The sequence below is a fragment of the Nerophis ophidion genome, unplaced genomic scaffold (assembly GCF_033978795.1).
Source record: "Nerophis ophidion isolate RoL-2023_Sa unplaced genomic scaffold, RoL_Noph_v1.0 HiC_scaffold_44, whole genome shotgun sequence".
Lineage (NCBI taxonomy): Eukaryota > Metazoa > Chordata > Actinopteri > Syngnathiformes > Syngnathidae > Nerophis > Nerophis ophidion.
Window position 1 is genome coordinate 394,971 of NW_026906966.1, and position 288,358 is coordinate 683,328.

General features: G+C 32.8%; 4 protein-coding genes across 6 annotated transcripts in view; 3 read left to right on the top strand and 1 right to left on the bottom strand.

Annotated features, from left to right (window-relative positions):
- LOC133546821 (oocyte zinc finger protein XlCOF8.4-like) overlaps positions 1–4,290 on the top strand; it is a 5,187-nt gene extending 897 nt beyond the window's left edge. The window contains exon 2 of the mRNA XM_061892649.1: positions 2,096–4,290. Coding sequence (XP_061748633.1) covers positions 2,146–3,024 — 879 coding nt within the window. The 5' untranslated portion in view covers positions 2,096–2,145 and the 3' untranslated portion in view covers positions 3,025–4,290. The remainder of the gene's footprint in view (positions 1–2,095) is intronic.
- Positions 4,291–28,916: 24,626 nt separating this feature from the next.
- On the top strand, positions 28,917–92,464 carry LOC133546814 (zinc finger protein 184-like). The gene is made up of 4 exons (XM_061892640.1): positions 28,917–29,420; positions 44,669–47,151; positions 72,601–72,754; positions 85,528–92,464. Exons 1-4 carry the CDS (start codon positions 29,246–29,248, stop codon positions 86,463–86,465), a joined length of 3,750 nt encoding a protein of 1,249 aa, XP_061748624.1. The 5' UTR covers positions 28,917–29,245; the 3' UTR covers positions 86,466–92,464.
- Positions 92,465–107,457: 14,993 nt separating this feature from the next.
- LOC133546818 (gastrula zinc finger protein XlCGF57.1-like) lies at positions 107,458–158,773 on the top strand. 3 transcript variants are annotated; one of them, XM_061892643.1, is made up of 3 exons: positions 107,458–107,877; positions 116,166–116,384; positions 145,277–147,013. In XM_061892643.1, the coding sequence occupies exons 1-3, from the start codon at positions 107,775–107,777 to the stop codon at positions 146,836–146,838; spliced, it is 1,884 nt and encodes a 627-aa protein (XP_061748627.1). In that variant the 5' UTR covers positions 107,458–107,774; the 3' UTR covers positions 146,839–147,013. The 3 variants fall into 3 exon arrangements, with proteins under 3 accessions (XP_061748627.1, XP_061748629.1, XP_061748628.1); XM_061892645.1 differs by lacking the exons at positions 107,458–107,877; positions 145,277–147,013 and adding an exon at positions 156,561–158,773 and having other exon boundaries at positions 116,251–116,384; XM_061892644.1 differs by lacking the exons at positions 107,458–107,877; positions 116,166–116,384; positions 145,277–147,013 and adding exons at positions 154,797–156,447; positions 156,561–158,773.
- Positions 153,457–162,378, bottom strand: LOC133546819 (gastrula zinc finger protein XlCGF28.1-like). The gene is made up of 2 exons (XM_061892646.1): positions 161,883–162,378; positions 153,457–154,837 (listed from the first exon to the last, which is right to left on the bottom strand). The coding sequence occupies exons 1-2, from the start codon at positions 162,067–162,069 to the stop codon at positions 153,732–153,734; spliced, it is 1,293 nt and encodes a 430-aa protein (XP_061748630.1). The 5' UTR covers positions 162,070–162,378; the 3' UTR covers positions 153,457–153,731.
- Between the last annotated feature and the right edge of the window lie 125,980 nt (positions 162,379–288,358).

A 288,358-nucleotide genomic window follows, 5' to 3' on the forward strand; every position in this document is an offset into this window, starting at 1 on the left:
GGAAGGAGGTGACAACCAGGGCAGGACTGCGGTTTACAAGGTTTATTTAAAACCTTTGATGAATACGTGGCGTGTGTATGCTACTCAAAGTGAATGAGTGTTGACTATGTGTAATATTAAATATGTAAATGTTACCAAGGGTTGTTGTCTGTATATATATATATAAAGGTATATACAGTCTAGGCGTAACATGATCAAACTTTCTTGTTCTTGTCAAAAGTCTAGCAGCCGCATTTTGTACCAACTGTAATCGTTTAATGCTAGACATGGGGAGACCCGAAAATAATACGTTGCAGTAATCGAAGTGAGAGGTAACAAACGCATGGTTAATGATCTCGGGGTCTTTAGTGGACAACATAGAGCAAATTTTAGCGATATTACAGAGATGAAAGAAGGCCGTTTTAGTAACGCTTTTAATGTGTGACTCAAAGGAGAGAGTTGGGTGGAAGATAATACCCAGATTCTTTACCGTGTCGCCTTGTTTAATTGTTTGGTTGTCAAATGTTAAAGTTGTATTATTAAATAGAGGTCGGTGTCTAGCAGGACCGATAATCAGCATTTCCGTTTTTTTGGCGTTGAATTGCAAAAAGTTAGCGGACATCCATTGTTTAATTTCATTAAGACACGCCTCCAGCTGACTACAATCTGGCATGTTGGTCAGCTTTAGGGGCATGTAGAGTTGGGTGTCATCAGCATAACAGTGAAAGCTAACACCGTGTTTGCGTATGATGTCACCTAGTGGCAGCATGTAGATGCTGAAGAGTGCAGGGCCAAGGACCGAACCCTGGGGAACTCCACACGTTACCTTAACGTAGTCCGAGGTCACATTGTTATGGGAGACACACTGCATCCTATCAGTAAGATAAGAGTTAAACCAAGACAGGGCTAAGTCTGACATACCAATTTGTGTTTTGATACCTTCTAATAAAATATTATGATCGACGGTATCGAAAGCAGCGCTAAGATCGAGGAGCAGCAACATAGATGACGCATCAGAATCCACCGTGAAGTGGGTCAAAATGTAGTTTTTAATGCAATGTGGTCTTAAATCTGCTGCTATAAAAACACCAACAGCATTTGTTATTGCTTTAGCCCTGCCTGACTCGCCAAGGAGAAGCTGCTTGAATGCGATCGGAGCTGTGTTTGTTTGTCTTTCTCTTCGTTGAAGCGATGTTATCCATTGTTGTATCGCACTGCGAAGCCTTAGTGTTCCCAAACGGGAGATCTTAACGAGGCAGGAGGGTCTTCCAGCTCTGGCTTTTACATGTTGTAGTAGCCCGGTCATTGTTAGCATGCTGTGTGTTGTGCCTCAGTGTGCATTGTTGACACAACGTGTGGTGCGCTACTTAATATGTCCGTGTGGAAACTTGTTCGCTACACCTCCGAACCGAACCGTAACCCCCGTATCGAAACGGTTCAATACAAATACACGTACCGTTACACCCTTAATACACACACATCTGAAGATTATAAAAAAATAAATATATTTGGTGAACTAAATAAAATGACTCGGCGAACCAATGTTTGGTATGAGCGATATGACCTCAAATCTATATCCTAATAACAATATATGTCACGATATATAATTTGGTATATGATTGATGATAGAACAATTTCAAAACTGTTTACAAAGGCTCTTAATTTGGCAGCTGACATATGCAGTAACATATTGTGTCTTTTCTAATTGTATTATTTTGTCGAAACAATTATTACTAATGTACTTGTTTATTTACTGTTAATATCTGGTTACTTTATTTCAGAAAATAATACTGGAATTGATGTAATATTTAGTGCATATTTCAGCAACTAAATAGGATCCTGTGTAGCCTGTTTTAAAATGGTTCTATCAGTAATTCTTTATGAATTAATGTATCGCAAAATCAATTTTGAACCATATCATCCATCCATAGTAAAAAGTCCTGTCGTCCTGGTTTGTTTTTTTCTTTTCCTGTGAATAATGTTGTAAAGAGCAGCATGTTTGTGTGTCACTGAGATTTCAAGACAGTTCATACGATAACTTGTTTTTCCTAAGTGCATGTAAAAGTACTGAATGCAGTGTGTGACTGAGCAGACATGGTGTGTGTTTGTCTTGCAGACGTCTGTGAAGAACATCTTCACCCTGAGCAACAGAAGTGGAGCTTCAGGATGCGAACGGAGGAGCCACAGCCCTCCCACATTAAGAAGGAAGAGGAATACCCACTTATTCCCCATTTTAAAGACAAAGAGAAGGACACGCTGACACCCCGATATAAAGAGGAAGAGGAGGATCCACTGAGCCCTCAGATTAAAGAGAAAGAGGAAGAGCACAGCATCAGTCAGCAGGGAGAGCATCTTGAAAGACTGGAGGCGGTTGATGTCACCAAGATGCCAGTGACTGGTGTCCCTGTGAAGAGTGAAGGAGATGAGGTGAAAGGTGAAAGTGAGGAGAGGGGAGGGGGGGAGCCTCCAAGCAGCAGCTCAACACAACACATGACAACAGAAGCTGATGGAGACCACTGTGGAGGATCACAAGCAGACAAGCTCTTAGCTCCACTATCAGATAGTGAGGACACAACGTCACACTCTCCTGACACTGATGATGAAGACTCTAAAGATGATAAGACATGTCACACTGACAACACTCACTTCACATCTTCTCACTCTCACAAAACATTTAAATTCCATTGTCATCTGAAAAGACACATGAGAATACACACTGGAGAAAAACCTTTTCCTTGCTCAGAATGTGGTAGAGATTTTAGACTAAAACAAATGCTGAAAGAACACATGAGAACACACACTGGAGAAAAACATTTTTCATGTTCAATCTGCGGTAAAGATTTTACTCAAAGGCCCCATTTCAAAGGACACATGAAAATACACACTGGAGAAAAAACTTTTTCCTGCTCGGAATGTGGTAAAAGTTTTGAAAGAAATCAAAGTTTGAAAGTACGCATGAGAACACACACACTGGTGAAAAACCTTTTTCATGTTCAATCTGCAGTAAAGATTTTAATCGAAGGGACAATCTCACAGCGCACATGAGAATACACACTTGAGAAAAAACTATTTCATGTTCAATATGCGTTAAAGGTTTTACTCAAAGATCCCAATTCAAAACACACATGAGAATACACACTGGAGAAAAACCTTTTTCATGTTCAATCTGCGGTAAAGATTTTACTCAAAGATCCCATTTCAAAGTACACATGAGAATACACACTGGAGAAAAACCTTTTTCCTGCTCAGAATGTGGTAAAAGCTTTGTTATAAATCATAGATTTAAAGTACACATGCTAACACACACTGGAGAAAAACCTTTTATATGTTCAGTATGTGGTAAAAGTTATATAGAAAGACGACACTTAAAATTACACATGATAAAGCACTCTGGTGAAAAACCATACTCTCGTTCAAACTGCAACAAAAGCTTTCATAAACGACAAGCTTGTACAGTACACATGACAAGACACACAGGTGAGAAAGTGTTGAGTTGCAGTGTGTGTGGTGAAAGATTGTCTTCTAAGTACCAGTGTAAGAAACACAAGTGTGCTGGTGAGAACAGCAGCAGCAAATGAAACTGCAGGATTTGAAATAAATTGTCAAGACTTTCATTTTGATTTTCTAACAACATCAGCACATATAACATGTGTGACATCATTGTTGTGTGTGTAACACAATCTTGTTTATATGATTCTAACGTTTATAGATTAGACACTTCAGATTAGTGTGTTTATTTCAGTCAAGTACATGAGTTAATATACACGTTTGTGTACTTTGAAATGAACAGAACAATTTGACTGAAAAGGTGAGAATAAACAGTACATACAATATGTTGCACATAATAAATATTTTAAGTGTAGATATTCACAATTCACTTTAATACTTATTCATAATAGTGTTTTATATGTTTTTTGAAATAATCACGTGTTACATATTTTGTTTTCTAATTGTAGATGATTCCATAGATGAACTCCTTTATATGATGTACATATTTGTTTTACATGTGTTCATACCTTTGCTTTTGAGTACACATAAATCCCTCTTAGTTCATATTTACTGGTTCACATCTGAAACATCTTCTGGACCACTTCTGGAAGCATATTATTATTTACTTTATACATCATTTGAACAGTTGTCTTTTATACAATTTTAAAATGTGTGACTTTATGAATCATTTGTTGGGTATCTGTAATCCATTTTATGAATAGTCTTTACTACTCTCTTGTGTAATATGATGATTGTTGTGTGATTGTTTTATATGTATGTCCCCAGACCGTTATGCAATAAACAATGTATGCTTCCACTAAAGTTGTGTACAATAAATGTAGTTAATATTTGCGGGTATGTATTTTGTTCTATTTGTTATCGCAGTCAATTTTGTAAATGTTTTCTTTGTATGACTTACATGTAGTTTCCAGCTTACTTCATCATGTAGACTAACTCAGCCTGGAGGATGTGTGTAATGTTGAGATGTTTTGGAGATGACTTGGTTTGTTTGGATGTTGTCAACCTGTCAATTGTTCTATTTAAACTATTAATGTTGTCAGATCTCGTGAGAGAAACAAGCAACCAGCTCTATTACTTCTTCTTCTTACTGGCAGTTTGCAGCCACGACTTGAAAGGTTCATACTGTCACCTACCGGACTGTAGAGTATAGTGTGGGCCATAGGACAGAAGAAGGAAATCCTATTAAGAACCTGTGGAGGGCAGCAATACACCTAAGATGTTCTACTAGTCTGCTGGAAATAGAAAGAAGAACAAGAAGAAGAAAGAGGGGAAAGCAAAATGGCGTTTGATGGAGAAAGTCTAAACGTGGGCATTATAGTTCTGTATTTGTAATCAGTGCATACATGTTGTCGAAATAAGTAGAAACCCCCCCTTAGAGGATCTATTTCCCCGCGTATTTCCCCCCGTTAGCAAGGCTGGACCGTAGGGCCCCGGGTATACCTGGTGTATAATGAAGGCCAGGAATGTAATCGCTTATGTAAACCATATCTGTGATAGTACTCACGAAATGTGATGGTGTATAAATAATCAGATGTGTAAATCAACATGTGAAAAGGATAGGTGACCTTTGACCGACATTCAGGTATGGCAGAGTGGAAGGCTACTCTAGACAACCATCTGCGCTAGTTAAAACCTTCCCAGTACGAGTGTAATGGTTTCATCAACAGGACACTGATGAGGAACTTGTTATTTGGAGCCTTAGACATCATGCGCTTGCGAATGTGGACACAGCGCGTGCTGATGTGGGGGAATAACGGGATGTGGGGTAAGAATCCAAAAAAGTCCGTATGCAGCCGGTTTTAGGATAGCAAGAAGTATACTGGGCCAATTGAGAGTTGGTACAAAGGTCACATGTGTAACAACCAATGTATTGTTGAGAATAACGTCATGTGTTGTATCTCCATAGCAATGCTATAGCAACGGGGTAACCACCCCGAAACCGAGGGTATATAGCAATGTTGAATTCGCTATTATACGGGATTTCGTACTTCTACGTTGCATCGGATGGACAACAGGAAAGACCTCTGAACTGTTTGGACTGAAAAGAACATTCCCAGCTCTCCAAACAGAACTCAATTCGACAAAGAAGAGACTTTTCTCCATTTCCGATCTCCCCCTGCGACCAAGGCAAAAGGGGAACAAGACTTTCCTTCTGTCCAGCCGAGGAGTCAGGGCGTTGGCCGCTCGGCCTTTGGCTCTCGGCCACCACCACTTCTCCTTTTTGGCCTCCCCACTTCTGCCTCGCAGCCGAAAGCTGGATGTGATCGCCGGGCCGGGCGACCCATCTGGCTTCCTCCAAATTGCATTTTTGGACACTTTTAGCTTTTTCCTTTTTTGGAAAGCTCGCCTCGATTCCTTCACTTTTAGGGGCACTTTTCGGGTTTTAACTCGTTTGATTAATGGACACTTCAGTATTCCAATTTGTACTTTTTCCCATTTTGGGGTTTTTGTAGTTTTCGGTTTACCGTGTTTTAATTCTTGATTTTTCCCTTTTTTGGGATAGTCTCCTTTTAGGCTGCATTTGATACAGCCTCCCAATTTAAGTACTTTTCGTAGTTTTCGGTATACCGACTTGATTTTGATTTTTCCAATTTATGGGAATCGATGGGAGCTCTCCTCTTTTTGGGAACATTTCCGACATCCCCTGAAGAACCTGGCACAGTAAGACCCATCTCAACTTTTATTATGACAGATTTACTGCAATGATTTTAACCATGATTTTTTGATTATTGATGATTATTGGGAATGATTTATTGACGCTGTGCAAGGCTTACGCTATCGAACCTGTATTAAAAAGCATCATATAAAAACAGAAGAATGTCATGTCCCTGTTTACCACCTCGTCCTAGACGTAATGTTTTAGGGCTTTCATGTGTCCACCACCTTGCTCTGAAGGGTCACTCTAACGCAGTCCACTTACAATATGTCCTGTAAGGGCTTTTACATATCCGAGCCCCCAAATTTAACCTAGTCAGTGACAAGAGCCAAGATTCATTAGAGGTGAGCTACCCATAAATGGCGGGATCCGTGATTTAGACCTGGCCTTAGGAGATAGGTTTCTCTGCTGGGCAGACCACGGAAGGAAGTAGGACAGACGCCGGACCACCGGGACCATCCCAAGGTAGTAGAACTAGACTCATCGCCTCGCCATCCAGCTGAGTAGGACCCACGTCGGTGGAGCGGCCGGTAAGACCGGTTGACCCGAGGGGACATTACCCGTAGGACGGAGTGCTGGATTTTGACTAGCAATAGGTATTGTGCGTCAATCACCGGAATCTAACAATGTGCACATATATGTCCTTTTATAAAGACTACCTTTTATTTTGTTTCCAGAGTATCCTGGTTCCTTGATTTTTGTAAATAAAAATAGTCTTCAGTCGCGCTGATGGATCAGTTTGAATTATTGGGTGGATAGCGGTGTTCTGTCTTGTTTGTTGAATTTATAGATAATATACGTAAAAGCAGAGGGCTCAGTATTTTTCACTGACTGTCTTAAAGAGTAGACGGCCACTGCGGGAGAGTGAGGTTGAAGCAACATACTATCACACGCCCACACTCGCTGGCACTTCTTACACGTGCTTCGCTGCACTTCTCTTTGCTTTCTGTTGGGCTAAAAATGTTGCTTTCGCAGAAGGAAGAACAAGGAGAGGATATTGCGTGTAAAAGTAAACCAATACCACTTGGGAATTCATTAGTGAGGTGCACTTCCTCCTTCAGACAGCGGGAGGCAGCATTGCCTAGTTTACAGTAATGTCCATGTTAACAGGAGACAACAAGGAGTTCCTTTCAAGTCTACTTTAAGCTAGTTCGGTGACGATTGCAAACATGTTCATCTGCTGGAATCTCATGCCAAACAAAGTATCATCGCTATGTATCGTTGAGTAGTATGTTAATATTTGATTGAGCTGTATTATTTGTTGGCTGTGATGTAATTTGGGACGTTTTATGGCCAAAAGTCAGTCATGCTCATTTTCATAAATCATACAGTGAAGTGAATGTTAGCATAATAAGCTAGTTTGCTGTCGAGCACTTAGATCACATCTTTTGTGGCATTTATTTATCCATTTAAGTTCAATACACAGCATGATTTATGGTTTATTGTAGCATGTTTGTGTGTGTAAGTGGCTGTGTGTGCATGTCTGTAATGTAAGCATCCTTTCTGCTTGTATGCTTTCAGTTGGACCCTTTTTACGGTCAATAAACCTGTGGACTAGAAGACGTTTTTCAGAGTGTTTGATCAAGAAAAGGTGTTTGGGCAAAGCCAAGATATTTCTACATATCGAGGGCGGCACAGTAAAACGATGTTTTGAACGCTGAAGATAAGACAGCATACACAAGAACAAATGATGGATTGCACCGTTTGCTCGATACGGACAAAATCTACCACTTCACGTGCTTCAACGAGGTCACAAGCTTGCTCCACCCAGGCTGCAGCTGCCAGAGCACGTGCAAAAGCAGAGGCAGCCAAAGTACGTCTGTCTTTTGCACAAAAAGAAATGGCTCTCAAAGTGGAAAAAGCACAACTAGAAGCTAAGATGGACATGCTCTTACTGGAGCAGGACGCTGCAGCTGCACTCGCCAAAGTGGAGGTCTTGGGACCCACTGTGGAAGGAAGTGATCGAAGCAGCTCCTATCTTCACATCAAGCAGTTGTTTGAACATTCAGTGGACACATTAGAGCGCACAAAGGAATACATAGACACTCAAAGTCAAACAAAAATGGAATGACCACACCAACAGCCATCATCATGGAATGAAACACAACATTATAAACCACCAGATGCTAACTCCGTTCAACACCCACATCTCCAGACAGAGCACAGGGAACACAGAGTTGGCTTTGTTTCTACCATACAACAAAGGATGACACCTTCACAGCCAGAAGTCACATCAGTCACCAGTCCATCTTCAAACGAGACAATCACCAAGGTTACAAGTGACATGGCCAGATTCAAAGCCCTGAATACTCAAAGGTAACCCTCCCAAAGAAATGTAAGCAAGATGACATGGGCTCTACAGTGTTTCAGCAGACCAAAGATGACAACAAAGTCGGTCCATCCATTGATAACATCGCTTTCCTGCAAATCATGGAGAGGGGTTTGAAAAAGGACATAACAAACAGCCATGAAGCTCCGCTGCCATTTAAGACTCCAAGGCCCAAGCTTCCTGAGAAAAAAGTTCAAACCTTGAATCGTTTTTCCTCTCTGAGACGCAACTTTGAAAGAAAACCAGTGATGAAAGAGCACTTTTTTAGCTTCATGGAAAAGATCTTTCAAAATGAACATGCTGAAATAGCTCCCCCACTCACATCTGATGAAGAACGATGGTATTTAGCAGCCTTTGACGTCTACCATCCGAAGAAACCTGGAAACATCCGTGAGGTATTTTACTCCAGCACCCAGTACAATGGTGTGTCATTTAACAACGTGCTGTTAACTGGACCCAACCTCAACAACACCCTTATAGGCGTACTCCTCAGGTTTCGCAAAGAAGCTGTAGCCATAACAGCAGACATTCAGCAGATGTACCATTGTTTCTTAGTCAGAAAAGAGGACCTCAATTATCTCAGGTTTTTATGTTTCAAAAACAACAACTCATCTGAAGATATCATAGAATACAGAATGAGGGTCCATGTCTTTGGAAACTGTCCCTCTCCCGCAGTGGCCATCTACTGTTTAAGACAGTCAATGAAAAATGCTGAGGCCGTTGTAAAGCAGTTTGTCAACCGTGACTTTTATTCCGTCAAAGCTGCAGTGAAGCTGCTCAAGAGGACGCAAAAGGTTCTGTCAGACTCAAACTTGAGGCTTCACAAAATCGCCTCAAATAAAGCAGAAGTTATGAATGCATTCCCATTTCAGGACCATGCCATCAACTTAAAGGACCTGGACTTCACTTCAGATACCCTGCCCATGCAACGTAGTCTGGGACTTAACTGGGATTTAATGTCAGACACATATACCTTTCAAGTAGCTGATGAGCAAAAGCCTTTCAACCGCAGAGGTGTCTTGTCAACTGGCAACAGCATCTATGATCCCCTAGGATCAACACAGCCCCCTCGCGGCTGTGTTGGAGCCACTATGGATTGAACTTTCACAGTATCATGTTAGACCCGCTCGACATCCATTGCTTTTGGTCCCCTAGAGTGGGGGGGTGCCCACATTTGAGGTCCTCTCCAAGGTTTCTCATCGTCATCATTGTCACTGGCGTCCCACTGGGTGTGAATTCTCCTTGCCCACTGGGTGTGAGTTTTCCTTGCCCTTATGTGGGTTCTTCCGAGGATGTCATAGTCGTAGTGGTTTGTACAGTCCTTTGAGACATTTGTGATTTAGGGCTATACAAATAAACATTGATTGATTGATTGATTGATTTCTTGCCCATGTCACCATACAAGGCAAACTGATCCTGCGTGAGCTCATGCAGAACAACGGACATTGGGATGCACCTCTTCCTCAAGAAATGGAAGAGACCTGGTCAACGTGGCGACGCTCATTGAAAGATCTCAGCGACCTCCAGATCCCAGGTGTTTACACACAAGCCTCTCCTACAGCAGTGTCAAAAAGAGAGATAGTCATCTTTTGTGATGCTTCCACAAAGGCACTTGCAGTAGTTGCATACTTAAAACTAACAGAGAAAAATGGAACCAACCACGTGGGCTTTCTCATCCGAAAGGACAAGCTCACACCCTCGTCAGAACAAACTGTCCCTAGACTTGAGCTATGTTCTGCAGTATTAGCGGTGGATCTTGCTGAGCTCATCACCTCAGAGATGGACATGGAGATTGACATCACATTCTACAGCGACAGCAAGGTCGTTCTTGGTTACATCATCAATTCCAGACCTCTTGTACCAGTGTCTACCGACCCAGATGACCCCCAAATCCTCTCACCAGCCACACTCCTCACACAAAAGGTCAGTCCCTCAACTGCTCCTGTAAGCGACTGGGTAAAAGATCTCCACGAGCAACCGTGGCTTCAAGTCCAGCATTTGGCTCAAACCTTTTGGGAGCGATGGAAGAAGAAATACCTATCTACACTTCAGCCACAAAGGGAGTGGCATTCACCCCACCCTAACCTACTGCCTGGAAGAGTAGTGCTCCTCAAAGGTGACCAACTGAAGAGAAACCATTGGCCTTTAGGACTAATTACACAAGTCTTCCCAAGCAAAGACGGCAGAGTTCTCAAAGTGGAGATAAAAGTCTCCAGAAAGGATGGCACCAAAGTGTTCCTGCGGCCAGTAACAGAGACAATCTTGCTTATGGCACCAGAGAAGCCATAGATTGTATCCTTTGGGACAGTTTGGTAGTGGCGGCTTAATCCGCCAGGCGGGGAATATTCTGTCTTGTTTGTTGAATTTATAGATAGTATATGTAAAACCAGTGTTTAAGTTCACTTTGGAATTCATTAGTGAGGTGCACTTCCTCCTTTAGACAGCGGGAGGGAGCATTGCCTACTTTACAGTAATGTCCATGTTAACAGGGGACAACAAGGAGTTCCTTTCAAGTCTACTTTAAGCTAGTTCGGTGACGATTGCAAACATGTTCATCTGCTGGAATCTCATGCCAAACAAAGTACCATCGCTATGTATCGTTGAGTAGTATGTTAATATTTGATTGAGTTGCATTATTTGTTGGTTGTGATGTAATTTGGGACGTTTTATGGCCAAAAGTCAGTCATGTTCATTTTCGCAATTTATACAGTGAAGTGAATGTTAGCATAGTAAGCTAGTTTGCTGTAGAGCACTTAGATTACATCTTTTGTTGCGTTTATCTATCCTTTCAAGTCCGCAAACAGGAACAATTCACAGTCGCATGCTGATGACTTGTGGTTTACATATATTAGGAACAGTTAAGGCCCTAATATACTGCCTTGGGGGACTCCACTGCTTACATGTTTCCTCCCCTCCAAGTAAGATTGCATCTAAATCAATGACGTTTTATCAAATCTGATTGCTTTAAGCTTATCCAACAGTATAGCATGGTTTACAGTGTCAAAGGCCTTCTGAATGTCCAGCATGACCATGCCGCAGTATTTGCCCGCGTCCACCTCATGTTTGATGTGCTCGCTCTGATAGAGAAGGCATGTGTCAGTGGAGTGCTTAGTTCTGAAGCCGGATTGGAATTTGTACATTAGTTTATTAGTAGCAAGGTATCCATCAGCCTGTTCATAAACTATTTTTTCCATTACTTTCAAAATGGAACTGAGCATAGAAACAGGTCGGTAGTTACCAGGTTCTAATTTGCTTCCTTTTTTTATAAAGGGGGGTTACTCTTGCTATCTTGAAATCCTTGGGTAACTGGCCTTGTTTGATTGAGAAGTTTATTATATGTGTGATTATTGGGGCAATGGTGGTGGCAGAGTCCCCTCTGAAACCCCTCCACTTGTGACTTTTCCTCCCACCCTGTCTACCTCTTTCAGTTCCTACCCCCACTCACCCCTAGAGGTAGTTTTAAACCGTAGAGAGAGCGTCTGGCATCCGCTTGTGGAAGGGGGGGCTCGTGCTGGAGGTAGCACAGCGGCGTTCAGCCGAGTCTCTTCTCCTAGTTTGTATGGTTGACAGGTATTCTTGTTTCCATCGCTTCCAGAATCTATCAGAGAGAGATTGGACTTTCCGCCATTGTTGTGAGTGGATGTCTTTCACGTTGAAGTCTCCTGGCGGTGCAGATATGACGTCTCTCTTCAGTGTCAGCAAGGTTGCAGGTGTTAGTATTGCTGGCATCTCTGGGTCAGTTGAAACTGGAATGAGAGGTCTTGCGTTTATAATTGCCATGACCTCAGCCATGAGAGTGGTGAGCACCTCATGAGAAAGGTGAGAGCCTCCCTCCTTAAGGAGCAATGCATCCAGGATACGGCGAGTGATGCCAATTAGTCTTTCCCACACTCCTCCCATGTGGGAAGAGTTTGGCGGATTGAAGATCCAAGTGCACACTTCGTCCTGCAGGTAAGTTTTCAACTCTTTTTCCAACGACTCTTCCTCTTTTTCCGACCACTTGTCCCTCGCCGTCAACTTCTCTTCCTCGCCATGCTTCTCGTCGTCTGTGCTGGAGTCCATGACGATGGCCTTGGACTTGCTCCCCGCTCTGGACTTCTTGGGGCTGGACGAGGAGCGTCCTGCTTGGGCGTCGCTCTTCTTGCCCTTGGCGGCGGACTTGTCGGCCGACACTTTTTTCTTGGCCCTCTTCTTTTACTTGGCGGGAAGCTGTTTGCCGCTGTTCTGTCTCTGAGGATCTCATCAGTCCCCACATTGACTTTCAAGATGTCAAAACCATACGGTACATCAGCGAAGCAATACAAAAACTCATGAAAAAAATAAACACAGCAGTAAAACACTTACATACAAACAAGACAGCTGCTTGTACACCCGAAAGAGAACAAAGAACAGTGTCTAAGAGGAGCATCAACATTTGCATTTAAATTGTAAAATCCTGTTTATGATTTATTTACTCTAATTATTTAAATATGAACATTTTCCTTTAGGAAACTTTTATGATTTGTGTGTTGTTGTAGCTGGTATGCTGCAATTTTTTTTTTTTCCCCCCAAGATGGCGACCCTGTAGTGGCTGCTGTTGGCAGGAACTCTGTGCTCTTGTGTCATCCTTTTGTGTTTCCCTCTTCTTTTCATGTTTATATATATATATACATATATATATATATATGTGTATTATTATTTTTATTTTTTTTGCCTTTTGGTCCGGACCTTTTTGGACTGTGTGACAAGGGGTGGCACTTTCGTGACTTCTGCGGTGCTTTTTTGTGAACTTCTGGATCTGCCTCCTGAGAGCCTTTTGGCCATGGAGACCAGCTGCTGGGTTTCTGCCACACCAGAGTCCGTTTGGAGAGACTGGAGGAGATGCAGATGAAGAGACAGGACTGCGGAGCTAGCACTGAGCGCCGGGACGGAAAAGCTTCACAGTGTCTTGGCTGAATGAGCAGGTATCGGACACCTCGGTCTCTTTGGACATATCCTCACTCATCCATGCGGACTGGACACTGGCCGAGACTTGGTTTGGCGGCCAAGAGTGGAGTCGGCTCTCTTGGTTGCTTTGTTGGGTCTGCTCCCGTCTCTGGCCAAGCTCCCTTCACCCCAGCAGACGATGGCGTGGGACACCGCAAAAGCCACCACATTGTATATGTTTCTTTTACTTTTTATTCATGTATGTATGTAGAAGTGGCTGGTTGCATCAGCTCTGCTCTTTTAATGTCCTTTGTCCTCTTTGATGTTTCCCTCTTACACACATGAAAGAGGAATGTGTGCTATGGCAATGAGTTGTTTTCTTCCCTTGGCCTCAGTCTGGACCCCCTCTCCAGGGGCCCAGGCTTGGACCGATTTTTTTTTTTTTCTCTCATTGCCCCCACTTGTTTACCTGTATGTATCTCACCTTTTTTGCAAGGGGCGCCGCAAGTTGGCAGACCCGTCAGCGATCCTGTTCTGTCTCCCTAGAATGTTTGTCTGACCTTGAATGGGATTCTGCTGAACATTTTAATTTCCCCTCGGGGGTTAATAAAAATGTGTCTGATTCTGATGTTTAACATCAACAAAACATAGCTAATTAGTAAAAATAAACTACATTAATTCATCTCTCAACGGTGTTGAGACATTGCTGGACACCGGAGTAGTAACTAAATCCAAATAAAAAATGATTTTATTTTTTTAAGATATCTGGCTTGTATTTTCAGTAGGGATGTAAATTTATAGATTCATGGATATGATACCCTAATAAATATTCCTTATCGATACCAGTATTTATCAGTACTCTTGTCGGTACTACATGTCATTTGTGGAAATAAAAACCTGGAAAAAAGGCATTTTAAATAGCATTTCTATTAGCACAAGAGTTTGAACACCTCCAACATGATGTTCTGTAACATTTTAAAGCAGGGAAGTCTTTTATCAGCAGCTGTTTATTTGAAGTCTTAAATAGATAGATAGATAGTACTTCATTGATTCCTTCAGGAGAGTTCCTTCAGGAAAATTTAAAGAAGTCAACTATGTGTGCAGTGCAAGGTGAAATGCAGTTATGTCATCTTCTTCTCAATAACACACACATCAAACTTTGGTTGCTTCCTTATTTGTCATCATTCAAAGCTGATTGTAATGTGTAGCAGCGGCAGCTGAACTCAATGTGACAACGTGTCATAGTTACGTCAGTCAGCTGGAATTAAAAATACAAATAGTTGTGCCGTTAGTCTAGAATCTTCACGGTCCTCATGGACAACATAATTAGGAACCAGTACTAAAAAAATGGTACTTTGTGTACATCTCTTATCTTCACCACTAAACCTTTGAAATATGCTGACATATGTGCTGCTAAAGGTAAATAAACAGTAGCCATATTGAATGTTTGCCTTCATTTGACCACGTGAGGTAAGGAGGACGGCCTCTAAGTCACATGGTTACACCCCAGCAATTACACTGTTGATGATTGATGAGTATGTTCATCTCCATCTTTAGTCCTAAATGTGGCCCCCAGTTGAACATGTGTCACAAACATTGTATTAGATGATATGTGGATGTTGTGCTTACTTGGACTGTGATGAAGCTGTGAGGACTCAGGTGGTTTGTCTTCATGCTCTTCAGTCTTCACAGAGACAACAGTCAGTGGAAACTTGCTGACATCAGCCTCCTCCTGCCCTAGAAGACACTCTCCCTCCTCTTCCTCTTTGAAATAAGAGGGCTGTGGCTCATCTTTGTCCCCTTTAAAATGTGAGGGCTGTGGATACCCTAAAGTGAAACTGTCCCCCTGCAGATGAGGGAGACATTCTTCTTGGTGTTCAATCAGCTGATGGATGTCTACAGGACACAAACAAAACACATTTTAACTCCTACATGCTGAATATTAAATTGTACATGAAATATAGGGCTGTGGCTATTGAAAATTTTATTAATCAAGTGTTCTACTGGAAATTTTCTGATTAGTTGAGTAACTGAATAAAACAGTGTTGCTTGGTTAAAGACAAATTTAAGCGACTATAAAACATTTCACTTAATAATGAACAGTCAATTGGTTTGAGATGGTATGAGATCAAAATGTTATCTTTAGATCAGGCTTTGTTTTTTTGACAAACACAGCCACATTAAAAAGTCAAAGTACCAATGATTGTCATACACACACTGGGTGTGGGGAGATTATTCCCTGCATTTAGCCCATCACCCTTGATCACACCCTGGGAGGTGAGGGGAGCAGTGAGCAGCAGCGGTGGCCATGCCCGGGAATAACTTTTATGGTGATTAAACCCCAATTACAACCCTTGATGCTGAGTGCAAGGCAGAGAAGTAATGGGTCCCATTTTTATAGTATTTGGTATGACTGGGTTGGGGTTTGAACTCACAACCTACCGATCTCAGGGAGGGTGCACCGACATGAAGGAAATAACAGGTCAGTATGCTTTGACACACATATATAACTTGTCAAACCTGCCAGCTAGCAGGCTAGGTTAACAGAGTCAGTCACCATGGTAACTGACTCTGACTTTGTCTTACCTCTCTTATTTTTGGAGGTAAAACTCTTAAGCTTTACATACTCAGGACTTTGCACTTAACCTGCTCTCTGGAATATTCCCCCGGTGACTGTGTGAGTTTTGTGTAAACATGTTGATACACATTGTTACAAACATCAACCTCTCATAAATATTGTGTGTCTGACAATGTCTCCTTCTTGTCAACAATGTAAAACAATCAGTGCATCATCCTCAAATGACAATTAATCTTCCTGTAGACAATCTATTTAAGTATAGTGTTATTAATGAAATATAAAGTTAGTAAAGATGTGAGAGTAAGAAGTAAACAAACCTGTTCTGTGTAACACAACTTGATGTTTTTCATGTTGTCGCTCCTTCTCCTCTTTTGTTGGACAAAGTTCCTCCTCGTACTCTGCTGTGGTTCTTTGGCACATTTTCACACAATCACAACACTTTACACTCACACTTGATCTCTACTTAGTGATGTGTTTTGATCACTTCCGCCTCTCTTTGTTAGCAGCTAACAAGCTAAGCTAACTAGCAGGCTAAGCTAGCTCGAGAAGCTTCAAAGAGCTCTCACACTAATATAACCAGATGCAAACAGTTATTAACGATGTTTACTCTATTTACTAGAGTGTAATAAAGGACATATATGTGTACATGGAGGCACAGATTAAGAACACTGAACTGTGACGACTGCAATAACGTCTTCACCGTCAGACGCCATCTTGCTTTATCCTCGCCGTGTTTGGTTCGCGCGCAGTGTTGTCAGATCTCGCGAGAGAAATAAGTAAGCAGCTATTTTCCAAATCTCGCGAGAGAAATAAGTAAAACCAGCTTTCCGCCACCGGTAAAAATATTTTATTATATACTATTGTCACAACCACTGGCTTGTTAGTGGCTGTAACATTAAGGGAGACCACACCGATTTGTACATTTTAGCCAACAGATCTTTTATTTACAACATGTATCAGTGATCAGTAATGTGAATTAACCAAGGAATGTATCAGTAAATGAGTGTTGTCCCAAAAGGGTGCAAGTGTGGTGCTAATCCCGGCCGTCGTTGCCGTGACCATACGGTCACCAAACGAATGTGCCTGTGGGACGAGAGAGAGAGAGAGAGAGAGAGAGAGCATGAGAGAGAGAGCATGCTGATGGTAGGCCTTTTATAGGCCGCCCAATCAGCAGCCCTCTGAGATGTTGCACGTCTTCACAGACCAGCTCCACCTGCGGGTCGGAGGACCAAAGTGCCCCAAACACTAACCGGCAGCAACCGACAGCTCCACCTGCGGGTCGGAGGACCAAAGTGCCCCAAACACTAACCGGCAGAGCCGGGCATGACATCCCCCCCCTTAAAAACAGAGACCCGTGTTAACTGGGTCTCTGAAGCACCATCAAAAAATAGAAAACCAAAACCTACAGTAGCCCCAGTAGCTATATTCTAGTCCCACTGACGCACCTCCCCTCCACCCCAGACCAACCAGAACCCAAACCATCCCAAACACCCTCCTTACCCTCCGACCTTCCCTGCACCCAGCAAATCCTGGTACCCGGACAGCGACCTTTAAGGGAAACAGAGAAAAACCGCAGGTTAGGAGTGAGTGGAGATGATTAGACCTCCTGGTCCAGAGCCCGAGAGAGCGCATCAGCCATTACATTTTCCACCCCGCGAATATGGCGGATCAACAGGTGGAATGGCTGCAGAAACAGTGCCCAGCGCAACAGGCGCTGGTTGGTGGACCCTTTGAAAGACTGTAGAAAAGTGAGAGGGTTGTGATCTGAGTAGACCACAATTGGATGGAGACCCCCTCCCACATAGACTTCAAAGTGTTGCAATGCCCAAATCAATGCTAATGCTTCCTTTTCAATCACTGAATAATTAAATTGGTATTTGTTGAATTTTTTTGAAAAATAGCAAACCGGTCTGGCTACTCCATCATCATCAGCCTGCAGGAGGACCGCACCTGCTCCCACCTGGCTTGCATCCACCTCCAGCTGGAATGGCAGATCCAGTTTGGGTGCAGCCAGGACCGGAGCTGATGTTAACAAAAGCTTTGCATTCTGGAAAGCCTGCTGACACTCCTCCGACCAAATGAATTTGGCGCCACCCTTCAACAAATTGGTCAGAGGAGATACAACAGTTGAAAAATTGCAGCAAAAATTGCGGTAGTACCCGATCATACCCAAAAAGCGCATAAGTTCTTTCTTCGTCGCCGGCACAGGGAAATTATCAATAGCTGCCACCTTTGCGTTAACGGGCCGCACCATCCCCTGGCCGACTACTTTACCCAAATAGACGACTGTGGCACGCGCAAACTCGCATTTCGCTAAATTTACTGTGAGGTTTGCTGCCACCAACCTCTGGAAAAGCGCTCGAATGCGAGCCAAATGTTCGTCCCAACTGTCTGAATGACAAACGGCGTCGTCCAAATAAACCGCGCACCCCTGCAGCCCCCCAACGACCCTATTCATGAGCCGTTGGAAGGTTGCAGGAGCATTCCGCAAACCGAAGCTCATTCGAGTATACGAGTACAAACCGGAAGAGGTAATGAATGCAGATATCTCCTGCGCTCTCTGCGTCAAAGGCACTTGATAGTAACCTTTCAATAAATCAAATTTGCTGACATAACGAGCACTCCCAACCTGATCCACACAGTCCTCGATACGTGGCAATGGAAAAGAATCTGGTCTAGTCACAGCATTTACTTTCCTATAATCCGTACAGAATCTATAGGTGTTATCTGACTTTTTCACCAGTAGACATGGCGATGCCCAACTGGAGTAAGATGGCTTGGCGAGACCATGATCAAGCAGATACTGCACACTGTCCTCCATACTCTTCTGTTTATCGGGAGCCACTCGATAAAATCTTTGTCGTATTGGGCGGGCCCCCTGTGTGTCAATGTCATGTTCAATTAGTGTGGTACAGGTTGGAGTGTCGGAAAACAAAGGCAAAAACTCAAAAATCAAATCCGACAACTGTTTACGCTGTACCTCACTTAAATGACCGAGGAGACTATCTAGCTCCTTTAACTGCTGAGTATTATCTAAGCGCCCGTGTAACACTGAATCATCAGGTGCGCGCACGTCATCCCAAGCTGCCACCTCCGGCCAGTTGAGCGGTTCCCCAACCCCAACGGCTAGACCCACTGGACTCGCAGCAATCCCACCCGCCTTGTCGGAACCTGCAGAGTGGTAAGGCTTGAGTAAATTCACATGACACAGTTGCTGTGATCGTTTACGATCAGGAGTTGACAGTAAATAATTGAGATCTGACACTTGGCTCATAACCGTAAATGGACCAGAGTATTTTGCTGTAAATGGTGACCCCGGAATGGGCAGCAAAGCTAAAACTTGATCACCTGGATTGAAAACTCTGATCTTCGCTTTACGGTCATAACGCAGCTTCATTTTCACCTGAGCTTTAGTCAAATGCTCGGTTGCTTCTTTCCATGCAAGCAACAGCCTACGACGAAAACCATCTACATACTCAGTGAAACTGACGGGAGTGTTCTGCAGATCCAGATTGGCATTTAAAACAGACAGTGAGGTCCGGACTTTGTGGCCAAAGACTAGGTCATTTGGACTAAAACCAGTGCTTTCTTGAACTACACCACGCGCAGACAACAAGAGCCATGGCAACGCCTCCTCCCAATCTCTCCGCATCTCAACACAGTAAGCGCGCAAGAGAGACTTCAACGTGGCATGCCAGCGCTCCAATGCCCCCTGACTCTGTGCGTGATACGCGCTGCTCAAATTGTGCTTCACCTGCATCGACTTCAACGCTGCAGCAAATGTTCTGGAGGTAAAGTTAGACCCTCTGTCGCTCTGAATTACCTTCGGAATGCCAAAGACAGAAATGAATTTAGACAAACATTTCAATATTGACCTTGTGGTAATTGTTCTCAAGGCATACGCTGCTGGATACCGAGTGGCCTGGCACATGATGGTAAAGAGGTACACACAACCAGATTTCGAAGGGGGTAGTGGACCTACACAATCAATAATGAGATGCTCAAATGGTGTGCCAACAGACGGAATAGGTTGAAGTGGTGCAGGTTTAATGGGAGTACTCTGTTTCGCAACCTGGCAAACATGACATGCTTTGACAAATCTAGATACATGGCGTTTCATCCGTGGCCAGTAAAAATGTTCCAAAAGACGTCGGTAGGTTTTCTTAACTCCAAAATGCCCAGACTCTGCTCCATGGGCTGTTCTCAAAATCAAATCACGGTATTTGTCAGGTACCATCACTTGAATCACCTGACCTGCCACTTCAGGATCAACACCTGGCAACCACGTATGCAGCAAAACGCCATTCTGAATGAAGTAACCCATCGTTGGATCAGTAGAAGCTAAGGCAAAATATTTCTCAAAGCTCTGATCATTCTTTTGTGCCTCAATTAAATCTTGACATGACAGAGGTTCGGGCAGCTCAGGAACAAAAATAGGCACAGATTTGGACACATCCGACGATTGCGCCTGCGTGCGAGACATTACTTTACTTTACCATGCTATCCATACTTGACCCGGACAGATTTCCACTAATCTTACCTTCTGACATTAGTTTCAAACGATCCTGTTCAATTTTAATTTTCTCAAGCTGTACTGTAAGGTCCATTTCACCTTTTTTCAAATCCATTTCTTTTTCAAATTTGAGTCTCTCCATATCTGCTTGCTGTTGCAATCCTCGTTCTAATTTGATTTTTTCCAGTTCAAAAAGACGTTCTTTCTCCTTAGCCTGTTGCGCCCACTCAAATTCAAGTGCCTTCATCTCTCTTTGTTGCTCAAAAGTCAGTATGCCTACCCTCTCTGACTGCATAGGCTCTGACATACCCTTCACATGAGCGTCACCACCTTTTCCTGAAGGCAAAATGCTCTGCTCACACAAAAACTCGTGAATGGAGTCACGCAAGGGTCCCTTCTTACCAGCTCTAATGGCTGATGACAATTCCATGCCATACTTTTCTGCCAATTGCAACAACTGTTCCTTATTAAGGGCAAACAACAATTTTTCAGATGGTGCTTCCACAAAAGCCTCCATCCTGCTCAACCCAGGCCGTCAGTACCAATCTGGCTACTGTACCAAACCAACAATGAAACTACTGAAAAAACAACCCAACCAAAAACTAGCTCTAATTACGCTAGGCTCTCTCTCTCCAACCAATCTAACCAGGTCTCTAAAACATTACAGTTATGTTAACACAGCAAACTAACCTCGGAGCATCCCCCTAAACATTTTCCCCCCACTAGACTAATCTATTTTCACACAGAGCCCGAGGACGAGGATCATTTACTCACCAATACCTGTGGAGACGTACCATCCCGACAAAGCCGATTCAGCCGTTTCTCCAAGGCGGTGCCCTCGCCCAGGCTCTGTGACAGCAGGAACCTAGAACCCGTACTAGATGGGGATAAAGGCGACAGCTCCTAAGAGGCTGAATGCAATGCTACAAACTGCAATGAAACTCAACCAAGATGGCTGGAACAAACAATTCAGTGTCTACCTACACTTGCACGGTCAAACAAAGCCTCAAAAGTACAAATCAGCAGATCCCCCAATTAACTAACTGATAACAGGCCCCAACTGACTATCAGCAGTACACAATTAGTAACTCAGCTCTACTCACCTTCCTACGCTCCAAAAGCCAGTAGAAGGAATACTCAATACAAAGAGCTCTACGCACCTTCCTACGCTGCCATAGCCAGTAGAAGGAATTACCATAGCCTAAAGTTACTACCAAAGATCGGACAAGCCCCCATATGTCACAACCACTGGCTCGTTAGTGGCTGTAACATTAAGGGAGACCACACCGATTTGTACATTTTAGCCAACAGATCTTTTATTTACAACATGTATCAGTGATCAGTAATGTGAATTAACCAAGGAATGTATCAGTAAATGAGTGTTGTCCCAAAAGGGTGCAAGTGTGGTGCTAATCCCGGCCGTCGTTGCCGTGACCATACGGTCACCAAACGAATGTGCCTGTGGGACGAGAGAGAGAGAGAGAAAGAGAGAGAGCATGAGAGGGAGAGCATGCTGATGGGAGGCCTTTTATAGGCCGCCCAATCAGCAGCCCTCTGAGATGTTGCACGTCTTCACAGACCAGCTCCACCTGCGGGTCGGAGGACCAAAGTGCCCCAAACACTAACCGGCAGCAACCGACAGCTCCACCTGCGGGTCGGAGGACCAAAGTGCCCCAAACACTAACCGGCAGAGCCGGGCATGACACTATTTACTTATTATGAAAATAAAAGTAAAATTGTCCATTTCAAATTTTCATAGTAAAGACATAAAACTTATTTCTGTAAAAAAAATTCAATATTTAAAAATGTATTCAAACAACAGTAGCATAAGGAATGACAAAAAAGAAACAAAATTAATATTACATTAATGATATTATTTTTGTTTTTGATGTTAATCGTTTTTATAATGTAATTTAGAATGTGGGAGGTTTTCATGTTCTTTTCAAATTTCCTTTGAATAGAATAGAATAGAATAGAGTTTTATTGTCATTATTGCAGTGAACAGGTTCAAAGAACAACGAAATTGGAGCAGATCCCCAAAGGTGCATGTACAATATGGTAATATAAATAGTACAAAAAAAAGGTAGATAGAAATAAGAGATGTATCTATATATGTATATATATCCACACAGATGCATACATGCATGCATATGAATATATATACACACATGCATATAACATTATTGCTTATTACAGTCCGAAAAAATTGAAAGAAATTAAAAACATGACACATGAGGACATGAAGGACATATTGTGCTACTATGGCTCTTGGGTAAAAGCTGATTTTTAGTGAATTTGTACCAGCTTTTAGCACCCTATACCGCCTGCCCGAGGGTGGCATTATATATATTATATCCATCTATCGATCGATCGATAGATAGATAGATGGATCTATCTCTCTTTCCATTTTCTACCGCTTATTCCCTTTTGGGGTTGCGGGGGGTGGGGCTGGGAGGGGGGGTGCTGGTGCCTATCTCAGCTACAATTGGGCGGAAGGCGGCGTACACCCTGGACAAGTCCCCACCTTATCGCAGGACCAACACAGATAGACAGACAACATTCACACTCACACTCACACACACACTAGGGCCAATTTAGTGTTGCCAATCAACCTATCGCCAGGTGCATGTCTTTGGAGGTGGGAGGGGCCTATCCCCAGGTGCATGTCTTTGGAGGTGGGAGGAAGCCGGAGTACCTGGAGGGAACCCACGCATTCACGGGGAGGACATGCAAACTCCACACAGAAAAATCCCGAGCCCGGGATTGAACCCTGACTACTCAGGACTTTCGTATTGTGACACAGACGCACTAACCCCTCTTCCACCGTGCTGCCAGATATAGATGTATAGATATAATATATGTAATGCCAATTGAAATTTAAAGAGGACATGAAAACCTCCCACATTCTAAAATACATTATGAAAACAAATGATCATCATCATCATCATCATCATCATCATCATCTTCCGCTTATCCGAGGTCGGGTCGCGGGGGCAGCAGCCTAAGCAGGGAAGCCCAGACTTCCCTATCTCCAGCCACTTCGTCTAGCTCTTCCCGGGGGATCCCGAGGCGTTCCCAGGCCAGCCGGGAGACATAGTCTTCCCAACGTGTCCTGGGTCTTCCCCGTGGCCTCCTACCAGCTGGACGTGCCCTAAACACATCCCTAGGGAGGCGTTCGGGTGGCATCCTGACCAGATGCCCGAACCACCTCATCTGGCTCCTCTCGATGTGGAGGAGCAGCGGCTTTACGTTGAGCTCCCCCCGGATGGCAGAGCTTCTCACCCTATCTCTAAGGGAGAGACCCACCACCCGGCGGAGGAAACTCATTTCGGCCGCTTGTACCCGTGATCTTATCCTTTCGGTCATGACCCAAAGCTCATGACCATAGGTGAGGATGGGAACGTAGATCGACCGGTAAATTGAGATCATCAAAAACAAAAATAATATCATAAGTGTAATATTTATTTTGTTTCTTTTTTTCTTTCCTTATGCTACTGTTGTTTCAATACATTGTTAAATATCTGAATATTTTTACGAAAATAAGTTGTATGTCTTTGTTTTGAAAATTTAAAATGGAAAATGTAGATCATTTGGTGAAATGACAGTTTTGTTGTTGTTTGTGGTTACCCGTAGGAAGAACTGTGCCGAGCTGCATGAATAAGTTGGCTTTAATTAAGACTTCAGCAGGACAGTAATTGTACATACGCACTGCATGAGAGGGTGGTAGTAACTGACTCCTCGATGTGCACACCCTGGTGGTGTGTTCGAGAATTACAACATGAAAACAGCTGCAAGAAACAAAATCTCTACAAAAAATGCTGCAAGTCAAAGCCACAGAGTCAGTCCAAGTTTACCACAAACAAGTGCTATGGACAGTCTGTGCATGATGTGACAGTGGATCAACACAGCCAAAGTGAAAATGACACATTCTACGTGGATGGCTTGGAAATAGAAAATTGCATTGACTCTGTAAATCCACAACAAAGAGACCAAGATGAAGGATTTGTCACAGTGTGCATAAACGACATGCCAACCGAAATGAAAGTGGATACAGGTGCTAAATGCAATGTAATGTCACTGAAGACTTTCAATAGAGTAAACAGCGGCGTGAAACTCACCAAACAACACAGAAGTACAAATTTGGTTGCTTACGGAGGAGCCAAAATCGAGACACAAGGTGAAGCTACGCTGACATGCTTTTTAAAGGGACAGCGCCACTTACTGCCATTTTTCACAGTGGATAGAATGTGACATCACTGTTGGGCTTCCGTGCATGCCTGCGTACGGGGCTAGTCGAGTTGAGTCCCGATGTGCACCATGTCACCACAGAGAACACTGGAGAGTTCAGCGCACGGATCCTCACACAATACCAAGATATTTTCAGTGAAGAGCTCGGAGAACTACCAGTTGTTTACACAATGACAGTGGACCCCAATGTGCCGCCAGTTGGTAGGCCGGCCCACCGCATCCCAGTAGCGATGCAAGACTGTGTGAAAGCTGAACTTAAACGCATGGAAAGCATAGACGTTATTACTTCAGTCACCGAACCAACAGCTTGGGTGTCATCCATGGTCGCTTGGCACACAAAAGTCAAATCAGAAATCAGATTGTGCATCAACCCCAAAGATTTAAAGGCCTACTGAAATGAGATTTTCTTATTTAAACGGGGATAGCAGGTCCAATCTATGTGTCATACTTGATCATTTCGCGATACTGCCATATTTTTGCTGAAAGGATTTAGTAGAGAACATCCACGATAAATTTCGCAACTGTCGGTGCTAAGAGAAAAGCCAGAAGTCGCAGACGATGACGTCACATGTTTGATGGCTCCTCACATCTTCACATTGTTTTTAATGGGAGCCTCCAACAAAAAGTGCTATTCGGACCGAGAAAACAACAATTTCCCCATTAATTTGAGCGAGGATGAAAGATTTGTGTTTGAGGATATTGATAGCGACGGACTAGAAAAAATAATTTTAAAAAAAGTTTTAAAAAAAAAACGTGATTGCATTGGGACGGATTCCGAAGTTTTTTGACATATTTACTAGGTTAATTCTAGGAAATCCCTTATCTTTCTATTGTGTTGCTAGTGTTTTAGTGAGTTAAATAGTACCTGATAGTCGGAAGTGTGTCTCCACGACTGTCTTGACGCGCAGTGTCTCAGGGGAGTTGACGGCATCTATGGATGGCACAAGCTCAGCTTTTTTCCGGTAAGAACTATCTTTTTAACCACAATTTTCTCACCGAAACCTGCTGGTTGACGTGTGGTCGGGATCCATGTTCTCTTGACCGCGCTCTGATCCACAGGAAAGTTTCAGCTCCAGGAATTTTAAACAAGGAATCACCGTGTGTTTGTGTGGCTAAAGGCTAAAGCTTCCCAACTCCATCTTTCTACTGTGACTTCTCCAATATTAATTGAACAAATTGCAAAAGATTCAGCAACACAGATGTCCAAAAAAACTGTATAATTATGCCGTAAAAGCAGACGACTTTTAGCTGTGTGTGTGTGCAGCGCTCATACTTCCTAAAAACCTGTGACGTGTTGCGTACACGTCATCATTACACAACGTTTCGAAGACGAAACTCCCGGGAAATTTAAAATTGCAATTTAGTAAACCAAAAAGGCCGTATTGGCATGTGTTGCAATGTTAATATTTCATCATTGATATATAAACTATCAGACTGCGTGGTGGGTAGTAGTGGCTTTCAGTAGGCCTTTAAATGAAGCACTAAAACGGCCCCACCACCCCATGAGAAGTGTGGAGGAGGTAGCAGCACAAATGTTTTCAGTGCTAGATGCAAAAAATTCATTCTGGCAGATCCGCCTGGACAAGAAGTCCTCAATGAAGACAACATTCAGTACTCCTTTTGGACGTTACTGATTCCTTCGCATGCCTTTCGGCATTAACTCAGCAAGCAAAGTATTCCAACGCACAATGGATCAGCTCTTTGCTGGATATCCATTCTCAGTCATTGTCGATGACATCATCATCGGAAGCCAAAAAAGGTGCTAGAACGTGTGAAGGAAATAAACCTCAAACTCAACATGCAGAAATGCAAATTTCGACTTGACCAAGTAAACTACGTTGGTCATATCTTCAGAAGTAAAGGTTTGAAAGCTGACCCCTCCAAAACTGCTGCCATCACAGACATGCCAGTCCCCACAGATGTCACTTCACTTCAACGTTTCCTGGGAATGGTTAACTATCTTGGCAAGCACATTCCAAACCTCAGTGACATCGCAACGCCACTGAGGAAGCTGACTCACAAAGAGACCGCATGGTGCTGGTTCCAGCAACACCAAGATGCTTTCGACCGCCTGAAAGCATGTCTCTCCTTTCCACCAGTATTGGCCTACTAAGATGTCAAAGAGCCAGTCAGGCTGACCTGTGAGGCGTCATGCTTTGGACTAGGAGCTGCCTCATGCAAAATGGAAGGCCAGTAGCCTTTGCATCCCGCGCCCTTACAGAAACAGAAAGTCAATACCCTCAAATTGAGAAGGAGCTTCTAGCTGTTGTGTTTGCATGCACCAAGTTCAGAGACTATGTGTATGGCAAGGCCACCACAGTAGAAACTGACCACCAATCGTTGGGGACTATCTTGAAGAAACCAATTCACAATGCCCCGGCCCGTCTTCAGCGGATGCTGCTACGCTTGCAAAGCTATGACATAAGCCTAATCTACAAAAAAGGAAAGCACATGTACTTGGCTGACACTCTTTCAAGAGCCCCTAATGCAACAGACAGTGAGAGCCCATCTGATAGTAGTTCTTTCGACGTCATGTCTGTGAGCTACATTTCTACAGCCCGCCTGGAAGAGCTCAAGAAGCACATGGAGGAGGTTGAAGTAATGCAGACTCAGTGTAGTTATCCAGCGTGGATGGCCTGCCAGAAAGACTCAGCTGCAGCCTGCCATTGAAGTTTTCTTCCCCTACAGAGACAAACTCACTGTGGAAGATGGAATTGTCATGAAAGGGCAGAAAGCAGTCATTCCAACGTCACTACAAAAGAGTACATTAAGATTGTACACAAAGGTCACCCAGGCATTGAAGCAACCAAACGCAGAGCAAGAGGTATCATCTTTTGGCCATCAATGTCACGAGACATCACTAAAGAACTACTTTTTTGCACAGTGTGCAGCAGCACAAAACCACATCAGCAGAAAGAACCACTTCATCTCCATCCAGTTCCAGACCTTCCGTGGTCACAGTTGCTACAGACATTTTTGAATGGCGTGGACAACACTACCAGGTGATAGTTAATTCCTATTCTAGATGTTTGAAATTGACCTTCTACAAAACATCACAGCGACAGTTGTAATTTCCAAAATGAAATAACATTTTTCATTGCACGGTACACCACACACACTGCTATCTGACAATGCAAGACAGTACAAGTGTGAGCAATTCAGGAAATTTGCTGAGGAGCGGGACTTCATCCACACCACCAGTAGCCCAGAGTTTCCCAAGTCGAATGGACATGCGGAAAGAGCTGTCAGGAGTGACAAGCAACTGATGGAGAAATCCCACCGGGACAAACCTTTTTTTTTTCTTTTTTTTTTTTTCTTCTTTGTCATGAAAAAGGGACGTTTTGTCATGAAAAAGGGAGTTTTTTGTGGTTGGTGCACTAGTTGTAAGTGTATATTGTGTTTTTATGTTGATTTAATAAAAAAAAACAAAAAAACATTATTATTATTATTTTTTTTTTTAATAAAAAATTCTTCCGCGGCCCGGTGGTTGGGGACCACTGTTCTAATGTACATACTTGTTCTTATGCTATCTGAACTCACTATGTTCTCTGCTGTCTGTACATATCCTACTTAGTAAGACCTACACTGTTTCAATGTCCACATTTCTCTGTTGATGCAATTGTTGATGACTGAAGTACTGATATCAACCAAAGCTCCTCATCCCACCCCCCGGATTGTAAATAATGTAAATAATTAATTGTATATACTATGAGTATTAACCTGTGTGATGACTGTATTATGCTGATAGTATATATTTGTACCATGAATTGATTAACATGGACCCCGACTTAAACAAGTTGAAAACTTATTGGGGTGTTACCATTTAGTGGTCAATTGTACGGAATATGTACTGTACTGTGCAATCTACTAATAAAAGTATCAATCAATCAATCAATCAAAAATTATATTTCAAATATATAAACCGTATTTTACTTTAAATCATATATGTATGAAAATAATTAACTTGTACTGTTTTCAATGCATTTATTGTATTGTCTGTCTAATTGTAATAAATGCAGACGAGGCGTGTTCAACGTTGACTCACACAGCGTGCTCATAACCACATTCTAGCTGTCTGCATGGTGACATACGACACCACTTCACGGGGCTACCGCGCATGCTCGTCACTACTGTTGCATGCTGGGTAGTGTAGTTCTTATACTCCCTAGCTCAAAACATCACAACTATGACTCTTTGGCCCCGCCCCTACGGACGCATGCTTGGAAGACATGCGCTTTGCGGCAAAGTCCTCCTTTTCTCCACACACGCTTCTAAGCCTCGGCACATCTCCTCACATCGCTACTAACTACACTTTATTCATCCTCCGTGTCAGGGTAAACTCCACTCGTCTCAGCCAAATTTGGAGATTATTAGGCCCGTTTAGCTTGATAGTTGTTTGAGCGCGCCAATTAGCTTAGCATGCTAGTTAGCTTAGCTTGTTAGCCGCTAACAAAGAGACGCGGATTTGATCAACACATCGCTTAGTTAAGCTCAAGTGTGAGTGTAAAGTGTTGTGATTGTGTGAAAATGTGCGAAAGAACGATAGCAAAGTATGAGGAAGAACTTTGTTGTGTGAAAATGTGTGAAAGAACGATAGCAGAGTACAAAGAGGAACTTTCTCGTACAAAAGAAGAGAACGAGAGACTACGTCAACTATTGGAGGCTGTTTTCAAGAAACCTCAAGTTGTGTTACACAGAACAGGTTTGTTGACTTCTTACTCTCACATTTTTACTAACTTTATATTTCATCATGAACATGACGTGTTTGCAGCAGTCATTTCCATTAGATCAGGGGTGTCCAAACTTTTTCCACAGAGGGCCGAACACGGAAAAATGTAAGCATGCAGGGGCCATTTTTATATTTTTGATTTTCAAACCATAACAAAATATATGAATTTTTTTTTTAATCCTTAGGGCTCCTGGGGAGCATAAAGGGTCTCAGTCACTAAAATGTTAAAAAAAAGGTCAAAGTATTATTATTTTTTTTAATTTAATGCTTACAGTAAATCTCTATATCAACTTGAGGTTGATATAAAGTAAAACAAATAAGGTTTTGTGCCTTTTCAGTCAAAGACAACTTGTTTTTTCATCGTAAAACTGAAATATGCAGTATTTAGATAGATAGATAGTACTTTATTGATTCCTTCAGGAGAGTTCCTTTATTTAGCAATTCAAGCCCTCAAAGATCAATAATGCAGGACATCATTGATTTTAATTATTTAATATTTTTGAGTAATCACAGTGAAAAGTTAAATAAAATCCTACTAACGGTGGCAGAGGGGTTAGTGCGTCTGCCTCACAATACGAAGGTCCTGCAGTCCTGGGTTCAAATCCAGGCTCGGGATCTTTCTGTGTGGAGTTTGCATGTTCTCCCCGTGAATGCGTGGGTTCCCTGCGGGTACTCCGGCTTCCTCCCACTTCCAAAGACATGCACCTGGGGATAGGTTGATTGGCAACACTAAATGGGCCCTAGTGTGTGAATGTGAGTGTGAATGTTGTCTGTCTATCTGTGTTGGCCCTGCGATGAGGTGGCGACTTGTCCAGGGTGTACCCCGCCTTCCGCCCGATTGTAGCTGAGATAGGCGCCAGCGCCCCCCGCGACCCCGAACGGGAATAAGCGGCAGAAAATGGATGGATGGATGGATAAATATATTTGAGATCCGAAAGGTTCCCCACTCATAAAGTGATTCATTTTTATTAGATTTTTTTTTTTTTACTTTTAACACTTAAATTTAAAGATAAACTTCGGATATATCTGTCGATTTTAAGTTTGAACTATTATTTTGTGTATTTTATGTTCTTTTGTCCAAATTTTGATCTTTTTATATGGCAACCACACAACATATGCAATATTTTTCTACATAAAACATGGAAAAAAAAAAAAAATAAAGACACAAGGAAAAAAAAACTGCCTGCATGGCAGCTTTGTGTCAACATTGCCACGTTTTCTCATTATATTTCACCTCATTCCACTTTTTTTAAATGTGTTTTTGAATTTTTGCAATACTATCAATTTTGCAATTTTTGCAGAATGTGTGGCGGGTGGGTAAACGATTAGCTGCGGGCCGCAAATGGCCCCCAGGCCGCACTTTGGACACCCCTGCATTAGATAATGTCCAAATAGAGGTGATTTGGCACACTTATAATTAAAAAAACAAAAATAATGTTGTTTTTCATCAGATATGTAGTAGTATTGTATACGTCAGTGGTTCTCAAACTTTTTTTGTCATCCCCCACTTTGGACAAGGGGGAGTTTTCAAGCCCCACCTGCCCCCATCGCCACAACAGAACGCTAATGGGGCGGCATAGCTCGGTTGGTAGAGCAGCCGTGCCAGCAACTTGAGGGTTGCAGGTTCGATTCCCGCTTCCGCCATCCTAGTCACTGCCGTTGTGTCCTTGGGCAAGACACTTTACCCACCTGCTCCCAGTGCCACCCACACTGGTTTAAATGTAACTTAGATATTGGGTTTCACTATGTGTGTCACTAGAGAAAAGCGCTATATAAATATAATTCACTAATGCCAAGCTTAACATTTTCAAATGTATTGAACATCAAGTAACATTCATGTCAGGGTTTCCCACACATTCATTTATTTGTGGCGGCTCGCCACGAAAGAATTACGGCCGCCACAAATAAAAAATAAAAAAACATTTTCGGCTTTTGACTCGCTTGACCGCTCATAAAAGCAGTGGGACTCTGTCTGTGAATGGAGCTTGTAGTTACATATTATGTAAATATGATATAAATATGTACATAAAGTGATGTAATTATATTCCAACTCCGCGCTCTTCTTGGTCATTGCCGCCGCAAGAATATAATAATGAAAAAATGTTTTTAAGTGAAATTCCCTCCCGTTCCTCGCGCCCCACCTGTCATGTCTCTATTCCCCACAGGTGGGGCCCGCCCCACACTTTGAGAAACGCTGGTATATGTGGACGGGGGCCCTGCTTTGGTAATAATGTGTACCCCTCTCAGAGATCATATTTAGTTCCACTTCCAACATTCACATGATGGAAAATAAGATGAGATGGTAAAACGTGAACAGTTGTGGAACCTTTTTACTCGGGGGGTGACGGGATCTCGTTGGAAGCGCGATGTATGAGCAGACGCCGTTTAGGTAAAACAAAAAGGTGTCTGCCAATTTAGTTTACAATGTCATTACGTCAGTAGTTGTCAAACTTTTTTAACCAAGTACCACCTCAGAAAATACTTGGATTTCCAAGTACCACCATCATGAACAGCATTAAAATACAGTAGCATAGTAGGCCTTAATTATTCATTAAAAACAAGGAGGACACATTATTTAACGAGTATATTCAATAATTTTAAATACTGTTGCATTACACACAGTTTGAACAGTAACACTGTGTTTGCATGTAGGAATTGATTGAATGATTGATTGATACTTTTATTAGTAGATTGCACAGTTCGGTACATATTCCGTACAATTGAACACCCGAATAAGTTTTTCAACTTGTTTAAGTCGGGGTCCACGTTAATCAATTCATGTTACAAAATGAATTGATTGGAAAATAAAAGACTGTACTTAAATATTACATAGTGCACACTAGATAGATTCTGGTGCGCACCAGATAGTTTCTAGGATGCAGCTTCCTCAGTTGACCTCTGACCTGGTCCACAAAGATGACTAATGTCTGGTGGAGGAGTAGGGGGTTGCAACCATGGCTGGGGGGGAGAAGACGAGGGGGTGGCTGCGATGAGGAAAGGGCTAAAAAGGCAGTAAAAACTTTTTAAACAAAGTGTTTGCTCGTGACGTTTTTTTGAAATTTGTAGGTATATTCTTGCTATCGTTTTCAGAAGGTATAATATTGTGTTTCAGAGATATGCTTTGACATTTTTGCCGATGACATCTATTAAACAAGACAAGGAGCAAAGAAATCAAACACAGACAGGATTCAATTTAGCTCATGAGGAGAAACGTCTGGGCTGCAACTTCGTACAGTTTCCCACCACGCTCTGACGAGGGAGTTCCACGCGTCCTCTTTCCTTTGGGGCTTTTCTGATTACATAGCTTCAGATGTTTCTAAAGGGAGGGGGGTCGTAAATGGCTGTCGCACTCGATCATAAACAGTTCAAAGAAAAGGTGCCTTGTGCTGCGTCAGGTCTGCTCCCTCTCCGCTTTGTAGCTCTCGGGTCAAGAAAAGGTCTCCTGTGGCTGTCAATAGATCAAAGAAACCGACACCTTCATGTTGCATCCCATCGCAGATAGTGGAGTTTTACAAGCCTTTTGTTTGATAAGATGAAAGACAGCTTTGGGTGTTCTCGCAGGGGACCTGAATTCAATGGAAAACAAAGTTGTTTTATAACTTATATACAATTATTCTGACAATTTTGTTATTATTGTTGATATTATCTGGAATCGATTATTGGTCGCAGTAAAGTAGCAAATTGGGTAGTTTTTAGCTCTAAATGGGGTATTTCAACAAGTAAACAGTACAGTAGGTACTAGGTTTATACATGTGTAATGCCCATAAGGGTATTCCAGTACAATATGCCGAGATGAGATGTGTAAATATCAAAATATTACTTGAAATCAATTTTTGGCAGCAGTAAAGTGGTTGTTTTGGTATATATTAGCTTTGTAAAGGGTATTTCTACAAGTATACAGTAGGTAATTGATTTATATATATGTCATGCCCATAAGAGTATTTAGTAAAATATGCAGAGATGAGATGTGTCAGTATCAAAATATCACTTAAAATACATTTTTGGCAGCAGTAAAGTGGCCATTTGGGTAGATATTTGCTCTAAAAATGGTATTTCAACAAGTAAACGGTACAGTAGGTACTTGATTTTGATACATGTAATGCTCATAAGGGTATTTTAGTAAACTATGCAGAGATGAGATTTGTCAGTATCAAAATATTACTTGAAATCAAATTTTGGCAGCAGCAGAGTGGTTGTTTTGGTATATTTTAGCTTTGTAAAGGGTATTTCTACAAGTATACAGTACAGTAGGTACTTTATTTATATATATATGTAATGTCCATAAGAGTATTCTAGTAAAATATGCAGAGATGAGATGTGTCAATATCAAAATATTACTTAAAATACATTTTTGGCAGCAACAAAGTGGCCATTTGGGCAGATATTTGCTCTAAAAAGGGTATTTCAACAAGTAAACAGTACAGTAGGTACTTGATATTGATATATGTAATGCTCATAAGGGTATTCTAGTAAAATGCGTGTGTGTAAATATGCGATGTGTAAATATCAAAATATTACATCAGATCACTTTTTGATTGAAGATTCAAGATAGTTTATTGTCATATGTACAGTTAAACAGACAGTTTGCCGTACAATGAAAATCTTACTTTGCTAGTCCACCCTTCAACAAGTCACACTGTACTTAGCTAAAAATAAAAAATAAAAATGTATATACAAGGCACAGTAAGTAACATAACATTATTGCACATTCTGATTGACAGTCAACAGTATAAATATGGAGGTGACCTTGGGTCACAGCAGCAGTTAAAGTGTCTTTAGTGATCAACGGTGAAACGTGTCTACAGTGATGGTTCACAGTTAGGGGGTGGTCAAGGTAGCTGTCTTTTGTTCAAAAAGACAAAAGTAAAAACGGGGAGTTGGAGGGCGCTAGCATTCACAAGCCTGATGGCCTGTGGGAAGAAACTGTTTGTCAGTCTGGTAGTCCTGGATTTCAGGCTCCTGTATGGTCTGCCTGATGGTAGGAGGCTGAAGAGACTGTGTACTGTCCTTGATGATGTTGTGTGCTCTCCTGGTGGCCCTGGTAGACTACATGTCCTGTAGTGAGGGGAAGGCTGCTCCTGATATGTACTGAGCAGTTTTAATCACTCGCTGGAGTGCCTTCCTGTCCTTAGCAGTGCAGTTTCCATACCAGACCGTGATTGAGCTGGTAAGGACACTCTCAACCGTACTTCTATAGAAGTTGCTGAGAATTTTGGGTGGCATGCCAAATTTTCTCAGCCTTCTTAGGAAGTACAGTCGCTGCTGGGCTTTCTTTATTGTTTGTTGGGTGTTGTGATCCCAGGTGAGGTCCTCGCTGATGTGGGTCCCGGGGAATTTACAGGTTTTCACCCTGTCCACCTTTGTCCCCCCTATGTACAGAGGTGTGTACTGTGCACTCCTTCTCCATGGGTCAATAATCATCTCCTTGGTCTTGTCTGTGTTCAAGAAGAGATTATTATCCTGACACCAGGCCACCAGTTCCGCTACCTCCCTTCTGTACACTGCCTCAGATCCCCCGGTGATCAGTCCGACGACCGTAGTATCCTCTGCTAACTTGATGATAGTGGTCTTGTTCTGGGAGGCCACACAGTCGTGTGTGAAGAGGGTGTACAATAGGGGGCTCAGCACGCAGCCTTGGGGGGTCCCAATGCTTAGAACTTTTGTGCCTGATGTCTGGTTGCTGATTCTGACTGACTGGGGCCGGTTTGTGAGAAAGTTCAGGACCCAGTCACAGAGAGTTGGTGTCAGACAAACAGTGAGGAGTTTAGCAGTGAGTTTTTGTGGGATGACCGTGTTAAAAGTAGAGCTGTAGTCGATGAATAATAGCCTGGCATAGGTGTCCTTGCCCTCTACGTGGGTGAGGGTGGTGTGGATGACAGGGTTGACTTCATCCTCAGTGGACCGGTTCTGCCGGTAGGCAAACTGTAGAGCAGGGGTCACCAACGCGGTGACCGCGGGCACCGGTCACCTGTAAGGACCAGATAAGTCGCCCGCTGGCCTTTTCGAAAAATAGCTCAAATAGCAGCACTTACCAGTGAGCCGCCTCTATTTTCTAAATTGTATTTATTTAATAGCAAGCTGGTCTCGCTTTGCTTGACCTTTTTAATTCTAAGAGAGACAAAACTCAAATAGAATTTAAAAAATCCAAGAAAATATTTTAAAGACTTGGTCTTCACTTGTTTAAATACATTCATTTTTATTTTTTATTTGCTTCCTATAACTTTCAGAAAGACAATTCTAGAGAAAATATACAACCTTAAAATTGATTTTAGGATTTTTAAACACATTCACCTTTTTACCTTTTAAATTCCTTCCTCTTCTTTCCTGACAATTTAAATAAATGTTCAAGTTTTTTTTTTTATTGTAAATAATTTTTATTGTCTGTATTGTATTGTGTTGTAAATATTCATGTTTGAAATAAACTAAAGAAAGAAAGAAAGAAAATAGGAATAATAAATACTTTTTAATTTAATTCTTCATTTTAGCTTCTGTTTTTTCGACGAAGAATATTTGTGAAATATTTCTTCAAACTTATTATGATTAAAATTCAAAAAAATTATTCTGGCAAATCTAGAAAATCTGTAGAATCAATTTTAAATCTTATTTCAAATTCTTTCGAATTTCTTTTAAAATGTTTGATCTAGAAAATCTAGAAGAAATAACGATTTGTCTTTGTTAGAAATATAGCTTGGTCCAATTTGTTATATATTCTAACAAAGTGCAGATTGGATTTTAACCTATTCAAAACATGTCATCAAAACTCTAAAATTAATATTAATCAGGAAAAATGACTAATGATGTAACATAAATAATTTTTTTAATTTTTTCAAAAAGATTTAAATTAGCTAGTTTTTCTCTTCCTTTTTTTTTGTTTGAATTTTGAATTTCAAAGAGTCGAAATTGAAGATAAACTATGTTTCAAAGTTTAATTTTCATTTTTTTCGTATTTTCTCTTCTTTTAAACCGTTCAATTAAGTGTTTTTTCACAATTTATTCTCTACAAAAAAACTTTCCGTGAAAGGAAAAAAAAGTTAGGACGGAATGACTGACAGAAATACCCATTTATATATATATTTATATATATATATATATATATATATAGATTTATATATTAAAGGTAAATTGAGCAAATTGTCTATTTGTGGCAATTTATTTAAGTGTGTATCAAACTGGTAGCCCTTCGCATTGATCAGTACCCAAGAAGTAGCTCTTGGTTTCAAAAAGGTTGGTGACCCCTGCTGTAGAGGGTCCAGTGTGTCTGGGATGGTCTTCTTGATGTGTGACATGACTATCCTCTGGAAGCACTTCATCACTATTGGGGTGAGTGCAACAGACAGGTCACAGTGTTTTTCTTTGGCAGGGGCACGATGGTGGTGGTCTTGAAGCAGGTGGGCACAACAGCTTGTGTTAGTGACAAGTTGTATATGTCAGCAAGTACGTCAGCCAGCTCTGATGAACACACCCTGAGGGCCTGGCCAGGGGTGTTGTCTGGGCCGGCTGTCTTCCGTGGGTTTGTTTTCTTCAGAACTGTACGTACCTCTGCTGTTGTCATAGTGAGCGGTGGGTCCTGCGTGGGCTCCGTGGTCAGAACCCCTCTCTGTTAGTTGGTGTTGAGGATCTCGAAGCGGGCGTAGAACTCATTCAGCTCATCTGGCAGTGATTGTTGGCTGTTTGTGACCCCCCTGCTCCCCTGCTTGTAGTCTGTGATGTGTTGCAGGCCTTGCCACATGCGCCGGGAATCTGTGTTGAAGTGGAATCCCTCCAGCTTTTGTCTGCATTGTCCCTTGGCCTCGCTGATGGATTTACACATGTCATGTCTGGCCTTCTTGTAGTCCTCAGCATTGCCTGAGACAAATGCAGTGGAGCGGGCATGTAGCTTGGACCGAACATTAATCCAGGGTTTTTGGTTTGGGTATATCTTGTATTGTTTTTGGGGAACAATGTTTTCCACACACGTACTGATGTAGCCAGTTACACCGGAAGCATGTTCCTCTATGTCAGGGGTCGGGAACCTTTTTGGCTGAGAGAGCCATTTAAGCAAAATATTTTAAAATGTATTTCCGTGAGAGCCATATAATATTTTTTAACACTGAATACAACAAAATGTCTGCATTATTAAGTAAGATCAACATTTATAGAGTATAATATGTGACAAACTCGCATGGCAGCAGTAGTAGTGGCACCAAGATGCAGGAACCAGGAGAGCGAAGAACAGGTAAGATGAGGAACGCGCAAGACAAGCAGAAATAGAAACATGCTGATTGGCAGCAGGTGTGGACCGGCGGCCAACCAACAGCAGGTAAGGGGAAAAAACACAGCGCTCAGCGGTACAAACAGGAAATGGAAACAAAATAAGAGCACTGATGGAAAGTAAATACAAAACAAAGAAGCACGAACAGAAATGAAGTGACAGATCTTCACACAATAAGTCTCTTATTCTTTTTTAATAAAAGTTTCATTCGGAAGCTCACCGATGATAAATAAAATGCTTCTTACCATTAATGCGACTTCTTGAACAGGTGCGGTAGAAAACAGATGGATGGATTAAAATGTATGAAGTGAAGTGAAGAGAATTATATTTATTTAGCGCTTTTCTCTAGTGACTCAAAGCGCTTTACATAGTGAAACTCATTATCTAAGTTACATTTAAACCAGTGTGGGCGGGCACTGCGAGCAGGTGGGTAAAGTGTCTTGCCCAAGGACACAATGACAGTGACTAGGATGGCGGAAGCGGGGATCAAACCTGCAACCCTCAAGTTGCTGGCACAGCCACTGTATCAACCGAGCCATGCCGCCCCTAATACTGATTTTAAAAGATTCACAGCACAAGACAGAGAAAAAAAGACAAGTAAAATCGTTAAACGTTGACAATCCCTTATATTCCTTAGAACTGACCCATATATTCAAATGCAAATGACAGGTATGATTATTTTGTTGATTTTAAATTCTTAAAATCTGCCTGGAATATTTGTCCTCTATTCTGTTTACAATCATACGGAGCCCCTAAAGGGAGATGGATGTTTTGCGAGATCTTGCAATACTTTGGTATGAGAATGTTTTATATTTTGAACGTTATTTTTAACACTGTGATTACCAGCGGAATTATTCATTACTTATCATGCTAAGCAATGTCAGCTAAGATTTATCTAAGAGCCAGATGCAGTCATCAAAATAGCCACATCTGGCTCTAGAGCCATAGGTTCCCTACCCCTGCTCTAAATACACAGTACCATCATCCCTCTGAGCAGCAGTTTTGAACATGTCCCAGTCTGTACTCCCAAAGCAGTCCTGAAGCACTAGTTCAGTGTCTTCATTCCAAACTTGAACAGTTTTACTCACTGGGGGGGCTTGCTTGAGACGCTGTCTGTACGCTGGATATAGAAAAGCTGAGATGTGATCAGATAGTCCAAAGTGTGGTCTGGGTACAGCCTTGTAGGCTCCCCTCACGTTGCAGTACACCTGGTCCAGGGTGTTTATCTCCCTCGTAGTAAAGTTCACATATTGATGGTATTTTGGGAGGACACTCTTTAGGTGGTTAAAATCCCCAGCTGCCGTGAACGCAGCATCAGGGTGTGCGGTCTCTTGTTTACTGATGACGTCATGCAGCAGCTTCTGGGATGCTGTCCAAAAGCCAGGTTTCCGTGTAAATAAGAGCACAGCATTCTCTCAGTTCACGTTGGGATGTAGTCCTGGTTCTCAGCTCATCCAGCTTGTTGTCGAGTGAGCGCACGTTAGCTAGCAGCAAGCTAGGTAGTGGTGGTTGTGTAGCTCTAGCCTTTAGCCTAGCATGTAGCCCCGCCGTCTTGTTGTTGTTGTTTTGTGGTTAGCTGGCTCTCGTCGTAGCAGAAAGTTGAAGTCCGTCAGACTATAAGTGACCTCTCAGTGAGCTTTTCCAATGTCCAGAAGTGCATCTCTGTTTTATCTCAGTGTTGCGTGCAAAAACTTTGCATTTAGGATGCAAATTAGTACTACAAACCCCGTTTCCATATGAGTTGGGAAATGGTGTTAGATGTAAATATAAACGGAATACAATGATTTGCAAATCATTTTCAAGCCATATTCAGTTGAATATGCTACAAAGACAACATATTTGATGTTCAAACTGATAAACTTTTTTTTTTATGCACATAATCATTACCTTTAGAATTTGATGCCAGCAACACATGACAAAGAAGTTGGGAAAGGTGGTAATGAATACGGATTAAGTTGAGGAATGCTCATCAAACACTTATTTGGAACATCCCACAGGTGTGCAGGCTCATTGGGAACAGGTGGGTGCCATGATTGGGTATAAAAGCTGTTTCCGTGAAATGTTAAGTAATTCACAAACAAGGATTGGTAGAGTGTCATCATTTTGTAAGCAAATTGTCGAACAGTTTTAGAACAACATTTCTCAACAAGCTATTGCAAGGAATTTAGGGTTTTACCATCTACGGTCCGTAAAATCATCAAAAGGTTCAGAGAATCTGGGGAAATCACTGCACATAAGCGATGATATTACGGACCTTCGATCCCTTAGGCCAGGGGTCGGGAACCTTTTTAGCTGAGAGAGCCATACAAGCCAAATATTTTAAAAGTATTTCTGTGAGAGCCATATAATATTTTTTTTAAGACTGAATACAACTATTATTCTATCTTATTTCAATTATTGTGCAGAAATATTGGGAAATACATATCATATCAACATAATGCTTTTATTTCACAGAAACGAGCAATTTGTATAATTTTTAAAGTACGATATAGCGACCACACAAAACCACTTCATTAGGTCACAATTACTAAAACTAAAAGACATTGTAGAATTGAATAGTCTATTAATGATGTTCAAAGCGAGAAATACAATTCTTCCAAAGGACGTACAAAAGTTGTGTGTTCACATCTGGAGATGAGAACCACAGAAGGCCGTATGACTTTAAACATCCAAGAGTGCCAACAAATTTGAAACAAATGTGCTTGTCTGTTGTTGCTGTGAAAGCATGATATTCTCTAAACAAAGACTTAAAAAGCTGTGAGAATACCTTTGTTTTTAAAAAGTTATAAAAAGAGAAAACTGGAATTATATCAAACTGAATTTTGATTTAGATTGGACGTGTCATTGTGAAAATACTTAAAGGAAAATTGAAAAGTATGTTGGAGTTCGGGTGTTGTTGGAGGGAACAGTTATAAAGTCATCGAAAATAATTGGTGTTAAAAAGGGGGGCAGATAAATATAAGAATATTATTCTTCCATCTGCTCCTTTCTGATCATGGAAATGTATAAGAAACAAAAAAAACAATGAAAGTGTCAATTGTACGTGGCTTGTATATATGCATTTTAATGAAAGGAATAACAATAAATGATGATGATGCATTCATTTTTAAGTAAGTCCAACATTTTTTTGAGTATAATAAGTCTCTTATTATTTTTAATAACATTGTTATTCTGAAGCTAACCAACAATAAATAAAATACTTCTTACCATTAATGCGACTTCTTGAACAGGTGCGGTAGAAACCGGATGGATGGATTAAAATGCATGAAAATATTTTATATTTTGAACGTTATTTTTGACACTATGATTACCGGCAGAATTATTCATTACTTACCATGTTTAGCAATGTCAGCTAAGATTTATCTGAGAGCCAGGTGCAGTCATCAAAAGAGCCACATCTGGCTCTAGAGCCATAGGTTCCCTACCCCTGCCTTAGGCGGTACTGCATAAAAAACTGACATCAGTGTGTAAAGGATATCACCACAGGGGCTCAGGAACACTTCATAAAACCACAGTCAGTAACTACAGTTGGTCGCTACATCTGTAAGTGCAAGTTAAAACTCTACTATGCAAAGCCAAACCCATTTACCAACAACACCCTGAAACACCGCCGGCTTGGCTGGGCCCGAGCTCATCTAAGATGGACTGATGCAAAGTGGAAAAGTGTTCTGTGGTCTGACGAGTCTTCATTTCAGATTATATTTGGAAACTGTGGATGTGGTGTACTCCGGAACAAAGAGGAAAATAACCATCCGGATTGTTATTGGCGCAAAGTTGAAAAGCCAGCATGTGTGATGGTATGGGGGTGTATTAGTGTCCAATGCATGGGTAACTTACACATGTGTGATGGTATGGGGGTGTATTAGTGTCCAATGCATGGGTAACTTACACATGTGTGATGGTATGGGGGTGTATTAGTGCCCAAGGCATGGGTAACTTACACATCTGTGAAGGCACCATTAATGCTGAATGGTCCATACAGGTTTTGGAGCAACATATGTTGTCATCCAAGCAACGTTATCATGGATGCCCCTGCTTATTTCAGCAAAACAATGCCAAGCCACGTGTTACAACAGCGTGGCTTTGTAGTGAAATAGTGCATGTACTAGACTGGCCTGCCTGCAGTCCAGACATGTCTCCCATGGAAAATGTGTGGCGCATTATGAAGTGTAAATTCTCCCTGCCCACTGGGTGTGAGTTTTCCTTGCCCTTTTGTGGGTTCTTCCGAGGATGTTGTAGTCGTAATGATTTGTGCAGTCCTTTGAGACATTTGTGATTTGGGGCTATATAAATAAACATTGATTGATTGATTGATAAAATACGACAACAAGACCCCGGACTGGGCTTCACGGTGGAAGAAGGGTTAGTGCGTCTGCCTCACAATACGAAGGTCCTGTAGTCTTGGGTTCAATCCCAGGCTCTGGATCTTTCTGTGTGGAGTTTGCATGTTCTCCCCGTGAATGCGTGGTTTCCCTCCGGGTACTCCGGCTTCCTCCTACTTCCAAAGACATGCACCTGGGGATAGGTTGATTGGCAACACTAAATGGTCCCTAGTGTGTGAATGTGAGTGTGAATGTTGTCTGTCTATCTGTGTTGGCCCTGCCATGAGGTGGAGACTTGTCCGGGATGTCCCACGCCTTCCACCCGATTGTGGCTGAGATGGGTGCCGGCGACCCCAAAAGGGAATAAGCGGTGGGAAATGGATGGATGGAAGACCCCGGACTGTTGAACGACTGAAGCTCTACATAAAACTAGAATGGGAAAGAATTCCACTTTCAAAGCTTCAACAATTAGTTTCCTCAGTTCCCAAACGTTTATTGAGTGTTGTTAAAAGAAAAGGTGATGTAACACAGTGGTGAACATGCCCTTTCCCAACTACTTTGGCACGTGTTGCAGCCATGAAATTCTAAGTTAATTATTATTTGCAACAAAAAAAAAAAGTTTATGAGTTTGAACATCAAATATTTTGTCTTTGTAGCATATTCAACTGAATATGGCTTGAAAAGGATTTGCAAATCATTGTATTCTGTTTATATTTACATCTAACACAATTTCCCAACTCATATGGAAACGGGGTTTGCATAATAAATAAAAAACGTAAATGTTGTCAGGAGGACGACGTAAAGACGTCAGTCACGGGGGGGGCGCCATCTTGAAAAAAAGTCATTGTTGATATAATATGCCTTATTTTTTTGTGAAGTTCAGTGATTATTGACTAGATTATTACTTTGGGAATGTGAGAGAAGAGTTGTGGTCTTGTGAGAATTGTCTGCATTCACACACAATTCCTTGAACAATTGCCTCATCTACTTATTATTATTATTATTATTATTATTATTAAATGTAGCTTACCATATTGCTGAAAGTTTTAACTTCCCCTTGGGGATTAATAAAGTACCGTATTTCCTTGAATTGCCGCCGGGGCGCTAATTAATGTAAAACCTCTTCTCACTCCGGCACTTACCAAAGGCATGCGGTGTATTTAGGCCTGCGCTTAAAAATTTGAGTGTGATGTAAGGATACATCATGAAAAGCACATTTAATAAAAAAAAGTTATTATGGTCTTACCTTTACTTATAAATGATGTCTATGCGCAGCTCCTTCTGATCAAAAGCATCGATAACTTGTTTATAGAAGTCTTCCTTATCTTTCTTCAGTTTTAAAAGTCTCTCTGTCTCGATGGAGATCTTCCATTATTACCTCCTGCTTCGATTGAAAGTCCAGTTTAGAAAACTGTTTTATTTTAGATATATGTAATCCTCCATGTTAAAAGTGCAAGCGAGAGGAAAAAATAAACACACGCTGCTCACTCTTGCTGCTTGTTGTCACTTCTTCTGCAGCCAAGTAGTCGCAAGAAGGATCACTAGCGCCCTCTACCACCAGGAGGCGGGAGTCATTTAATGACTCATATTTGACACACGCAGCTACGGTATATTAATAAAACATAGCTGCTTACTGTTCTTTTTAGCATCTTCAACAGCTTGGACCTTAAACCCTACTGAATAGCTCTTAATCGTCTTCCCTTTATGCGATTTCAAATGATTGAAATCAGCCTCCTCCATTTTGAAAATGATGACAGGTGAAGTGTCACTCGTGACGTGACAAGTTTGACCCGACGGGAATTGTAGGCATATGCTAATTATTTGGCGAAACGAGTTTGACCCGGCTTTAATCCTGAGCCGGCGGTAATGCTAAGCATGCGCTAATTAGTTTGCGAAACGTGTTTGACCCGGCAGTAATTCTAGGCAGGTGCATACTATATACCCGGCGGCAATTCAAGGAAATACGGTCTGTCTGATACTGATTCTGATTGAATGTGTGGACTGCATGAATGATGCCTTCTCAGTTCTCACTCTAACGCAATTTGAATGTCTAGAAACACACTAAATTAATATAATCCATTATTACTAATATTAATAAGGTTAAAAAGTTATCTTTTGAAGGTGTAGTCAGTAATCTGATTACTTCTTCCCAGTTTAACTGTGGTGACACTATCTAAATGAAAGCAAAACAGATGTCTTCTTTCTTGGCCAACATGTTGACTGTGCTCATGGTTCTTTTATAACAGACATGTCTCTTAAGATGAATAGGAAAATGACTAATTATTGTCCACCAGCAGGGGGAGCTCATCACTAGTACTACTGTGTGGAAGCTGGCATGTGGTACATTATTTCCTGTGTGTGTATGACTTATTCAGAGGGAGAACAGCACACTTTTACGTATGGCGTCTACCATTAAGGATTGCAGGAATGACTTTTAGGATGTTTTTATATGAATAAGGAGGATTGGATGTTGGCCTGGGAAGGTATTCCCCTGAAGGTCTTCTGCATGTGTCAGCTGGAAGTACCCTGACTGCTGTGAGGGGAAACTGATGAGATTGTGAAATCATTTCTTGGTGTAGGACAATGTCTCATGTGATTGAGCAAAGCTGGACTTTTCTGAAGAATGTTTGTTTTCTCCTGTTCCACAGACCTCAATAAAGAACATCTTCCTCATGAGCAGGAAGAAGAGCCACAGCCCCACCACATTAAAGAGGAAAAAGAGGTACCACATTCCCAACACATTAAAGACGGAGGAGAGGACCCACAGCCCCCCCACAATAAAGCGAAACATGAGACGCCACAGACCCATAATGTTAAACTGACCCTTCACAATAAAAGGCAAGCGGAGGACCCACTGATCTTACACATCAAAAATGAAGAGGAGGACCCACTGACCCCTCACTTTAAGGAGCAAGAGAACCTGCTGACCCCTCACATTAAAAAGGAAGAGGAGGACCCACTGACACCCTACTTTAAAGAGGAAGAGGAGGACCAAGAGCCGCCGCACATTAGAGAGGAAGAGGAGGAAGAGGGCATCAGTCAGCCTAAATGGTTGGAGGAGTTCCCAGTGACTGGTGTCCCTGTGAAGAGTGAAGATGATGAGGTGAAAGGTGAAAGTGAGGAGAGGGGAGGGGGGGAGCCTCCAAGCAGCAGCTCAACACAACACATGACAACAGAAGCTGATGGAGACCACTGTGGAGGATCACAAGCAGACAAGCTCTTAGCTCCACTATCAGATAGTGAGGACACAACGTCACACTCTCCTGACACTGATGATGAAGACTCTAAAGATGATAAGACATGTCACACTGACAACACTCACTTCACATCTTCTCACTCTCACAAAACTTTTAAATACCATTGTAGTCTGAAAAGACACATGAGAACACACACTGGAGAAAAACCTTTTTCTTGCTCAGAATGTAGTAAAGGTTTTACACGAAGTCAACATTTGAAAGTACACATGAGAACACACACCAGTGAAAAACCTTTTTCTTGTTCAACCTGTGGTAAAGGTTTTACACAAAGTCAACATTTGAAAGTACACATGAGAACACACACTGGTGAAAAACCTTTTTCCTGTTCAATCTGTAGTAAAGGTTTTACACGAAGTCAGAGTTTGAAAGAACACATGAGAACACACACTGGTGAAAAACCTTTTTCCTGTTCAAACTGTGGTAGAGGTTTTACACGAAGTCAGAGTTTGAAAGAACACATGAGAATACACACTGGTGAAAAACCTTTTTCCTGTTCAATCTGTGGTAAAGGTTTTACACATACTAACAAATGGAAAAGACACATGAGAATACACACTGAGGAAAAACCTTTTTCCTGTTCAACCTGTGGTAAAGGTTTTACACGAAGTCAGGGTTTGAAAGAACACATGAGAATACACACTGGTGAAAAACCTTTTTCCTGTTCAACCTGTGGTAGAGGTTTTACACGAAGTCAGAGTTTGAAAGAACACATGAGAATACACACTGGTGAAAAACCTTTTTCCTGTTCAATCTGTAGTAAAGGTTTTACACGAAGTCAGAGTTTGAAAGAACACATGAGAACACACACTGGTGAAAAACCTTTTTCCTGTTCAAACTGTGGTAGAGGTTTTACACGAAGTCAGAGTTTGAAAGAACACATGAGAATACACACTGGTGAAAAACCTTTTTCCTGTTCAATCTGTGGTAAAGGTTTTACACATACTAACAAATGGAAAAGACACATGAGAATACACACTGAGGAAAAACCTTTTTCCTGTTCAACCTGTGGTAAAGGTTTTACACGAAGTCAGGGTTTGAAAGAACACATGAGAATACACACTGGTGAAAAACCTTTTTCCTGTTCAACCTGTGGTAAAGGTTTTACAGTAGGTCAGAGTTTGAAAGTACACATGAGAACACACACTGGTGAAAAACCTTTTTCCTGTTCAACCTGTGGTAAAGGTTTTACACACAGTAGCAAATTGAAAAGACACATGAGAATACACACTGGTGAAAAACCTTTTTCCTGTTCAATCTGTAGTAAAGGTTTTACACGAAGTCAGAGTTTGAAAGAACACATGAGAACACACACTGGTGAAAAACCTTTTTCCTGTTCAAACTGTGGTAGAGGTTTTACACGAAGTCAGAGTTTGAAAGAACACATGAGAATACACACTGGTGAAAAACCTTTTTCCTGTTCAATCTGTGGTAAAGGTTTTACACATACTAACAAATGGAAAAGACACATGAGAATACACACTGAGGAAAAACCTTTTTCCTGTTCAACCTGTGGTAAAGGTTTTACAGAAAGTCAGAGTTTGAAAGTACACATGAGAACACACACTGGTGAAACACCTTTTTCCTGTTCAACCTGTGGTAAAGGTTTTACAGTAGGTCAGAGTTTGAAAGTACACATGAGAACACACACTGGTGAAAAACCTTTTTCCTGTTCAACCTGTGGTAAAGGTTTTAGACACAGTCAGAGTTTGAAAGTACACATGAGAACACACACTGGTGAAAAATCACATTCCTGTTCAATCTGCAACAGAAGCTTTTGTGAGCGATCAACCCTTGTAAGACACATGAGAAAACACCCAGGAGAGAAAGTGTTGAGTTGCAGTGTGTGTGGTGAAAGATTGTCTTCTAAGTACCAGTGTAAGAAACACAAGTGTGCTGGTGAGAACAGCAGCAGCAAATGAAACTGCAGGATTTGAAATAAACTGTCCAGACTTTCATTTTGACTTTCTAACAACATCAGCACATATAACATGTGTGACATTGTTGTTTGTCTAACAATCTGTTTAATATGATCTTTACATTTATAGATTACATAGTTTGAAATATAAAAGTATTACATATTTGTACTTGTAATTGTTGATAACCCCATAGATTATCACCTTTATATGATATACATATGTACTGGTTCACATCTGAAACATCTTCTGGACCACTTCAGGAAGCATATTATTATTTACTTTATACATCATCTGAACAGTTGTCTTTTATACAATTTTAAAATGTGTGACTTTATGAATCATTTGTTGGGTCTCTGTAATCCATGTTATTAATAATCTTCATTACTCTCTTTTGTAATAAGATGATTGTGTTGTGATTATTTTATATGTATGTCCCCAGACCTTTATGCAATATAAAAGTGAGAGAAAATGGCTGAATTGTTTGAGGAAGGATTTATTTTGTTTTTGTTTTTTTTACAAACTGACATTTGTGGATAAAACAAAAATTCCCATTAATGGGTTTCAATTTTTTTTTAATGTATGTATTCTTTTTAAACATCCACAAAACTATATCGACATGAATCAAAGTTCAGAGTGTCAGTAAAAAGCTAATATTGTACATCATCCCACAGATATTTACTTTGCATTCTGTTGGAGCCAAATTTCTTTATTTGTTTATTTAGTTTTTATTTAGTTTTCTGTAATTGATTGCTGGCCTCAGTTGATGCTGAATTTCCTTTTCGGCAGATTGCTCCGCCCACTTCCTCTTGAGAACCAGGAGATGTTGACAGGGATGGGACCGTTGCTATGGTGCGGTTGCTATGGTAACGTCATTTAATTGGGTTCAGGTGGGAACACTGGAGGGGCGACTGCATGGAGGACACAAACTGTTTACAAGCTTGCTGTGTGTGGTCAGGTCTCACTGCTGTGACAATGTTGCATCCAAGTCAAGGTCAGTGTGATGACTCTTCTTCGGCATTGTAATGCCGGTGTGGTTTTCCCGTGGATGCGTCGAAGCGATGAACACAACAAGGTAAGTTATAAATGGATTTATTAAATAATAAAAGGCTAGGAACAAAAACACTGCTGTAAAGAGAAGGCAAACCAAAAACAGAAAAACAATTCCTCAGCATGTGAGCTGGAATAAACAAATGGCTTAGCGTAAAAGCTAGCGAGAATATACATACAAAGATGAAGGTCGAGAGTCGTCACTGTTGCGCGTGGGCAAATTAGGATCCGAGGAAGACTGAACAGAAAAAGGCTGGCTTATAAAGGAGGGTGATTAGCTGAAGCAGGTGTGCGGTACGAGTGTAGCAGGTGAACTAATGAGTAACCAGAGTGATGGGCAAAACAGGAAATAAACGGGTCAGACTGAGAATGAAAACAAAAATGGAAATAACAAACATGTGAAGATCTGAGCAGCAGATCGCAACAGTATTCCCCCCCAACAAAAGACAGATACCAGATGTCTCAAAAACACAAACAAAAACTTGAACCCCCTCCCCAAAACCAGAAAGTCCACAAACGAAGGGAGGGCGGAGGGAGGCCACGGTGGAGGGTCGCCAGATCGCATGTCCCCGAATCCACCGAGGACACATCATGTGGCGGCGGCGGGTGGAACGCTGCTGCCGAAAAAGTTTTGGCGGGCGACCTCGAAAAGGCCACATTAGTGGCCGCCTCGCAGGATGAGGTGCCCGGCGAGGCGGACGACCCGGGCACGGCCACATCCGTGGCCGACATGGAGGAGGGAGTATCTGGCGAGGAGGATGACCTCGCAGAGGCCACGCCCGTGGTCGACGTGGTGGACGACGCCTCAGCACCGAAATCCCAGCAGGCTTGGAAGCAGCAGACGAGGGTGCGGGGACTGCAGCCAAAGCAGGCCCGAGTGCAGCTGGCGAGGATGATGCGGGTGCTGCAGCCGAAGAAGGCGTCGGAGGCGGCCTGGGAGCCGCAGGAGTCGTCGGAGGCGGCCTGGGAGCCGCAGGAGTCGTCGGAGGCGGCCTGGGAGCCGCAGGAGTCGTCGGAGGCGGCCTGGGAGCCGCAGGAGTCGTCGGAGGCGGCCTGGGAGCCGCAGGAGTCGTCGGAGGCGGCCTGGGAGCCGCAGGAGTCATCAGCGTAGAAGCAAACGGCGACGTAGTAGAGGCAGGCGTATTAGTCGTCGGCAGTGCTTGGCGGCGTAGAGCTGGTACCGGCGCTTGGCGGCGTGGAGCTGGTACCGGCGCTTGGCGGCGTGGAGCTGGTACCGGCGCTTGGCGGCGTGGAGCTGGTACTGGAGTAGGCTCCAGCCCTGTCGACACAGTTGTAGGCTCCAGCCCTGTTGTCGACGTTGGTGTGGGCTCCAGCCCCGTCGTCGACACTGGTGCTGGAGTAGGCTCCAGCTCTGGAGCTGGTACTGGAGTGGGCTCCAGCTCTGGAGCTGGTACTGGAGTGGGCTCCAGCTTTGGAGCTGGTACTGGAGTGGGCTCCAGCTTTGGAGCTGTTGCTGGAGTGAGATCCAGGCTAAAGTCTGTAACTGGTATGAGAACCAGTTCTGGGTCGGAGGCTGGTGTGAGAACCAGGTGGGAGTCTAGTGCTGGCTTGAGAACCAGGCTAACATCAGTTTCTGGTGCGAGAACCAGACTACAGTTAAGTGCTGGTGTGAGAACCAAACTGGGAGAAATGCAGAACACCGGTGGTGGAGGATGTGCTTGAGGTAATGACCTCGCGAGTCTGAACACCGGTGGAGGAGGTCTACTTGGTCGTTGGGATTTGACCGGGGGCAACACAGGTGGAGGAGGTCTACAAGGCCGTTGAGACTTGGCCGGGGGAAAAACAGGTGGAGGAGGTCTACAAGGCCGTTGAGACTTGGCCGGGGGAAACACAGGTGGAGGAGGTCTACGAGGAAGAGCTAAGCGGAATACAGGTGGCGGCGGCCTAGGAGGAGCTAGCGGTTTAACGGGCCGAAAAACAGGTAAGGGTGGCCTCATAGGAGGTTGCGGTTTGACAGTTTTAAGAAATGGTAGCGTCTGCGCTACCTCCGCAACACAGCTATAGGCCATAGCCCCCCCCTCCAGACGGGAATCCCAGACCCGTTCCCTGTGGTCAGGGACTGACCATAAGGGAGGGTGGTGGGAGGTTTGGAGGCGGGCAGACTCCTCCCCTCTAACTTGTACACAATTATTAGAAGGCGAAAAAACACTATACTTGGGCGGTGAAAGAGGTTTAAATGGTGGGGTAGAAGAAAAACTAGGTGACTGAGGTTGACTAGAATAATGAGAAAAAATATCCTGATAATTACGTATTTTATCATAAATGTTATTGGTATTCGAAAAAGGTTGGGAATGAAAAGTACTGTCCACAATATAAAAATCTTCTGAAAAAATGTCAACAACAGGGGGCGGTGTTGCGTCACCGGTGGGCGTACCCCAAATGTCGTGACTGCTAGAGTCAGGGGAAAAAAAACAAGCTGGATTACCGGTAGTGGAAGGTGAATCCTGGTCGGGGTGAATTTTGCTGTGTTCGTAGGAAGGATGAAGTGGTGCTGGATAATTACTGCCGTGCGGGGGACCTCTCCACTGGACCCCCCGCCTCTTCGGGGCAGCGCGAACGGCTTCGGAGGGGACTTCAGGCCCACAGTCAAGTCTTTCCTGCTCCCAAGCCACGAGCTCCAACCACAAACCCAAGTCGAAGGGTTCCTCCCGTGGTTTCGACGCGGAAAAACATTTTGATGCTCGGATCCTACTGTGATGACTCTTCTTCGGCATTGTAATGCCGGTGTGGTTTTCCCGTGGATGCGTCGAAGCGATGAACACAACAAGGTAAGTTATAAATGGATTTATTAAATAATAAAAGGCTAGGAACAAAAACACTGCTGTAAAGAGAAGGCAAACCAAAAACAGAAAAACAATTCCTCAGCATGTGAGCTGGAATAAACAAATGGCTTAGCGTAAAAGCTAGCGAGAATATACATACAAAGATGAAGGTCGAGAGTCGTCACTGTTGCGCGTGGGCAAATTAGGATCCGAGGAAGACTGAACAGAAAAAGGCTGGCTTATAAAGGAGGGTGATTAGCTGAAGCAGGTGTGCGGTACGAGTGTAGCAGGTGAACTAATGAGTAACCAGAGTGATGGGCAAAACAGGAAATAAACGGGTCAGACTGAGAATGAAAACAAAAATGGAAATAACAAACATGTGAAGATCTGAGCAGCAGATCGCAACAGTCAGCATACTTTATGTTCTACAGCCTACATGTCATTTCAGTTTGATAGCCAAAAATAAACAGATTGTCATATCCAAACATATTTCCACAGTACTGGACATTGAATCATTTGCACGCTACTACAACTCAACATGTACTACTATCATAAGTCAACTTAACTACTACCATAACTCAACCTGTACTACTATCATAAGTCAACTTAACTACTACCATAACTCAACCTGTACTACTATCATAAGTCAACTTAACTACTACCATAACTCAACCTGTACTACTATCATAAGTCAACTTAACTACTACCATAACTCAACCTGTACTACTATCATAAGTCAACTTAACTACTACCACAACCTGTACTACTATCATAAGTCAACTTAACTACGACCATAACTCAACCTGTACTACTATCATAAGTCAACTTAACGACTACCATAACTCAACCTGTACTACTATCATAAGTCAACTTAACTACTACCATAACTCAACCTGTACTACTATCATAAGTCAACTTAACTACTACCATAACTCAACCTGTACTACTATCATAAGTCAACTTAACTACTACCACAACCTGTACTACTATCATAAGTCAACTTAACTACGACCATAACTCAACCTGTACTACTATCATAAGTCAACTTAACTACTACCATAACTCAACCTGTACTACTATCATAAGTCAACTTAACTACTACCATAACTCAACCTGTACTACTATCATAAGTCAACTTAACTACTACCATAACTCAACCTGTACTACTATCATAAGTCAACTTAACTACTACCATAACTCAACCTGTACTACTATCATAAGTCAACTTAACTACTACCATAACTCAACCTGTACTACTATCATAAGTCAACTTAACTACTACCATAACTCAACCTGTACTACTATCATAAGTCAACTTAACTACTACCATAACTCAACCTGTACTACTATCATAAGTCAACTTAACTACTACCATAACTCAACCTGTACTACTATCATAAGTCAACTTAACTACTACCATAACTCAACATGTACTACTATCATAAGTCAACTTAACTACTACCATAACTCAACCTGTACTACTATCATAAGTCAACTTAACTACTACCATAACTCAACCTGTACTACTATCATAAGTCAACTTAACTACTACCATAACTCAACATGTACTACTATCATAAGTCAACTTAACTACTACCATAACTCAACCTGTACTACTATCATAAGTCAACTTAACTACTACCATAACTCAACCTGTACTACTATCATAAGTCAACTTAACTACTACCATAACTCAACCTGTACTACTATCATAAGTCAACTTAACTACTACCATAACTCAACCTGTACTACTATCATAAGTCAACTTAACTACTACCACAACCTGTACTACTATCATAAGTCAACTTAACTACGACCATAACTCAACCTGTACTACTATCATAAGTCAACTTAACTACTACCATAACTCAACCTGTACTACTATCATAAGTCAACTTAACTACGACCATAACTCAACCTGTACTACTATCATAAGTCAACTTAACTACGACCATAACTCAACCTGTACTACTATCATAAGTCAACTTAACTACTACCATAACTCAACCTGTACTACTATCATAAGTCAACTTAACGACTACCATAACTCAACATGTACTACTATCATAAGTCAACTTAACTACTACCATAACTCAACCTGTACTACTATCATAAGTCAACTTAACTACTACCATAACTCAACCTGTACTACTATCATAAGTCAACTTAACTACTACCATAACTCAACCTGTACTACTATCATAAGTCAACTTAACTACTACCATAACTCAACCTGTACTACTATCATAAGTCAACTTAACTACTACCATAACTCAACCTGTACTACTATCATAAGTCAACTTAACTACTACCATAACTCAACCTGTACTACTATCATAAGTCAACTTAACTACGACCATAACTCAACCTGTACTACTATCATAAGTCAACTTAACTACTACCATAACTCAACCTGTACTACTATCATAAGTCAACTTAACTACTACCATAACTCAACCTGTACTACTATCATAAGTCAACTTAACTACTACCATAACTCAACCTGTACTACTATCATAAGTCAACTTAACTACTACCATAACTCAACCTGTACTACTATCATAAGTCAACTTAACTACGACCATAACTCAACCTGTACTACTATCATAAGTCAACTTAACTACTACCATAACTCAACCTGTACTACTATCATAAGTCAACTTAACTACTACCATAACTCAACCTGTACTACTATCATAAGTCAACTTAACTACTACCATAACTCAACCTGTACTACTATCATAAGTCAACTTAACTACTACCATAACTCAACCTGTACTACTATCATAAGTCAACTTAACTACTACCATAACTCAACATGTACTACTATCATAAGTCAACTTAACTACTACCATAACTCAACCTGTACTACTATCATAAGTAAACTTAACTACGACCATAACTCAACCTGTACTACTATCATAAGTCAACTTAACTACTACCATAACTCAACCTGTACTACTATCATAAGTCAACTTAACTACTACCATAACTCAACCTGTACTACTATCATAAGTCAACATAACTACTACCATAACTCAACCTGTACTACTATCATAAGTCAACTTAACTACGACCATAACTCAACCTGTACTACTATCATAAGTCAACTTAACTACTACCATAACTCAACCTGTACTACTATCATAAGTCAACTTAACTACGACCATAACTCAACCTGTACTACTATCATAAGTCAACTTAACTACTACCATAACTCAACCTGTACTACTATCATAAGTCAACTTAACTACTACCATAACTCAACCTGTACTACTATCATAAGTCAACTTAACTACTACCATAACTCAACCTGTACTACTATCATAAGTCAACTTAACTACGACCATAACTCAACCTGTACTACTATCATAAGTCAACTTAACTACGACCATAACTCAACCTGTACTACTATCATAAGTCAACTTAACTACTACCATAACTCAACCTGTACTACTATCATAAGTCAACTTAACTACTACCATAACTCAACCTGTACTACTATCATAAGTCAACTTAACTACTACCACAACCTGTACTACTATCATAAGTCAACTTAACTACTACCATAACTCAACCTGTACTACTATCATAAGTCAACTTAACTACTACCATAACTCAACCTGTACTACTATCATTAGTCAACTTAACTACTACCATAACTCAACCTGTACTACTATCATAAGTCAACTTAACTACTACCATAACTCAACCTGTACTACTATCATAAGTCAACTTAACTACTACCATAACTCAACCTGCACTACTATCATAAGTCAACTTAACTACTACCATAACTCAACCTGTACTACTATCATAAGTCAACTTAACTACGACCATAACTCAACCTGTACTACTATCATAAGTCAACTTAACTACGACCATAACTCAACCTGTACTACTATCATAAGTCAACTTAACTACTACCATAACTCAACCTGTACTACTATCATAAGTCAACTTAACGACTACCATAACTCAACATGTACTACTATCATAAGTCAACTTAACTACTACCATAACTCAACCTGTACTACTATCATAAGTCAACTTAACTACTACCATAACTCAACCTGTACTACTATCATAAGTCAACTTAACTACTACCATAACTCAACCTGTACTACTATCATAAGTCAACTTAACTACTACCATAACTCAACCTGTACTACTATCATAAGTCAACTTAACTACTACCATAACTCAACCTGTACTACTATCATAAGTCAACTTAACTACTACCATAACTCAACCTGTACTACTATCATAAGTCAACTTAACTACGACCATAACTCAACCTGTACTACTATCATAAGTCAACTTAACTACTACCATAACTCAACCTGTACTACTATCATAAGTCAACTTAACTACTACCATAACTCAACCTGTACTACTATCATAAGTCAACTTAACTACCACCATAACTCAACCTGTACTACTATCATAAGTCAACTTAACTACGACCATAACTCAACCTGTACTACTATCATAAGTCAACTTAACTACGACCATAACTCAACATGTACTACTATCATAAGTCAACTTAACTACTACCATAACTCAACCTGTACTACTATCATAAGTCAACTTAACTACTACCATAACTCAACCTGTACTACTATCATAAGTCAACTTAACGACTACCATAACTCAACCTGTACTACTATCATAAGTCAACTTAACGACTACCATAACTCAACCTGTACTACTATCATAAGTCAACTTAACTACTACCATAACTCAACCTGTACTACTATCATAAGTCAACTTAACACCTACCATAACTCAACCTGTACTACTATCATAAGTCAACTTAACTACTACCACAACTCAACCTGTACTACTATCATAAGTCAACTTAACGACTACCATAACTCAACCTGTACTACTATCATAAGTCAACTTAACTACTACCACAACTCAACCTGTACTACTATCATAAGTCAACTTAACTACGACCAAAACTCAACCTGTACTACTATCATAAGTCAACTTAACGACTACCATAACTCAACCTGTACTACTATCATAAGTCAACTTAACTACGACCATAACTCAACCTGTACTACTATCATAAGTCAACTTAACTACGACCATAACTCAACCTGTACTACTATCATAAGTCAACTTAACTACTACCATAACTCAACCTGTACTACTATCATAAGTGAACTTAACTACTACCATAACTCAACCTGTACTACTATCATAAGTCAACTTAACTACTACCACAACCTGTACTACTATCATAAGTCAACTTAACTACTACCATAACTCAACCTGTACTACTATCATAAGTCAACTTAACTACTACCATAACTCAACCTGTACTACTATCATAAGTCAACTTAACTACTACCATAACTCAACCTGCACTACTATCATAAGTCAACTTAACTACTACCATAACTCAACCTGTACTACTATCATAAGTCAACTTAACTACGACCATAACTCAACCTGTACTACTATCATAAGTCAACTTAACTACGACCATAACTCAACCTGTACTACTATCATAAGTCAACTTAACTACTACCATAACTCAACCTGTACTACTATCATAAGTCAACTTAACGACTACCATAACTCAACATGTACTACTATCATAAGTCAACTTAACTACTACCATAACTCAACCTGTACTACTATCATAAGTCAACTTAACTACTACCATAACTCAACCTGTACTACTATCATAAGTCAACTTAACTACGACCATAACTCAACCTGTACTACTATCATAAGTCAACTTAACTACTACCATAACTCAACCTGTACTACTATCATAAGTCAACTTAACTACTACCACAACCTGTACTACTATCATAAGTCAACTTAACTACTACCATAACTCAACCTGTACTACTATCATAAGTCAACTTAACTACTACCACAACCTGTACTACTATCATAAGTCAACTTAACTACTACCATAACTCAACCTGTACTACTATCATAAGTCAACTTAACTACTACCATAACTCAACCTGTACTACTATCATAAGTCAACTTAACTACTACCATAACTCAACCTGCACTACTATCATAAGTCAACTTAACTACTACCATAACTCAACCTGTACTACTATCATAAGTCAACTTAACTACGACCATAACTCAACCTGTACTACTATCATAAGTCAACTTAACTACGACCATAACTCAACCTGTACTACTATCATAAGTCAACTTAACGACTACCATAACTCAACCTGTACTACTATCATAAGTCAACTTAACTACTACCATAACTCAACCTGTACTACTATCATAAGTCAACTTAACTACGACCATAACTCAACTTGTACTGCTATCATAAGTCAACTTAACTACTACCATAACTCAACCTGTACTACTATCATAAGTCAACTTAACTACTACCATAACTCAACCTGTAATACTATCATAAGTCAACTTAACTACTACCATAACTCAACATGTACTACTATCATAAGTCAACTTAACTACTACCATAACTCAACCTGTACTACTATCATAAGTCAACTTAACTACGACCATAACTCAACCTGTACTACTATCATAAGTCAACTTAACTACTACCATAACTCAACCTGTACTACTATCATAAGTCAACTTAACTACTACCATAACTCAACCTGTACTACTATCATAAGTCAACATAACTACTACCATAACTCAACCTGTACTACTATCATAAGTCAACTTAACTACGACCATAACTCAACCTGTACTACTATCATAAGTCAACTTAACTACTACCATAACTCAACCTGTACTACTATCATAAGTCAACTTAACTACGACCATAACTCAACCTGTACTACTATCATAAGTCAACTTAACTACTACCATAACTCAACCTGTACTACTATCATAAGTCAACTTAACTACTACCATAACTCAACCTGTACTACTATCATAAGTCAACTTAACTACGACCATAACTCAACCTGTACTACTATCATAAGTCAACTTAACTACGACCATAACTCAACCTGTACTACTATCATAAGTCAACTTAACTACTACCATAACTCAACCTGTACTACTATCATAAGTCAACTTAACTACTACCATAACTCAACCTGTACTACTATCATAAGTCAACTTAACTACTACCACAACCTGTACTACTATCATAAGTCAACTTAACTACTACCATAACTCAACCTGTACTACTATCATAAGTCAACTTAACTACTACCATAACTCAACCTGTACTACTATCATAAGTCAACTTAACTACTACCATAACTCAACCTGCACTACTATCATAAGTCAACTTAACTACTACCATAACTCAACCTGTACTACTATCATAAGTCAACTTAACTACGACCATAACTCAACCTGTACTACTATCATAAGTCAACTTAACTACGACCATAACTCAACCTGTACTACTATCATAAGTCAACTTAACTACTACCATAACTCAACCTGTACTACTATCATAAGTCAACTTAACGACTACCATAACTCAACATGTACTACTATCATAAGTCAACTTAACTACTACCATAACTCAACCTGTACTACTATCATAAGTCAACTTAACTACTACCATAACTCAACCTGTACTACTATCATAAGTCAACTTAACTACGACCATAACTCAACCTGTACTACTATCATAAGTCAACTTAACTACTACCATAACTCAACCTGTACTACTATCATAAGTCAACTTAACTACTACCACAACCTGTACTACTATCATAAGTCAACTTAACTACTACCATAACTCAACCTGTACTACTATCATAAGTCAACTTAACTACTACCACAACCTGTACTACTATCATAAGTCAACTTAACTACTACCATAACTCAACCTGTACTACTATCATAAGTCAACTTAACTACTACCACAACCTGTACTACTATCATAAGTCAACTTAACTACTACCATAACTCAACCTGTACTACTATCATAAGTCAACTTAACTACTACCATAACTCAACCTGTACTACTATCATAAGTCAACTTAACTACTACCATAACTCAACCTGTACTACTATCATAAGTCAACTTAACTACTACCATAACTCAACCTGTACTACTATCATAAGTCAACTTAACTACGACCATAACTCAACCTGTACTACTATCATAAGTCAACTTAACTACTACCATAACTCAACCTGTACTACTATCATAAGTCAACTTAACTACTACCATAACTCAACCTGTACTACTATCATAAGTCAACTTAACTACTACCATAACTCAACATGTACTACTATCATAAGTCAACTTAACTACTACCATAACTCAACCTGTACTACTATCATAAGTCAACTTAACTACGACCATAACTCAACCTGTACTACTATCATAAGTCAACTTAACTACTACCATAACTCAACCTGTACTACTATCATAAGTCAACTTAACTACTACCATAACTCAACCTGTACTACTATCATAAGTCAACATAACTACTACCATAACTCAACCTGTACTACTATCATAAGTCAACTTAACTACGACCATAACTCAACCTGTACTACTATCATAAGTCAACTTAACTACTACCATAACTCAACCTGTACTACTATCATAAGTCAACTTAACTACGACCATAACTCAACCTGTACTACTATCATAAGTCAACTTAACTACTACCATAACTCAACCTGTACTGCTATCATAAGTCAACTTAACTACTACCATAACTCAACCTGTACTACTATCATAAGTCAACTTAACTACTACCATAACTCAACCTGTACTACTATCATAAGTCAACTTAACTACGACCATAACTCAACCTGTACTACTATCATAAGTCAACTTAACTACGACCATAACTCAACCTGTACTACTATCATAAGTCAACTTAACTACTACCATAACTCAACCTGTACTACTATCATAAGTCAACTTAACTACTACCATAACTCAACCTGTACTACTATCATAAGTCAACTTAACTACTACCACAACCTGTACTACTATCATAAGTCAACTTAACTACTACCATAACTCAACCTGTACTACTATCATAAGTCAACTTAACTACTACCATAACTCAACCTGTACTACTATCATTAGTCAACTTAACTACTACCATAACTCAACCTGTACTACTATCATAAGTCAACTTAACTACTACCATAACTCAACCTGTACTACTATCATAAGTCAACTTAACTACTACCATAACTCAACCTGCACTACTATCATAAGTCAACTTAACTACTACCATAACTCAACCTGTACTACTATCATAAGTCAACTTAACTACGACCATAACTCAACCTGTACTACTATCATAAGTCAACTTAACTACTACCATAACTCAACCAGTACTACTATCATAAGTCAACTTAACTACGACCATAACTCAACCTGTACTACTATCATAAGTCAACTTAACTACTACCATAACTCAACCTGTACTACTATCATAAGTCAACTTAACGACTACCATAACTCAACATGTACTACTATCATAAGTCAACTTAACTACTACCATAACTCAACCTGTACTACTATCATAAGTCAACTTAACTACTACCATAACTCAACCTGTACTACTATCATAAGTCAACTTAACTACTACCATAACTCAACCTGTACTACTATCATAAGTCAACTTAACTACTACCATAACTCAACCTCTACTACTATCATAAGTCAACTTAACTACTACCATAACTCAACCTGTACTACTATCATAAGTCAACTTAACTACTACCATAACTCAACCTGTACTACTATCATAAGTCAACTTAACTACGACCATAACTCAACCTGTACTACTATCATAAGTCAACTTAACTACTACCATAACTCAACCTGTACTACTATCATAAGTCAACTTAACTACTACCATAACTCAACCTGTAATACTATCATAAGTCAACTTAACTACTACCATAACTCAACATGTACTACTATCATAAGTCAACTTAACTACTACCATAACTCAACCTGTACTACTATCATAAGTCAACTTAACTACGACCATAACTCAACCTGTACTACTATCATAAGTCAACTTAACTACTACCATAACTCAACCTGTACTACTATCATAAGTCAACTTAACTACTACCATAACTCAACCTGTACTACTATCATAAGTCAACTTAACTACTACCATAACTCAACCTGTACTACTATCATAAGTCAACTTAACTACTACCACAACCTGTACTACTATCATAAGTCAACTTAACTACTACCATAACTCAACCTGTACTACTATCATAAGTCAACTTAACTACTACCATAACTCAACCTGTACTACTATCATAAGTCAACTTAACTACTACCATAACTCAACCTGCACTACTATCATAAGTCAACTTAACTACTACCATAACTCAACCTGTACTACTATCATAAGTCAACTTAACTACGACCATAACTCAACCTGTACTACTATCATAAGTCAACTTAACTACGACCATAACTCAACCTGTACTACTATCATAAGTCAACTTAACTACTACCATAACTCAACCTGTACTACTATCATAAGTCAACTTAACGACTACCATAACTCAACATGTACTACTATCATAAGTCAACTTAACTACTACCATAACTCAACCTGTACTACTATCATAAGTCAACTTAACTACTACCATAACTCAACCTGTACTACTATCATAAGTCAACTTAACTACGACCATAACTCAACCTGTACTACTATCATAAGTCAACTTAACTACTACCATAACTCAACCTGTACTACTATCATAAGTCAACTTAACTACTACCACAACCTGTACTACTATCATAAGTCAACTTAACTACTACCATAACTCAACCTGTACTACTATCATAAGTCAACTTAACTACTACCATAACTCAACCTGTACTACTATCATAAGTCAACTTAACTACTACCATAACTCAACCTGTACTACTATCATAAGTCAACTTAACTACTACCATAACTCAACCTGTACTACTATCATAAGTCAACTTAACTACTACCATAACTCAACCTGCACTACTATCATAAGTCAACTTAACTACGACCATAACTCAACCTGTACTACTATCATAAGTCAACTTAACTACGACCATAACTCAACCTGTACTACTATCATAAGTCAACTTAACTACTACCATAACTCAACCTGTACTACTATCATAAGTCAACTTAACTACTACCATAACTCAACCTGTACTACTATCATAAGTCAACTTAACTACTACCATAACTCAACCTGTACTACTATCATAAGTCAACTTAACTACTACCATAACTCAACCTGTACTACTATCATAAGTCAACTTAACTACTACCATAACTCAACCTGTACTACTATCATAAGTCAACTTAACTACGACCATAACTCAACCTGTACTACTATCATAAGTCAACTTAACTACGACCATAACTCAACCTGTACTACTATCATAAGTCAACTTAACTACTACCATAACTCAACCTGTACTACTATCATAAGTCAACTTAACGACTACCATAACTCAACCAGTACTACTATCATAAGTCAACTTAACTACTACCATAACTCAACCTGTACTACTATCATAAGTCAACTTAACTACTACCATAACTCAACCTGTACTACTATCATAAGTCAACTTAACTACGACCATAACTCAACCTGTACTACTATCATAAGTCAACTTAACTACTACCATAACTCAACCTGTACTACTATCATAAGTCAACTTAACTACTACCATAACTCAACCTGTACTACTATCATAAGTCAACTTAACTACGACCATAACTCAACCTGTACTACTATCATAAGTCAACTTAACTACTACCATAACTCAACCTGTACTACTATCATAAGTCAACTTAACTACTACCATAACTCAACCTGTACTACTATCATAAGTCAACTTAACTACTACCATAACTCAACCTGTACTACTATCATAAGTCAACTTAACTACTACCATAACTCAACCTGTACTACTATCATAAGTCAACTTAACTACTACCATAACTCAACCTGTACTACTATCATAAGTCAACTTAACTACTACCATAACTCAACCTGTACTACTATCATAAGTCAACTTAACTACTACTATAAGTCATGTTTCCTTTGATGTAAAGGTTGCAGAGCACTGTCATTAATGAAGGCATTTATATAATTTACATATTAGTTTTACATTTGTTATACTTTTGAGTACACATAAATCCCTCTAAGTTCATATTTACTGGTTCACATCTGAATCATCTTCTGGAAGCATTTTATTATTTACTTTATACATCATTTGAGCAGTGGTGTTTTATACAAGATCATTTAATTTAAAAATGTGACTTTTGAAGTAATGTTGCTGGGAAGTATAATGAATGAAAAAAGAGGGGGGAATATAGGCAGTGATTTAATAAATGTCTATCAAAAGAACCCCAAACAATTGAAGAATGTGAACAAAATATCTGATTATTTACAATTTGGAACAAATTTAAATCCTTGAGAAGATTCGTCACCAAAAAAAGAAAAACTTACAGAAAAAATTTAATTTAAAAAAATGATTATTAGTAATAAAAACACTAGTATATGTACATATCATGTATAATTGTGTGTGTATACACTTTGGAGGTGTAAGAGAACAACAATAATATGATTATTAGTAATAAAAGACACTAGTATATGTACATATCATGTATAATTGTGTGTGTATACACTTTGGAGGTGTAAGAGAACAACAATAATATGATTATTAGTAATAAAAGACACTTGTGTATGTACATATCATGTATAATTGTGTGTGTATACACTTTGGAGGTGTAAGAGAACAACAATAATATGATTATTAGTAATAAAAGACACTAGTATATGTACATATCATGTATAATTGTGTGTGTATACACTTTGGAGGTGTAAGAGAACAACAATAATATGATTATTAGTAATAAAAGACACTTGTGTATGTACATATCATGTATAATTGTGTGTGTATACACTTTGGAGGTGTAAGAGAACAACAATAATATGATTATTAGTAATAAAAGACACTTGTGTATGTACATATCATGTATAATTGTGTGTGTATACACTTTGGAGGTGTAAGAGAACAACAATAATATGATTATTAGTAATAAAAGACACTTGTGTATGTACATATCATGTATAATTGTGTGTGTATACACTTTGGAGGTGTAAGAGAACAACAATAATATGATTATTAGTAATAAAAGACACTAGTATATGTACATATCATGTATAATTGTGTGTGTATACACTTTGGAGGTGTAAGAGAACAACAATAATATGATTATTAGTAATAAAAGACACTTGTGTATGTACATATCATGTATAATTGTGTGTGTATACACTTTGGAGGTGTAAGAGAACAACAATAATATGATTATTAGTAATAAAAGACACTTGTGTATGTACATATCATGTATAATTGTGTGTGTATACACTTTGGAGGTGTAAGAGAACAACAATAATATGATTATTAGTAATAAAAGACACTTGTATATGTACATATCATGTATAATTGTGTGTGTATACACTTTGGAGGTGTAAGAGAACAACAATAATATGATTATTAGTAATAAAAGACACTAGTATATGTACATATCATGTATAATTGTGTGTGTATACACTTTGGAGGTGTAAGAGAACAACAATAATATGATTATTAGTAATAAAAGACACTTGTGTATGTACATATCATGTATAATTGTGTGTGTATACACTTTGGAGGTGTAAGAGAACAACAATAATATGATTATAAGTAATAAAATACACTAGTATATGTACATATCATGTATAATTGTGTGTGTATACACTTTGGAGGTGTAAGAGAACAATAATATGATTATTAGTAATAAAAGACACTAGTATATGTACATATCATGTATAATTGTGTGTGTATACACTTTGGAGGTGTAAGAGAACAACAATAATATGATTATTAGTAATAAAAGACACTAGTATATGTACATATCATGTATAATTGTGTGTGTATACACTTTGGAGGTGTAAGAGAACAACAATAATATGATTATTAGTAATAAAAGACACTTGTATATGTACATATCATGTATAATTGTGTGTGTATACACTTTGGAGGTGTAAGAGAACAACAATAATATGATTATTAGTAATAAAAGACACTAGTATATGTACATATCATGTATAATTGTGTGTGTATACACTTTGGAGGTGTAAGAGAACAACAATAATATGATTATTAGTAATAAAAGACACTTGTGTATGTACATATCATGTATAATTGTGTGTGTATACACTTTGGAGGTGTAAGAGAACAACAATAATATGATTATTAGTAATAAAAGACACTTGTGTATGTACATATCATGTATAATTGTGTGTGTATACACTTTGGAGGTGTAAGAGAACAACAATAATATGATTATTAGTAATAAAAGACACTTGTATATGTACATATCATGTATAATTGTGTGTGTATACACTTTGGAGGTGTAAGAGAACAACAATAATATGATTATTAGTAATAAAAGACACTAGTATATGTACATATCATGTATAATTGTGTGTGTATACACTTTGGAGGTGTAAGAGAACAACAATAATATGATTATTAGTAATAAAAGACACTTGTGTATGTACATATCATGTATAATTGTGTGTGTATACACTTTGGAGGTGTAAGAGAACAACAATAATATGATTATAAGTAATAAAATACACTAGTATATGTACATATCATGTATAATTGTGTGTGTATACACTTTGGAGGTGTAAGAGAACAATAATATGATTATTAGTAATAAAAGACACTAGTATATGTACATATCATGTATAATTGTGTGTGTATACACTTTGGAGGTGTAAGGGAACAACAATAATATGATTATTAGTAATAAAAGACACTTGTGTATGTACATATCATGTATAATTGTGTGTGTATACACTTTGGAGGTGTAAGAGAACAACAATAATATGATTATTAGTAATAAAAGACACTTGTATATGTACATATCATGTATAATTGTGTGTGTATACACTTTGGAGGTGTAAGAGAACAACAATAATATGATTATTAGTAATAAAAGACACTTGTATATGTACATATCATGTATAATTGTGTGTGTATACACTTTGGAGGTGTAAGAGAACAACAATAATATGATTATTAGTAATAAAAGACACTAGTATATGTACATATCATGTATAATTGTGTGTGTATACACTTTGGAGGTGTAAGAGAACAACAATAATATGATTATTAGTAATAAAAGACACTTGTATATGTACATATCATGTATAATTGTGTGTGTATACACTTTGGAGGTGTAAGAGAACAACAATAATATGATTATTAGTAATAAAAGACGGACACTTGTGTATGTACATATCATGTATAATTGTGTGTGTATACACTTTGGAGGTGTAAGAGAACAACAATAATATGATTATTAGTAATAAAAGACACTTGTGTATGTACATATCATGTATAATTGTGTGTGTATACACTTTGGAGGTGTAAGAGAACAACAATAATATGATTATTAGTAATAAAAGACACTTGTATATGTACATATCATGTATAATTGTGTGTGTATACACTTTGGAGGTGTAAGAGAACAACAATAATATGATTATTAGTAATAAAAGACACTTGTATATGTACATATCATGTATAATTGTGTGTGTATACACTTTGGAGGTGTAAGAGAACAACAATAATATGATTATTAGTAATAAAAGACACTTGTGTATGTACATATCATGTATAATTGTGTGTGTATACACTTTGGAGGTGTAAGAGAACAACAATAATATGATTATTAGTAATAAAAGACACTTGTGTATGTACATATCATGTATAATTGTGTGTGTATACACTTTGGAGGTGTAAGAGAACAACAATAATATGATTATTAGTAATAAAAGACACTTGTGTATGTACATATCATGTATAATTGTGTGTGTATACACTTTGGAGGTGTAAGAGAACAACAATAATATGATTATTAGTAATAAAAGACACTTGTGTATGTACATATCATGTATAATTGTGTGTGTATACACTTTGGAGGTGTAAGAGAACAACAATAATATGATTATTAGTAATAAAAGACACTAGTATATGTACATATCATGTATAATTGTGTGTGTATACACTTTGGAGGTGTAAGAGAACAACAATAATATGATTATTAGTAATAAAAGACACTAGTATATGTACATATCATGTATAATTGTGTGTGTATACACTTTGGAGGTGTAAGAGAACAACAATAATATGATTATTAGTAATAAAAGACACTTGTATATGTACATATCATGTATAATTGTGTGTGTATACACTTTGGAGGTGTAAGAGAACAACAATAATATGATTATTAGTAATAAAAGACACTTGTATATGTACATATCATGTATAATTGTGTGTGTATACACTTTGGAGGTGTAAGAGAACAACAATAATATGATTATTAGTAATAAAAGACACTTGTGTATGTACATATCATGTATAATTGTGTGTGTATACACTTTGGAGGTGTAAGAGAACAACAATAATATGATTATTAGTAATAAAAGACACTAGTATATGTACATATCATGTATAATTGTGTGTGTATACACTTTGGAGGTGTAAGAGAACAACAATAATATGATTATTAGTAATAAAAGACACTTGTGTATGTACATATCATGTATAATTGTGTGTGTATACACTTTGGAGGTGTAAGAGAACAACAATAATATGATTATTAGTAATAAAAGACACTAGTATATGTACATATCATGTATAATTGTGTGTGTATACACTTTGGAGGTGTAAGAGAACAACAATAATATGATTATTAGTAATAAAAGACACTTGTGTATGTACATATCATGTATAATTGTGTGTGTATACACTTTGGAGGTGTAAGAGAACAACAATAATATGATTATTAGTAATAAAAGACACTAGTATATGTACATATCATGTATAATTGTGTGTGTATACACTTTGGAGGTGTAAGAGAACAACAATAATATGATTATTAGTAATAAAAGACACTTGTGTATGTACATATCATGTATAATTGTGTGTGTATACACTTTGGAGGTGTAAGAGAACAACAATAATATGATTATTAGTAATAAAAGACACTAGTATATGTACATATCATGTATAATTGTGTGTGTATACACTTTGGAGGTGTAAGAGAACAACAATAATATGATTATTAGTAATAAAAGACACTTGTGTATGTACATATCATGTATAATTGTGTGTGTATACACTTTGGAGGTGTAAGAGAACAACAATAATATGATTATTAGTAATAAAAGACACTTGTGTATGTACATATCATGTATAATTGTGTGTGTATACACTTTGGAGGTGTAAGAGAACAACAATAATATGATTATTCATCATTTGCCACACTGATCGATAACATTTTCACCGATCAACCGGAGAATCAAATAACAGCAGGATTACTATTTAATGACATAAGTGATCATCTACCTGTATTCAGCATTTTCCACGATTTCTTTGATAGGAGAAAAGATAAAAAAGCTGTCCAATATAGATTTATTAGACATCAAACACACGAAACTATGGCAGCATTCAAGTCTGAGTTATGGAGGGAGGTTTATACCTCCACAGACCCGGATGAGGCATATGAAACTTTCCTTAATGTTTTCATAAAACTGTACGATAAGCACTGTCCAAATAAAAAACGTGTCATTAAAGACAGCACCGTTAAAGACAAACCGTGGATCACAAGAGGAATACTGAAGTCTTGCAAAAAGAAAAATTATCTTTACAGAAGACATTTAAAGTACAGAACCAAAGAAACTGAACACAAATATAAAACGTACAAAAATAAGTTAACACAAATAATAAAGCACTGCAAGCGAACATATTACTGTAACCTATTAGAACAACACCAAAATAGCATCCAGGGTACGTGGAAAGTTTTAAATGGTATCATTAAAAAAAAAGACATGACACATAAGGAACATCCTAGCTATTTTATAGAAAATAATCAAACTATAAATGACCCTAAAGGGATAACTGATGCTTTTAACAACTTTTTTGTAAATGTTGGACCTCATCTAGCAAATGAAATTGTACAACCTGAAAACAGTGCAAAATTTAATGAACAAACCATTCAAAACAATTTAGAATTGTTTTTTATTTCCCCCGTTAATGAAAGTGAAATCAAAACAATTGTAAATTCTCAGGAAAACAAGAAGTCAACAGACTGCTGTGACTTGGACTTTTCTCTGATCAAGGTAGTTGTTGATTTTATAGCTGTTCCCTTCACTTATATTTGCAATATTTCTTTTATAAAAGGTGTCTTCCCAAAGAAAATGAAAACGGCAAAAGTCATTCCCATCTTCAAAAGTGGAGATAAGCATCAGTTCACAAACTATAGGCCTATTTCTTTACCCTCACAATTTTCAAAAGTCCTTGAAATATTATTTAAATAAATAAATGATAAATGGGTTGTACTTGTATAGCGATTTTCTACCTTCAAGGTACTCAAAGCGCTTTGACACTACTTCCACATTCACCCATTCACACACTGATGGAGGGAGCTGCCATGCAAGGCGCCAACCAGCACCCATCAGGAGCAAGGGTGAAGTGTCTTGCTCAGGACACAACTGACGTGACGAGGTTGGTTCTAGGTGGGATTTGAACCAGGGACCCTCGGATTGCGCACGGCCACTCTTCCACTGCGCCACGCCGTCCACGCCTTGTGTCAAGACTTGACAGTTTTATTGATAAGCATCACTTGCTAAGTGAACACCAATACAGTTTTCGATCTAAGAGGTCCACTTCCATGGCAGTGATGGAAGTAGTTGAGGAGGTAACCACTGCAATTGATAAGAGGGACTTTGCTGTTGGTGTTTTTATTGACCTGAGCAAGGCCTTTGACACCATCGATCACACATTGCTTTTAAACAAAATGCAGAGGTATGGTGTCAGAGGTCTTGCTCATGATTGGTTGAAAAGTTATCTTGGTGGCAGAGAGCAGTATGTGTATATGAACAATGTAGATTCAGACTAAAAAGATCATAACACATGGAGTACCCCAAGGTTCTGTACTGGGACCAAAATTGTTTTTACTATATATTAATGATATTTCCAAAATCCTTAAAAAACTCAACTGTATTCTTTTTGCTGATGATACAAGTCTGTACTGTTCTGGACAAGACCTTGACCAACTCCTAGAGACTGTAGAGATTGAACTCCACATACTAAAGCAATGGTTTGATGGCAATAAACTATCAATCAACCTAAATAAAACTAAATATATAATTTTTGGAAATAGGAAAAATAACATACAGCGTCATATAAGAATTGATGATATGGAGATAGAAAGGGTGTATTCAATAACATTTTTGGGAATCTATATAGATGATAAATTAAATTGGAAACTGTACATAAATATACTTAAGACAAAGATGGCAAAAAATATTGCTATGTTACATAAAATTTAAAACTCTGTGAATCAAAAGGCTCTTATCATGTTATATAATTCTTTCATACTCCCATATCTTAATTATTGTGTTGAAATCTGGGGAAAGAATTACAAATCAAACATCAACTCTATATTTTTACTTCAAAAGAAAGCGATTAGAATTGTAACTTATGCGAATTATCATGACCATACCAATGCTCTGTTCATTCAATTAAAAACATTAAAACTGCACCATCTTGTTGACCTCAATTCTACTATTGTGGCTTTCAAAGCTCATAACCACATGCTGCCTGGGTGTCTACAAGTGAGATTTAAACCCAGAGAGAATCCCTATGACCTCAGAGGTTCAGCTTTCTTTCAGAAAGCCAAAATAAGAATGAGCTTAAAAAGTAGATGTGTTTCTGTTAGAGGAGTTCAACTGTGGAACAGCTTGGATGATTCCTTCAAATGTTCCAGTTCCATTCACACATTGAAAAAACACTTTAAGACCAATGTCTTGAAAAAATATATCACTCTTGAATTAACATTGTAGTTAATACTATGATGAATGTTAATTAAAAATTAAACATGAGATATAAATAATAATAGAAGTACAATTGTTTGTATATATTGTATATATAATTAGTGCGAAGGTCTTATATGTACACAGGGATATTTCACATGCCTGTACTGTGTAGAAAATTGAACTACGTTCATGTTGTTTATAATGTTGTTTATAATAACTTGTGCAAAGGACATTTTGTAATTTTCCGAAGTTTATTTTGTACTTGAAATTGTTTACAGGGTTAGGCACAATAAGTGTTTAACTTCAGCCTAAACCCTTTCGGTCTGTAACATTTTTAATTTTCAATCTCTGAATGTACAACTTTTTATTTTCAATCTATGAATGTACAACTGTTTGTTTGCTTTGTTGACCATTGACCGAAGAACAATAAACTTGAACTTGAACTAATTATTAGTAATAAAAGACACTTGTATATGTACATATCATGTATAATTGTGTGTGTAAACACAATAAGAGAAGAAGAATGGCGCCACATATGCTGTGTCCACATGTTGTCTGCTCACTATACATCCATTCATTGTTACCTCAGCAAACATGACGCAAAATACTTGCATATGTTTTTGAGAACGACAACGACTGAATGTCTGACGACAAACAAAAATAGAAATGTTGTATTATTACATGTTATAACATTCTTTGTACAGTAGATGACGCCCTTGTATTGTGCAAATGATCAAAGAGGGAAAAAACACCTGAAGTCTTGTGACTGACATCTATTCTGCTTCACTGGATCACACTTGGGAGAGTTTTGCATCATAATAAAGTACATTCAATACTTGTTGAAATTCCCTTTTAAAAGACTTCAAAATGTAACGCTTGCCAAAAAGTAATTTGGAGTATTGAAAAAAACATAATGAACTTCAATATGATTTATTTCATTAAAATAACTGAGATTTAGGTTGTTTTTATTCCAGAAAAGATGTGTCAGTAAGTAAATATTTTCCACATCACTTTATGTTAAGTGCCATAATGTTTAGTTTTTGGGCTGATTCCAGGTTTTAAAAAGGTATTGCAACAAGTCAACAGTACTGAATAAGTTGTATTATATTTTTTAATTTTTTCCAATATTGATGCAGCAACTATAAAGCAGAAAATATGTGTCAATAATTTAGAAGATACTGCAAGTCACTTTTTTGCTGGCATCATGTCGTAATTAAGGGGTTATATTTCACATAAAGTCTATTTTTTAACGTTAAGAGTACTTATAGTGCTATAATATTTTAACATATTTCTGAAAAATATAACAATACATAATATAAGACTACTAGATAATACAATTTATTATATCGCTTTTTTAAAGCACGAAACATCTCGCGAGAGCAGAGCAGCGGCGTCTCGTGACGTCAAGTGTGCCAACTGTCGTAAAAGCACATGGAAGAAGGACAAAGAAGTGAAGGCGGACGCTAATAAGTTAGTGTTGTTATTTGTTCGCTATGATGTAAATATTTATGTCGTAAAGAGACATATTTAATTATTTATTTCAGGGTAGAACGTCTCAGTCTGCGAGAATCTTTTCGTTGCTTTGCTAGTCAGGACTATAAAGCTGAGAAGCGTCACGTGCTAGTTAGCTTAGCTTGTTAGCTTAGCGTGTTAGCTGCTAACAAAGAAACGCGGACGTTATCAACACTTCGCTAAGTAGAAATCAAATGTGAGTGTAAAGTGTTGTGATTGTGTGAAAATGTGCGAAAGAACGGGAGCAAAGTGTGAGGAGGAACTTTCCAAAAGAAAAGAGGAGGACAATCAGCTACTGGACGCTGTTTTCAAGAAACATCAAGTTGTGTTACACATAAAAGGTTTGTTGACTTCTTACTCTCACATCTTTACTAACTTTATATTTGATTATTAACACTATTCTTAAACATATTATGTATAAGAAAGTAAATTGTCTCATTGGGATGATGCACTGCCTCCAACTCGTACCTTTTTAAATGTCTTAATACTTTTAAATACATTGCCTCTCAATTTGTAACCTGTAAATATTAAGAAGCTTACAGAATATGTTTTTCTTATTCTTATTATTATTCCACAGACATTATTACATGTCAAATTTAGAGGAAAAAAACCCCAGCATGTTTAAAGGAGATCAAATAAAAAGACTGCTGAGTACATTTTGTTAATCAACTAATTCTAAATTGGATGTTATTTTAGAATGCTTAAGTGCAGTTCCCCTCTAATAATTTTGATTGACGGTACAGTTTGATGATTGATAGGCGGAACCTTTTAATTGGCTATTGTCTACAGACGTGCACAAATTCAGAACACTCGATGTTTCCACAGACAAATACATATACATTCTCAGATGAAACAGTCTAGAGAGCCAATTCCAATTCACTAGATAGTCAAAGTTAATGTAAACTTTTCAACTATTCAACATCATCATTGTCAAATGCTTACAATTACCGTATTTCCTTGAATTGCCACAGGGCATATAGTATGTGCCTGCCTTGAATTACTGCCGGGTCAGACTCGCTTGGCAAAATAATTAGCGCATGCTTAGTATTACCGCGGGCTTCACGGTGGCAGAGGGGTTAGTGCGTCTGCCTCACAATACGAAGGTCCTGCAGTCCTGGGTTCAAATCCAGGCTCGGGATCTTTCTGTGTGGAGTTTGCATGTTCTCCCCGGGAATGCGTGGGTTCCCGCCGGGTACTCCGGCTTCCTCCCACTTCCAAAGACATGCACCTGGGGATAGGCTCCTCCCACTTCCAAAGACATGCACCTGGGGATAGGTTGATTGGCAACACTAAATTGGCCCTAATGTGTGAATGTGAGTGTGAATGTTGTATGTCTATCTGTGTTGGCCCTGCGATGAGGTGGCGACTTGTCCAGGGTGTACCCCGCCTTCCGCCCGATTGTAGCTGAGATAGGCGCCAGCACCCCCCGCGACCCCAAAAGGGAATAAGCGGTAGGAAATGGATGGATGGATGGATGGATAGTATCACCGCCTGGTCAAACTCATGACGTCACGAGTGATCATTTTGAAAATGGAGGAGGCTGATTTCAATACCTGTAATTTTAAATCGCATAAAGGGAAGAAGATTAAGAGCTATTCAGTAAGATTTAAGGTCCAAGCTTACATCACACTCAAATTTTTACTGCATGCCTTTGGTAAGTGCCGGAAGGAGAAGAGGTTTTAAAATAATTAGCGCATGCTTACTTTTACCGCATCCCTTTTGATAAGCGCAGGAGTGAGAAGATGTTTTAAATTAATTAGCGCCCCGGCGGAAATTCAAGGAAATACGGTATACAGTATGTATACAGACAAAATTACCAGAAATATCATTTTGTATTTCAACTATTTTCCCTCAAAGAAGCTTTGAGGCTATAATGTGTGTTTTTTTATTACTCGATTAATTGAGCAAATAAATCAATGGATTAGTTGATTACTAAGATCATGGATAGCTGCAGCACTAATTATATGTGATCATGTGGGATCTCTTTGTGCAGCCCTTTGAGACACTCGTGATTTAGGGCTATAAAAGTAAACATTGATTGATTGATTCATGAAAACGAGACCGTTTAGCCACACACTATTTATTAGAGGTTTATGTCAGTGGCGTGTAGACTTTTTTTGAAGCAGTGTAACATTTCATCTGGTCTGGTTTTATTATTTATGTATGGAAAGTCTGGAATCTATACCAAAATGTATGTTGATTCTTTTCGGTACTTTTTGATACTTTTCTAAATAAAGGGCACCACAAAAAAATGCATTACTGGCTTTATTTTAACACAAAATATTAGGGTACATTAAACATATGTTTATTATGCAAGTTTGTCCTTAAATAAAATAGTGAACATACTAGACAACTTGCCTTTTAGTAGTAAGTAAGCAAACAAAGGCTCCTAATTTAATCTGCTGACATATGCAGTAACATATTGTGTCTTTTATATTCTATTATTTTGTCAAAATTATTAAGGACAAGTGGTAGAAAATTAATTATTAATCTACTTGTTCATTTACTGTCAATGTCTGCTTGCTTTATATCTTAACATGTTTTATCTACACCTCTGTTAAAATGTAATAATCACTTATTCTTCTGTTGCTTGATACTTTACATCAGTTTTGGATGATACCACGAATTAGTGTATCAATCCGATACCAAGTAGTTACAGGATCATACATTGGTCATATTCAAAGTCCTCATGTGTCTAGGGACATATTTCCTGACTTTATAAATATAATATGAAATAAAAAAACTAAAGAAGATTTTGTGATGATAAATATCGATGTAATCATAGTATCGACGAGATACATTCCTGTACTTGGTGGCTTGCTTATGGTTGTCCATCGATTCGATGATGACCATCTTCTTTTATTTGTGAGTCTGCTGATGTTTGAACAGTCCGATCCTGGATCCACAGATGCGGTTACAGACCGGGCATGTGAAGGAGGTGCTGGGGGGAGCAGGGGTGGCTCGGCAAGCATGCCTCTTCGCACGCTTTGCTGCACGGTGTTGTGTGCGCTGTTCCTCTATATAATCCACTCCCTGTGAGGAGTGGGAGCGCCAGAGGTCTCGGCAGGAAGCAAGTTCCTCCAGTGAAGAGGGGTTGATCTGGCATCTCTTCAGTGTGGTCTTCATTTGGTCTTTGAACCGCTTCTTCTGCCCACCAGCACTGCGTTGGCCTAGGTGCAACTGACCATAGAGGATTTTGCGTGGGAGTCCATGGCTGGGCATTCGGATGACATGCCCCAACCACCTGAGTTGATGTCGGGTCATGATGGACTCCACACTGCAGCTGCCTGTGGAGTTTGAGGTTGCTGTTCTGAAAAACCCTTCTCCTTAGACGACCAAAAGATGCTGATGCTTGCTGGAGGCGGTTCTGGATCTCGTCATCCATTGAGCAGGTGTCAGACATTATGCTCCCCAGGTATTTAAAGGTGGGCACCGTGAGCAGCTGTTGCCCTGCTGCTGTGAGGGTTATTGTGGGGCTTTGTGGGAGGTCAGCACTAGACTGACAGAGTACCTCTGTCTTCTGGGTGTTGATCGTCAGTCCCATTCTGGTATATGCAGTTACAACTGCCGAGAGGATGTTTTGCAGAGCCTGTGGTGTATGGGCAACCAGGGCACAGTCATCGGCGTATTGCAGCTATATGATGGTCTCTGAGGTCCGCTTGGTAGTTGCCTGTAGCCTCCTAATGTTAAACAGGTTACCATCAAGCCTGAAGTCTATGGTAACTCCAGCCTGCTCCTCCATCCCCCTACGTAGCAGTGTTGTGACACAGACGAGGAAGATATTGAAGAGAACTGGAGCCAGCACACAGCCCTGCCTCACTCCGGTTTTCACACCAAAGGGATCTGAGCGGTGTCTTCCCACTACCACTCGGGCCATCATCCCAGAATGGAACTGTGCAAGGATAGTGAGAAACTTGGGTGGACACCCAAATCTCTTCAGGACTTGCCACAGTATGTCCCTGTTTACTTTGTCAAATACCTTTGAAAGGTCGACAAAGGCAATGAACAAGTGTTTGTACTGCTCCCGGCATTTCTCTTGGAGCTGACGTGTCACAAAGATCATGTGAACTCTCCCCCTGTCCTTCCGAAAACCACACTGCGACTCTGGGGTGACCCGTTCTGATATTGCGGGGATGAGTCTGCGGAGCATGACCTTGGCAAGGACCTTTCCAGCAATGGCCAACAGAGAGATACCCCTACTATTGGAGCAGATGGATTTGTCTCCTTTGTTCTTGTAGATGGTCACAATGTTGGCATCTTTCCACTGTTGCGGGGCACACTCTCGTCTCCACACCTCTGAAATGTAGAGATGCAGTGTCCGTGTACAGAGGTAGCCTCCTTCCTTGAGAAGTTCAGCCGGGATGCTAACGGGTCCAGGGGATTTATTGTTTTTCAGGGTTTTGACTGCATGCAGGATTTCTTTGAAGGTTGGGGGGAGGTCAAGATCTGGCAAGCTAGGATGTTCAGGGAGCTCTGCAAGGACAATTGGGTCCACTGGGGTAGGCTGGTTGAGCACGGTGTTAAAATGCTCAGCCCACCGCTCCACTATCATAGCCTGATCCTTGATTAAAGATGTTCCATCAGCAGATCTAACAGGTGCCAGGGAGCAGTTTCTGGGGCCGTAGATTGTTTTCACTGCATCATAGAAACTGTGCATATCATTTCTATCAGCGTGAGACTGGATTTCATTGGCCTTTGAGATCCACCAATCATCTTTCAGTTTTCTGAGAGTTGTTTGGGCCTCAGAACGAAGGGTTTGCCATTGCCTTTTATGGAATTGGGATTGTGGGTTGTTCAGGGTGGCTCTGTGTGCCTTGTGCATTCTGTACAGGAGGGTGGAGATCTCTCCAGCATTCTGGTCAAACCAGTCCTGGTGTTTCTTAGCTTTGAAACCAATGACTTGGGCTGCAGTGTCAAAGAGGATGGTGGATAGGGAGGTCCACTTCTCATCCATCCCAGACTCTGAGGTGATCAGCGGCTCAATGTCTGCCAGCTTCTCAGCTAGGGAGCGACGGAAGTTGTCACGGGTGTCGCTGCTGGAGAGTCTGGCACAGTTGAGTGTTTTCCTCTTAGGTGCACCGTGACGTGTTAGGGGCCGAACATGCATTCTGACCTTTGTCAGAATCATGCGGTCCAGCAGTCTGCCCCTCGCATAGCTCTTGTAATGAGCACGTCCTTGAGGTCAGCCCTCTTCACGAACGCAAAGTCGATCAGGTGCCAGTGTTTGGACCTGGGATGCATCCAGGATGCCTTATATTTGTTCTTTTGTTGGAAGATGGTGTTTGTGATGGTAAGATTGTGTTCCGCACAGAGACTAAGGAGTCTCCTGCCACTGGGGTTGACTTTTCCAATGCCGTGGGCGCCTGTCACACCATTCCAGTTTTGCGTGTTCTTTCCGACTCTTGCATTGAAATCACCAAGCAGCATGATTTTGTCACTCCTCGGGATGTGACTGAAGATGTCATCGAGTGCCTGGTAGAAGCAATCCTTCTCTTCATCATTGGATGGCAGAGTTGGTGCATAGGCACTTACCAAAGTGACATGTCTGGATTTTGCAAGGGAGATGCGAAGAGTCATGAGCCTTTCACTTACACCCACTGGTGATTCTGTGAGCTTGAGCAGAAGGCTGTTCTTGATTGCAAAACCAACTCCGTGAAGGTGTGGTCCGCCCATGGGGTATCCTTTCCAAAATAATGTATAACCCTCTCCTACTTCATTGAGTGAGCCTTCCTCGAGGAATCGGGTCTCACTGAGTGCTGCCACATCCACATTGTAGGGCTTTAGCTCGCTGGCAACAAGTGCTGTTCTGCGCTGTGGTCTGTCCGGACTGGCATCCAGGAGTGTCCTTATGTTCCATGCTGCAATTCTAAATGGTATAATCTTTGTATTTCGACCGCGTAATGGAATGTCCCGACAGGTGCGGTTTCCTGCCCGGGTACTGTGTTGAGTGGGCAATCTTTAGGCCACCTTTTCTTGGCCTTTCCCCAATTGGGGTGAGCAGTGCGGTCCCTAAATAGGGGCTGCTCAGACGCACAGGAGTCTGCCGGAAACAGCTGCCACTCAATCCCAGCTGCTAACGACCGTTGTCCTGTGCCGCTGACGTGCAGAGTTCCAGCTAAGAACTTCCAGCTCATTCAAACCTGCCCCCGTTACTGGACGCTCCATCGCCGTCAGACTTTTGGGGTCGGAGACTCAGGTAAAGAAGATACCTGCGCAATGATGGTTTTTAGAGTGGCATGAAGGGTGCGCTTTTCCCAACGCCACTACCTTGATTGTAAGAAGATCGTTCCAGTGGCAAGGGAGACCCTAGACGACCGGCATCTTCTTACAGCTGCAGGAAGCTGCCGGAATCCAGGTTTTTGGGAAACCGCCTCAAAGCTTGCCGCCACCAGCTTGCTTTTCTGTCGGGGTGTGCTCCCTTAGCCTTCATCCACTTTTACAGCCATTGTGGTGCTTCTCGCTGCTACCATCTTCTGCCTGCTCCATCGTTGAGGTCTTCGGGATCACTCTTAGTCTGGCCTCTACCCTTCGACCTGTTCGACTTGGGTAACCCTGCCAGGAGTACAAGACTCCAGCCGACATAGCTCTAGGGGTCATGGAGACATGCAAAGTGCCCCACCACGATAAGGTGGTGATCATGTTAGACCTGCTCGACATCCATTGCTTTCCTCCTCTCTAAGGTTCTCATAGTCATCATTGTCACCAATGTCCCACTGGGTGTGAGTTTTCCTTGCCCTTATGTGGGCCTACCGAGGATGTCGTGGTGGTTTGTGCAGCCCTTTGAGACACTAGTGATTTAGGGCTATATAAGTAAACATTGATTGATTGATTGATTGATCCTTTGTTTACATTGTGACTCTGGTGAGCTATTGTATCTTCCTACAGTGTGTAGTAAAGCATGTTTAGCTATTCCTCATCCTGCAGTGATGATAATACTTGTAAGAAACTTACTTTATTTGTCGCCATGGAGGCGACGATTAGTGATTTAGAAGTAGCTAAAATATTGTCGACTACAGAATGGGCTTTAGCTGCTAGCTAGCTTGCAATGTCTTAAAGCACCTCTTCCTCAGGGTGTTACAGTTATAACTTTACCTTTGTTAGTTTTAGACCAAAATGCGTCCATTCTCCTTTCTCTGTTTACACACTGTGTCTGCTTGTAAGTGCTGTGTGTGTGTGCGCTGCCGAACATGCTCCTCTGCCCGTAAACCAGCAATGACACGGCATGACAACAGGGGACAAGGGGGGACCGGTACTTTTTCGAGGCGGTATCGTACCAAATATGATTCATTAGTATCGCGGTACTATACTAATACTGGTATACAATACAACCCGAGAAAGTCATTTACAGTATGATGTGCAGGACTTCTTATTTAGATGTTATTGGATCAGTTCACTGTCATTTTCATGTAACACATGTTGTATTTGTTTTGTTCATACCACGGGTGTCAAACTCATTTTAGATGGGGGGCCACATGGAGAAAAGTCTACTCCCAAGTGGGCCGGACTGGTAAAATCACGGCACAATAACTTAAAAACAGAGACAACTTCAGATTTCACAACAAAATTAGGCATAATAATGTGTTAATTCCACAACTGTATATATCGGTATCGGTTGATATCGGAATGGGTAATTAAGAGTTGGACAATATCGGAATATCGGATATCGGCAAAAAAGCCATTATCGGACACCTCTAGTCGTTATTTATACTTTCTGAATAAATTATTTGATCATGTTCATCAGTCCACTTATTGGTGTTTATTCTCAATCTATCAAGATAATAAAATATCAACATCAAATTACAGGATGTTATTTATGTAGTCTGCTAATTTTCCTCGACTGCTGCATTAACATTGTGTTTTTGTTTTTTTCCCATATGTAGCATCATCTACAACAGGGGTCGGCAACCTTTACCACTCAAAGTCCCATTTTGACCCCTTTACAAAATAAAAAAAACAATGGGAGCCACAAAACCCATTTGGAATTTTAAATGAAATAACACTGCAAACAGAGTTTTTTTTTGCTTTGTGTTATGTATAAACCAGAGGTCTCAGACACGCGGCCCGCACCTTAATATGAAAATGTAACGTTAGTGCGACCTGCAAGATTTATATGAATGCCGCTTGACGGCATCACACTAGCCAACCCTCCTAATTCTCCCGGGAGACTGTTGAATTTCAGAGCATCTATTCTCGTGAATGTCGGCTGGTTTTCACCCTGACAACAATAATAAGGGCATGCTATGATGGTGGTATCTTTAATGGCCCCTGCAACCTGTGCTAACAGCTTACCGGCCCAGTCGCATGTTGATGTGTCTGCAGTGCATACTTGTTCAACAGCCATCCAGGTCACACCGACGGTACCCGTTTAAACAACTTTAACACTCTTACTAATATGCGCCACACTGTGAACCCACACCAAAGAAGAATGACATCCGGAGAACATCTGCAGTGTAACACAACATGAACACAACCAAACAAATACCCAGAATACTATGCATCACTGACTGTTCCGGGTAGATTATACACCCCCCCCCCCCCCCCCCCCAACCCCGCCTACCTCAACCGACGCACAGGGGGGGGGGGGGGGGGGGGACATAATCCATACTTGCCAACCCTCTCGGATTTTCCGGGAGGCCCCCGAAATTCAGCGCCTCTCCCGAAAACCTCCCAGGACAAATTCAGGCGGAGCTGGAAGCCACGCCCCCTCCGCGTCGACAGCCTGTTTTCACGTCCACTTTCCCACACTATAAAGAGCGTGTCTGTCCAATGATGTTATAACTGCAGAATGATGGAGGGCGAGTTCTTGGTTTCTTATGTGGGTTTATTGTTAGGCAGTTTCATTAACGTCCTCCTAGCGCGGTAATAACACACCACAACAGCAGTCACGTTTTCGTCTACCGTAAAGCTGTTCGTCTGCCGTAAAGCAATGTTGTGACACTCTTAAACAGGCAATACTGCAATCTAGAATAGAATGTAGAATAGAATGTACTTTATTGATCCCTGGGAGAAATTCAGCTCCACAGTTCACTCACAATAAACAATTATTATGAAAAATAATATATTACATATATTACATATATGATATATGAAAAATATACATTTATTCTACATATATTCTACATTCTAGGAGCTTTGCTGGACTTCTTCTCTCTGACACCACCGACAGGATCACCACTGCCAGCTTCAGAGTTTCACACAGTTTTATTTTCCTTTTCCACACAACAGTTGGACTTCTGCTTTTCAGCTCCCACACAACAGCTCTCGTCCTGCTGTGCAGCTCTCTGCCTCCTTCCTCCCTCATGGTCTCCAGGGCTGCCAAATAAAGGAACTGGTGATTAGATAACTCATTCCAGCTGAGGTATCCACTCACCTGTTGCCGCTTCGTGGCCGGCCCCTGCACATACCCCACCCGCAGGGAACGCATGCGTCACGCCCCCTCTCCACATCAAGTATTTTTTATATATTTATGTATGTATATATATATATATATATATATATATATATATATATATATAAAATAGTTGACTCTTAACCACACCCCGCCCCCCAACCACGCCCCCCACCTCCCGAAATTGGAGGTCTCAAGGTTGGTAAGTATGGTATAATCTACCCGGAAGAGTCAGTGATGCATAAGATTCTGGGTATTAGTTCTGTTGTGTTCATGTTGTGTTACAGTGCGGCTGTTCTCCCGAAATGTGTTTGTCATTTTTGTTTGGTGTGGGTTCACAGTGTGGCGCATATTAGTAAGAGTGTTAAAGTTATTTATACCACAACCATCAGTGTAACCTGTGTGGCTGTTGACCAAGTATGCCTTGCAGTCGATGATGTGTGCTATCAGGGGTCACATGCTACATGTGACCTGCCAGCACGCAGATAGCATGGCGTGAAGGCGGGCACGACGAAATGTTTTAAAGATCGTTAAAAGCATTGTCACCATGACACACCCTCAAAACAATTATGCGGGTGTAAACCGGAGAATGTTAGCCCAGGGATATTTCTGGGAAAGGTACTGCAATCCGGACAACGTCCGGGAAAAATTTTGAGGGTCGGCAAGTACGCAGCTTAGCCACATCAGAGTGATCAAAGAACCAGCATGCGAGAGCGGTTGCCAACCCCTGATCTACAAAGATACACAGAATTTCTATTGTGACATCTAGTGGACGCATTCAGAACAGCCGTTTCTTTCATTAAAACATTTCGGCTCATTTTTATGTTTAGCAAACTCATTCCGCGGGCCGGATAAAACCTATTCATGGGCCTAATCTGGCCCGCGGGCAGTACGTTTGACACCCTTGGTTTATACAGTTTATACTTTGGTTCTTTCCGGTTGTTTCCGTGTGCCCAAATAGGATCGGCCGGATAAGAGGAAAAAAAACAAGAGAGCGGGAGACTTGTGAAGACAACAAAACTATTCTAAACTCAACTGTAACTGGCATTACTTTGCTAGCGTGACAAATGAGGCTGATGGTTCTGTAATTTTGGCACTGCCTTGAATTCTCTTTCTTAGGGAGGGGGGTCAATTTTTGGGGCCACTGCTTTGTTTCCCAAATCTTTTGGCAGAAGTGTGTCAGTGCTCTTATAGTGCTTTTTATATATATATATATATATATATATATATATATATATATATATATATATATATTTAAAGTTAAAGTAGCAATGATTGTCACACACACACTAGGTGTGGCGAAATTTGTCCTCTGCATTTGACCCATATACTGGATACAATCATGTTCTGCTAAAATACATCAACTAATAGTTAATAAGTTTCTTAACTAAATTGCCGACAAATTTAAAGTGCACATAAAAAACAGTTTCACCACTTTTGTCAGAACTTCTCTGTGACTTCTTTTGTTTGTTTGAGGTTGTCAATACTGCCACAACTGGTGGAAAAGTGTATTACAATTGAGTACCATACCATTTCCCCATTTTTCTGCACAATAACTCAGATATGGTAACACCAGTGAACAGTAGAGAATATGAAGTGATTTTTGGGCCAGAACATGTTTTGCTTCATGCATTATTGCCGTGTTTCTTGCTACTTTATGTTGTATATTTTTTATATGAGATTTCCAGTTCATTTTATCACCAATCATTATACCTACAAATTTGGTTTCATTTACTCTTTTAATTTCTATTCCGTCTATTTGTAATTGTGTTTGACATTTCTTTTCTACTGTTACCAAATAGCATTATTTTAGTTTTACCGAGATTCAAAGAGAGTCTGTTTTTGTCAAACCATCTTTTTAATTTGTTCATTTCTTCTGTTATTATTTGTATTATCTTCTGTGTGTTCTCTCCTGAACAAAACACTGTTGTATCATCCGCAAATAATACTAACTTTCAATATTTTATAACTTTACAAATGTCATTTTCTATAAAGATTGAATAATTTTGGTCCTAGTATTGATCCCTGAGGTACACCACAGGATATATTTAGTGTTGTAGAAGTGTGTTTGCCTAGCTTCACGTATTGTTTCCTGTTCGTTAGATAACTTCTTATCCAGTTTAAGACCAGCCCTCTGGTGCCATATCGTTCTAGTTTTTTGATGAACATATTGTAATTAATTGTGTGAAATGCTTAGGTTGGATCAATAAACACTGCTGCCGCATATTTTTTTTTTTACTATCTATTGCATTGGTCATTTCTTCTGTCATTTCTATTACAGCCATCGTAGTTGAAATATTAGCTCTGTATCCATATTGGTTCTCATCTAATATTCTATGTTTGTCTGTAAAACTCTCTGATCTGTTATTGGACAGTTTTTCAATAATTTTAGAAAATTGTGGAAGTAAAGAAACAGGTCTATAATTTGTAAATTGGTGTTTGTCTCCAGTCTGATGAATTGGTGCAATTTTAGCTATTTTCATTTTGTTTGGGAATTTACCTGTTTGAGATGATGGGTATTTTTACGCTGCTTTTGCAGTGTAGCGTGTAGTGTAGCTTGCTACAATCCTCTGAGGATAGCTTAGCTACATTTAATGGAGAGTAACTTGTAGCCTAGCTTACTACATTTTCCAGGTAGTTTGCCCATCACTGTCTATTTGGCCTAGATTAGATAGTACTTTATTTATTCCGTCAGGAGAGTTCCTTCAGGAAAATTAAAATTTTCAGCACAATCCCATTCAAGATCAGACAAACATTAAAGGGAGACAGAACAGGATCGTTGACGGGTCTGCCGGCTTCCAGCGCCCCTTACAAAAAAGATGAGATACAGGTAAACAAGGGCGGGGAATGGGAGAAAAAAATAGAAGATTAAAATAAAATAAAATAAAAATCGGTCTTAGCCTGGGCCCTGGAGAGGGGGTGCAGACTGAGGCCAAGGGAAAAAACAACAACTCATAGCCATAGTACACATCCCTCTTCCATGTGTGTAAGAGGGAAACATCAAACATCAAAGAACACAGAGGACATTAAAGACATTAAAGCAGCAGATACAACCAGACACTTCTACATACAGCTATGAATAACAAGTAAAAGAAACATATACACTTTGGTGGCCTCTGCGGTGTTCCACGCCATCGTCTGCTGGGGTGGAGGGAGCATGGCCAGAGACAGAAGCAGACCCAACAAAGCAACCAAGACAGCCGACTCCACTCTCGGCCAGTGTCCAGTCCACATGGATGAGCGAGGATACGTCCAAGGTGACTGAGGTGTCCGACACCTGCTCACCCAGCCAAGACACCTTGAAGCCTCTCTGTCCCAGTGCTCAGTGCTAGCTCCGCAGACCTGTCCCCTCATCCGCATCTCCTCCAGTCCCTCCAAACAGACTCCGGTGTGGCAGAGACCCAGCAGCTGGTCTCCATGGCCAAAAGGCTCCCGGGAGGCAGATCCAGAAGTCCCCAAAAAAAGCACCACAGAGGTCACGAAAGTGCCACCCCTTGTCACACAGTCCCGAAAGGTCCTGTACCAAAAAGCAAAAAAATATATAATAACACATGAAAACAAGAGGGAAACACAAAAGGATGACACAAGAGCACAGAGATCCTGCCAACAGCAGCCACTACTGCAGCGCCATCTTGGAAAAAAAAAAAAAAAAAGCTCACATGTGAATCGTTTGAATACTGCAAACTTCAATACAGTAACACCTCATTTGTGTTTTATGTTCTGCAGACGTCCAGCAGGTGTCAGCAGAGAGTCAAGAAGAGATTCCCTCTAAGCAGCAGGAGTGGAGCTCCAGTGTGGGACAGAAGGAGCTAGAGGCCCCCTCCCACATTAAAGAAGAAGAGGAGGAACTGTGGAAGCAGCTTCAAAGGTTGGTGGAGGATAATGATGAAGCTGAAGCTCAGTCCTTACAGCTTCATCACAGTCAAAGTGAGGAGAACAGAGGGGCGGAGCTTGTAAGTCAACACATCACAGAAGCTGATGGAGAGCATTGTGAAGATATAAAGTCAGAACCAGACAGCATCTTTGCTCCACTGTCAGACATGGACCACATGATGTCACACTCTTCTGATCACAGTGACCACATCCAAAAACCTTTGAAGAGTAAAAATGACTCTAAAGGTGATACGAGACATCACACTAACAACAAACACTTTGACTGCTCTGAATGTGGGAAATCATTTAGACTGAAGACTGATTTTACAAGACACATGAGAATACATACTGGAGAGAAACCTTTTACTTCCTCTGTTTGTAAGAAGAGTTTCTCCATTAAGCCTGCCATGACCAGACACATGAGAACACACACTGGAGAGAAACCTTTTACTTCCTCTGTTTGTAAGAAGAGTTTCTCCGTTAAGCCTGCCATGACCAGACACATGAGAACACACACTGGAGAGAAACCGTTTACTTGCTCTGTTTGTAAGAAGAGTTTCTCCAGAAAGTCTAACATGTCCTCACACATGAGAACACACACTGGAGGGAAACCTTTTACTTGCCCTGTTTGTAAGAAGCATTTCTCCACAAAGCCTAACATGTCCGCACACATGAGAACACACACTGGAGAGAAACCATTTAGTTGCACTGTGTGTGATAAGATGTTCTGGCATAAGTATCAGGTCAGTAAACACAAGTGTGTAACAGTCATGGAAGCTGCAGGGATTTAAAAACACTTAGTGATTGTGCTAAATGTACTTTAAAAACACAGCATGTATAATATGAATGTATATTTGATGTTGTATGTAGTGCCTCTCATCTTCTACTGTTAAATTTAAAGGCCTACTGAAAGCCACTACTACCGACCACGCAGTCTGATAGTTTATATATCAATGATGAAATATTAACATTGCAACACACCAATACGGCCTTTTTAGTTTACTAAATTGCAATTTTAAAGGAGAACATTATCACCAGACATATGTAAGAGTCAATATATATCTTGATATTGCAGAAAAAAGCCCATATGTTTTTTTAACGGATTTCGGAACTCTAAAAGGGTGAATTTGGCGATTTAAACGCCTTTCAATTGTTCGCTGTCGGAGCAATGACCTTTCACCTGTGACGTTACAACGGGAAGCAATCCACTATTTTCTCAAACACATTACACACACAAGTCAAATCAGCTCTGTTATTTTTTGTTTTTTTACTACTGTTTTCCGTCCCTTGGAGACATCATGCCTCGTCGGTGTGTTGTCGGAGGGTGTAACAACACGATCAGGGACGGATTCAAGTTGACTTACGTGGCGTGTGCATCGATTAGCATGGCATGCTAATCGATGCTAACATGCTATTTAGGCTAGCTGTATGTACATATTGCATCGTTATGCCTCATTTGTAACTATATTTGCATCCAGCCTTTCCCTCCACCCACATTTAATGTCAAACAAACACATACCAATCGACGGATTCAAGTACACCAAAGGTCAAAAGATGCGAAAGTCCCTTGTTTGTTCTGCACACCTTACCGACGACAGCTATGCTACGACAGATGGCACAGAGATGTGTGGATATCCTGCGACACTCAAAGTAGATGCATTTCCAATGATAAAGTCTACGAAATCCCAAAGGTGAGTTTTGTTGATGTTATTGACTTATGTGCTAATCAGACATATTTGGTCACGGCATGACTGCCAGCTAATTGATGCTAACATGCTATTTAGGCTAGCTGTATGTACATTTGTAGCTATATTTGCCTGCAGCCTTTCCCTCCACCCACATTTAATGCCAAACAAACACTTACCAATCGACGGATTTAAGTTGCTCCAGTGGTCAAAAGATGCAATCGTCGGTTAGAAGGTGATAGCCGAATAGCTTCAATAGCTATTCACTCAAAAGCTTCAGTTTCTTCTTCAATTTTGCTTTCGCTATCTGCCTCCACACTCCAACCCTCCGTTTCAATACATGCGTAATCTGTTGAATCGCTTAAGCCGCTGAAATCCGAATCTGAATCCGAGCTAATGTCGCTATATCTTGCTGGTCTGTCCGCCATGTTTGATTGTATTGGCATCACTATGTGACGTCACAGGAAAATGGACGGTGGATTTACAGAAAGCGAAAATCAGGCACTTTTAAGCCTTTTTTCGGGACATTCCATGATTGGAAAAATTTTGAAAAAAACTTTGAAAAATAAAATAAGCCACTGGGAACTGATTTTTGTTGGTTTTAACTCTTCTGAAATTGTGATAATGTTACCCTTTTATATGAATGTATATTTGATGATGTATGTAGTGCTTCTCATCTTCTACTGTTATATGTTGTCTTGGAGTTTTTAAGTTGTGTGCATGTATTGAATATCATATATGTAGCTACTAATTTATTTGATTTTCTCATTGTCATCTTTATTTCACAAAATGTGGACTCTAGTAGATTAGCAGCATTGTTACATCATGGATGTTAACTACAGCAAAACATCAACAAAGAAGAAAAAGGTTAGCAACACATCACAGAACTTTAGAGTCACCGTGACTGGAGTTGCTTGTTTTTATTGCTGCATTTGTACTTATTTCACCTCACATCTTCACTTTCAACCCTAAAGTCTTCTTCAAATATATTGTTGTATGCTTCTAAGATTGATGTTTACTTTGTGTGTGTAGTCTGTGGAAAGGGTTGTTGTCCCTTGTGGATCCATTTGTTCACCTGAACAGATACAACAACATCATCATCATCATCATTATCAAAATACAGATTTAAGCACTGTATTTGAGTGCCTCTTGTAGTACTCCAACTCGCCACACTGAGAAGTGGGGGCGATCGTGAGCTAGCAGATGCATGTTGCTATCATGTTTTATCAGCGAGGAAGACAGCATTTGTGTTTACTTTTTTGTCAGATTCAAGTTGTATTGCTCTGCTGAATAAATGAATCACTATGGCTGCCAATATGGAGGATTATATATATATATATATATTTATATTTATATTTAAAGGCCTACTGAAATGAGATTTTCTTATCTAAACGATGTGTCATACTTGATCATTTCGCTATATTGCCATATTTTTGCTGAAAGGATTTAGTAGAGAACATCCACGATAAAGTTCGCAACTTTTGCTTGCTAAGAGAAAAGCCTTGCCACTACCGGAAGTCGCAGACGATGACGTCACATGTTGATGGCTCCTCACATCCTCACATTGATTTTAATGGGAGCCTCCAACAAAAACAGCTATTCGGACCGAGAAAATTAAAATTTCCCCATTAATTTGAGCGAGGATGAAAGATTCGTGTTTGAGTATATTGATAACCAAGGACAAGAAAAAAAAAATAAGTTAAAAAAAATGCGATGCATTGGGACGGATTCAGATGTTTTTAAACACATGGACTTGGATAATTCTGGGAAATCCCTTATCTTTCTATTGTGTTGCTAGTGTTTTATTGAGTTTAACAGTACCTGATAGTCGGATGTGTGTGTTCACGGGTGTCTTGACGCCAGTGTCTCAGGGAAGTCGACGGCTGCCTAATGGGCGGCACAAGCTGACCTAAGAAGTGACTTTTTACCACAATTTCTCACCGAAACCTGCTGGTTGACATTCGTTTGGGATCCATGTTCGCTGTGATCCATAATAAAGTTTCACCTCTGTGAATTTTAAACAAGGAATCACCGTGTGTTTGTGTGGCTAAAGGCTAAAGTTTCCCAACTCCATCTTTCTACTGTGACTTCTGCAATATTAATTGAACAAATTGCAAAAGATTCAGCAACACAGATCTCCAAAATACTGTGTAATTATGCGATTAAAGCAGACGACTTTTAGCTGTGTGTGTGTGCAGCGCTCATATTTCCTAACAGCCTGTGACGTCAAGCGCACACGTCATCATTACGCGACGTTATCAAGAAAAAACTCCCGGGAAATTTAAAATTGCAATTTAGTAAACTAAAAAGGCCGTATTGGCATGTGTTGCAATGTTAATATTTCATCATTGATATATAAACTATCAGACTGCGTGGTGGCTAGTAGTGGCTTTCAGTAGGTCTTTAGGTCGGGGTCTGATCATGACTAGTCATAAATATCGACACCAACATCGCCCCCTTGTGGTGGAAAATTATAACAGTCATAACTTCCTTCCTCATTCTCCAATCTTCCTGATTTGTTTATTTATGGTGGGTCGAGATCATCGTCATTCTACATCCTGTACACAAATTCAAAATGACATTTTTCATACTCAGCACATTTTCTAACATAATCTTGTTAATATGCTCAATAAGGTTCTATTCAAATGTAATACAAGTAATACGTAAGACTTTATTTGCACACTTAAGGAGATAAGTTTCCAGGTAAAAAGGATTGTTTATCAATTTATTTTCCATGAATTAATTTAGATCCAGAACACACATTGTTATATATCTTATTATAATGATTATTATAATTGAATGTAAGTTTGTGTAAAATATTTTCACAACAAAGTGTGAATACATGTTGTAATGTGTGGGGTTGAGTTATAATTGATATAATACAATTAGGTATGGCAAATGCATTTTGTTTACTTGCCAACTATTCAAATTATATTTAATATACATGTTTATATAATGTCATGTAATATGACTTCAACATTATTTTTGTTAATATAAGAGTTTATTTGCTAACCAGTTCTACTTCTGAGTATGTATTTTATTTTGTTATTGAACAATTAAACACACATAAACAATGTTTAGACACATTAAGGTACTTTCAATACAATATGAGTGTCAGGCCTTGACATGGATTGAGTGTGCTCCTTCGACGCAGCGGGATTACAGGACGAGCCAGGCGTGAATTCAGGTACATGTTTTTATTTGAACACTAAGCAAAAATAATCAAACTAAGGGTGCTCACAAAGAGGAAGAAACTTGGCTAAACAGTACAAACGTGAAACAAAAACACCTGCTCAAGGGCATGAAAGAAAATTTAACTATAAACATAAACAGCACGATGGCAAGACTAAAGACATGAAACAAAAGAGTGCACTGTGGCATAAATATATAAACTTACTCGGCATGGAACTGTGGACAGGGCGTAAAGGTTTGGACAGCATGGGTAGGGTGCGTGTGAGTGTGAAGATCCCAGGACGAAGACAAGAAAAAGAGTGACTTAAATAGCTGTGACTATTAGTGAAAACAGGAGTGAGGCTGAGAACAGGGATGTGACAGGTGAAAACTCATGAGGTTGGCATGGAAACAAACAAAACCAGGAAGTGCAAAACGTGACTGATTGTCCAAAATCAAAAACATAACATGACAAAACAAAACATGATCCATAGGTGTGACAATGAGTCAATATTTTTTCAATATTTTACTCAGCAATATAAAAAAAACATCACATTAAATCCAATCCTCTTACAAACAAAACCCGTTAAAGAAAGTAAAAGTAAATATGAGAGACCCTTCGAATAAGATTACAATAAAATATATATAAATAAATGATAAACATAAATCATTTCAGTAAATATAATAAGGTCTTTTTTTATTTTTTACAATCTTCCTAGATTGAATTAATAAATTCAAATCATTAGCACAATGTTAGAATTTGGATTTCACTTCAAGAAAGACACTTTTGTTTATGAGAGCAAATGTTTCACACTTTTTAAAAATGGATATAAATTCACGACACGATCGATCCGCGCATGCGTGAAGAGTACGTCACTTCCTGGACTTACAATTGGTTTTATGTCAGAGTTCGTGTGAAATCACGTTCTGTGATGTTTGAATGTTTTATTAATGTTTTGTAGGAAAATAGATTATCTAGGAGTAAAAAGGAACAACAATAAAAACATGTGGTATCAGGCAGTAATATCGCTACAATTTCTAGCACTTTCACTCTTGTCATTGCAATGAATGTCGCACGGGGGCGCCACTGAACCCCAACATTAAAGCTTTGTTTGATACACTTTGAATTTATTTTTGAAAAACAAGACACTCTTTTATGTCACATTGTTGTTCAAATACATATTACAGGTTATAAAAGCATGGTAACAGTGACAGCAGGCAATATCTTATATAGAGCTACCTCTTCGTCCGCTCGGCTGTGACGTCATTCCCAGCTTCCGGGGAAAACGGAAAACAGCAGAAAATCGTTAGAAGGCAGAACCTTTCTTTCCAAAGCAGAAAGTATCTCCAGGCCTACGTATGCAGCTATTTACTAATACTGGTTGACTTTATTTGGAAAAACACAATTCATTATATAAATAAATCAGTTCTAATGAACAATTACAATCAGGGTGGTCTAAACTTTCTTGACTTCACTACACTAAACAACACCTTTAAAATTAATTGGATAAGACACTACCTGAAAGACCCTACCTCAATTTGGAACTTTATTTCTCATCATGTATTCTCTAACCTTGGAGGCCTAACATTTTTGCTATTGTGTAATTCTAACATTGACAGGATTCCTGTTGCACTCTCAAACTTCCACAAACAAGCCCTTCTAGCATGCTCTCTTGTATACAAGCACCACTTCTCACCTACCAAATATTTCATCTGGAACAATAAAGACATATGTTACAAAAGGAAATCTCTTTTCCTCAACAATTGGTTTAACAATAACATTATTTTAGTGAGTCAGCTTTTCAATAAGGAAGGTCAACTTTTTAATTACCAAGAATTTCTCAACCAATTTAAGATACCTGTGACTCCCAAACAATTTGCTATTGTATTTGATGCCATTCCAACACCTGTTATTATGTTGTACATTCCAACACCTGTTATTATGTTGTACATTCCAACACCTGTTATTATGTTGTACATTCCAACACCTGTTATTATGTTGTACATTCCAACACCTGTTATTATGTTGTACATTCCAACACCTGTTATTATGTTGTACATTCCAACACCTGTTATTATGTTGTACATTCCAACACCTGTTATTATGTTGTACATTCCAACACCTGTTATTATGTTGTACATTCCAACACCTGTTATTATGTTGTACATTCCAACACCTGTTATTATGTTGTACATTCCAACACCTGTTATTATGTTGTACATTCCAACAGGTGTTATTATGTTGTACATTCCAACACCTGTTATTATGTTGTACATTCCAACACCTGTTATTATGTTGTACATTCCAACACCTGTTATTATGTTGTACATTCCAACACCTGTTATTATGTTGTACATTCCAACACCTGTTATTATGTTGTACATTCCAACACCTGTTATTATGTTGTACATTCCAACAGGTGTTATTATGTTGTACATTCCAACACCTGTTATTATGTTGTACATTCCAACACCTGTTATTATGTTGTACATTCCAACAGGTGTTATTATGTTGTACATTCCAACAACTGTTATTATGTTGTACATTCCAACACCTGTTATTATGTTGTACATTCCAACACCTGTTATTATGTTGTACATTCCAACAGGTGTTATTATGTTGTACATTCCAACACCTGTTATTATGTTGTACATTCCAACACCTGTTATTATGTTGTACATTCCAACACCTGTTATTATGTTGTACATTCCAACAGGTGTTATTATGTTGTACATTCCAACAACTGTTATTATGTTGTACATTCCAACACCTGTTATTATGTTGTACATTCCAACAGGTGTTATTATGTTGTACATTCCAACACCTGTTATTATGTTGTACATTCCAACACCTGTTATTATGTTGTACATTCCAACAGGTGTTATTATGTTGTACATTCCAACAACTGTTATTATGTTGTACATTCCAACACCTGTTATTATGTTGTACATTCCAACACCTGTTATTATGTTGTACATTCCAACAGGTGTTATTATGTTGTACATTCCAACAACTGTTATTATGTTGTACATTCCAACACCTGTTATTATGTTGTACATTCCAACACCTGTTATTATGTTGTACATTCCAACAGGTGTTATTATGTTGTACATTCCAACACCTGTTATTATGTTGTACATTCCAACACCTGTTATTATGTTGTACATTCCAACAGGTGTTATTATGTTGTACATTCCAACAACTGTTATTATGTTGTACATTCCAACACCTGTTATTATGTTGTACATTCCAACACCTGTTATTATGTTGTACATTCCAACACCTGTTATTATGTTGTACATTCCAAAAGGTGTTATTATGTTGTACATTCCAACAGGTGTTATTATGTTGTACATTCCAACAGGTGTTATTATGTTGTACATTCCAACAGGTGTTATTATGTTGTACATTCCAACACCTGTTATTATGTTGTACATTCCAACACCTGTTATTATGTTGTACATTCCAACAGGTGTTATTATGTTGTACATTCCAACACCTGTTATTATGTTGTACATTCCAACACCTGTTATTATGTTGTACATTCCAACACCTGTTATTATGTTGTACATTCCAACACCTGTTATTATGTTGTACATTCCAACACCTGTTATTATGTTGTACATTCCAACACCTGTTATTATGTTGTACATTCCAACACCTGTTATTATGTTGTACATTCCAACACCTGTTATTATGTTGTACATTCCAACACCTGTTATTATGTTGTACATTCCAACACCTGTTATTATGTTGTACATTCCAACAGGTGTTATTATGTTGTACATTCCAACACCTGTTATTATGTTGTACATTCCAACACCTGTTATTATGTTGTACATTCCAACACCTGTTATTATGTTGTACATTCCAACACCTGTTATTATGTTGTACATTCCAACACCTGTTATTATGTTGTACATTCCAACACCTGTTATTATGTTGTACATTCCAACAGGTGTTATTATGTTGTACATTCCAACACCTGTTATTATGTTGTACATTCCAACACCTGTTATTATGTTGTACATTCCAACAGGTGTTATTATGTTGTACATTCCAACAACTGTTATTATGTTGTACATTCCAACACCTGTTATTATGTTGTACATTCCAACACCTGTTATTATGTTGTACATTCCAACAGGTGTTATTATGTTGTACATTCCAACACCTGTTATTATGTTGTACATTCCAACACCTGTTATTATGTTGTACATTCCAACACCTGTTATTATGTTGTACATTCCAACAGGTGTTATTATGTTGTACATTCCAACAACTGTTATTATGTTGTACATTCCAACACCTGTTATTATGTTGTACATTCCAACACCTGTTATTATGTTGTACATTCCAACAGGTGTTATTATGTTGTACATTCCAACACCTGTTATTATGTTGTACATTCCAACACCTGTTATTATGTTGTACATTCCAACAGGTGTTATTATGTTGTACATTCCAACAACTGTTATTATGTTGTACATTCCAACACCTGTTATTATGTTGTACATTCCAACACCTGTTATTATGTTGTACATTCCAACACCTGTTATTATGTTGTACATTCCAAAAGGTGTTATTATGTTGTACATTCCAACAGGTGTTATTATGTTGTACATTCCAACAGGTGTTATTATGTTGTACATTCCAACAGGTGTTATTATGTTGTACATTCCAACACCTGTTATTATGTTGTACATTCCAACACCTGTTATTATGTTGTACATTCCAACAGGTGTTATTATGTTGTACATTCCAACACCTGTTATTATGTTGTACATTCCAACACCTGTTATTATGTTGTACATTCCAACACCTGTTATTATGTTGTACATTCCAACACCTGTTATTATGTTGTACATTCCAACACCTGTTATTATGTTGTACATTCCAACACCTGTTATTATGTTGTACATTCCAACACCTGTTATTATGTTGTACATTCCAACACCTGTTATTATGTTGTACATTCCAACAGGTGTTATTATGTTGTACATTCCAACACCTGTTATTATGTTGTACATTCCAACACCTGTTATTATGTTGTACATTCCAACAGGTGTTATTATGTTGTACATTCCAACAACTGTTATTATGTTGTACATTCCAACACCTGTTATTATGTTGTACATTCCAACACCTGTTATTATGTTGTACATTCCAACACCTGTTATTATGTTGTACATTCCAACACCTGTTATTATGTTGTACATTCCAACACCTGTTATTATGTTGTACATTCCAACACCTGTTATTATGTTGTACATTCCAACAGGTGTTATTATGTTGTACATTCCAACAACTGTTATTATGTTGTACATTCCAACACCTGTTATTATGTTGTACATTCCAACACCTGTTATTATGTTGTACATTCCAACACCTGTTATTATGTTGTACATTCCAAAAGGTGTTATTATGTTGTACATTCCAACAGGTGTTATTATGTTGTACATTCCAACAGGTGTTATTATGTTGTACATTCCAACAGGTGTTATTATGTTGTACATTCCAACACCTGTTATTATGTTGTACATTCCAACACCTGTTATTATGTTGTACATTCCAACAGGTGTTATTATGTTGTACATTCCAACACCTGTTATTATGTTGTACATTCCAACACCTGTTATTATGTTGTACATTCCAACACCTGTTATTATGTTGTACATTCCAACAGGTGTTATTATGTTGTACATTCCAACACCTGTTATTATGTTGTACATTCCAACACCTGTTATTATGTTGTACATTCCAACACCTGTTATTATGTTGTACATTCCAACAGGTGTTATTATGTTGTACATTCCAACAACTGTTATTATGTTGTACATTCCAACAGGTGTTATTATGTTGTACATTCCAACACCTGTTATTATGTTGTACATTCCAACACCTGTTATTATGTTGTACATTCCAACACCTGTTATTATGTTGTACATTCCAACACCTGTTATTATGTTGTACATTCCAACAGGTGTTATTATGTTGTACATTCCAACAGGTGTTATTATGTTGTACATTCCAACACCTGTTATTATGTTGTACATTCCAACACCTGTTATTATGTTGTACATTCCAACACCTGTTATTATGTTGTACATTCCAACACCTGTTATTATGTTGTACATTCCAACACCTGTTATTATGTTGTACATTCCAACACCTGTTATTATGTTGTACATTCCAACACCTGTTATTATGTTGTACATTCCAACAGGTGTTATTATGTTGTACATTCCAACACCTGTTATTATGTTGTACATTCCAACACCTGTTATTATGTTGTACATTCCAACAGGTGTTATTATGTTGTACATTCCAACAACTGTTATTATGTTGTACATTCCAACACCTGTTATTATGTTGTACATTCCAACACCTGTTATTATGTTGTACATTCCAACACCTGTTATTATGTTGTACATTCCAACACCTGTTATTATGTTGTACATTCCAACACCTGTTATTATGTTGTACATTCCAACACCTGTTATTATGTTGTACATTCCAACAGGTGTTATTATGTTGTACATTCCAACAACTGTTATTATGTTGTACATTCCAACACCTGTTATTATGTTGTACATTCCAACACCTGTTATTATGTTGTACATTCCAACACCTGTTATTATGTTGTACATTCCAAAAGGTGTTATTATGTTGTACATTCCAACAGGTGTTATTATGTTGTACATTCCAACAGGTGTTATTATGTTGTACATTCCAACAGGTGTTATTATGTTGTACATTCCAACACCTGTTATTATGTTGTACATTCCAACACCTGTTATTATGTTGTACATTCCAACAGGTGTTATTATGTTGTACATTCCAACACCTGTTATTATGTTGTACATTCCAACACCTGTTATTATGTTGTACATTCCAACACCTGTTATTATGTTGTACATTCCAACAGGTGTTATTATGTTGTACATTCCAACACCTGTTATTATGTTGTACATTCCAACACCTGTTATTATGTTGTACATTCCAACACCTGTTATTATGTTGTACATTCCAACAGGTGTTATTATGTTGTACATTCCAACAACTGTTATTATGTTGTACATTCCAACAGGTGTTATTATGTTGTACATTCCAACACCTGTTATTATGTTGTACATTCCAACACCTGTTATTATGTTGTACATTCCAACACCTGTTATTATGTTGTACATTCCAACACCTGTTATTATGTTGTACATTCCAACAGGTGTTATTATGTTGTACATTCCAACAGGTGTTATTATGTTGTACATTCCAACAGGTGTTATTATGTTGTACATTCCAACACCTGTTATTATGTTGTACATTCCAACAGGTGTTATTATGTTGTACATTCCAACAGGTGTTATTATGTTGTACATTCCAACACCTGTTATTATGTTGTACATTCCAACAGGTGTTATTATGTTGTACATTCCAACAGGTGTTATTATGTTGTACATTCCAACAGGTATTATTATGTTGTACATTCCAACAGGTGTTATTATGTTGTACATTCCAACAGGTGTTATTATGTTGTACATTCCAACAGGTGTTATTATGTTGTACATTCCAACAGGTGTTATTATGTTGTACATTCCAACAGGTATTATTATGTTGTACAAGGCTTACACACCTCCTCTTTCTGCTGTAAACATTGTGAATGATCCACTTGACACTCATGTGGGGAAACTTTGCTTTGATCAGAAAAATAACATAAAAATCCTCAGCTTATTCCAAAATGATTGTGTGTCTGTCTCCTATGTAATTTCCTTATGGAATAATGTTGTAAATGACATCTGTTGGACCAAAACGTGGTCCCTTCCTAACAGGTATTTACTTAGCAACAAAGTCAAAGAGATATCATTTAAAATCATTCCTGGTTATTACCCTGTAAAGACTGTAATGGTTAAATAGAAGAAGGACATTGATGTTATGTAACATGCACCCAGAGACTGTTAACCACTTGTTTTATACTTGTGAAAACACTCCATCACTATGGCAGGCATCTGTCGCTTCATCCTGGACAATATTTATGACAAATTTGTGCTTTACTTTAAAGATGTGATTTTTGGTTTTACACTGTATGAACAAAAATGTGAAAAGGAATTCTACCTTTGCAACCTCATTATTTTATTGGCTAAGTTTTATATTCATAAATGTAAGTTTCTTAATACCCGACCTATCTTTTGTGCCTTTAAAAAAGATTTTGAACTTTACATTAAAACACTCTCTACCTCTAACAACAAAAAAGCTGTGAAAACGATGATGCTGTGTTCCAAATTTAAGTTATTTAATGAATCTGAATGAACCTATGGCTTTGCACTTTGTTTATTATATATATATATATTTGTTTGTATTCTATTTTTGTTATTTTGAATTTACAACCCCCTGGCGCTGTTTTGTACTGTTTTTATAATGTTTTATAATGTTTTATATTGTTGTTTGGCTTACTGTTTGTAATTGTTGAAATGTATAAATAAACATTTAAAAAAAAAAAAAAAAGGAAGGCAGCTGAACAGAGCAGTACAGCTTTGTAACGTCAAGTGTGCCAACTGTCGTGAAAGCACATGGACTGAGAAAGACGTGAGCAGGACGCTAATAAGTAGTGATGGGTTGATGAGGCTTCATGTATCGTTTGGACACATTGCAAAACTGTATTGATACAGTGTCAATACTGTGTCACTAAATAATGACATCTGCTGGACAGTAAAAATCTCTACAGGCAGTACATCTAAGAAGGACAGCTCCAGACTTGAGAAACTGATCAGGCGGGCCGGTTCTACAATGGGAATATAACTGGACTCACTGGTGAGGGTGGCAGAGAAGAGGACTGTTGACAAACTAGTGAGCATCCTGGATGATTGTATACTGTAGCCTTTAAATAGACTCCCTTTTTAGACCAGTTGATCTGCTGTTTCTTTTCTTTTTCTTCTATGTCCCACTCTCCCCTGTGGAGGGGGTCCAGTCCGATCCGGTGGCCATGTACTGCTTGCCTGTGTATCGGCTGGGGACATCTCTGCGCTGCTGATCCGCCTCCGCTTGGGATGGTTTCCTGCTGGCTCCGCTGTGAACGGGACTCTCGCTGCTGTGTTGTATCCATTGTGGATTGAACTTTCACAGTATCATGTTAGACCCGCTCGACATCCATTGCTTTCCTCCTCTCTAAGGTTCTCATAGTCATCATTGTCACCGATGTCCCACTGGATCATTATTGTCACCGATGTCCCACTGGGTGTGAGTTTTCCTTGCCCTTATGTGGGCCTACCGAGGATGTCGTGGTGGTTTGTGCAGCCCTTTGAGACACTAGTGATTTAGGGCTATATAAGTAAACATTGATTGATTGATTGATTGATGATGCCAGTCACCCTCTGCATAGCGTTATTAGCAGCCAGAGGAGCCTGTTCAGTTCTAGACTGCTTCATCCCAAGTGCAGGACTAATAGACTCAAAAACTCCTTTGTCCCACACGCCATTAGACTGTACAACTCCTCTCTGGGACGGGGGCGGGGGGGTACTAGGATGACAGGGGATGCTAAACAATAACAGTGCAATACATTTTCATAACATGGTCACTACTGCCTACTTTGTCTTGTTATATTCTTATTTTACTGTTATATTGTTATTCCCATTGTTGCTTTTTAGTTTTTATTCTCATTGTAATATTTCTCTTTTTTGTTTCCATTTAAACCCCCATTATTTACTTTTTACTTATATTTAAATTGATCTTAACTCTGTACACTGCTGCTGGAATTTTTAATTTTCCTGAAGGAACTCTCCTGAAGGAATCTATAAAGTACTATCTATCTATCTATCTATCTATCTATCTATCTATCTATCTATCTGTCTATCTGTCTATCTGTCTGTCTGTCTATCTATCTATCTATCTATCTATCTATCTATCTATCTATCTATCTATCTATCTATCTATCTATCTATCTATCTATCTATCTATCTATCTATCTATCTGTCTATCTGTCTGTCTGTCTGTCTGTCTGTCTGTCTGTCTGTCTGTCTGTCTGTCTGTCTGTCTATCTATCTATCTATCTATCTATCTGTCTGTCTGTCTGTCTGTCTGTCTGTCTGTCTGTCTGTCTGTCTGTCTGTCTGTCTGTCTGTCTGTCTGTCTGTCTGTCTGTCTGTCTGTCTGTCTGTCTGTCTGTCTGTCTGTCTATCTATCTATCTATCTATCTATCTATCTATCTATCTATCTATCTATCTATCTATCTATCTATCTATCTATCTATCTATCTATCTATCTATCTACTTGTGGACTGGGATTTTTTTTTAACATGCGCTCTGAATACGCACTGTTGATCGATTGATTGAAACTTTTATGTATTAGTAGATTGCACAGTTCAGTACATATTCCGTACCATTTACCACTAAATAGTAACACCCCAATAAGTTTTTCAACTTGTTTAAATCGGGGTCCACGTTAAGCAAGTCATGGTAAAAAGTAACTGGGGCCGAGCTGGACTCGAACAACCGCCCTATGGGATCCAATATGAACACTTGTGGTCCTTCACTCTACCAACTCAGCTACCGGAGAAATCAGTTACTATTGTGTTTTAATGTAATTAATAGGATGGTTGTGTGGGCGGGACAATACCGGAGAGTCTCCAGTGGAGAATTAATGAAACGACAAGAAAATGAACACAAATACCTTTTTTTCCGATATATGATCAAAATATTCCCAGACGGCGGAAATGATCTCCGACGACGATAAATGGCAAAAAAAAAAAAAACAACGACAGAAGTGCGGCGATTCTGTTGGCAGCAGCATCTCCTAAAAGCCAAGTCTTGATCAGACAACTTTGTCAAATTATCGGCCCATTTCCAAATTACCTTTTGTGTCAAACATTTTGGAGAAATGTGTTTTGGCACAACTGCAGCCTTTTTTAGATGAAAATAGCACTTTCGATCCATTTCAGTCTGGATACAAAGCTTTGCACAGTACTGAATCTGCACTTTTAAAGGTTTTTAATGACTTGCTTTTAATGTCTGATTCTGGAAGCTCTGCCATTTTAGTGCTTTTAGATCTTACAGCTGCCTTTGATACAGTCGACCACACAATTCTTTTAGACCGCCTGAGAGACTGTGTGGGTGTCAGGGGGACTGCGTCACAGTGGTTTAGATCTTACCTGTCTGAGAGGTCCTTCTCTGTCAGGCTGGGGGACGCCACCTCCTCTTCTGCCCCGCTTTACTGTGGTGTCCCCCAGGAATCTATTTTAGGCCCCATCCTGTTCGCTCTTTATCTCCTTCCTCTTGGAGATATCTTTAAGAAACATGGAGTGTTTTATCACTTTTATGCAGAAGACTGCCAAATTTATATGCCGATTTCAAAAAGCCACGGCCCCCTGACACCCCTCCTTAACTGTCTATGTGACGTCAAGGCTTGGTTAGCCCAGAATTTTTTAATAATGAATGAGGGAAAAACGGAAATTTTAGTTTTTGGTCCGGCCCTCACTGACTTGGGACCATTGCAAAATGATGTGCGTCCCAAAGTCACCAGCCTTGGCGTCACTATAGACAGCCATTTTAAACTAGACAAACAAGTCAATGGCGTTTTAAAATCGTGTTTTTATCACCTTAGTCTTTTAGTAAAGGTTAAACCGTTTTTATCTTTTAACCTTCTTGAACAAGTCGTGCATGCTTTTATTTGAAGTGGCCTGGACTACTGCAATGCACTTTATGCTGGCATTAGCCAAAAAGCTCTCTCCCGGTTGCAGTTAGTCCAGAAGGCGGCAGCAGGACTTTTAACAGGGGCCAGGAAACGCCAGCATATAACCCCAATTCTTCAGAGTTTGCACTGGCTCCCTGTTCATTTTAGAATTGATTTTAAAACATTGCTGTTTGTTTTTAAATCTTTACATGGACTGGCACCTCAATAAATCTCGGACCTCATCCAAATTTACATTCCTGCGCGCGCTCTGAGGTCCGAGAGCCAGTTCCAGCTCATGGTGCCCAAGACCAGACTTAAGACCAGGGGAGACAGGGCCTTCTCTGTGGTCGGCCCTAAGCTCTGGAACACTCTGCCCCTCCATGTTCAAACTGCTTCCACAGTGGAGTGTTTTAAGTCTCGTCTTAACACCCACTTTTATTCTTTGGCTTTTAAAACTATGTGAGTTGTGTGGTCCTCTGTCCTCTGTTGTCCTCTGTGTTTTTTATACACTTTGATTTCTATTTTACTGTTCTAATTGCTTTTACCCTTTAAAATTGTTTTTAATCATATTTTGTTTTTATATTGGTTTTATATTTATTTATTTTGTGTTTTTATTCAGTCATTGGTGGAACATAAAATAGTTTTTTTAATATTGTTTTTAACATGGCTGTGCAGCACTTTGGAAACGTTCTTGTTGTTTAAATGTGCTATATAAATAAAGTGGATTGGATTGGATTGGATTGACAAAGATTGAGAGAAAAGTTGAGAATAAAAGTAAAAATGGGAGAAAAGGAGAGAATGAAGGTGAAAACAGATAGAAAATGAGAGAAAGAAGGTATAGAGTATGAATATTAAATACAATCAGGTGAGCAGATACCTCAGCTGGGACGAGTTATCTAATCACCTGTTTCCTTTATCAGCAGCGTTGGAAACCATGAGAGGGGCTGGCGATTGAGGAGTGAGAGCCAGACGAAGGAGATCAGGAGAAACGCATGTCATTGAGAGCTGAAAAGCTGAAAGAGACATTGAGCACAAAAAGAAATTGTAAACAAATAAAAAGTGTGTAACCACTGAACCAGGCGTGGTGTTTCCGGGGAGGGAATGGAGGATCCAGGACGAGGATCTCCACAGGGCTATACAAATAAACATTGATTGACATTGATTGATTGATATTTGTAGTTGCTCAGGTGGATGGTGGATGGACTGTGTTGGTAAAGCTTGGCTTGACTGCTGCTGTGTGAGGGGTTGATAGTCTTGAGCCTGGGGGTTGAGAGTGACTGCTGGTTCCTTGGTTCTTTTTAAGTAGGAGCTCATGCCATCAGATGCTGTGTGTGAGGAAGCATGAAGGCTGGAAGCTTTTAAAGCTGCTAATTTTGCATCAGCAGCTGCCAATTGAGCATCCAGGTCCATCATTTCCTTTTTCTTTCTGATTCTTTCCCTCTCCTCTTCCAATTTCTTTTTGATCTTTTCCTCCTCCTCTTCCAAGGCAGCGAGGGCAGCCCTGTCGGCCTCTGCCTGTCTGCGAACTGAGGAGGTTCTAGAATTACTAGAACCAGACCGTGTGGGACTCCCATGTGATTTGTGACTTATATTACTAATGCTGTCATTTGGATTAATTTCGTTTTCGAAATCCTCCATATTTTCCAGGGTTGGTGTTTTTATCCAGGTGTTAACATGCTCAATGAATTCATGTAGATTGATTAATTTGGCTTTGTACCATATGTCGTGATTGATTTGGTCCTCTGTTGGTAGAATTGGTAGGAGGGATGTGTGTGCACTTGCGGTTTCCTTTATAACATTGAGATATTTGGTGAAAGCAGATTGCACGTCCATTAGGTCCTCTCCATTTTCCATCATTTCCATGATATGTTTCTGCATGTTGCTTGCCTTGTTTAATTTAGATCTCCTCTCCTTCTCAAGTGTTTCAATTCTGTGCATTAGGGCTTTTGGTGTCATTTTCACTGTGCGTTTTTTTTTTTACATCAGATGTTTGATCTGTGTCATACTTGCCAACCTTGAGACCTCCGATTTCGGGAGGTGGGGGGTGGGGGTGGGGGGCATCGTCGGGGTGGGGCGTGGTTAAGAGGGAAGGAGTATATTTACCGCTAGATTCATAGATTTACCAAGTCAAGTATTTCATATATATCAATCAATCAATCAATCAATCAATCAATCAATGTTTATTTATATAGCCCTAAATCACTCGTGTCTCAAAGGGCTGCACAAACCACAACACAAAACACCACATATATATATATATATATATATATATATATATATAGATATATATATATATATATATATATATATATATGTATGTATGTATGTGTATATATATATATATATGTATGTATATATATATATATATATATATATATATATATATATATATATATACATATATAAAATACACACTTGAATTTCAGTGTTCATTTATTTACACATTTACACACACACAACACTCATCTACTCATTGTTGAGTTAAGGGTTGAATCGTCCATCCTTTTTCTAACCATATGCATGTACAGTAGATGGCAGTATTGTCCTGTTTAAGAGTTTCACAACAATGCTGTTTGGCAGACGAACTGCTTTACGGTAGACGAAAATGGACTGCTGTTGTTGTATGTTGTTTTACCGCGCTGGGAGGACTTTAATGAAACTGCCTAAAAATAAACCCACATAAGAAACCAATAACTCGCCATCGATCATTTTACAGTTATAACATCATTGGGCAGACACGCTCTTTATACACGTCACTCAGGTCCGCATGGAGCTGGAGGGGGCGTGGCCTCCAGCTACGCCTGAATTTCGGGAGAAAATTGTCCCAGGAGGTTTTCGGGAGAGGCGCTGAATTTCGGGAGTCTCCCGGAAAATCCAGGAGTGTTGGTAAGTATGATCTGTGTCCACCTGTTTTTCCATCTCTGCAGGTTGTGACTGATTTTCAATCATTTCTGACAGTTCAGCCTGTGAGAGTTCCATTTGACCTTTAATTGTATCACACATTGAATGCGTTACTTTTGATTCCATTAACACATGATCATGCATTTCCAAAGCATTGTATTTTCCTTTCCCAGGATCCATGATAATGCACAACCCACAATTCAAAATCAGATCAAATATATGGAAACCTGGTTAATGTCACTCAAAACACCAAACATCAAAACCGCAATTATTCATTTGCATTTGTTCAAACCAAAACCTCACCCACGAATGGGCTTGCACAAGGAATCATAAAACACCACCTTGTATTTTAAATGTACCCACGAACGGGTTGCAATCATTCACAACATCTCCTGGAAAATACCCACTATCGGGTTCAATAACATTGAATATTAACCACCAATGCATTGGATTTTTGTTGCTGTCTTTGTGTGCACACACTGTTATATGGCCATATATTACATACCTTTACTTCATGCTGGCCTGTGACTTTGTTCTTGTCTTCAAAAGATTTTCTTCGAAAAGAGTTCCATATCTTTGAAAAGAGTACACAACTTCAAACAGCGCTGCTCAGCTGTCGCTCCAAAGTGATATCTGTTTGTCGAGACATTATGTATTTTGCATCTAAAGGTCGGAGGTTCTGATGATAGTGAAAGCTAAGAGATAAACAATGTCTCCCTCGTTCAGAATACGCAAATTCACACTTATTTAGTTAGTTCTCGAATAAAAATTTGAGTTTTGCCCCATTTGAGAAAAATCCCTCAGAGTATTTTACTATTTCTTTTTTTTTAGTTACTTAAGTGAAATGCTTTGAAAATAGAATGTGAGGTTACAGTGCACTTGACCTTAACATATATAATAATCATAGTTTGAGTTTGTGCCAAATTTGAGGAAAATCCATCAAATAATTCTTGAGATATGGCTTTAACAATGTGCTAAGTTAAGACAAAATAATAAAAACAAATATATAAAAAAATACCCAAGACCTGCTGTCACATTGTTTTGTTCATGTAAACATTGTTTTATACCATATTGTGTACAGATTCTAAACTGTAATGCAGTTTTTGGTGTATTTCCATTTTTCGTCATTATTCGATATTTTGATTGTTGTCAGCCATTTTGGGCCAAAGTGTTCTTTATTTTATTTTATTTCTTTACTTCCTCTTACAACAAAGTATCTGCTGAAAATTTTAATGTATAAAACATTATTGTTAAGCAAAATGTACCATGTGTATGTTCAATTGTACAGGTTGCTATTCACTTACTTTGAAGCATTTTTTTCATTTGTTTTATATGTTTCATGGTTTAAATTTAAATTAAAGTATACCAATGCTAAAATACCTGTATCAAATGTTAGGTATATGCATTAATGTCAATTTGTTCGAGAGAGTCTGTTTCCAGAATGAATGTAAATATATTTACAAGAAAAAACAGCTGCATAAGATTTTCGTTTTTTTATCATTCCTATTTTTATACATTTATGGCTCTTAAAAAAACTGCCAGGATATTTTGCGGAGAACGTTTAACCTAATGTCCACAATGGCATTGTGTAGGCAAAAAAAGAGTAGTGCCCAGACGTGGGAACGAAAATCACTTTCTAGCCACTTTTTCCTGGTTCACCTTATGGCCTATAACTAAGAGTTTCCCGCTTGTCTCCAACCTTTCCTCCATGCATTCCTGAGAGTGTGTGCCTCACCGACACTCTGCTGTTAACAGGCGGCCTTTGTCTTTTGAGGCCTCCAATAAATACTAAAACAAAAAGGTATTCTCTGAACATTTCTTCTTAAATAGATTATTACATTGTAAAACAACAGACACTTTACTTTTGTGTGTCCTTATGTCCCTGCAAGATGATGTTACGTTTTGGACGCATGGCTGCAATGGTTGTGATCTCTCGAATGAAGAATTTTAGAATAGAATAGAAAGTACTTTCTTGATCCCTGGTGGAAATTCAGCACCACAGTTCGCTCACAATAGGCAATAATAATTTACACCAGTAAAACCAGCAAACCAGTAATTACAGTCTGCAAATTGTGTTGTTGTTGAATGATATTTATCAGATTTAAAGTCAAATACAGTTGATATACTTGTCTGTCTATCTGTGTTGGCCCTGCGATGAGGTGGCGACCTGTCCAGGGTGTACGCCGACTTCCGCCTGAATGCAGCTGAGATAGGCTCTAGCACACCCCGCCATCCCTAAAGGGACACACAGTCGATAAAGGGATGGATGGATCATTGGTGGCCGTGATTTTTTGTGTAGACACCATGAAAACATACATTTAGATTGAATCGTTCATGACTTGCCCATCACGATGACTCGTTGGCCCCGCCCCTAAGTGACGCATGCGTGGAGGATATGTTCTTCGCAGCAAAGTCCTCCTTTACTCCACACACGCTTCTAAGCCTCGGCCCATCTACTAACTACACTTTATTCATCCTCCGTGTCAGCATCAACTCCACTCGTCTCACTCTACTTTGGAGATTATTAGGCCCGCTTAGATTGCTCCTTGTTTGAGCGCGCTAGTTAGCTTAGCATGCTAGTTAGCTTAGCTTGTTAGCCGCTAACAAAGAGACGCGGATTTGATCAACACATCGCTTAGTTAAGATCAAGTGTGAGTGTAAAGTGTTGTGATTGTGTGAAAATGTGTGAAAGAACCATAGCAGAGTACGAGGAGGAACTTTGTCCAACTAAAGAGGAGAAGGAGCGACAACATCAAAAACATCAAGTTGTGTTACACAGAACAGGTTTGTTTACTTCTTACTCTCACATCTTTACTAACTTTATATTTCATTATTAATATGACGTGTTTGATTAATAATTTATCAATAGGTGTACTCAGACACATGATTGTTATTGTGTTATTAATGTGATTATCAGACAGCAGTCATTTCCATTAGATAATGTTCAAATAGAGGTGATTTGGCACACTTATAATTAAAAAAACAAAAATAATGTTGTCTTTCATACGATATGTAGTAGTATTGTATATGTGGATGGGGGCCCTGCTTTGGTAATAATGTGTACCCCTTTCAGAGATCACATTTAGTTCCACTTCAAACATTCACATGTTGCACAATGAGATGAGATGGTATAACGTGAACAGTTCTGGAACTTTCTAACTCGGGGGAAAGAACGGGATCTGGTTGGAAGCGCGATGTATGAGCAGACGCTGTTTGGGTATAACAAAATGGTGTCTGCCAGTGTAGTTTACAATGTCGCTACGTCAGTAGTTGTCAAACCTTTTTCACCAAGTACCAACTCAGAAAATACTTGGATTTCCAAGTACCACCATCATGAACAGCATTAAAATATAGTAGCATAGTAGGCCTTAATTATTCATTAATAACAAGGAAGACACATTATTTAACAAGTATATTTAATATTTTAGTTACTGTAACATTACACACAGTTTGAACAGTAACACAGTGTTTGCATGTTGGAAAATAAAACAATGTACATAAAAAATGAAATAATATTTGGCGTACCATTAGGTGATACCCGCGTACCACTAGTGGTACACGTACCACAGTTTTAGAATCCCTGCTCGATCGGTTCAAGAAGACATGATCAATGCACGCGTGTACAGAGACAAGGTCACTTCCATTTTATTTGTTTTACGTCAGTTATGTTCCTGCATGTTGTCACTACTATAGTTTTCCTTTTTGCAATCTTTATTTGAATAACAATTTCACATAAAAGATGACATGCTGATCATTTAAAAAATTACAGAGCTCCTAAAGGGACATAGGTACAATTTTTTTGAGATATGTATCTTGTGCGCACCAGAAACTATGATGCCGCTTCCTCAGTTGACCTCTGACCTGGTTCACAGAGATGACTAATGTTTGCGTAGAGGTGGTGGAGGAGGAGGAGGAGGGGGTTGCAACCATGGCTGGGGAGGGGGAGAAGAAAAGGGGGTGGATGCAATGAGGATTGGGGGGTGGGGAGAACAGTACTGGTTAAACCGGTTGAAGAAGTTCTTCATCTCATTGGCCCTCTCTATTGTCCCCCCTACTGCTCTGGTCTTTGTCTTGTGGCCTGTGATGGTTTTCACACCTTCCCAGACCTCCATCATGTTGTTCTGCTCCAGCTTCTTCCTGTAGCTGTCCTTACTCTTCCTCACGCGTCCTCTCACCTCCCGCTGTGCTGCTCTCATTGCCTCCCTGTCTCCACTCCAGAAGGGAGCTTTCTTCTTGTTGAGCACAGCTTGAACCTCCTGTGTTACCCAGGGTTTGTCATTAGGGTAGCACTGAACAATCTTAGCAGGGCAGGTCACGTCTAGGCAGAAGTTGAGGTAATCCGTAGAACAGTGAGTCAGACCATCAATGTCCTCACCATGTGGAAACTGTGTACCATTTGTCTGTCACAGAATGACATCACACTAAGATGTTCAGTGACAGTTTTCTTTAGCTATTTAGCATTTTTGTTCAGTATCAATCAATCAATCAATCAATGTTATTTATACAGCCCTAAATCACATTTGTCTCAAAGGGCAAAAAAAAGGCAGTACACATCTTCCAAACAAAGTGTTTGCGAGCGAAATTTTCTGAAATGTGTAGGTATATTCTTGCTATCGTTTACATTTTCAGAATGTATAATATTGTGTTTTAGAGAAATGCTTTGACATTCTTGTCAGGTTCAAACACCGATGACATCTATTTGACAAGACAAGAAGCAAAGAAATCAAACAGAGACAGGATTCCATTTAGCTCATGAGGAGAAACGTCTGGGCTGCAACTTCGTACAGTTTCCCACCACGCTTTAAATAAATAAATGATAAATGGGTTGTACTTGTATAGCGCTTTTCTACCTTCAAGGTACTCAAAGCGCTTTGACACTACTTCCACATTTACCCATTCACACACACATTCACACACTGATGGAGGGAGCTGCCATGCAAGGCGCCAACCAGCACCCATCAGGAGCAAGGGTGAAGTGTCTTGCTCAGAACACAACGAGGTTGGTACTAGGTGGGATTTGAACCTGTGACCCTTGGGAGAGTGCGCACGGCCACTCTCCCAATGCGCCACGCCTCCCTTTGACGAGGGAGTTCCACGCTTCCTCTTTTATGTGGGCCTTTTCTGATTACATAGCTGCAGCTGTTTTTAAAGGGGGGGGGGGGGGGGGGGGGTCGTAAGCAGCTTTTGCACTCGGTCGTAAACAGTTTAAAGAAATGGTCTGCTTTGTAGATCTCAGGTTAGGAAAAGGTCTTCCTGTGGCTGTCAATAGATCAAAGAAACCGACACCTCCATGTTGCATCCCATCGCAGACAGTGGAGTTTTACAAGCCTTTTGTTTGATAAGATGAAAGACAGCTTTGGTCTTCTCGCAGGGGACCTGAACTCAATGGAACACAAAGTTTTTTCATAACTTCCATCCATCCATTTTCTACCGCTTATTCCCTTTTGGGGTCGCGGGGGGCGCTGAACTCATATACAATTATTCTGAAAATTTTGTTATTATTGTTAATATCATATGGAATCAATTATTGGTCGCAGTAAAGTGGCAAATTGGGTACTTTTTAGCTCTAAAAAGGGTATTTCAACAAGTAAACAGTACAGTAGGTACTTGATTTTGATAGATGTAATGCTCATAATGCTCATAGGGACTGCGTGGCTAGTGGGAGAGTGGCCGTGCGCAACCCGAGGGTCCCTGGTTCAATCCCCACCTAGTACCATCTTCGTCACGTCCGTTGTGTCCTGAGCAAGACACTTCACCCTTGCTCCTGATGGGTGCTGGTTTGGCGCCTTGCATGGCAGCTCCCTCCATCAGTGTGTGAATGTGTGTGTGAATGGGTAAATGTGGAAATAGTGTCAAAGCGCTTTGAGTACCTTGAAGGTAGAAAAGCGCTATACAAGAACAACCCACTTATTTTACCATAAGGGTATTCTAGTAAACTATACAGAGATGAGATTTTTCAGTATCAAAATATTACTTGAAATCAAATTTTGGCAGCAGCAGAGTGGTTGTTTCGGTATATTTTAGCTTTGTAAATGGTATTTCTACAAGTATACAGTACAGTAGGTACTTCCATCAATCCATCTTCTTCCGCTTATCCGAGATCGGGTCGCGGGGGCAACAGCCTAAGCAGGGAAACCCAGACTTCCCTCTCCCCAGCCACTTCGTCTAGCTCTTCCTGAGGGATCCCGAGGCGTTCCCAGGCCAGCCGGGAGACATAGTCTTCCCAACGTGTTCTGGGTCTTCCCCGTGGCCTCGTACCGGTTGGACGTGCCCTAAACACCTCCCTCGGGAGGTGTTCGGGTGGCATCCTGACCAGATGCCCAGATGCCGAACCACCTCATCTGGCTCCTCTCCATGTGGAGGAACAGCGGCTTTACTTTGAGTTCCTCCCGGCTGGCAGAGCTTCTCACCTTATCTCAGTAGGTACTTGATATATATATATATATATATATATATATATATATATAATGCTCATTAGAGTATTCTAGTAAAATAAGCAGAGATGAGATGTGTCAATATCAAACTATTATTTAAAATACATTTTTGGCAGCAACAAAGTGGCCATTTCGGCAGATATTTGCTCTAAAAATGGTATTTCAACAAGTAAACAGTACAGTAGGTACTTGATATTGATATATCTGTGAATTGTGAATTATATTATATAGCGCTTTTTCTCTAGTGACTCAAAGCGCTTTACATAGTGAAACCCAATATCTAAGTTACATTCAAACCAGTGTGGGTGGCACTGGGAGCAGGTGGGTAAAGTGTCTTGCCCAAGGACACAACGGCAGTGACTAGGATGGCGGAAGCGGGAATCGAACCTGCAACCCTCAAGTTGCTGGCACGGCCACTCTACCAACCGAGCTAATGGTCATAAGGGCATTCTAGTAAAATGCGTGTGTGTAAATATGCGATGTGTAAATATCAAAATATTACATCAGATCACTTTTTGATTGAAGATTCAAGATTGTTTATTGTCATATGCACAGTTAAACAGACAGTTTGCCGTACAATGAAAATCTTACTTTGCTAGTCCACCCTTCAACAAGTCACACGGTACTTAGCTAAAAATAAAAATGTATATACAAGGCACAGTAAGTAACATAACATTATTGCACATTCTGATTGACAGTCAACAGTATAAATATGGAGGTGACCTTGGGTCACAGCAGCAGTTAAAGTGTCTTTAGTGATCAAAGGTGAAACGTGTCTACAGTGATGGTTCACAGTTAGGGGGTGGTCATTGTAGCTGTCTTTTGTTCAAAAAGACAAAAGTAAAGGGTTGGGGGGGAGCTGGCATTCAAAAGTTAGCATTCACAAGCCTGATGGCCTGTGGGTAAAAACTGTTTGTCTGTCTGGTAGTCCTGGATTTCAGGCTCCTGTATGGTCTGCCTGATGGTAGGAGGCTGAAGAGACCGTGTACTGTCCTTGATGATGTTGTGTGCTCTCCTGGTGGCCCTGGTAGACTACATGTCCTGTAGTGAGGGGAAGGCTGCTCCTGATATGTACTGAGGAGTTTTAATCACTCGCTGGAGTGCCTTCCTGTCCTTAGCAGTGCAGTTTCCATACCAGACCGTGATTGAGCTGGTTAGGACACTCTCAACCGTACTTTTATAGAAGTCGCTGAGAATTTTGGGTGGCATGCCAAATTTTCTCAGCTTTCTTAGGAAATACAGTCACTACTGGCCTTTCTTTATTGTTTGTTGGGTGTTGTGATCCCAGGTGAGGTCCTCGCTGATGTGAGTCCCGAGGAATTTAAAGGTTTTCACCCTGTCCACCTTTGTCCCACCTATGTACATCATCTCCTTGGTCTTGTCTGTGTTCAAGGAGAGATTATTATCCTTACACCAGGCCACCAGTTCCGCTACCTCCCTTCTGTACGTAGTATCATCTGCAAACTTGATGACAGTGGTGTTTGGCAGTCGTGTGTGAAGAGGGTGTACAATAGGGGGCTCAGCACGCAGCCTTGGGGGGTCCCAATGCCTAGAACCTTTGTGCCTGATGTCTGGTTGCCGATACTGACTGACTGGGGCCGGTTTGTGAGAAAGTTCAGGACCCAGTCACAGAGAGTTGGTGTCAGACCAACAGTGAGGAGTTTAGCAGTGAGTTTTTGTGGGATGACCGTGTTAAAAGCAGAGCTGTAGTCGATGAATAATAGCCTGGCATAGGTGTCCTTGCCCTCTACGTGGGTGAGGGTGGTGTGGATGACGGGGTTGACTGCAACCTCACTGGACCGATTCTGCCGGTAGGCAAACTGTAGAGCAGGGGTCACCAACGCGGTGCCCACGGGCACCAGGTCGCCTGTTAGGACCAGATGAGTCGCCCGCTGGCCTGTTCTAAAAATAGCTCAAATAGCAGCACTTACCAGTGAGCTGCCTCTATTCTTTAAATTGTATTCATTTACTAGCAAGGTGGTCTCGCTTTGCTCGACCTTTTTAATTCTAAGAGAGACAAAACTCAAATAGAATTTGAAAATCCAAGAAAATATTTTAAAGACTTGGTATTCACTTGTTTAAATACATTCATTTATTTTTTTACTTTGCTTCTTATAACTTTCAGAAAGACAATTTTTTGAAGAAAAAAAACTACCTTAAAATTGATTTTAGGATTGTTAAACACATTCACCTTTTTACCTTTTCAATTCCTTCCTCTTCTTTCCTGTCAATTTAAATCAATGTTCAAGTATTTTTTTTTTATTGTAAGGAATAATAAATACATTTTAATATAATTCTTCATTTTAGCTTCTGTTTTTTCGACAAAGTATCCATCCATCCATTTTCTACCGCTTATTCCCTTTCGGGGTCGCAGGGGGCGCTGGCGCCTATCTCAGCTACAATCGGGCGGAAGGCAGGGTACACCCTGGACAAGTCGCCACCTTATCGCAGGGCCAACACAGAGAGACAGACAACATTCACACTCACATTCACACACTAGGGACCATTTAGTGTTGCCAATCAACCTATCCCCAGGTGCATGTCTTTGGAGACAAAGTATATTAGTGAAATATTTCTTCAAACTTATTATGATTAAAATTCAGAGAAATTATTCCGGCAAATCTACAAAATCTGTAGGATCAAATTTAAATCTTATTTCAAAGTATTTTGAATTACTTTTAAAATTTTTGTTATGGAAAATCTAGAAGAAATAATGATATGTCTTTGTTAGAAATATCGCTTGGTCCAATTTATTATATATTCTAACAAAGTGCAGATTGGATTTTAACCTATTCAAAACATGTCATCAACATTCAAAAATTAATATTAATTAGGAAAAATGACTAATGATGTTCCATAAATTTTTTTTTTTAATTGTTTCAAAAAGATTTAAATTAGCAAGTTTTTCTCTTCATTTTTTTCGGTTGAATTTGGAATTTTAAAGATAAACTGTTTTTAAAAATTGTATTTTAATTTTTTTCGTGTTTTCTCCTCTTTTAAACTGTTCAATTAAGTGTTTTTTCATCATTTATTCTCTACAAAAAAAAAACTTCCGTAAAAAGAAAAAACATTTACGACAAAATGATAGACAGAAATATCAATTTTTTATATATATAGATTTGTTTATTAAAGGTAATTTGAGCAAATTGGCTATTTCTGGCAATTTATTTAAGTATGTATCAAACTGGAAGCCCTTCGCATTGATCAGTACCCAAGAAGTAGCTCTTGGTTTCAAAAAGGTTGGTGACCCCTGCTGTAGAGGGTCCAGTGTGTCTGGGATGGTCTTCTTGATGTGTGACATGACTATCCTCTCGAAGCACTTCATCACTATTGGGGTGAGTTGTCTAGTATGTTTACTATTTTATTTAGGAAAAACTTTCAATAAGAATCATATGTTTAATGTACCCGAAGATTTTTTGTTAAAATGAAGCCAATAATGTACTTTTTTGTGGTCCCATTTATTTAGATAAGTATTGAAAAGTATCAAAATACATTTTGGTATAGGTCCCGGTACTATAATATTGGTATCGGGACAACACTAGTAAGAACAGAATTCATTGGTTGATTCTTTGACCACCTTAGTAGTCATTTTTTCACTGGAGAGATTAGTCTCTACGATGCAGCCAAGATAGGTAATCTCATTTTTGTTTGTTATTATATTGTCACCCACTTTGACTGTGAAGTTGTCTACTTTTCTGAGGTTAGGAATTGACCCAAAGACCTGTGTACTTGCAAGTACCGAGGCAAGTCTTATTTCGGCAGTTTGTCATTGAAAGCCTTGCTAGTCTAGGTCTTGAGGATTGTAGCTTCGCTTATTTTGTGGCCGTCAGCCTCGGTTCTATGTTCTTTATGGGTACAGAAAATGATGGAATGATCACTTAAGCCGCACACAGTAGTTCCACTCGTGGTGATCTGAGACTGGTCAGAAGTAACAAGGAGGTCTATGAAGGTTTAACAGGACTCACTCACCCTGGTAGTGTGCTTAATGAGCTAAGTGAGACAATGTTGGTGGCACAGCTTAGTGAAGGTTTTAAAAATGGGTGCATCCTTTCAGGACATATCTGTGTTCCAGTCCCCAAGAAGTAAACCTGTATCAACATGTTTACATAAAACTCACACACTCACTAAATACATTTTATACTGTAAACAAATCTAATTAAAGTTATAATTTCACTTCCTAAATCTGACTTACAAGTATCAATAAGTGAACATAAACAATTATTTTCAATAACTAAAGTAGTCAAAACTTGAATTATTAAGGTGACTGACTTTCCTTCAGCGTGTCGTAGATGGTCTCCAATTCCTAAAGAGGAATTGTTGATGAAGATACTCCATAAAACAGCACATAGTAAAACATGTTTTTGTGAAAGTTCCTTTTGGCCCAGGTAACAAAATGACCACCAAAAAATATTTTGCATGATCACAAAAACATACCATGAATGTTTTTGCAGTGATTTTGGAATTAGATTTTTTGAATTTTAGGAACCAATTGGGTATTTCCTGTGTTTTTATTGTTTGTTTTGCTACACACTTTTAACACAACACACGGAAGAACACAAATAATGTAATTGTGTCAACAGTGTCAGTTCAAAACTATTTCTATTCCCTCTTGATCTTATTTACTTATTTACCCAACAGATGTCCAGCAGCCCCCTCACATTAAAGAGGAAGAGGAGAATCCACAGCCCCCCCACATTAAAGAGGAAGAGGAGGAAGTGTGGATGAGTCAGGAGGGAGAGTGTCTTCTAGGGCAGGAGGAGGCTGATGTCAGCAAGTTTCCACTGACTGTTGTCTCTGTGAAGACTGAAGAGCATGAAGACAAACCACCTGAGTCCTCACAGCTTCATCACAGTCCAAGTAAGCACAACATTTTATTCTCAGGGCATTCAATCCATCACAACTGGACTCTTCACTTTCTCTTACAAGACCTTTGTCCTCTCATCCAAGTAGGCTTCATCACTTCATGCTCATACACTTCAAGTCTTAAATCTAATCATTGGAATTTAGAGGGGAACTGCACTTTTTTGAGGAATTTTTCTATCGTTCACAATCATTATAAAAGACATGATGGTGGATATATAAAAAAAAATAAATCCCATTCTAACTAGGGCTGGGCGATATGGCCTTTTATTAATATCTCAATATGTTTAGTCCACATCACGATACAGCATATATATGTGGATATTTTGCCTTAGCCTTGAATGAACACTTGATGCATATAATCACAGCAGTATGATGATTCTATGTGTCTACATTCAAACATTCTTCTTCATACTGCATTCATATATGCTACTTTTAAACTTTCATGCAGAGAGGGAAACCACAACTAAGTCAAATTAGCAAAAGTGTATTTATTAAACAGTTATTAAGCAGTGGCACAAACATTCATGTCATTTCCAAAGCAAAAAGTGCAAGATTGTCAGAGACATTTTAAAACAAGCTATGAGTGCACTTTTGTGCATGATGTCACTAAGATGACATAGCAAAACAACACTATATTAAAGTGCACTTGTTGTACAGAACACCACTACAATAGTTTAAAACAAATAAAGTGCACTTTTTTGCATGATGTCACACAAGATATTTCAATAAGTGTCAAATAAAAATGTGCTGCATAATAGGAAATCAAATAGTGTATGTCCTTCACTATGTGGTAGGTTCCTACGGACGTTATCTCCTTCTGTTGTTGACCAGTTTTTTCATATGGGGTTGATGTGGAAATGTTTGCTTGGGCATTTTGTGGGTGTGGCACCAAACTGAGATGTTGACATGCAGAGTTTCAAGCACTCCTCATTCTCTAGCGGGTGACTTTTCAAATGATGCTACACATTAGCAGTGCTGCAACTTTTTGTAGCAACGCTTTTGCCGCATACTTGACATATTACGGTTGTCTTTTCAACATCTTCCCTTTTGAAACCAAACCACCGCCAGACAATGGACTCTGTGCTGCTTTTCTTGGGAATTAATTATTCCTTCATTTGTTACCAGACTAGCACCTTCTTTCTCTCGTATTACCACTAGCACCACCCCGTTAGCACCACAGCTAACGTTATAATGCCGCTACCTGTCTGCTCTGCGAGGGCGTATGACGTTGCACACGCGACAGTATGTGACGTATGTGAGAAGGTGCGCTTGTTTTATGTCTCTGTGAGAAGGAGAGACAAGAAAGAGTGAGAAGATGATGTAGTGTAATGCCCGCGGCTAAAAGCAACTGAGTGAGAATCTATACTCCAATACTGACAATATAGTCATTTTCTATATCGCACAGAGACAAACCCACAATATATGGAGTATATTACATATATCACCCAGCCCTAATTCTAACTCATAAATGTAAATAAAAGTCCACTTGCAATGGAGCCAATGGGAGGTCCTCTCTAATCATCCAAAAAACGCCAACCAAGTATTGAGTTGAGTTGAGATGAGTATGACTTTATTTGGAACATGCAAGCATACAACATGATACATCACACATGCATGTATACAACATGATACATCACACATGCATGCATACAACAAGATACATCACACATGCATGCATACAACATGATACATCACACATGCACGCATACAACATGATACATCACACATGCATGTATACAACATGATACATCACACATGCACGCATACAACATGATACATCACACATGCATGTATACAACATGATACATCACACATGCATGCATACAACATGATACATCACACATGCATGCATACAACATGATACATCACACATGCACACATACAACATGATACATCACACATGCATGCATACAACATGATACATCACACATGCACGCATACAACATGATACATCACACATGCATGTATACAACATGATACATCACACATGCATGCATACAACATGATACATCACACATGCACGCATACAACATGATACATCACACATGCATGTATACAACATGATACATCACACATGCATGCATACAACATGATACATCGCACATGCATGCATACAACATGATACATCGCACATGCATGCATACAACATGATACATCACACATGCATGCATACTACATGATACATCACACATGCATGTATACAACATGATACATCACACATGCATGTATACAACATGATACATCACACATGCAAGCATACAACATGATACATCACACATGCATGCATACAACATGATACATCACACATGCATGCATACAACATGATACATCACACATGCAAGTATACAACATGATACATCACACATGCAAGCATACAACATGATACATCACACATGCATGCATACAACATGATACATCACACATGCAAGTATACAACATGATACATCACACATGCAAGCATACAACATTAAACATCACACATGCATGCATACAACATGACACATCACACATGCAAGTATACAACATGATACATCACACATGCAAGCATACAACATGATACATCCCACATGCATGAATACAACATATACATCACACATACAACATGATACATCACACATGCATGCATACAACATGATACATCACACATGCATGTATACAACATGATACATCACACATACAACATGATACATCACACATGCATGTATACAACTTGATACATCACACATGCATGCATACCACATGATACATCACACATACATGCATACAACATGATACTTCACGCATACAACATGATACTTCACACATACAACATGATACATCACACATGCATGCATACAACATGATACATCACACATGCAAGTATACAACATGATACATCACACATGCATGTATACAACTTGATACATCACACATGCATGCATACCACATGATACATCACACATGCATGCATACAACATGATACATCACACATGCAAGTATACAACATGATACATCACACATGCAAGCATACAACATGATACATCCCACATGCATGAATACAACATATACATCACACATACAACATGATACATCACACATGCATCCATGCAACATGATACATCACACATACAACATGATACATCACACATGCATGTATACAACTTGATACATCACACATGCATGCATACCACATGATACATCACACATACATGCATACAACATGATACATCACACATGCATGCATACAACATGATACATCACACATGCATTCATACAACATGATACATCACACATGCATTCATACAACATGATACATCACACATACAACATGATACATCACACATGCATGTATACAACTTGATACATCACACATGCATGCATACCACATGATACATCACACATACATGCATACAACATGATACTTCACGCATACAACATGATACTTCACACATACAACATGATACATCACACATGCATGCATACAACATGATACATCACACATGCTTGCATACAACTAGATACATCACACATGCATGCATACAACATGATACATCACACATGCATGCATACAACATGATACATCACACATGAATGCATACAACATGATACATCACACATGCATGTATACAACATGATACATCACACATGCATGCATACAACATGATGCATCACACATACAGCATGCATACAACATGATACATCACACATATAACATGATACATCACACATGCATGTATACAACATTATACATCACACATGCATGCATACAACATGATACATCACACATACATGCATACAACATGATACATCACACATACAACATGATACATCACACATGCATGCATACAACATGATACATCACACATGCTTGCATACAACATGATACATCACACATGCATGCATACAACATGATACATCACACATGCATGCATACAACATGATACATCACACATGCATGCATACAACATGATACATCACACATGCATGTATACAACATGATACATCACACATGCATGCATACAACATGATACATCACACATACAACATGATACATCACACATGCATGCATACAACATGATACATCACACATACAACATGATACATCACACATGCATGCATACAACATGATATCATGTTGTATGCATGCATGTGTGATGTATCATGTTGTATACGTGCATGTGTGATGTATCATGATGCATGCATGCATACAACATGATACATCACACATGCACGCATACAACATGATACATCACACATACATGCATACAACATGATACATCACACATGCACGCATACAACATGATACATCACACATGCACGCATACAACATGATACATCACACATGCACGCATACAACATGATACATCACACATGCACGTATACAACATGATACATCACACATGCACGCATACAACATGATACATCACACATGCATGTATACAACATGATACATCACACATGCACGCATACAACATGATACATCACACATGCACGCATACAACATGATACATCACACATACAACATGAAACATCACACATGCACGCATACAACATGATACATCACACATGCACGCATACAACATGATACATCACACATGCACGCATACAACATGATACATCACACATACAACATGATACATCACACATGCATGCATTCAACATGATACATCACACATGCATTCATACAACATGATACATCACACATACAACATGATACATCACACATGCATGTATACAACTTGATACATCACACATGCATGCATACCACATGATACATCACACATGCATGCATACAACATGATACATCACACATGCAAGTATACAACATGATACATCACACATGCAAGCATACAACATGATACATCCCACATGCATGAATACAACATATACATCACACATACAACATGATACATCACACATGCATGCATACAACATGATACATCACACATGCATGCATACAACATGATACATCACACATGCATTCATACAACATGATACATCACACATGCATGTATACAACTTGATACATCACACATGCATGCATACCACATGATACATCACACATACATGCATACAACATGATACTTCACACATACAACATGATACTTCACACATACAACATGATACATCACACATAAATGCATACAACATGATACATCACACATGCTTGCATACAACTAGATACATCACACATGCATGCATACAACATGATACACCACACATGCATGCATACAACATGATACATCACACATGCATGCATACAACATGATACATCACACATGCATGTATACAACATGATACATCACACATGCATGCATACAACATGATACATCACACATACAGCATGCATACAACATGATACATCACACATACAACATGATACATCACACATGCATGCATACAACATGATACATCACACATGCATGTATACAACATGATACATCACACATACAACATGATACATCACACATGCATGTATACAACTTGATACATCACACATGCATGCATACCACATGATACATCACACATACATGCATACAACATGATACTTCACGCATACAACATGATACTTCACACATACAACATGATACATCACACATGCATGCATACAACATGATACATCACACATGCAAGTATACAACATGATACATCACACATGCAAGCATACAACATGATACATCCCACATGCATGAATACAACATATACATCACACATACAACATGATACATCACACATGCATGCATACAACATGATACATCACACATGCATTCATACAACATGATACATCACACATACAACATGATACATCACACATGCATGTATACAACTTGATACATCACACATGCATGCTTACCACATGATACATCACACATACATGCATACAACATGATACTTCACGCATACAACATGATACTTCACACATACAACATGATACATCACACATGCATGCATACAACATGATACATCACACATGCTTGCATACAACTAGATACATCACACATGCATGCATACAACATGATACATCACACATGCATGCATACAACATGATACATCACACATGCATGCATACAACATGATACATCACACATGCATGTATACAACATGATACATCACACATGCATGCATACAACATGATACATCACACATACAGCATGCATACAACATGATACATCACACATACATGCATACAACATGATACATCACACATACAACATGATACATCACACATGCATGCATACAACATGATACATCACACATGCTTGCATACAACATGATACATCACACATGCATGCATACAACATGATACATCACACATGCATGCATACAACATGATACATCACACATGCATGCATACAACATGATACATCACACATGCATGTATACAACATGATACATAACACATGCATGCATACAACATGATACATCACACATACAACATGATACATCACACATGCATGCATACAACATGATATCATGTTGTATGCATGCATGTGTGATGTATCATGTTTTATCCATGCATGTGTGATGTATCATGTTGTATACATGCATGTGTGATGTATCATGTTGTATGCATGCATGTGTGATGTATCATGCATGCATGCATACAACATGATACATCACACATGCACGCATACAACATGATACATCACACATACATGCATACAACATGATACATCACACATGCACGCATACAACATGATACATCACACATGCACGCATACAACATGATACATCACACATGCACGCATACAACATGATACATCACACATGCACGCATACAACATGATACATCACACATGCACGCATACAACATGATACATCACACATGCACGCATACAACATGATACATCACACATGCACGCATACAACATGATACATCACACATACAACATGAAACATCACACATGCACGCATACAACATGATACATCACACATGCACTCATACAACATGATACATCACACATGCACACATACAACATGATACATCACACATACAACATGATACATCACACATGCATGCATACAACATGATACATCACACATGCATTCATACAACATGATACATCACACATACAACATGATACATCACACATGCATGCATACCACATGATACATCACACATGCATGCATACAACATGATACATCACACATGCAAGTATACAACATGATACATCACACATGCAAGAATACAACATGATACATCCCACATGCATGAATACAACATATACATCACACATACAACATGATACATGACACATGCATGCATACAACATGATACATCACACATGCATTCATACAACATGATACATCACACATACAACATGATACATCACACATGCATGTATACAACTTGATACATCACACATGCATGCATACCACATGATACATCACACATACATGCATACAACATGATACTTCACGCATACAACATGATACTTCACACATACAACATGATACATCACACATGCATGCATACAACATGATACATCACACATGCTTGCATACAACTAGATACATCACACATGCATGCATACAACATGATACACCACACATGCATGCATACAACATGATACATCACACATGCATGCATACAACATGATACATCACACATGCATGTATACAACATGATACATCACACATGCATGCATACAACATGATACATCACACATACAGCATGCATACAACATGATACATCACACATACAACATGATACATCACACATGCATGCATACAACATGATACATCACACATGCATGTATACAACATGATACATCACACATACAACATGATACATCACACATGCATGTATACAACTTGATACATCACACATGCATGCATACCACATGATACATCACACATACATGCATACAACATGATACTTCACGCATACAACATGATACTTCACACATACAACATGATACATCACACATGCATGCATACAACATGATACATCACACATGCAAGTATACAACATGATACATCACACATGCAAGCATACAACATGATACATCCCACATGCATGAATACAACATATACATCACACATACAACATGATACATCACACATGCATGCATACAACATGATACATCACACATGCATTCATACAACATGATACATCACACATACAACATGATACATCACACATGCATGTATACAACTTGATACATCACACATGCATGCTTACCACATGATACATCACACATACATGCATACAACATGATACTTCACGCATACAACATGATACTTCACACATACAACATGATACATCACACATGCATGCATACAACATGATACATCACACATGCTTGCATACAACTAGATACATCACACATGCATGCATACAACATGATACATCACACATGCATGCATACAACATGATACATCACACATGCATGCATACAACATGATACATCACACATGCATGTATACAACATGATACATCACACATGCATGCATACAACATGATACATCACACATACAGCATGCATACAACATGATAGATCACACGTACAACATGATACATCACACATGCATGTATACAACATTATACATCACACATGCATGCATACAACATGATACATCACACATACATGCATACAACATGATACATCACACATACAACATGATACATCACACATGCATGCATACAACATGATACATCACACATGCTTGCATACAACATGATACATCACACATGCATGCATACAACATGATACATCACACATGCATGCATACAACATGATACATCACACATGCATGCATACAACATGATACATCACACATGCATGTATACAACATGATACATCACACATGCATGCATACAACATGATACATCACACATACAACATGATACATCACACATGCATGCATACAACATGATACATCACACATACAACATGATACATCACACATGCATGCATACAACATGATATCATGTTGTATGCATGCATGTGTGATGTATCATGTTTTATGCATGCATGTGTGATGTATCATGTTGTATACATGCATGTGTGATGTATCATGTTGTATGCATGCATGTGTGATGTATCATGCATGCATGCATACAACATGATACATCACACATGCACGCATACAACATGATACATCACACATACATGCATACAACATGATACATCACACATGCACGCATACAACATGATACATCACACATGCACGCATACAACATGATACATCACACATGCACGCATACAACATGATACATCACACATGCACGCATACAACATGATACATCACACATGCACGCATACAACATGATACATCACACATGCATGCATACAACATGATACATCACACATACAACATGAAACATCACACATGCACGCATACAACATGATACATCACACATGCACGCATACAACATGATACATCACACATGCACGCATACAACATGATACATCACACATACAACATGATACATCACACATGCATGCATACAACATGATACATCACACATGCATGTATACAACTTGATACATCACACATGCATGCATACCACATGATACATCACACATGCATGCATACAACATGATACATCACACATGCAAGTATACAACATGATACATCACACATGCAAGCATACAACATGATACATCCCACATGCATGAATACAACATATACATCACACATACAACATGATACATCACACATGCATGCATACAACATGATACATCACACATGCATTCATACAACATGATACATCACACATACAACATGATACATCACACATGCATGTATACAACTTGATACATCACACATGCATGCATACCACATGATACATCACACATACATGCATACAACATGATACTTCACGCATACAACATGATACTTCACACATACAACATGATACATCACACATGCATGCATACAACATGATACATCACACATGCTTGCATACAACTAGATACATCACACATGCATGCATACAACATGATACACCACACATGCATGCATACAACATGATACATCACACATGCATGCATACAACATGATACATCACACATGCATGTATACAACATGATACATCACACATGCATGCATACAACATGATACATCACACATACAGCATGCATACAACATGATACATCACACATACAACATGATACATCACACATGCATGCATACAACATGATACATCACACATGCATGTATACAACATGATACATCACACATACAACATGATACATCACACATGCATGTATACAACTTGATACATCACACATGCATGCATACCACATGATACATCACACATACATGCATACAACATGATACTTCACGCATACAACATGATACTTCACACATACAACATGATACATCACACATGCATGCATACAACATGATACATCACACATGCAAGTATACAACATGATACATCACACATGCAAGCATACAACATGATACATCACACATGCACGCATACAACATGATACATCACACATGCACGCATACAACATGATACATCACACATGCACGCATACAACATGATACATCACACATGCACGCATACAACATGATACATCACACATACAACATGAAACATCACACATGCACGCATACAACATGATACATCACACATGTATGTATACAACATGATACATCACACATACAACATGATACATCACACATGCATGCATACAACATGATACATCACACATGCATTCATACAACATGATACATCACACATACAACATGATACTTCACACATACAACATGATACATCACACATGCATGCATACAACATGATACATCACACATGCAAGTATACAACATGATACATCACACATGCAAGCATACAACATGATACATCCCACATGCATGAATACAACATATACATCACACATACAACATGATACATCACACATGCATGCATACAACATGATACATCACACATGCATTCATACAACATGATACATCACACATACAACATGATACATCACACATGCATGTATACAACTTGATACATCACACATGCATTTATACCACATGATACATCACACATACATGCATACAACATGATACTTCACGCATACAACATGATACTTCACACATACAACATGATACATCACACATGCATGCATACAACATGATACATCACACATGCTTGCATACAACTAGATACATCACACATGCATGCATACAACATGATACATCACACATGCATGCATACAACATGATACATCACACATGCATGCATACAACATGATACATCACACATGCATGTATACAACATGATACATCACACATGCATGCATACAACATGATACATCACACATACAGCATGCATACAACATGATACATCACACATACAACATGATACATCACACATGCATGTATACAACATTATACATCACACATGCATGCATACAACATGATACATCACACATACATGCATACAACATGATACATCACACATACAACATGATACATCACACATGCATGCATACAACATGATACATCACACATGCTCGCATACAACATGATACATCACACATGCATGCATACAACATGATACATCACACATGCATGCATACAACATGATACATCACACATGCATGCATACAACATGATACATCACACATGCATGTATACAACATGATACATCACACATGCATGCATACAACATGATACATCACACATACAACATGATACATCACACATGCATGCATACAACATGATACATCACACATACAACATGATACATCACACATGCATGCATACAACATGATATCATGTTGTATGCATGCATGTGTGATGTATCATGTTTTATGCATGCATGTGTGATGTATCATGTTGTATACATGCATGTGTGATGTATCATGTTGTATGCATGCATGTGTGATGTATCATGCATGCATGCATACAACATGATACATCACACATGCACGCATACAACATGATACATCACACATACATGCATACAACATGATACATCACACATGCACGCATACAACATGATACATCACACATGCACGCATACAACATGATACATCACACATGCACGCATACAACATGATACATCACACATGCACGCATACAACATGATACATCACACATGCACGCATACAACATGATACATCACACATGCACGCATACAACATGATACATCACACATGCACGCATACAACATGATACATCACACATACAACATGAAACATCACACATGCACGCATACAACATGATACATCACACATGTATGTATACAACATGATACATCACACATACAACATGATACATCACACATGCATGTATACAACTTGATACATCACACATGCATGCATACCACATGATACATCACACATACATGCATACAACATGATACTTCACGCATGCAAGCATACAACATGATACATCCCACATGCATGCATACAACATGATACATCACACATGCATTCATACAACATGATACATCACACATACAACATGATACATCACACATGCATGTATACAACTTGATACATCACACATGCATGCATACCACATGATACATCACACATACATGCATACAACATGATACTTCACGCATACAACATGATACTTCACACATACAACATGATACATCACACATGCATGTATACAACATGATACATCACACATGCTTGCATACAACTAGATACATCACACATGCATGCATACAACATGATACACCACACATGCATGCATACAACATGATACATCACACATGCATGCATACAACATGATACATCACACATGCATGTATACAACATGATACATCACACATGCATGCATACAACATGATACATCACACATACAGCATGCATACAACATGATACATCACACATACAACATGATGCATCACACATGCATGCATACAACATGATACATCACACATGCATGTATACAACATGATACATCACACATACAACATGATACATCACACATGCATGCATACCACATGATACATCACACATACATGCATACAACATGATACTTCACGCATACAACATGATACTTCACACATACAACATGATACATCACACATGCATGCATACAACATGATACATCACACATGCAAGTATACAACATGATACATCACACATGCAAGCATACAACATGATACATCCCACATGCATGAATACAACATATACATCACACATACAACATGATACATCACACATGCATGCATACAACATGATACATCACACATGCATTCATACAACATGATACATCACACATACAAAATGATACATCACACATGCATGTATACAACTTGATACATCACACATGCATGCATACCACATGATACATCACACATACATGCATACAACATGATACTTCACGCATACAACATGATACTTCACACATACAACATGATACATCACACATGCATGCATACAACATGATACATCACACATGGATGCATACAACATGATACATCACACATGCTTGCATACAACTAGATACATCACACATGCATGCATACAACATGATACATCACACATGCATGCATACAACATGATACATCACAGATGCATGCATACAACATGATACATCACACATGCATGTATACAACATGATACATCACACATGCATGCATACAACATGATACATCACACATACAGCATGCATACAACATGATACATCACACATACAACATGATACATCACACATGCATGTATACAACATTATACATCACACATGCATGCATACAACATGATACATCACACATACATGCATACAACATGATACATCACACATACAACATGATACATCACACATGCAAGAATAGAACATGATACATCACACATGCATGTATACAACATGATACATCACACATGCATGCATACAACATGATACATCACACATGCTTGCATACAACATGATACATCACACATGCATGCATACATCATGATACATCACACATGCATGCATACAACATGATACATCACACATGCATGCATACAACATGATACATCACACATGCATGTATACAACATGATACATCACACATGCATGCATACAACATGATACATCACACATGCATGCATACAACATGATACATCACACATACAACATGATACATCACACATGCATGCATACAACATGATATCATGTTGTATGCATGCATGTGTGATGTATCATGTTTTATGCATGCATGTGTGATGTATCATGTTGTATACATGCATGTGTGATGTATCATGTTGTATGCATGCATGTGTGATGTATCATGCATGCATGCATACAACATGATACATCACACATGCACGCATACAACATGATACATCACACATACATGCATACAACATGATACATCACACATGCACGCATACAACATGATACATCACACATGCACGCATACAACATGATACATCACACATGCACGCATACAACATGATACATCACACATGCACGCATACAACATGATACATCACACATGCACGCATACAACATGATACATCACACATGCACGCATACAACATGATACATCACACATGCACGCATACAACATGATACATCACACATACAACATGAAACATCACACATGCACGCATACAACATGATACATCACACATGCACGCATACAACATGATACATCACACATGCACGCATACAACATGATACATCACACATACAACATGATACATCACACATGCATGCATACAACATGATACATCACACATGCATTCATACAACATGATACATCACACATACAACATGATACATCACACATGCATGTATACAACTTGATACATCACACATGCATGCATACCACATGATACATCACACATGCATGCATACAACATGATACATCACACATGCAAGTATACAACATGATACATCACACATGCAAGCATACAACATGATACATCCCACATGCATGAATACAACATATACATCACACATACAACATGATACATCACACATGCATGCATACAACATGATACATCACACATGCATTCATACAACATGATACATCACACATACAACATGATACATCACACATGCATGTATACAACTTGATACATCACACATGCATGCATACCACATGATACATCACACATACATGCATACAACATGATACTTCACGCATACAACATGATACTTCACACATACAACATGATACATCACACATGCATGCATACAACATGATACATCACACATGCTTGCATACAACTAGATACATCACACATGCATGCATACAACATGATACACCACACATGCATGCATACAACATGATACATCACACATGCATGCATACAACATGATACATCACACATGCATGTATACAACATGATACATCACACATGCATGCATACAACATGATACATCACACATACAGCATGCATACAACATGATACATCACACATGCGTGCATACAACATGATACATCACACATGCATGTATACAACATGATACATCACACATACAACATGATACATCACACATGCATGTATACAACTTGATACATCACACATGCATGCATACCACATGATACATCACACATACATGCATACAACATGATACTTCACGCATACAACATGATACTTCACACATACAACATGATACATCACACATGCATGCATACAACATGATACATCACACATGCAAGTATACAACATGATACATCACACATGCAAGCATACAACATGATACATCCCACATGCATGAATACAACATATACATCACACATACAACATGATACATCACACATGCATGCATACAACATGATACATCACACATGCATTCATACAACATGATACATCACACATACAACATGATACATCACACATGCATGTATACAACTTGATACATCACACATGCATGCATACCACATGATACATCACACATACATGCATACAACATGATACTTCACGCATACAACATGATACTTCACACATACAACATGATACATCACACATGCATGCATACAACATGATACATCACACATGCTTGCATACAACTAGATACATCACACATGCATGCATACAACATGATACATCACACATGCATGCATACAACATGATACATCACACATGCATGCATACAACATGATACATCACACATGCATGTATACAACATGATACATCACACATGCATGCATACAACATGATACATCACACATACAGCATGCATACAACATGATACATCACACATACAACATGATACATCACACATGCATGTATACAACATTATACATCACACATGCATGCATACAACATGATACATCACACATACATGCATACAACATGATACATCACACATACAACATGATACATCACACATGCATGCATACAACATGATACATCACACATGCTTGCATACAACATGATACATCACACATGCATGCATACAACATGATACATCACACATGCATGCATACAACATGATACATCACACATGCATGCATACAACATGATACATCACACATGCATGTATACAACATGATACATCACACATGCATGCATACAACATGATACATCACACATACAACATGATACATCACACATGCATGCATACAACATGATACATCACACATACAACATGATACATCACACATGCATGCATACAACATGATATCATGTTGTATGCATGCATGTGTGATGTATCATGTTTTATGCATGCATGTGTGATGTATCATGTTGTATACATGCATGTGTGATGTATCATGTTGTATGCATGCATGTGTGATGTATCATGCATGCATGCATACAACATGATACATCCCACATGCACGCATACAACATGATACATCACACATACATGCATACAACATGATACATCACACATGCACGCATACAACATGATACATCACACATGCACGCATACAACATGATACATCACACATGCACGCATACAACATGATACATCACACATGCACGCATACAACATGATACATCACACATACAACATGAAACATCACACATGCAAGCATACAACATGATACATCACACATGCACGCATACAACATGATACATCACACATGCACGCATACAACATGATACATCACACATACAACATGATACATCACACATGCATGCATACAACATGATACATCACACATGCATTCATACAACATGATACATCACACATACAACATGATACATCACACATGCATGTATACAACTTTATACATCACACATGCATGCATACCACATGATACATCACACATGCATGCATACAACATGATACATCACACATGCAAGTATACAACATGATACATCACACATGCAAGCATACAACATGATACATCCCACATGCATGAATACAACATATACATCACACATACAACATGATACATCACACATGCATGCATACAACATGATACATCACACATGCATTCATACAACATGATACATCACACATACAACATGATACATCACACATGCATGTATACAACTTGATACATCACACATGCATGCATACCACATGATACATCACACATACATGCATACAACATGATACTTCACGCATACAACATGATACTTCACACATACAACATGATACATCACACATGCATGCATACAACATGATACATCACACATGCTTGCATACAACTAGATACATCACACATGCATGCATACAACATGATACATCACACATGCATGCATACAACATGATACATCACACATGCATGCATACAACATGATACATCACACATGCATGTATACAACATGATACATCACACATGCATGCATACAACATGATACATCACACATAAAGCATGCATACAACATGATACATCACACATGCATGTATACAACATTATACATCACACATGCATGCATACAACATGATACATCACACATACATGCATACAACATGATACATCACACATACAACATGATACATCACACATGCATGCATACAACATGATACATCACACATGCTTGCATACAACATGATACATCACACATGCATGCATACAACATGATACATCACACATGCATGCATACAACATGATACATCACACATGCATGCATACAACATGATATATCACACATGCATGTATACAACATGATACATCACACATGCATGCATACAACATGATACATCACACATACAACATGATACATCACACATGCATGCATACAACATGATACATCACAAATACAACATGATACATCACACATGCATGCATACAACATGATATCATGTTGTATGCATGCATGTGTGATGTATCATGTTGTATGCATGCATGTGTGATGTATCATGTTGTATACATGCATTTGTGATGTATCATGTTGTATGCATGCATGTGTGATGTATCATGCATGCATTTATACAACATGATACATCACACATGCACGCATACAACATGATACATCACACATACATGCATACAACATGATACATCACACATGCACGCATACAACATGATACATCACACATGCACGCATACAACATGATACATCACACATGCACGCATACAACATGATACATCACACAATCACGCATACAACATGATACATCACACATGCACGCATACAACATGATACATCACACATACAACATGAAACATCACACATGCACGCATACAACATGATACATCACACATGCACGCATACAACATGATACATCACACATGCACGCATACAACATGATACATCACACATGCATGTATACAACATGATATCATGTTGTATGCATGCATGTGTGATGTATCATGCATGCATGCATACAACATGATACATCACACATGCACGCATACAACATGATACATCACACATACATGCATACAACATGATACATCACACATGCACGCATACAACATGATACATCACACATGCACGCATACAACATGATACATCACACATGCACGCATACAACATGATACATCACACATGCACGCATACAACGTGATACATCACACATGCACGCATACAACATGATACAACATGATACATCACACATGCACGCATACAACATGATACATCACACATGCACGCATACAACATGATACATCACACATGCACGCATACAACATGATACATCACACATTCACGCATACAACGTGATACATCACACATACAACATGAAACATCACACATGCACGCATACAACATGATACATCACACATGCACGCAAACAACATGATACATCACACATGCATGTATACAACATGATATCATGTTGTATGCATGCATGTGTGATGTATCATGCATGCATGCATACAACATGATACATCACACATGCATGTATACAACATGATACATCACACATGCATGCATACAACATGATACATCGCACATGCATCCATACAACATGATACATCGCACATGCATGCATACAACATGATACATCACACATGCATGTATACAACATGATACATCACACATGCATGCATACAACATGATACATCACACATGCATGCATACAACATGATACATCACACATGCATGCATACAACATGATACATCACACATGCATGCATACAACATGATACATCACACATGCATGCATACAACATGATACATCACACATACAACATGATACATCACACATGCAAGCATACAACATGATACATCACACATGCATGCATACAACATGATACATCACACATGCAAGAATACAACATGATACATCACACATGGAAGCATACAACATGATACATAACACATGCATGTATACAACATGATACATCACACATGCATGCATACAACATGATACATCACACATGTATGTATACAACATGATACATCACACATGCAAGAATACAACATGATACATCACACATGGAAGCATACAACATGATACATAACACATGCATGTATACAACATGATACATCACACATGTATGCATACAACATGATACATCACACATACAACATGATACATCACACATACAACATGATACATCACACATGCAAGAATACAACATGATACATCACACATGGAATTATACAACATGATACATAACACATGCATGTATACAACATGATACATCACACATGCATGCATACAACATGATACATCACACATACAACATGATACATCACACATGCATGTATACAACATGATACATCACACATGCATGCATACAACATGATACATCACACATGCATGCATACAACATGATACATCACACATGCATGCATACAACATGATACATCACACATGCATGCATACAACATGATACATCACACTTGCATGCATACAACATGATACATCACACATGCATGCATACAACATGATACATCTCACATGCATGCATACAACATGATACATCACACATACAACATGATACATCACACATGCAAGCATACAACATGATACATCACACATGCAAGCATACAACATGATACATCACACATGCATGCATACAACATGATACATCACACATGCAAGAATACAACATGATACATCACACATGGAAGCATACAACATGATACATAACACATGCATGTATACAACATGATACATCACACATGCTTGCATACAACATGATACATCACACATGCATGTATACAACATGATACATCACACATGCAAGAATACAACATTATACATCACACATGGAAGCATACAACATGATACATAACACATGCATGTATACAACATGATACATCACACATGTATGCATACAACATGATACATCACACATACAACATGATACATCACACATGCAAGAATACAACATGATACATCACACATGGAAGCATACAACATGATACATAACACATGCATGTATACAACATGATACATCACACATGCATGCATACAACATGATACATCACACATACAACATGATACATCACACATGCATGTATACAACATGATACATCACACATGCTTGCATACAACATGATACATCACACATGCATGCATACAACATGATACATCACACATGCATGTATACAACATGATACATCACACATGCATGCATACAACATGATACATCACACATACAACATGATACATCACACATGCAAGCATACAACATGATACATCACACATGCATGCATACAACATGATACATCACACATGCAAGAATAGAACATGATACATCACACATGGAAGCATACAACATGATACATAACACATGCATGTATACAACATGATACATAACACATGCATGTATACAACATGATACATCACACATGTATGCATACAACATGATACATCACACATACAACATGATACATCACACATACAACATGATACATCACACATGCAAGAATACAACATGATACATCACACATGGAAGCATACAACATGATACATAACACATGCATGTATACAACATGATACATCACACATGCATGCATACAACATGATACATCACACATACAACATGATACATCACACATGCATGTATACAACATGATACATCACACATGCTTGCATACAACATGATACATCACACATGCATGCATACAACATGATACATCACACATGCATGTATACAACATGATACATCACACATGCATGCATACAACATGATACATCACACATACAACATGATACATCACACATGCAAGCATACAACATGATACATCACACATGCATGCATACAACATGATACATCACACATGCAAGAATAGAACATGATACATCACACATGGAAGCATACAACATGATACATAACACATGCATGTATACAACATGATACATCACACATGCATGCATACAACATGATACATCACACATGCATGTATACAACATGATACATCACACATGCAAGAATACAACATGATACATCACACATGGAAGCATACAACATGATACATAACACATGCATGTATACAACATGATACATCACACATGCATGCATACAACATGATACATCACACATACAACATGATACATCACACATGCATGTATACAACATTATACATCACACATGCATATATACAACATGATACATCACACATACAACATGATACATCACACATTCATGCATACAACATGATACATCACACATGCTTGCATACAACATGATACATCACACATGCATGCATACAACATGATACATCACACATGCATGCATACAACATGATACATCACACATGCATGCATACAACATGATACATCACACATGCATGCATACAACATGATACATCACACATGCATGCATACAACATGATACATCACACATGCATGCATACAACATGATACATCACACATACATGCATACAACATGATACATCACACATACATGCATACAACATGATACATCACACATGCATGCATACAACATGATACATCACACATACATGCATACAACATGATACATCACACATGCATGCATACAACATGATACATCACACATACATGCATACAACATGATACATCACACATACATGCATACAACATGATACATCACACATACAACATGATACATCACACATGCATGTATACAACATGATACATCACACATGCATGCATACAACATGATACATCACACATGCATGCATACAACATGATACATCACACATGCATGCATACAACATGATACATCACACATACAACATGATACATCACACTTGCATGCATACAACATGATACATCACACATGCATGCATACAACATGATACATCACACATGCATGCATACAACATGATACATCACACATACAACATGATACATCACACTTGCATGCATACAACATGATACATCACACATGCATGCATACAACATGATACATCACACATGCATGCATACAACATGATACATCACACTTGCATGCATACAACATGATACATCACACATGCATGCATACAACATGATACATCACACATGGATGCATACAACATGATACATCACACATGCATGCATACAACATGATACATCACACATGCATGTATACAACATGATACATCACACATGCATGCATACAACATGATACATCACACATGCATGCATACAACATGATACATCACACATGCATGCATACAACATGATACATCACACATACAACATGATACATCACACTTGCATGCATACAACATGATACATCACACATGCATGCATACAACATGATACATCACACATACAACATGATACATCACACATGCATGCATACAACATGATACATCACAAATACAACATGATACATCACACATGCATGCATACAACATGATATCATGTTGTATGCATGCATGTGTGATGTATCATGTTGTATGCATGCATGTGTGATGTATCATGTTGTATACATGCATTTGTGATGTATCATGTTGTATGCATGCATGTGTGATGTATCATGCATGCATTTATACAACATGATACATCACACATGCACGCATACAACATGATACATCACACATACATGCATACAACATGATACATCACACATGCACGCATACAACATGATACATCACACATGCACGCATACAACATGATACATCACACATGCACGCATACAACATGATACATCACACATGCACGCATACAACATGATACATCACACATACAACATGAAACATCACACATGCACGCATACAACATGATACATCACACATGCACGCATACAACATGATACATCACACATGCACGCATACAACATGATACATCACACATGCATGTATACAACATGATACATCACACATGCATGCATACAACATGATACATCACACATGCATGTATACAACATGATACATCACACATGCATGTATACAACATGATACATCACACATGCAAGAATACAACATTATACATCACACATGGAAGCATACAACATGATACATAACACATGCATGTATACAACATGATACATCACACATGTATGCATACAACATGATACATCACACATACAACATGATACATCACACATACAACATGATACATCACACATGCATGCATACAACATGATACATCACACATGGAAGCATACAACATGATACATAACACATGCATGTATACAACATGATACATCACACATGCATGCATACAACATGATACATCACACATACAACATGATACATCACACATGCATGTATACAACATGATACATCACACATGCTTGCATACAACATGATACATCACACATGCATGCATACAACATGATACATCACACATGCATGTATACAACATGATACATCACACATGCATGCATACAACATGATACATCACACATACAACATGATACATCACACATGCAAGCATACAACATGATACATCACACATGCATGCATACAACATGATACATCACACATGCAAGAATAGAACATGATACATCACACATGGAAGCATACAACATGATACATAACACATGCATGTATACAACATGATACATAACACATGCATGTATACAACATGATACATCACACATGTATGCATACAACATGATACATCACACATACAACATGATACATCACACATACAACATGATACATCACACATGCAAGAATACAACATGATACATCACACATGGAAGCATACAACATGATACATAACACATGCATGTATACAACATGATACATCACACATGCATGCATACAACATGATACATCACACATACAACATGATACATCACACATGCATGTATACAACATGATACATCACACATGCTTGCATACAACATGATACATCACACATGCATGCATACAACATGATACATCACACATGCATGTATACAACATGATACATCACACATGCATGCATACAACATGATACATCACACATACAACATGATACATCACACATGCAAGCATACAACATGATACATCACACATGCATGCATACAACATGATACATCACACATGCAAGAATAGAACATGATACATCACACATGGAAGCATACAACATGATACATAACACATGCATGTATACAACATGATACATCACACATGCATGCATACAACATGATACATCACACATGCATGTATACAACATGATACATCACACATGCAAGAATACAACATGATACATCACACATGGAAGCATACAACATGATACATAACACATGCATGTATACAACATGATACATCACACATGCATGCATACAACATGATACATCACACATACAACATGATACATCACACATGCATGTATACAACATTATACATCACACATGCATATATACAACATGATACATCACACATACAACATGATACATCACACATTCATGCATACAACATGATACATCACACATGCTTGCATACAACATGATACATCACACATGCATGCATACAACATGATACATCACACATGCATGCATACAACATGATACATCACACATGCATGCATACAACATGATACATCACACATGCATGCATACAACATGATACATCACACATGCATGCATACAACATGATACATCACACATGCATGCATACAACATGATACATCACACATACATGCATACAACATGATACATCACACATACATGCATACAACATGATACATCACACATGCATGCATACAACATGATACATCACACATACATGCATACAACATGATACATCACACATGCATGCATACAACATGATACATCACACATACATGCATACAACATGATACATCACACATACATGCATACAACATGATACATCACACATACATGCATACAACATGATACATCACACATACAACATGATACATCACACATGCATGTATACAACATGATACATCACACATGCATGCATACAACATGATACATCACACATGCATGCATACAACATGATACATCACACATGCATGCATACAACATGATACATCACACATACAACATGATACATCACACTTGCATGCATACAACATGATACATCACACATGCATGCATACAACATGATACATCACACATGCATGCATACAACATGATACATCACACATACAACATGATACATCACACTTGCATGCATACAACATGATACATCACACATGCATGCATACAACATGATACATCACACATGCATGCATACAACATGATACATCACACTTGCATGCATACAACATGATACATCACACATGCATGCATACAACATGATACATCACACATGGATGCATACAACATGATACATCACACATGCATGCATACAACATGATACATCACACATGCATGTATACAACATGATACATCACACATGCATGCATACAACATGATACATCACACATGCATGCATACAACATGATAAATCACACATGCATGCATACAACATGATACATCACACATACAACATGATACATCACACTTGCATGCATACAACATGATACATCACACATGCATGCATACAACATGATACATCACACATGCATGCATACAACATGATACATCACACTTGCATGCATACAACATGATACATCACACATGCATGCATACAACATGATACATCACACATGGATGCATACAACATGATACATCACACATGCATGCATACAACATGATACATCACACATGCATGTATACAACATGATACATCACACATGCATGTATACAACATGATACATCACACATGCATACATACAACATGATACATCACACATGCATGCATACAACATGATACATCACACATACAACATGATACATCACACTTGCATGCATACAACATGATACATCACACATGTATGCATACAACATGATACATCACACATGCATGCATACAACATGATACATCACACTTGCATGCATACAACATGATACATCACACATACATGCATACAACATGATACATCACACATGCATGCATACAACATGATACATCACACATGCATACATACAACATGATACATCACACATACAACATGATACATCACACATGCATGCATACAACATGATACATCACACATGCATGCATACAACATGATACATCACACTTGCATGCATACAACATGATACATCACACATACATGTATACAACATGATACATCACACATGCATACATACAACATGATACATCACACATGCATGCATACAACATGATACATCACACATACAACATGATACATCACACATACATGTATACAACATGATACATCACACATGCATACATACAACATGATACATCACACATGCATGCATACAACATGATACATCACACATACAACATGATACATCACACTTGCATGCATACAACATGATACATCACACATGCATGCATACAACATGATACATCACACATGCATGCATACAACATGATACATCACACATGCATGCATACAACATGATACATCACACATACATGCATACAACATGATACGTCACACATGCATGCATACAACATGATACATCACACATGCATGCATACAACATGATACATCACACATACAACATGATACATCACACATGCATGCATACAACATGATACATCACACATGCATGCATACAACATGATACATCACACATGCATGCATACAACATGATACATCACACATGCATGCATACAACATGATACATCACACATGCATGCATACAACATGATACATCACACATGCATGCATACAACATGATACATCACACATGCATGCATACAACATGATACATCACACATGCATGCATACAACATGATACATCACACATGCATGCATACAACATGATACATCACACATGCATGCATACAACATGATACATCACACATACATGCATACAACATGATACATCACACATGCATGCATACAACATGATACATCACACATACATGCATACAACATGATACATCACACATGCATGCATACAACATGATACATCACACATGCATGTATACAACATGATACATCACACATGCATGCATACAACATGATACATCACACATGCATGCATACAACATGATACATCACACATACAACATGATACATCACACATGCATGCATACAACATGATACATCACACATGCATGTATACAACATGATACATCACACATGCATGCATACAACATGATACATCACACATGCATGCATACAACATGATACATCACACATACAACATGATACATCACACATGCATGCATACAACATGATACATCACACATGCATGCATACAACATGATACATCACACATGGATGCATACAACATGATACATCACACTTGCATGCATACAACATGATACATCACACATGCATGCATACAACATGATACATCACACATGGATGCATACAACATGATACAGTCAGGACAAAAAAAGCATGTTGGTTTGAGAACTTAAAAAAATCCCAGTTTTCCCGAGATTCAAACTCTTCAACATTCAAACTATTCTTACATTCATACTACATTCTGTCAACCTTTCAGTTCAGCTTCAGCATTGGAGCATTCAAACACAATTCTTTCAGGAATTTCTTCATCTACTTAATATTATTATAATAATTAAATGTAGCTTACCACATTGAATGTGTGGACTGCATGAATGATGTCTTCTCAGTTCTCACTGTAACGCAATTTGAGTGTCTAGAAACACACTAAATTAATTCAATATTACTATTATTAATAAGGTAAACAAGTTATCTTTTGAAGGAGTAGTCAGTAATCTGATTACTTCTTCCCAGTTTAACTGTGGTGACACTATCTAAATGAAAGTAAAACAGATGTCATCTTTTTTGGACAACATGTTTGACCTCGAACAGTACAGTAGAAAATGGATGGATGGATGTTGACTATGCTCATGCTATTTTTAGTGTGACATGTCTCTAAAGATGAATGTGAAAATGACAGTAATTATTGTCCACCAGCAGGGGGAGCTCATCACTAGTACTACTGCGTGGAGGCTGGCATGTGGTACATTATTTCCTGTGTGTGTATGACTTATTCAGAGGGAGAACAGCACACTAGTATGGATTGCAGGAATTAATTTGAGGATGTTTTTATATGAATAAGGTGGATTGGATGTTAGCCTGGGAAGACATTCCCCTGAAGGTCTTCTTCATGTGTCAGCTGGAAGTACTCTGACTGCTGTGAGGGGAAACTGATGAGATTGTGAGATCATATGTTGGTGCAGGACAATGTCTCATGTGACTGAGCAAAGCTGGACTTTTATCAAGAATGTTTGTTTTCTCCCGTCCCGTAGATGTCGAAGAACATCTTTTTCGTGAGCAGGAAGAGGAACCACAGCCCCCCCACATTAAAGAGGAAGTTGAGACGCCACAGACCCATAATGTTAAACTGACCCTTCACATTAAAGGGCAAGCGGAGGACCCACTGAACTTACACATCAAAAATAAAGAGGAGGACCCACTGAACCCTCACATTAAAGAGGAAGAGGAAGACCAAGATACGCCGCACATTAAAGAGGAAGAGGAGGACCAAGAGCCGCCGCACATTAAAGAGGAAGAGGAGGACCAAGAGCCGCCGCACATTAAAGAGGAAGAGGAGGAAGAGGGCATCAGTCAGCCTAAATGGTTGGAGGAGTTCCCAGTGACTGGTGTCCCTGTGAAGAGTGAAGATGATGAGGTGAAAGGTGAAAGTGAGGAGAGGGGAGGGGGGGAGCCTCCAAGCAGCAGCTCAACACAACACATGACAACAGAAGCTGATGGAGACCACTGTGGAGGATCACAAGCAGACAAGCTCTTAGCTCCACTATCAGATAGTGAGGACACAACGTCACACTCTCCTGACACTGATGATGAAGACTCTAAAGATGATAAGACATGTCACACTGACAACACTCACTTCACATGTTCTCACTGTCACAAAACCTTTAAATACCATTGTAGTCTGAAAGTACACATAAGATCACACACTGGAGAAAAACCTTTTTCTTGTTCACTCTGTAGTAAAGGTTTTACACAACGTCAGAATTTGAAAGTACACATGAGAACACACACTGGTGAAAAACCTTTTTCTTGTTCAACCTGTGGTAAAGGTTTTACACAACGTCAAAATTTGAAAGTACACATGAAAACACACACTGGAGAAAAACCTTTTTCCTGTTCGACCTGTGGTAAAGGTTTTACAAATAGTACAGATGTGAAAACACACATGAGAACACACACTGGTGAAAAAACTTTTCCCTGTTCAATCTGTGGTAAAGGTTTTACAAGAAGTCAACATTTGAAAGTACACATGAGAACACACACTGGTGAAAAACCTTTTTCTTGTTCAATCTGTGGTAAAGGTTTTACAGAAAGTAATAATTTGAAAAGACACATGAGAACACACACTGGAGAAAAACCTTTTTCCTGTTCGACCTGTGGTAAAGGTTTTACAAATAGTACAGATGTGAAAACACACATGAGAACACACACTAGTGAAAAACCTTTTTCTTGTTCAATCTGTGGTAAAGGTTTTACAGAAAGTCAGAATGTGAAATTACACATGAGAACACACACTGGTGAAAAAACTTTTCCCTGTTCAATCTGTGGTAAAGGTTTTACAAGAAGTCAACATTTGAAAGTACACATGAGAATACACACTGGTGAAAAAGCTTTTTCTTGTTCAACCTGTGGTAAAAGTTTTACACAAAGTCAACATTTGAAAGTACACATGAGAACACACACTGGTGAAAAATCTTTTTCCTGTTCAACCTGTGGTAAAGATTTTTACACAAAGTCAAAATATGAAAGTACACATGAGAACACACACTGGAGAAAAATCACATTCCTGTTCAATCTGCAACAGAAGCTTTTGTGACCGATCAAACCTTTTAGCACACATGAGAAGACACCCAGGAGAGAAAGTGTTGAGTTGCAGTGTGTGTGGTGAAAGATTGTCTTCTAAGTACCAGTGTAAGAAACACAAGTGTGCTGGTGAGAACAGCAGCAGCAAATGAAACTGCAGGATTTGAAATAAACTGTCCAGACTTTCATTTTGACTTTCTAACAACATCAGCACATATAACATGTGTGACATTGTTGTTTGTCCAACAATCTTTTTAATATGCTTCTACATTTATAGATTAGATAGTTGGAAATATAAAAGTATTACTTATTTGTACTTGTAATTGTTGATAATCCCATAGATTATCACCTTTATATGATATACATATGTACTGGTTCACATCTGAAACATCTTCTGGACCACTTCAGGAAGCATATTATTATTTACTTTATACATCATTTAAACAGTTGTCTTTTATACAATTTTAAAATGTGTGACTTTATGAATCATTTGTTGGGTCTCTGTAATCCATTTTATTAATCATCTTTACTACTCTCTTTTGTAATATGATGATTGTGTTGTGATTTTTTATACTTTAACTTAATATGTATGTACTTGTTCGTTTATGCAATAAAAAGTGAGAGAAAATGGCTGAGTTGTCTGTGGAAGGATGTTTTATTTTTACTAACATACATTTGTGGGTTAAAAAAAATCCCCACTATTGTGTTTTAAACATTCTTTACCTTTTTTAACATCCCCAAAACAATATCAATCAAAGTTTGGAATGTCAGGCAAAAGCCAATATTGTACATCATCTCACAGAGCTTTATTTTGCATACATTCATGAAAAAAAAACCGTTTAATTTGTTTCCCTATCACAGAACGAACAAGTGTTGTCTTCAATTGCAAAACAACATCTTAAAAAATATTTTAAATTTTTTCCTTAAATTAACTCCTTGGCGTTTGGAAGAATGGAAACTTTCAAATTATGAGTTTTATTTTTTTGTTCCGGAGAAAATACAATAAAGAAGAAATGGTAAATAATTAAAAAAAATATATATATATATATATTTACTGGAATTACAATATTTTGAACAAAAGCCTTTATAATTGCTTAAAATATTGTGTCTGTTTGCAGGTCATACTTAATGAAATCTTCAAATAACAAAATACTTTATCAGTCAATAAGTGCATCAGTGACCAAATGCCTTTTTCAAACCATTGCTGTTCAAAGATGGATTTGTTTCTCATTTTAATATAAGAACAATTCCATAGTGGAGTATTGTGTGTGATGAAGTTGTGTTTGTAATTAGTTTCCAGTACAACAACACTTGCTGGTAGGGATGGGTACTGTTCACTTCTAATTCCATGTTTTATGTGTTATATATGTCAATATATTGTGTGTTTGTATTTTGCCAACATGGTAGAATCACATGGGCTTCACGGTGGCAGAGGGGTTAGTGCGTCTGCCTCACAATACGAAGTTCCTGCAGTCCTGGGTTCAAATCCAGGCTCGGGATCTTTCTGTGTGGAGTTTGCATGTTCTCCCCGTGACTGCGTGGGTTCCCTCCGGGTACTCCGGCTTCCTCCCACTTCCAAAAACATGCACCTGGGGATAGGTTGATTGGCAACACTAAAATGGTCCCTAGTGTGTGAATGTGAGTGTGAATGTTGTCTGTCTATCTGTGTTGGCCCTGTGATGAGGTGGCGACTTGTCCAGGGTGTACCCTGCCTTCCGCCCGATTGTAGCTGAGATAGGCGCCAGCGCCCCCCGCAAAGAAAATGGATGGATGGAATTACTGTCTTTTGTAATATGATGATTGTGTTGTGATTGTTTCATATGTATGTCCCCAGACCTTTATGCAATATAAAAGTGAGAGAAAATGGCTGAATTGTTTGTGGAAGGATGGCTTTGTTTTTCAAACTTACATTCGTGGATAAAACAAAAACTCCTATTATTGTGTTTTAAACATTTTTATGGTTGTTTTTCTTTTTAACATCCCCAAAACAATATCAATATCAATCAAAGTTTGTCTTTTTAGGCAAAAGCCAATATTGTACATCATCCTACATAGATTTACTTTGCATACATTCATAAAATAAACAGTTTATTTTGTTTCCCAATCACAGAACGAACAAGTGTTGTCTTCAATTGCAATTCAATATCCTAAAAATGATTTTAAGTGGTCAATTCCGGGGTTGTTTTTTTTCCAAAATGAACCCCTTTGCCTTTGGAAGAATGGAAACTTTCAAGTTCTATTTTTTTTAATATACTATTGAAGAAATAGTAAATAATTACAAAAGATGGTATGCTGTAATTAGAATGTTTTTTACAAAAGCCTTTTATTTTTAGTAATTATTTTTATTTGCAGGTTATAGTTAATGAAATCTTCAATTCATAAAATACTTTTCTCACTCAATAAGTGCATCAGTGACCAAATGCCTTTTTCAAACCATTGCTGTACAAAGATGGATTTGTTTCTCATTTTAATATAAGAACAATTCCATAGTGGAGTATTGTGTGTGATGAAGTTGTGTTTGTAAATTAGTTTCCAGTACAACAACACTACTCTAGCCTTGACTGGAGGGCAAAGCAGGTCTAAATAGCAACCGGCTGATTGACAGTCCAGGTGTGGCCAGGTGCCAATCAGCCGCATCTGAGGGGAAACAGCTCTCAGAGAGACAAGCAGGAAACTGAACCAAAATAAGAGCGCTTACAGGAAATAAAAACAAACACAGAGGACAAAACCTAACTAAACTGTCAGTGACAAATTTGACACATTTATTAAAAAAACAAAACTTCTATCGATATTTGCAGTTGCGGCATTTTGTTAATATGAAGGTGAAAAATGTAACAAAGACCAGCATATGTTTAATTGAACTGTTTACAAAAGTTTACAATTCAGAAACTATTGATAGAAGTGTTTCATGCTTGTATAAGAAATCATTTTCAACTTTATATATTAAAACAAAATGGGAGAAGGAAGGAGGGATAACTACATCTGAGGAAGAATGGACAATAAAAAGGAGATATCAATGGACTTGTAGCAGCTCACCCAAGTGGAGAGTTTGGCTGGGAAAGTTTTATTCCACCTTCTCAGAAGTCTCAGTATGATAACAACTCCCCTGCCTGTTGGACAAATTGTGGGAATCTAAAGGCAAACCACTAGCATGTTTTCTGGGACTGCTCTGCCATAAAGGACTATTGGAAAGAGATACACCAAGCTCTACAGGATATTTTCAAATCACCCCTTGAAAGTAACATTCTGTTTTTCACACATCGCACCTCAGGATTGGCTGAAAAAAGAGAAATACTTCATGAATATCCTACTAGTGGTTTGTAAAAAGAGCATTACCAGGAAATGGATATTACAGGAGAGCCCGACTTTGAAGAAATGGATGGAAATCACAATGGACATTTATAAAACACAGAAGATAACAGCTTTATCAAAATGATAAACTAGAGAAATGTACTTCATACTGGGAATACTGGCTCCATTATGTCACGCCACATAAGCCTGATTTTATTTTTTCCAATTCGTGATTAAACAGTTTTTTTTTTTTTAAAGATGACTCCCTATATGTACATAGTTTTTTTCTATTTATTTATTTACTAACTGTTCATATTCTTTCATTTTTTTTTAAATTATCGTTATTATTGTTAATATTACTTTGGTTAGATTTTTTTTTTTTTTGCTGATTTTCTGTGAGTGTTTTGCTGGATTTCAGCAGTTGGTTTTGTTTTCTTCATAGAAAAGTTGCTCTGGGTTTTTGTTCTTTTATCAATAAATATCCCTTTTTTCACTGCACGGTGCCACCTCGTTCTTCTGCATCTTAAAAATAACGAAATGATTGTAACTAGCATTCCCAATTTCCAGTTTTTGGTGAACTCTTGTGAAAAATCCACTCTCATGTTACTCTTTATAGTTAATTCATTTTTAAATTAATAAAATACTAACTGAGTCCTGCTGCTAGTTCACTTTTTGTGGTGTCATTTTGCTACCTGTTTAGGAAATGATATCTTCTTAAATATATAAATAATCTTCCATATTGGCAGCTATAGTGATTCATTTATTCAGCAGAGCAATACTGTTAGGAGCTGAATTAGATGGAACCCAAGGATGCAGAGACATATTGTTTGTAGACAAAATGTATTCTTTTATTCTGGGCGCAAGGAGGATGTAGCCACAAAAACATAAAGCGATGGTGGAGCACAAAAACACACCATAAAAACTACTAAGATAAATACCAAAACTAAACCAAAAGCGCTAGTAAAGACTGGGAATAATACTGAGAGATAAGATAAAAAATAAAAGAGCAAAGTACAAAAATAAATCTCTAGACGAAGCTAGGAAACATACTTCAAGAATGAAGTAAAACAGAAACACAAAATTATAAACTGCAAGCGTTAGTCGGAGCTGGATAAACAGGCAAACCTGCAAGATGCACGAGCAAAAACAGGAGGGTTTAGCAAGTGAGACGAGAAGGACAGTCATGCGTGAGGAACAGCAGTAACCACAAAGTACCGGCGCTAACGGGCCGTAAGCAGCCAGTTAATAAAGGCACGCTAATCAACCTCAGGTGTGTTGGATTGACCAGCGTCAGCTGCACTCCAGACTGTGGATGAGAGAGAGAGTCAGTCTGATGTGCAAACAACATCATGAAACTTCAGTATACCACAAATACAACTTGCTTCCGACAAAAAAGTATACACAATTGCTGTCTTCCTCGCTGATAAAACATGATAGCAACATGTATCTGCTAGCTCAGGATCGCCCCCACTTCTCAGTGTGGTGAGTTGGAGTATCAATCAATCAATCAATGTTTACTTATATAGCCCTAAATCACTAGTGTCTCAAAGGGCTGCACAAACCACCACGACATCCTCGGTAGGCCCACATAAGGGCAAGGAAAACTCACACCCAGTGGGACGTCGGTGACAATGATGACTATGAGAACCTTGGAGAGGAGGAAAGCAATGGATGTCGAGCGGGTCTAACATGATACTGTGAAAGTTCAATCCATAATGGATCCAACACAGTCGCGAGAGTCCAGTCCAAAGCGGATCCAACACAGCAATACAGTGCTGAAATCTGTATTTTCAAGGCCTACTGAAAGCCACTACTAGCGACCACACAGTCTGATAGTTTATATATCAATGATGGAATATTAACATGCAACACATGCCAATATGGCCGCTTTAGTTTACTAAATTGCATTTTTAAATTTCCCGGGAGTTTCTTCTTGAAAACGTCGCGTAATGATGACGTGTACGCAAGACGTCACACACTGTTAGGAAATATGAGCGCTGCACACACACACAGCTAAAAGTCGTCTGCTTTAACGGCATAATTACACAGTATTTTGGACATCTGTGTTGCTGAATCTTTTGCAATTTGTTCACTTAATATTGGAGAAGTCACAGTAGAAAGATGGAGTTGGGAAGCTTTAGCCTTTAGCCACACAAACACACGGTGATTCCTTGTTTGAAATTCCCGGAGGTGAAGCTTTCCCATGGATCAGAGCGGTCAAGCGAACATGGATCCTGACCAAATGTCAACCAGCAGTTTTGGGTGAGAAAATTGTGGTAAAAAGTTGCCACTTACCGGAGATCAGTTGAGCTTGTGCCATCCATACAGCTGCCGTCGACTTCCTTCAAACACTAGCCTCAAGACACCCGTGGACACACACCTCCGACTATCAGGTAATATCAAACTCACTAAAACACTAGCAACACAATAGAAAGATAAGGGATTTCCCAGGTTTATCCTGATAAATGTGTCTAAAAACATCAGAATCCGTCCCAAGTCAATCGCCTTTTTTTTCAAACTTGATTTATTTATTTTTTTTCTAATCCGTCGCTATTAATATCCTCAAACACAAATCTTTCATCCTCGCTCAAATTAATGGGGACATTGTCGTTTTCTCGGTCCAAATAGCTCTTTTTATTGGAGGCTCCGATTAAAAACAATGTGAGGATGTGAGGAGCCATCACACGGGTGACGTCATTGTCTGCGACTTCCGGTAAAGGCAAGGCTTTTCTATTAGCGACCAAAAGTTGCGAACTTTATTGTGGATGTTCTCTACTAAATCCTTTCAGCAAAAATATGGCAATATTGCGAAATGATGAAGTATGACACATAGAATGGACCTGCTATCCCCGTTTGAATGAGAACATCTCATTTCAGTAGGCCTTTAGGTCTTATAATCAAGGAATAATGAGGTCACACTGATATTAGAACATTAATGCTTAGGTTTCATCCAGTAGTGGACCGGTTATGTCTGATGATGATGATGATGATGATGATGATGAAGATGTATCTGTGCAAGTGAACAAATGGATCCACAAGGGACAACAACCCTTTCCACAGACTACACACACATCATAAACATCGATCTTCAAAACCTTCAACAATATATTTGAAGAAGACTTTAGAGTTGAAAGTGAAGATGTGAGGTGAAATAAGTACAAATGCAGCAATAAAAACAAGCAACTCCACTCACGATGGCTCTAAAGTTCAGTGATGTGTTGCTAACTTCAGCCTTTTTCTTCTTTGTTGGTGTTTTGCAGGAGTTAACATCCATGATGTAATAATGCTGCTCAGTCCACGTTTTGTTAACAATTTTATTCATTCATTCTTTTAATTGGATAATAACATCAATAAAAATGCAATGGAAGAAAATGTGTGAACAAAAAACAACTGTAAATAATAAGAAGCTCTCTCTTTAACAATGAGAAAATAAAATAAAATAGTAGCTACATACATGATATTCAATAAATGCACACAACTTAAAAAGTAATTCCAGAACAACATAGAATAACAGTAGAAGATGAGAAGCACTACTACATACAACATCAAATATTCATTCATATTAAACATGCTGTGTTTTAAAGTACATTTAGCACAATCACTGCTTAAGTGGTTTTAAATCCCTGCAGCTTCCATGACTGTTACACACTTGTGTTTACTGACCTGATACTTATGCCAGAACATCTTATCACACACAGTGCAACTAAATGGTTTCTCTCCAGTGTGTGTTCTCATGTGTCTGGTCATGACAAGATTTGTGGAGAAACTCTTCTTACAAACAGAGCAAGTAAATGGTTTCTCTCCAGTATGTGTTCTCATGTGCGTGGACATGTTAAGCTTTCTGGAAAACCTCTTCTTACAAAGAGAGCAAGTAAAAGGTTTCTCTCCAGTGTGTGTTCTCATGTGTCTTTTCATTTGCTCATTTATGGAGAATCTTTTGGGACACACTGAGCATGGAAAAGGTTTCTCTCCAGTGTGTCTTCTCATGTGTGTGGTCATGTGTTGCTTTCTGGAGAAACTCTTCTTACAAACAGAGCAAGGAAAAGGTTTCTCTCCAGTGTGTGTTCTCATGTGTGTGGTCATGGCAGACTTAATGGAGAAACTCTTCTTACAAACAGAGCAAGTAAAATGTTTCTCTCCAGTGTGTGTTCTCATGTGTGTGGTCATGTTACGCTTTGTGGAGAAACTTTTTTTACAAACAGAGCAAGTAAAAGGTTTCTCTCCAGTATGTATCCTCATGTGTATTGTAATATAACTCTTGTGTCTAAATGATTTCCCACATTGAGAGCAGTCAAAGTGTTTGTTGTTAGTGTGATGTCTCGTATCACCTTTGGAGTCATTTTTACTCTCCAAAGGTTTTTGGATGTGATCACTGTGATCAGAAGAGTGTGACATCATGTGGTCCATGTCTGACAGAGGAGCAAAGATGCTGTCTGGTTCTGACTTTATATCTTCACAATGCTCTCCATCAGCTTCTGTGATGTGTTGACTTACAAGCTCCGCCCCTCTGTTCTCCTCACTTTGACTGTGATGAAGCTGTAAGGACTGAGCTTCATCTTCATCATTATCCTCCACCAACCTTTGAAGCTGCTTCCACAGTTCCTCCTCTTCCTCTTTAATGTGGGAGGGGGCCTGTAGCTCCTTCTGTCCCACACTGGAGCTCCACTCCTGCTGCTTGGAGGGAATCTCTTCATGACTCTCTGCTGACACCTGCTGGACGTCTGCAGAACATAAAACACAAATGAGGTGTTACTGTATAGAAGTTTGCAGTATTCAAACTATTCAGATGTGAGCTAGGCCAAACAGACAGTGATGGGCAAACGACCTGGAAAATGTATTAAGCTAAGCTACAAGTTACTCTCCATTAAATGTAGCTAAGCTATCCTCAGAGAATTGTAGCAAGCTACACTACACGCTACACTGCAAAAGTAGCTTGCCACATCAAAGCTACATTTAACAGCATTTCTATCTATTGGCCCACATGTATAATATCAGTGTTAATGTAACTGAGAGTGTACACATGGACCCAGTGAGAGAACTACATGTCTTCAACTCATCACTGAGCTTGTTCCACCACTTAACTCCTAAAACTGTGATACATTTGCATTTTATATTCCTTCTTACTTTACCTATTTCAAAAATCAATATTCCCCATAAATGATAGTTTTCTCCTCTTAATTGAAATAACCTAATAATACAAGCTGGAAGACTTTTGCTGTAAACATTTCCACAAACTTCAACACAATATGTTAAATATGGAAAAATAAAAGAATAATATAACTGTTGAGAGGGGCGTGGCCTACGCGTTCCCTGCGGGCGGGGCGTGTGCAGGGGCCGACCAGGAAGCAGCATACAGGTGAGCAGATACCTCAGCTGGAGCGAGTGATCCAATCACCTGTTCCCTTCATCAGCAGCGTTGGAAATCTTGAGGGGAAAGATGATGAGAGTGACGGAGAGAGAAAGACACACACGGCGAGATACAGTGAACAAACTGGAGAGCATTGGACTGATGCAGTTGCATGTACTGCCATCAATAAAAGTGTAAATCACTGAGACCGAGTGTGGTGATTCCAGCCAAACAACGGGGGATCTGGGACAGAGACCTTCCACAGTGGCGCGCAACTAAGGAAGAATCCAGGAAAGATGTCGGCACCAACCCCCCTGGAAGCGCTTGGACAAGTGCTGGCGCAAGTATCAGCAGCAAGTCAGCAACAATCGCGACTGTTAAAACGCTAATGGACAAGGCGGAAGCGGGAGGGATGTCAGCCATGAAACGCATGGTAGAGGGGGAGGATCCTCAAACATTCCTGGACATGTTCGAGGCGACAGCGACGTCAAACAGGTGGCCGGAAGAAGAGTGGAGAGCAAAACTGCTGCCGCTCCTGGTGGGGGAGGCGCAGCGGGTGGTGTTGCGTCTCCCGGCATCTGCCCGCCTGCAATACACCAACCTCCGTTAAGCCATCCTGGACCGGATCGGCAGCAGCCCCGGGGATCACAGACGCAGATTTAGAGCGATGACACTGGAGCCAGAAGACCGAGCGTTCGTGTTCGCCTACCGGCTGAGGGACGCAGCGACCCGGTGGCTCCGGCCCAATGGACAGGATCCAGGTGTGCTGGAAAGCATCGTTTTGGAGCGGTTCCTGGACGCCATCCCAGCTAGGACATCAGCGTGGGTGAGATACCACAGCCCCCCGAGCGTAAAAGCAGCGGTGAGGTTGGCGGAGGAACACCTAGCAGTGCAGAGGGAGGCAACCCCGAGGACGGCCGCAGGATCCACCCCCCGCGATGGGGGGGTGTGGAGAGGGCCAGATCACCCGGGCATAAAGACCAGGTTTTCCCGGTGGCCACACAAACACTTACACACACACGCACGCACGCATACACACACACACCACAAACGTTGGGACACGGGTTAACAATAAATCTGATGTGTGCATGTTGCAGGTTCCCAGTGCTGCGGCGAGAGGGCTTCCCTCGCAGAGGGCACCTCAACTTCCAGGGCTGGTGTGCTGGGGGTGCAGACAACCCGGTCACGTGCGCAGGGATTGCTCCATGATGGAGGTGGGGCAGGCAATGCGGGTTGTCGAGCCGCCCGCACCCGCCCCCGATCCAGGAGAGACATACTACGTCCCGGTAAGAGTACAAGGGGGTACATATCGGGCGATTGTGGACTCGGGCTGTAAGCCGTCCCTGATCCACCAAAACCTGGTTCGACCCGATGGCTGAACATTTGGGGTATGACAAGACACTTAATTGGGTCATGGTCCAATTTTATTGGCCAGGCCTCCGGGGGGATGTGCGCTGGTGGTGCGCAGCCTGGCCGGACTGCCAGCTGGTGAATCCAGCGGCCACCCCACGGGCATTGTTGCGCCCATTATCGCTCATAGAGGTTCCATTCGAGAGAATTGGCATGGACCTCATCGGACCATTTCACCCGAGTACATCGCTTTGTTTTACCTCAACGCGGTATCCCGAAGCAAAGCCTTTGCGCCCTATCTCCGCCAAAAGTGTAGCGCAAGCACTGTTTCAGGTCATCTCCCAAGATGGAATCCCAAAAGAGATTCTGACTGATCGGGGCACGTCCTTTATGTCACGCACCATAAAAGAACTGTACGGATTATTGGGGGTAAAAGCGATCCGCACCAGCGTGTACCTGCCACAAACGGATGGACTGGTGGAGAGATTGAATAAAACGCTGAAAACAATGAGCCGTAAGTTTATGCACAAGAACAAACAGATTTGGGTTGAATGGTTGGATCCCCTTATGTTTGCGATGCAGGAGGTACCCCAGGCCTCACTTGGTTTTGCACCGTGTGAGTTATTGTACGGCCGGAGGCCTCGCGGGGTCTTGGACATCATTAAAGAAAGCTGGGAGGAGGGTCCAAGCTCCAGCAAAAATTAGTTACAGTACGTCCTTGACATGCGAGCAAAACTCCACCAGGTGGGGCACTTGTCACGCGGGAATTTACTCCGTGCCCAAGAGCGTCAGCGGCGCACATATAACCGGGGAACCCAACTGCATAAATTTACACCGGGAGAGAAAGTGCTTGTATTGCTTCCAACTTCAAGCTCTAAATTACTTGCAAAGTAAGCAATTTGTCGAAAAGCTTTAGAACAACATTTCTCAACGAGCTATGGCAAGGAATTTAGGGATTTTACCATCTACGGTCCGTAAAATCATCAAAAGGTTCAGAGAATCTGGAGAAATCACTGCACGTAAGCGATGATATTACGGACCTTTGATCCCTCAGGTGGTACTGCATCAAAAACCCACATCAGTGTGTAAAGGATATCACCACATGGGCTCAGGAACACGTCAGTAAACCACTGTCAGTAGCTACAGTTGGTCACTACATCTATAAGTGCAAGTTAAAACTCTACTATGCTACGCAAAACCCATTTATCAACAATACCCAGAAACACCGCCGGCTAAGCTGGGCCCGAGATCATCTAAGATGGACTGATGCAAAGTGCAAAAGTGTTCTGTGGTCTGACGAGTCCACATTTCAAATTATATTTGGAAACTGTGGATGTGGTGTCCTCCGGAACAAAGAGGAAAATAACCATCCGATTCTTATAGGTGCAAAGTTGGAAAGCCAGCATGTGTGATGGTATGGGGGTGTATTAGTGCCCAAGGCATGGGTAACTTACACATGTGTGATGGTATGGGGGTGTATTAGTGCCCAAGGCATGGGTAACTTACACATCTGTGAAGGCACCATTAATGCTGAATGGTCCATACAGGTTTTGGAGCAACATATGTTGTCATCCAAGCAACGTTATCATGGACGCCCCTGCTTATTTCAGCAAGACAATGCCAAGCCACGTGTTATAACAGCGTTGCTTCGTAGTAAAACAGTGCAGGTACTTTCCTGGCCCGCCTGCAGTCCAGACCTGTCTCCCATGGAAAATGTGTGGCGCATTATGAAGTGTAAAATACGACAGAGGAGATCCTGGACTGTTGAAGGACTGAAGAACGGGGAAATAATTCTACTTTCAAAGTTTCAACAATTAGTTTCCCAAACGTTTGTTGAGTGTTGTTAAAAGAAAAGGTGATGTAACACAGTGGTGAACATGCCCTTTCCCAACTACTTTGGCACGTGTTGCAGCCATGAAATTCTAAGTTAATTATTATTTGCAAAAAAAAAAATGAAGTTTGTGAGTGTGAACATCAAACATCTTGTCTTTGTAGTGCATTCAATTGAATATTGGTTTAAAATTATTTGCAAATCATTGTATTCTGTTTATATTTACATCTAACACAATTCCCCAACTCATATGGAAACGGAGTGTGTACACTGTAACAACACCATGATGTCATAACTCTTCAATGTTGACTTACACGCCAACACGCACACACACACACACACACACACACACACACACGCACGCACGCACGCACACAGACACACACACACACACACACACACACAGAACATCAAAGGATAGATGTTACCATTTGTGGTTTCACAGAACATTTTGGCATCTATATTACTTACACGAGTGTTTTTCAACCACTGTGCCGTGAGATACAGTCTGCTGTGCCGTGGGAGATTATCTAATTTCACGTATTTGGGTTAAAAATATTTTTTGCAAAGCAGTAATTATAGTCTGCAAATGATGTGTTGTTGTTGAGTGTCTGCTATCTAGAGCTCGGCAGAGTAACCGTGTAATACTCTTCCATATCAGTAGGTGGCAGCTGGTTGCTAATTGCTTTGTAGATGTCGGGAACCGCGAGAAGGCAGCTTGCAGGTCAAAAGGTACCTAATGCTTAAACCCAGAATAAACCAAAGGTGAGTGCCCCTAAGAAAAGGCATTGAAGCTAGGGGATGGCTATTCAGAACAAAGCTAAAACTGAACTGGCTACAAAACAAACAAAAACAGAATGCTGGACAACAGCAAAGACTTACTGTGGAACAAAGACGGCGCCCACAATGTACATCCCAACATGACATGACAATCAACAATGTCCCCACAAAGAAAGAAAAAAAAAATATTCTTGATTGCTAAAACAAAGTAGATGCGGGAAATATCGCTCAAAGGAAGACATGAAACTGCTACAGGAAAATACCAAAAAAAGAGAAAAAGACACCAAAATAGGAGCCAAAGACAAGAACTAAAACACTACACACAGGAAAACAGCAAAAAAAACTCAGAATAAGTCACGGCACGGTGTGACAGGTACACCTACTTTGAGACAAGAACTATATTGATGCATGCTTGGTTATGCTTTAAAGTCATATCCAACAATTGTGACGACTTTTTACTGTCAACTGAGGTTTATTTTTTAATGATTTCTGCTGGTGGTGTGCCTCCTGATATTTTCAACACAAAAATTGTGCCTTGGCTCAAAAAAGGTTGAAAAACACTGACTTACACTATCTTATTATATTGAATCTATATTCAATGATAGCTAGCGTTAGATCAGGGGTCTGCAACCCGCGGCTCTGGAGCCACATGAGGTTCTTTCATGCCTCCCTGGCTCCCTTTGGCTTTGAAACCGAATGTCAACAAATAATGGTTACTTGATCTATTCTATTTCATTTGATTTAGTTAGTTCATTTAAATTTTACAGTTGTAATTTTGGAGAGTTTCTGGGATCTTGTCATAGGAAAATAAAACCCATGTGAATATATTGTGGATGTAAATGTATGTCACAGCCCTTATGCGACATCTCTTGCTGCCATGCAATTGTATTGTTTTTAGCGGTCAACCCCTAGCAATGACAGATCAACAAAGATAGATATTTTATTTACTTACATTTTTATAAATTTGCTGTTTTTATTGATGACCAAGTAGTTGTTTTTAGTCAAATGAATATTCCACAGTTTTATGCCTTCAGAACATTGGAATGAGTTGATTTTTTAATTTCAATTCATTATTAAGGAAAGGAAGAGTGTATTTTGTTTCTAATATTCAAAATAATTTGATGATTTGCTTTGTTATACCCAGAGATAAATCAAATAAGTGTTTGATTTCATAAATCCTATAACACACGTGTAACACAACTATAAGTGGTGTTATCATCGTTTTAGGTATCTAACAGAGTTTGTGGCTCTAGGTGGGTTTTATTTGGGGGGAAACGGGCTAAAATGTCTCTTTGTATGCTGAAGGTTGCCGACCCCTGCGTTAGGTCAACACACAAAGCTAATGTGCGTGCACATGTTACGTATGTGTGTAGTTACATCATTTTGTGCTAAAAGCCATATTCTGCTTTCATGAATAAATGTTTGCCTTTTAGACCTTGTGTTAACATTATCTGATTTTTTACCTAATTTAAACAAATCACCGTTCCTGGGGACTGACTCCATTGAAAACCTATCAGCGTCACTGCTCATTCTGGCATGTGTATGCGTGGCATTATGATCAGTAATGGACATGCATGTGCTGTCAGTCATGTTATGTTACTGATACATGCTAGTGGACTATACTTTTATAGTATTACTTGGCTATAAAAAGCTAAATGCGGTCTTACTTGTATGAGTGCACATGTGTGTTACTGTATATTGTTGTTTGAGTGCTGATATTATAATTAATATTTAGAACACTTCATATTACTTCAATTTTTTTTCTGAGTTACTTACTAAATGTTTTCATTTAATAGCACCAGTGCCCGAGTGAAAAAGCAAAGCGTACATCCCTAGTTATCACTGAAAGTATATTCTATCATGATAACAACAACATGACTGCAAAGTGTTAGTTGCTTCTCTCGAACTGTTTCTGTGTACGTGCACACGCTCCCAGTGTGTGTACGAGACAGCAGTAAGTGACTAGCATGCACTAATTCCCAACCATTTTTATTCTATATAATTATCAATCCATCCATTTTCTACCGCTTCTCCCTTTCGGGGTCGCCGGAGCCTTTCTCAGTTAGTCATTGTGAAAGATAATGGACATTTAAAAATATGTATACATTCTGTTAAACCACGAATAGTAACATAAGCAAGTCAGTGATAATCTAGTTATATTTTTTTGTAGAAAAAAAAAAAGAAAGTAATTTTAAGCAAGTTGCGAACGGACACTTTAGTGCTTGCTGTCATTATGATTTGCTGACTACCTCTGTAACAAAACCTAGGAATGTTTTCTGTTGATTACCCATGATCTTCTTTAGTTACAATACTCTGTTCCATGAATCTTCTTTCATTTGCATGCCGGAGTGTTTACTTTCACTTGACAAGGCTACTCCACTCACATAATAAATGTCATTGTCTTGTTAACAATCAAATATAAAGTTAGTAAAGATGTGAGAGTAAGAAGTCAACAAACCTGTTCTGTGTGACACAACTTGAGGTTTCTTGAAAACAGCGTCCAGTAGTTGATAGTTTTCCTCTTTTGTTCTAGAAAGTTCCGCCTCGTATTCTGCTATCGTTCTTTCTAACACTATAAATATTTCTTCAACGGCAGCAGTTAGTCGCTGATCCACCAACGCTCTCAACATTTGTAATGTAGACATTTTCACACAATCACAACACTTTACTCTCACACTTGATCTCTACTTAGCGATGTGTTGATAACTTCTGTGTCTTCTGTTAGCAGCTAACAAGCTAAGCTAACTAGCGAGCTAAGCTAACTAACAAGCAAAGATAGCACGAGAAGCAGCACAGTGCTTCTAGCGCATCCAGACCACTTTATCCTTAACTAAAGAATAAAATATGTGTTTTATACGACGTAAATATTTCAAACTGGAGAACAAATAATAAGACTGACTTATTAGCGTCCTGCTCGCGGCTTTCTGCGTCGATGTGCTAGCGTTGTGTCGGTCGCGAACGATTCGTTCGATTGAACGAAGCATACATCTTCTTCTTCTTTTGTTTTTTTTTTATGGCGGTTGGCAAGCAACCTTCTGGTGTGCATTAGCGCCACCTACTGTAATGGAGTGTGGACCGAGGTGGATCCCTACTCTATATTCTTTTATTCAACCCAGTGTTTTTTAAATATGTTTATATTGCTTTATATCCTATGTGTTCTGAATTCAATCCTAATATACTTCCCACTTCTAACCTAATATTTTCTTTTGCTAACTTATTTTCCAGTATTTCTCTTTCTCTATTGTATTTCATACATTGTATTAAAACATGGTCAACATTCTCTATTTGATGGCAAAAATCACACAGCCCTGTATTATGTTTGCCTATCAATTTTAGTGAACTATTTAGATATGTATGTCCTAATCTCATTCTAGTAATAATGTCTTCTTCTTTCCTATTTCTATTCCTCCTCTCATTACACCTACTCTCCTCTGGACTTTGTAAAACTCTCTACCTTTTGTTTCCTTATTCCAATTATCCTGCCACTTTTTATTGTGTTCTATCTTAATGATGCTCTTCACTTCTTCTTTACTGTGCTTTATCTCCATGTTTACTTCTGTTTTAGTGCTTGCTTGTTTTGCGTATCTATCAGCTAACTCATTCCCCACAACTCCTACATGAGCAGGAACCCAGAGAAATTTTACCACCAGAGGTGGGTAGAGTAGCCAGAAATTGTACTCAAGTAAGAGTACTGTTACTTTAGAGATTTATTACTCAAGTAAAAGTAAGGAGTAGTCACCCAAATATTTACTTGAGTAAAAGTAAAAAGTATGTTGTGAAAAAAACTACTCAAGTACTGAGTAACTGATGAGTAACCTGTTTGTTTAATGATTACGGCAACAAATAATGCACAAAAACATAAAAATAGCAATGAGCAAATTCAGAGCCAGGAATATCTCTTAAGCAACTAAAACAATATTATATATTAAATAATAGTACATTAAAATAAAATTAAAAAATGGCACATCGAGCCACAATAACTTAACAGCACCATAGCTTCAGTAGGCATTCATTGATTGATTGATTGAAACTTGTATTAGTAGATTGCACAGTACAGTACATATTCCATACAATTGACCACTAAATGGTAACACCCCAATAAGTTTTTCATCCTCAATCAATTATTTAATAAATGACCAAGTCGAGGTGATATACCTCATATATACATATACATACACACACATATCATTTATACACACACATATCATACATACACACACAAACCATTTATACACACACATATCATACATACACACACAAACCATTTATACACACACATATCATATATATATATGTATATATATATATATATATATATATATATATACATACATTTATATATACAGTATATAATCTATATTTATTCATTTTGCCGTTTTTGTTCACATGTTGAAGGTGTTTTAATGAATATACATGCATGTTTAACATATAGATTCCTATCTTTCATGAAAAACAAGAATATAAGTTGGTGTATTACCTGATTCTGATGACTTGCATTGATTGGAATCAGATGTCCAAGTTTTCAAATGGAGGAGAAAAAAAGTTCCTCTTTTCTGTCTAATACCACATGAAAGTCGTTGGTTTTTGGCATCTTATTTGTCCAGCTTCCATATTTGTTTTTATACACTTGACAAGAAATACATTGGCGGCAAACTCCGTGGCTTGCTGGCTTGTTTGCGCTGGCTTTCGGAGACTCTTATTTTGTTAGCGCAGGCGCAATGGAGCGGCGCTTTTATTGTGAAGACAGGAACTGTGCGATCAGTCTTTAGGCTTTTGACGGGAAGTACGGTTGAAATAAAAAGTGTCTTTTTTCCTTTACACTTTTGATTGATTGATTGAAACTTGTATTATTAGATTGCACAGTACAGTACATATTCCGTACAATTGACCACTTAATGGTAACACCCCAATAAGTTTGTCAACACGTTTAAGTCGGGTTTTACGTATCACGGTCATGTGACCGCCTGGCTCTGTTTGATTGGTCCAACGTCCCCAGTGACTGCATGTGATTGGTGAAACGCAGGCATGCGTAGTTCCTACTTTGAAGCTCTGTCATTAACCAAAATAAACATTAAAAGATCGATAAAAAAAAGTAGCGAGTAGCGAGCTGAATGTAGATAAATGGAACGGAGTAAAAGTAGCGTTTCTTCTCTATAAATATACTCAAGTAAAAGTAAAAGTATGTTGCATAAAAACTACTCATAGAAGTACAATTTATCCCAAAAGTTACTCAAGTAAATGTAACGGAGTAAATGTAGCGTTTCTTCTCTATAAATATACTCAAGTAAAAGTAAAAGTATGTTGCATAAAAACTACTCATAGAAGTACAATTTATCCCAAAAGTTACTCAAGTAAATGTAACGGAGTAAATGTAGCGCGTTACTACCCACCTCTGGTTACCACACCTCCCGCTTTATTTATTCTGTAGATTGCATGAACTATTTCATAAACTATATGAAACAGTGTCATCAAACTAATGTCATTCATATCTTGATTTGATTTAAATGTATAAATTATTTTATAACTATCTACCATAACCCTTTTCCTCTTATCAACATTTTCCTCGTTTTCGTGCACTCTTTTAGCACTCGACTTTCCTTCATGACCTCCTCTCCCCTTCTTTCCTCTCTCCCCTCTAGTCCTATCCATGTCCATACCTTCCTCATACATCCCGTCACTATCCCCTTCCATCTCCATCCAGTCACACTACAGCTTATGCTTAACCGCCAAAACAAATATAGATGTTAAGGTGTTTGAGCTTAACAGAGTTCTTTATGCGTGCACATGAACGACACTTTCAACGAGTCTTGAACATCAACTTCCTCTCACCGAGGAGACTTTTATTCTCTTCTTCTGTTGAACACACAACTGCTTCTGTGTTAAACACTACACAGTTCCAGAGCGCCCTCAAGGGGATAACATGCGCTACAACATCCTAGCTCTATAACAGTCACTGAGTAAGAGCGTGGATATATACAATCTTAACACCCCCACTCGCTATTAGCTCACTGTGTTAAACAATATTTTAAGAACATTTTCCATCATCCTGTTTTGTTAGGATTCATCCTTCAAGTCTTCATCCCAACATGCCAAACATATTCTGTGAGAAACATTTCAACTTCTGTTTAGTAGCTGGTTTTGTCAGAATATCAGCAACCATTTGTTCTGTAGGACAATATTCCAGTATTACCCTACCAGTAGCAACAATGTCTCTTATGAAGTGGTATTTCACATCAATGTGTTTGCATCTTTGTCTGTTAACAGGATTTTTAGTGAGTGCAATCGTACCCTGATTGTCTTCGTACACTTTTGTTTTAACATATTGATAATTATCAAGTCCTTTTAGTAGCTGTTCAATGTAAAGACACTCCTGTATAGCTGAAGCTAAAGAAATGTATTCTGCTTCACAAGTAGAAAGAGCTACTGTTGGTTGTTTTCTTGTCTTCCATGAAATGAATGAAGTGCCTCCACACAAAGTTGCACAATAGCCTGATGTGCTCCGTCTGTCTGTTTCATTTGATGCCCAACTTGCATCACAGTAAACTGTCAGACCGAGTCTTTCAGTTACATTCTTCTTGAAGTGAAGTCCTTGTTCTGATGTACCTTTTAGGTATCTGAATACATGTTTCACTGTATTCCAATGTTCCATAGTAGGTTCATTAAAGTGTTGAGATAGTTTACTCGCAACAAAGCTTATGTCAGGTCGAGTGCATGTTGCTAAGTAAATTAAACTTCCCACTGCTTCTCTGTACTGTCTTGGTTGTTTCAACGTTTCAACATTTTCTGCATAATCAAGTTTCTCTTGGTTTACAATTTTCCATATCAAACCTTTGTAAAACCGTTTTCAGATATCTCTCTTGTGACATTTTGACTAGTCCATGTGTTTGTTCAAAGTCTATTCCTAAGAAATGTTTTAGGGTTCCCAAATCCTTCATTTTGAATCTCTGAGTTAACATTCTTTTGACATCCTGCATTGATTTTTCACTTGAGGTAGCTAAAATAAGGTCATCTACCCAAATAATAAGAATTACCTTTTGACCATATTTTTCTCTTGTATATACACAATGATCTGCATCATTTTGCACAAAGTCATTTCCACATAAATGAGTGTGTAGCACTGTATTCCAGTTCCTGCCCGACTGTTTGAGTCCATACAATGATTTGTTTAGTTTACATACCAGTTTTTCACCTGTGTTAGAGTTTTTCTCGTAACCTTGTGGTTGTTCTAAATAGATTTCGCAGTCGATGGGTGCGTGTAGATACGCGGTCTTCACGTCCATTTGATGTAAGATTAAGTCCTCCTGTGCCGCCTTCTGCATGACAATTCTTACACTTAACATGTCAGCTGTCAGTGAAAACGTCTCGTCGTAATCAGTTCCTGCTCTCTGGTCGTATCCTTTAGCAACAAATCTTGCCTTAAATTTATTAGATCCATCTATGTCTGTTTTGAGTGCATAAACCCACTTAGCTTTTAAAGCTCGCTTACCTGGTGGTAAGTCAGTCAACTGGAATGTGTCATTTTCCACTAGTGACTTCATCTCCTCATTCATGGCGTTTTTCCAGTGCATTGACTCGGATGATAACACGGCTTCCTGATAAGTTTCTGGAATGTCACAAACTGCTCGATAACAGAAATCAACGCATGTTTGTAATCTGTCCAATGAATCATCAGTCTCATAATCTTGTAAATAAGATGGCTTTTGTTTTACTCTGAATGGATTCTTTCTGATTTCTGTTTCGGCATTTGCCGCTGACTGTTCCACATCTTCCTGCTCACTTAAATCCTCAGTTTTGTTTTCAGGTTGAACTCTGTCCTCATTCTTCTGGTCACTGTCACAGACTGCATTGTCTCTGTTTCCAATGTCATGTCCTGCGTATGGCTCTAAAGTTTGTGTCTCTCTCTCTACACTTGTTTTGGTTGCGAATTTCACCAATCTGATCTTTTGGACTTTTTCCATTTCTGGATAATATACAAGGAATGCTGGGCTGTTTTTATCATATCCTATGAAAATGCCCTGTTCACTTTTGGAGTCTAGTTTTCCTTTTTCTTGTTTGTAACTAAAACATGTAGACCCAAATTTTTGCATTTGTGACACATTTGGTACTTTTCCTGAAAGTAATTCATATGCTGTTTTCTTTATCCGTCTATTGTAGCACCTGTTTCTAACATGAGCTGCTGTTTGAATGGCATAGTTCCACAAATAGTTTGGTAGTTTGCTTTCTATCAGTAAGCATCTAGCCATGTCAAACAGTGTTCGCCATCCTCTCTCTGCTGTGCCATTTTGGTGTGGCGAATAAGGCGCTGACGTCTCATGTCTTATTTTGTTCTTTGTTAGTAACATTTGGAACTCTCTGTTTGTAAACTCAGTGCCGTTGTCTGAACGTATACACTTTACATCTCCAAAGGGTGCTACATCTGCTAAGAACTTTTCTGTTGCAGTAACTGTATCACTTTTTGACTTAAGGAAATATACTAATACAGCACCTGAATAGTCATCTGTGAAACATTGTGCGTATTTGTGTCCTTCTATGCTCTCAGTTTTCATTGGTCCTGCTAGGTCTGTATGGATTAACTCCAGGGGTTTATTTGCTTTAGCATTTAGCTCCCTATTTCTCGTTTGGGTAAACTTGCCTTTTGTACATATGTCACACATCTGATCCGGCTTAACATTTCCCTTAATTACCATACCTTTGACCACAGTTTGGAGTTTGATTACATCGTCATAGTTGTAGTGTCCTAGAATCTCGTGCCATGTTTGTACGTCATGACAAACTTTACACTGATCTTCATTTGCATCAACAGTTGGTAGATAATACAGCTTCTCATGTTCGTGTATTTTAAATCTGTTACCATCTTTAGTGGTCATGTGGCTCTGTCCTTTCTTGAAAGTTATGGTTGCTCCTCCGTCGGCTGCTCTCGCCACTGAAAAGATGTTGTGGGGATAGGAGGGCATGTACAGAGCGTTTTGTAGTTGTGCCCTGTGCTGTCGTCCATTGCTGTCCACTAGATGTATCGTAGCTGTTCCTCTTCCTTGGGCCATTCCACTGCATCTTGTCCCATCAGCTAGTTCCACTGAATGAGTCTCTGGCTGAAAGGTGTTGTCAAAGCTTGTAAAGTTATTCACATCATTTACAATGTGGGATGTCGCTCCTGCATCCACCATAATGCCTTTCATCTTTATTTTGGGTGCTGACTCACTTTCTTCTTGTGCTGCTTTGAAGAGGTAATCACTGGAATGTTCATCAGTAACCTTTTTGACATTGTCTCGTTTATCTTTCTTTTTGCATATGGTTTCTTGGTGTGTGTTGCTCTTACAAAAGTTGCACCACACTTTTCGGATACAATTTCTTGCTCTGTGTCCTTTTAATCCACATTTGAAACATGTCAGATCTTCATCTCCACTTCTACTTTGAGTGCTGCTGGTGTACGTCTTCTGGATATTTCTATCCTGTTTTGTGAACATTTTCATCACATTGTCTGTTGGCTCAGCAGTACTAATTTTCTCTGACTCTTTGTAAATACGTAATCTCCTTTTGAAATCTGTAAATGTCACATTGTCTTCGTTTTGTGTTACATGTACAGCTAATGGCTTGTAAGCGTCAGGAAGTCCTCCAAGAATCATGGCTATGATCAGACTATCACTGAGAGTCTCACCGGCATCACGAAGTGCTGTAATCAGGTTTTCTGCTCTGATAATGTAGTCCGTAGTCGACTCTCTATCTACTTTCCGTAGTTTTGTCAAGGACGTGTACAGGTTGATTATTCGTGGCTTGCTTTTTCCTGAGTAGTGCTCCCTCAGCATTTTCAGTGCTTTCCTTCCATCGTATGTAGCATCATGTCTAATTAAAGACAGGCTTTTATCATCGATCAACCTTATGAGCTCTGCATAGCAGTCTGGATTCTTTATTCTGTCCGCTGCTGCTTGCTCTTCTCCAACTGGTTCATTTGGAACAGTGTCTTTCAACTTTAAAATATGTAAGTGTCCCAAAAACCTTGCTTCCCAAAGGTCATACTTGCTTTCGGATCCATCGAAGTACAGTTGCGGGGATACTGCTCCAGTAGTACGAGCCGCCATATTTGTTTAAGCTCCGCACTTTAGCACTGTGCTATGCTAATTAGCTCAAACTTTGCCGCGGTTACTTCTTCTTCGAGAGTACACGCTACTTCATTGGCTAAAGTCCCTTTAATGCTCCGTGTAATACTTCACGTTTGCATTACCTTTATCCTTGGTCAAGTAGTTCTCCTCTGTTAGCTCAAGTCCACACCTGCAAACTTCCTTGGCTTCTGTGTCCGTGCGTCGACTCAACGCTACCTTGCCTTGTTTGCTTGAGTTGGTTGGAATCACTGCGGTTCCTGGAATTACTGCGGTTCCTGGGGTTGCTGCAGTTCCTGGCGTTATTTGGGTTGCTGGGCCCATAACCTGTTAAGGTGTTTGAGCTTAACAGAGTTCTTTATGCGTGCACATGAACGACACTTTCAACGAGTCTTGAACATCAAGTTCTCTCACCGAGGAGACTTTTATTCTCTTCTTCTGTTGAACACACAACTGCTTCTGTGTTAAACACTACACAGTTCCAGAGCGCCCTCAAGGGGATAACATGCGCTACAACATCCTACCTCTATAACACAGTCACTGAGTAAGAGCGTGGATATATACAATCTTAACAATTAATATTAAATATATGTTTAGTGTATTAAAATTAAATACATGTTTTTGTATTAATATTAAATACATGTTTAGTGTATAAATATTAAATACATGTTTAGTGTATTAATATTAAATACATGTTTAGTGTATAAATATAACTGTATGAGAAACCAAACTTATGTAAAAAAAAAAATAAAAGAAACAAAAAAAAGGATAAAGAGAGAGAGAGAGACGGAGAGGACCGGGAATATTAAGAGGGAACGTGCGCCCTCCTGTGGACTTCTGCCGCAACTGCACACATAAAGAAATTCATTATTTCCAAGTGTGCCTTTTTAGAGGATAATAAATACATGTTTACTGTATGAATATTAAATATATGATTATTATATAATTACATATATGTTTGGTATATGTGTAACAGGGTCAATTACGTCTTGTAAATAATTTATTTTCTAAAGTTTTATTATTGTTATAATTACACAAAATATGTAAGTTACATGTAAATACCTGAATATTGTTTGATGTTTTGTCAATGTGGAACCATTGTCTCATTGTCCCTCCTACTGCAATAATTACTGCGACACCTGTCTTTTTATATGCGTTAGACACGCCCTCCAACTTCCCTTTTTGTCTACGATAACGGGAGAGGTAGGCGTTCATGCGACGACAGAAAATGTCTTGTTAAAAACTTTAATTCATTTCTTGTTCATTATTATGTATTTGTGTAGGGGCTCGACGATGGCACAAAGTTTTGATGACGATTGTATTCTGTTTTATTAGGTATGTTTTTATTTTACTGTGTATGTAACTATGCCGCCTTTTTGTCTACGATAACGGGAGAGGGGCTCGACGATGGCACAAAGTTTTGATGACGATTGTATTCTGTTTTATCAGTAAAGTGCAGTGGAGAAACCCATGGTGTCGGTCGTCTTATATAAAAAACACACAACGCAGAGGAGAAGACCACCGGTTACATATGATTATTAAATACATGTTCAGTGTATTAATATTAAATACATGTTTAGTGTCCATCCATCCATCCATTTTCTACCGCTTATTCCCTTTCGGGGTCGCGGGGGGCGCTGGCGCCTATCTCAGCTACAATCGGGCGGAAGGCGGGGTACACCCTGGACAAGTCGCCACCTCATCGGAGGGCCAACACAGATAGACAGACAACATTCACACTCACATTCACACACTAGGGCCAATTTAGTGTTGCCAATCAACCTATCCCCAGGTGCATGTCTTTGGAAGTGGGAGGAAGCCGGAGTACCCGTAGGGAACCCACGCATTCACGGGGAGAACATGCAAACTCCACACAGAAAGATCCCGAGCCTGGATTTGAACCCAGGACTGCAGGACCTTCGTATTGTGAGGCAGACGCACTAACCCCTCTGCCACCGTGAAGCCCCATGTTTAGTGTATGAATATTAAATACATGTTTAGTGTATGAATATTAAATACAAGTTTAGTGTATGAATATTAAATACATGTTTGTGTATAAATATTAAATACATGTTTAGTGTATTAATATTAAATATATGTTTAGTTTATTACACTTAAATACATGTTTTTGTATTAATATTAAATACACATTTAGTGTATGAATGTTAAATACATGTTTAGTTTATGAATATTAATTACATGTTTAGTGGATAAATAATAAATAAATATTTAGTGTATTAATATTAAATACATGTTTAGTGTATAAATATTAAATACATGTTTAGTGTATAAATATTAAATACATGTTTAGTGTATTAATAATAAATATGTGTTTACTTTATTAAAATTAAATAAATGTTTTTGTATTAATATTAAATACATGTTTAGTGTATAAATATTAAATACAGGTTTATTGTATTAATATTAAATACATGTTTAGTGTATGAAAAATAACTACAGGTTTAGTGTATAAATATTAAATACATGTTTAGTGTATGAATGTTAAATACATGTTTAGTGTATTAATATTAAATATATATTTAGTTTATTAAAATTAAAAACATGTTCTGTATTAATATTAAATACATGTTTAGTGTATAAATATTAAATACATGTTTAGTGTATTAATATTAAATACATGTTAAGTGTATTAATATTAAATACATGTTTAGTTTATGAATATTAAATACATGTTTAGTGTATTAATATTAAATATATATTTAGTTTATTAAAATTAAAAACATGTTCTGTATTGATATTAAATACATGTTTAGTGTATGAATATTAAATACATATTTAGTGTATAAATATTAAATACATGTTTAGTGTATTATATTAAATACATGTTTAGTGTATTAATATTAAATACACTTTTAGTGTATAAATAGTAAATACACGTTTAGTGTAAAAATATTAAATACATGTTTAGTGTATTAATATTAAATATATGTTTAGTTTATTAAAATTAAATACATGTTTTTGTATTAATATTAAATACATATTAAGTGTAAGAATAATAACTACATGTTTGTTGAATGAATATTAAATACATGTTTAGTGTATGAATATTTAATACATGTTTAGTGTATTAATATTAAATATGAGTTTAGTTTATTAAAATTAAATACATGTTTTTGTATTAATATTAAATACATGTTTAGTGTATTAATATTAAATATATGTTTAGTTTATTAAAATTAAATACATGTTTTTGTATTAATATTAAATACATGTTTAGTGTATAAATGTTAAATACATGTTTATCCATCCATCCATTTTCTACCGCTTATTCCCTTTCGGGGTCGCGGGGGGCGCTGGCGCCTATCTCAGCTACAATCGGGCGGAAGGCAGGGTACACCCTGGACAAGTCGCCACCTCATCGCAGGGCCAACACAGATTGACAGACAACATTCACACTCACATTCACACAATAGGGCCAATTTTTAGTGTTGCCAATCAACCTATCCCCAGGTGCATGTCTTTGGAAGTGGGAGGAAGCCGGAGTACCCGGAGGGAACCCACGCATTCACGGGGAGAACATGCAAACTCCACACAGAAAGATCCCGAGCCTGGATTTGAACCCAGGACTGCAGGAACTTCGTATTGTGAGGCAGACGCACTAACCCCTCTTCCACCGTGAAGCCCTAAATACATGTTTAGTGTATGAATATTATATAAATGTTTAGTTTATTAAAATTAAATACATGTTTTTGTATTCATATTAAATACATGTTTAGTGTATAAATATTAAATACATGTTTAGTGTATTAATATTAAATACATGTTTAGTGTATAAATATAAGTGTATGAGAAACCAAACTTATGTAAAAAAAAATAAAAGAAACAAAAAAAAGGAAAAAGAGAGAGAGAGAGACGGAGAGGACCGGACTTATTAAGAGGGAACGTGCGCCCTCCTGTGGACTTCTGCCGCAACTGCACGCATAAAGAAATTCATTATTTCCAAGTGTGCCTTATTTAGAGGATAATAAATACATGTTTACTGTATGAATATTAAATATATGATTAGTATATGATTACATATACGTTTAGTATATGATTATTAAATACATGTTCAGTGTATTAATATTAAATACACGTTTAGTGTATGAATATTAAATACATATTTAGTGTATAAATATTAAATACATGTTTAGTGTATTAATATTAAATACATGTTTAGTGTATGAATATTAAATACATATTTAGTGTATAAATATTAAATACATGTTTAGTGTATAAATATTAAATACATGTTTAGTGTATGAATATTAAATACATGTTTAGTGTATAAATATTAAATACATGTTTAGTGTATGAACATTAAATACATGTTTAGCGTATAAATATAAGTGTATGAGAAACCAAACTTATGTAAAAAAAAATAAAAGAAACAAAAAAAAAGGAAAAAGAGAGATAGAGAGACGGAGAGGACCGGACTTATTAAGAGGGAACGTGCGCCCTCCTGTGGACTTCTGCCGCAATTGCACGCATAAAGAAATTCATTATTTTCAAGTGTGCCTTATTTAGAGGATAATAAATACATGTTTACTGTATGAATATTAAATATATGATTAGTATATAATTACATATACGTTTAGTATATGATTATTAAATACATGTTCAGTGTATTGATATTAAATACACGTTTAGTGTATGAATATTAAATACATATTTAGTGTATAAATATTAAATACATGTTTAGTGTATTAATATTAAATACATGTTTAGTGTATGAATATTAAATACATATTTAGTGTATAAATATTAAATACATGTTTAGTGTATAAATATTAAATACATGTTTAGTGTATGAATATTAATTACATGTTTAGTGTATTAATATTAAATACATGTTTAGTGTACAAATAATAACTAAATGTTTAGTGTATTAATATTAAATACATGATTACTGTATTAATATTAAATACATGTTTAGTGTAAAAATAATAACTACATGTTTAGTGTATGAATATTAAATACATGTTTAGTGTATCTGCGCTGCTGATCCGCCTCCGCTTGGGATGGTTTCCTGCTGGCTCCGCTGTGAACGGGACTCTCGCTGCTGAGTTGGATCCATTGTGGATTGAACTTTCACAGTATCATGTTAGACCCGCTCGACATCCATTGCTTTCCTCCTCTCTAAGGTTCTCATAGTCATTATTGTCACCGATGTCCCACTGGGTGTGAGTTTTCCTTGCCCTTATGTGGGCCGACCGAGGATGTCGTGGTGGTTTGTGCAGCCCTTTGAGACACTAGTGATTTAGGGCTATATAAGTAAACATTGATTGATTGATTGATAAATATTAAATACATGTTTAGTGTATGAATATTAAATACATGTTTAGTGTATAAATATTAAATACATGTTTAATGTATGAATATTAATTACATGTTTAGTGTATGAATATTAAATACATTTTTAATGTATGAATATTAAATACATATTTAGTGTATAAATAATAAATACATGTTAAGTCTATAAATATTAAATACATATTTAGTGTATAAATATTAAATACATGATTAGTGTATTAATATTAAATACATGTTTAGTGTATTAATATTAAATACATGATTACTGTATTAATATTAAATACATGTTTAGTGTATAAATATTAAATACATGTTTAGTGTATTAATATTAAATACATGTTTAGTGTATTAATATTAAATACATGTTTAGTGTACTAATAATAACTAAATGTTTAGTGTATTAATATTAAATACATGATTACTGTATTAATATTAAATACATGTTTAGTGTATAAATAATAACTACATGTTTAGTGTATGAATATTAAATACATGTTTAGTGTATGAATATTAAATACATGTTTAGTGTATTAATATTAAATATATGTTTAATTTATTAAAATTAAATACATGTTTTTGTATAAATATTAAATACATGTTTAGTGTATGAATATTAAATACATGTTTAGTGTATAAATATTAAATACATGTTTAGTGTATGAATATTAAATACATGTTTAGTGTATGAATATTAAATACATGTTTGTGTATGAATATTAAATACATGTTTAGTGTATTAATATTAAATATATGTTTAGTTTATTAAACTTAAATACATGTTTTTGTATTAATATTGAATACACATTTAGTGTATGAATATTAAATACATGTTTAGTTTATGAATATTAAATACATGTTTAGTGGATAAATAATAAATAAATATTTAGTGTATTAATATTAAATACATGTTAAGTGTATAAATATTAAATACATGTTTAGTGTATAAATATTAAATACATGTTTAGTGTATTAAAATTAAATATGTGTTTACTTTATTAAAATTAAATAAATGTTTTTGTATTAATATTAAATACATGTTTAGTGTATAAATATTAAATACAAGTTTAGTGTATTAATATTAACTACATGTTTAGTGTATGAATAATAACTACAGGTTTAGTGTATAAATATTAAATACATGTTTAATGTATGAATGTTAAATACATTTTTAGTGTATGAATATTAAATACATGTTTAGTGTATGAATATTAAATACATGTTTGTGTATGAATATTAAATACATGTTTAGTGTATTAATATTAAATATATGTTTAGTTTATTAAACTTAAATACATGTTTTTGTATTAATATTGAATACACATTTAGTGTATGAATATTAAATACATGTTTAGTTTATGAATATGAAATACATGTTTAGTGGATAAATAATAAATAAATATTTAGTGTATTAATATTAAATACATGTTAAGTGTATAAATATTAAATACATGTTTAGTGTATAAATATTAAATACATGTTTAGTGTATTAAAATTAAATATGTGTTTACTTTATTAAAATTAAATAAATGTTTTTGTATTAATATTAAATACATGTTTAGTGTATAAATATTAAATACAAGTTTAGTGTATTAATATTAACTACATGTTTAGTGTATGAATAATAACTACAGGTTTAGTGTATAAATATTAAATACATGTTTAGTGTATGAATGTTAAATACATGTTTAGTTTATGAATATTCAATACATGTTTAGTGTATTAATATTAAATATATATTTAGTTTATTAAAATTAAGTACATGTTCTGTATTAATATTAAAAACATGTTTAGTGTATAAATATTAAATACATGTTTAGTGTTTTAATATTAAATACATGTTTAGTTTATGATGGATTTAGTGTATTATATTAAATACACTTTTAGTGTATAAATAGTATATACACGTTTAGTGTAACAATATTAAATACATATTTAGTGTATTAATATTAAATATATGTTTAGTTTATGAATATTAAATACATGTTTAGTGTATTACTATTAAATATATATTTAGTTTATGAATATTGAATACATGTTTAGTGGATATATAATAAATACATATTTAGTGTATTAATATTAAATACATGTTTAGTGTATGAATATTAAATACATGTTTAGTGTATGAATAATAACTACACGTTTAGTGTATGAATATTAAATACATGTTTAGTGTAAAAATATTAATTGAATGTTTTTGTATTAAAATTAAATACATGTTTAGTGTATGAATATTAAATACATGTTTAGTGTATGAATATTAAATACATGTTTAGTGTAAAAATATTAAATACATGTTTAGTGTATTAATATTAAATACATGTTTAGTGTATTAATATTAAATATATATTTAGTTTATGAATATTAAATACATGTTTAGTGGATATATAATAAATACATATTTAGTGTATTAATATTAAATACATGTTTAGTGTATAAATATTAAATACATGTTTAGTGTATGAATAATAACTACACGTTTAGTGTATGAATATTAAATACATGTTTAGTGTAAAAATATTAAATACATGTTTAGTGTATTAATATTAAATATATATTTAATTTATTAAAATTAAATACATGTTTTTGTATTAATATTATACACATGTTTAGTGTATGAATATTAAATACGCTTTTAGTGTATGAATATTAAATACACGTTTAGTGTAAAAATATTAAATACATGTTTAGTGTATTAATATTAAATATATATTTAGTTTATTAAAATTAAATACATGTTTTTGTATTAATATTAAATACATGTTTAGTGTATAAGTATTTAATACATGTTTAGTGTATGAATATTAAATACATGTTTAGTGTATAAATATTAAATACATGTTTAGTGTATTAATATTAAATATATGTTTAGTTTATTATGGCGGCGCCCGGACGGGCTGCGACACTGCGGTGCTCTTGCTAAAGATGGAACATTTGGCGGAAATGCCGGACAGTTCTGCAGACTTCATGGCTGGCTCGCATCGTGGTCACTCCGTGATCACGTACGACCGCCAGACACTTCTGGATATGGACACATCGGGCCGTTTTGGACTGATAGACGCGGGCGTGCTAAACATGCTAACTAGCATGGGGATACGTCGGCGACTACATCCAGCGGCCTGTGAAGCAGCGGAGTCTAGTAGCAGCGGGGGCCGTCTACGGAGCAGACGCCAGCGGTGTGATCGGAAACGCGGATGTCGAGCGGGGCTTAAAACAAAGCAGAAGGCTAATCCCCACAGAACACCACTTCCCTCCATTCTGAAGACGGATTTAGATGAAAGATGCGAGACTACTGGTCTGGGTAAGGAGTCAGTTAAATTAGAACAAGTTTTTTCTGCTTTGAGTGTTTCAGAGTTGGACATGTGTTTTACTGAGGTGGCTAACTATGATGCGTGCAGTTTATCAAAGCAACAAACAAACAATCGGAAAATCCCCGTTACTGAGGAGGCTAACCATGATGCGTGCAGTTTATCAAAGCAACAAACAAACAATCGGAAAATCCCCGTTACTGAGGAGGCTAACCATGATGCGTGCAGTTTATCAAAGCAACAATCAAACAATCGGAACATTCCCGTCGTATCAATTCCTAGATATGGTCGTAATTATACTGAATGCACTGGGCATAATAAACACAACATTATTAATATTGCTACCACGGATAATTTGATCAAAAATTCCCTAAAACAGCCCACTACCTATAATATAGGTTTTTTAAACATAAGATCATTGTCTCCCAAAACGTTGTTAGTTAATGATATTATCAGAGACAACAATCTTAACGTCATCGGTCTCAGTGAAACCTGGCTTAAACCAAACGACTTTTTTGCGCTAAATGAGGCATGTCCTCCTAACTTTACACATGCGCATATTGCCCGTCCGCTTAAAAGGGGTGGGGGGGTCGCACTAATATACAACGAAAACTTTAACCTTAGTCCTAACATAAATAATAAATATAAATCGTTTGAGGTGCTTACTATGAGGTCTGTCACACCGCTGCCTCTACACCTGGCTGTTATCTACCGCCCCCCAGGGCCCTGTTCGGACTTTATCAATGAATTCTCAGAGTTCGTTGCTGATCTAGTGACACACGCCGATAATATAATCATAATGGGGGACTTTAATATCCATATGAATACCCCATCGGACCCACCGTGCGTAGCGCTCCAGACTATAATTGATAGCTGTGGTCTCACACAAATAATAAATGAACCCACGCATCGCAACGGTAATACGATAGACCTAGTGCTTGTCAGGGGTATCACCGCTTCCAAAGTTATGATACTCCCGTATACTAAAGTATTGTCCGATCATTACCTTATAAAATTCGAGGTTCAGACGCATGTTCGTCAAACTAATAATAATAATAACTGCTATAGCAGCCGCAACATTAATACAGCCACAACGACAACTCTTGCTGACCTACTGCCCTCGGTAATGGCACCATTCCCAAAGTATGTGGGCTCTATTGATAACCTCACTAACAACTTTAACGACGCCCTGCGCGAAACCATTGATAACATAGCACCGCTAAAGTTAAAAAAGGCTCCAAAAAAGCGCACCCCGTGGTTTACAGAAGAAACTAGAGCTCAGAAATTATTATGCAGAAAGCTGGAACGCAAATGGCGCACGACTAAACTTGAGGTGCACCATCAAGCATTTAGTGATGGTTTAATAACTTATAAACGCATGCTTACCTTAGCTAAAGCTAATTATTACTCAAATCTCATCCACCGTAATAAAAACGATCCTAAATTTTTGTTTAGTACGGTAGCATCGCTAACCCAACAAGGGACTCCTTCCAGTAGCTCCACCCACTCAGCTGATGACTTTATGCAATTCTTTAGTAAGAAAATTGAAGTCATTAGAAAGGAGATTAAAGACAATGCGTCCCAGCTACAACGGGGTTCTATTAACACTGACACGATTGTATATACGGCGGATACTGCCCTCCAAAATAGTTTCTCTCGTTTTGAGGAAATAACATTAGAGGAATTGTTACAACGTGTAAATGGAATAAAACAAACAACATGTTTACTTGACCCTCTTCCTGGGAAACTGATCAAGGAGCTCTTTGTATTATTAGGTCCATCAGTGCTAAATATTATAAACTTATCACTTTCCTCGGGCACTGTTCCCCTAGCATTCAAAAAAGCGGTTATTCATCCTCTTCTTAAAAGACCTAACCTCGATCCTGACCTCATGGTAAACTACCGACCGGTGTCTCACCTTCCCTTTATTTCAAAAATCCTCAAAAAAATTGTTGCGGAGCAGTTAAATGAACACTTAGCGTCTAACAATCTATGTGAAACCTTTCAATCCGGTTTCAGGGCAAATCACTCGACGGAGACAGCCCTCACAAAAATGATTAATGATCTATTGCTAACGATGGATTCTGATGCGTCATCTATGTTGCTGCTCCTCGATCTTAGCGCTGCTTTCGATACTGTCGATCATAATATTTTATTAGAACGTATCAAAACACGAATTGGTATGTCAGACTTAGCCCTGTCTTGGTTTAACTCTTATCTTACTGATAGGATGCAGTGTGTCTCCCATAACAATGTGACCTCGGACTACGTTAAGGTAACGTGTGGAGTTCCCCAGGGTTCGGTCCTTGGCCCTGCACTCTTCAGCATCTACATGCTGCCGCTAGGTGACATCATACGCAAATACGGTATTAGCTTTCACTGTTATGCTGATGACACCCAACTCTACATGCCCCTAAAGCTGACCAACACGCCGGATTGTAGTCAGCTGGAGGCGTGTCTTAATGAAATTAAACAATGGATGTCCGCTAACTTTTTGCAACTCAACGCCAAAAAAACGGAAATGCTGATTATCGGTCCTGCTAGACACCGAACTCTATTTAATAATACAACTCTAACATTTGACAACCAAACAATTAAACAAGGCGACACGGTAAAGAATCTGGGTATTATCTTCGACCCAACTCTCTCCTTTGAGGCACACATTAAAAGCGTTACTAAAACGGCCTTCTTTCATCTCCGTAACATCGCTAAAATTCGCTCCATTCTGTCCACTAAAGACGCTGAGATCATTATCCATGCGTTTGTTACGTCTCGCCTCGACTACTGTAACGTATTATTTTCGGGTCTCCCCATGTCTAGCATTAAAAGATTACAGTTGGTACAAAATGCGGCTGCTAGACTTTTGACAAGAACAAGAAAGTTTGATCACATTACGCCTGTACTGGCTCACCTGCACTGGCTTCCTGTGCACTTAAGATGTGACTTTAAGGTTTTACTACTTACGTATAAAATACTACACGGTCTAGCTCCATCTTATCTTGCCGATTGTATTGTACCATATGTCCCGGCAAGAAATCTGCGTTCAAAGGACTCCGGCTTATTAGTGATTCCCAAAGCCCAAAAAAAGTCTGCGGGCTATAGAGCATTTTCCGTTCAGGCTCCAGTACTCTGGAATGCCCTCCCGGTAACAGTTCGAGATCCTACCTCAGTAGAAGCATTTAAGTCTCACCTTAAAACTCATTTGTATACTCTAGCCTTTAAATAGACTCCCTTTTTAGACCAGTTGATCTGCCGTTTCTTTTCTTTTTCTTCTATGTCCCACTCTCCCGTGTGGAGGGGGTCCGGTCCGATCCGGTGGCCATGTACTGCTCGCCTGTGTATCGGCTGGGGACATCTCTGCGCTGCTGGTCCGCCTACGCTTGGGATGGTTTCCTGCTGGCTCCGCTGTGAACGGGACTCTCGCTGCTGTGTCTTGGATCCTCTTTGGACTGGACTCTCGCGACTGTGTTGTATCCATTATGGATTGAACTTTCACAGTATCCTGTTAGATCCGCTCGACATCCATTGCTTTCCTCCTCTCTAAGGTTCTCATAGTCATCATTGTCACCGACGTCCCACTGGGTCATTATTGTCACCGATGTCCCACTGGGTGTGAGTTTTCCTTGCCCTTATGTGGGCCTACCGAGGATGTCGTGGTGGTTTGTGCAGCCCTTTGAGACACTAGTGATTTAGGGCTATATAAGTAAACATTGATTGATTGATTGATTTAATATTCATACACTAAACATGTATTTAATATTTATACACTAAACATGTATTTAATATTCATACACTAAACATTGATTTAATATTAATACACTAAACATGTATTTAACATTTATACACTAAACATGTATTTACTATTTATACACTAAACATATATTTAATATTCATACAGTAAACATGTATTTATTATCCTCTAAATAAGGCACACTTGGAAATAATTAATTTCTTTATGCGTGCAGTTGCGGCAGAAGTCCACAGGAGGGGGCACGTTCCCTCTTAATAAGTCCGGGCCTCTCCGTCTCTCTCTCTTTTTCAATTTTTTTTTGTTTCTTTTATTTTTTTTACATAAGTTTGGTTTCTCATACACCTATATTTATACACTAAACATGTATTTAATATTAATACACTAGACATGTATTTAATATTAATACAAAAACATGTATTTAATTTTAATAAACTAAACATATATTTAATATTAATACACTAAACATGTATTTAATATTTATACACTAAACATGTATTTAACATTAATACACTAAACATGTATTTAATATTTATACACTAAACATGTATTTAATATTAATACAAAAACAATTTTTTTAATTTTAATAAACTAAACATATATTTAATATTAATACACTAAACATATATTTAATATTAATACACTAAACATGTAGTTATTATTCATACACTAAACATGTATTTAATATTAATACAGTAAACATGTATATTTAATATTTATACACTAAACATGTATTTAATATTAATACAAAAACATGTATTTAATTTTAATAAACTAAATATATATTTAATATTAATACACTAAACATGTATTTAATATTTTTACACTAAACGTGTAGTTATTATTCATACACTAAACATTGATTTAATATTAATACACTAAACATGTATTTAATATTTATACACTAAACATGTATTTAACATTAATACACTAAACATGTATTTAATATTTATACACTAAACATGTATTTAATATTAATACAAAAACAATTTTTTTAATTTTAATAAACTAAACATATATTTAATATTAATACACTAAACATATATTTAATATTAATACACTAAACATGTAGTTATTATTCATACACTAAACATGTATTTAATATTAATACAGTAAACATGTATTAAATATTTATACACTAAACATGTATTTAATATTAATACAAAAACATGTATTTAATTTTAATAAACTAAATATATATTTAATATTAATACACTAAACATGTATTTAATATTTTTACACTAAACGTGTAGTTATTATTCATACACTAAACATTGATTTAATATTAATACACTAAACATGTATTTAACATTTATACACTAAACATGTATTTACTATTTATACACTAAACATGTATTTAATATTTATACAGTAAACATGTATTTATTATCCTCTAAATAAGACACACTTGGAAATAATTAATTTCTTTATGCGTGCAGTTGCGGCAGAAGTCCACAAGAGGGGGCACGTTCCCTCTTAATAAGTCCGGGCCTCTCCGTCTCTCTCTCTTTTTCAATTTTTTTTTGTTTCTTTTATTTTTTTTACATAAGTTTGGTTTTTCATACACCTATATTTATACACTAAACATGTATTTAATATTAATACACTAGACATGTATTTAATATTAATACAAAAAGATGTATTTAATTTTAATAAACTAAACATATATTTAATATTAATACACTAAACATGTATTTAATATTTATACACTAAACATGTATTTAACATTAATACACTAAACATGTATTTAATATTTATACACTCAACATGTATTTAATATTAATACAAAAACATGTTTTTAATTTTAATAAACTAAACATATATTTAATATTAATACACTAAACATGTATTTAATATTTATACACTAAACATGTATTTAATATTCATACACTGAACATGTAGTTATTATTCATACACTAAACATGTATTTAATATTAATACAGTAAACATGTATTAAATATTTATACACTAAACATGTATTTAATATTAATACAAAAACATGTATTTAATTTTAATAAACTAAATATATATTTAATATTAATACACTAAACATGTATTTAATATTTTTACACTAAACGTGTAGTTATTATTCATACACTAAACATGTAGGTATTATTCATACACTAAACATGTATTTAATATTAATACACTAAACCTGTATTTAATATTTATACACTAAACATGTATTTAATATTAATACAAAAATATTTATTTAATTTTAATAAACTAAACACATATTTAATATTAATACACTAAACATGTATTTAATATTAATACACTAATCATGTATTTAATATTCATACACAAAATATGTATTTAATATTCATACACTTAACATGTATTTAATATTTATACACCAAACATGTATTTAATATTCATACACGAAACATGTATTTATTATTTATACACTAAACATGTATTTAATATTCATACACTAAACATCTATTTAACATTTATACACTAAACATGTATTTAATATTCATACACTAATCATGTATTTAATATTAATACACTAAACATGTATTTAATATTAATACAAAAACATGTATTTAATTTTAATAAACTAAACATATATTTAATATTAATACACCAAACATGTATTTAACATTTATACACTAAACATGTATTTAATATTCATACACTAAACATGTAGTTATTATTTATACACCAAACAAGTATTTAATATTATTACAGTAAACATGTATTAAATATTTATATACTAAACATGTATTTAATATTCATTCAATAAACATGTAGTTATTTTTCTTACACTTAATATGTATTTAATATTAATACAAAAACATGTATTTAATTTTAATAAACTAAACATATATTTAATATTAATACACTAAACATGTATTTAATATTTTTACACTAAACGTGTATTTAATATTTATACACTAAAAGTGTATTTAATATTTATACACTAAACATGTATTTAATATGAATACACTAAACATGTATTTAATATTAATACACTAGACATGTATTTAATATTTATACACTAAACATGTATTTAATATTAACACACCAAACATGTATTTAATATTAATACAAAAACATGTATTTAATATTCATACACTAAACATGTATTTAATATTAATACAGTAAACATGTATTAAATATTTATACACTAAACATGTATTTAATATTCATTCAATAAACATGTAGTTATTATTCTTACACTTAATATGTATTTAATATTAATACAAAAACATGTATTTAATTTTAATAAACTAAACATTTAATATTAATACACTAAACATGTATTTAATATTAACACACTAAACATGTATTTAATATTCATACACTAAACATGTAGTTATTATTTATACACTAAACATGTATTTAATATTAATACAGTAAACATGTATTAAATATTTATATACTAAACATGTATTTAATATTTATACACTAAACATGTATTTAATATTAATACACTAAACATGTATTTAATATTAATACACTAAACATGTATTTAATATTTATACACTAAACATGTATTTAATATTAATACACTAAACCTGTATTTATCACCACTTCGCCCTCAGCTAGCTAGCTGCTAAGCTAACGAGGCTAGCGGAGAAAGGCAGCGCCGGTCTGAAGGAAGCTACTCCCCCGCCACCGTGACCACCACTTCCCGAAGACAGCTGGCACTCCACTCGGCGACGGAAAGTTTCTGTGAGTATGGCTTCCTGCGCTTCGTGCACTTTACTCATGGATAGGTTGGCTTTGCTAGAGAGCCGTGTCCGCCAGTTAGAGCAGTGTAATTTCGTAACTTTAGATGTTGCGGACACATCTGCTAGCGTTAGCTGTAGCGAGCTAACTAGCCCAGCTTGTAGCAGCCCTAATCGGCCTACAAGCTACGGTCTACCGGTTGAGACGCATAATAGATTTAGCCCTTTAGCTAGTCCTACACCCCTGTCTACCGGGCACCACACTTTAGTCATAGGGGACTCCATCACCCGAAACATAAAGCTTAGCAAACCAGCCACAATTAAGTGTATTCCCGGGGGCAGAGCACCTGACATTGAAGCTAATCTTAGGGAGCTAACTCGCAACAGGTCTAGTAAGCACGTACGGCAGGCTAACCGCACCACTAGTTATGCGAATATAGTAATACACGTTGGCTCCAATGACGTTAGGATGAGACAATCAGAGATTACAAAGAGAAACATAGCCAGGGCTTGTAATCTCGCCAGAAAGATGTCCAGGCATCGAGTAATTGTCTCTGGCCCCCTGCCTGGGAGAGGCAATGATGAGAGATATAGCAGATTAGTCTCTCTTAACAGGTGGCTGGATAGCTTCTGCAGACAACAGGGATTTACGTTTATTGATAATTGGCCCTCTTTCTGGGGCAAACCTGGCTTGCTGAGGAGAGACGGCCTTCACCCTAACCAGGAAGGCGCTATCCTCTTGTCTCGGAACATAGACTTCGCATTGAGCCACATTTGACTAACTGCACTAGAGCAAGCCCGGTCACAGGCAATTACAGAGCCTGCTAGCCTGGGTATGGAGTCAGTTAAGTTAGAACTAGCCAGCGCCAGGCTGGATGATCCCTGTACACATAGCAATTTTCGTAGAATAATACACAACTCACAAAATGTTTTTTCTACTGTGTCTATGACTTCGTCAGAGTTAGACATGCGTTCTACTGAGGTGGCAAATTATGATGCGTTCAGTTTATCGCAGCGCCAAGTAGACAATCTGAAAATTCCCGTCATATCAATTCCTAGATATGGTCGTAATTATTTTAAGTACACTGCGCATAATAAACGCAACATTATTAATATTGCTACTACGGATAATTTTATCAACAACTCCTTAAAACAGCCCACTACCTATAATATGGGCTTTCTAAACATCAGATCTTTGTCTCCCAAAACGTTATTAGTCAATGAGGTCATTAGAGACAACAACCTTAACGTCATCGGTCTTAGCGAAACCTGGCTTAAACCAGACGACTTTTTTGCGATAAATGAGGCATCCCCTCCTAACTATACGAATGCGCATATTGCCCGTCACCTCAAAAGGGGAGGGGGTGTCGCACTAATATACAACGAAAACTTTAACTTTAGTCCTAACTTAAATAATAAATATAAATCGTTTGAGGTGCTTTCTATGAAGTCTGCCACACCTCTGCCTCTGTGCCTGGCCGTTATCTACCGCCCCCCAGGGCCCTATTCGGACTTTATTAGTGAATTCTCAGAGTTTGTTGTTGATCTAGTGACGCACGCCGATAATATAATTATAATGGGGGACTTTAATATCCATATGAATACCCCATTGGACCCACCGTGCGTGGCGCTCCAGACTATAATTGATAGCTGTGGTCTTACACAAATAATAAATGAACCGACGCATCGCAGCGGTAATACGATAGACCTAGTGCTTGTCAGAGGTATCACCGTCTCCAAAGTTATGATACTCCCGTATACTAAAGTAATGTCCGATCATTACCTTATAAAATTCGAAGTTCAGACTCATGTTCGGCAAGCTAATAATAATAATAACTGCTATAGCAGCCGCAACATTAATGCTGCCACAACGACGACTCTTGCGGACCTACTGCCCTCGGTAATGGCACCGTTCCCAAAGTATGTGGGCTCTATTGATAACCTCACTAACAACTTTAACAACGCCCTGCGCGAAACCATTGATAGTATAGCACCGCTGAAGTTAAAAAAGGCTCCAAAAAGGCGTACGCCATGGTTTACTGAAGAAACTAGAGCTCAGAAATTATTATGTAGAAAGCTGGAACGCAAATGGCGCACGACTAAACTTGAGGTGCACCATCAAGCATGGAGTGATAGTTTAATAACTTATAAACGCATGCTTACCTTAGCTAAAACTAATTATTACTCAAATCTCATCCGCATTAATAAAAACGATCCAAAATTTTTGTTTAGTACAGTAGCATCGCTAACCCAACAAGGGACTCCTTCCAGTAGCTCCACCCATTCGGCAGATGACTTTATGAAGTTCTTTAATAAGAAAATTGAACTTATTAGAAAGGAGATTAAAGACAATGCGTCCCAGCTACAACGGGGTTATAGTAACACAGATACGATTGTATATACGGCGGATACTGCAAATATCCAAAATAGTTTCTCTCGTTTTGATGAAATAACATTAGAAGGATTGTTACAACGTGTAAATGGAATAAAACAAACAACATGTTTACTTGACCCACTTCCTGGGAAACTTATCAAGGAGCTTTTTGTATTATTAGGTCCATCAGTGCTAAATATTATAAACTTATCACTTTCCTCGGGCACTGTTCCCCTTGCATACAAAAAAGCGGTTATTCATCCTCTTCTTAAAAGACCTAACCTCGATCCAGACCTCATGGTAAACTACCGACCGGTGTCTCACCTTCCCTTTATTTCGAAAATCCTCGAAAAAATTGTTGCAGAGCAGCTAAATGAGCACTTAGCGTTTAACAATCTATGTGAAACCTTTCAATCCGGTTTCAGGGAAAATCACTCGACTGAGACAGCCCTCGCAAAACTGACTAATGATCTATTGCTAACGATGGACTCTGATGCGTCATCTATGTTGCTGCTCCTCGATCTTAGCGCTGCTTTCGATACCGTCGATCATAATATTTTATTAGAGCGTATCAAAATACGAATTGGTATTTCAGACTCAGCCCTGTCATGGTTTAACTCTTATCTTACTGATAGGATGCAGTGCGTCTCCTATAACAGTGTGACCTCGGACTATGTTAAGGTAACGTGTGGAGTTCCCCAGGGTTCGGTCCTTGGCCCTGTACTCTTCAGCATCTACATGCTGCCGCTAGGTGACGTCATATACAAATACGGTGTTAGCTTTCACTGTTATGCTGATGACACCCAACTCTACATGCCCCTAAAGCTGACCAACACGCCGGACTGTAGTCAGTTGGAAGCGTGTCTTAATGAAATTAAACAATGGATGTCCGCTAACTTTTTGCAACTTAATGCCAAAAAAACGGAAATGCTGATTATCGGTCCTGCTAGACACCGACCTCTATTTAATAATACAACTTTAACATTTGACAACCAAATAATAAAACAAGGTGACTCTGTAAAAAATCTGGGTATTATCTTCGACCCAACTCTCTCCTTTGAGTCACACATTAAAAGCGTTACTAAAACGGCCTTCTTTCATCTCCGTAATATCGCTAAAATTCGCTCCATTTTGTCCACTAAAGACGCCGAGATCATTATCCATGCGTTTGTTACGTCTCGTCTCGATTACTGTAACGTATTATTTTCGGGTCTCCCAATGTCTAGCATTAAAAGATTACAGTTGGTACAAAATGCGGCTGCTAGACTTTTGACAAGAACAAGAAAGTTTGATCATATTACGCCTGTACTGGCTCACCTGCACTGGCTTCCTGTGCACTTAAGATGTGACTTTAAGGTTTTACTACTTATGTATAAAATACTACACGGTCTAGCTCCAGCCTATCTTGCCGATTGTATTGTACCGTATGTCCCGGCAAGAAATCTGCGTTCAAAAGACTCCGGCTTATTAGTGATTCCTAGAGCTCAAAAAAAGTCTGCGGGCTATAGAGCGTTTTCGGTTCGGGCTCCAGTACTCTGGAATGCCCTCCCGGTAACAGTTCGAGATGCTACCTCAGTAGAAGCATTTAAGTCTCATCTTAAAACTCATCTGTATACTCTAGCCTTTAAATAGACCTCCTTTTTAGACCAGTTGATCTGCCGCTTCTTTTCTTTCTCCTATGTCCCCCCCTCCCTTGTGGAGGGGGTCCGGTCCGATGACCATGGATGAAGTACTGACTGTCCAGAGTCGAGACCCAGGATGGACCGCTCGTCGGGACCCAGGATGGACCGCTCGCCTGTATCGGTTGGGGACATCTCTACGCTGCTGATCCGCTTGAGATGGTTTCCTGTGGACGGGACTCTCACTGCTGTCTTGGATCCATTGTGGATTGAACTTTCACAGTATCATGTTAGACCCGCTCGACATCCATTGCTTTCGGTCCCCTAGAGGGGGGGGGGTTGCCCACATCTGAGGTCCTCTCCAAGGTTTCTCATAGTCAGCATTGTCGCTGGCGTCCCACTGAATGTGAATTCTCCCTGCCCACTGGGTGTGAGTTTTCCTTGCCCTTTTGTGGGTTCTTCCGAGGATGTTGTAGTCGTAATGATTTGTGCAGTCCTTTGAGACATTTGTGATTTGGGGCTATATAAATAAACATTGATTGATTGATTGATAATATTTATACACTAAACATGTATTTAATATTAATACACTAAACATGTATTTAATATTCATACACTAAACATGTAGTTATTATTTATACACTAAACATGTATTTAATATTAATACAGTAAACATGTATTAAATATTTATATACTAAACATGTATTTAATATTCATTCAATAAACATGTAGTTATTATTCTTACACTTAATATGTATTTAATATTAATACAAAAACATGTATTTAATTTTAATAAACTAAACATTTAATATTAATACACTAAACATGTATTTAATATTTATACACTGAACATGTATTTAATAATCATGTACTAATCATATATTTAATATTCATACAGTAAACATTTATTTATTATCCTCTAAATAAGGCACACTTGGAAATAATGAATTTCTTTATGTGTGCAGTTGCGAAAAAACTCCACAGGAGGGCGCACGTTCCCTCTTAATAAGTCCGGTCCTCTCCGTCTCTCTCTCTCTCTCTTTTTCGTTTTTTTTTGTTTCTTTTATTTTTTTTTACATAAGTTTGGTTTCTCATACACTTATATTTATACACTGAACATGTATTTAATATTAATACACTAAACATGTATTTAATATTAATACACTAAACATGTATTTAATATTAGTTCAAAAACTTGTATTTAATTTTAATAAACTAAACATTTATTTAATATTAATACACTAAACATGTATTTAATATTAATACAAAATTATATATTTAATTTTAATGAACTAAACATATATTTAATATTAATACACTAAACATGTATTAAATATTCATACACTAAAATTTATTTAAAATTTATTCAATAAACATGTAGTTATTATTCTTACACTTAATATGTATTTAATATTAATACAAAAACATGTATTTAATTTTAATAAACTAATCATATATTTAATATTAATACACTAAACATGTATTTAATATTTTTACACTAAACGTGTATTTAATATTTATACACTAAAAGTGTATTTAATATTAATACACTAAACATGTATTTAATATTAATACACTAAACATTAATTTAATATTTATACACTAAACATGTATTTAATATTCATACACTAAACATGTATTTAATATTAATACACTAAACATGTATTTAATATTTATACACTAAACTTGTATTTAATATTCGTAAACTAAACATATATTTAACATTTATACACTAAACATGTATTTTATATTCATACACTAAACATGTATTTAATATTAATACACTAAACATGTATTTAATATTTATACACTAAACATGTATTTTTATATTGATACACTAAATATGTATTTATTATATATCCACTAAACATGTATTTAATATTCATAAACCAAACATTTATTTAATATTCATACACTAAACGTGTATTTAATATTCATACACTAAACATGTATTTAATATTAATACAAAACATGTATTTAAGTTTAATAAACTAAACATATATTTAATATTAATACACTAAACACGTATTTAATATTTATACACTAAACATGTATTTAACATTAATACACTAAACATGTATTTAATATTTATACACTAAACATGTATTTAATAGTTATACACTAATCATGTATTTAATATTAATACACTAATCATGTATTTAATATTTATACACTAAATATGTATTTAATATTCATACACTTAACATGTATTTAATATTAATGCACGAAACATGTATTTAATATTCATACATTAAACATGTATTTAATATTCATACATTAAAAATGTATTTAATATTCATACACTAAACATGTATTTAATATTCAAACATTAAACATGTATTTAATATTTATACACTAAACATGTATTTAATATTCGTACACGAAACATGTATTTAATATTTATACAGTAAACATGTATTTAATATTCATACATTAAACATGTATTTAATATTCATACACTAAACATGTATTTAATATTTATACACTAAACATGTATTTAATATTCATACACTAAACATGTATTTAATATTTATACAAAAACATGTATTTAATTTTAATAAACTAAACATATATTTAATATTAATACACTAAACATGTATTTAATATTTATACACTAAACATGTATTTAATATTCATACACTAAACATGTAGTTATTATTTATACACTAAACATGTATTTAATATTAATACACTAAACATGTATTTAATATTTATACACTAAACATGTATTTAATATTAATACACTAAAAATGTATTTAATATTCATACACTAAACATGTATTTAATATTAATACAAAAACATGTATTTAAGTTTAATAAACTAAACACATATTTAATATTAATACACTAAACATGTTTTGAATATTTATACAGTAAACATGTATTTAATATTCATACACTAAACATGTATTTAATATTCGTACACGAAACATGTATTAAATATTTATACACTAAACATGTATTTAATATTCATACATTAAACATGTATTTAATATTTATACACTAAACATGTATTTAATATTCGTACACGAAACAGTATTAAATATTTATACACTAAACATGTATTTAATATTCATACACTAAACATGTATTTAATATTTATACACTAAACATTTATTTAATATTCATACACTAAACATGTATTTAATATTTATACAAAAACATGTATTTAATTTTAATAAACTAAACATATATTTAATATTAATACACTAAACATGTATTTAATATTAATACAGTAAACATGTATTTAATATTAATACACTAAACATGTATTTAATATTAATGCAAAAACATGTATTTAATATTCATACACTAAACATGTAGTTATTATTTATACACTAAACATGTATTTAATATTAATACACTAAACATGTATTTAATATTTATACACTAAACATGTATTTAATATTAATACACTAAACATGTATTTAATATTTATACACTAAACATGTATTCAATATTAATACACTAAATATGTATTTATTATATATCCACTAAACATGTATTTAATATTCATAAACTAAACATGTATTTAATATTCATACACTAAACGTGTATTTAATATTCATACACTAAACATGTATTAAATATTAATACAAAAACATGTATTTAAGTTTAATAAACTACACATATATTTAATATTAATACACTAAACATGTTTTTAATATTTATACAGTAAACATGTATTTAATATTAATACACTAAACATGTATTTAATATTTATACACTAAACATGTATTTAATATTAATACAAAAACATGTATTTAATTTTAATAAACTAAACATATATTTAATATTATTACCCTAAACATGTATTTAATATTTATACACTAAACATGTATTTAATATTCATACACTAAACATTTATTTATTATTTATACACTAAACATGTATTTAATATTCATACACTAATCATGTATTTAATATTAATACACTAATCATGTATTTAATATTTATACACTAAATATGTATTTAATATTTATACACTTAACATGTATTTAATATTCATACACTAAACATGTATTTAATATTAATACACTGAACATGTATTTAATAATCATATAGTAAACGTATATGTAATCATATACTAATCATATATTTAATATTCATACAGTAAACATGTATTTAATATTTATACACTGAATATGTATTTAATATTTATACACTTAACATGTATTTAATATTTTTACACGAAACATGTATTTAATATTTATACACTAAACATGTATTTAATATTCATACATTAAAAATGTATTTAATATTCATACACTAAACATGTATTTAATATTTATACACTAAACATGTATTTAATATTCATACACTAAACATGTATTTAATATTTATACACTAAACATGTATTTAATATTTATACACTAAACATCTATTTAATATTCATACACTAAACATGTATTTAATGTTAATACACTGAACATGTATTTAATAATCATATAGTAAACGTATATGTAATCATATACTAATCATATTTTTAATATTCATACAGTAAACATGTATTTATTATCCTCTAAATAAGGCACACTTGGAAATAATGAATTTCTTTATGTGTGCAGTTGCGGCAGAAGTCCACAGGAGGGCGCACGTTCCCTCTTAATAAGTCCGGTCCTCTTCGTCTCTCTATCTCTCTCTTTTTCCTTATTTTTTATTTATTTTATTTTTTTTTACATAAGTTTGGTTTCTCATACACTTATATTTATACACTAAACATGTATTTAATATTAATACATTAAACATGTATTTAATATTAATACACTAAACATGTATTTAATATTTATACACTAAACATGTATTTAATATTAATACAAAAACATGTATTTAATTTTAATAAACTAAACATATATTTAATATTTATACACTAAATATGTATTTAACATTCATACACTAAACATGTATTTAATATTTATACAGTAAACATGTATTGAATATTCATACACTAAACATGTATTTGATATTTATACACTAAACATGTATTTAATAGTTATACACTAATCATGTATTTAATATTAATACACTAATCATGTATTTAATATTTATACACTAAATATGTATTTAATATTCATACACTTAACATGTATTTAATATTAATACACGAAACATGTATTTAATATTCATACATTAAACATGTATTTAATATTCATACATTAAAAATGTATTTAATATTCATACACTAAACATGTATTTAATATTCATACATTAAACATGTATTTAATATTTATACACTAAACATGTATTTGATATTCGTACACGAAACATGTATTTAATATTTATACAGTAAACATGTATTTAATATTCATACACTAAACATGTATTTAATATTTATACAAAAACATGTATTTAATTTTAATAAACTAAACATATATTTAATATTAATACACTAAACATGTATTTAATATTCATACACTAAACATGTATTTAATATTTATACACTAAACATGTATTTAATATTCATACACTAAACATGTATTTAATATTTATACAAAAACATGTATTTAATTTTAATAAACTAAACATATATTTAATATTCATACACTAAACATGTAGTTATTATTTATACACTAAACATGTATTTAACATTTATACACTAAACATGTATTTAATATTCATACACTAAACATGTAGTTATTATTTATAAACTAAACATGTATTTAATATTAATACAGTAAACATGTATTTAATATTAATACACTAAACATGTATTTAATATTAATACAAAAACATGTATTTAATTTTAATAAACTAAATACATATTTAATATTAATACACTAAACATGTATTTAATATTCATAAACTAAACATGTATTTAACATTTATACACTAAACATGTATTTAATATTCATACACTAAACATGTAGTTATTATTTATACACTAAACATGTATTTAATATTAATACACTAAACATGTATTTAATATTTATACACTAAACATTTATTTAATATTAATACACTAAATATGTATTTATTATATATCCAATAAACGTGTATTTAATATTCATAAACTAAACATGTATTTAATATTAATACACTAAACATGTATTTAATATTCATACACTAAACATGTATTTAATATTTATACAAAAACATGTATTTAATTTTAATAAACTAAACATATATTTAATAATAATACACGAAACATGTATTTAATAGTTATACACTAAACATGTATTTAATATTCATACACTAAACATGTAGTTATTATGTATACACTAAACATGTATTTAATATTAATACAGTAAACATGTATTTAATATTAATACACTAAACATGTATTTAATATTAATACAAAAACATGTATTTAATATTCATACACTAAACATGTAGTTATTATTTATACACTAAACATGTATTTAATATTAATACACTAAACATGTATTTAATATTTATACACTAAACATGTATTTAATATTAATACACTAAACATGTATTTAATATTTATACACTAAACATGTATTCAATATTAATACACTAAATATGTATTTATTATATATCCACTAAACATGTATTTAATATTCATAAACTAAACATGTATTTAATATTCATACACTAAACGTGTATTTAATATTCATACACTAAACATGTATTAAATATTAATAAAAAAACATGTATTTAAGTTTAATAAACTACATATATATTTAATATTAATACACTAAACATGTTTTTAATATTTATACAGTAAACATGTATTTAATATTAATACACTAAACATGTATTTAATATTTATACACTAAACATGTATTTAATATTAATACAAAAACATGTATTTAATTTTAATAAACTAAACATATATTTAATATTATTACACTAAACATGTATTTAATATTTATACACTAAACATGTATTTAATATTCATACACTAAACATTTATTTATTATTTATACACTAAACATGTATTTAATATTCATACACTAATCATGTATTTAATATTAATACACTAATCATGTATTTAATATTTATACACTAAATATGTATTTAATATTTATACACTTAACATGTATTTAATATTCATACACTAAACATGTATTTAATATTAATACACTTAACATGTATTTAATATTTGTACACCAAACATGCATTTAATATTCATGCACTAAACATGTATTTAATATTTATACACCAAACATGTATTTAATATTCATACATTAAACATGTATTTAACATTCATACACTAAACATGTATTTAATATTCATACACTAAACATGTATTTAATATCCATACACTAAACTTGTATTTAATATTAATACACTGAACATGTATTTAATAATCATATACCAAACGTATATGTAATTATATACTAATCATTTATTTAATATTCATACAGTAAACATGTATTTATTATCCTCTAAATAAGGCACACTTGGAAATAATGAATTTCTTTATGTGTGCGGTTGCGGAAGAAGTCCACAGGAGGGCGCATATTCCGTCTTAATAAGTCCGGTTCTCTCCGTCTCTCTCTCTCTCTTTTTCCTTTTTTTTGTTTCTTTTATTTTTTTTAACATAAATTGGGTTTCTCATACACTCATATTTATACACTAAACATGTATTTAATATTAATACACTAAACATGTATTTAATATTTATACACTAAACATGTATTTAATATTAATACAAAAACATGTATTTAATTTTAATACACTAAACATATATTTAATATTAATACACTAAACATGTATTTAACATTAATACACTAAACATGTATTTAACATTCATACACTAAACATGTTTTTAATATTAATACACTAAACATGTATTTAATATTAACACAAAAACATGTATTTAGTTTTAATACACTAAACATATATTTAATATTAATACAAAAACATGTATTTAATATTAATACAAAAACATGTATTTAATTTTAATAAACTAAACATATATTTAATATTAATACACTAAACATGTATTTAACATTTATACACTAAACATGTATTTAATATTAATACACTAAACATGTATTTAATATTTATACACTAAACATGTATTTAATATTAATACAAAAACATGTCTTTAATTTTAATAAACTAAACATATATTTAATATTAATACACTAAACATGTATTTAACATTTATACACTAAACATGTATTTAATATTAATACACTAAACATGTATTTAATATTTATACACTAAACATGTATTTAATATTAATACAAAAACATGTATTTAATTTTAATAAACTAAACATATATTTAATATTTATACACTAAACATGTATTTAACATTTATACACTAAACATGTATTTAATATTTATACACTAAACATGTATTTAATATTAATACGAAAACATGTATTTAATTTTAATAAACTAAACATTCATTTAATATTAATGCACTGAACATGTATTTAATATTCATACACTAAACATGTAGTTATTATTCATACACTAAATATGTATTTAATATTAATACAGTAAACATGTAGTTATTATTCTTACACTTAATATGTATTTAATATTAATACAAAAACATGTATTTAATTTTAATAAACTAATCATATATTTAATATTAATACACTAAACATGTATTTAATATTTTTACACTAAACATGTATTTAATATTTATACACTAAACATGTATTTAATATTCATACACTAAACATGTATTTAATATTAATACACTAAACATCCATCCATCCATTTTTTACCGCTTATTCCCTTTTTGGGGTCGCGGGGGGCGCTGGCGCCTATCTCAGCTACAATCGGGCGGAAGGCGGGGTACACCCTGGACAAGTCGCCACCTCATCGCAGGGCCAACAGTATTTAATATTTATACACTAAACATGTATTTAATATTAATACAAAAACATGCATTTAATTTTAATAAAGTAAACACATATTTAATATTAATACACTAAACATGTATTTAATATTTATACACTAAACATGTATTTAATATTTATACACTAAACATGTATTTAATATTAATACACTAAATATTTATTTATTATTTATCCACTAAACATGTATTTAATATTCATAAACTAAACATGTATTTAATATCCATACACTAAATGTGTATTTAATATTCATACACTAAACATGTATTTAATATTAATACAAAAACATGTATTTAAGTTTAATAAACTAAACATATATTTAATATTAATACACTAAACATGTATTTAATATTTATACACAAACATGTATTTAATATTCATACACTAAACATGTATTTAATATTCATACACTAAACATGTATTTAATATCCTTACACTAAACATGTATTTAATATTAATACACTGAACATGTATTTAATAATCATATACCAAACATATATGTAATCATATACTAATCATTTATTTAATATTCATACAGTAAACATGTATTTATTATCCTCTAAATAAGGCACACTTGGAAATAATGAATTTCTTTATGTGTGCAGTTGCGGCAGAAGTCCACAGGAGGGCGCACGTTCCCTCTTAATAAGTCCGGTCCTCTCCGTCTCTCTCTCTCTCTTTTTCCTTTTTTTTGTTTCTTTTATTTTTTTTTACATAAGTTTGGTTTCTCATACACTTATATTTATACACTAAACATGTATTTAATATTAATACACTAAACATGTATTTAATATTTATACACTAAACATGTATTTAATATTAACACAAAAACATGTATTTAGTTTTAATACACTAAACATGTATTTAATATTAATACACTAAACATGTATTTAACATTTATACACTAAACATGTATTTAACATTTATACACTAAATATGTTTTTAATATTCATACACTAAACATGTATTTAATATTAATACACTAAACATGTATTTAATATTTATACACTAAACATGTATTTAATATTAATACAAAAACATGTATTTATTTTTAATAAACTAAACATATATTTAATATTAAGACACTAAACATGTATTTAATATTCATAAACTAAACATGTATTTAATATTCATACAGTAAACATGTATTTAATATTAATACACTGAACATGTATTTAATAATATATACCAAACATATATGTAATTATATACTAATCATATATTTAATATTCATACAGTAAACATGTATTTATTATCCTCTAAATAAGGCACACTTGGAAATAATGAATTTCTTTATGCGTGCAGTTGCGGCAGAAGTCCACAGGAGGACGCACGTTCCCTCTTAATAAGTCCGGTCCTCTCCGTCTCTCTCTCTCTCTTTTTCCTTTTTTTTGTTTCTTTTATATTTTTTTACATAAGTTTGGTTTCTCATACACTTATATTTATACACTAAACATGTATTTAATATTAATACACTAAACATGTATTTAATATTTATACACTAAACATGTATTTAATATTTATACAATAAACATGTATTTAATATTAATACAAAAACATGTATTTAATTTTAATAAACTAAACATATATTTAATATTAATACACTAAATATGTATTTAACATTTATATACTAAACATGTATTTAATATTAATACACTAAACATGTATTTAATATGTATTCACTAAACATGTATTTAATATTAATACAAAAACATGTATTTAATTTTAATAAACTAAACATATATTTAATATTTATACACTAAACATGTATTTAACATTCATACACTAAACATGTATTTAATATTAATACACTAAACATGTATTTAATATTTATACACTAAACATGTATTTAATATTATACAAAAACATGTATTTAATTTTAATAAACTAAACATTTATTTAATATTAATACACTAAACATGTATTTAATATTTATACACTGAACATGTATTTAATATTCATACACTAAACATGTAGTTATTATTTATACACTAAATATGTATTTAATATTAATACAGTAAACATGTATTAAATATTTATACATTAAACAAGTATTTAATATTCATACAATAAACATGTAGTTATTATTCTTACACTTAATATGTATTTTATATTAATACAAAAACATGTATTTAATTTTAATAAACTAAACATATATTTAATATTAATACACTAAACAAGTATTTAACATTTATACACTAAACGTGTTTTTAATATTAATACACTAAACATGTATTTAATATTAATACAAAAACATGTATTTAATTTTAATAAACTAAACATATATTTAATATTTAAACATTAAACATTTATTTAACATTCATACAGTAAAAATGTATTTGATATTAATACACTAAACATGTATTTAATATTTATACACTAAACATGTATTTAATATTAATACAAAAACATGTATTTAATTTTTAATAAACTAAACATATATTTAATATTAATACACTAAACATGTATTTAATATTTATACACTAAACGTGTATTTAATATTCATACACTAAACATGTAGTTATTATTCATACACTAAACATGTATTTAATATTAATACAGTAAACATGTATTAAATATTTATACACTAAACATGTATTTAATATTCATTCAATAAACATGTAGTTATTATTCTTACACTTAATATGTATTTAATATTAATACAAAAACATGTATTTAATTTTAATAAACTAAACATATATTTATTATTAATACACTAAACATGTATTTAATATTTATACACTAAACATGTATTTAATATTCATACACTAAACATGTAGTTATTATTTATACACTAAACATGTATTTAATATTAATACAGTAAACATGTATTAAATATTTATACACTAAACATGTATTTAATATTAATACAAAAACATGTATTTAATTTTAATAAACTAAATATATATTTAATATTAATACACTAAACATGTATTTAATATTTTTACACTAAACGTGTATTTAATATTCATACACTAAAAGTGTATTTAATAATCATACACTAAACATGTGTTTAATATTAATATACTAAACATGTAGTTATTATTCATACACTAAACATGTATTTAATATTCATTCAATAAACATGTAGTTATTATTCTTACACTTAATATGTATTTAATATTAATACAAAAACATGTATTTTTTTTAATAAACTAATCATATATTTAATATTAATACACTAAACATGCATTTAATATTTTTACACTAAACGTGTATTTAATATTAATACACTAAAAGTGTATTTAATATTAATACACTAAACATGTATTTAATATTAATACACTAAACATATATTTAATATTTATACACTAAACATGTTTTTAATATTCAGACACTAAACATGTATTTAATATTAATACACTAAACATGTATTTAATATTTATTAACTAAACATGTATTTAATATTCATAAACTAAACATATATTTAACATTTATACACTAAACATGTATTTAATATTCATACACTAAACATGTAGTTATTATTTATACACTAAACATGTATTTAATATTAATACACTAACCATGTATTTAATATTTATACACTAAACATGTATTTTTATATTAATACACTAAATATGTATTTATTATATATCCACTAAACATGTATTTAATATTCATAAACTAAACATGTATTTAATATTCATACACTAAACATGTATTTAATATTAATACAAAACATGTAGTTAAGTTTAATAAACTAAACATATATTTAATATTAATACACTAAACACGTATTTAATATTTATACATTAAACATGTATTGAATATTCATACACTAAACATGTATTTAATATTCATACACTAAACATGTATTTAATAGTCATACACTAATCATGTATTTAATATTAATACACTAATCATGTATTTAATATTTATACACTAAATATGTATTTAATATTCATACACTAAACATGTATTTAATATTTATACACTAAACATGTATTTAATATTCATACATTAAAAATGTATTTAATATTCATACACTAAACATTTATTTAATATTCATACATTAAACATGTATTTAATATTTATACACTAAACATGTATTTAATATTCGTACACGAAACATGGATTTAATATTTATACACTAAACATGTATTTAATATTCATATTTTAAACATGTATTTAATATTCATACAATAAACATGTATTTAATATTTATACACAGTACATGTATTTAATATTCATACACTAAACATGTATTTAATATTTATACAAAAACATGTATTTAATTTTAATAAACTAAACATATATTTAATATTAATACACTCAACATGTATTTAATATTTATACACTAAACATGCATTTAATATTCATACACTAAACATGTATTTAATATTAATACACTGAACATGTATTTAATAATCATATACCAAACATATATGTAATTATATACTAATCATTTATTTAATATTCATACAGTAAACATGTATTTATTATCCTCTAAATAAGGCACACTTGGAAATAATGAATTTCTTTATGTGTGCAGTTGCGGCAGAAGTCCACAGGAGGGCGCACGTTCCCTCTTAATATGCCCGGTCCTCTCCGTCTCTCTCTCTCTCTCTTTTTCCTTTTTTCTTGTTTCTTTTATTTTTTTTTTTACATAAGTTTGGTTTCTCATACACTTATATTTATACACTAAACATGTATTTAATATTAATACAAAAACATGTATTTAATTTTTATAAACTAAACATATATTTAATATTAATACACTAAACATGTATTTAATATTAATTTCAAAAACATGTATTTATTTTTAATAAACTAAACACATATTTAATATTAATACACTAAACATGTATTAAATATTCATACACTAAACATAAATTTAATATTCATTCAATAAACATGTAGTTATTATTCTTACACTTAATATGTATTTAATTGTAATACAAAAACATGTATTTAATTTTAATAAAATAAACATATATTTAATATTACTACACTAAACATGTATTTAATATCGTTACACTAAACGTTTATTTACTATTTATACACTAAAAGTGTATTTAATATTAATACACTAAACATGTGTTTAATATTAATACACTAAACATGTATTTAATATTTATACACTAAACATGTATTTAATATTCATACACTAAACATGTATTTAATATTAATACACTAAACATGTATTTAATATTTATACACTAAACATGTATTTAATATTAATACAAAACATGTATTTAATTATAATAAACTAAATATATATTTAATTTTAATACACTAAACATGTATTTAATATTCATAAACTAAACATGTATTTAACATTTATACACTAAACATGTATTTAATATTAATACACTAAACCTGTAGTTATTATTCATACACTAAACATGTATTTAATATTAATACACTAAACCTGTATTTAATATTTATACGCTAAACATGTATTTAATATTAATACAAAAACATTTATTTGATTTTAATAAAGTAAACACATATTTAATATTAATACACTAAACATGTATTTAATATTTATACACTAAACATGTATTGAATATTCATACACTAAACATGTATTTAATATTCATACACTAATCATGTATTTAATATTCATACACTAAACATGTATTTAATATTAATACACTAAACATGTATTTAATATTTATTCACTGAAAATGTATTTAATATTAATACAAAACATGTATTTAATTTTAATAAACTAAACATATATTTAATATTCATACACTAAGAATATATATTTAACATTTATACACCAAACATGAATCTAATATTAATACACTAAACATGTATTTAATATTAATACAAAAACATGTATTTAATTTTAATAAACTAAACATGTATTTAATATTCATACACTAAACATGTATTTAATATTAATACACTGATTATGTATTTAATATTAATACACTGATTATGTATTTAATAATCATATACTAAACGTATATGTAATTATACACTAATCATATATTTAATTTTCATACAGTAAACATGTATTTAATATTCATACACTAAACATGTAGTTATTATTTATACACTAAACATGTATTTAATATTAATACACTAAACATGTATTTAATATTTATACACTAAACATGTATTTTTATATTAATACACTAAATATGTATTTATTATATATCCACTAAACATGTATTTAATATTCATAAACTAAACATGTATTTAATATCCATACACTAAACATGTATTTAATATTTATACAAAAACATGTATTTAATTTTAATAAACTAAACATATATTTAATATTAATACACTCAACATGTATTTAATATTTATACACTAAACATGTATTTAATATTCATACACTAAACATGTAGTTATTATTTATACACTAAACATGTATTTAATATTAATACAGTAAACATGTATTTAATATTAATACACTAAACATGTATTTAATATTAATACAAAAACATGTATTTAATTTTAATAAACTAAATATATATTTAATATTAATACACTAAACATGTATTTAATATTCATAAACTGAACATGTATTTAATATTCATACACTAAACGTGTATTTAATATTCATACACTAAACTTGCATTTAATATTAATACAAAAACATGTATTTAAGTTTAATAAATTAAATATGTATTTAATATTCATACACTTAACATGTATTTAATATTTATACACGAAACATGTATTTAATATTTATACACTAAACATGTATTTAATATTCATACATTAAAAATGTATTTAATATTCATACACTAAACATGTATTTAATATTCATACATTAAACATGTATTTAATATTTATACACTAAACATGTATTTAATATCCGTACACGAAACATGTATTTAATATTTATACACTAAACATGTATTTAATATTCATACAATAAACATGTATTTAATATTCATACACAGTACATGTATTTAATATTCATACACTAAACATTAATTTAATATTTATACAAAAACATGTATTTAATTTTAATAAACTAAACATATATTTAATATTAATACACTCAACATGTATTTAATATTTATACACTAAACATGTATTTAATATTCATACACTAAACATGTAGTTATTATTTATACACTAAACATGTATTTAATATTAATACAGTAAACATGTATTTAATATTAATACACTAAACATGTATTTAATATTAATACAAAAACATGTATTTAATTTTAATAAACTAAATATATATTTAATATTAATACACTAAACATGTATTTAATATTCATAAACTGAACATGTATTTAATATTCATACACTAAACGTGTATTTAATATTCATACACTAAACATGTATTTAATATTAATACAAAAACATGTATTTAAGTTTAATAAATTAAACATATATTTAATATTAATACACTAAACATGTTTTAATATTTATACAGTAAACATGTATTAAATATTAATACACTAAACATGTATTTAATATTTATACACTAAACATGTATTCAATATTAATACAAAAACATGTATTTAATTTTAATAAACTAAACATATATTTAATATTATTACACTAAACATGTATTTAATATTTATACACTAAACATGTATTTAATAGTTATACACTAATCATGTATCTAATATTAATACACTAATTATGTATTTAATATTTATACACTAAACATGTATTTAAAATTCATAAACTAAACATATATTTAACATTTATACACTAAACATGTATTTAATATTCATACACTAAACATGTAGTTATTATTTATACACTAAACATGTATTTAATATTAATACACTAAACATGTATTTAATATTTATACACTAAACATGTATTTTTATATTAATACACTAAATATGTATTTATTATATATCCACTAAACATGTATTTAATATTCATAAACTAAACATGTATTTAATATTCATACACTAAACGTGTATTTAATATTCATACAATAAACATGTATTTAATATTAATACAAAACATGTATTTAAGTTCAATAAACTAAACATATATTTAATATTAATACACTAAACACGTATTTAATATTTATACAGTAAACATGTATTGAATATTCATACACTAAACATGTATTTAATATTAATACAAAAACATGTATTTAATTTTTATAAACTAAACATATATTTAATATTATTACACTAAACATGTATTTAATATTTATACACTAAACATATATTTAATAGTTATACACTAATCATGTATTTAATATTAATACACTAATCATGTATTTGATATTTATTAACTAAATATGTATTTAATATTCAAACACTTAACATGTCTTTGATATTTATACACGAAACATGTATTTAATATTCATACACTAAACATGTATTTAATATTCATACATTAAACATGTATTTAATATTTATACACTAAACATGTATTTAATATTCATACACTAAACATGTAGTTATTATTTATACACTAAACATGTATTTAATATTAATACAGTAAACATGTATTTAATATTAATACACTAAACATGTATTTAATATTAATACAAAAACATGTATTTAATTTTAATAAACTAAATATATATTTAATATTAATACACTAAACATGTATTTAATATTCATAAACTAAACATTTATTAAACATGTATACACTAAACATGTATTTAATATTCATAAACTAAACATGTAGTTATTATTTATACACTAAACATGTATTTAATATTAGTACACTAAACATGTATTTAATATTCATACACTAAACATGCATTTAATATTAATACACTAAATATGTATTTATTATATATCCACTAAACATGTATTTAATATTCATAAACTAAACATGTATTTAATATTCATACACTAAACATGTATTTAATATTAATACAAACACATGTATTTAGGTTTAATAAACTAAACACATATTTAATATTAATACACTAAATATGTTTTAATATTTATACAGTAAACATGTATTTAATATTAATACACTAAACATGTATTTAATATTTATACAAAAACATGTATTTAATTTTAATAAACTAAACATATATTTAATATTATTACACTAAAAATGTATTTAATATTTATACACTAAACATGTATTTAATAGTTATACACTAATCATGTATTTAATATCAATACACTAATCATGTATTTAATATTTATACACTAAATATGTATTTAATATTCATACACTTAACATGTATTTAATATTTATACAAAAACATGTATTTAATTTTAATAAACTAAACATATATTTAATATTAATACACTCAACATGTATTTAATATTTATACACTAAACATGTATTTAATATTCATACACTAAACATGTAGTTATTATTTATACACTAAACATGTATTTAATATTAATACAGTAAACATGTATTTAATATTAATACACTAAACATGTATTTAATATTAATACAAAAACATGTATTTAATTTTAATAAACTAAATATATATTTAATATTAATACACTAAACATGTATTTAATATTCATAAACTGAACATGTATTTAATATTCATACACTAAACGTGTATTTAATATTCATACACTAAACTTGCATTTAATATTAATACAAAAACATGTATTTAAGTTTAATAAATTAAATATGTATTTAATATTCATACACTTAACATGTATTTAATATTTATACACGAAACATGTATTTAATATTTATACACTAAACATGTATTTAATATTCATACATTAAAAATGTATTTAATATTCATACACTAAACATGTATTTAATATTCATACATTAAACATGTATTTAATATTTATACACTAAACATGTATTTAATATCCGTACACGAAACATGTATTTAATATTTATACACTAAACATGTATTTAATATTCATACAATAAACATGTATTTAATATTCATACACAGTACATGTATTTAATATTCATACACTAAACATTAATTTAATATTTATACAAAAACATGTATTTAATTTTAATAAACTAAACATATATTTAATATTAATACACTCAACATGTATTTAATATTTATACACTAAACATGTATTTAATATTCATACACTAAACATGTAGTTATTATTTATACACTAAACATGTATTTAATATTAATACAGTAAACATGTATTTAATATTAATACACTAAACATGTATTTAATATTAATACAAAAACATGTATTTAATTTTAATAAACTAAATATATATTTAATATTAATACACTAAACATGTATTTAATATTCATAAACTGAACATGTATTTAATATTCATACACTAAACGTGTATTTAATATTCATACACTAAACATGTATTTAATATTAATACAAAAACATGTATTTAAGTTTAATAAATTAAACATATATTTAATATTAATACACTAAACATGTTTTAATATTTATACAGTAAACATGTATTAAATATTAATACACTAAACATGTATTTAATATTTATACACTAAACATGTATTCAATATTAATACAAAAACATGTATTTAATTTTAATAAACTAAACATATATTTAATATTATTACACTAAACATGTATTTAATATTTATACACTAAACATGTATTTAATAGTTATACACTAATCATGTATCTAATATTAATACACTAATTATGTATTTAATATTTATACACTAAACATGTATTTAAAATTCATAAACTAAACATATATTTAACATTTATACACTAAACATGTATTTAATATTCATACACTAAACATGTAGTTATTATTTATACACTAAACATGTATTTAATATTAATACACTAAACATGTATTTAATATTTATACACTAAACATGTATTTTTATATTAATACACTAAATATGTATTTATTATATATCCACTAAACATGTATTTAATATTCATAAACTAAACATGTATTTAATATTCATACACTAAACGTGTATTTAATATTCATACAATAAACATGTATTTAATATTAATACAAAACATGTATTTAAGTTCAATAAACTAAACATATATTTAATATTAATACACTAAACACGTATTTAATATTTATACAGTAAACATGTATTGAATATTCATACACTAAACATGTATTTAATATTAATACAAAAACATGTATTTAATTTTTATAAACTAAACATATATTTAATATTATTACACTAAACATGTATTTAATATTTATACACTAAACATATATTTAATAGTTATACACTAATCATGTATTTAATATTAATACACTAATCATGTATTTGATATTTATTAACTAAATATGTATTTAATATTCAAACACTTAACATGTCTTTGATATTTATACACGAAACATGTATTTAATATTCATACACTAAACATGTATTTAATATTCATACATTAAACATGTATTTAATATTTATACACTAAACATGTATTTAATATTCATACACTAAACATGTAGTTATTATTTATACACTAAACATGTATTTAATATTAATACAGTAAACATGTATTTAATATTAATACACTAAACATGTATTTAATATTAATACAAAAACATGTATTTAATTTTAATAAACTAAATATATATTTAATATTAATACACTAAACATGTATTTAATATTCATAAACTAAACATTTATTAAACATGTATACACTAAACATGTATTTAATATTCATAAACTAAACATGTAGTTATTATTTATACACTAAACATGTATTTAATATTAGTACACTAAACATGTATTTAATATTCATACACTAAACATGCATTTAATATTAATACACTAAATATGTATTTATTATATATCCACTAAACATGTATTTAATATTCATAAACTAAACATGTATTTAATATTCATACACTAAACATGTATTTAATATTAATACAAACACATGTATTTAGGTTTAATAAACTAAACACATATTTAATATTAATACACTAAATATGTTTTAATATTTATACAGTAAACATGTATTTAATATTAATACACTAAACATGTATTTAATATTTATACAAAAACATGTATTTAATTTTAATAAACTAAACATATATTTAATATTATTACACTAAAAATGTATTTAATATTTATACACTAAACATGTATTTAATAGTTATACACTAATCATGTATTTAATATCAATACACTAATCATGTATTTAATATTTATACACTAAATATGTATTTAATATTCATACACTTAACATGTATTTAATATTTATACACGAAACATGTATTTAATATTTATACACTAAACATGTATTTAATATTCATACATTAAACATGTATTTAATATTAATACACTAAACATGTATTTAATATTCATACATTAAACATGTATTTAATATTTATACACTAAACATGTATTTAATATTCATACACTAAACATGTATTTAATATTAATACACTGATTATGTATTTAATATTAATACACTGATTATGTATTTAATAATCATATACTAAACGTATATGTAATTATACACTAATCATATATTTAATTTTCATACAGTAAACATGTATTTAATATTTATTCACTGAAAATGTATTTAATATTAATACAAAACATGTATTTAATTTTAATAAACTAAACATATATTTAATATTCATACACTAAGAATATATATTTAACATTTATACACCAAACATGAATCTAATATTAATACACTAAACATGTATTTGAGATTTATACACTTAACATGTATTTAATATTAATACAAAAACATGTATTTAATTTTAATAAACTAAACATGTATTTAATATTCATACACTAAACATGTATTTAATATTAATACACTGATTATGTATTTAATATTAATACACTGATTATGTATTTAATAATCATATACTAAACGTATATGTAATTATACACTAATCATATATTTAATTTTCATACAGTAAACATGTATTTAATATTCATACACTAAACATGTAGTTATTATTTATACACTAAACATGTATTTAATATTAATACACTAAACATGTATTTAATATTTATACACTAAACATGTATTTTTATATTAATACACTAAATATGTATTTATTATATATCCACTAAACATGTATTTAATATTCATAAACTAAACATGTATTTAATATCCATACACTAAACATGTATTTAATATTTATACAAAAACATGTATTTAATTTTAATAAACTAAACATATATTTAATATTAATACACTCAACATGTATTTAATATTTATACACTAAACATGTATTTAATATTCATACACTAAACATGTAGTTATTATTTATACACTAAACATGTATTTAATATTAATACAGTAAACATGTATTTAATATTAATACACTAAACATGTATTTAATATTAATACAAAAACATGTATTTAATTTTAATAAACTAAATATATATTTAATATTAATACACTAAACATGTATTTAATATTCATAAACTGAACATGTATTTAATATTCATACACTAAACGTGTATTTAATATTGATACACTAAACATGTATTTAATATTAATACAAAAACATGTATTTAAGTTTAATAAATTAAATATGTATTTAATATTCATAGACTTAACATGTATTTAATATTAATACACTAAACATGTATTTAATATTCATACACGAAACATGTATTTAATATTTATACACTAAACATGTATTTAATATTCATACATTAAAAATGTATTTAATATTCATACACTAAACATGTATTTAATATTCATACATTAAACATGTATTTAATATTTATACACTAAACATGTATTTAATATTCGTACACGAAACATGTATTTAATATTTATACACTAAACATGTATTTAATATTCATACATTAAACATGTAGTTATTATTCATACACTAAATATGTATTTAATATTAATACAGTAAACATGTAGTTATTATTCTTACACTTAATATGTATTTAATATTAATACAAAAACATGTATTTAATTTTAATAAACTAATCATATATTTAATATTAATACACTAAACATGTATTTAATATTTTTACACTAAACATGTATTTAATATTTATACACTAAACATGTATTTAATATTCATACACTAAACATGTATTTAATATTAATACACTAAACATCCATCCATCCATTTTTTACCGCTTATTCCCTTTTTGGGGTCGCGGGGGGCGCTGGCGCCTATCTCAGCTACAATCGGGCGGAAGGCGGGGTACACCCTGGACAAGTCGCCACCTCATCGCAGGGCCAACAGTATTTAATATTTATACACTAAACATGTATTTAATATTAATACAAAAACATGCATTTAATTTTAATAAAGTAAACACATATTTAATATTAATACACTAAACATGTATTTAATATTTATACACTAAACATGTATTTAATATTTATACACTAAACATGTATTTAATATTAATACACTAAATATTTATTTATTATTTATCCACTAAACATGTATTTAATATTCATAAACTAAACATGTATTTAATATCCATACACTAAATGTGTATTTAATATTCATACACTAAACATGTATTTAATATTAATACAAAAACATGTATTTAAGTTTAATAAACTAAACATATATTTAATATTAATACACTAAACATGTATTTAATATTTATACACAAACATGTATTTAATATTCATACACTAAACATGTATTTAATATTCATACACTAAACATGTATTTAATATCCTTACACTAAACATGTATTTAATATTAATACACTGAACATGTATTTAATAATCATATACCAAACATATATGTAATCATATACTAATCATTTATTTAATATTCATACAGTAAACATGTATTTATTATCCTCTAAATAAGGCACACTTGGAAATAATGAATTTCTTTATGTGTGCAGTTGCGGCAGAAGTCCACAGGAGGGCGCACGTTCCCTCTTAATAAGTCCGGTCCTCTCCGTCTCTCTCTCTCTCTTTTTCCTTTTTTTTGTTTCTTTTATTTTTTTTTACATAAGTTTGGTTTCTCATACACTTATATTTATACACTAAACATGTATTTAATATTAATACACTAAACATGTATTTAATATTTATACACTAAACATGTATTTAATATTAACACAAAAACATGTATTTAGTTTTAATACACTAAACATGTATTTAATATTAATACACTAAACATGTATTTAACATTTATACACTAAACATGTATTTAACATTTATACACTAAATATGTTTTTAATATTCATACACTAAACATGTATTTAATATTAATACACTAAACATGTATTTAATATTTATACACTAAACATGTATTTAATATTAATACAAAAACATGTATTTATTTTTAATAAACTAAACATATATTTAATATTAAGACACTAAACATGTATTTAATATTCATAAACTAAACATGTATTTAATATTCATACAGTAAACATGTATTTAATATTAATACACTGAACATGTATTTAATAATATATACCAAACATATATGTAATTATATACTAATCATATATTTAATATTCATACAGTAAACATGTATTTATTATCCTCTAAATAAGGCACACTTGGAAATAATGAATTTCTTTATGCGTGCAGTTGCGGCAGAAGTCCACAGGAGGACGCACGTTCCCTCTTAATAAGTCCGGTCCTCTCCGTCTCTCTCTCTCTCTTTTTCCTTTTTTTTGTTTCTTTTATATTTTTTTACATAAGTTTGGTTTCTCATACACTTATATTTATACACTAAACATGTATTTAATATTAATACACTAAACATGTATTTAATATTTATACACTAAACATGTATTTAATATTTATACAATAAACATGTATTTAATATTAATACAAAAACATGTATTTAATTTTAATAAACTAAACATATATTTAATATTAATACACTAAATATGTATTTAACATTTATATACTAAACATGTATTTAATATTAATACACTAAACATGTATTTAATATGTATTCACTAAACATGTATTTAATATTAATACAAAAACATGTATTTAATTTTAATAAACTAAACATATATTTAATATTTATACACTAAACATGTATTTAACATTCATACACTAAACATGTATTTAATATTAATACACTAAACATGTATTTAATATTTATACACTAAACATGTATTTAATATTATACAAAAACATGTATTTAATTTTAATAAACTAAACATTTATTTAATATTAATACACTAAACATGTATTTAATATTTATACACTGAACATGTATTTAATATTCATACACTAAACATGTAGTTATTATTTATACACTAAATATGTATTTAATATTAATACAGTAAACATGTATTAAATATTTATACATTAAACAAGTATTTAATATTCATACAATAAACATGTAGTTATTATTCTTACACTTAATATGTATTTTATATTAATACAAAAACATGTATTTAATTTTAATAAACTAAACATATATTTAATATTAATACACTAAACAAGTATTTAACATTTATACACTAAACGTGTTTTTAATATTAATACACTAAACATGTATTTAATATTAATACAAAAACATGTATTTAATTTTAATAAACTAAACATATATTTAATATTTAAACATTAAACATTTATTTAACATTCATACAGTAAAAATGTATTTGATATTAATACACTAAACATGTATTTAATATTTATACACTAAACATGTATTTAATATTAATACAAAAACATGTATTTAATTTTTAATAAACTAAACATATATTTAATATTAATACACTAAACATGTATTTAATATTTATACACTAAACGTGTATTTAATATTCATACACTAAACATGTAGTTATTATTCATACACTAAACATGTATTTAATATTAATACAGTAAACATGTATTAAATATTTATACACTAAACATGTATTTAATATTCATTCAATAAACATGTAGTTATTATTCTTACACTTAATATGTATTTAATATTAATACAAAAACATGTATTTAATTTTAATAAACTAAACATATATTTATTATTAATACACTAAACATGTATTTAATATTTATACACTAAACATGTATTTAATATTCATACACTAAACATGTAGTTATTATTTATACACTAAACATGTATTTAATATTAATACAGTAAACATGTATTAAATATTTATACACTAAACATGTATTTAATATTAATACAAAAACATGTATTTAATTTTAATAAACTAAATATATATTTAATATTAATACACTAAACATGTATTTAATATTTTTACACTAAACGTGTATTTAATATTCATACACTAAAAGTGTATTTAATAATCATACACTAAACATGTGTTTAATATTAATATACTAAACATGTAGTTATTATTCATACACTAAACATGTATTTAATATTCATTCAATAAACATGTAGTTATTATTCTTACACTTAATATGTATTTAATATTAATACAAAAACATGTATTTTTTTTAATAAACTAATCATATATTTAATATTAATACACTAAACATGCATTTAATATTTTTACACTAAACGTGTATTTAATATTAATACACTAAAAGTGTATTTAATATTAATACACTAAACATGTATTTAATATTAATACACTAAACATATATTTAATATTTATACACTAAACATGTTTTTAATATTCAGACACTAAACATGTATTTAATATTAATACACTAAACATGTATTTAATATTTATTAACTAAACATGTATTTAATATTCATAAACTAAACATATATTTAACATTTATACACTAAACATGTATTTAATATTCATACACTAAACATGTAGTTATTATTTATACACTAAACATGTATTTAATATTAATACACTAACCATGTATTTAATATTTATACACTAAACATGTATTTTTATATTAATACACTAAATATGTATTTATTATATATCCACTAAACATGTATTTAATATTCATAAACTAAACATGTATTTAATATTCATACACTAAACATGTATTTAATATTAATACAAAACATGTAGTTAAGTTTAATAAACTAAACATATATTTAATATTAATACACTAAACACGTATTTAATATTTATACATTAAACATGTATTGAATATTCATACACTAAACATGTATTTAATATTCATACACTAAACATGTATTTAATAGTCATACACTAATCATGTATTTAATATTAATACACTAATCATGTATTTAATATTTATACACTAAATATGTATTTAATATTCATACACTAAACATGTATTTAATATTTATACACTAAACATGTATTTAATATTCATACATTAAAAATGTATTTAATATTCATACACTAAACATTTATTTAATATTCATACATTAAACATGTATTTAATATTTATACACTAAACATGTATTTAATATTCGTACACGAAACATGGATTTAATATTTATACACTAAACATGTATTTAATATTCATATTTTAAACATGTATTTAATATTCATACAATAAACATGTATTTAATATTTATACACAGTACATGTATTTAATATTCATACACTAAACATGTATTTAATATTTATACAAAAACATGTATTTAATTTTAATAAACTAAACATATATTTAATATTAATACACTCAACATGTATTTAATATTTATACACTAAACATGCATTTAATATTCATACACTAAACATGTATTTAATATTAATACACTGAACATGTATTTAATAATCATATACCAAACATATATGTAATTATATACTAATCATTTATTTAATATTCATACAGTAAACATGTATTTATTATCCTCTAAATAAGGCACACTTGGAAATAATGAATTTCTTTATGTGTGCAGTTGCGGCAGAAGTCCACAGGAGGGCGCACGTTCCCTCTTAATATGCCCGGTCCTCTCCGTCTCTCTCTCTCTCTCTTTTTCCTTTTTTCTTGTTTCTTTTATTTTTTTTTTTACATAAGTTTGGTTTCTCATACACTTATATTTATACACTAAACATGTATTTAATATTAATACAAAAACATGTATTTAATTTTTATAAACTAAACATATATTTAATATTAATACACTAAACATGTATTTAATATTAATTTCAAAAACATGTATTTATTTTTAATAAACTAAACACATATTTAATATTAATACACTAAACATGTATTAAATATTCATACACTAAACATAAATTTAATATTCATTCAATAAACATGTAGTTATTATTCTTACACTTAATATGTATTTAATTGTAATACAAAAACATGTATTTAATTTTAATAAAATAAACATATATTTAATATTACTACACTAAACATGTATTTAATATCGTTACACTAAACGTTTATTTACTATTTATACACTAAAAGTGTATTTAATATTAATACACTAAACATGTGTTTAATATTAATACACTAAACATGTATTTAATATTTATACACTAAACATGTATTTAATATTCATACACTAAACATGTATTTAATATTAATACACTAAACATGTATTTAATATTTATACACTAAACATGTATTTAATATTAATACAAAACATGTATTTAATTATAATAAACTAAATATATATTTAATTTTAATACACTAAACATGTATTTAATATTCATAAACTAAACATGTATTTAACATTTATACACTAAACATGTATTTAATATTAATACACTAAACCTGTAGTTATTATTCATACACTAAACATGTATTTAATATTAATACACTAAACCTGTATTTAATATTTATACGCTAAACATGTATTTAATATTAATACAAAAACATTTATTTGATTTTAATAAAGTAAACACATATTTAATATTAATACACTAAACATGTATTTAATATTTATACACTAAACATGTATTGAATATTCATACACTAAACATGTATTTAATATTCATACACTAATCATGTATTTAATATTCATACACTAAACATGTATTTAATATTAATACACTAAACATGTATTTAATATTTATTCACTGAAAATGTATTTAATATTAATACAAAACATGTATTTAATTTTAATAAACTAAACATATATTTAATATTCATACACTAAGAATATATATTTAACATTTATACACCAAACATGAATCTAATATTAATACACTAAACATGTATTTAATATTAATACAAAAACATGTATTTAATTTTAATAAACTAAACATGTATTTAATATTCATACACTAAACATGTATTTAATATTAATACACTGATTATGTATTTAATATTAATACACTGATTATGTATTTAATAATCATATACTAAACGTATATGTAATTATACACTAATCATATATTTAATTTTCATACAGTAAACATGTATTTAATATTCATACACTAAACATGTAGTTATTATTTATACACTAAACATGTATTTAATATTAATACACTAAACATGTATTTAATATTTATACACTAAACATGTATTTTTATATTAATACACTAAATATGTATTTATTATATATCCACTAAACATGTATTTAATATTCATAAACTAAACATGTATTTAATATCCATACACTAAACATGTATTTAATATTTATACAAAAACATGTATTTAATTTTAATAAACTAAACATATATTTAATATTAATACACTCAACATGTATTTAATATTTATACACTAAACATGTATTTAATATTCATACACTAAACATGTAGTTATTATTTATACACTAAACATGTATTTAATATTAATACAGTAAACATGTATTTAATATTAATACACTAAACATGTATTTAATATTAATACAAAAACATGTATTTAATTTTAATAAACTAAATATATATTTAATATTAATACACTAAACATGTATTTAATATTCATAAACTGAACATGTATTTAATATTCATACACTAAACGTGTATTTAATATTCATACACTAAACTTGCATTTAATATTAATACAAAAACATGTATTTAAGTTTAATAAATTAAATATGTATTTAATATTCATACACTTAACATGTATTTAATATTTATACACGAAACATGTATTTAATATTTATACACTAAACATGTATTTAATATTCATACATTAAAAATGTATTTAATATTCATACACTAAACATGTATTTAATATTCATACATTAAACATGTATTTAATATTTATACACTAAACATGTATTTAATATCCGTACACGAAACATGTATTTAATATTTATACACTAAACATGTATTTAATATTCATACAATAAACATGTATTTAATATTCATACACAGTACATGTATTTAATATTCATACACTAAACATTAATTTAATATTTATACAAAAACATGTATTTAATTTTAATAAACTAAACATATATTTAATATTAATACACTCAACATGTATTTAATATTTATACACTAAACATGTATTTAATATTCATACACTAAACATGTAGTTATTATTTATACACTAAACATGTATTTAATATTAATACAGTAAACATGTATTTAATATTAATACACTAAACATGTATTTAATATTAATACAAAAACATGTATTTAATTTTAATAAACTAAATATATATTTAATATTAATACACTAAACATGTATTTAATATTCATAAACTGAACATGTATTTAATATTCATACACTAAACGTGTATTTAATATTCATACACTAAACATGTATTTAATATTAATACAAAAACATGTATTTAAGTTTAATAAATTAAACATATATTTAATATTAATACACTAAACATGTTTTAATATTTATACAGTAAACATGTATTAAATATTAATACACTAAACATGTATTTAATATTTATACACTAAACATGTATTCAATATTAATACAAAAACATGTATTTAATTTTAATAAACTAAACATATATTTAATATTATTACACTAAACATGTATTTAATATTTATACACTAAACATGTATTTAATAGTTATACACTAATCATGTATCTAATATTAATACACTAATTATGTATTTAATATTTATACACTAAACATGTATTTAAAATTCATAAACTAAACATATATTTAACATTTATACACTAAACATGTATTTAATATTCATACACTAAACATGTAGTTATTATTTATACACTAAACATGTATTTAATATTAATACACTAAACATGTATTTAATATTTATACACTAAACATGTATTTTTATATTAATACACTAAATATGTATTTATTATATATCCACTAAACATGTATTTAATATTCATAAACTAAACATGTATTTAATATTCATACACTAAACGTGTATTTAATATTCATACAATAAACATGTATTTAATATTAATACAAAACATGTATTTAAGTTCAATAAACTAAACATATATTTAATATTAATACACTAAACACGTATTTAATATTTATACAGTAAACATGTATTGAATATTCATACACTAAACATGTATTTAATATTAATACAAAAACATGTATTTAATTTTTATAAACTAAACATATATTTAATATTATTACACTAAACATGTATTTAATATTTATACACTAAACATATATTTAATAGTTATACACTAATCATGTATTTAATATTAATACACTAATCATGTATTTGATATTTATTAACTAAATATGTATTTAATATTCAAACACTTAACATGTCTTTGATATTTATACACGAAACATGTATTTAATATTCATACACTAAACATGTATTTAATATTCATACATTAAACATGTATTTAATATTTATACACTAAACATGTATTTAATATTCATACACTAAACATGTAGTTATTATTTATACACTAAACATGTATTTAATATTAATACAGTAAACATGTATTTAATATTAATACACTAAACATGTATTTAATATTAATACAAAAACATGTATTTAATTTTAATAAACTAAATATATATTTAATATTAATACACTAAACATGTATTTAATATTCATAAACTAAACATTTATTAAACATGTATACACTAAACATGTATTTAATATTCATAAACTAAACATGTAGTTATTATTTATACACTAAACATGTATTTAATATTAGTACACTAAACATGTATTTAATATTCATACACTAAACATGCATTTAATATTAATACACTAAATATGTATTTATTATATATCCACTAAACATGTATTTAATATTCATAAACTAAACATGTATTTAATATTCATACACTAAACATGTATTTAATATTAATACAAACACATGTATTTAGGTTTAATAAACTAAACACATATTTAATATTAATACACTAAATATGTTTTAATATTTATACAGTAAACATGTATTTAATATTAATACACTAAACATGTATTTAATATTTATACAAAAACATGTATTTAATTTTAATAAACTAAACATATATTTAATATTATTACACTAAAAATGTATTTAATATTTATACACTAAACATGTATTTAATAGTTATACACTAATCATGTATTTAATATCAATACACTAATCATGTATTTAATATTTATACACTAAATATGTATTTAATATTCATACACTTAACATGTATTTAATATTTATACAAAAACATGTATTTAATTTTAATAAACTAAACATATATTTAATATTAATACACTCAACATGTATTTAATATTTATACACTAAACATGTATTTAATATTCATACACTAAACATGTAGTTATTATTTATACACTAAACATGTATTTAATATTAATACAGTAAACATGTATTTAATATTAATACACTAAACATGTATTTAATATTAATACAAAAACATGTATTTAATTTTAATAAACTAAATATATATTTAATATTAATACACTAAACATGTATTTAATATTCATAAACTGAACATGTATTTAATATTCATACACTAAACGTGTATTTAATATTCATACACTAAACTTGCATTTAATATTAATACAAAAACATGTATTTAAGTTTAATAAATTAAATATGTATTTAATATTCATACACTTAACATGTATTTAATATTTATACACGAAACATGTATTTAATATTTATACACTAAACATGTATTTAATATTCATACATTAAAAATGTATTTAATATTCATACACTAAACATGTATTTAATATTCATACATTAAACATGTATTTAATATTTATACACTAAACATGTATTTAATATCCGTACACGAAACATGTATTTAATATTTATACACTAAACATGTATTTAATATTCATACAATAAACATGTATTTAATATTCATACACAGTACATGTATTTAATATTCATACACTAAACATTAATTTAATATTTATACAAAAACATGTATTTAATTTTAATAAACTAAACATATATTTAATATTAATACACTCAACATGTATTTAATATTTATACACTAAACATGTATTTAATATTCATACACTAAACATGTAGTTATTATTTATACACTAAACATGTATTTAATATTAATACAGTAAACATGTATTTAATATTAATACACTAAACATGTATTTAATATTAATACAAAAACATGTATTTAATTTTAATAAACTAAATATATATTTAATATTAATACACTAAACATGTATTTAATATTCATAAACTGAACATGTATTTAATATTCATACACTAAACGTGTATTTAATATTCATACACTAAACATGTATTTAATATTAATACAAAAACATGTATTTAAGTTTAATAAATTAAACATATATTTAATATTAATACACTAAACATGTTTTAATATTTATACAGTAAACATGTATTAAATATTAATACACTAAACATGTATTTAATATTTATACACTAAACATGTATTCAATATTAATACAAAAACATGTATTTAATTTTAATAAACTAAACATATATTTAATATTATTACACTAAACATGTATTTAATATTTATACACTAAACATGTATTTAATAGTTATACACTAATCATGTATCTAATATTAATACACTAATTATGTATTTAATATTTATACACTAAACATGTATTTAAAATTCATAAACTAAACATATATTTAACATTTATACACTAAACATGTATTTAATATTCATACACTAAACATGTAGTTATTATTTATACACTAAACATGTATTTAATATTAATACACTAAACATGTATTTAATATTTATACACTAAACATGTATTTTTATATTAATACACTAAATATGTATTTATTATATATCCACTAAACATGTATTTAATATTCATAAACTAAACATGTATTTAATATTCATACACTAAACGTGTATTTAATATTCATACAATAAACATGTATTTAATATTAATACAAAACATGTATTTAAGTTCAATAAACTAAACATATATTTAATATTAATACACTAAACACGTATTTAATATTTATACAGTAAACATGTATTGAATATTCATACACTAAACATGTATTTAATATTAATACAAAAACATGTATTTAATTTTTATAAACTAAACATATATTTAATATTATTACACTAAACATGTATTTAATATTTATACACTAAACATATATTTAATAGTTATACACTAATCATGTATTTAATATTAATACACTAATCATGTATTTGATATTTATTAACTAAATATGTATTTAATATTCAAACACTTAACATGTCTTTGATATTTATACACGAAACATGTATTTAATATTCATACACTAAACATGTATTTAATATTCATACATTAAACATGTATTTAATATTTATACACTAAACATGTATTTAATATTCATACACTAAACATGTAGTTATTATTTATACACTAAACATGTATTTAATATTAATACAGTAAACATGTATTTAATATTAATACACTAAACATGTATTTAATATTAATACAAAAACATGTATTTAATTTTAATAAACTAAATATATATTTAATATTAATACACTAAACATGTATTTAATATTCATAAACTAAACATTTATTAAACATGTATACACTAAACATGTATTTAATATTCATAAACTAAACATGTAGTTATTATTTATACACTAAACATGTATTTAATATTAGTACACTAAACATGTATTTAATATTCATACACTAAACATGCATTTAATATTAATACACTAAATATGTATTTATTATATATCCACTAAACATGTATTTAATATTCATAAACTAAACATGTATTTAATATTCATACACTAAACATGTATTTAATATTAATACAAACACATGTATTTAGGTTTAATAAACTAAACACATATTTAATATTAATACACTAAATATGTTTTAATATTTATACAGTAAACATGTATTTAATATTAATACACTAAACATGTATTTAATATTTATACAAAAACATGTATTTAATTTTAATAAACTAAACATATATTTAATATTATTACACTAAAAATGTATTTAATATTTATACACTAAACATGTATTTAATAGTTATACACTAATCATGTATTTAATATCAATACACTAATCATGTATTTAATATTTATACACTAAATATGTATTTAATATTCATACACTTAACATGTATTTAATATTTATACACGAAACATGTATTTAATATTTATACACTAAACATGTATTTAATATTCATACATTAAACATGTATTTAATATTAATACACTAAACATGTATTTAATATTCATACATTAAACATGTATTTAATATTTATACACTAAACATGTATTTAATATTCATACACTAAACATGTATTTAATATTAATACACTGATTATGTATTTAATATTAATACACTGATTATGTATTTAATAATCATATACTAAACGTATATGTAATTATACACTAATCATATATTTAATTTTCATACAGTAAACATGTATTTAATATTTATTCACTGAAAATGTATTTAATATTAATACAAAACATGTATTTAATTTTAATAAACTAAACATATATTTAATATTCATACACTAAGAATATATATTTAACATTTATACACCAAACATGAATCTAATATTAATACACTAAACATGTATTTGAGATTTATACACTTAACATGTATTTAATATTAATACAAAAACATGTATTTAATTTTAATAAACTAAACATGTATTTAATATTCATACACTAAACATGTATTTAATATTAATACACTGATTATGTATTTAATATTAATACACTGATTATGTATTTAATAATCATATACTAAACGTATATGTAATTATACACTAATCATATATTTAATTTTCATACAGTAAACATGTATTTAATATTCATACACTAAACATGTAGTTATTATTTATACACTAAACATGTATTTAATATTAATACACTAAACATGTATTTAATATTTATACACTAAACATGTATTTTTATATTAATACACTAAATATGTATTTATTATATATCCACTAAACATGTATTTAATATTCATAAACTAAACATGTATTTAATATCCATACACTAAACATGTATTTAATATTTATACAAAAACATGTATTTAATTTTAATAAACTAAACATATATTTAATATTAATACACTCAACATGTATTTAATATTTATACACTAAACATGTATTTAATATTCATACACTAAACATGTAGTTATTATTTATACACTAAACATGTATTTAATATTAATACAGTAAACATGTATTTAATATTAATACACTAAACATGTATTTAATATTAATACAAAAACATGTATTTAATTTTAATAAACTAAATATATATTTAATATTAATACACTAAACATGTATTTAATATTCATAAACTGAACATGTATTTAATATTCATACACTAAACGTGTATTTAATATTGATACACTAAACATGTATTTAATATTAATACAAAAACATGTATTTAAGTTTAATAAATTAAATATGTATTTAATATTCATAGACTTAACATGTATTTAATATTAATACACTAAACATGTATTTAATATTCATACACGAAACATGTATTTAATATTTATACACTAAACATGTATTTAATATTCATACATTAAAAATGTATTTAATATTCATACACTAAACATGTATTTAATATTCATACATTAAACATGTATTTAATATTTATACACTAAACATGTATTTAATATTCGTACACGAAACATGTATTTAATATTTATACACTAAACATGTATTTAATATTCATACATTAAACATGTATTTAATATTCATACAATAAACATGTATTTAATATTCATACACAGTACATGTATTTAATATTCATACACTAAACATTAATTTAATATTTATACAAAAACATGTATTTAATTTTAATAAACTAAACATATATTTAATATTAATACACTCAACATGTATTTAATATTTATACACTAAACATGTATTTAATATTCATACACTAAACATGTAGTTATTATTTATACACTAAACATGTATTTAATATTAATACAGTAAACATGTATTTAATATTAATACACTAAACATGTATTTAATATTAATACAAAAACATGTATTTAATTTTAATAAACTAAATATATATTTAATATTAATACACTAAACATGTATTTAATATTCATAAACTGAACATGTATTTAATATTCATACACTAAACGTGTATTTAATATTCATACACTAAACATGTATTTAATATTAATACAAAAACATGTATTTAAGTTTAATAAATTAAACATATATTTAATATTAATACACTAAACATGTTTTAATATTTATACAGTAAACATGTATTAAATATTAATACACTAAACATGTATTTAATATTTATACACTAAACATGTATTCAATATTAATACAAAAACATGTATTTAATTTTAATAAACTAAACATATATTTAATATTATTACACTAAACATGTATTTATTATTTATACACTAAACATGTATTTAATAGTTATACACTAATCATGTATCTAATATTAATACACTAATTATGTATTTAATATTTATACACTAAACATGTATTTAATATTCATAAACTAAACATATATTTAACATTTATACACTAAACATGTATTTAATATTCATACACTAAACATGTAGTTATTATTTATACACTAAACATGTATTTAATATTAATACACTAAACATGTATTTAATATTTATACACTAAACATGTATTTTTATATTAATACACTAAATATGTATTTATTATATATCCACTAAACATGTATTTAATATTCATAAACTAAACATGTATTTAATATTCATACACTAAACGTGTATTTAATATTCATACAATAAACATGTATTTAATATTAATACAAAACATGTATTTAAGTTTAATAAACTAAACATATATTTAATATTAATACACTAAACACGTATTTAATATTTATACAGTAAACATGTATTGAATATTCATACACTAAACATGTATTTAATATTCATACACTAAACATGTATTTAATATTTATACACTAAACATGTATTTAATATTAATACAAAAACATGTATTTAATTTTTATAAACTAAACATATATTTAATATTAATACACTAAACATGTATTTAATATTTATACACTAAACATGTATTTAATATTCATACACTAAACATGTATTTAATATTCGTACACGAAACATGTATTAAATATTTATACACTAAACATGTATTTAATATTCATACATTAAACATGTATTTCATATTTATACACTAAACATGTATTTAATATTCGTACACGAAACAGTATTAAATATTTATACACTAAACATGTATTTAATATTCATACACTAAACATGTATTTAATATTTATACACTAAACATTTATTTAATATTCATACACTAAACATGTATTTAATATTTATACAAAAACATGTATTTAATTTTAATAAACTAAACATATATTTAATATTAATACACTAAACATGTATTTAATATTTATACACTAAACATGTATTTAATATTCATACACTAAACATGTAGTTATTATGTATACACTAAACATGTATTTAATATTAATACAGTAAACATGTATTTAATATTAATACACTAAACATGTATTTAATATTAATGCAAAAACATGTATTTAATATTCATACACTAAACATGTAGTTATTATTTATACACTAAACATGTATTTAATATTAATACACTAAACATGTATTTAATATTTATACACTAAACATGTATTTAATATTAATACACTAAACATGTATTTAATATTTATACACTAAACATGAATTCAATATTAATACACTAAATATGTATTTATTATATATCCACTAAACATGTATTTAATATTCATAAACTAAACATGTATTTAATATTCATACACTAAACGTGTATTTAATATTCATACACTAAACATGTATTAAATATTAATACAAAAACATGTATTTAAGTTTAATAAACTACACATATATTTAATATTAATACACTAAACATGTTTTTAATATTTATACAGTAAACATGTATTTAATATTAATACACTAAACATGTATTTAATATTTATACACTAAACATGTATTTAATATTAATACAAAAACATGTATTTAAGTTTAATAAACTAAACATATATTTAATATTAATACACTAAACACGTATTTAATATTTATACAGTAAACATGTATTGAATATTCATACACTAAACATGTATTTAATATTCATACACTAAACATGTATTTAATATTTATACACTAAACATGTATTTAATATTAATACAAAAACATGTATTTAATTTTTATAAACTAAACATATATTTAATATTATTACACTAAACATGTATTTAATATTTATACACTAAACATATATTTAATAGTTATACACTAATCATGTATTTAATATTAATACACTAATCATGTATTTGATATGTATTAACTAAATATGTATTTAATATTCAAACACTTAACATGTCTTTGATATTTATACACGAAACATGTATTTAATATTCATACACTAAACATGTATTTAATATTCATACATTAAACATGTATTTAATATTTATACACTAAACATGTATTTAATATTCATACACTAAACATGTAGTTATTATTTATACACTAAACATGTATTTAATATTAATACAGTAAACATGTATTTAATATTAATACACTAAACATGTATTTAATATTAATACAAAAACATGTATTTAATTTTAATAAACTAAATATATATTTAATATTAATACACTAAACATGTATTTAATATTCATAAACTAAACATTTATTAAACATTTATACACTAAACATGTATTTAATATTAGTACACTAAACATGTATTTAATATTCATACACTAAACATGCATTTAATATTAATACACTAAATATGTATTTATTATATATCCACTAAACATGTATTTAATATTCATAAACTAAACATGTATTTAATATTCATACACTAAACATGTATTTAATATTAATACAAACACATGTATTTAGGTTTAATAAACTAAACACATATTTAATATTAATACACTAAATATGTTTTAATATTTATACAGTAAACATGTATTTAATATTAATACACTAAACATGTATTTAATATTTATACAAAAACATGTATTTAATTTTAATAAACTAAACATATATTTAATATTATTACACTAAAAATGTATTTAATATTTATACACTAAACATGTATTTAATAGTTATACACTAATCATGTATTTAATATCAATACACTAATCATGTATTTAATATTTATACACTAAATATGTATTTAATATTCATACACTTAACATGTATTTAATATTTATACACGAAACATGTATTTAATATTTATACACTAAACATGTATTTAATATTCATACATTAAACATGTATTTAATATTAATACACTAAACATGTATTTAATATTCATACATTAAACATGTATTTAATATTTATACACTAAACATGTATTTAATATTCATACACTAAACATGTATTTAATATTAATACACTGATTATGTATTTAATATTAATACACTGATTATGTATTTAATAATCATATACTAAACGTATATGTAATTATACACTAATCATATATTTAATTTTCATACAGTAAACATGTATTTAATATTCATACACTAAACATGTAGTTATTATTTATACACTAAACATGTATTTAATATTAATACACTAAACATGTATTTAATATTTATACACTAAACATGTATTTTTATATTAATACACTAAATATGTATTTATTATATATCCACTAAACATGTATTTAATATTCATAAACTAAACATGTATTTAATATCCATACACTAAACATGTATTTAATATTTATACAAAAACATGTATTTAATTTTAATAAACTAAACATATATTTAATATTAATACACTCAACATGTATTTAATATTTATACACTAAACATGTATTTAATATTCATACACTAAACATGTAGTTATTATTTATACACTAAACATGTATTTAATATTAATACAGTAAACATGTATTTAATATTAATACACTAAACATGTATTTAATATTAATACAAAAACATGTATTTAATTTTAATAAACTAAATATATATTTAATATTAATACACTAAACATGTATTTAATATTCATAAACTGAACATGTATTTAATATTCATACACTAAACGTGTATTTAATATTCATACACTAAACATGTATTTAATATTAATACAAAAACATGTATTTAAGTTTAATAAATTAAATATGTATTTAATATTCATAGACTTAACATGTATTTAATATTTATACACGAAACATGTATTTAATATTCATACACTAAACATGTATTTAATATTCATACATTAAAAATGTATTTAATATTCATACACTAAACATGTATTTAATATTCATACATTAAACATGTATTTAATATTTATACACTAAACATGTATTTAATATTCGTACACGAAACATGTATTTAATATTTATACACTAAACATGTATTTAATATTCATACATTAAACATGTATTTAATATTCATACAATAAACATGTATTTAATATTCATACACAGTACATGTATTTAATATTCATACACTAAACATTAATTTAATATTTATACAAAAACATGTATTTAATTTTAATAAACTAAACATATATTTAATATTAATACACTCAACATGTATTTAATATTTATACACTAAACATGTATTTAATATTCATACACTAAACATGTAGTTATTATTTATACACTAAACATGTATTTAATATTAATACAGTAAACATGTATTTAATATTAATACACTAAACATGTATTTAATATTAATACAAAAACATGTATTTAATTTTAATAAACTAAATATATATTTAATATTAATACACTAAACATGTATTTAATATTCATAAACTGAACATGTATTTAATATTCATACACTAAACGTGTATTTAATATTCATACACTAAACATGTATTTAATATTAATACAAAAACATGTATTTAAGTTTAATAAATTAAACATATATTTAATATTAATACACTAAACATGTTTTAATATTTATACAGTAAACATGTATTAAATATTAATACACTAAACATGTATTTAATATTTATACACTAAACATGTATTCAATATTAATACAAAAACATGTATTTAATTTTAATAAACTAAACATATATTTAATATTATTACACTAAACATGTATTTAATATTTATACACTAAACATGTATTTAATAGTTATACACTAATCATGTATCTAATATTAATACACTAATTATGTATTTAATATTTATACACTAAACATGTATTTAATATTCATAAACTAAACATATATTTAACATTTATACACTAAACATGTATTTAATATTCATACACTAAACATGTAGTTATTATTTATACACTAAACATGTATTTAATATTAATACACTAAACATGTATTTAATATTTATACACTAAACATGTATTTTTATATTAATACACTAAATATGTATTTATTATATATCCACTAAACATGTATTTAATATTCATAAACTAAACATGTATTTAATATTCATACACTAAACGTGTATTTAATATTCATACAATAAACATGTATTTAATATTAATACAAAACATGTATTTAAGTTTAATAAACTAAACATATATTTAATATTAATACACTAAACACGTATTTAATATTTATACAGTAAACATGTATTGAATATTCATACACTAAACATGTATTTAATATTCATACACTAAACATGTATTTAATATTTATACACTAAACATGTATTTAATATTAATACAAAAACATGTATTTAATTTTTATAAACTAAACATATATTTAATATTATTACACTAAACATGTATTTAATATTTATACACTAAACATATATTTAATAGTTATACACTAATCATGTATTTAATATTAATACACTAATCATGTATTTGATATGTATTAACTAAATATGTATTTAATATTCAAACACTTAACATGTCTTTGATATTTATACACGAAACATGTATTTAATATTCATACACTAAACATGTATTTAATATTCATACATTAAACATGTATTTAATATTTATACACTAAACATGTATTTAATATTCATACACTAAACATGTAGTTATTATTTATACACTAAACATGTATTTAATATTAATACAGTAAACATGTATTTAATATTAATACACTAAACATGTATTTAATATTAATACAAAAACATGTATTTAATTTTAATAAACTAAATATATATTTAATATTAATACACTAAACATGTATTTAATATTCATAAACTAAACATTTATTAAACATTTATACACTAAACATGTATTTAATATTAGTACACTAAACATGTATTTAATATTCATACACTAAACATGCATTTAATATTAATACACTAAATATGTATTTATTATATATCCACTAAACATGTATTTAATATTCATAAACTAAACATGTATTTAATATTCATACACTAAACATGTATTTAATATTAATACAAACACATGTATTTAGGTTTAATAAACTAAACACATATTTAATATTAATACACTAAATATGTTTTAATATTTATACAGTAAACATGTATTTAATATTAATACACTAAACATGTATTTAATATTTATACAAAAACATGTATTTAATTTTAATAAACTAAACATATATTTAATATTATTACACTAAAAATGTATTTAATATTTATACACTAAACATGTATTTAATAGTTATACACTAATCATGTATTTAATATCAATACACTAATCATGTATTTAATATTTATACACTAAATATGTATTTAATATTCATACACTTAACATGTATTTAATATTTATACACGAAACATGTATTTAATATTTATACACTAAACATGTATTTAATATTCATACATTAAACATGTATTTAATATTAATACACTAAACATGTATTTAATATTCATACATTAAACATGTATTTAATATTTATACACTAAACATGTATTTAATATTCATACACTAAACATGTATTTAATATTAATACACTGATTATGTATTTAATATTAATACACTGATTATGTATTTAATAATCATATACTAAACGTATATGTAATTATACACTAATCATATATTTAATTTTCATACAGTAAACATGTATTTAATATTCATACACTAAACATGTAGTTATTATTTATACACTAAACATGTATTTAATATTAATACACTAAACATGTATTTAATATTTATACACTAAACATGTATTTTTATATTAATACACTAAATATGTATTTATTATATATCCACTAAACATGTATTTAATATTCATAAACTAAACATGTATTTAATATCCATACACTAAACATGTATTTAATATTTATACAAAAACATGTATTTAATTTTAATAAACTAAACATATATTTAATATTAATACACTCAACATGTATTTAATATTTATACACTAAACATGTATTTAATATTCATACACTAAACATGTAGTTATTATTTATACACTAAACATGTATTTAATATTAATACAGTAAACATGTATTTAATATTAATACACTAAACATGTATTTAATATTAATACAAAAACATGTATTTAATTTTAATAAACTAAATATATATTTAATATTAATACACTAAACATGTATTTAATATTCATAAACTGAACATGTATTTAATATTCATACACTAAACGTGTATTTAATATTCATACACTAAACATGTATTTAATATTAATACAAAAACATGTATTTAAGTTTAATAAATTAAATATGTATTTAATATTCATAGACTTAACATGTATTTAATATTTATACACGAAACATGTATTTAATATTCATACACTAAACATGTATTTAATATTCATACATTAAAAATGTATTTAATATTCATACACTAAACATGTATTTAATATTCATACATTAAACATGTATTTAATATTTATACACTAAACATGTATTTAATATTCGTACACGAAACATGTATTTAATATTTATACACTAAACATGTATTTAATATTCATACATTAAACATGTATTTAATATTCATACAATAAACATGTATTTAATATTCATACACAGTACATGTATTTAATATTCATACACTAAACATTAATTTAATATTTATACAAAAACATGTATTTAATTTTAATAAACTAAACATATATTTAATATTAATACACTCAACATGTATTTAATATTTATACACTAAACATGTATTTAATATTCATACACTAAACATGTAGTTATTATTTATACACTAAACATGTATTTAATATTAATACAGTAAACATGTATTTAATATTAATACACTAAACATGTATTTAATATTAATACAAAAACATGTATTTAATTTTAATAAACTAAATATATATTTAATATTAATACACTAAACATGTATTTAATATTCATAAACTGAACATGTATTTAATATTCATACACTAAACGTGTATTTAATATTCATACACTAAACATGTATTTAATATTAATACAAAAACATGTATTTAAGTTTAATAAATTAAACATATATTTAATATTAATACACTAAACATGTTTTAATATTTATACAGTAAACATGTATTAAATATTAATACACTAAACATGTATTTAATATTTATACACTAAACATGTATTCAATATTAATACAAAAACATGTATTTAATTTTAATAAACTAAACATATATTTAATATTATTACACTAAACATGTATTTAATATTTATACACTAAACATGTATTTAATAGTTATACACTAATCATGTATCTAATATTAATACACTAATTATGTATTTAATATTTATACACTAAACATGTATTTAATATTCATAAACTAAACATATATTTAACATTTATACACTAAACATGTATTTAATATTCATACACTAAACATGTAGTTATTATTTATACACTAAACATGTATTTAATATTAATACACTAAACATGTATTTAATATTTATACACTAAACATGTATTTTTATATTAATACACTAAATATGTATTTATTATATATCCACTAAACATGTATTTAATATTCATAAACTAAACATGTATTTAATATTCATACACTAAACGTGTATTTAATATTCATACAATAAACATGTATTTAATATTAATACAAAACATGTATTTAAGTTTAATAAACTAAACATATATTTAATATTAATACACTAAACACGTATTTAATATTTATACAGTAAACATGTATTGAATATTCATACACTAAACATGTATTTAATATTCATACACTAAACATGTATTTAATATTTATACACTAAACATGTATTTAATATTAATACAAAAACATGTATTTAATTTTTATAAACTAAACATATATTTAATATTAATACACTAAACATGTATTTAATATTTATACACTAAACATGTATTTAATATTCATACACTAAACATGTATTTAATATTCGTACACGAAACATGTATTAAATATTTATACACTAAACATGTATTTAATATTCATACATTAAACATGTATTTAATATTTATACACTAAACATGTATTTAATATTCGTACACGAAACAGTATTAAATATTTATACACTAAACATGTATTTAATATTCATACACTAAACATGTATTTAATATTTATACACTAAACATTTATTTAATATTCATACACTAAACATGTATTTAATATTTATACAAAAACATGTATTTAATTTTAATAAACTAAACATATATTTAATATTAATACACTAAACATGTATTTAATATTTATACACTAAACATGTATTTAATATTCATACACTAAACATGTAGTTATTATGTATACACTAAACATGTATTTAATATTAATACAGTAAACATGTATTTAATATTAATACACTAAACATGTATTTAATATTAATGCAAAAACATGTATTTAATATTCATACACTAAACATGTAGTTATTATTTATACACTAAACATGTATTTAATATTAATACACTAAACATGTATTTAATATTTATACACTAAACATGTATTTAATATTAATACACTAAACATGTATTTAATATTTATACACTAAACATGTATTCAATATTAATACACTAAATATGTATTTATTATATATCCACTAAACATGTATTTAATATTCATAAACTAAACATGTATTTAATATTCATACACTAAACGTGTATTTAATATTCATACACTAAACATGTATTAAATATTAATACAAAAACATGTATTTAAGTTTAATAAACTACACATATATTTAATATTAATACACTAAACATGTTTTTAATATTTATACAGTAAACATGTATTTAATATTAATACACTAAACATGTATTTAATATTTATACACTAAACATGTATTTAATATTAATACAAAAACATGTATTTAATTTTAATAAACTAAACATATATTTAATATTTATACACTAAACATGTATTTAACATTTATACACTAAACATGTATTTAATAGTTATACACTAATCATGTATTTAATATTAATACACTAATCATGTATTTAATATTTATACACTAAATATGTATTTAATATTCATACACTTAACATGTATTTAATATTAATACACGAAACATGTATTTAATATTCATACATTAAACATGTATTTAATATTCATACATTAAAAATGTATTTAATATTCATACACTAAACATGTATTTAATATTCATACATTAAACATGTATTTAATATTTATACACTAAACATGTATTTAATATTCGTACACGAAACATGTATTTAATATTTATACAGTAAACATGTATTTAATATTCATACATTAAACATGTATTTAATATTCATACACTAAACATGTATTTAATATTTATACACTAAACATGTATTTAATATTCATACACTAAACATGTATTTAATATTTATACAAAAACATGTATTTAATTTTAATAAACTAAACATATATTTAATATTCATACACTAAACATGTAGTTATTATTTATACACTAAACATGTATTTAATATTAATACAGTAAACATGTATTTAATATTAATACACTAAACATGTATTTAATATTAATACAAAAACATGTATTTAATTTTAATAAACTAAATACATATTTAATATTAATACACTAAACATGTATTTAATATTCATAAACTAAACATGTATTTAACATTTATACACTAAACATGTATTTAATATTCATACACTAAACATGTAGTTATTATTTATACACTAAACATGTATTTAATATTAATACACTAAACATGTATTTAATATTTATACACTATTTATGTCCCACTGGGTGTGAGTTTTCCTACCGAGGATGTCGTGGTGGTTTGTGCAGCCCTTTGAGACACTAGTGATTTAGGGCTATATAAGTAAACATTGATTGATTGATTGATTGATTTAATATTAATACAGTAAATATGTATTTATTATATATCCAATAAACGTGTATTTAATATTCATAAACTAAACATGTATTTAATATTAATACACTAAACATGTATTTAATATTCATACACTAAACATGTATTTAATATTTATACAAAAACATGTATTTAATTTTAATAAACTAAACATATATTTAATAATAATACACTAAACATGTATTTAATAGTTATACACTAAACATGTATTTAATATTCATACACTAAACATGTAGTTATTATGTATACACTAAACATGTATTTAATATTAATACAGTAAACATGTATTTAATATTAATACACTAAACATGTATTTAATATTAATACAAAAACATGTATTTAATATTCATACACTAAACATGTAGTTATTATTTATACACTAAACATGTATTTAATATTAATACACTAAACATGTATTTAATATTTATACACTAAACATGTATTTAATATTAATACACTAAACATGTATTTAATATTTATACACTAAACATGTATTCAATATTAATACACTAAATATGTATTTATTATATATCCACTAAACATGTATTTAATATTCATAAACTAAACATGTATTTAATATTCATACACTAAACGTGTATTTAATATTCATACACTAAACATGTATTAAATATTAATAAAAAAACATGTATTTAAGTTTAATAAACTACATATATATTTAATATTAATACACTAAACATGTTTTTAATATTTATACAGTAAACATGTATTTAATATTAATACACTAAACATGTATTTAATATTTATACACTAAACATGTATTTAATTTTAATAAACTAAACATATATTTAATATTATTACACTAAACATGTATTTAATATTTATACACTAAACATGTATTTAATATTCATACACTAAACATTTATTTATTATTTATACACTAAACATGTATTTAATATTCATACACTAATCATGTATTTAATATTAATACACTAATCATGTATTTAATATTTATACACTAAATATGTATTTAATATTTATACACTTAACATGTATTTAATATTCATACACTAAACATGTATTTAATATTAATACACTGAACATGTATTTAATAATCATATAGTAAACGTATATGTAATCATATACTAATCATATATTTAATATTCATACAGTAAACATGTATTTAATATTTATACACTGAATATGTATTTAATATTTATACACTTAACATGTATTTAATATTTTTACACGAAACATGTATTTAATATTTATACACTAAACATGTATTTAATATTCATACATTAAAAATGTATTTAATATTCATACACTAAACATGTATTTAATATTTATACACTAAACATGTATTTAATATTTATACACTAAACATGTATTTAATATTTATACACTAAACATGTATTTAATATTCATACACTAAACATGTATTTAATATTAATACACTGAACATGTATTTAATAATCATATAGTAAACGTATATGTAATCATATACTAATCATATTTTTAATATTCATACAGTAAACATGTATTTAATATTTATACACTGAATATGTATTTAATATTTATACACTTAACATGTATTTAATATTTATACACTAAACATGTATTTAATATTAATACACTAAACATGTATTTAATATTTAGACACTAAACATGTATTTAATATTAATACAAAACATGTATTTAATATTCATACACTAAACATGTAGTTATTATTTATACACTAAACATGTATTTAATATTAATATACTAAACCTGTAGTTATTATTCATACACTAAACATGTATTTAATATTAATACACTAAACCTGTATTTAATATTTATACACTAAACATGTATTTAATATTAATACAAAAACATGTATTTAATTTTAATAGAGTAAACACATATTTAATATTAATACACTAAACATGTATTTAATATTTATACACTAAACATGTATTTAATATTTATACACTAAATATGTATTTAATATTAATACACTAAATATTTATTTATTATTTATACACTAAACATGTATTTAATATTCATAAACTAAACATGTATTTAATATTCATACACTAAACGTGTATTTAATATTCATACACTAAACATGTATTTAATATTTATACAAAAACATGTATTTAAGTTTAATAAACTAAACATATATTTAATATTAATAAACTAAACATGTATTTAATATTTGTACACCAAACATGTATTTAATATTCATACACTAAACATGTATTTAATATTCATACACTAAACATGTATTTAATATTAATACAAAAACATGTATTTAAGTTTAATAAACTAAACATATATTTAATATTAATACACTAAACATGTATTTAATATTTGTACACCAAACATGCATTTAATATTCATACACTAAACATGTATTTAATATTCATACATTAAACATGTATTTAACATTCATACACTAAACATGTATTTAATATTCATACACTAAACATGTATTTAATATTCATACACTAAACTTGTATTTAATATTAATACACTGAACATGTATTTAATAATCATATACCAAACGTATATGTAATTATATACTAATCATTTATTTAATATTCATACAGTAAACATGTATTTATTATCCTCAAAATAAGGCACACTTGGAAATAATGAATTTCTTTATGTGTGCGGTTGCGGAAGAAGTCCACAGGAGGGCGCACGTTCCCTCTTAATATGCCCGGTCCTCTCCGTCTCTCTCTCTCTCTTTTTCCTTTTTTTATGTTTCTTTTATTTTTTTTTACATAAGTTTGGTTTCTCATACACTCATATTTATACACTAAACATGTATTTAATATTAATACACTAAACATGTATTTAATATTTATACACTAAACATGTATTTAATATTAATACAAAAACATGTATTTAATTTTAATACACTAAACATATATTTAATATTAATACACTAAACATGTATTTAACATTAATACACTAAACATGTATTTAACATTCATACACTAAACATGTTTTTAATATTAATACACTAAACATGTATTTAATATTAACACAAAAACATGTATTTAGTTTTAATACACTAAACATATATTTAATATTAATACAAAAACATGTATTTAATATTAATACACTAAACATGTATTTAATATTTATACACTAAACATGTATTTAATATTAATACAAAAACATGTATTTAATTTTAATAAACTAAACATATATTTAATATTTATACACTAAACATGTATTTAACATTTATACACTAAACATGTATTTAATATTAATACACTAAACATGTATTTAATATTTATACACTAAACATGTATTTAATATTAATACGAAAACATGTATTTAATTTTAATAAACTAAACATTCATTTAATATTAATGCACTGAACATGTATTTAATATTCATACACTAAACATGTAGTTATTATTCATACACTAAATATGTATTTAATATTAATACAGTAAACATGTAGTTATTATTCTTACACTTAATATGTATTTAATATTAATACAAAAACATGTATTTAATTTTAATAAACTAATCATTTATTTAATATTAATACACTAAACATGTATTTAATATTTTTACACTGAACGTGTATTTAATATTTATACACTAAAAGTGTGTTTAATATTAATACACTAAACATGTATTTAATATTAATACACTAAACATGTATTTAATATTTATACACTAAACATGTATTTAATATTCATACACTAAACATGTATTTAATATTAATACACTAAACATGTATTTAATATTTATACACTAAACATGTATTTAATATTAATACAAAAACATGCATTTAATTTTAATAAAGTAAACACATATTTAATATTAATACACTAAACATGTATTTAATATTTATACACTAAACATGTATTTAATATTTATACACTAAACATGTATTTAATATTAATACACTAAATATTTATTTATTATTTATCCACTAAACATGTATCTAATATTCATAAACTAAACATGTATTTAATATCCATACACTAAATGTGTATTTAATATTCATACACTAAACATGTATTTAATATTAATACAAAAACATGTATTTAAGTTTAATAAACTAAACATATATTTAATATTAATACACTAAACATGTATTTAATATTTATACACAAACATGTATTTAATATTCATACACTAAACATGTATTTAATATTCATACACTAAACATGTATTTAATATCCTTACACTAAACATGTATTTAATATTAATACACTGAACATGTATTTAATAATCATATACCAAGCATATATGTAATCATATACTAATCATTTATTTAATATTCATACAGTAAACATGTATTTATTATCCTCTAAATAAGGCACACTTGGAAATAATGAATTTCTTTATGTGTGCAGTTGCGGCAGAAGTCCACAGGAGGGCGCACGTTCCCTCTTAATAAGTCCGGTCCTCTCCGTCTCTCTCTCTCTCTTTTTCCTTTTTTTTGTTTCTTTTATTTTTTTTTACATACGTTTGGTTTCTCATACACTTATATTTATACACTAAACATGTATTTAATATTAATACACTAAACATGTATTTAATATTTATACACTAAACATGTATTTAATATTAACACAAAAACATGTATTTAGTTTTAATACACTAAACATATATTTAATATTAATACACTAAACATGTATTTAACATTTATACACTAAACATGTATTTAACATTTATACACTAAATATGTTTTTAATATTCATACACTAAACATGTATTTAATATTAATACACTAAACATGTATTTAATATTTATACACTAAACATGTATTTAATATTAATACAAAACATGTATTTAATTTTAATAAACAAAATATATATTTAATATTAAGACACTAAACATGTATTTAATATTCATAAACTAAACATGTATTTAATATTCATACACTAAACATGTATTTAATATTAATACACTGAACATGTATTTAATAATATATACCAAACATATATGTAATTATATACTAATCATATATTTAATATTCATACAGTAAACATGTATTTATTATCCTCTAAATAAGGCACAAATAATGAATTTCTTTATGCGTGCAGTTGCGGCAGAAGTCCACAGGAGGACGCACGTTCCCTCTTAATAAGTCCGGTCCTCTCCGTCTCTCTCTCTCTCTTTTTCCTTTTTTTTGTTTCTTTTATATTTTTTTACATAAGTTTGGTTTCTCATACACTTATATTTATACACTAAACATGTATTTAATATTAATACACTAAACATGTATTTAATATTTATACACTAAACATGTATTTAATATTATACAAAAACATGTATTTAATTTTAATAAACTAAACATTTATTTAATATTCATACACTAAACATGTATTTAATATTAATACACTAAACATGTATTTAATATTCATACACTGAACATGTATTTAATATTCATACACTAAACATGTAGTTATTATTTATACACTAAATATGTATTTAATATTAATACAGTAAACATGTATTAAATATTTATACATTAAACAAGTATTTAATATTCATACAATAAACATGTAGTTATTATTCTTACACTTAATATGTATTTTATATTAATACAAAAACATGTATTTAATTTTAATAAACTAAACATATATTTAATATTAATACACTAAACAAGTATTTAACATTTATACACTAAACGTGTTTTTAATATTAATACACTAAACATGTATTTAATACTAATACAAAAACATGTATTTAATTTTAATAAACTAAACATATATTTAATATTTAAACATTAAACATTTATTTAACATTCATACAGTAAAAATGTATTTGATATTAATACACTAAACATGTATTTAATATTTATACACTAAACATGTATTTAATATTAATACAAAAACATGTATTTAATTTTTAATAAACTAAACATATATTTAATATTAATACACTAAACATGTATTTAATATTTATACACTAAACGTGTATTTAATATTCATACACTAAACATGTAGTTATTATTCATACACTAAACATGTATTTAATATTAATACAGTAAACATGTATTAAATATTTATACACTAAACATGTATTTAATATTCATTCAATAAACATGTAGTTATTATTCTTACACTTAATATGTATTTAATATTAATACAAAAACATGTATTTAATTTTAATAAACTAAACATATATTTAATATTAATACACTAAACATGTATTTAATATTTATACACTAAACATGTATTTAATATTCATACACTAAACATGTAGTTATTATTTATACACTAAACATGTATTTAATATTAATACAGTAAACATGTATTAAATATTTATACACTAAACATGTATTTAATATTAATACAAAAACATGTATCTAATTTTAATAAACTAAATATATATTTAATATTAATACACTAAACATGTATTTAATATTTTTACACTAAACGTGTATTTAATATTCATACACTAAAAGTGTATTTAATAATCATACACTAAACATGTGTTTAATATTAATATACTAAACATGTAGTTATTATTCATACACTAAACATGTATTTAATATTCATTCAATAAACATGTAGTTATTATTCTTACACTTAATATGTATTTAATATTAATACAAAAACATGTATTTAATTTTAATAAACTAATCATATATTTAATATTAATACACTAAACATGCATTTAATATTTTTACACTAAACGTGTATTTAATATTAATACACTAAAAGTGTATTTAATATTAATACACTAAACATGTATTTAATATTAATACACTAAACATATATTTAATATTTATACACTAAACATGTTTTTAATATTCATACACTAAACATGTATTTAAGATTAATACACTAAACATGTATTTAATATTTATTAACTAAACATGTATTTAATATTCATAAACTAAACATATATTTAACATTTATAAACTAAACATGTATTTAATATTCATACACTAAACATGTAGTTATTATTTATACACTAAACATGTATTTAATATTAATACACTAAACATGTATTTAATATTTATACACTAAACATGTATTTAATATTAATACACTAAACATGTATTTATTATATATCCACTAAACATGTATTTAATATTCATAAACTAAACATGTATTTAATATTCATACACTAAACATGTATTTAATATTAATACAAACACATGTATTTAGGTTTAATAAACTAAACACATATTTAATATTAATACACTAAATATGTTTTAATATTTATACAGTAAACATGTATTTAATATTAATACACTAAACATGTATTTAATATTTATACAAAAACATGTATTTAATTTTAATAAACTAAACATATATTTAATATTATTACACTAAAAATGTATTTAATATTTATACACTAAACATGTATTTAATAGTTATACACTAATCATGTATTTAATATCAATACACTAATCATGTATTTAATATTTATACACTAAATATGTATTTAATATTCATACACTTAACATGTATTTAATATTTATACACGAAACATGTATTTAATATTTGTACACTAAACATGTATTTAATATTCATACCTTAAAAATGTATTTAATATTCATACACTAAACATGTATTTAATATTCATACATTAAACATGTATTTAATATTCATACACTAAACATGTATTTAATATTCGTACACGAAACATGTATTTAATATTTATACACTAAACATGTATTTAATATTCATACATTAAACATGTATTTAATATTCATACATTAAACATGTATTTAATATTCATACACTAAACATGTATTTAATATTCATACACTAAACATGTATTTAATATTCATACACTAAACATGTATTTAATATTTATACAAAAACATGTATTTAATTTTAATAAACTAAACATATATTTAATATTAATACACTAAACATGTATTTAATATTCATACACTAAACATGTATTTAATATTCATACACTAAACATGTAGTTATTATTTATACACTAAACATGTATTTAATATTAATACAGTAAACATGTATTTAATTTTAATAATTTAAACATATATTTAATATTATTACACTAAACATGTATTTAATATTCATACACTAAACATGTATTTAATATTTATACACTTAACATGTATTTAATATTAATACACTCAACATGTATTTAATATTTATACACTAAACATGTATTTAATATTCATACACTAAACATGTAGTTATTATTTATACACTAAACATGTATTTAATATTAATACAGTAAACATGTATTTAATATTAATACACTAAACATGTATTTAATATTAATACAAAAACATGTATTTAATTTTAATAAACTAAATATATATTTAATATTAATACACTAAACATGTATTTAATATTCATAAACTAAACATGTATTTAACATTTATACACTAAACATGTATTTAATATTCATACACTAAACATGTAGTTATTATTTATACACTAAACATGTATTTAATATTCATACACTAAACATGTATTTAATATTTATACACTAAACATGTATTTAATATTAATACACTAAATATGTATTAATTATATATCCATTAAACATGTATTTAATATTCATAAACTAAACATGTATTTAATATTCATACACTAAACGTGTATTTAATATTCATACACTAAACATGGATTTAATATTAATATAAAAACATGTATTTAAGTTTAATAAATTAAACATATATTTAATATTTATACACTAAACATGTTTTAATATTTATACAGTAAACATGTATTAAATATTAATACACTAAACATGTATCTAATATTTATACACTAAACATGTATTTAATATTAATACAAAAACATGTATTTAATTTTAATAAACCAAACATATATTTAATATTATTACACTAATCATGTATTTAATATTTATACACTAAACATGTATTTAATAGTTATACACTAATCATGTATTTAATATTAATCCACTAATCATGTATTTAATATTTATACACTAAACATGTATTTAATATTCATAAACTAAACATATATTTAACATTTATACACTAAACATGTATTTAATATTCATACACTAAACATGTAGTTATTATTTATACACTAAACATGTATTTAATATTAATATACTAAACATGTATTTAATATTTATACACTAAACATGTATTTTTATATTAATACACTAAATATGTATTTATTATATATCCACTAAACATGTATTTAATATTCATAAACTAAACATGTATTTAATATTCATACACTAAACGTGTATTTAATATTCATACACTAAACATGTATTTAATATTAATACAAAACATGTATTTAAGTTTAATAAACTAAACATATATTTAATATTAATACACTAAACACGTATTTAATATTTATACAGTAAACATGTATTGAATATTCATACACTAAACATGTATTTAATATTCATACACTAAACATGTATTTAATGATTATACACTAATGTACTGTCATGGGGCACTTTGGTCCTCCGACCCGCAGGTGGAGCTGGTCTGTGAAGACGTGCAACATCTCAGAGGGCTGCTGATTGGGCGGCCTATAAAAGGCCTCCCATCAGCATGCTCTCCCTCTCATGCTCTCTCTCTCTCTCTCTCTCTCTCGTCCCACAGGCACATTCGTTTGGTGACCGTATGGTCACGGCAACGACGGCCGGGATTAGCACCACACTTGCACCCTTTTGGACAACACTCATTTACTGATACATTCCTTGGTTAATTCACATTACTGATCACTGATACATGTTGTAAAATAAAAGATCTGTTGGCTAAAATGTACAAATCGGTGTGGTCTCCCTTAATGTTACAGCCACTAACGAGCCAGTGGTTGTGACATATGGGGGCTCGTCCGATCTTTGGTAGTAACTTTAGGCTATGGTAATTCCTTCTACTGGCTATGGCAGCGTAGGAAGGTGCGTAGAGCTCTTTGTATTGAGTATTCCTTCTACTGGCTTTTGGAGCGTAGGAAGGTGAGTAGAGCTGAGTTACTAATTGTGAACTGCTGATAGTCAGTTGGGGCCTGTTATCAGTTAGTTAATTGGGGGATCTACTGATTTGTACTTTTGAGGCTTTGTTTGACCGTGCAAGTGTAGGTAGACACTGAATTGTTTGTTCCAGCCATCTTGGTTTAGTTTCATTGCAGTGTGTAGCATTGCATTCAGCCTCTTAGGAGCTGTCGCCTTTATCCCCATCTAGTACGGGTTCTAGGTTCCTGCTGTCACAGAGCCTGGGCGAGGGCACCGCCTTGGAGAAACGGCTGAATCGGCTTTGTCGGGATGGTACGTCTCCACAGGTATTGGTGAGTAAATGATCCTCGTCCTCGGGCTCTGTGTGAAAATAGATTAGTCTAGTGGGGGGTAAATGTTTAGGGGGATGCTCCGAGGTTAGTTTGCTGTGTTAACATAACTGTAATGTTTTAGAGACCTGGTTGGATTGGTTGGAGAGAGAGAGCCTAGCGTAATTAGAGCTAGTTTTTGGTTGGGTTGTTTTTTCAGTAGTTTCATTGTTGGTTTGGTACAGTAGCCAGATTGGTACTGACGGCCTGGGTTGAGCAGGATGGAGGCTTTTGTGGAAGCACCATCTGAGAAATTGTTGTTTGCCCTTAATAAGGAACAGTTGTTGCAATTGGCAGAAAAGTATGGCATGGAATTGTCATCAGCCATTAGAGCTGGTAAGAAGGGACCCTTGCGTGACTCCATTCACAAGTTTTTGTGTGAGCAGAGCATTTTGCCTTCGGGAAAAGGTGGTGACGCTCATGTGAAGGGTATGTCAGAGCCTATGCAGTCAGAGAGGGTAGGCATACTGACTTTTGAGCAACAAAGAGAGATGAAGGCACTTGAATTTGAGTGGTCGCAACAGGCTAAGGAGAAAGAACGTCTTTTTGAACTGGAAAAAATCAAATTAGAACGAGAATTGCAGCAGCAAGCAGATATGGAGAGACTCAAATTTGAAAAAGAAATGGATTTGAAAAAAGGTGAAATGGACCTTACAGTACAGCTTGAGAAAATTAAAATTGAACAGGATCGTTTGAAACTAATGTCAGAAGGTAAGATTAGTGGAAATCTGTCCGGGTCAAGTATGGATAGCATGGTAAAGTATGTTCCAAAGTTTGACGAACGTGACCCAGACGTGTTTTTCTCACTGTTTGAACAGATGGCCTCTGACAAAAAGTGGAGTGAAGAGGATAGAACGGTGCTTTTGCAAACTGTACTAGTAGGACGCGCACGGGAGGCATACTTGGCATTAACACCTGTTGATAGGCACAAGTATGCTGAGGTGAAAAAAGCGGTCTTGAAATGTTATGAACTGAATCCAGAAGCTTACAGACAACGTTTCAGAAACTGGCGTAAACGTGCTAATCAGACCCATGCTGAAGTGGCAAGAGAGTTGAGTACTTATTTTAACCGGTGGCTCACTTCAGAGTCTGTCTCAACTTACGAAAATTTGCGTGATTTGTTGATTTTGGAGCAGTTTAAGAACATTGTACCAGATCGAATTGCAACCTACATTAATGAGCAAAAGGCAAAGTCAGTGGAGGAGGCAGCCTCGCTTGCTGATACCTTTGTGTTGACTCATAAACGTAAGCCTTACAGCAGTCCTCCACGGTATAATAGCCACCAACGTTATGATCCTGCTCATTCTCCTCCACAACGTTCTCCTCCTCGTTATGGTCGTAGTTCAAATCGATCCAATTATGGCAATTCCAGTAATGTTCCTAAATTTGATAATGGAAGTAGCAAATCTCGCCCAAGCCCGACGGATGAATGTCATTACTGTTTGCAGGAGGGACATTGGAAAAAGGACTGCCCGCTGTTGAAAGGCCGTAAATCTAATGCCAAGGTAGCTGGGTGTGTTTCTGTTGTGCATCCAGTTGATTTTGGCGTCTCTGATCTAACACCGTTACCTCGTTTGGAAGTTCATTGTGAGCAAGTGATTGAAGATGGTGCATCTGTGTCAGACGAGCAGACGAAATCAGTAGAGTCAGCTGCGTCTGATTTCGCTCCATTCATTAGTGATGGCTGGGTGTCATTGGTTGGAGAGACACAAAAAGTTCCAGTTAAAATCTTAAGAGACACTGGGGCATCTGAGAGTTTCATTTCTGGAGCAGTTTTGCCATTTTCCACAGCATCTGACACTGGGAAATGTGTTTTGATTAGAGGAATAGGCATGCAGTCATTTTCTGTACCGTTGCACAAAATTCACTTGTGTTCAGGATTTGTGAATGGGGAGGTGACTATTGCTGTGAGACCGTCTCTGCCTATGCAGGATATCCATGTAATTCTGGGGAACAATTTGGGTGGGTGTTTAGTTTCTCCACCTCCAGTTGTTACACCTGTACCGCTATCTGTAGAGGAGCCAGACGCGTGTTGTCAAGAATTCCCAGAAGTGTTTACTGCTTGTGCTGTGACTAGGGCAATGTCTCGCACGCAGGCGCAATCGTCGGATGTGTCCAAATCTGTGCCTATTTTTGTTCCTGAGCTGCCCGAACCTCTGTCATGTCAAGATTTAATTGAGGCACAAAAGAATGATCAGAGCTTTGAGAAATATTTTGCCTTAGTTTCTATTGATCCAACGATGGGTTACTTCATTCAGAATGGCGTTTTGCTGCATACGTGGTTGCCAGGTGTTGATCCTGAAGTGGCAGGTCAGGTGATTCAAGTGATGGTACCTGACAAATACCGTGATTTGATTTTGAGAACAGCCCATGGAGCAGAGTCTGGGCATTTTGGAGTTAAGAAAACCTACCGACGTCTTTTGGAACATTTTTACTGGCCACGGATGAAACGCCATGTATCTAGATTTGTCAAAGCATGTCATGTTTGCCAGGTTGCGAAACAGAGTACTCCCATTAAACCTGCACCACTTCAACCTATTCCGTCTGTTGGCACACCATTTGAGCATCTCATTATTGATTGTGTAGGTCCACTACCCCCTTCGAAATCTGGTTGTGTACCTCTTTACCATCATGTGCCAGGCCACTCGGTATCCAGCAGCGTATGCCTTGAGAACAATTACCACAAGGTCAATATTGAAATGTTTGTCTAAATTCATTTCTGTCTTTGGCATTCCAAAGGTAATTCAGAGCGACAGAGGGTCTAACTTTACCTCCAGAACATTTGCTGCAGCGTTGAAGTCGATGCAGGTGAAGCACAATTTGAGCAGCGCGTATCACGCACAGAGTCAGGGGGCATTGGAGCGCTGGCATGCCACGTTGAAGTCTCTCTTGCGCGCTTACTGTGTTGAGATGCGGAGAGATTGGGAGGAGGCGTTGCCATGGCTCTTGTTGTCTGCGCGTGGTGTAGTTCAAGAAAGCACTGGTTTTAGTCCAAATGACCTAGTCTTTGGCCACAAAGTCCGGACCTCACTGTCTGTTTTAAATGCCAATCTGGATCTGCAGAACACTCCCGTCAGTTTCACTGAGTATGTAGATGGTTTTCGTCGTAGGCTGTTGCTTGCATGGAAAGAGGCAACCGAGCATTTGACTAAAGCTCAGGTGAAAATGAAGCTGCATTATGACCGTAAAGCGAAGATCAGAGTTTTCAATCCAGGTGATCAAGTTTTAGCTTTGCTGCCCATTCCGGGGTCACCATTTACAGCAAAATACTCTGGTCCATTTACGGTTATGAGCCAAGTGTCAGATCTCAATTATTTACTGTCAACTCCTGATCGTAAACGATCACAGCAACTGTGTCATGTGAATTTACTCAAGCCTTACCACTCTGCAGGTTCCGACAAGGCGGGTGGGATTGCTGCGAGTCCAGTGGGTCTAGCCGTTGGGGTTGGGGAACCGCTCAACTGGCCGGAGGTGGCAGCTTGGGATGAAGTGCGCGCACCTGATGATTCAGTGTTACACGGGCGCTTAGAAAATACTCAGCAGTTAAAGGAGCTAGATAGTCTCCTCGGTCATTTAAGTGAGGTACAGCGTAAACAGTTGTCGGATTTGATTTTTGAGTTTTTGCCTTTGTTTTCCGACACTCCAACCTGTACCACACTAATTGAACATGACATTGACTCTGGACCAGGAGGTCTAATCATCTCCACTCACTCCTAACCTGCGGTTTTTCTCTGTTTCCCTTAAAGGTCGCTGTCCGGGTACCAGGATTTGCTGGGTGCAGGGAAGGTCGGAGGGGAAGGAGGGTGTTTGGGATGGTTTGGGTTCTGGTTGGTCTGGGGTGGAGGGGAGGTGCGTCAGTGGGACTAGAATATAGCTACTGGGGCTACTGTAGTTTTTTGTTTTCTATTTTTTGATGGTGCTTCAGGGACCCAGTTAACACGGGTCTCTGTTTTTAAGGGGGGGGATGTCATGCCCGGCTCTGCCGGTTAGTGTTTGGGGCACTTTGGTCCTCCGACCCGCAGGTGGAGCTGGTCTGTGAAGACGTGCAACATCTCAGAGGGCTGCTGATTGGGCGGCCTATAAAAGGCCTCCCATCAGCATGCTCTCCCTCTCATGCTCTCTCTCTCTCTCTCTCTCGTCCCACAGGCACATTCGTTTGGTGACCGCATGGTCACGGCAACGACGGCCGGGATTAGCACCACACTTGCACCCTTTTGGGACAACACTCATTTACTGATACATTCCTTGGTTAATTCACATTACTGATCACTGATACATGTTGTAAAATAAAAGATCTGTTGGCTAAAATGTACAAATCGGTGTGGTCTCCCTTAATGTTACAGCCACTAACGAGCCAGTGGTTGTGACACTAAACATGTATTTAATATTAATACAAAAACATGTATTTAATTTTAATAAACTAAATATATATTTAATATTATTACACTAAACATGTATTTAATATTTATACACTAAACATGTATTTAATAGTTATACACTAATCATGTATTTAATATTAATACACAAATCATGTATTTAATATTCATACACTTAACATGTATTTAATATTTATACACGAAACATGTATTTAATATTTATACACTAAACATGTATTTAATATTCATACATTAAAAATGTATTTAATATTCATACACTAAACATGTATTTAATATTCATACATTAAACATGTATTTAATATTCATACACTAAACATGTATTTAATATTCGTACACGAAACATGTATTTAATATTTATACACTAAACATGTATTTAATATTCATACATTAAACATGTATTTAATATTCATACACTAAACATGTATTTAATATTCATACACTAAACATGTATTTAATATTTATACAAAAACATGTATTTAATTTTAATAAACTAAACCTATATTTAATATTAATACACTAAACATGTATTTAATATTTATACACCAAACATGTATTGAATATTCATACACTAAACATGTAGTTATTATTTATACACTAAACATGTATTTAATATTAATACAGTAAACATGTATTTAATATTAATACACTAAACATGTATTTAATATTAATACAAAAACATGTATTTAATTTTAATAAACTAAACATATATTTAATATTATTACACTAATCATGTATTTAATATTTATACACTAAACATGTATTTAATAGTTATACACTAATCATGTATTTAATATTAATCCACTAATCATGTATTTAATATTTATACACTAAACATGTATTTAATATTCATAAACTAAACATATATTTAACATTTATACACTAAACATGTATTTAATATTCATACACTAAACATGTAGTTATTATTTATACACTAAACATGTATTTAATATTAATACACTAAACATGTATTTAATATTTATACACTAAACATGTATTTTTATATTAATACACTAAATATGTATTTATTATATATCCACTAAACATGTATTTAATATTCATAAACTAAACATGTATTTAATATTCATACACTAAACGTGTATTTAATATTCATACACTAAACATGTATTTAATATTAATACAAAACATGTATTTAAGTTTAATAAACTAAACATATATTTAATATTAATACACTAAACACGTATTTAATATTTATACAGTAAACATGTATTGAATATTCATACACTAAACATGTATTTAATATTCATACACTAAACATGTATTTAATATTTATACACTAAACATGTATTTAATATTAATACAAAAACATGTATTTAATTTTAATAAACTAAACATATATTTAATATTGGGCTTCACGGTGGCAGAGGGGTTAGTGCGTCTGCCTCACAATACAAAGGTCCTGCAGTCCTGGCTTCAAATCCAGGCTCGGGATCTTTCTGTGTGGAGTTTGCATGTTCTCCCCGTGAATGCGTGGGTTCCCTACGGGTACTCCGGCTTCCTCCCACCTCCAAAGACATGCACCTGGGGATAGGTTGATTGGCAACACTAAATTGGCCCTAGTGTGTGAATGTGAGTGTGAATGTTGTCTGTCTATCTGTGTTGGCCCTGTGATGAGGTGGCGACTTGTCCAGGGTGTACCCCGCCTTCTGCCCGATTGTAGCTGAGATAGGCGCCAGCGCCCCCCGCGACCCCAAAAGGGAATAAGCGGTAGGAAATGGATGGATGGATGGATATTTAATATTATTACACTAAACATGTATTTAATATTTATACACTAAACATGTATTTAATAGTCATACACTAATCATGTATTTAATATTAATACACTAATCATGTATTTAATATTCATACACTTAACATGTATTTAATATTTATACACGAAACATGTATTTAATATTTATACACTAAACATGTATTTAATATTCATACATTTAAAATGTATTTAATATTCATACACTAAACATGTATTTAATATTCATACATTAAACATGTATTTAATATTCATACACTAAACATGTATTTAATATTCGTACACGAAACATGTATTTAATATTTATACACTAAACATGTATTTAATATTCATACATTAAACATGTATTTAATATTCATACACTAAACATGTATTTAATATTCATACACTAAACATGTATTTAATATTCATACACTAAACATGTATTTAATATTTATACAACAACATGTATTTAATTTTAATAAACTAAACCTATATTTAATATTAATACACTAAACATGTATTTAATATTTATACACTAAACATGTATTGAATATTCATACACTAAACATGTAGTTATTATTTATACACTAAACATGTATTTAATATTAATACAGTAAACATGTATTTAATATTAATACAAAAACATGTATTTAGGTTTAATAAACTAAACATATATTTAATATTAATACACTAAACATGTTTTAATATTTATACAGTAAACATGTATTTAATATTAATACACTAAACATGTATTTAATATTCATACACTAAACGTATATTTAATATTCATACACTAAACATGTATTTAATATTAATACAAAAACATGTATTTAGGTTTAATAAACTAAACATATATTTAATATTAATACACTAAACATGTTTTAATATTTATACAGTAAACATGTATTTAATATTAATACACTAAACATGTATTTAATATTTATACACTAAACATGTATTTAATATTAATACAAAAACATGTATTTAATTTTAATAAACTAAACATATATTTAATATTATTACACTAAACATGTATTTAATATTTATACACCAAACATGTATTTAATAGTTATACACTAATCATGTATTTAATATTAATACACTAATCATGTATTTAATATTTATACACTAAATATGTATTTAATATTCATACACTTAACATGTATTTAATATTTATTTTATATTTTATTTTATATATTTATTTATTTATTTATATTATTTATTTTATTTATATATTTATTATTTATTCTTATTCCTAAGAAAATGGCGGCGCGCATGGACGCGACGTTTCAGGCTCTCCCCTTAGGTGCATTGTTTTTATATAGTTTGTTACTAGCCCAGTCAGCAAATTGCTGGGCGAAGGTTATGTACAGCCGAAACGATTTGTTGGAGATTGGATTGCGGTCTGAGCAGACTATTTCGGTGGATTTTACAAGCCGACACAACATCCCAGAGGAGTTAGCACGTAGCCCTGGAGCTCCATGGCTACTGTGCCCGGCGAGGGGGAGGCGGAGGCGAAGACGCCGTGGCCGAAGGGGCGGCGTGTTAGCCAGACTAAAAATGAACCCAAACAGACCACCGATACCAAGTCTATTCCTGGCTAATGCGAGGTCGCTCGCTCCTCATGGTGAAGAGGACAAGATGGACGAGGTGAGGCTCCGTGTAGCACAAAACACTGTGATGGACAGCTGCGCCCTATTGTTTACGGAAACCTGGCTAACGTCCTCAATACCCGACGCTAGCATGGAGCTAACCGGTCACACAGCACACAGACAGGACAGAAACGCAGTGTCTTCCGGCAAGCGGCGTGGGGGTGGACTGCTAACCTACCTAAACAACAAGTGGACTTCTGATTCAAAGGTAGTTAACAGCCACTGTTCCCAAGATCTGGAATATTTTACAGTTAAATGCCGACCCTTCCATCTAGCCAGGGAGCACTCTGCTGTCCTGATCACAAACGTGTATATAGCTCCCGATGCTAACGCTAGCACGGCGCTAGCTCTGTTGCACGATACAATCAGTGCACAACAGAACAAATATCCCGACGGCATCCACATCATAGCGGGGGACTTTAATCATGTCGACCTGAAAAAAGTGCTCCCCAAACTTCACCAGCATGTGAAGTGTGCTACGAGGGGAGCTAACACACTGGACAAAGTCTATTCCAACATAAAAAAAGGATATAGAGCCAAACAACTTCCCCAATTAGGCAAGTCTGACCACATATCCCTGCTCCTTTTGCCAGCTTACACACCAATAAGAAAAAGTGCTCCTATCACAACCAAAACGGTCAAAACATGGCCGGAGGGAGCCATGGAACAGCTGCAGGACTGCTTTGATACAACAGACTGGTCAGTTTTTGAAAACCCAGACTTGGAGCAGTACACAGAAGCAGTCCTGGGGTACATCAAACACTGCATAGACACTGTCACAGTGGACAAGCGCATCCGAGTCTACCCCAACAGGAAGCCCTGGATGACAAAAACAGTCCAGGGCTTACTCAAAGAGAGAGACAGTGCCTTCAAAGCGCAGGACCTGGCACTCTACAGTGCTGCCAGAGCCAATCTGAAGAGAGGCATCAGAGAGGCAAAAGCCGAACATAGGAGGAAAATGGAAGCCCACCTGCAGAGCAACAACACCAAGGAGGTATGGAAAGGAATAAAAGACATGACCAACTTCAGACCCAGTAACCCTTCGGCTGACGGCGACGCCTCTCGAGCGGGGGAGTTAAACAGCTTCTTCGCCCGATTTGAGAGAAAAACACCTGCAGCCGTCACAACAGTTCCACCCAACACCCACAGCAGCTGCACCCTTATACTGGAGGAGCATGAGGTGAGACGCACGCTGAAGGCAGTGAACCCGAGGAAGGCTACGGGCCCAGATGGAGTCCCGGGACAGGTACTAAGAGACTGTGCAGACCAGCTGGCCGGAGTATTTACGAAGATCTTCACCCAGTCCCTCTCCCAGGCCGTCATCCCATCATGCCTGAAGACCTCCACAATAATCCCGGTGCCGAAGAAGAACTCTGTCAGATGTCTGAATGACTACCGTCCAGTTGCACTTACACCTATAGCTATGAAGTGCTTCGAGAAGCTGGTACGGACCCATATCACCTCAGTCCTCCCTCCCGAGCTCGACCCACACCAGTTTGCCTACAGAGCCAACAGGTCCACAGAGGACGCCATCGCCACAGCCCTACACTCCTCCCTGGGTCACCTGGAGACGGGGGGAAGCTACGTGCGGCTGCTTTTTGTGGATTATAGCTCGGCATTTAACACCATTATTCCTGATAGACTGGTGTCCAAACTGTCAGACCTGGGTCTCTCGAACTCCATCTGCATGTGGATTAAGGACTTCTTATCCAACCGCCCCCAGAGGGTGCAGTTGGGTCGCCACATGTCATCAAGCCTGCCCCTCAGTACCGGCTCTCCACAAGGCTGCGTGCTGAGCCCCCTTCTCTACTCCATCTACACATACGACTGCACACCTGCCTACTCCAGCAACTCCATCATCAAATTTGCGGATGACACCACCGTAGTGGGGCTCATCTCGGAGGGAGACGAGGCTGCATATCGGGATGAGGTGGAGAAGCTGTCGGATTGGTGCAAAGTCAACAACCTGGCCCTGAACACCTCCAAGACCAAGGAGCTGGTCATAGACTTCAGGAGGAAAAAAACGGACATCCTGCCCCTGATCATCAGTGGTGACTGTGTGGAGAGGGTCTCCGACTTCCGCTCCCTGGGAGTCCACCTGGCCAACGACCTATCCTGGAGCACCAACACCACGGCTACCATCAAGAAGGCACACCAGAGACTGCACTTCCTGAGAATACTCAGGAACTACCACCTCTCACAGGAACTGCTGGTGTCCTTCTACCGGTGCTCCATTGAGAGCATCCTGACCTACTGCATCTGCGTGTGGTTCAGCAGCTGCACGGCCGCAGAGAGAACGGCGCTCCAGAGAGTCATAAAGACCGCCCAGAAGTTAATCGGATGCCCCCTCCCCTCCCTGGCTGACCTGTACAGCTCCCGCTGTCTCAGGAAAGCACAGAGCATCCTGAAAGACCCATTCCACCCCGGGCACAGCCACCTGGAACTGCTACCCTCAGGCAGACGCTACAGGGTGCTAAAAGCGAGCACCAATAGACTAAAAAATAACTTTTAGCCAAGAGCCATAGTAGCACTAAACAGGCACTGAGTGTCCATATGTCCATCATGTCCTCATGTGTAATGTTTAAATGTTTTTCTATTTTTTTGGACTACAATGTGAAATAATGTTTTATGTATGTATACATAGATACATCTGTCATCTCTATCTTTTTTTTTTAATTTATTTTTTATTTATTTTTTTAAATTTATACTACCATATTGTATATGCACCTTAGGAGGAGCTGCTCCAATTTTGTTGTTCTTTGAACCTGTTCATTGCAATAATGACAATAAAACTCTATTCTATTCTATTCTATTTATTAACGAAACATGTATTTAATATTTATACACTAAACATGTATTTAATATTCATACATTAAAATTTATTTAATATTCATACACTAAATATGTATTTAATATTCATACATTAAACATGTATTTAATATTTATACACTAAACATGTATTTAATATTCGTACACGAAACATGTATTCAATATTTATACACTAAACATGTATTTAATATTCATACATTAAACATGTATTTAATATTCATACACTAAACATGTATTTAATATTTATACACTAAACATGTATTTAATATTCGTACACTAAACATGTATTTAATATTTATACGAAAACATGTATTTAATTTTAATAAACTAAACATATATTTAATATTAATACACTAAACATGTATTTAATATTTATAGACTAAACATGTATTTAATATTCATACACTAAACATGTAGTTATTATTTATACACTAAACATGTATTTAATATTAATACAGTAAACATGTATTTAATATTAATACACTAAACATGTATTTAATATTATTACAAAAACATGTATTTAATTTTAATAAACTAAATATCCTGGGTTCAAATCCAGGCTCGGGATCTTTCTGTGTGGAGTTTGCATGTTCTCCCCGTGAATGCGTGGGTTCCCTCCGGGTACTCCGGCTTCCTCCCACTTCCAAAGACATGCACCTGGGGATAGGTTGATTGGCAACACTAAATTGGCCCTAGTGTGTGAATGTGAGTGTGAATGTTGTCTGTCTATCTGTGTTGGCCCTGCGATGAGGTGGCGACTTATCCAGGGTGTACCCTGCCTTCCGCCCGATTGTAGCTGAGATAGGCGCCAGCGCCCCCCGCGACCCCGAAAGGGAATAAAAGGTAGAAAATGGATGGATGGATGGGATGAATATATATTTAATATTAATACACTAAACATGTATTTAATATTCATAAACTAAACATGTATTTAACATTTATACACTAAACATGTATTTAATATTCATACACTAAACATGTATTTAATATTTATACACTAAACATGTATTTAATATTAATACACTAAATATGTATTAATTATACATCCACTAAACGTGTATTTAATATTCATAAACCAAACATGTATTTAATATTCATACACTAAACGTGTATTTAATATTCATACATTAAACATGTATTTAATATTAATACAAAAACATATATTTAAGTTTAATAAACTAAACATATATTTAATATTACTACACTAAACTTGTTTTAATATTTATACAGTAAACATGTATTTCATATTAATACACTAAACATTTATTTAATATTTATACACTAAACATGTATTTAATATTAATACAAAAACATGTATTTAATTTTAATACACTAAACATATATTTAATATTAATACACTAAACATGTATTTAACATTCATACACTAAACATGTATTTAACATTTATACACTAAACATGTTTTTAATATTAATACACTAAACATGTATTTAATATTAATACAAAAACATGTATTTAATTTTAATAAACTAAACATTTAATATTAATACACTAAACTTGTATTTAATATTAATACACTAAACATGTATTTAATATTCATACACTAAACTTGTATTTAATATTTATACACTAGAAGTGTATTTAATATTTATACACTAAACATGTATTTAATATTAATACACTAAATATGTAGTTATTATTCATACACTAAACATGTATTTAATATTAATACACTAAACATGTATTTAATATTTATACACTAAACATGTATTTAATATTAATACAAAAACATGTATTTAATTTTAATAAACAAAATACATATTTAATATTAATACACTAAACATTTATTTAATATTAATACACTAAAAATGTATTTAATAATTATACACTAAAATGGAATTTAATAATAGACTAAACATGTATTTAATATTTTCACACTAAACTTGTATTTAATATTCATACACTAAACATGTATTTAATATTCATACACTAAACATGTAGTTATTATTCATACACTAAACATGTATTTAATATTAATACACTAAACATGTATTTAATATTAATACACTAAACATGTAGTTATTATTCATACACTAAACATGTATTTAATATTAATACATTAAACATGTATTTAATATTTATACACTAAACATGTATTTAATATTTATACACTAAACATGTATTTAATATTAATACAAAAACATGTATTTAATTTTAATAAACTAAATATAAATTTAATATTAATATAGTAAACATGTATTTAATATTTATACACTAAACATGTATTTAATATTCATACACTAAACAATTATTTATTATTTATACACTAAACATGTATTTAATATTAATACACTAAACATATATTTAATATTAATACACTAAACATGTATTTAATATTAATACACTAAACATGTATTTAATATTTATACACTAATCATGTATTTAATATTAATACACTAATCATGTATTTCATATTTATACACTAAATATGTATTTAATATTTATACACTTAACATGTATTTAATATTTATACACGAAACATATATTTAATATTTATACACTAAACATGTATTTAATATTCATACATTAAAAATGTATTTAATATTCATACACTAAACATGTATTTAATATTTATACACTAAACATGTATTTCATATTCATACACTAAATATGCATTTATTATATATACACTAAACATGTATTGAATATTCATACACTAAACATGTATTTAATATTCATAGACTAAACATGTATTTAATATTCATACATTAAACATGTATTTAATATACATACACCAAACATGTATTTAGTATTTATACACTAAACATGTATTTAATATTCATACATTAAACATGTATTTAATATTCATACACTAAACATGTATTTAATATTTATACACTAAACATGTATTTAATATTCATACACTAAACATGTATTTAATATTCATACACTAAACATGTATTTAACATTTATACACTAAACATGTATTTATTATACATCCACTAAACATGTATTGAATATTCATACACTAAACATGTATTTAATATTCATAGACTAAACATGTATTTAATATTCATACATTAAACATGTATTTAATATTCATACACCAAACATGTATTTAGTATTTATACACTAAACATGTATTTAATATTCATACATTAAACATGTATTTAATATTCATACACTCAACATGTATTTAATATTTATACACTAAACATGTATTTAATATTCATACACTAAACATGTATTTAATATTAACACAAAAACATGTATTTAGTTTTAATACACTAAACATGTATGTAATATTAATACACTAAACATGTATTTAATATTTATACACTAAACATGTATTTAATATTAATACAAAACATGTATTTAATTTTAATAAACTATATATATATTTAATATTAATACACTAAACATGTATTTAATATTCATAAACTAATCATATATTTAATATTCATTTAGTAAACATGTATTTAATATTAATACAATAAACATGTATTTAATATTAATACAATAAACATGTATTTAATATTCATACACTAAACATGTATTTAATATTCATAAACTAAACATGTATTTAATATTAATACACTAAACATGTATTTAATATTCATAAACTAAACATGTATTTAATATTAATACAAAACATGTATTTAATTTTAATAAACTATATATATATTTAATATTTATACACTAAACCTGTATTTAATATTTATACACTAAACATGTATTTAATATTAATACAAAAACATTTGTTTAATTTTAATAAAGTAAACACATATTTAATATTAATACACTAAACATGTATTTAATATTTATACACTAAACATGTATTTAATATTTATACACTAAACATGTATTTAATATTAATACACTAAATATTTATTTATTATTCATCCACTAAACATGTATTTAATATTCATAAACTAAACATGTATTTAATATTCATACACTAAATGTGTATTTAATATTAATACAAAAACATGTATTTAAGTTTAATAAACTAAACATATATTTAATATTAATACACTAAATATGTATTTAATATTTATACACAAACATGTATTTAATATTCATACACTAAACATGTATTTAATATTAATACAAAAACATGTATTTAAGTTTAATAAACTAAACATGTATTTAATATTAATACACTAAACATGTATTTAATATTTATACACAAACATGTATTTAATATTCATACACTAAAGATGTATTTAATATTAATACACTGATTATGTATTTAATATTAATACACTGATTATGTATTTAATAATCATATACTAAACGTAAATGTAATTACACACTAATCATGTATTTAATTTTCATACAGTAAACATGTATTTAATATTTATACACTAAACATGTATTTAATATTCATACACTAAACATGTATTTAATATTTATACACTAAACATGTATTTAATATTAATACACTAAATATGTATTTATTATTTATCCACTAAACATGTATTTAATATTCATAAACTAAACATGTATTTAATATTCATACACTAAACGTGTATTTAATATTCATACACTAAACATGTATTTAATATTAATACAAAACATGTATTTAAGTTTAATAAACTCAACATATATTTAATATTAATACACTAAACATGTATTTAATATTTATACACAAACATGTATTTAATATTCATACACTAAACATGTATTTAATATTAATACACTGATTATGTATTTAATATTAATACACTGATTATGTATTTAATAATCATATACTAAACGTAAATGTAATTACACACTAATCATGTATTCAATATTCATACACTAAACATGTATTTAATATTCATACACTAAACATGTATTTAATATTAATACACTGAACATGTATTTAATAATCATATACTAAACGTATCGGTAATCATATACTAATCATATATTTAATATTCATACAGTAAACATGTATTTATTATCCTCTAAATAAGGCACACTTGGAAATAATGAATTTCTTTATGTGTGCAGTTGCGGTAAAACTCCACAGGAGGGCGCACGTTCCCTCTTAATAAGTCCGGTCCTCTCCGTCTCTCTCCGTCTCTCTCTCTCTCTCTTTTTCCTTTTTTTTTGTTTCTTTTATTTTTTTTTACATAAGTTTGGTTTCTCATACACTTATATTTATACACTAAACATGTATTTGATATTAATACACTAAACATGTATTTAATATTAATACACTAAACATGTATTTAATATTAGTACAAAAACATGTATTTAATTTTAATAAACTAAACATATATTTAATATTAATACACTAAACATGTATTAAATATTCATACACTAAACATTTATTTAATATTCATTCAATAAACATGTAGTTATTATTCTTACACTTAATATGTATTTAATATTAATACAAAAACATGTATTTACTTTTAATAAACTAATCATTTATTTAATATTAATACACTAGACATGTATTTAATATTCATAAAATAAACATGTATTTAACATTTATACACTAAACATGTATTTAATATTCCTACACTAAACATGTAGTTATTATTTATACACTAAACATGTATTTAATATTCATACACCAAACATGTAGTTATTATTTATACACTAAACATGTATTTAATATTAATACACTAAACATGTATTTAATATTTATACACTAAACATGTATTTAATATTATTACACTAAACATGTATTTAATAGTTATACACTAATCATGTATTTAATATTAATACACTAAACATGTATTTAATATTCATACACTTAACATGTATTTAATATTTATACACGAAACATGTATTTAATTTTAATAAACTAAATATATATTTAATATTAATACACTAAACATGTATTTAATATTAATACAAAAACATGCATTTAATTTTAATAAACTAAATATATATTTAATATTAATACACTAAACATGTATTTAATATTCATAAAATAAACATGTATTTAACATTTATACACTAAACATGTATTTAATATTCATACACTAAACATGCAGTTATTATTTATACACTAAAAATGTATTTAATATTAATACACTAAACATGTATTTAATATTTATACACTAAACATGTATTTAATATTAATACACTAAATATGTATTTATTATATATCCACTAAACATGTATTTAATATTCGTAAAATAAACATGTATTTAATATTCATACACTAAACGTGTATTTAATATTCATACACTAAACATGTATTTAATATTAATACAAAAACATGTATTTAAGTTTAATAAACTAAACATATATTTAATATTAATACACTAAACATGTTTTTGATATTTATACAGTAAACATGTATTTAATATTAATACACTAAACATGTATTTAATATTTATACACTAAACATGTATTTAATATTAATACAAAAACATGTATTTAATTTTAATAAACTAAACATATATTTAATATTATTACACTAAACATGTATTTAATATTTATACACTAAACATGTATTTAATAGTTATACACTAATCATGTATTTAATATTAATACACTAATCATGTATTTAATATTTATACACTAAACATGTATTTAATATTCATAAACTAAACATATATTTAACATTTATACACTAAACATGTATTTAATATTCATACACTAAACATGTAGTTATTATTTATACACTAAACATGTATTTAATATTAATACACTAAACATGTATTTAAGATATATACACTAAACATGTATTTAATATTAATACACTAAATATGTATTTATTATATATCCACTAAACATGTATTTAATATTCGTAAAATAAACATGTATTTAATATTCATACACTAAACGTGTATTTAATATTCATACACTAAACATGTATTTAATATTAATACAAAAACATGTATTTAAGTTTAATAAACTAAACATATATTTAATATTAATACACTAAACATGTTTTTGATATTTATACAGTAAACATGTATTTAATATTAATACACTAAACATGTATTTAATATTTATACACTAAACATCTATTTAATATTAATACAAAAACATGTATTTAATTTTAATAAACTAAACATATATTTAATATTATTACACTAAACATGTATTTAATATTTATACACTAAACATGTATTTAATATTAATACAAAACCATGTATTTAATTTTAATAAACTAAACATATATTTAATATTATTACACTAAACATGTATTTAATATTTATACACTAAACATGTATTTAATAGTTATACACTAAACATGTATTTAATAGTTATACACTAATCATGTATTTAATATTAATACACTAATCATGTATTTAATATTTATACACTAAACATGTATTTAATATTCATAAACTAAACATATATTTAACATTCATACACTAAACATGTATTTAATATTCATACACTAAACATGTAGTTATTATTTATACACTAAACATGTATTTAATATTAATACACTAAACATGTATTTAATATTTATACACTAAACATGTATTTTTATATTAATACATTAAATATGTATTTATTATAATCCACTAAACATGTATTTAATATTCATAAAATAAACATGTATTTAATATTCATACACTAAACGTGTATTTAATATTCATACACTAAACATGTATTTAATATTAATACAAAACATGTATTTAAGTTTAATAAACTAAACATGTATTTAATATTAATACACTAAACATGTATTTAATATTAATACAAAAACATGTATTTAATTTTAATAAACAAAACACATATTTAATATTAATACACTAAACATGTATTAAATATTCATACACTAAACATGTAGTTATTATTCTTACACTTAATATGTATTTAATATTAATACACTAAAGATGTATTTAATATTTATACACAAACATGTATTTAATATTCATACACTAAACATGTATTTAATATTAATACACTGATTATGTATTTAATATTAATACACTGATTATGTATTTAATAATCATATACTAAACGTAAATGTAATTACACACTAATCATATATTTAATTTTCATACAGTAAACATGTATTTATTATTTATACACTAAACATGTATTTAATATTCATACACTAAACATGTATTTAATATTAATACACTGAACATGTATTTAATAATCATATACTAAACGTATCGGTAATTATATACTAATCATATATTTAATATTCATACAGTAAACATGTATTTATTATCCTCTAAATAAGGAACACTTGGAAATAATGAATTTCTTTATGTGTGCAGTTGCGGCAGAAGTCCACAGGAGGGCGCACGTTCCCTCTTAATAAGTCCGGTCCTCTCCGTCTCTCTCCGTCTCTCTCCGTCTCTCTCCCTCTCTCTTTTTCCTTTTTTTTTGTTTCTTTTTTTTTTTTTTTACATAAGTTTGGTTTCTCATACACTTATATTTATACACTAAACATGTATTTGACATTAATACACTAAACATGTATTTAATATTAATACACTAAACATGTATTTAATATTAGTACAAAAACATGTATTTAATTTTAATAAACCAAACATGTATTTAATATTAATACACTAGACATGTATTAAATATTCATACACTAAACATTTATTTAATATTCATTCAATAAACATGTAGTTATTATTCTTACACTTAATATGTATTTAATATTAATACAAAAACACGTATTTAATTTTAATAAACTAATCATTTATTTAATAATAATACACTAAACATGTATTTAATATTCATAAACTAAACATGTATTTAACATTTATACACTAAAGATGTATTTAATATTCATACACTAAACATGTAGTTATTATTTATACACTAAACATGTATTTAATATTAATACACTAAACATGTATTTAATATTTATACACTAAACATGTATTTAATATTAATACACTAAATATGTATTTATTATTTATCCACTAAACATGTATTTAATATTCATAAACTAAACATGTATTTAATATTCATACACTAAACGTGTATTTAATATTCATACACTAAACATGTATTTAATATTAATACAAAACATGTATTTAATTTTAATAAACTAAACATATATTTAATATTAATACACTAAACATGTATTAAATATTCATACACTAAACATTTATTTAATATTCATTCAATAAACATGTAGTTATTATTCTTACACTTAATATGTATTTAATATTAATACAAAAACACGTATTTAATTTTAATAAACTAATCATTTATTTAATAATAATACACTAAACATGTATTTAATATTCATAAACTAAACATGTATTTAACATTTATACACTAAACATGTATTTAATATTCATACACTAAACATGTAGTTATTATTTATACACTAAACATGTATTTAATATTAATACACTAAACATGTATTTAATATTTATACACTAAACATGTATTTAATATTAATACACTAAATATGTATTTATTATTTATCCACTAAACATGTATTTAATATTCATAAACTAAACATGTATTTAATATTCATACACTAAACGTGTATTTAATATTCATACACTAAACATGTATTTAATATTAATACAAAACATGTATTTAAGTTTAATAAACTAAACATATATTTGATATTCATACACTAAACATGTATTTAATATTTATACACTAAACATGTATTTAATATTAATACAAAAACATGTATTTAATTTTAATAAACTAAACATATTTTTAATATTATTACACTAAACATGTATTTAATATTTATACACGAAACATGTATTTAATATTTATACACTAAACATGTATTTAATATTCATACATTAAACATGTATTTAATATTCATACACAAAACATGTATTTAATATTCATACACTAAACATGTATTTAATATTCATACACTAAACATGTATTTAATATTCATACAAAAACATGTATTTAATTTTAATAAACAAAACATATATTTAATATTAATACACTAAACATGTATTTAATATTTACACACTAAACATGTATGTAATATTCATACACTAAACATGTAGTTGTTATTTATACACTAAACATGTATTTAATATTAATACACTAAACATGTATTTAATATTAATACAAAAACATGTATTTAATTTTAATAAACTAAACATATATTTAATATTTATACACTAAACATGTATTTAATATTAATACACTAAACATGTATTTAATATTCATAAACTAAACATGTATTTAACATTTATACACTAAACATGTATGTAATATGTATACACTAAACATGTATTTAATATTAATACACTAAATATGTATTTATTATATATCCACTAAACATGTATTTAATATTCATAAACCAAACATGTATTTAATATTCATACACTAAACGTGTATTTAATATTAGTTCACTAAACATGTATTTAATATTAATACAAAAACATGTATTTAAGTTTAATAAACTTAACATATATTTAATATTAATACACTAAACATGTTTTTAATATTTATACAAAAACATGTATTTAGTTTTAATAAACTAAACATATATTTAATATTATTACACTAAACATGTATTTAATATTTATACACTAAACATGTATTTAATATTCATACACTAAACAGTTAATTATTATTTATACACTAAACATGTATTTAATATTAATACACTAAACATGTATTTAATATTAATACACTAAACATGTATTTAATATTTATACACTAATCATGTATTTAATATTAATACACTAATCATGTATTTAATATTTATACACTGAATATGTATTTAATATTTATACACTTAACATGTATTTAATATTTATACACGAAACATGTATTTAATATTAATACAAAAACATGTATTTAATTTTAATAAACTAAACATATATTTAATATTAATACACTAAACATGTATTTAATATTAATACAAAAACATGTATTTAATTGTAATAAACTAAACACATATTTAATATTAATACACTAAACAACTATTAAATATTCATACACTAAACATGTATTTAATATTAATACACTAAACCTGTATTTAATATTTATACACTAAACATGTATTTAATATTAATACAAAAACATTTATTTAATCTTAATAAAGTAAACACATATTTAATATTAATACAATAAACATGTATTTAATATTTATAAACTAAACATGTATTTAATATTTATACACTAAACATGTATTTAATATTAATACACTAAATATTTTTTTATTATTTATCCACTAAACATGTATTTAATATTCATAAACTAAACATGTATTTAATATTCATACACTAAATGTGTATTTAATATTCATACACTAAACATGTATTTAATATTAATACAAAACATTTATTTAAGTTTAATCAATCAATGTTTACTTATATAGCCCTAAATCACTAGTGTCTCAAAGGGCTGCACAAACCACCACGACATCCTCGGTAGGCCCACATAAGGGCAAGGAAAACTAAAAATATATTTAATATTAATACACTAAACATGTATTTAATATTTATACACAAACATGTATTTAATATTCATACACTAAACATGTATTTAATATTCATACACTAAACATATATTTAATATTAATACACTGAACATGTATTTAATAATCATATACCAAACATATATGTAATTATATACTAATCATATATTTAATATTCATACAGTAAACATGTATTTATTATCCTCTAAATAAGGCACACTTGGAAATAATGAATTTCTTTATGTGTGCAGTTGCGGCAGAAGTCCACAGGAGGGCGCACGTTCCCTCTTAATAAGTCCGGTCCTCTCCGTCTCTCTCTCTCTCTTTTTCCTTTTTTTTTGTTTCTTTTATTTTTTTTTTTACATAAGTTTGGTTTCTCATAACATGTATTTAATATTAATACACTAAACATGTATTTAATATTTATACACTAAACATGTATTTATTATTAATACCAAAACATGTATTTAATTTTAATACACTAAACATATATTTAATATTAATACACTAAACATGTATTTAACATTCATACACTAAACATGTATTTAACATTTATACACTAAACATGTTTTTAATATTAATACACTAAACATGTATTTAATATTAATACAAAAACATGTATTTAATTTTAATAAACTAAACACATATTTAATATTAATACACTAAACAAGTATTAAATATTCATACACTAAACATGTATTTAATATTAATACACTAAACCTGTATTGAATATTTATACACTAAACATGTATTTAATATTAATACAAAAACATTTATTTAATTTTAATAAAGTAAACACATATTTAATATTAATACAATAAACATGTATTTAATATTTATAAACTAAACATGTATTTAATATTTATACACTAAACATGTATTTAATATTCATAAACTAAACATGTATTTAATATTCATACACAAAATGTGTATTTAATATTCATACACTAAACATGTATTTAATATTAATGCAAAACATGTATTTAAGTTTAATAAACTAAAAATATATTTAATATTAATACACTAAACATGTATTTAATATTTACACACAAACATGTATTTAATATTCATACTCTAAACATGTATTTAATATTCATACACTAGACATGTATTTAATATTCATACACTAAACATATATTTAATATTAATACACTGAACATGTATTTAATAATCATATACCAAACATATATGTAATTATATACTAATCATATATTTAATATTCATACAGTAAACATGTATTTATTATCCTCTAAATAAGGCACACTTGGAAATAATGAATTTCTTTATGTGTGCAGTTACGGCAGGAGTCCACAGGAGGGCGCACGTTCCCTCTTAATAAGTCCGGTCCTCTCCGTCTCTCTCTCTCTCTTTTTCCTTTTTTTTTGTTTCTTTTTTTTTTTTTTACATAAGTTTGGTTTCTCATAACATGTATTTAATATTAATACACTAAACATGTATTTAATATTCATACACTAAACATGTATTTATTATTAATACAAAAACATGTATTTAATTTTAATACACTAAACATTTATTTAATATTAATACACTAAACATGTATTTAACATTCATACACTAAACATGTATTTAACATTTATACACTAAACATGTTTTTAATATTAATACACTAAACATGTATTTAATATTAATACAAAAACATGTATTTAATTTTAATAAACTAAACATTTAATATTAATACACTAAACATGTATTTAATATTATACACTAAACATGTATTTAATATTTATACACTAAACGTATATTTAATATTTATACACTAAAAGTGTAATTAATATTTATACACTAAACATGTATTTAATATTTATACACTAAACATGTATTTAATATTCATACACTAAACATGTATTTAATATTAATACACTAAACATGTATTTAATATTTATACACTAAACATGTATTTAATATTCATAAACTAAACATATATTTAACATTTATACACTAAACATGTATTTAATATTCATACACTAAACATGTAGTTATTATTTATACACTAAACATGTATTTAATATTAATAAACTAAACATTTATTTCATATTTATACACTAAACATGTATTTGTATATTAATACACTAAATATGTATTTATTATATATCCACTAAACATGTATTTAATATTCACAAACTAAACATGTATTTAATATTCATACACTAAACGTGTATTTAATATTCATACACTAAACATGTATTTAATATTAATACAAAACATGTATTTAAGTTTAATAAACTAAACATATATTTAATATTAATACACTAAACACGTATTTAATATTTATACATTAAACATGTATTGAATATTCATACACTAAACATGTATTTAATATTCATACACTAAACATGTATTTAATATTTATACACTAAACATGTATTTAATAGTAATACAAACACATGTATTTAATTTTAATAAACTAAACATATATTTAATATTATTACACTAAACATGTATTTAATATTTATACACTAAACATGTATTTAATAGTTATACACTAATCATGTATTTAATATTAATACACTAATCATGTATTTGATATTTATACACTAAATATGTATTTAATATTCATACACTTAACATGTATTTAATATTTATACATGAAACATGTATTTAATATTTATACACTAAACATGTATTTAATATTCATACATTAAAAATGTATTTATTATTCATACACTAAACATGTATTTAATATTCATACATTAAACATGTATTTAATATTTATACACTAAACATGTATTTAATATTCGTACACGAAACATGTATTCAATATTTATACACTAAACATGTATTTAATATTCATACATTAGACATGTATTTAATATTCCTACACTAAACATGTATTTAATATTTATACACTAAACATGTATTTAATATTCATACACTAAACATGTATTTAATATTTATACAAAAACATGTATTTAATTTTAATAAACTAAACATATATTTGATATTAATACACTCAACATGTATTTAATATTTATACACTAAACATGTATTTAATATTCATACACTAAACATGTAGTTATTATTTATACACTAAACATGTATTTAATATTAATACAGTAAACATGTATTTAATATTAATACACTAAACATGTATTTAATATTAATACAAAAACATGTATTTGATTTTAATAAACTAAATATATATTTAATATTAATACACTAAACATGTATTTAATATTCATAAACTAAACATGTATTTAACATTTATACACTAAACATATATTTAATATTCATACACTAAACATGTATTTAATATTCATACATTAAAAATGTATTTAATATTCATACCCTAAACATGTATTTAATATTCATACATTAAACATGTATTTAATATTTATACACTAAACATGTATTTAATATTCGTACACGAAACATGTATTTAATATTTATACACTAAACATGTATTTAATATTCATACATTTATCATGTATTTAATATTAATACACTAAATATGTATTTAATATTCATACACTAAACATGTATTTAATATTTATACAAAAACATGTATTTAATTTTAATAAACTAAACATATATTTAATATTAATACACTAAACATGTATTTAATATTAATACACTAAACATGTATTTAATATTAATACAAAAACATGTATTTAATTTTAATAAACTAAATATATATTTAATATTAATACACTAAACATGTATTTAATATTCATAAACTAAACATGTATTTAACATTTATACACTAAACATGTATTGAATATTCATACACTAAACATGTAGTTATTATTTATACACTAAACATGTATTTAATATTAATACACTAAACATGTATTTAATATTTATACACTAAACATGTATTTAATATTAATACACTAAATATGTATTTATTATATATCCACTAAACATGTATTTAATATTCATAAACTAAACATGTATTTAATATTCATACACTAAACGTGTATTTAATATTCATACACTAAACATGTATTTAATATTAATACAAAAACATGTATTTAAGTTTAATAAACTAAACATATATTTAATATTAATACACTAAACATGTTTTTAATATTTATACAGTAAACATGTATTTAATATTAATACACTAAACATGTATTTAATATTTATACACTAAACATGTATTTAATATTAATACAAAAACATGTATTTAATTTTAATAAACTAAACATATATTTAATATTATTACACTAAACATGTATTTAATATTTATACACTAAACATGTATTTAATATTCATACACTAAACATGTATTTATTATTTATACACTAAACATGTATTTAATATTAATACACTAAACATGTATTTAATATTAATACAATAAACATATATTTAATATTAATACACTAAACATGTATTTAATATTTATACACTTAACATGTATTTAATATTTATACACGAAACATGTATTTAATATTCATACATTAAAAATGTATTTAATATTCATACACTAAACATGTATCTAATATTCATACATTAAAAATGTATTTAATATTCATACACTAAACATGTATTTAATATTTACACACTAAACATGTATTTAATATTCATACACTAAACATGTATTTAATATTAATACACTGAACATGTATTTAATAATCATATACTAAACGTATATGTAATCATATACTAATCATATATTTAATATTCATACAGTAAGTATGTATTTATTATCCTCTAAATAAGGCACACTTGGAAATAATGAATTTCTTTATGTATGCAGTTGCGGCAGAAGTCCACAGGAGGGCGCACGTTCCCTCTTAATAAGTCCGGTCCTCTCCGTCTCTCTATCTCTCTCTTTTTCCTTTTTTTTATTTCTTTCATTTTTTTTTACATAAGTTTGGTTTCTCATACACTTATATTTATACACTTATATTTATACACTAAACATGTATTTAATATTAATACACTAAACATATATTTAATATTAATACACTAAACATGTATTTCATATTGTTACACTAAACGTGTATTTACTATTTATACACTAAAAGTGTATTTAATATTAATACACTAAACATGTATTTAATATTAATACACTAAACATGTATTTAATATTTATAAACTAAACATGTATTTAATATTCATACACTAAACATGTATTTAATATTAATACACTAAACATGTATTTAATATTTATACACTAAACATGTATTTAATATTAATACAAAACATGTATTTGATATTAATAAACTAAATATATATTTAATATTAATACACTAAACATGTATTTAATATTCATAAACTAAACATGTATTGAACATTTATACACTAAACATGTATTTAATATTAATACACTAAACAAGCATTTAATATTTATACACTAAACATGTATTTAATATTAATACAAAAACATGTATTTAATTTTAATAAACTAAACATATATTTAATATTTATACACTAAACCTGTAGTTATTATTCATACACTAAACATGTATTTAATATTAATACACTAAACATGTTTTTAATATTAATACAAAAACATGTATTTGATTTTAATAAACTAAATATATATTTAATATTAATACACTAAACATGTATTTAATATTCATAAACTAAACATGTATTTAACATTTATACACTAAACATGTATTTAATATTCATACACTAAACATGTAGTTATTATTTATACACTAAACATGTATTTAATATTCATACATTAAAAATGTATTTAATATTCATACACTAAACATGTATTTAATATTCATACATTAAACATGTATTTAATATTCATACACTAAACATGTATTTAATATTCGTACACGAAACATGTATTTAATATTCATACATTAAACATGTGTTTAATATTCATACACTAAACATTGTCATGCCCGGCTCTGCCGGTTAGTGTTTGGGGCACTTTGGTCCTCCGACCCGCAGGTGGAGCTGTCGGTTGCTGCCGGTTAGTGTTTGGGGCACTTTGGTCCTCCGACCCGCAGGTGGAGCTGGTCTGTGAAAGACGTGCAACATCTCAGAGGGCTGCTGATTGGGCGGCCTATAAAAGGCCTCCCATCAGCATGCTCTCGCGCTCATGCTCTCTCTCTCTCTCTCGCTCTTGTCCCACAGGCACATTCGTTTGGTGACCGCATGGTCACGGCAACGACGGCCGGGATTAGCACCACACTTGCACCCTTTTGGACAACACTCATTTACTGATACATTCCTTGGTTAATTCACATTACTGATCACTGATACATGTTGTAAAATAAAAGATCTGTTGGCTAAAATGTACAAATCGGTGTGGTCTCCCTTAATGTTACAGCCACTAACAAGCCAGTGGTTGTGACATATGGGGGCTTGTCCGATCTTTGGTAGTAACTTTAGGCTATGGTAATTCCTTCTACTGGCTATGGCAGCGTAGGAAGGTGCGTAGAGCTCTTTGTATTGAGTATTCCTTCTACTGGCTTTTGGAGCGTAGGAAGGTGAGTAGAGCTGAGTTACTAATTGTGTACTGCTGATAGTCAGTTGGGGCCTGTTATCAGTTAGTTAATTGGGGGATCTGCTGATTTGTACTTTTGAGGCTTTGTTTGACCGTGCAAGTGTAGGTAGACACTGAATTGTTTGTTCCAGCCATCTTGGTTGAGTTTCATTGCAGTTTGTAGCATTGCATTCAGCCTCTTAGGAGCTGTCGCCTTTATCCCCATCTAGTACGGGTTCTAGGTTCCTGCTGTCACAGAGCCTGGGCGAGGGCACCGCCTTGGAGAAACGGCTGAATCGGCTTTGTCGGGATGGTACGTCTCCACAGGTATTGGTGAGTAAATGATCCTCGTCCTCGGGCTCTGTGTGAAAATAGATTAGTCTAGTGGGGGGAAAATGTTTAGGGGGATGCTCCGAGGTTAGTTTGCTGTGTTAACATAACTGTAATGTTTTAGAGACCTGGTTGGATTGGTTGGAGAGAGAGAGCCTAGCGTAATTAGAGCTAGTTTTTGGTTGGGTTGTTTTTTCAGTAGTTTCATTGTTGGTTTGGTACAGTAGCCAGATTGGTACTGACGGCCTGGGTTGAGCAGGATGGAGGCTTTTGTGGAAGCACCATCTGAGAAATTGTTGTTTGCCCTTAATAAGGAACAGTTGTTGCAATTGGCAGAAAAGTATGGCATGGAATTGTCATCAGCCATTAGAGCTGGTAAGAAGGGACCCTTGCGTGACTCCATTCACGAGTTTTTGTGTGAGCAGAGCATTTTGCCTTCAGGAAAAGGTGGTGACGCTCATGTGAAGGGTATGTCAGAGCCTATGCAGTCAGAGAGGGTAGGCATACTGACTTTTGAGCAACAAAGAGAGATGAAGGCACTTGAATTTGAGTGGGCGCAACAGGCTAAGGAGAAAGAACGTCTTTTTGAACTGGAAAAAATCAAATTAGAACGAGAATTGCAACAGAAAGCAGATATGGAGAGACTCAAATTTGAAAAAGAAATGGATTTGAAAAAAGGTGAAATGAACCTTACAGTACAGCTTGAGAAAATTAAAATTGAACAGGATCGTTTGAAACTAATGTCAGAAGGTAAGATTAGTGGAAATCTGTCCGGGTCAAGTATGGATAGCATGGTAAAGTATGTTCCAAAGTTTGACGAACGTGACCCAGACGTGTTTTTCTCACTGTTTGAACAGATGGCCTCTGACAAAAAGTGGAGTGAAGAGGATAGAACGGTGCTTTTGCAAACTGTACTAGTAGGACGCGCACGGGAGGCATACTTGGCATTAACACCTGTTGATAGGCACAAGTATGCTGAGGTGAAAAAAGCGGTTTTGAAATGTTATGAACTGAATCCAGAAGCTTACAGACAACGTTTCAGAAACTGGCGTAAACGTGCTAATCAAACCCATGCTGAAGTGGCAAGAGAGTTGAGTACTTATTTTAACCGGTGGCTCACTTCAGAGTCTGTCTCAACTTACGAAAATGTGCGTGATTTGTTGATTTTGGAGCAGTTTAAGAACATTGTACCAGATCGAATTGCAACCTACATTAATGAGCAAAAGGCAAAGTCAGTGGAGGAGGCAGCCTCGCTTGCTGATACCTTTGTGTTGACTCATAAACGTAAGCCTTACAGCAGTCCTCCACGGTATAATAGCCACCAACGTTATGATCCTGCTCGTTCTCCTCCACAACGTTCTCCTCCTCGTTATGGTCGTAGTTCAAATCGATCCAATTATGGCAATTCCAGTAATGTTCCTAAATTTGATAATGGAAGTAGCAAATCTCGCCCAAGCCCGACGAATAAATGTCATTACTGTTTGCAGGAGGGACATTGGAAAAAGGACTGCCCGCTGTTGAAAGGCCGTAAATCTAATGCCAAGGTAGCTGGGTGTGTTTCTGTTGTGCATCCAGTTGATTTTGGCGTCTCTGATCTAACACCGTTACCTCGTTTGGAAGTTCATTGTGAGCAAGTGATTGAAGATGGTGCATCTGTGTCAGACGAGCAGACGAAATCAGTAGAGTCAGCTGCGTCTGATTTCGCTCCATTCATTAGTGATGGCTGGGTGTCATTGGTTGGAGAGACACAAAAAGTTCCAGTTAAAATCTTAAGAGACACTGGGGCATCTGAGAGTTTCATTTCTGCAGCAGTTTTGCCATTTTCCACAGCATCTGACACTGGGAAATGTGTTTTGATTAGAGGAATAGGCATGCAGTCATTTTCTGTACCGTTGCACAAAATTCACTTGTGTTCAGGATTTGTGAATGGGGAGGTGACTATTGCTGTGAGACCGTCTCTGCCTATGCAGGATATCCATGTAATTCTGGGGAACAATTTGGGTGGGTGTTTAGTTTCTCCACCTCCAGTTGTTACACCTGTACCGCTATCTGTAGAGGAGCCAGACGCGTGTTGTCAAGAATTCCCAGAAGTGTTTACTGCTTGTGCTGTGACTAGGGCAATGTCTCGCACGCAGGCGCAATCGTCGGATGTGTCCAAATCTGTGCCTTTTTTTGTTCCTGAGCTGCCCGAACCTCTGTCATGTCAAGATTTAATTGAGGCACAAAAGAATGATCAGAGCTTTGAGAAATATTTTGCCTTAGCTTCTACTGATCCAACGATGGGTTACTTCATTCAGAATGGCGTTTTGCTGCATACGTGGTTGCCAGGTGTTGATCCTGAAGTGGCAGGTCAGGTGATTCAAGTGATGGTACCTGACAAATACCGTGATTTGATTTTGAGAACAGCCCATGGAGCAGAGTCTGGGCATTTTGGAGTTAAGAAAACCTACCGACGTCTTTTGGAACATTTTTACTGGCCACGGATGAAACGCCATGTATCTAGATTTGTCAAAGCATGTCATGTTTGCCAGGTTGCGAAACAGAGTACTCCCATTAAACCTGCACCACTTCAACCTATTCCGTCTGTTGGCACACCATTTGAGCATCTCATTATTGATTGTGTAGGTCCACTACCCCCTTCGAAATCTGGTTGTGTGTACCTCTTTACCATCATGTGCCAGGCCACTCGGTATCCAGCAGCGTATGCCTTGAGAACAATTACCACAAGGTCAATATTGAAATGTTTGTCTAAATTCATTTCTGTCTTTGGCATTCCAAAGGTAATTCAGAGCGACAGAGGGTCTAACTTTACCTCCAGAACATTTGCTGCAGCGTTGAAGTCGATGCAGGTGAAGCACAATTTGAGCAGCGCGTATCACGCACAGAGTCAGGGGGCATTGGAGCGCTGGCATGCCACGTTGAAGTCTCTCTTGCGCGCTTACTGTGTTGAGATGCGGAGAGATTGGGAGGAGGCGTTGCCATGGCTCTTGTTGTCTGCGCGTGGTGTAGTTCAAGAAAGCACTGGTTTTAGTCCAAATGACCTAGTCTTTGGCCACAAAGTCCGGACCTCACTGTCTGTTTTAAATGCCAATCTGGATCTGCAGAACACTCCCGTCAGTTTCACTGAGTATGTAGATGGTTTTCGTCGTAGGTTGTTGCTTGCATGGAAAGAGGCAACCGAGCATTTGACTAAAGCTCAGGTGAAAATGAAGCTGCGTTATGACCGTAAAGCGAAGATCAGAGTTTTCAATCCAGGTGATCAAGTTTTAGCTTTGCTGCCCATTCCGGGGTCACCATTTACAGCAAAATACTCTGGTCCATTTACGGTTATGAGCCAAGTGTCAGATCTCAATTATTTACTGTCAACTCCTGATCGTAAACGATCACAGCAACTGTGTCATGTGAATTTACTCAAGCCTTACCACTCTGCAGGTTCCGACAAGGCGGGTGGGATTGCTGCGAGTCCAGTGGGTCTAGCCGTTGGGGTTGGGGAACCGCTCAACTGGCCGGAGGTGGCAGCTTGGGATGAAGTGCGCGCACCTGATGATTCAGTGTTACACGGGCGCTTAGATAATACTCAGCAGTTAAAGGAGCTAGATAGTCTCCTCGGTCATTTAAGTGAGGTACAGCGTAAACAGTTGTCGGATTTGATTTTTGAGTTTTTGCCTTTGTTTTCCGACACTCCAACCTGTACCACACTAATTGAACATGACATTGACACACAGGGGGCCCGCCCAATACGACAAAGATTTTATCGAGTGGCTCCCGATAAACAGAAGAGTATGGAGGACAGTGTGCAGTATCTGCTTGATCATGGTCTCGCCAAGCCATCTTACTCCAGTTGGGCATCGCCATGTCTACTGGTGAAAAAGTCAGATAACACCTATAGATTCTGTACGGATTATAGGAAAGTAAATGCTGTGACTAGACCAGATTCTTTTCCATTGCCACGTATCGAGGACTGTGTGGATCAGGTTGGGAGTGCTCGTTATGTCAGCAAATTTGATTTATTGAAAGGTTACTATCAAGTGCCTTTGACGCAGAGAGCGCAGGAGATATCTGCATTCATTACCTCTTCCGGTTTGTACTCGTATACTCGAATGAGCTTCGGTTTGCGGAATGCTCCTGCAACCTTCCAACGGCTCATGAATAGGGTCGTTGGGGGGCTGCAGGGGTGCTCGGTTTATTTGGACGACGCCGTTTGTCATTCAGACAGTTGGGACGAACATTTGGCTCGCATTCGAGCGCTTTTCCAGAGGTTGGTGGCAGCAAACCTCACAGTAAATTTAGCGAAATGCGAGTTTGCGCGTGCCACGGTCGTCTATTTGGGTAAAGTAGTCGGCCAGGGGATGGTGCGGCCCGTTAACGCAAAGGTGGCAGCTATTGATAATTTCCCTGTGCCGGCGACGAAGAAAGAACTTATGCGCTTTTTGGGTATGATCGGGTACTACCGCAATTTTTGCTGCAATTTTTCAACTGTTGTATCTCCTCTGACCAATTTGTTGAAGGGTGGCGCCAAATTCATTTGGTCGGAGGAGTGTCAGCAGGCTTTCCAGAATGCAAAGCTTTTGTTAACATCAGCTCCGGTCCTGGCTGCACCCAAACTGGATCTGCCATTCCAGCTGCAGGTGGATGCAAGCCAGGTGGGAGCAGGTGCGGTCCTCCTGCAGGCTGATGATGATGGAGTAGCCAGACCGGTTTGCTATTTTTCAAAAAAATTCAACAAATACCAATTTAATTATTCAGTGATTGAAAAGGAAGCATTAGCATTGATTTGGGCATTGCAACACTTTGAAGTCTATGTGGGAGGGGGTCTCCATCCAATTGTGGTCTACTCAGATCACAACCCTCTCACTTTTCTACAGTCTTTCAAAGGGTCCACCAACCAGCGCCTGTTGCGCTGGGCACTGTTTCTGCAGCCATTCCACCTGTTGATCCGCCATATTCGCGGGGTGGAAAATGTAATGGCTGATGCGCTCTCTCGGGCTCTGGACCAGGAGGTCTAATCATCTCCACTCACTCCTAACCTGCGGTTTTTCTCTGTTTCCCTTAAAGGTCGCTGTCCGGGTACCAGGATTTGCTGGGTGCAGGGAAGGTCGGAGGGTAAGGAGGGTGTTTGGGATGGTTTGGGTTCTGGTTGGTCTGGGGTGGAGGGGAGGTGCGTCATTGGGACTAGAATATAGCTACTGGGGCTACTGTAGGTTTTGGTTTTCTATTTTTTGATGGTGCTTCAGAGACCCAGTTAACACGGGTCTCTGTTTTTAAGGGGGGGGATGTCATGCCCGGCTCTGCCGGTTAGTGTTTGGGGCACTTTGGTCCTCCGACCCGCAGGTGGAGCTGTCGGTTGCTGCCGGTTAGTGTTTGGGGCACTTTGGTCCTCCGACCCGCAGGTGGAGCTGGTCTGTGAAAGACGTGCAACATCTCAGAGGGCTGCTGATTGGGCGGCCTATAAAAGGCCTCCCATCAGCATGCTCTCGCGCTCATGCTCTCTCTCTCTCTCGCTCTTGTCCCACAGGCACATTCGTTTGGTGACCGCATGGTCACGGCAACGACGGCCGGGATTAGCACCACACTTGCACCCTTTTGGACAACACTCATTTACTGATACATTCCTTGGTTAATTCACATTACTGATCACTGATACATGTTGTAAAATAAAAGATCTGTTGGCTAAAATGTACAAATCGGTGTGGTCTCCCTTAATGTTACAGCCACTAACAAGCCAGTGGTTGTGACAACATGTATTTAATATTAATACACTAAACATGTATTTAATATTCATACACTAAACATGTGTTTAATATTTATACAAAAACATGTATTTAATTTTAATAAACTAAACATATATTTAATATTAATACACTAAACATGTATTTAATATTAATACACTAAACATGTATTTAATATTAATACAAAAACATGTATTTAATTTTAATAAACTAAATATATATTTAATATTAATACACTAAACATGTATTTAATATTCATAAACTAAACATGTATTTAACATTTATACACTAAACATGTATTTAATATTCATACACTAAACATGTAGTTATTATTTATACACTAAACATGTGTTTAATATTAATACACTAAACATGTATTTAATATTTATACACTAAACATGTATTTAATATTAATACACTAAATATGTATTTATTATATATCCACTAAACGTGTATTTAATATTCATAAACTAAACATGTATTTAATATTCATACACTAAACGTGTATTTAATATTCATACACTAAACATGTATTTAATATTAATACAAAAACATGTATTTAAGTTTAATAAACTAAACATATATTTAATATTAATACACTAAACATGTTTTTAATATTTATACAGTAAACATGTATTTAATATTAATACACTAAACATGTATTTAATATTTATACACTAAACATGTATTTAATATTAATACAAAAACATGTATTTAATTTTAATAAACTAAACATATATTTAATATTATTACACTAAACATGTATTTAATATTTATACACTAAACATGTATTTAATATTCATACACTAAACATTTATTTATTATTTATACACTAAACACGTATTTGATATTAATACACTAAACATGTATTTAATATTAATACAATAAACATATATTTAATATTAATACACTAAACATGTATTTAATATTTATACAAGAAACATGTATTTAATATTCATACATTAAAAATGTATTTAATATTCATACACTAAACATGTATCTAATATTCATACATTAAAAATGTATTTAATATTAATACACTAAACATGTATTTAATATTAATACAATAAACATATATTTAATATTAATACACTTAACATGTATTTAATATTTATACAAGAAACATGTATTTAATATTCATACATTAAACATGTATTTAATATTCATACACTAAACATGTATCTAATATTCATACATTAAAAATGTATTTAATATTCATACACTAAACATGTATTTAATATTTACACACTAAACATGTATTTAATATTCATTCACTAAACATGTATTTAATATTAATACACTGAACATGTATTTAATAATCATATACTAAACGTATATGTAATCATATACTAATCATGTATTTAATATTCATACATGTATTTAATATTAATACACTAAACATGTATTTAATATTAATACAAAAACATGTATTTGATTTTAATAAGCTAAATATATATTTAATATTAATACACTAAACATGTATTTAATATTCATAAACTAAACATGTATTTAACATTTATACACTAAACATGTATTTAATATTCATACACTAAACATGTAGTTATTATTTATACACTAAACATGTATTTAATATTCATACATTAAAAATGTATTTAATATTCATACACTAAACATGTATTTAATATTCATACATTAAACATGTATTTAATATTTATACACTAAACATGTATTTAATATTCGTACACGAAACATGTATTTAATATTTATACACTAAACATGTATTTAATATTCATACATTAAACATGTATTTAATATTCATACACTAAACATGTATTTAATATTAATACACTAAACATGTATTTAATATTCATACACTAAACATGTATTTAATATTTATACAAAAACATGTATTTAATTTTAATAAACTAAACATATATTTAATATTAATACACTAAACATGTATTTAATATTAATACACTAAACATGTATTTAATATTTATACACTAAACATGTATTTAATATTAATACACTAAATATGTATTTATTATATATCCACTAAACGTGTATTTAATATTCATAAACTAAACATGTATTTAATATTCATACACTAAACGTGTATTTAATATTCATACACTAAACATGTATTTAATATTAATACAAAAACATGTATTTAATTTTAATAAACAAAACATATATTTAATATTAATACACTAAACATGTATTTAATATTTACACACTAAACATGTATGTAATATTCATACACTAAACATGTAGTTGTTATTTATACACTAAACATGTATTTAATATTAATACACTAAACATGTATTTAATATTAATACAAAAACATGTATTTAATTTTAATAAACTAAACATATATTTAATATTTATACACTAAACATGTATTTAATATTAATACACTAAACATGTATTTAATATTCATAAACTAAACATGTATTTAACATTTATACACTAAACATGTATGTAATATGTATACACTAAACATGTATTTAATATTAATACACTAAATATGTATTTATTATATATCCACTAAACATGTATTTAATATTCATAAACCAAACATGTATTTAATATTCATACACTAAACGTGTATTTAATATTCATACACTAAACATGTATTTAATATTAATACAAAAACATGTATTTAAGTTTAATAAACTTAACATATATTTAATATTAATACACTAAACATGTTTTTAATATTTATACAAAAACATGTATTTAATTTTAATAAACTAAACATATATTTAATATTATTACACTAAACATGTATTTAATATTTATACACTAAACATGTATTTAATATTCATACACTAAACAGTTAATTATTATTTATACACTAAACATGTATTTAATATTAATACACTAAACATGTATTTAATATTAATACACTAAACATGTATTTAATATTTATACACTAATCATGTATTTAATATTAATACACTAATCATGTATTTAATATTTATACACTGAATATGTATTTAATATTTATACACTTAACATGTATTTAATATTTATACACGAAACATGTATTTAATATTAATACAAAAACATGTATTTAATTTTAATAAACTAAACATATATTTAATATTAATACACTAAACATGTATTTAATATTAATACAAAAACATGTATTTAATTGTAATAAACTAAACACATATTTAATATTAATACACTAAACAACTATTAAATATTCATACACTAAACATGTATTTAATATTAATACACTAAACCTGTATTTAATATTTATACACTAAACATGTATTTAATATTAATACAAAAACATTTATTTAATCTTAATAAAGTAAACACATATTTAATATTAATACAATAAACATGTATTTAATATTTATAAACTAAACATGTATTTAATATTTATACACTAAACATGTATTTAATATTAATACACTAAATATTTTTTTATTATTTATCCACTAAACATGTATTTAATATTCATACACTAAATGTGTATTTAATATTCATACACTAAACATGTATTTAATATTAATACAAAACATTTATTTAAGTTTAATCAATCAATGTTTACTTATATAGCCCTAAATCACTAGTGTCTCAAAGGGCTGCACAAACCACCACGACATCCTCGGTAGGCCCACATAAGGGCAAGGAAAACTAAAAATATATTTAATATTAATACACTAAACATGTATTTAATATTTATACACAAACATGTATTTAATATTCATACACTAAACATGTATTTAATATTCATACACTAAACATATATTTAATATTAATACACTGAACATGTATTTAATAATCATATACCAAACATATATGTAATTATATACTAATCATATATTTAATATTCATACAGTAAACATGTATTTATTATCCTCTAAATAAGGCACACTTGGAAATAATGAATTTCTTTATGTGTGCAGTTGCGGCAGAAGTCCACAGGAGGGCGCACGTTCCCTCTTAATAAGTCCGGTCCTCTCCGTCTCTCTCTCTCTCTTTTTCCTTTTTTTTTGTTTCTTTTATTTTTTTTTTTACATAAGTTTGGTTTCTCATAACATGTATTTAATATTAATACACTAAACATGTATTTAATATTTATACACTAAACATGTATTTATTATTAATACCAAAACATGTATTTAATTTTAATACACTAAACATATATTTAATATTAATACACTAAACATGTATTTAACATTCATACACTAAACATGTATTTAACATTTATACACTAAACATGTTTTTAATATTAATACACTAAACATGTATTTAATATTAATACAAAAACATGTATTTAATTTTAATAAACTAAACACATATTTAATATTAATACACTAAACAAGTATTAAATATTCATACACTAAACATGTATTTAATATTAATACACTAAACCTGTATTGAATATTTATACACTAAACATGTATTTAATATTAATACAAAAACATTTATTTAATTTTAATAAAGTAAACACATATTTAATATTAATACAATAAACATGTATTTAATATTTGTAAACTAAACATGTATTTAATATTTATACACTAAACATGTATTTAATATTCATAAACTAAACATGTATTTAATATTCATACACAAAATGTGTATTTAATATTCATACACTAAACATGTATTTAATATTAATGCAAAACATGTATTTAAGTTTAATAAACTAAAAATATATTTAATATTAATACACTAAACATGTATTTAATATTTACACACAAACATGTATTTAATATTCATACACTAAACATGTATTTAATATTCATACACTAGACATGTATTTAATATTCATACACTAAACATATATTTAATATTAATACACTGAACATGTATTTAATAATTATATACCAAACATATATGTAATTATATACTAATCATATATTTAATATTCATACAGTAAACATGTATTTATTATCCTCTAAATAAGGCACACTTGGAAATAATGAATTTCTTTATGTGTGCAGTTACGGCAGAAGTCCACAGGAGGGCGCACGTTCCCTCTTAATAAGTCCGGTCCTCTCCGTCTCTCTCTCTCTCTTTTTCCTTTTTTTTTGTTTCTTTTTTTTTTTTTTACATAAGTTTGGTTTCTCATAACATGTATTTAATATTAATACACTAAACATGTATTTAATATTCATACACTAAACATGTATTTATTATTAATACAAAAACATGTATTTAATTTTAATACACTAAACATTTATTTAATATTAATACACTAAACATGTATTTAACATTCATACACTAAACATGTATTTAACATTTATACACTAAACATGTTTTTAATATTAATACACTAAACATGTATTTAATATTAATACAAAAACATGTATTTAATTTTAATAAACTAAACATTTAATATTAATACACTAAACATGTATTTAATATTATACACTAAACATGTATTTAATATTTATACACTAAACGTATATTTAATATTTATACACTAAAAGTGTAATTAATATTTACACACTAAACATGTATTTAATATTTATACACTAAACATGTATTTAATATTCATACACTAAACATGTATTTAATATTAATACACTAAACATGTATTTAATATTTATACACTAAACATGTATTTAATATTCATAAACTAAACATATATTTAACATTTATACACTAAACATGTATTTAATATTCATACACTAAACATGTAGTTATTATTTATACACTAAACATGTATTTAATATTAATAAACTAAACATTTATTTCATATTTATACAATAAACATGTATTTGTATATTAATACACTAAATATGTATTTATTATATATCCACTAAACATGTATTTAATATTCACAAACTAAACATGTATTTAATATTCATACACTAAACGTGTATTTAATATTCATACACTAAACATGTATTTAATATTAATACAAAACATGTATTTAAGTTTAATAAACTAAACATATATTTAATATTAATACACTAAACACGTATTTAATATTTATACATTAAACATGTATTGAATATTCATACACTAAACATGTATTTAATATTCATACACTAAACATGTATTTAATATTTATACACTAAACATGTATTTAATAGTAATACAAACACATGTATTTAATTTTAATAAACTAAACATATATTTAATATTATTACACTAAACATGTATTTAATATTTATACACTAAACATGTATTTAATAGTTATACACTAATCATGTATTTAATATTAATACACTAATCATGTATTTGATATTTATACACTAAATATGTATTTAATATTCATACACTTAACATGTATTTAATATTTATACATGAAACATGTA

Bases quoted from the DNA above. Each gene is read 5' to 3' on its own strand.
- LOC133546814 (XM_061892640.1), top strand. From the start codon at position 29,246: ATGTGCGAAAGAACGATAGCAAAGTATGAGGAAGAACTTTGTTGTGTG. The intron at 47,152-72,600 runs TGTAAGAAACAC...TTCGCTAAGTAG, and splicing joins GATTGTCTTCTAAGTACCAG to AAATCAAATGTGAGTGTAAA. The intron at 72,755-85,527 runs GTTTGTTGACTT...TATGTTCTGCAG, and splicing joins AGTTGTGTTACACATAAAAG to ACGTCCAGCAGGTGTCAGCA.
- LOC133546818 (XM_061892643.1), top strand. From the start codon at position 107,775: ATGTGTGAAAGAACCATAGCAGAGTACGAGGAGGAACTTTGTCCAACT. The intron at 107,878-116,165 runs GTTTGTTTACTT...TTTACCCAACAG, and splicing joins AGTTGTGTTACACAGAACAG to ATGTCCAGCAGCCCCCTCAC. The intron at 116,385-145,276 runs GTAAGCACAACA...CCCGTCCCGTAG, and splicing joins ACAGCTTCATCACAGTCCAA to ATGTCGAAGAACATCTTTTT.
- LOC133546819 (XM_061892646.1), bottom strand. From the start codon at position 162,069: ATGTCTACATTACAAATGTTGAGAGCGTTGGTGGATCAGCGACTAACT. The intron at 154,838-161,882 runs GTTTGTTGACTT...TATGTTCTGCAG, and splicing joins AGTTGTGTCACACAGAACAG to ACGTCCAGCAGGTGTCAGCA.